The 253,681-nt window shown below is 40.9% G+C and overlaps 5 protein-coding genes across 10 annotated transcripts; 1 reads left to right on the top strand and 4 right to left on the bottom strand.

Moving 5' to 3' along the window:
• Nucleotides 1-9,559: 9,559 nt before the first annotated feature.
• Nucleotides 9,560-92,849, bottom strand: FBLN5 (fibulin 5). Of its 2 annotated transcripts, XM_082649492.1 has the most exons (12): nucleotides 92,587-92,600; nucleotides 92,063-92,295; nucleotides 89,029-89,083; nucleotides 86,821-86,872; nucleotides 82,759-83,013; nucleotides 34,761-34,883; nucleotides 31,765-31,881; nucleotides 28,074-28,193; nucleotides 23,558-23,680; nucleotides 22,364-22,490; nucleotides 18,571-18,766; nucleotides 9,560-10,527 (listed from the first exon to the last, which is right to left on the bottom strand). In XM_082649492.1, the coding sequence occupies exons 2-12, from the start codon at nucleotides 92,116-92,118 to the stop codon at nucleotides 10,366-10,368; spliced, it is 1,386 nt and encodes a 461-aa protein (XP_082505618.1). In that variant the 5' UTR covers nucleotides 92,119-92,295; nucleotides 92,587-92,600; the 3' UTR covers nucleotides 9,560-10,365. The 2 variants fall into 2 exon arrangements, with proteins under 2 accessions (XP_082505618.1, XP_082505619.1); XM_082649493.1 differs by lacking the exon at nucleotides 92,063-92,295 and having other exon boundaries at nucleotides 92,587-92,849.
• Nucleotides 92,850-102,071: 9,222 nt separating this feature from the next.
• TRIP11 (thyroid hormone receptor interactor 11) lies at nucleotides 102,072-168,016 on the bottom strand. Of its 3 annotated transcripts, none has more exons than XM_082647145.1 (21): nucleotides 167,499-168,016; nucleotides 163,361-163,422; nucleotides 158,352-158,462; nucleotides 155,100-155,378; nucleotides 153,109-153,177; nucleotides 151,098-151,263; nucleotides 149,104-149,469; nucleotides 146,332-146,372; nucleotides 145,666-145,752; nucleotides 142,119-142,331; nucleotides 138,147-141,170; nucleotides 134,918-135,058; nucleotides 134,139-134,332; nucleotides 130,513-130,676; nucleotides 128,283-128,386; nucleotides 122,698-122,797; nucleotides 110,466-110,547; nucleotides 109,544-109,658; nucleotides 109,003-109,119; nucleotides 107,688-107,832; nucleotides 102,072-105,585 (listed from the first exon to the last, which is right to left on the bottom strand). In XM_082647145.1, exons 1-21 carry the CDS (start codon nucleotides 167,635-167,637, stop codon nucleotides 105,365-105,367), a joined length of 5,940 nt encoding a protein of 1,979 aa, XP_082503271.1. In that variant the 5' UTR covers nucleotides 167,638-168,016; the 3' UTR covers nucleotides 102,072-105,364. The 3 variants fall into 3 exon arrangements, with proteins under 3 accessions (XP_082503271.1, XP_082503272.1, XP_082503273.1); XM_082647146.1 differs by having other exon boundaries at nucleotides 163,361-163,419; XM_082647147.1 differs by lacking the exons at nucleotides 102,072-105,585; nucleotides 107,688-107,832; nucleotides 109,003-109,119; nucleotides 109,544-109,658 and adding an exon at nucleotides 109,887-109,998.
• Nucleotides 168,017-176,158: 8,142 nt separating this feature from the next.
• On the bottom strand, nucleotides 176,159-209,371 carry ATXN3 (ataxin 3). 2 transcript variants are annotated; one of them, XM_082649481.1, is made up of 11 exons: nucleotides 209,296-209,371; nucleotides 202,212-202,376; nucleotides 201,940-201,984; nucleotides 200,337-200,422; nucleotides 199,845-199,911; nucleotides 196,934-197,021; nucleotides 191,180-191,312; nucleotides 190,678-190,844; nucleotides 189,279-189,375; nucleotides 185,102-185,187; nucleotides 176,159-180,666 (listed from the first exon to the last, which is right to left on the bottom strand). In XM_082649481.1, exons 1-11 carry the CDS (start codon nucleotides 209,317-209,319, stop codon nucleotides 180,572-180,574), a joined length of 1,053 nt encoding a protein of 350 aa, XP_082505607.1. In that variant the 5' UTR covers nucleotides 209,320-209,371; the 3' UTR covers nucleotides 176,159-180,571. The 2 variants fall into 2 exon arrangements, with proteins under 2 accessions (XP_082505607.1, XP_082505608.1); XM_082649482.1 differs by lacking the exons at nucleotides 199,845-199,911; nucleotides 200,337-200,422.
• Nucleotides 209,372-214,672: 5,301 nt separating this feature from the next.
• NDUFB1 (NADH:ubiquinone oxidoreductase subunit B1) lies at nucleotides 214,673-219,955 on the bottom strand. The gene is made up of 3 exons (XM_082681617.1): nucleotides 219,800-219,955; nucleotides 215,713-215,857; nucleotides 214,673-214,782 (listed from the first exon to the last, which is right to left on the bottom strand). Exons 2-3 carry the CDS (start codon nucleotides 215,850-215,852, stop codon nucleotides 214,746-214,748), a joined length of 177 nt encoding a protein of 58 aa, XP_082537743.1. The 5' UTR covers nucleotides 215,853-215,857; nucleotides 219,800-219,955; the 3' UTR covers nucleotides 214,673-214,745.
• Nucleotides 219,956-220,076: 121 nt separating this feature from the next.
• Nucleotides 220,077-252,130, top strand: CPSF2 (cleavage and polyadenylation specific factor 2). 2 transcript variants are annotated; one of them, XM_082681593.1, is made up of 16 exons: nucleotides 220,077-220,281; nucleotides 223,930-223,990; nucleotides 228,249-228,430; nucleotides 229,505-229,664; nucleotides 229,745-229,850; nucleotides 230,861-230,990; nucleotides 232,941-233,056; nucleotides 234,190-234,377; nucleotides 235,064-235,354; nucleotides 241,983-242,083; nucleotides 242,415-242,615; nucleotides 244,461-244,613; nucleotides 245,339-245,564; nucleotides 246,671-246,970; nucleotides 248,190-248,324; nucleotides 248,724-252,130. In XM_082681593.1, the coding sequence occupies exons 3-16, from the start codon at nucleotides 228,282-228,284 to the stop codon at nucleotides 248,814-248,816; spliced, it is 2,349 nt and encodes a 782-aa protein (XP_082537719.1). In that variant the 5' UTR covers nucleotides 220,077-220,281; nucleotides 223,930-223,990; nucleotides 228,249-228,281; the 3' UTR covers nucleotides 248,817-252,130. The 2 variants fall into 2 exon arrangements, with proteins under 2 accessions (XP_082537719.1, XP_082537720.1); XM_082681594.1 differs by lacking the exon at nucleotides 220,077-220,281 and adding an exon at nucleotides 221,614-221,738.
• The last annotated feature ends 1,551 nt before the right edge of the window (nucleotides 252,131-253,681 follow it).

Raw genomic sequence — 253,681 nt, 5'->3', positions numbered from 1 at the left:
AAATTAATTAATTAATTAATTAACTCCTACCCCCAACATCTTCTTTTAAAAAAAAAAGTGCTGAAGATAAGTTTGGAGAAGAAAGAAAAGGAGAAAGGGAGGGAGGAAGAGATGTGCATGGGAGGCCTCACACAGTGTCACCAAAATTGCCTCCACTGTCACCCAGAGCTGTCCGTATCGTGGTGGCTTGCTCATGACCCTGATCAATTTCAAAGACGAGAGCACCATGTGGGAACCCTTATTGTTTCTCTCTCTGTATCAGTGTTCTGTGGACTAAAGAGGTCGCAGTCCATTTTCCATCCAAGGGCCCTGAAGTCTTTTTTTTCCGATAACGCATATTCTGTCTCAACTCTAATTTGAGTTGCCACATACTTGTGATCTCCTTGTGGTTTTTGCTGTCCCTCATTGTGCCACAGTTTACCTTACTGAATTCCCATGAAAGGACATGACAGTTGTCTAAATTAGTGAATGTCCTTCAGCACAGAAGGGCAAGGAGAACCCTTGTGGATTAAGCGAATAGCTTTCAGATCACTTGAGATACAAACAGTTTAAATAGCTCAGGATTGGAAAGATTCTGTGGTTTAGGGGAAAGAGAACTACTAGACCAGGAATCGGGAGACCTATATGTCAATCTACCACCAGGTTACCTGGAGCAAGTCAATTCCCTATTCTCAGCCTCGGAATCTTCATTATAAGGCAATTGGACCTCATGACATGATTTCTAGATCCTTTTGGTTGTCATGGTCTATATGGACGCATTATCAATAAAATCCAATTAAAATGACCTCCTTAGGACATCAACAGTGTATTGGAAGAGTGAAAATGTGGCTGGAAACCACATTCCCACTTTGTACAAAGTTGAGATGAAATGGACCTGATTTCAAGTTGAAATGAAATGAAATGAGAAGGAAACTGCTAAGAGTATGCTGAGAGAAGTGAGGCCACTTTGGTCCTTCAAGTTCCAAGAACTGTTTATAAACTGAGTCATTGCTCGGGTGAATGGCTTGGATACTTGGAATATTTGAGGTGAAGAAAGGCATGGGGCAATTGCTGCTTGCTAGGATAATAGGGAAGAAAATCACGAAGCATTTCCACATACATCATCTTATTTCTCAAAACAACAAGGAGGTGAGTATCATTAACCCCATCTCACAGATGAGGAAAGTAAGGCTCAGAGAACCCAGGCAACTTATTCCAGGTCACAGACTGATAAGTGGCAGAACTGGGACCCAAACCCAGGTCTATTCAACTCCAATCCCAGTGTTCCCTCTGCATCCCCAGATTGACACTATTATACCCAGTTGTCTGAGCCAGGACAAAATTCCTGTAAAGAAGCTGAGTTGTGCATACCTCATTTTTTCATCCTCTAGTGTAAAGAACACTTTCTAGTGTAAAGGCATACTTTCAAATTGAGAGTGATGGCTATCTGGCCAGAGGCCAGAGCAAAGAACTGTTTGAGCAGGGATTCTTAAGCAGGTCAAATCCAAGAACAGAGTAGAAACTTGAAAAATATTTGTTGAGGAGTCAAGTGAGTACAGGGTTCGAGGTTAATATTTTTTCAGGTTACAAGGAAAAATCTGAGGCTCAGAGAGGCCAAGTGTCTTGCCCTAGGTCAAGAGAGACCTAGAAAAGTTCTCTCTTTGTCCAGAGAGAGCTGGAAAAAGAACCAAAGCTGTCTAGACTTCCAGACTAGAGATATTCCCACCACATCACCATAACTCCTAAGGCCAATAGAATTTTTCCTATACATTTAATTAAATGCAGTATACTTTAGGGGGAAATGAATGCTAACCTCCAGCCAAAAACATTTATTTGCCTAATGGGTTAATAAGAAAATGACTCTGCTGTTTCGGAAGCTAATAGATGGCATGGTTAATGTAATTTTCAGTTTTGATATTGGTCCATGAGTCATTTTTGTTTATCTTAGCATTCTTTCCTCAGGTGTGGTATGTACTGACCATAATTACTGGGAATAGGAGCCCCGTCACTCACTCAGGAAGCAATTGACGGACTCTCAGGGAGTGGATGACTGCTTTCATGAGTGTATTTGGTCTTTTAGATCAAAAAATGGATCCTTGGGCTTCTCATCCTCAAGGAGCCACCTCATCTGCATCCCCGGGACCACTTCTCAAAGGACCCCAGAACTCAATCTCTAGCGTCAAAATCTCTCCTCCAACACATACTTCTGACCATCTTCAGAATACCTCCACCTGGATGTGTTACAGCCGCCTCAAAGCCAGCAGATTCTACCTGTCCAAGGCTATCTAACTGTGCAGTTAAGACCTATGCACCTCCCTGTATGTAAATTATACCTCCACACAAAAATAAAAATAACAGAGCAAGTTTAAAATGGAGTTCATCTTCCCCTACTTCCCAAACCCCTCCTCCTGAGGTATTTCTCGGCTTGGTTCAGGGTGTGCCTTAGCTCCGTAAGCCTCCACACCCAGTAAATCAGCAAGACCTATTGATTCCATCTACTACAGTTCTCCTGAGTCTTTCCCCTTCTCTCCATTTTCTCTTGTCAGTTCCCATCATCATATTCACTTGAATGACCCTGACCCCCTACTTTGTGCCAGGTGCTATGCTAGCCCTTAAGCCTATAGTGATGAGCAACGTGTAAATGGTGTTTTGAAGGAGTTTGCAGTTTAGAACTCTGCACGGTAATCACAACCACAGGAACACAGGTAACAGGAGTGTTTCTTTCTACACAGGAGTAGAGGGCGGAGTTGGCAGTGTGGTTGCAGGGTTTCAGGGATGGGTCTGGAAAGCTCAGAGAGGAGCTGATCTCTGAGGGGAATACTGACAGATGAAGAGGCATCTGGCAAGTGGACGAAGAGAAGCGCTGCCAGTGAGAGGAGTTCTAGCAGGAGCAGCTGAAGGGAATATACAAGCCTTTCAGGTTAGGGGAGAGGGATGTTGTTTGTTTGAGAATTTGTTATGAAGGAGGGGAAAGTGATTGGAGATGGAACTGGAGAAAAAGGCAAGAACCAGAACATGGAAGGCTTTGTCAGTCACGTTCAGGAGTTTGAACTTTACCCCATGGGCAGAGGCGGGGCTGGGGGTCAGTAAAGACTTTTAAGCAAGGAACTAGTCAGCCTTCTCTTCAGAAAGATCAACTTAGAGGTAATGATCTTTTATGTGAACAACCTGCAGTATTCTGCTTGATTCCCATTTCTCCCATCTCCATACACCACTTCCAAAGTGATCTTCCTAAAAATAAGACAACGTCCCTTTCCTAATTAAAAAGCAAAGCAGGGGCTTCCCTGGTGGCGCAGTGGTTGAGAGTCCACCTGCCGATGCAGGGGACACGGGTTCGTTCCCCGGTCCGGGAAGATCCCACATGCCGCGAAGCGGCTGGGCCCGTGAGCCGTGGCCGCTGGGCCTGCGTGTCCGGAGCCTGTGCTCTGCAACGGGAGAGGCCACTGCAGTGAGAGGCCCGCGTACCGCAAAAAAAAAAACAAAAAAAACAAAAAAAAGCAAAACAAAATAAAATACAAACCCTACCATAGTTCCCCCCATAGCAGACAGTAGAAATTCCCAAACTCTAAGGAAAATTATTACTGGAGACGTTGATAGTTGTTCTGGGGAAAAAAACATTTCCCTTCCAAATAAGTTTGATTCACCTATATACAAAAATTAACCAGGTTTCCTTTTCATTGTAGGACTTCTCAGAGGCTTTAATTTTCTAATATCAATTGTGAATCTTTCAAAAAGGGACTCATAATTCAGATTCCCCAATCTAGTAAACAAGCGAACTCCTCAGTCTTGGAGCACTGGTTAGCATCTCGCTGGGCTAGTGTTCTGTGAAATTCTGGTCTCTACACTAAAGTACAAACTCATTTAGATGAATAGGGCCATCAATAATGTAAAGAATTCCATTGCTCCCTTCCGTACACACACCCTTGAATCCTCTGCTCCAACCACATTGGTCTTCTCAGTGTCCTTTCCTTCCTATGCTTGAGGACTTCACGGTCATCCTTTAAGTTGCAACTAAATCCCAATTCACTGTGAAAAAGGGGTGTACGGGTGAAGGTTGCAAAGATATAGGTGGATCTGCGGAAAGGTTACTGTCCATAAAACCACAGTATGTTCTATTAGGGAATAGTTTGGATGAATAATTCTATAATCTGTGAATTTACGAAAAGTGCTAGCCTACATTTTACAAAGAAAGTTAAGGGTGATTTGTTACTGGCAGAGAAACCCTGGTCTTTAGAGACCGTGCACGGTCCTGAGTTTAAACGGACTCCAGTTTTCCCCAGACTCTGCTCCAGATTACACGAAGACTATAGGCACCACGTCAAGCTGCTAGATGCCACGATGGACTAGGGACAGAGAGTATTGGAAAGATTTTTTAAAGTGCATTTCTGGTAATGAGTGGGGGTAGCCTGGCTCCTGACGAAGGGGTGTTGGAATGAAGGAAGTCGAGCCTGGAAAGGAGAGACTGCAGGTCAGAAGGGACTCTGAGAGTGAGTCCTCAGGAAGAACAGCCACAGGAAAGACCCAGGGTCAGATCACTGGATAAAGATTCTTTCTTTTTTGAGCAGGAATGACAGGAGAAAAATGAGAAAAGGGAAGTCGTGTCTTTGCTCAGGAAGGGGTGTTCTGGAGACTGGAGAGAGGTTCTGTGTGCTTGGGAAAGAAGAGCAGAGGAGGTGGAGGGAGAAGGGATCAAAATGTATCCATAGTCTTGTACTTTGCCCCTCAGACCCAGCTGTGCTTTCACTGGACAGGACCCGGCCACCAACTCGCAACTTTGGGATGGAGATCAGGCAGTAGGGGTCAGGGGACAGTGCAGAAAAGGAAAGAAGAGAGAGAATAAAGGGAAGAAATGAGAGGAGGAAGAGGAGGAGAATGAAGGAGGCTCCTAACCCCAAGCCCACAAGCTTACTCAGAAGTAAAGCAAGGAAACCGAGTTCACATTCCCGAGGAGGAACAAGAGAAGCTCCATCTCTATCCTCGTCCTCTTCTTTCGCACCTCAGCCTTCAGCAGGTTGTTGAGGAATCAACAAAGGAATGGAGTGGGGCTAAGTGAAGTCTGGTGAAAATTAAGAACCAGAGTAGCCTTGAGGCAATCTCCCAAGATGGAAGCTTGCAGCTGGAGGGAGGGAGTGTGAAGAGCAGAATATTTATTAGCTGAGTATTAGCAGAGTACTGGCTCAGTATTAGCTGGAGGAAGCAACATCCTTTCCTTCCAGAGCCTGGCCCTTCTCTACAGCTGCTCCAAATGAGGCAACCAGCTCCTTTTCCACTTGTCTTATTGTCACAAAATTCTTGCAGTACACCTGGGAGCTCTTCGCCACCTACTTGAGAAAAGTCCTGGCTTTTATGATGGAAAGTGATGCCAAGAGTTTTAAAAGTTGTACTGAGGGCCCTAAGAGGTTATACATTGAAAGTTCCAACAACAAAAGCAGGAAGCAAGAGGGCCTAGCTCTCCCCCAGTGTGCATAGATTCCGAGCTGAAAGGATTCTCTTGACTAACCGCGGTTTTACTGAAAAAAGTCAATTATGATTTCAATAGTGCCTTTGCACTTAAAAATGCTGCCTTTGCAGCAGTGTTATTGGCCCACATATCTGCTTTTCCGAAAGACTGGGAAAATGCTGTGTGGAAATGCCAAGCTTGGGGTGGACATCTCTGTGGGGGTCTTTTTTAAAGTGGAACTGGAAGAAAATGAAACAAAATAAGACAACACAAAATTGTAAGACTACAGAATCACTGTAAAGAGCTAAGTTATTTGCGAATACCACAGCTTGGTTTCAATAACTTTTTTTTTTTTTTGGTAAAATTTTTAAGAGCAGAGGATGGAGGACATTAACAAATATAAGAGCAATCGATGCTCCTCTTTATGGACAAATTATAAGTGGTTGGTACATTAAAGCTCAGAAGAACTCAAGGCATGTGTTTGAAGTCTAGTAGCTACCTTGTGATAGAAGCCAGTTCTGCAACATCAAATGCATTCTCAGTAGAAAGTAGGAGAGCAAGAATTGGAAAAGAGGCTACGTAGAAACCAAAACAATCCTCCCCAAACAAAAACTACTTTCATGGCATCCAGCTATCCAATGACTCTCTGGTAGCCCTAAGTCAGCATTAAATTAAAAACATCAAATCTTGATAAATAGGTATCATAAGGACCTTGGTGTTTGCATCCATGCACAGTTTACTCCTACATTCATCTTACATTATTGCTCAAGAATACTCCAAATTCCTGAAAAAAGTGTTGCTAGTCACTGCCTGTCAACATGTCGTTACCTCTTTGAGAGAACACCAACAATGACAATATAATCGATCTGTGTTGACACCTATTTTCTTAGCCTAATGGTCTGTTTCACTGATGGATGCTGGTGAAGATTCAGTGCTAGGAAGCATTAGCAAGTCAAAGATTCTAATTGGATGCTGCCACTTCCCCTGCCTCCCCACCCCCGGCAAAAAAAAAAACTACCAAAGTGATAAATCTTGCCTCAGTGCACTCCTTTTTGTCCTGAAACTTCTTGATTATTTTTTTTAAAAACATCTCTTAGTTACTTATGTTAGGGATTCTAATGAAGCTATCAGCCATCTGCTAAGTAAAGGCACTAAGAAAATTGAGAACAAAAATATCAACAAGAAAGAACAATCTGTGTATCTCTATGATAGTTGATGAGCATTGGCCAATTTCAAAATAATGAAGAGCTTTACTAAATGTTTGCTTTTCTTTTTCCATAGAGATTAAAACATTGCATTTCAAGGTACATACAAACAGTATCCAAAAGAAAGAAAATTTTTAGCTAACATTGATTTTGTGTTTCCTTTCAGTGTATTTAGTAAGCCTAAGCAGAGACATCTTATTCTAAATTTCAAACATGTTTCTGAGAATGTTCATAAGAATTTTTGTTGTATGAAATAGACATGTCAATAATTATGAAAATCTAACCAAAATCATTTTGTTCACACTGCTAAAATGCACCCACCACACTGTATTCCAGTTTTGTCTCAGAAGCTGCATAAACCCTTAGATAAATATCTTATCAGGGGCTTGTATCTATCTTGTTCATCTCTCTGAATCCAGAAACTGGCCCAACCAAAGTGGGGTGGGTAGGTGCTTAACCAAAGTGTGTTCTCCTCTTACAAAGAAAACCTTCTACAAACAGGATTTCATGCGCTGAGAGGAGAGAAAAGAATAGTTGCTCCTTTATCGCATCATCTCTCTCTGGGTGACCCTCTTGGCTCACCCAGATGAAGAGTTTGTACATATTACAGTAAACACTCAGTCCACAAGCATACATTGAAACCACCGAAAATGAGGTAATCAGACCTGCTGAAATGTTTTCACCATCTGGGAAAATAACACCCCAAGGGCCAAGACAGTTACCTAAGAAAATGTCGAAGTATGTTTTCCAGGCCCGAGAGGCTACAGGTAGGTGGATTCTGTGCCAGTTAGCAAGTGTTATGATTGGCAAATGGCTGTGAAACTCTCAAATTGCAGTTTAATGGAAATGCTGGCTGTCATCCCCAAAGTACATTTCAAGAAATCACAAAACTTTAGAATTAAAGGCAGCTGAATGGAAGGTTTCATCCACATTGAACCCAGAAGCTTAGGTGGTAACGCAAGAACTTTTGCAGGTGTCCCAGCTCTTAATCTGGCACCTCTTCCACCACAGAGTCCTTCATTCTTCCAGCCCTGATGGAACAGAACGGAGCGGGGTTCATGTGACAAGCTCTCAGCCCAGCTCGGAGATGGGGCAACGCTGATGAGGGGGGACAGGTGTGGAACGGCCTGATACCTCAGGGTCCAAGGGGACAGCCAGCCCCAGCAGACTCCCGCGGAGGGGGCACAATGCTGAGATTTGAAGAGCAGGCTTCTCCCCAGTCTTGTGAAAATAATAACACCCGACTGTTCCCAAGGGGTGGCCGAAGGCAGCAGCTTTACGGGTTCTGGGAGCCTCTGTAACTGTTTCCCAAATGTCTGGGGTTTGGCCCTACAGTACGTACACGCTTAGCCCCAGGGCATTTTTCCCTTAAGTTTTCAGTTTAGGGTATTTTAAGGTAAATTGATCCCACATGCTTCTGATTCATTTACACTGAACTCATCAGACTATGTTTGGAAAGAACAAGCTGCAGGCCAAGAAGTCCTTTGAGGCTGCTTTTATGAGTCTTTCTGTGCCCTTTTTCTTAGAAGTAGGAAGCCACGTCTTGACATGAACAAATAAAATGCAAGTCCTAGAGACTCAGGTCTGGTTCCAAATGTGGCACCTCTGAAACCCATGGGTCCTCAAATCACCAAGACAAGGCTGCCCCTCCTTCTTTTTCAGAAGTTAAAGGAAACCTTACCCTCGAGCTGTGTTGAGCCTGAGTCAGTCATTCGGAGCGGCTCACATCAGCCTTCAGCATTCTAACTCCACACCCAGTCCTGACACCTAAGCCTCCCCACCCAGGGGGAGCCCAGGGCTCAGGGCCACCACGGCTCTCTGCTCTGTGGAGCTGGGTCCGCACACTGGCAAGTCTGTAGGAAATTGTCCTTTCTCTTCTGAGCTATGAAACTGGGGCTGTGTGTTGTTGATTTGTTGCTGGTGCTACTGTTAATATCACTTGAACCTGACGGAGTGGGCACAGTGGGGAATGGTTTGGAAGAGCTTTGTTTTAGGAAGGAAGAATTAACATATCCCCTCTGGAGGCCGACCGGAACCAGGAAATGTTTGACTTTACTCCTTCCCCTTTTAGTATAAAAGAAGCCTGAGGTCTAACTCAGGCAAGATGGTTCTTTGCAACATGAGGCCACCGTCTTCTCGGTCTGCTGGCTTTCCAAATAAAGTTGCTATTCCTTGCCTCAATAATTAGTTGCTCAATTTATTGGCCTGTCGTGCAGCAAGCAATACGAGCTTGGACTCGGTAACAGGGTTGACTCCTGGGATGGGACGCAAAGGTAGCTGTCCCCACCTGTCCTCCCATCTGTGATTTGCACTGTTGACTCTCTTTGTCCCTGCCTGGGGTACCAAGATTGAAGGGAATTCAGGTCCCTGACCAGGAAAAGAAAAATGAACCCTACAAGTAAGAAAAGACGTTGAGGGCAAGGTGACCAGGGCTTGGGCCACATTTGTCTCCCTCTCTTTATGCAATGAGCTCTCAACTCCACCTACTTATTAAAGGTTTTAAGTTTCCCCATGCCTGGGCCCTACCTAAGACTGACTAAATCAGAATCTCTGGGGGTGAGGCCCAGGAAGTCAGGTTTTCTTCTAGAAAGCTCCACTGGTTATCTACTACGCAGTCAGGGATGAGGGCCACTGATTTAAAGTAACTTGATACATTCCTGTTCTGGAAAAGTACCTGGAAATAATCTACATCATGGGGGGTTGTTTGCTGTCTTCCAATTGAACGGAATAAGATTCAGGCTTGATGCTCTCCCCTCCCTCCTCCACCACCATTTCTCTCCCCACCCTCTCTCCTTATCATGTTGTTAACAATGATCTCACTCTCCAGAGAGCTTTTCAAGCCAGTACACAATAAACTAAAGAGAACAAGAACCAACCCCAAATGCTCAATCATCTACGATGTCAAAATGAACCAAACACAAGATCTCTTCAAATATTTAATCAGTTTGGAGACCTCTGCCTTCCAACCCAGTTGTGTAAAAATTCTAAAGGAAGCATGATGAAGGGGTCCTCAAAGAAAACGTTGGGCTAAAATGGAGAGGAGACTGGGTTTGGGAAGACAGAACATAACACGTGCCTTAAGGCCTTTTGAAGGAATTCTACCGTGGATTAAAAAAAAAAAAAATACTCAAATGAACAAGAAAGGATTAAACAGTTATACAGATTTAAGGACAACTAAAACTTCTTTTATGGCTGAAAATACCAGACATGGCTTTGAAATAGACTCTTTAAAAACCCTTAGATCCTGCGGTGGTTTCTTTCCATAGCCTTCTCTGTACATGCAAGAAGCAAGCTAGCTACACCCAGCATCCCCAGGAGCATTTTGGGCCTTGGCAAAGAAGCAATCAGCAAGAGATAGAAAGAAGGCCTGGAGCAGGTGAGAGGAAGCGGTTCACAGTTTTTGAACGTGGACTCAGACCCCAGCCAACCTAATCTATTTTCTTTGAAAAATATGGAAATAAACTGAAGGCCTTGAAAAATCACCGTCAATCTCAGGTTAGGGTGCCAATGATAATGCTTTTTGATAACTGTGTCATAGCAACTGGGGAAGCATGTCCTTCAAAGTGACGGGACGGGGTTTATAATAATACAGGCGTGGTCAGGACTTGGGGCTGACTCCCCAGGAGACATTCGGCAGGAAGGGCATCACGTCTTTCTCGCTCTCATTCTCCCTCTGGTTCCTTCGCTTCTCCTGTCCCTTGGTGCTGTTGAGAGGCAGTGTCAGAGGCTCCAGCCCAGGGCTCAGAACGGGTACTGAGACACGTATATCCGCAGTCGGATCACGGAGCTGCCTCTGAAGTTGATGACGGTGTTGACAGTGATCATTTCCAAGTCCAGCTGTATTTCCCGGGGCCCTTTGATGGGGCGTGTCATCACCAGGGTGGCACTGATGGGGCCTGTTTGCTGTGGACGGAACCGGGGATACCAGTTAGAGAAAGTCTGACTGGCTTAAGGAACCAGGGTGAGCCTGACCCCAGAAGCTGTTGAACAACGGCAGAGAGGGTGAGGAAAGCTGTCCGTCAGGAGACGTGGCCTCTGGGACAGTCACCAAAGCGGAAGGCCAGGTGGTCTGGCCACAGCCGGCCTCTGTGGCCCCAATCGGGGCGCTCCTCTTTGCCCACTGCTGGCAGACAGCCATCCCTCGATGCCAGGCTCTTCCCCCGACTTCGTTCATGCTCCACCTGGCTTCTCCCTGCTGTCCCTTCAGGTCCCACCTGAAATATCACCTCCCCGGAGGAGCTTCTGTGCTTTCCCCCATCTAATTCAGGTCCCTCTGACCCTCTGCCAGTGCACCCTCTCCTCCGCCTAAGAAGGAAGGTGTTCGTTACCATGTGTCATAGTCCACGCTAGACTATGAACTCTGTAAGAGCAAGGACCGGGGGCAGGTTTTGCACCCCTGAACCCCCCAGCACCCAGCACGGTGTCTAGCATGTGGTTAAGTGTTCAGTGACTGTATCTCAAATGAAAGAATGAATAATTGTCCAAGCTAACTACGTGACTCAGGGCTGTCACTTCACTTCTCTGTGCCTCGTCTCTAAAATGAGGGTTTGTACCAGATCAGTAGTTCCCAAGTAAACAGCTCCAAAGCACCTGGGACACTTTTTAAACTAACAATTCCAGGGGCCGATTCTAGGATTTTCTGCTTCAGTGGATTTTTCGATGATGCCTGGAGAAGTGTGACCTGTTTACCAGCCCCCAGGTGGTTCTGAGCGTAGCCCCTGCTGGGGGTCCCGGCTGGACACTCTGCACTCACCTACAGCTTCACCACTCTGTGACCCTCTCGCTGTGGTCCTGATAACTTCATGTGAGCTTTTTTCCTCCTCTGAATCTTTTTCTGAAGCTTTCAAGGAGGTAAGGAGAGAGGACTGACATAACTGAGCTTCCGCCCTGTGTGAGGCGCTCTTCCGGCCACTTTTATGTATATGTGCTTATTTAATCCCCATAAAAGCTCTGAGAGTCCTGGCTACTCAAAGTGTGGTCCCTGGACCAGCATCATCGGCATCATCAGGGTGCTTATGAGAAATGCAGGATCTCAGGCCCCCGTAAGACCCACTGAGCCAGAATCTGGAGCTTAACACAATCTGCAGGTGATTCATGGGCCCATTAACAATTGAAAGGTGCTCATCTAAAAGCACAGGACCCAGGCTGGGGAACCTAACTGCCATACTAAAGGTATGTCTCATTATTTCTGTTTTTCACTGTTCCTTGTGAACTGAGGCTCCATGAGTTAAGTCATTGCTTAGGGTCACTCGATCAGTCAGGGGCAGAGACAAGGGATACCATTCTGGTGCTTTTGTCTGACTCCAAACCCCAGGCCTTTTTTACTGCACAACAATTATCAGAAAAGACTGATGCGTATTTTACTTCTTCCTAGCACTGCCCTGAAGGACAGATGCTTGGGGTCGGGGGTCAGTGTAACGGCCAGAGAGTGGGTCCCTGGAAAGGAAATAGCATAAGGGAAGAGGACATCTGGATAATCCCTTCCTACAAGCTGCAGAGTCCAATGCTGTGCTCAGAAACTGAAAGCAACAAGCTCTGCAAAATCAAGAAACTTGGCTTCTTTAAAGCCACACCAGGCATTTTATCTGTCTCCTTGAAGGGAGGGCTCCCCATAAAGTTCTGGACAGCCCCAAGAGCTGCCACAGGTAGGCCAAGGGCAGGGCAGGGCAGACAGGTGTCACCCAGGTAGTGGGACCTCCCCTGGGCTATCAGCAGCTTTACAGCCACGCCATTTCCTCTTGGCATCAGCTCCCTCCATTCCCGTCAGCATCCGCGCAATTGACACCCTCTCACGCAGAGTATCGCTAGCACTTCCTTGTCAACTCTTGCAAAACCTCGGAGCCCTGGGCCAGGACTTCAGAGGGTACAGCCAAACAGGGAAATGCCCAGGACATTTACATATACAAATACCTCACCAGCTTTCACTGTTTGCATGAACAAAGGCCAGGAGCTGAGGACCCTGAGCTGAGGGCGGGCCTCTGGAGGGAGAGCTGCAGAGGCTGGGACGGGGAATGGAACAGCCGGAAACTTCCCAGTTGTCCCTTTGGGCTGTCCTTGTAAATGTCTCCAGAGTGTGAGAGCATCGTTGCCTCTCCTATTTGGAAGTAATCTTAGAGCTCAGACAGTCTGATCCCCACCAGGGTCAGATCTACAGCAGCCTGAGAAAGGCCTGCCCACAAGCACTCAGAGGACTTAAGTGCCTGCCAAGACAGCTAAGGACCGACATCTCCACTCCTCACTGGGCTTTTAGGGCAGAGCCAGGGCATTAATGAAATAGGCCTCCCAAGAGGCTCTCGTCATTGGTGGACTTGGTGGTCACTGGTACAAAGTGATGACGGTGACGGTGATGGTGGTTGATACTAGGCATTTGGTTATGACCTTGCATACATCCCTTATTTAATTCTCATAACCCTATAAAGTAAGTAGGTTAAGTACACTAGCACATGGTACTAGAGCATCTGACTCCAGAAATCAAGCTTCTAGCCACTAAGCTGTACGATAAGGTCTCAAGTGTCTCTCAATTTCCTGACGTCCCGTGGCACTCGCTCTAGTTGAGAATCACTCCTTTGCATTGTAAATGTTTGCCTGGTTGTTTTCCCCTCCCTACCACAGTGTGGATTCCTGGGGGCAGAGGCCACATCCTGTTTGTCCCTAAACTCTCAATGCCTGACTCAGAGCTGCACATGCAGCGGTGCTGAATTAACGTCCATGACAGAAGAAGGAGTGAGTGACTGAATGCCTGTGAAGCTGCCCGCATGGGAGTAGCTTGCAAACAGCCCACCCGCTGTCTGGCGGTCTGTCTTCCGTGGCCCTGCTCCTACACACGCTCGGGTCTGTTCTGAGTCAACTCGCGGGATGGCACTGTCTGACATGGGGCAAGCAGCCAGGCCACAGCAAGTCAGCTTCCCTTGGCCCGGCCACGTGATCCCCGTGCACTTGGCCACAGCCTGTACCCTGTGACCGTGCTCCTTCTTCTGGCCCTACTTGTGTCCCTAAGTCACCTGGCCAAAGCCAATCACCAGTCCTCTGTCCAGGGCTCAGTGTGAGACAGATCGCCAACGGGGCTCATGAAAGGGACATGCGCCTGCATATGCACCTGTGCATTTGTGTGCACGTGTGCATACCTGTACCTATGCATACAAGCAAGTGTGTGTGCATGTGAGTGTGTGTGTGCATGAGAGTGTGTGTGCATGAGTGAGTGTGCATTTGGTGGGTGTAGCTGTGCATACCTGTGTGTGTGTGTGTGTGTGTGCGCACGCGTGTGCATGCATGTGTGGGTTTGTATGCATGTGGCTTGCCTGCTGTGTGAAAGGAAGCTCTTCCCAGGTGCTCGTAATACAGTCAGTGACTCTCAGGGTGGCAGAGCCTGAAGAGCCGTCAAGCCCCACCCCTCACAGGATGCTCCAGTCCCTTGAGCATCTCTGGCCTCTCCAGGGCCCAGCAGCCCACAAACTCTTAACAACAGTAGCAGCAGCAGCAGAAACGATGCTATCGATACAATCGTAACTAATGCTTATTGGACACTTTCTATTGTGATCAGATGTTAAGGTAGACTTTTCTTGTTACCTCAATCTCGGCTGAGACCCCAAAGCTAGGAAAGTAGGTGAAGAGACCCTGCATCCTAAAGAGAAATGGGAGCGTATGTACAGATACTGGTGGTAGACTGCCCGAGTTCGAATCCTGCTCTGGGGCTTCCTAGCTGTGAGATCTCCACAAGTTACTTCGCCTCCCTGTGCCTCAGTGCTCTCATCTGTAAAGTCGGGAAGGTCAAGCAGGCCCCAGAGTACAGGATTGCGGTGAAGATAAAAGGAGTGAGACATGAAAAGCCCTTGGAGTATGTCCGGCCCCGTACAGGATTTGCTGCCAGCGCTGTCTGTGTAGTTCCTGTTGCTGTTGTTATACGATAGAAGTGTATTAAACACACTTACCAGCCCCAAAATCAAGCAAGAGGGGCTTTCACTGCGGGTCCCTTGACATTAAAGGATGCAGAGAGCAGCATCAGATTTCCCCGGAGAAGTCTAGGGAAGAGAGCCCCAGAGCTGCCTTGCACCACGGGGAGGAGACGGGGCTGCAGGGGAGCGGCTGTTGGTGTCCTGAAGGCCCCGTGTAAGGTCTGCCCGCCAGCGTGAGGCAACACACACACACACACACACACACACACACACACACACACACACTTTCTGAGAGAGGTTTGCGGTGACAAGCAGCCAACTAGAGGCCCTCGCCCACATCTGGGAATGGTCAGTGCAAAGTCCTCAGGGAAATCTCCAAAGAACCCACAAAGCATCCCATTAAAGCAAGAGCATTTGGGCTGTGCCCCAGAGTGAGGAAGAAGGCCTGCCTACAATGGCTCCATCCCTCCTAACCACTCCCCTTCCACCATCTGCATCCCCAAAACCCTGGAGGAGGAGCCAGGGCAGCACGGTCGGTGTGGGGAGGGGAAGAGGAAGGCAGTACAGAGGCCAAGCTGGCGGGGGAAGGGGAGGGGGAGGGGGAGGGGGAGGGGGGTGCGGGGTGGAACTTTACACTGAAGGAGAGACTGGGTAGTTGAAGTTTCCACGTAAAGCAGCTGGTTTGATAAAAACAGCCATTCTGTTCTCCAGGCACTGTGCTAAGTAGATGAGCTCATCCAATCCTAAAGTAGATACTGTCATTATCCCCTCTTTACAGATGAGGAAACTGAGGCTCAGAGAAGTTAGGTAACCTGCCCAAGGTCATACGGTTGGTAAGTTATAGAACGCAAACGAGGCAGGTCAGCCTGTCTCCAGAGCCGACATTGGAATGACTCCGTGGGGCCTCCTGAGGAGGGCACTGCAGCTTTGCACAGCTTGGAAAGGGAAAGCCCTGCTTCCTCCAACAGATTTCTGTCTTCCTGGCCCCATGCCCTGTGGCGTCACAGGGCCCCTGCACCGAGCCTGTTTTCTCTTCCCACGGGCAGCCTTCGAGATCTTTCCAGCCAGGATCCACCTCCCCATCCCTAAGTTCCTTCAGCCATTCCCAGGGCAGGTCTACGTTCCCTCACCCCCTTCGTGTCCTGACAACCTCATCTGAATAAATACTAAAGAATTAGGGCCCTTCTCAATGTTCTCGGAGAGAGAGCAAACCACATACAGCTCAAAGTTTTGTGAGTTTCCAGGGTCCCCTAGTCGCTGTGACAATCCAGGCACTAGAGGAAGCTGCCAGGAAGGGGCCCTCCCACGTGCTCACTCCACCTGTGGAAGAAGACAATCTTCTTCCCACTCTTCCCCCCCCCCCCACACCGTTGTGGGGTGGCTCTTCCCCCCCCCCACACACACACCGTTGTGGGGTGGCTCTTCCCCCCCCCCACACACACACCGTTGTGGGGTGGCTCTTCCCCCGCCCCCCCCCCACACCGTTGTGGTGTGGCTCTTCCCCCCCCCCCCACACCGTTGTGGGGTGGCTCTTCCCCCCCCCCCCACACCGTTGTGGGGTGGCTCTTCCCCCCCCCCCCCACACCGTTGTGGTGTGGCTCTTCCCCCCCCCCCACACCGTTGTGGGGTGGCTCTTCCCCCCCCCCCCCCACACCGTTGTGGGGTGGCTCTTACAAGTCAGCCTCACAGGGAACATTTGGGTCTAGGGAATTTTAGGAGGTGGTGACCTGGGAGTGAAATCTTGCCAAGACAAGGCCACTTCCTGCAGATCCTCTATTCTGCTGGGGGGTGGGGGGGTGGCTGGAAGGGTAACCGGAAGCAGGTAATGTGGGTGATGGTATTTTAAATCCCCAAGAGGGGCATCTCTGTGCCCTGTGATTGGGACCCACTGTGTCTGTACAAATGACAGAGGCCAGATTAGAGAATCCTAGGTGGGCTAGGCTTATGCTCGGGGGGGTGGGGGGGTGCGTCGGGGGGTGGAAAGCCCCCAGAGGCTCAGGCAGGTGGGCTGTGCTGGGTGGCTATGGCTTACGGGTTTGGAGAAAGGACTGACAGAGGCGCAGCTCATCTTTTTCATCTTGAGAAGTTCCTCTATCCTCAGCTCATTCCATCTTCTTCCAAAGCCCTTGACCTCACTACACTGATCTACAGAGGCTGGGTCCGCAGGTATGTTATCACACATGACCCAGCCCTGTTAGGGTCTTGCCAAAAACGTATTAGTGAGGAAACAGGCACGATACCAGCTCCTGGGGCCTTTTCTAATCTGTTTTAATCCTGCTTCTGAGACCTCTCTGTTTTCCGACAGTCCCAGCACCAGAGGCAAGGACTGGAAGATTCTGCCCCGGGGCTGGGGAGAGGGCAGGGAAAGATCTCAGATATGTGGTTCCCTCACAGGCCAGTGGGCTGTGTCCCATGAAAGTGTGTAAACTTCTGAGTCTAGCGCCCCACAGGGACCCTGGAAGACCACATACTGTATTCGTTAGTAATGCAGATTCCTAGGCTGAATCATGGCCCCCCAAAGTATCAGGTCTTAATCCCTGGAACCTGTAAATGTTATAAGGAAAAGGGATCTTTGCAGACATGATGAAGTTAAGGATCTGGTCACGGGGAGATTATCCTGGATTACCCGGATAGGCCTTCAACCCAGTCGCTGTCAATTCTAAGAGACAGAGGGAGATTTGATACACACAGAAGAGGAGGAGCCTCTGTCACAATGTGACAAGGGATGCAGAGATTGGAGTGATGTGGTCACGAGCCAAGAAATGCTGGCAGTCACCAGAAACTGGAAGAGAGAAGGAATGGATTCTCCCCTGGAGCCTCCAGAGGGAGCATGGCCCTGCTGACATCTTGATTTCAGGGCAGTGAAAATGACTTCAGACTTTTGGCTTCCAGAATAAATTTCTGTTGCCTTAAGCCACCAAGTTAATGGCAATCTGTCACAGCAGCCACTGGAAACGGACACACTAGGCCTTAGCCCCCATCTTCTGAAATAGATTCTCTAGAGAGGACGCTCTGGAATTCCTTTTTTCAACAAGCACCCAAATTCACACTGAAATGTGAAAAACATCGCTCTAAGCCAGGGGGCTGTAAAGACAAGTGATCACCCCAGAGGTTGCAGGAGATGAAGCTCAATAATAGAAATGGTACAGTATTGGGTGTATGTAATTTACAAAGAAGCGAATCTATTTTAGGGTGTGTGCTCTAAATTTTTTTCCCGATATGGATAAGCTGGTGCTGCCCCATCGAACTTTCTATGATGACAGAATTATTCTATATCTGAGTTAGTACAGCAGCCGCATGTGGCTACTGAGCCCTTGAAATGTGGCTAGTGCAACAGAAGAACCTAATTTTTAACTTTACTTCATTTTCATTAGTTTAAATTTAAAGAGCCACGCGGCCACTGTATTGGACAGCGCAGGTTACAGCCCACTTCTGTGAGGAATGCCTTTAAGTTCACTGCCACGGATGTGCCACGAGGGCAGGGATTCAGGACTGTTTTGTTCACTAGAAGTCCTTCTAGTTCCTAGAAGGCCATAGTAGGTACTTGATGAGTATTTGTCAAATGAGTGGATGGAAAAAAATGGATATGTGAATTCCTCTCCCACAGGATTGCAGGAGGAATCTGAAAAAGAATATACATATGTAGATAGATACAGATACAGATATATCTATATAAATATAACTGAATCACTTTGCTGTACACCTGAAACTAACACGACATTGTAAACTAACTATACTACAATTTTTTTTTAATGGTTAAAAAAAAGAAAAAAGAAGAATTGCAGGAGGAAAGAGACCTACAATTGCATCTTGGCCTGATTTCTCACTGCAGTTGAGGGTTCTGAGGCACACAGAGGAGAAGCAACTTTCGCAAGACCACACAGAAAGTGAGAGGAGCCAGGACATTGGAGTCTGACTCACATCCGCTTCCCTCTCCTGCCTTTACACCTGCCCCTCCTGGCTGCACTCTGGCCTATTTCTAGAAGCATGTTCCAGGCTAGACAACAGAACACCTTGTTGAAGATGGTGACCATCACTCAGCACCCCTTCTTACCCGCATATAGAATTCTCTGCCCTCATTCCCAGACTTGATCTGGAAAATGTAATAAGCCCCAGGGTAGCGGGTCGTTGCTTGCATTTGGAAGATGTCAGCAGGAACAGAGCGTCCAGACACCACGTCCATATCCCGGTACAAGATGGTGAAGGGCTGGTCTCTGCAGCCAGGATTCTCAGCGGGACACATACAGCGGCTGTCGGAAAGGGAAATCATGTGAGAACTCAGGAAATCCTTTCCAGATGCTGGATGTGCCTACTTCCTCGCTTAAAACACTGAAAAGGAGGCCACCCCATTTTCACCATCCAAATGCTGTCACTGTAGAGGCTCTCTGCTCCCGGCTCCGGTCTAAAAGCTCTCCAGCATGTAGGTGAGCTCTCTGTTTCCTAGAGAATGTCCTGTTCTGGCCAGTCAGCTATTCTTGCTACTAGAGCATAAACCTGAGATGTCTGGTTTTCAGAACACTGGGGACATCCTCTAATGCACTTCACGTTTGTCACATATTTAGTCAGAAAAATGGACTGCATAGCCTGTCACTTCCCCAGCCATCCATACTCATTGAGAAATTTTAAAAGTGAGAAAGTACATTAGACTGACACGTCTTGAGTGGTCACTCTACATTTTCTATTGCACTTACCCCAGTCTGTGTGGAATATAATTCAATATTTTCTTTCTCTAAACAAGCACTCAGAACTCACTGTGTATAAGATACAACATTAGGACATGACTTTAAGATGTTAGGACATTATTGCAACAATAAATAAGATCCTGATCTTAAATTCACTCTCTAACAGGTGAAATAAATCACAGACACAAATACTTCTAATACAAAGCATCTAATTTGTAACACTAGTAATAGCATTATCATAGTATGAAGTTGAGTCATTACCAAGGTATGCCTGTTATAGACACCCCTTGATTTATCCCTAAGCACCCCCGTCTCTCACCTCATCCCTGAGACTCTCCCTAGGGGGTCAGAGTGCAGAACAAGATAAGAACATCTGTTGATCTATGCCTTGGTGGCCCAAACCGGGAGTAAGCCTTGCTGTGCTTCTGTCACTTTCCCTAACTTCCAATCTATCTTCGAAACCTATCAGTTCTACTTCTAAAATGTAGTCCAAATCCAACCACTCCATCTCCACTGTCAGTGCACTGTCTCACTCACTGTCTCACCTGGACCTCTGTGACAGCCTCCTGTGATGGAGTAGAAGGTACTCCCACTCCAATCTGTTACGCCACAGGCAGAGTGCCCCTTGTGGAACGTAAGTCAGATTACGTCTCTATCCTGCTTCAAGGTTCTACGGTGGCACCCATCGCAACTTGGACAAAAACGAAACACCCATTTCAGCCTCTAAAACCTCATGGGGTCTGGTCTCTGTCAGTTTCTCTAACCTCCTCTTGGGTCACTGTCCATGTCGTTCATGAGGCTGCCGTTTCTTCCGGTCCCTGAAGACATCAAGGTCACTCTTGTCTCATAGTCTTTGCACACACTGTTCCCTTTGCTCATCCACCCTCTGTTAACATCGACTCCCCTTTCCATTCCAGCCCAAGGGTCATTTCCTCAGAGGGGCTTTCGGATTATCCAGGCTAGACCAGGTCCAGCCTACTCTTTCATTTTGTAAATTTCTGTTCTTCCTGTTCACAGCTCCTGTTATCATCTATGATCATGGATTCATTATATGACCATTTGTTTACTGTCTTCTCCTCCACTAGCATAAGAGCAAACACCACAGCACCTGGGAGCAGATGTGGCACAGAACAGGAGCTCAACTAACCTTTCATAAGTGAATGTCTAGAAAGAATTTTTAAAGTTCTGTTTTTTAAGGCTCCATCAAAATATCCAAGTCAAAATGTCCCGGGTGCCAAAATGGTCGCGTTAAAATGTCACGTGTCACACAGAAAAGAATTGTTTCCTAAAAGAAGCCTGAAGGAGGGAGAGATGGCTCCTAGCTGAAGAGGATCACAGACAGCTGGGAGGGGTGACACTGGAGCTCAGATCTGAAAGATGGGGCAAATCTGTCCGTGTGGCAATGGCAGGAATGCCTTGCATATGACAGAAAATGTGGGCATGGAAGCCAGAAGGCTGGACACTCTGCGGCATGGGTGAAGGTGAGAGCTGGTCCTGTTCAGGTTGGTGGGAGTGCAGGACACCTGAACGAGGAAATGAGCTGGATGCGGGTGGCTGGAGTGAAACTGGAATGGGGCCTGGAGACAGGGAGTCTCCCAGCGTTCTCAGTGGCTAGTTGGGGACCTCGCCAGTAACACCAGCTCAGTGCTGCAAGCTGCAGGTCAGGTCCCCACCACAGACAACAGTGGCCTGGAGAAACCCAGGGAGAACCAGGATGGGAGCTGAGGGCAGCCTGAAGCTCTGCTCTGCTGCAAAGTGCCCTGGAACCAGAAATCAAAGAACCCTATACTAAAGGCTACTTAGAAGCACAGCTCTTAGCAACAAGTGAAGACGTCTCTAAGGGACCAGCCTGTCCCTGCTTTGTCCTCTTCTGTCCAGCTTTTGATCAGAGCAGGAAGCACAGCTGTGGATTTCTCTTAGAAACTGCATCCCTAGAGGGAATGAATGATAGGCATGTCCATTCATCCCTTTATCTCCAGTGGGAGGGCTGGGCGATGCTCAGGGCATTTGACTGGAAGAGAGAAGGGCAAAAAAGACATCCCTGCATGTGTGCATGTGAGTGTGTGTGTGTGTGTGTGTGCACACGCATGCACATGGGCTGAGGAGGAACTCAGATGGTTAAATAGGAGCTAAAGAGAAGGAAAAGGAATTCCTAATACACCAGGGGCAGAAAAACACTGTCCTAGGGCATTCACCTTGTAGAGGTTGTCTTCAATTTAGTTCTCTCCTCAACTCTAATATTTGCCATCTGGTGACTTTGTAAAATCACTATTGTGGGACTTCCCTGGTGGTGCAGTGGTTAAGAATCCGCCTGCCAATGCAGGTTTGATCCCTGGTCCAGGAAGATCCCACAGACCGCGGAGCAACTAAGCCCCTGTGCCACAACTACTGAGCCTGCGTTCTAGAGCCTGCGAGCCACAACTACTGAGCCCACGTGCCACAGCTACTGAGTTTGTGTGCTGCAACTACTGAAGCCCGCATGCCTAGAGCCTGTGTTCTGCAACAAGAGAAGCCACCGCAATGAGAAGCCCGCGCACTGCCACTAGAGAAAGCCCATGCGCAGCAACAAAAACCCAACTCAACCAAAAATAAATAAATAAATTTAAAAAATCACTATTGTGACATCAAAAACTTGATTAGAGCAAGCTAGGTACCCTCGGTTATTGAGAACTCTCTGTTGACCTCTCTAACCCCTCACTACTCCCAGCAAGGTCCAGGGAGACTGGAAGCACTCGTTTCATCTGGGGGCTTGTCTGCAAGGCTGAGTCTCGCATCACCCCAGGCCCACAGAATGAGAATCTGCCTGCTAACAAGATCCTGGGTGGTTCCTATGCACGTGACCTTTGAGAAGTCCAGCTCTAGAAGACTCTGTGTATCCAGAACAAAGTCCCTAAAGAGAAAAGGAGGTTCATGAACCCTGCCTCTCCTTTTGGTTAGCTTTCTAGAAAATCTTCATATAGCTCTGGCATGAGTGGGGGAGTGGTAGAGAACAGTGTGTGTGTGTGTGTGTGTGTGTGTGTGTGTGTGTGTGTGTGTGTTGTGTAGTAGGCAGTAGGCCAGGTCTCCCAATGTCCTGGAGGTACACTCTCCTTTACACCACACTGGCAGCCTTCTGAACCAGGCCCCTCACCATGTTCCCATTTCCCAGGGGAAGCCATGACTTACTTATCGCTGATCCGCAGATAAGGCTCCTCGCAGCGGATGGGGTCAATGCACTTGAAGCCCCCTTGCAAATTGTAGCAAGTCTGCTGCAGGATGCACGTGTGGTTTCTGTGCTCACACTCATTGATGTCTGAAATGCACAGTAGACAGGAGGATGGTCACAGGCCAGATGGGTGGGAATGGCGAGGGGGCTGCCTGGGTCTTTCTATAGAGCTATGCTAGCCAATAAGGCAGCCACTGGCCACACGTGCTCACTGAGCCCTTGAAATGTGGCTAGTCCAAACCGAGATGTGCTGTTGAATGGAAACTATATACCAGATTTCGACGACTTAGTAAAACCAAAGAATGTAAAATACCTTATCAATAATTTTTATATTGAGTACATAGTGGAATGGTAATATTTTGGATATATTGCATACATAAAATATGTTCTTAAAATTAATCTTGCCTGTTTCTTTTTACTGCTTTAATGTGACGAGGACATGTGACTGGGACATTTTAAATTACATACGTGGCTCACATTTGTAGCTCACAATATATTTCTACTGCCTGGCACTGCTGTGTGGAGAATTCTTGCTTAGTGTTTGGGTTAGGCAGGTTCAAGGAGCTGAAAATGAGTCTGTTGCTCAGCTACCAGCCTTCTCCACTTGCCCCAGTGAGTGGAGCATGGGAGGGAAATCATCTCAAACAGCCAATCTGGAGGAGACCCACCCCTTTCACAGACTGGGGTCCTGACCCTTGGAGGGACACAGCAGTTAGAGGTGAGAGGTATCCCCAGCAACCACTCTCTAGGAAGTCAGTAGAGAAAAGCTGACCAGGCTTCCCTGCAGGGGCCATGAGAAAACCTGCTCATGGACCAGGGCCAGGCCATAAGATGTCCTGGTCGGGTACGGAGCAGTCCCCAGAGGGGCCGCAGAGATCTGCCTGGGAAGGCACAACCAGCCACCTGTACCTCCAGAGTTCATTCCAGAAGCGAGAGTGGCCTTGTCCTTTCTGAGGCCAAAGGATGGATTGCAGGGCAGGAAGGCACCAACCCTGGCATCCTGCCCAGAGCCTGCCACTCTGGGAGTCACCAGCACCCACTCACACCCTCACCTCTGCCACCTTCCCCAGGTGAAGACATCCAGGTGACCCCCCCGAGCCAGCCCCACCTCACACCTCCCCTCTGAACAGCCAGGTCCCTCTGAACAGCCTTACCCTGGCAGCTTCGGTTGTCATCCAGCAGAATGTACCCAGCTGGGCAGGAGCAGAAGTACGTGCCAGGCTGGTTCACACACTCATGTTGGCAGAGGAACTCAGAGAAGCTGCACTCGTCCATATCTGCGAGAGACAAGTTACACCTGCTATTTATAATCACAGACTACCCAGGGATGAGAGCTTAGTGCTATTTCAGCTTTATTTATTCCAGCTTCCACACTCTCCTGACACATAGGATAGCTTTATTGCCAAGAAGTTGCTAACTCACTACTTGAACACTTCTGGTGACGGGGAGCTCACTATCTATCAAGGCTGCCCATTGATATCTGGACAGCTCTAATTGTTAGAAAATTCTCTCCTACATGGAGCTGAAATCTGTCTCCATCAAGCTTCTAACACCCTTTGCCTCTGGCTCAGCTACGTCATCTACTCATCACTGGCTCATTTTTGCTGTACAGGTGAATCCACCCTCCACCTCTGGAGGGGAGATTTGTTTGCCTGCTGGAGTTTTCTGGGTGCAGAGCTCTTCCCCCAGACGTAAAAACATTCACTGGCCCCAGTCTTCTGAAAGGGCAACTTTACCAGGGCTAACTCCCCTCTAATCTCCTGCAAGTTGAGAAACAATATTATTCCTAAAATCGCAACTAAAAGGGACATCTCCAGAAGGCCAGGGGTGTGAATTATATTAAAACTCCAGGGACTTCCCTGGTGGTCCAGTGGTTAAGACTTCGCCTTCCAATGCAGGGAAGATCCCTGGTCGGGGAGCTAAGATCCCACATGCCTCCCGGCCAAAAAACCAAAACATAAAACAGAAGCAATATTGTAACAAATTCAATAAAGACTTTAGAAATGGTCCACATCAAAAAAGTCTTTTAGAAAAAGCAAACAGGGCTTCCCTGGTGGCGCAGTGGTTGAGAATCTGCCTGCCAATGCAGGGGACACGGGTTCAAGCCCTGGTCTGGGAAGATCCCACATGCCGTGGAACAACTAGGCCCGTGTGCCACAACTGCTGAGCCTGCGTGTCTGGAGCCTGTGCTCCGCAACAAGAGAGGCCGGGGTAGTGAGAGGACCATGCACCGCGATGAAGAGTGGCCCCCACTTGCCACAACTATCGAAAGCCCTCGCACAGAAACCAAGACTGAACACAGGCAAAAATAAATAAATAAACAAATGTGGGATTTAAAAAAAAGAAAAAAATTACATTAAAAAAAAAACAAAAAAAAAACCAAACGAACAAAAACAACTTCATTGTGCCCAAAAACCTCCTTGAAAGAGAAAACTGCAGTGGCATGGGGTGGCCCTCCTGCCTCAGGTGATCCCTGGGACGTGGGACCTGGCGCTGGGCCAACTCTCCAGCCGCAGAGGTGGGGACGTGAAGGGGGAGCCATAGAACTTTTACACTGTGGCCGCTGATGCAGAAGCAGGCGTTCCAGAAAAGCCAACTCTTCATCACACACAGCGTTTGGCAACAGAGCCCCCATTTGAGCCTCATGCGATAAGTACGCCAAAGAAAACATGTTTTTCTTTCATTTGTTGTTTCCCGAAAACTTGCTTTCTCTGTTTTCCCCATGTGATGTGTCCTCGGATTGCTCTCTGGAATCACCCAGAGAGGGTGTCAGCGCACGTGAGGCTCCTTCTCCACCATCTGATAATTCCAGGTGTTACATGCCTGACGTCTCTCACATTCGAGAGGGAAAAATTCCTTCCCTTTTCTCCCAGGGGCCTTTGGGCGACAGGTTATGAGCCAGCAGAATTGGGAGGCTGATTTGAAAATTTAAATGATAGGGAGGGTGGGAGGGAGATGCAAGAGGGAAGAGATATGGGGATATATGTATAGCTGATTCACTATGTTATAAAGCAGAAACTAACACAACACTGTAAAGCAATTATACTCCAATAAAGATGTTAAAAAAAAAACAAACTCACACTCAGTGAGTCAGATCTGCTCTGTCCTGCCCGCCTCCAGCTCCCCGGGAGCCTCAGAGAGTCTGGTCTTGGCCCCAGACAACATAACAGAGTGTCCTGCTTATTTCCCTTAAACTTGTAGATTCCATTCATACCTTTAGTAGAAGCAGTGGTAAAAGCTGTCATTTCCTGAGAGCTCGCTGCGTACCAAGCCCTGGCTTAGATGCTTACATGCCTCATTTTATTTAATCCTCACCTCGGCCCTAGAAGGAGGTGCGATTACTAACCACACCTTACAGAGAGAAAATGGAGACTCACAGAACTTAGGTAACTTAACTAAATTTCCTGATACTGAGTAAGCAGGAAAGCTGGGATTTGAACCCAGCCAGCGGCCCTCCAGATCCTACACTCGTCAGCACAGCACCATAATGTCTCCCTAAATGTAAGTCATGCTCAGGACTTGAAACTGGTGGATCTGGGGAGTCCTAGGGTCGGGAAATCCCCTGAGCGGGGCTAGCCCCAGTGCAGGTGGAGAGGGTAGCACCCACCTCCACCTAACAGACCCGCTCAGTTTATCTCGGTCAAAATCCCCAGACTTTACTAAGGGCTGTGGCTCCATCCTCCACTTGAAATACAAAAGCTGAAATACAAGGCTGGTTCTGGCAGAGAGCCCACATGAGGCCATTTTCACGCAATCACATGAGAACCCACCATGGTTTCCAGGGTCAGCTCACTTAGCAAATCTCTAAGGGACACGGCTAGGAAGGGTCTGGGGCTGCACGGAGGGGCCCCACCAGCTGGGATAACACAGTGAAGGTAACGGTTCCTGGGGGCGAAACAAGCAGCACAGAAAGGCAGTAAGTAGGAGGGGACAGACAGCAAACTCCCTGAAAACATCCCTGCCTACTCTTGGGCCAGCCCTAAAGCCCGCAGTGGACAAGAAGGTGGGCATTGTGGTGAACGTGCAGAAGATGGCCATTTTGGTTAAAGTGAGTCAACTGAAAATCTTTGCCAAACCACCACGGATGGCTTCTTGAAAAGCGTAAAGTCCCTTACACCTACACTTAGAGGAAGTAAGTTAACACATAATGACACTTAGTTACTACAGCTCATTTAATCTTTATGAGCACCCTGTGAAGGTGTTTGTTTGTTGGTTTGTTTTGTAACAAATGGGGAAACTGAGGCTCAGGAAGTGACTTGGCCAGGGAAAGTACTAAACAGGAGAACCAGACTTTGAACTTGGCTCTGTCTGACTCCACAGTCGCTCTCCCATACCTCCCGCGCAGGCGCCCAATAACCATCTGTGGATGGGCAGACAATTCTCCAAAAACAAATATTCCCATCTCATAATGCTAAACTTTCCACCTTTTAGTTCCTTGGCCCAGATTCCCCAAAGGAGTGCCATGGCAGGAGGAAGGGGGCGGGCGGTGAAACCTAGGAAGAAAGTGGCTTTTCATGACTGAGGGTATTTTATGGCTGTTTCTGGGACTGACATTTAATCGATCTAAGGCTCTCTGTAACTGCCTACTTGCAGCTCTGGCTTTCCTGGCCCTGGGGAGAAGTGTTCATCTGTTTCAGAGAATTCTGTCCCTAGAACACTCCAGTCCTAAGTGAAGCTATTACACAAGCCCCATTCATGAAACCCAGGATTAGGAAACTTTCCACTCTGGAGGACAAAAAGATTTTCACACCCTCGGGTATGGCCCACTCATTGTGAAAAATACAGGGAAGCATCATTAATTTGTACTGTGCTCGTTTACAATTGCTGATGATGCTAAAAGTGGATGGAATAGAGTTTAATTCAACATTTACAAAAAAATAGGGCAAGAAAGAAAAGAAGGAAACATTAAGCAAAAGATGAGCTGTATATGGCTCTGTGCAGGATGCTACAGGGACAAGTATGAGTAAGATGCTGTCTCTATTCTCAAGGAGCTTACAAGAGTTTACACGTTTCTAAGAAAGTTATAATAGTGTCCATACGCTAGCTTGGGCAGAGTCATAGCTTCTTGGGCTTGGAAGGAATTTGCGAGAGGTCAACTGAGCCATCTATGTTTTCACAACAAATTAAGATTTTACTCATTCAACATCCAACCATTCATTAGTTGATTTGCAAACTAGTTATTGCATGCTCGCAGTGTGCCAGGCCTGGAGCTAGGCACTGATTGTAGAGATTTTAATAGTTTACATACACAGTCTCATTCATTCAACACTCCCCCTCCCAACCCTACCCTGTGAGACTTGCTCTTATTTCTGCTATGATTCTATTAGTACTATCTGCTCTATCCCCAAGACTTGACTCAGTGCTGGGTGAGGACAGATAACTCAACCCAACATGCAATATTAGCAACTCCTTTTGCTCTTCAACGTCATGTCAGACCCTAAAAAGTAGCTCCACTGATTTTTGCACTAAGGGTCAAATGACAAGGACATGGGACTGCACTCCACCTTTCGGGAAGTGACTCATCTCTGTTTTGTGTGGTTGTGACCCACTGCACTGGAAAATGTCCCAAACTGGAGATGTGTCTGGGAAATGAGAGGAAACACCTGTGAAGAAAGCCCCCGCCCCTGTGCCCCTAGTACAGGTGGAAATCTCTAACGCCAAGCCCATTACCACTGCAATGAACTCCATCATCCTCAAGTTCATATCCCGGGTCGCAGCGGCAAATGAAAGAGCCATAGGTGTTGACGCAGGTTTGCACGCAGGGGTTCTCAGTTGCACACTCGTTCACGTCTGTGGAAAACCAAAGCACATCACTGACCATTCCCCCAACAGAACATTTGTACTAACCAGGCAGTAAAATGCACCAGCAACAAAATTACTACCACTAGGAGACCAGATCCACAGGCACCAAGGATCTCCATCTAGGACCAATCAGATGGAGAGCTCAGACCCCAAAGTGTTCACTGAAGAACCAGGGCCTCCATTCATACGTCCCTTCTGGGGTTGCAAGCTGGGAAGGGTGGAAATGGCATGTATACATATCATATACATGTATACACATGTACACGTATACACCTCCTAGGAAGTCCACTCTCCAAGGCTCACCAACGGGAATTTCTAGGCAACATCTGCTCTTTCCCATCACCAATTGAATTCATCTCCAATTAGCTCTTCCCTCACCTCCATTGACTTTGAAGTTTCAGGTAAAGAGGTAAATAATCATGACAATTTAAATAATAACTCTATTCATTATTGCTGTGGACTGAATTGTGTCCCCTCCAAAATTCATATGCTGAAACCCTCACCCCCAAATGTGATGATATTTGGAGATGGGGCCTTTAGGAGGTAATTTAGGTTAAATGAACTCATAGGGTGGGGCCCTCATGATGGGATTAGTGCCCTTATAAAAAAGAAGCACCAGAGAGCTTGCTCTTGTTCTTTCTACCATGTGAGACATAGGGAGAAGGCGGCCACCTACAAGCCAGGAAGAGAAGCCTCACAAGCACCCAACCACGCTGGCACCTTAACCTTGGACTTTCAGCCTCCCCCCCGTGAGAAAATAAATTTCTGTTGTTTCAGCCACCCAGTTTATGGTATTTTGTCATGGCAGCCTGAGCTGACTAAGACAGTTAGACAGAAATAATGTCGCTGATTATTACAAAAGGATCTCACACTCACAGGGTACTTACAGCCCTGTTTCAGGACCATCACCCCATGTTACAAGTTCAGTAGAATAAGGAGAAGACCAAAAAGGCGCACAAGGAAACTTTAAGGAGTGATGGAATATTCATTATCTTGAGGTGGTGATAGTTTCGTGGGGGTATACATAAGTCAAAGTGCATGAAATCATGTACCTTTAATAGTGCAGTTCATTTTACGTCAATTATACGTCAACAAAGATGTTTACCTCTGTTTTGAGGTTGAGAGATGTGCCCAAGTCCCCAAGCTAACAAGGGCACAGTTGAAACTGGGACATAAGTCAGGGGTCTTTCCACAATACCCAAGATTCATTCCGCACAGCTCAGAGAAGGGGGAGGGAAGGAGGGAGCCCCTGTGTACAATGGCATCAGCTGACCCGTTCTGAGCTCCCCCGTCCTGCTGCCACGCTCCATAGGGCAATGACCAAAGTTCCAGCTGAGAGAATTTCTATCCCCTTCAAAGTCCAGGTTAACCTCTGGAGACTCTTAACAGAGATTTGAGGGCTTTCAGAGCTAAAAGGTAAGTGGCTTGAGAAGTTTTTCTTACAGAAGAGGGCAATCCCATGCCCACACAGCTCCTGCTTCCTGGCATCTTTGAAACTTTCAGAGGGGAAAGAAAAAACAGATGGCCATGCATGGAGGGTCCAGTGAGATACCAGTCTCCACTGGTGCCCAATGGGAGTCTAGAGGCTGTCCACCCAGAAGGCAAGGAAAATGTCGTGGTGCCAGGCTGTCGAGTGCAAGTTCAGGCAGAACAGCACTAATGAGCATTAAGGGCTGCAGTCCTCGGCTTCCGGCCGGATGCTGGCCATGCAAGGTGAATGAGCTTACGGCCCACCCTCTCACAGCTCTCAGCTGCTTGCGCTTCTGCCCCCTGGGGCCCTGGCTGCCCTCTCCTGCCAGCCCTGGCCTGCACACGTGCCCAAATGCCCTTTGGAGTCCTTTGGGAGAAGACCGCATCCCACTCTGACCTGCTGGACAGGAAAGCTGGATCCTTGGTTCTACACTCATCTCAGAGCTGTGTGACTCTGGCCAAGCTGCTTAACCTTTCTGATCCTCGATTTCCTCATCTGCCCTGCCTACCTCATAAGGTTATTGTTGGAGTTCAGTGAAATGAACAAACGTGACAATGCTTTGAAGAGGGAGGGCAAAGCACTCTTCCTTGCTTGATGTGTTAGGAATACAAAAGCTCACCAGAGTATGTAACATCCTGTGTTGCCGCGGGCCCTGCTGATGCAATATCCCAGTGGCCAAGTGCCCAGTGTCCAGGCCTGGATGCCGTGCCTGCTGCTTAATCACACTGCTGGACTTGGCACTGAGAGGTATGTTCACTGTTCCTCGTCAAAGGCCGGTCCCTGAAGGACACATGGGCCTTTTGGCTCTTCTGTGCATGGCTGTTCCTTAGTGGACGCTGGGGGACAACCTGGGCTGGCAACTCGAGCATCCAGCCCTGGCACAGAGAAGCCTGCATCTGCTCTGAGCCGCTTATCACAGCAGCAAAGGAGCCAGGCGCCTGCTCCCTGCTCTATCAGCTCCCTCAACCTCCCAGCCCAGGCTCTGCTCTCAAAAGAAAATGAGTTCTCCCGGCGAGAGGAACGCAGTCGAGACTTCTTGGAACAAGCAGCAGAACCAACTTTGGAAGAGAGACTGAGAAAGAATCCAGGATCCAGCTCTTTAACGCTGATGCCTTCCTGTTTACCCAATGATTTCGATACGATTAAACTAATGGAGACATAATCTCCTCCAAGTAGCTGGCCAGGAGCCTGCCAGCCAGACCTCGAATGGTGTGACAAGGAAATGGATCCTGCAAAACCTGGTGACAGGCTCCAAACAAAGACCTCATTCTGAGTCTCCGGCGCTGCCTCCACCCTGGATGGGGCAGCTGCCAGGGCCTGGAGGCCTGGGCAGCGGGCTGGGGGCGGGGAGCTTGAGGCCAGACAGGACTTGCACTAATTCTTGGGTCTTAAGTCCCCCACTCACTTCCTGAGCAGAAGAAGCCTTCAGATGGAGGCAATAGGCCTGGAACTTGTTTTTCTTACTTATCAGTATTTGAAGCAATCATGTGAAAGTCAGAAAATGCCTTTGTTTCTTTCATTCTGTTACTGTGGGGAATGCTGGGTTGTAGGGGAGGTGACCACCACCTCCAGACGCTCTGCTAAATAACAGGCCCTCCTAACACGGGTGAGGGGAAACTGGACGGAGAGGCATCAAAGTCGCCCGTGAAAACCCCGCATAGGGTGTACCTGAATATTTCACAATTCATCCAGAATCAGAAGCCCTCTTTCCTCATCTCTCTTTGGGCCTCAGGAATTGAACTCAGGCTATAGGACATGTGAGAACATTCCAGGTTGGCCAAAAAAGCTGGCAAGGCTACTTGTGGATAGCAGATACACAGAGAGAAGCAAATCCATGAAACCAGAAGCTCCCAGCTGGTGGATAACTGTGGTTCTAATTTCAGCAGTACTCAGAGGACACTCTGACATGTTTCACATAACCTCAGTTAGGATCTCAGGTTTCCGTAAACAATGGGATGGGCAGGCAGGGACAATGAGTGGAAATACACTTTAACAACAGTGTTTCCTACCAACATAAACTGTCAGACTCTGAAGAAGACAGCATCTAGGGTTTCACATTGTGTTCGAGTTGTCATTCACATCACATACCTTGGCAAGACCTCCCATCCTCGTTGAGGGTGAAACCAGGGTTGCACGTACAGGAATAAGATCCAGGAACATTCGCACACAGCTGCTGGCAGTAGCCGTAGCGACATTCATCAATGTCTGGAAACAGAATTGCAAGCCAGGTAAGATATGTTTTCTTCTCAATCACCGATGCCACCCCAGCATCATTACTGCCTGTCTCTTCTGGATCAGCATCACAAGGGGAAGCACAGCGGAACTAACACAACAACAGCACCTACGAAGTGTCAGGGATGGTGACACCCTCTGGATTCTGGGCTCAATCTCTCCACCATCCTCCCTGACCCATCTCAGTGCTATGAACACCTGAACCTATATTGAAAGTTGTAGAAGAAATTTCTGCTTAGAGTGGAACATTGGTCAAGATGGCCTCTAAGATTTTAAGCAAATCTAAGATTTAACGCTAAGGTTTATCCAACACCAAGAGTCACCCTAAGATCCTACTTAAACGTGTCATTGCCCTGGAAAGGGACAAGTTGGCTTAAAGTGTCAGGGGTATCCATAGCCTGGCTCCTGTAGGCTCTTTGCCAGCTCCACTAATGATGAATATGTCCAGCTGTCAGGAACAAGAGTGAGTGTAGGCCAGGCCAAGCTGGGTAGCGCTGTGGTCTTGAGACCTACGAATCCAGGAACACAAGGATGCCGGAGTTGGCCTTGGATCTCCTCCTTGTAGCAGAGTGGACATAAAACTCTGGATAAACACACTTCTTGCAAGCCATGATTGGCCTTTCCTGAGCAAGCAGCTATGTGGGTGAATGGTTCCTTTTAGCAGAGCCAGGCTGACATGTACCAGTCAACAGGGAGGCTGACGTCATTGGGAAAGCACTTCTTAATACCCCAAGCTGATGGGCTGACGGGCTGACAGCTGGAGAATTCACTCCTGCAGGATAGGGTGTTTCGAATGAAGCCTCCAGGTGGGGACCGAGTCTCACCTGACTATAGCTGTAACTGGTCCTTATTTCATCCTCACCTCCCCCTAAACGTTCCCCCTCTGGTACACCACTTCCTTTGGAACCAGGGTCCACCAAGGGCTCCGAAGGCCAGCTCAGAACTTGTCTCTGTGCCTGGTTTCTACTACCTACTGCCAAAAAGGACCCCATCTCCACCTTACTCATTGTTCAGCCCTCCTCAGGAACCATGCCCTGCCCTTGTCATTCTGTTTCATCTCTGAGTTGCAGCTACTTCTAACCTGGCTCACCCCACTGCCCACCAAGTGCCCTGCAGCTCCTGCTTATAAAGCACATTGACCTCTGCAGTTGCTGATCCTGACCTCCTACGTGGGTGCAGTTGGGCACGTCCCCAAGCCAGGGAGGCAGCAGGGGGAAAAGAGGGCATCTTCTGCCTAGGGGTACCTTGGAAGAAAGGCGATTCCCAGCCCCTTATTTTTCTGCAAAAGCAATGCCTGCAAAGTCGCACAGAGTGGGGGGTGGACGGCTATGGAATTTGCATTTTGAAACAGAAAGAAGAGTTTGGCTGAGAGAAGGCATGAGTTTAGCCCATACTGAGGAAAGCTCTTCACTTTGGATGTAAAGTGTAAGCAGGCCATGCATGCGGCACCACGTCAGGCCTCCAGGAGCATCCCTCCCAAAACTTCATGCTCTGTGGAAGAGAACAACCCCCCCCCCGGTAGAGGAATGTCCCAATTACTGCCCCCACTCAGATGGGGAGAGCTTTCCTGGCCCCAAGGTCTCTGAAATCTGGCCTGTATGTCCTGGTCACCTGGTTCTCTCTAGCACCTTCTTGTGGTGGAAAAAAACTGGACTGAGAAACAGGAGACAGATTTTAGACCCACTCACTGTAACTTTGTCCAACACGTTGCTCTTCTTTGAGTCTCAGTTTCCAACTCTATAGAAGTTGGATGACATAACATCTAACACCCCATCCAGCTCTGAAATTCTACATACTGACTCTTCCCATACAAATAACTCACACGGGTCTGCTTATGTTCAAATCAGTGGCGTCAAATTTTCCATAATAGCTGAGGTTGGTTAAAATGCAAAGCAATCATCATATTTACACATGCCCGTGTGCAGCCAGCTCTTTGGTGCCTGGAAAGGGGAACCGAGTCAAGCCTAGGCTGGCTTGTCAGAGCCCAGGATGCTCTGGACAGGGCTCTAGAGGAGACCTCAGCTCAGTCTCAATCAAGAAAGACCTGGAAAGAAGAACCTTGTTGTTTGTTTGTTTCCATGATGTTGTTTGGATTTGTTTCTCAGCTCCTCCAGGACTGACTTCCGGGAGACAGAAGAGTGTCGTAGAGGATTTAAACTAGTAGGGCTTTTCCAAGAAAACAGCAAAGAAATCTCACCCTACAAAGAGAAACTGAAGTGACAGCCAGAGATTGCTATGAATTCATTCACTTGGCTAAACCAAAAACTAAAGGAGAAGAAAGGAAAACCGCCCTCCAGTAAAAATAAACAGAGAGATCATATAGCCGATGCCAACCGCAAGGGACAAAATTCTCAATTGGTGCTGACTGACTCCTTAAAAAAAGACCAGAGCTAGTGGGGTGGGCATGGGGTAGGGGCTGTGATGGGGTATTAGGAGGAGATGATATTAGACCAGATTCCACTGATCCACATTTGAGACTTGGGACATTTCTGTGACTAAGCAAGAATTCCCTTCTCTTGGTATGATTTCTAACTGGGACAGAACAACCCTCACCCCTATCACTTCCTGCCTTGGTTATCAACTTCCTAAAGGCAGAAAGAAGGTCTAGGTAGAATCAAACATGAACCCTTAAAAAGTACGTTCAAAAACTCTGATGACGACATGCAGTGATGCGGTGACGGTGGTAACTGATTTTAAAGGGTGGGACTACGCGTAGGCTCAACAGCCTTCTGCCTCCCCCACCCCCAAAGAAAAGCCCGCTGCCCTTAGACCACCAGCCATGCCCACATTTCACTATACCCGACACAAGCATTAACTCTCAAGAGTTTCTGTGTAGCCCATAGAGCTGTTACCTAAGCACTGGCCTTCGAGCAGCCAATAGCCGTCAGTGCAGGAGCAGGTGTACCCTCCTTCTGTGTTGATGCAAATCTGGGTAGGGTTGCACTGGTGGGAATCCGTTGCACACTCGTCCACATCTGTAACACAGACATATTCCAAAGAATGTCACTTACATGTTTAAAGCCCTGCAGCCACTAGAGGTGCCAGCTGCTTGCTTGTCTGGCTGGGAGGCAGTTGATAATGTCCCTGGGTGATATCCAAGGAGACGGAAGCACCTCCCTAACAGGTACCACTAGGAGACCCTGACCTTTTCGGAGGGGGTAGAGCTAATCTGCTCCCTGGAAATCCACAAGGGAAATGGCCAAAAAGAGAACACACATCCTTAAGCACTTTTCTGCCATCCTAGCCCATCATTCTCTGAAAGCAAGTTCAACCATTACTTGGTTTAGAAACGCGTTTTGTATTAGGCTTACCCATTCACATATTAAACCGGTCTGTTGTGTACCTGCCGTGTGCGCAGAGCTATGATAAACACCACTGAGAACATAACAGAAGAAAAAGGAACGTCCCTCGCCAGCGGAATCTTGTAGTCAAGTCACTTGATTACATCCATGCCCCAAAATCTTTCAACGTAGAGCTCCTGTTCCTTCATGAAGCTTCCCAGAGCCCTCCAGTCTTCCTTCCACGCCAGAGCTCCGAGGGCTGATCTCTTGCTGCCCTCTGCTTACATTGGGTTTCTCCAAGCTGCTGCGTCCCCATCTGTCTGCCAGTGTGCAGGTACTTATGTCCAAGCCAGTCGGTCCCGTTTCCTTAACTGGGAGCTCAGAGCACAGAGACCAAGTTGATTTCATGGCCACATTTCTCATCTGTTGTACACAGCACTCAGAACTGTTTCACCTGAAACGAATCCTTCTTCCCTTTCTCCCCACACTGCACTCTAGAAAGAGTGCTCAACCCTATCAGCGGTCCTCCTGACACCACGCTCTTACTTTGACCTAAAGGACAAGACCCCCTAGACCTTTGGCTATGAAGGGATTCACCCAGCGCCCTGGATCCGCCTGGCCAGGCCCCACCTCTCCTCATCACTCCTGCCCTCACCTGCCTGCACTTTAGGGCTCCTGCCTTTTGCCCCCTCCTCACTACAGGCAGGGTTTGCTCATCTACCCCTTCTCCCCGCCTCTCCAGAACGGACCATCGTGCCATCGGAAATAACTTTAAAACTGCACTTCACTGAGCCTGCGCAGTGCGCCCTCATTTTTTCTCACAGTCGCTCCATGCGGTGAGCTGGTGACCCCCACTTGCAGATGGGAAAACGGTGCTGAAGGCGCTGAGTCACCAGGGCCAGAGCCGAGTCCAGGCTTCTCCACCTGCTGCCTCCCAAGCCCCTCTGTGCAGGAGTGGCAGAGGTCACACTGCGAGGCCCAGGCAGGTCAAGCAGAGGAGAGAGGGCTGAGCTTTTGCTACCTTTTCCTGCCCCGCCTGGAAAATTGTCTGCCTCTTGACATCACAGATGGCAGACTGTGGTGGGGCTGGGGGGCACCTAGGATTCCAAAGTGTAAGCTCCTTGGGTAGCACAGGTGTGCACTCAGGAAGCAAGCACAGCTGGTCCAGTGAAACGTTCAGCCAGGTAAGCGATGGTCTCCAGGCTCCAAGCGACACCACCACAATCCACCACCATCGGCATCACTGGTCAACACCAATGACGCTGGTCCGTTCCCATCGCACCCTCAATGACCAGCCCGCAAAACATGGACCACCTCCAAGAACCCGCTTCCAGGGCGGCAGCAGCCTCTGCTCCACCCTGACACGTGACGACGCGCAGCCTCGGTGGCAAAGACCCGCCGCCGTTCTCAGCTGCAAGAGCTCCTGCCTTTGCCCTGGGCCTCGCTTCCAGCCCCAGGTCTGCCCACCCAGCAAAGCCTCCCAGGGGAACCGGCCAGCAGCCGCTCCTACTCAAATCCATATCGAAGCCTGGGATAATAAACAACACCACTATTGGCCAGCACATATTTACATTTTTTCAGCGGGAAGTGATAGATGGCAATTGTACCCTGGGAACAACATTGCCTTAGGAATTTGTGCTCTTTTTCCTGCTTCAAGGGGAACGCAGGGTGAGGGAGACTTAAGGGGCAACAGAGCTGTTAGAGAGACTTGGTGATAGCAAGTTCCCAAGGCTCTGTGCTTGTGTAAACTGGGTGCACACAACGTGCCCCCAAAGCCCTGCACAGAGGAACCAAACGCTCAGGAGGGGCCAGACTGGGCTCAGAAGGGCACGTGAGGTCTAAATGTGTTTGCGCACGTGCAAACTATTCAAACCCAGAAACAAAATCTCTAAAGTTTAAAAAAAAAAAAAACTCCACCACTTTTACTGAGTTAAAGAATTAACTCAGTTATACCACATTTCTGTTGATGTACGTTCAAAAACCTCCTTGAATTGATTGATTGAATGGGTTGAATCAATCAACTGACACTGGATTGTCAACATAAATATATTTTGAGAACTCAATAAGTTTGGAGTCTTTGGTGGATGTATGTCCCATCTTTATAACCTCAAAACATACCTGGGGCTTCCCTGGTGGCGCAGTCGTTAAGAATCCGCCTGCCAATGCAGGGGACACGAGTTCAAGCCCTGGTCTGGGAAGGTCCCACATGCCGTGGAGCAACTAAGCCCACGAGCCACAACTACTGAGCCTGTGCTCTAGAGCCCGTGAGCCGCAACTACTGAAGCCCGCGCGCCTAGAGCCCATGCTCTGCAACGAGAAGTCACTGCAATGAGAAGCCCGCGCACCGCAACGAAGAGTAGTCCCCGCTCGCCACAACTAGAGAAAGCCCACGCGCAGCAACAAAGACCCAACACAGACAAAAATTAAAAATTAAAAACAAACCTGGTTTAACCTGGGTCCATAGTAAATGTTTAATAACTATTTGGTGAATGAATGAATGAATGAATGAATGAACACATGGGCAACAAACTTTAAGGCCTTTGAGCCCCCAGACAAGCTTTTCCCAGCCAACTTGCTGACAAGTGCCTGGACTTTGAAAACCACCACCCCACAGAAAACCCCCATCAGCTTGCACACCTGTGGGGCTGAAACTGGGGAAGTTCATGCTGTGGGTTCCACACGAGGCTAAAAGACTCATCACACATTCCAGCTCACAGCTAAATTGCTTACATTAAATACATTTGACTTAAATAACAGAAGGAAAAGTACGTTGAACACTCCAAGGACATTCTTTGGCAAAGGGGCCTTTTCTGCATCAGTGGAAAAGTACAAGTTACGGCAACCTGAGTAAGTGTCATTATCCTTGGACGCAAACCATGCCTGTTACTCCTTTCCTTTTCTGTGGGATGTTTAGGAAACATCCCTTAAGAGAAAAGAATGCTGGGTTCATTCAATCATTCATGTACTCATTCACTTATTAATTCTTCATGTTCTACTGTGTGTGTGTGTGTGTGTGTGTGTGTGTGTGTGTGTGTGTGTGTGTCCTCCTAAATTTCTAGGCCACTGGGAGAGCTGGTGTCGAGTGCAGTCCCTCTAGCTGTATGGTTCACGGAAGCAGAGGGTCCCTCCAGGGGGCTGTGGCCCTGGGCAGCTGCCTGGGCCCTTCGAGGATTCCAGCACAGCAGCCATGGCTCATCTCTCCCCAGCTGGGACAACATCCCCCCACCGTCCAGGCGACCAGCACCCTGGCTACTGAAGGAAAGTGCTCACTGACATCTCCAAAACCAGATCAAAGCCCAGCACTGTGCCTACCCAGGAAAAAATCATCCTCCATGTTGAGCAGCACAGCTCTGCTGCCCCACGCAGCTCTGAGCTGTCACTCCTTCCTTCAGACATCCCCAGGGTGGCCTTCAATTACACTCTCAATCTCAAACAACAACTGCTCACGTACGAAAGTCCTCAAAGCAGTCAACCTCATTTCCTTGACACCCTTCCAGAAGGCAGAAGTGAGCTCCCGGCCTTGGGACAGCAGCCTGCACGGCAGGGATATTCATGTAGGATGTCATACCGATAGCTGTGTCCCATGTCCCCAGCAGGTGTGCTAAGGCAGTGTGAGTGAAGAACGTCCTTCCAGTCCCGTCAAGGTCTCACAGAGGTGCCAGATGGAGGAACTGGGCTCAGACTTCAGAATACACCTGCCCAACAAACTGGAACAACAAAAGGAACAGAATCTTCCAGGCTGAGACCTTAGTAGACATTTCTCCAAAGAAGACATACAGATGGCCAGTAGGCACATGAAAAGATGCTCAACATCACTAATTACTAGAGAAATGCAAATCAAAACTACAATATGGTACCACTTCACAGGGATCAGAATGGCCATCATTAAAAAGTCTACAAATAACAAATGCTGGAGAGGGTGTGGAGAAAAGGGAACCCTCCTGCACTGTTGATGGCAAGGTAAGTTGGTGCAGCCACTATGGAGAACAGCGTGGATGTTCCTCAGAAAACGAAAAATAGAATTAGCATATGACCCAGCAATCCCACTCCCGGGCATATACCCAGACCAAACTATAATTCAAAAAGACACATGCACCCCTATGTTCATAGCAGCACTATTCACAATAGATAAAACATGGAAACAACCTAAATGCCCATCGACAGATGAATGGGTAAAGAAGATGTGGTACACGTATACAATGGAATACTACTCAGCCATAAAAAAGAATGAAATAATGCCATTTGCAGCAACATGGATGGACGTAGAGATTATCATACTAAGTGAAGCCAGAAAGAGAAAGACAAATACCATATGGTATCACTTATATGAGAAATCTAAACTACGGCACTAATGAACCTATCTACAAAACAGAAACAGACTCACAGACATAGAGGACAGACTTGTGGTTGCCAAAGGGAAGGGGGGTGGGGGAGGGAAGGACCAGGGGTGTGGGGTTAGCAGATGCGGACTAGTATATATAGGATGGATAAACAACAAGGTCCTACTGCATAGCACTGGGAACTATATTCAATATCCTGTGATAAACCACAATGGAAAAGAAAATTTAGAAAAAGGAATGTCTATATGTGTATAACTGAGTCACTTTTCTGTACAGCAGAGATGGACACAACATTGTAAATCAAATACAGTAAAAAAAAATAAAATTAGAATCTTTTAAAAAAAATTTTAAATTTTATTTCTCTTTTTATACAGCAGGTTCTTATTAGTTATCTATTTTATACATATTAGCGTATACATGTCCATCTCAATCTCCCAATTCATACCACCACCACCACCACTCCCCCCCACCCCACTGCCACTTTCCAGGCTGACTTAAGGGACAACATGAGAAAAGGCCACAGCCTACAAATCTGCTAGAAGGTTTAGCCCTTGGAGCAGGAGTTCTGTGATGGAGGCAGGTGGTGATTGGCAGGTCCCCCCTCTCTCTTGTCAGACGGAGTTCTCACAGGGCGTCGTGACTATCATGCTATTGGTTTATGCCTATTATATGTCCTTCCTTGGGAGTGGGTTAGTTCTCAGCATACAACCCATTTTTCTGTCCCCCGTAAAACTAATGGTTCCAAGTATGATCTTAGGGTTAACTCACAGGTTGTTATATAAAAATCTCTACTGGCAGGTATAATGGACAACGTACTGCTATAAATATGCATGAATATGTTTGAATACAAATAATATGCGTATGTACGCCAGCTACTTATTATATTTGAATGTACATATTATATACCTACACGCATTTACATTTCAGCATTCCTAAAAGTTCAAGGGAAAATAGTTAAACTGTTTTCATAACACAAATTCTCATTGAAATAAATATCCTTTAAAAATGGTAAAACAAAGCAAAACAAAACAAAAACTAATGGTTCCGCCACACCCACAGGGAGAACATTTCCTAAGCCATTCTGCCAGCACTAAAGCTTAAGAGAAAAAAGACCAAAGGGCTGTGACTTCCCCAGAAAGGGCTACTGGGTAAAAAAAATAAGAACTTTGAGAGGCAGGCAGAGCTGGGTGTGAATCCAGGCTCCTGCACTTAATAACTGAATATTACTGACAAGTTGATTGATCTCAGGGATGCTCAGATTCTCTGCAAAATAGAGCTGCAGCAGCCTGCCTCCTAGGCTGCCAGGAGAGTTCACAAATCAGCGTGTTCGCAGGTCCCATCACCATTGCCTGGCGCATAGGAGGTGCCCAGGAAATTATAGTTCCCTTCCCCGGTGAGGTGCTGTTTCTAACAGCCAAGAAAGATAGGGGAAGCTTGGTTTCCAATACTGTCAATAAGGCAGGGCTGACTTTGTGAGCCTGTGTACACACCCTCGGCTGAATGTCTCCGTTCTTGAGTGAGAACGGCCATCAGCCAAAGGGAAACATTCTCACTGGGTGACACGGGGAGAAACTGTCGAAAAACGTTCGGAAGACTGCACCTTTCCAAAGTCCTCCATGAGTCCTTTTTTGGACACGGCCGAATCACTTCCTTGGTAGTAAATTTTTACCCAGTGAAACAACATGTTTTCCCAGCCCGTTTTTGTTCCTTCCTCGCTCAAGCTAATGGGGCTTGATAAGAAAGAAGAAAATAACAAGGCACATTCCAACGCCTCCAATTGAAGCCAGTTTTAGGCCTGCTGCTGGGCTGGATGGGGGCCAATTTTCATCAAGACGACCTCAGTGAAGGCTGGAAGCTACACAGACAGGACAGACTTCCCAAACACCTGCTTAATTAAAGAGCTCAGCATTTGAGAACTTGCTTGTTGAATTCCCAGGATGTCTGCATTCCACGTGTCTTATAGGTCCTGGGCAGTCACCAGGAACCAGATTTTTCTGTGTTTACAGCATTTGTCCCAGTCCTTGATATCAAGCTTAGAATACAAAGCTTGCTCGTTTTGTGCCTCTAATTAGGCAACAAATATGTGATCCATTTTCCAAACAACTAAAAATCCTCTCCTTCTGGATGAAACCAGCTGGACTGTAGCTTCCAACCTCTGCACGGGTTCTATTTTTCTATCCATAAAGCGAGAACTTGGAGGAGAGCTCCGAAAGGCCCTTCTAGCCGTGCCTTCTACAGAAACAAAGTATGAAGATAATGGGGGTCACATTGTTTGGTTCTTGGGTAATTATTTTCATCCAGAGTGCTTGGTAAACATCAGCTGACTCTAGCTGCTTTCAAACTGGGCAGGGAACTGGCTAAGCTCATTCAACTTTTTTTTTTTTTTAAAAGGTTTTTGCTCATTCAACTTTTGACAACGTATGAATTGTTACTGCAGTTCCAGGGGTGGGGTGGGAGCGAGGGGTTAGTGACATATATGTTCCTTCTTGAGCATCATGAATTGTCCTGAGAGGAAGGGGACAAGGCTGCTTATTGCCAATGTAGACATGTTTGTGTTTTTTTTTTTTTTTTTTTTTTTTTTTGCGGTACGCGGGCCTCTCACTGCTGTGGCCTCTCCCGTTGCGGAGCACAGGCTCCAGACGCGCAGGCTCAGCGGCCATGGCTCACGGGCCCAGCCGCTCCGCGGCATGTGGGATCCTCCCGGACCGGGGCACGAACTCGCGTCCCCTGCATCGGCAGGAGGACTCTCAACCACTGCACCACCAGGGAAGCCCGACATGGTATTTTTTTAAAGGGCATGAGGCTTTAGCCATTATTGTGATTATAAACCAGACAAACATGGAGCTCAAACTAGATTGTCATTTACCAGAAGTCCTGCCGTTTGCCCATCAACAGAGAAGGATTTTTGAAACTATACAAGTCAGTGGTTCCCAAACCTAGCTACACAAGAGAATCACTGGGCTAAATCAGAAAGTCTAGGGTGGAGGATTGGAAAGCTGTTTAAAGTTACCTAAATGATTCCAATGTAAAGCCATATCTGGAACTTGCTGTGCCAGACGAGTACTTCTTAAACTGTAATGTGCATATGAATCAGTGGGGATCTTGTTGAAATGCAGGCACTAATTTGGTCAGTTCTGCATTTCTAAGTTCCAAGTCTGCTGGCCCAGGAACCACACTTCGAGAGGCAAGGTGCTAGATTATTGTGGGTGATGTTTGGTTCTCTATCCATGCAACTTACTCAGAGTTTAAGAAGCTGTTCAGGAGAGTCTAGGAGGGAATTAAGGGTTCAAAAATCAAGCTGGCAATCCCTAACCAGATTATTCTCTAAGATCAAACCTGCTGGTTACAATAGTATTGTGATTTTTAGAGTCTTATTCAAGACGTTCTCAGCACAGCCTAAACCACAGTCTAAAAAATGCTTTTCTGGGGCTACAGACTCAGCCATTACTCATGTCCACCTGCAGCGGCTGGGCCCAGAGCACTGTGTACCTTCAGAAGGTTCTCCTCCTTTCAGTTTGCTGGTGGTGTTTTGATTGCCTAAGAGTTAACTCAGTTCCCTGAATCTTAACTAAGTTCTTGGCAATACTGGCCCCCAAAGTGATGACAAAAAGTGCAAAAGATTCCAATTAGGAGCAAAGACAACGTTTTTCCTTCAATACCGACCATCCCTTGTTCAGTAACGCAGTCTATAAATATCATAGCTCTTAAATCATGTCATCTCCACCGCATCTCCCCATAGGCTCTGGCTCCCCTTTCCCTCTGAGCATATTCCTCCCCCATACCCTTCTCTCCTGATGCTGTCACAGTTCACGGTGTCACCGTTGTCCTGAACCTGGGGCTAGAAAGCTTAGCCACCCTTAAGTCCTTCCCCCCAAACCCTACTCTCACACAATTCACATCCTGGAAATTCTGCAAATTCTTTCTTTCCATCCCTTACCCCCAAATATTCCAAGGCCTTGCTGTCTTTTCTCTAAACGGTTGGAATAACTCTGTACTAGTCTGCCGGCCTCCAGCCTCTCCCGCTGGAAGCAAGTGAAACACAACCTCCAGAATGATCCAAGACATGGAAACGATCATGGGGCCCCACTGCTCAACACTTCACTTCCCTCCTTAGAAACCACACAGCTTTCTTTTTACACCTCGGCAACAGAGCACGTCAAGCCTACTTTTATACTCACACATGTGCTAATTAAACACATCTGGTTTTATAGCATTTCACACTGTATGACAGAATTAGCTGTGCAGGGCTCCATCTCCCTCCACCAAACCGCGAGTTCCCGGAAAACGAGAAATGGGTCTCATTCACATTTGTGTCCTAAGCACCTAACATAGTGCCTGGTGTGATGGAGAGCATGGAAGTGAATGATACTGGAAATGAAGATACTTTGTCCTTGGACTTTTCTGAAGGCAAGAGGGGGAAGTCAGTTATACCACAGGACAAGAGAGGAAGCCAGTTGGGCCAACCACCTCTTCGGTGGCCCCATGTCTCACGCCATGGGATGGAGGATATCTGGGAACAGTGCCTGCCCAGCAGAGCCCCAGGCCCCCACCTCTAGTGCCCGGGGCCTCATCCCTGTCCCAGTCTTTGCCCAGGGCTGATTTGAGAGTGTCCTCAACCTCCAGAGGCTTTGACACGCCATGTGCTTGGCCTGATGGAGGGAGTTATGCTTCCTCCTTCCTCATAAAGAGCCGTACATCTCAGACGAGGAAGTTTATTCTCAACAATCACAGGAGGGAGGAACATCAGAGGAAAGAAAAGACACACCTTTTCCTGGCCTGAAAATGGGCACCAGCAGGACCCCTTAGGGCACAACCAGCCCAATCCATTTTGCAGGCTCAGGACCAAACCCTTGGCCTGGTGCAGGCTGTGAGATTACCAGGGTATGCAAATTCACCCCAAGGAATCAATCAGCCTGTCGTCAGCAGCAAACACTCCCTGCCAGTCCCTCTCAGAGCACGAGAATGGAATCTGCACATGTTCTCCTCCCCACGCCGGGGTCAGAGACTCTGCTACCACTTCTGACTCCATCACTAACTAACCAGGGCACCCATGTATATGTCATTGGCCTGCATTTGCTTCCCTGCCTCTGAAATGGGGCCACCATCACCTGCCCTCCTAGGACTTGCAGGCTAGTGGGGAAGGCAGGCGGTGAACAGAAACCAGTGTGGAGAGCACTGCAGAGGGCTATGGGAACACATAACAGCGAGTGTCCCACATCTGGGAGGTGAGGCCAGGTCTTGACCACGGACAGTGACATAGGGGAACACTTCCTTCACATACACCCATTCCTGGAACCCTAGGACAAGGGAGGGGAGTCACAGATGGCTCTTTCAACATAACAAGTTACAAGCAGCAGGCAAGCAGGTGATTAAGAATATAAATATTTCGAGAGAACTTCAAGGGGGCGGAGGAATAAGACATGGAGATCACCTTCCTCCCCACAAATACATCAGAAATACATCTACATGTGGAGTAACTCCTACAGAACACCTACTGAACGCTGGCAGAAGACCTCAGACTTCCCAAAAGGTAAGAAACTTCCCACGTACCTGGGTAGGGAAAAGAAAAAAGAAAAAACAGAGACAAAAGAATAGGGACGGGACCTGCACCAGTGGGAGGGAGCTGTAAAGGAGGAAAGGTTTCCACACATGAGGAAGCCCCTTCACTGGCGGAGACAGGGGAGGGGTGGGAAGTGGGGAAGCTTTAGAAACACGGAGGAGAGCACAGCCACAGGGGTGCGGAGGGAAAAGTGGAGAGATTCCCGCACAGAGGATAGGTGCCGACCTGCACTCACCAGCCCAAGAGGCTTGTCTGCTCACCTGCTGGGGCGGGCAGGAGCTGGGAGCTGAGGCTGGGGCTTTGGAGGTCAGATCCTACGGAGAGGACTGGGGTTGGCTGCGTGAACACAGCCTGAAGGGGTTAGTGAGCCACAGTTAGCTGGGAGGGAGTCTGGGAAAAAGTCTGGAGCTGCCAAAGAGACAAGAGACCATTTCCTCGGAGTGCGCGAGCAGAGGGGATTCAGAGCACCGCCTAAACGAGCTCCAGAGACGGGCACAAGCCGTGGCTTTCTGCGCGGACGGGCATGAGACGCTAAGGCTGCTGCTGCCGCCACCAGGAAGCCTGTGTGCGAGCACAGGTCACTGTCCACACCTCCCCTCCCGGGAGGCTGTGCAGCCCACCACTGCCAGGGTCCCGGGATCCAGGGACAACTTCCCCGGGAGAACGCACGGCGCGCCTCAGACTGGTGCAATGTCCCGCCGGCGTCTGCCGCCGCAGGCTCGCCCCGCATCCGTACCCCTCCCTCCCCCCGGCCTGAGTGAGCCAGAGCCCCCGAATCAGTGGCTCCTTTAACTCTGTCCTGTCTGAGCCGGAACAGATGCCCTCAGGCAACCTACACGCAGCGGCGGGTCCAAATCCAAAGCTGAACCCCAGGAGCTGTGTGAAAAAAGAAGAGAAAGGGAAATCTCTCCCAGCAGCCTCAGGACCAGCAGATTAAATCTCCACAGTCAACTTGATGTACCCTGCATCTGTGGAATACATGAATAGACAACGAATCATGCCAAATTGAGGAGGTGCCCTTTGGGAGCAACTGTAGACTTGGGGTTTGCTTTCTGCATCTAATTTGTTTCTGGTTTTATGTTTATTTTAGTTTAGTATTTAGAGTTTATTATCATTGGTAGATTTGTTTATTGATTTGGTTGCTCTCTTCCTTTTATGTATAGATATATATGTATTTTTCCTTCTCTTTTCGTGAGTGTATATGTGTATGCTTCTTTGTGTGAAGCTGTATAGCTGTGCTTTACCGGTTTTCCTAGGGTTCTGTCTGTCCGTTTTTTTATTTGTTTTTGTTTTTCGTATAGTTTTTACCACTTGTTATCATCAGTGGATTTGTTTTTTGGTTTGGTTGCTCTCTTCTTTCTTTTTTTATTTTTCTTTTTTAAATTACTTCTTAATTATTTTTATTTTTAATAGTTTTGAACATTTTATTTTAATAACTGCATTTTACTTTTATTTATTTATTTTTTCTTTCTTTCCTTCTTTTATTCTCCCTTTTCTTCTGAGCCATGTGGTGGGCAGAGTCTTGGCGATCTGGCTGGGTGTCAGGCCTGTGCCTCTGAGGTGGGAGAGCCAAGTTCAGGACATTGGTCCACCAGAGACCTCCCAGATCCATGTAATATCAAACAGCAAAAGCTATCCCAGAGATCTCCATCTAAACGCTAAGATCCATCTCCACTCAATGACCAGCAAGCTGTAGTGCTAGACACCTATGCCAAACAAGTAGCAAGAGAGAAACACAGCCCCACCCATTAGCAGAGAAGTTGCCTAAAATCATAATTATGTCACAGACACCCCAAACACACAACTGGACATGGTCCTGCCTACCAGAAAGACAAGATCCAGCCTCATCCACCAGAATACAGGCACCAGCCCCCTCCACCAGGAAGCCTACACAACCCACTGAACCAACCTTACCCACTGGGGGAAGACACCAAAAACAACAGGAACTACAAACATACAGCCTGCAAAAAGGAGATTCCAAACACAGTAAGTTAAGCAAAATGAGAAGACAGAGAAATATACAGCAGATGAAGGAGCAAGGTAAAAACCCACCAGACCAAACAAATGAAGAGGAAATGGGCAGTCTACATGAAAAATAATTCAGAGTAATGATAGTAAAGATGAATCAAAATCTTGCAAATAGAATGGAGAAAAGACAAGAAACGTTTAACAAGGACCTAGAAGAATTAAAGAGCAAACAAACAATGATGAACAACACAATAAATGAAATTAAAAATTCTCTAGAAGGAATCAATAGCAGAATAACTGAGGCAGAAGAACGGATAAGTGACCTGGAAGATAAAATAGTGGAAATAACTACCGCAGAGCAGATTAAAGAAAAAAGAATGAAAAGAATTGAGGACAGTCTTAGAGACCTCTGGGACAACATTAAATGCACCAACATTCAAATTATAGGGGTCAGAGAAGAAGAAGAGAAAAAGAAAGGGACTGAGAAAATATTTGAAGAGATTATAGTTGAAAATTTCCCTAATATGGGAAACGAAATAGCTAATCAAGTCCAGGAAGCACAGAGAGTCCCATACAGGATAAATCCAAGGAGAAACACGCCAAGACACATATTAATCAAACTACCAAAACTTAAATACAAAGAAAAAATATTAAAAGCAGCAAGGGAAAAACAACAAATAGCATACAAGGGAATTCCCATAAGGTTAACAATTGATCTCTCAGCAAAAACTCTGCAAGCCAGAAGGGAGTGACAGGAAATACTTAAAGTGATGAAAGGGAAAAACCTACAACCAAGATTACTCTACCCAGCAAGGATCTCATTCAGATTCAACAGAGAAATTAAAACCTTTACAGACAAGCAAAAGCTGAGAGAATTCAGCACCACCAAACCAGCTTTACAACAAATCCTAAAGGAAATTCTCTAGGCAGGAAACACAAGAGAAGGAAAAGACCTACAATAACCAACCCAAAACGATTAAGAAAATGGTAATAGGAACATACATATCGATAATTACCATAAATGTAAATGGATTAAATGTTCCAACCAAAAGACATAGACTGGCTGAATGGACACAAAAACAAGACCCATATATATGCTGCCTACAAGAGACCCACTTCAGACCTAGTGACACATACAGACTGAAAGTGAGGGGATGGAAAAAGATACTCCATGCAAAGGGAAATCAAAAGAAAGATGGAGCAGCAATTCTCACATCAGACAAAATAGACTTTAAAATAAAGACTATTACAAGAGACAAAGAAGGACACTACATAATGATCAAGGGATCAACCCAAGAAGAAGATATAACAATTGTAAATATTTATGCACCCAACATAGGAGCACCTCAACACATAAGGCAAATGCTAACAGCCATTAAACGGGAAAATCAACAGTAACACAATCATAGTAGGGGACTTTAACACCCCACTTTCACCAATGGGCAGATCATCCAAAATGAAAATAAATAAGGAAACACAAGCTATAAATGACATATTAAACAAGATGGACAAAATTGATATTTATAGGACATTCCATCCAAAAACAACAGAATACACTTTCGTGTCAAGTGCTCATGGAACATTCTCCAGGATAGATCATATCTTGGGTCACAAATCAAGCCTTGGTAAATTTAAGAAAATTGAATTGTATCAAGTATCTTTTCCAACCACAACACTATGAGACTAGATATCAATTACAGGAAAAAATCTGTAAAAAACACAAACACATGGAGGCTAAACAATACACTACTAAAGAACCAAGAGATCACTGAAGAAGCCAAAGAGGAAATCAAAAAATACCTAGAAACAAATGCCAATGCAAACACGACAAACCAAAACCTATGGGATGCAGCAAAAGCAGTTCTAAGAGGGAATTTTATAGCAATACAATCCTACTTCAAGAAACAGAAGCATCTCAGAAAAACAACCTAGCCTGACACCTAAAGCAATTAGAGAAAGAAGAACAAAAAAAACCCTATAGTTAGCAGAAGGCAAGAAATCATAAAGATCAGATCAAAAATAAATGAAAAAGAAATGAAGGAAAGAAGAGCAAAGATCAATAAAACTAAAAGCTGGTTCTTTGAGAAGATAAAAAAAATTGATAAACCATTAGCTAGACTCATCAAGAAAAAGAGGGAGAAGGCTCAAATCAATAGAATTAGAAATGAAAAAGGGGAAGTAGTAACTGGCACTGCAGAAATACAAAGGATCATTACAGATTATTACAAGCAACTCTATGCCAATAAAATGGACAACCTGGAAGAAATGGACAAATTCTTAGAAAAGCACAACCTTCTGAGACTGAACCAGGAAGAAATAGAAAATATAAACAGACCAATCACAAGCAACAAAATTGAGACTGTGGTTAAAAATCTTCCAACAAACAAAAGCCCAGGACCAGATGGCTTCACAGGTGAATTCTATCAAATATTTAGAGAAGAGCTAACAGCTATCCTTCTCAAACTCTTCCAAAATATAGCAGAGGGAGGAACACTCCCAAACTCATTCTATGAGGCCACCATCACCCTGATACCAAAACCAGACAAAGATGTCACAAAGAATACAGGCCAATATCACTGATGAACATAGATGCAAAAATCCTCAACAAAATACTAGCAAACAGAATCCAACAACACATTAAAAGGATCATACACCATGATCAAGTGGGGTTTATCCCAGGAATGCAAGGATTCTTCAATATATGCAAATCAATCAATGTGATACACCATATTAACAAATTGAAAGAGAAAAACCATACGATCATCTCAATAGATGCAGAAAAAGCTTTCAACAAAATTCAACACCTATTTATGATAAAAAAATAACCTCCAGAAAGTACGCATAGAGGGAACTTACCTCAACATAATAAAGGCCATATATGACAAGCCCAAAACCAACATTGTTCTCAGTGGTGAAAAACGAAACCAGGACTTCCCTGATGGCGCAGTGGTTGAGAGTCTGCCTGCCGGTGCAGGGGACACAGGTTCAAGCCCTGGTTTGGGAAGATCCCAAATGCCGCGGAGCAACTAGGCCCGTGAGCCACAACTACGGAGCCTGTGTGTCTGGAGCCTGTGCTCCACAACAAGAGAGGCCACGACAGTGAGAGGCCCGCGCACCATGATGAAGAGTGGCCCCCCTCGCTGCAACTGGAGAAAGCCCTTGCACAGAAACGAAGACCCAACACACCCAAAAGTAAATAAATAAATTAATAAATTAATTTTTTTAAAAAAAACTGAAACCATTTCCTCTAAGATCAGGAAAAAGACAAGGTTGTCCACTCTCACCACTATTATTCAACACAGTTTTGGAAGTTTTAGCCACAGCAATAAGAGAAGAAAAAGAAATAAAAGGAATCCAAATCAGAAAAGAAGAATTAAAGTTGTCACCATTTGCAGATGACACGGTACTGTACATAGAGAATCCTAAAGATGCTACCAGAAAACTACTACAGCTAATCAATGATTTTGGTAAGGTAGCAGGATACAAAATTAACGCACAGAAATCTCTTGCATTCCTCTACACTAATGATGAAAAATCTGAAAGAGAAATTAGGAAACACTTCCATTTACCACTGCAACAAAAAGAATAAAATACCTAGGAATAAACCTACCTAAGGAGACAACAGACTTATATGCAGAAAAATTTAAGACACTGATGAAAGAAATTAAAGATGATACAAATAGATGGAGAGATATACCATGTTCTTGGATTGGAAGAATCAACATTGTGAAAATGACTATACTACCCAAAGCAATCTACAGATTCAATGCAATCCCTATCAAACTACGAATGGCGTTTTCCACAGAACTAGAACAAAAAATTGCACAATTTGTGTGGAAACACAAACGACCCCGAATAGCCAAAGCAATCTTGAGAAAGAAAAAATGGATCTGGAGGAATCAGGCTCCCGGACTTCAGACTATACTACAAAGCTACAGCAATCAAGACAGTATGGGTCTGGCACAAAAACAGAAATATAGATCAATGGAACACGATAGAAAGCCCAGAGATAAACCCACGCACATATGGTCACTTTATTTTTTATAAAGGAGGCAAGAATATACAATGGAGAAAAGACAGCCTCTTCAATAAGTGGTGCTGGGAAAACTGGACAGCTACATATAAAAGAATGAAATTAGAACACTTCCTAACACCATACACAAAAATAAACCCAAAATGGATTAAAGCCCTAAATGTAAGACCAGACACTATAAAATTCTTAGAGGAAATCATAGGCAGAACACTCTATGGCATAAATCACAGCAAGATCCTTTTGGCCCACCTCCTAGAGAAATGGAAATAAAAACAAAAATAAACAAATGGGACCTAATGAAACTTCAAAGCTTTTGCACAGCAAAGGAAACCATAAACAAGACAAAAAGACAGCCCTCAGAATGGGAGAAAATATTTGCAGATGAAGCAACTGACAAAGGATTAATCTCCAAAATTTACAAGCGGCTCATGCAGCTCAATATCCAGAAAACAAACAACCCAATCCAAAAATGGGCAGAAGATCTAAATCGACATTTTCCCAAAGAAGATACACAGATTGCCAACAAACACATGAAAGAATGCTCAACATCACTAATCATTAGAGAAATGCAAATCAAAACTACAATGAGGTATCCCCTCACACCAGTCAGAATGGTCATCATCAAAAACTCTACAAACAGTAAATGCTGGAGAGGGTGTGGAGAAAAGGGAACCCTCTTGCACTGTTGGTAGGAATGTAAATTCATACAGTCACTATGGAGAAAAGTATGGAGGTTCCTTAAAAAACTAAAAATAGAACTACCACATGACCCAGCAATCCCACTACTGGGCATATACCCTAAGAAAATCTTAATTCAAAAGGAGTCATGTACCACAGTGTTCACTGCAGCTCTATTTACAATAGCCAGGACATGGAAGCAAACTAAGTGTCCATCAACAGATGAATGGATAAAGAAGATGTGGCACATATATGCAATGGAATATTACTGTCAATGGAATATAGTCTGTCATACAGAGGAGTGAAGGAAGTCAGAAAGAGAAACACAGATACCATATGCTAACACATATATATGGAATCTAAAAACAAAAAAAATTGGTTCTGAAGAACCTAGGGGCAGGACAGAAATAAAGACACAGACGTAGAGAATGGACTTGAGGACACAGGGAGTGGGAAGTGTAAGCTGGGACAAAGTGAGAGAGTGGCATGGACATATATACACTATCAAATGTAAAATAGATAGCTAGTGGGAAGCAGCCACATAGCACAGGGAGATCAGCTCGGTGCTTTGTGACCACCTAGAGGGGTGGGAGGCCAACATAAGAGGGAGGAGATATTGGCATATATGTATACATATAGCTGATTCACTTTCTTATACAGCAGAAACTAACACAACATTGTAAAGCAATTATACTCCAATAAAGATGTTAAAAATAAAATAAAATGGTCAAAAAAAAAAAGAATATAGATATTTCATCCTGAGACCAGCCCCCCCTGCTGGTCTCCTCTCCCGCCCCCCACCCTCTATGGTCCAAAGCTCCCTGCTCCTCATCACTAGCCGATGGCCTCAGCACATCAGAGAATAACTGCTGAGGCTACAACTGAAGAGGAGGTGAAATTCCAGGGGATGGGAGGAAGAGGGGAAAAGCAGGTAGGGACCCTGAAGGTAGGGGAGAGGATGCCAGAGAGAGAGAGAGAGTCTGAGGGATACTGTCTGCTGACTGAGGGGGCCACATGTCCTGAGAGTCTGGAAGTGAGGGCCCCACCCCAAATGGCACAGGACTGAAAGAGCCACACATGCTCCCCACCAGTCTTTGGACTTGGTAGGAGTTGGATTGTATCACTTAAACCTAAAATAAATATTTGAACTTATTAAACACTTTTCAGGATTGCATGTTCATCTAGCTGATGGAGTAGGGGCTGCCTTCTTCCATCCCCCACCCTGTGGTCACTAGCAGACATCTGGATTTCTCTAGTTCAGACGGCAGGGAGGTGAAGGAGCTACATGCAGGGCCAGCCAACTAGCTGGCCTACCGACCAATCTAGCTCTCCCTCCCACCATGAAGAGCACAGAGCCCAAATCCCAGGGCCAAATAACACAGCTATTCAGGATTCATTTACGCCACGCCCATTCACTGGGAGTCAACACTGCGGTAGGTACTAGGGATTCAAAGATAAATGACATGTGGGCCATGTCTGTTTACAGTCTAGCAGGCAACAGATAAGGGACCAGATAATCCCAATTCAGTAGGGTAAGTGTCACCCGGAGAAAAGAATGAGGGTACTTCCAGGAAGAAGATACTTTCTGGAATAGAAGATATTTGGGTGAATCTAGACAGATGATGTGGCAGAGGCTGCCACAATTGGATATTGCCCTCCAATATCCATTCTCCCAACTAAAGACTGAATTTTTCAGCTTCCCTTACAGTGAAGTGTGGCTATGTGACTAAATTCTGGCCAGTGGGATGTAAGTAAAAATGTGTTACAACTTCTGGGTCATGCTTTAAAAGAATGACTGTGGTTCCCTTGTCACTTCTCTCCTCCCTCTGGCTGGGATGTAGGTGTGATGGCGAGAGCTGGAGCAGCTATCTTGGATCCAGAGGTGAAAGCCACACATTGAGTTTGGTCTAGCCACCCTACCATCCCTGAACCACCTGCCTCTGGACTGTACCATGAGAGAGAATTTTAATTCTCTCTGATCTAAACCAGTGTGTTGAAGGTCTCTTTGTTATAGTAGCTTAGCTTGCACCCTAATACAAATGAGTAGGAGTTAGCCAAAACAAGTAGGTTGGGAATGGCATGTGCAAAGGCACTGAGGCATGAGAGGCATAGCACATTCAGGGACCCAACAGCAGTTAACACAAGCAGACATATGTGGGTGAGTGAAGGGGAGGGAAGGAGGAATAGGAGCCCATTTGTAAAAGGATCATGTGCCAAGCTAAGGATGCTGGAGGAAGAAGAAGAGAAGGGGAGCAGAAAGAACAGGAAAGGGGAAAAGAAAAGAAAAAAATGAAGAGATGATGAGGAGGGAAAGGAGGAGACAGGGAAAGATAAATCCAGTCATCCTCTCCTGCATGTGGGAACTTGTATTGGTTCTTAGTCAACCCCCACAAAAGTCCTAGCCCTTTGCAGTTCTGCAGCAATTAGCATCAAGTTTTATGTCTTGATGAGCTGAGTTAGCTTTGATCAGAAAATTTTAATGTACATATTTTTTTTAAAGCCACAATAAGCTAAGCCTCCCCACCGCCCACCAAAAAAAATTTAATTTCTGATGCTAAATGGTTGGGTCAAGAGTCTGCTCAGTTGGTTTCTTTTTTTTTTTTTTTAAATTGGAATATAGTTGATTTACAATGTTGTGTTAGTTTCCACTGTACAGCAAAGTGAATCAGTTATACATATATATATATATCTCCTCTCTTTTTTAGATTCTTTTCCCATATAGGCCATTACAGAGTTTTGAGTAGACTTCCCTGTGCTATATAGTAGGTTCTTATTAGTCATCTATTTTATATATAGTAGTGTGTCTATGTCAATCCCAATCTCCCAGGTTATCCCTCCCGCCAACTTTCCCCCTTAGTAACCATACGTTTGTTTTTTTACATCTGTGACTCAATTTCTGTTTTGCAAGTAGGTTCATTTGTACCATTTTTTAAAGATTCCACATATAAACAATATCATACGATATTTGTCTTTGTCTGACTTACTTCACTCAGTATGACAATCTTAGGTCCATCCATGTCACTGCAAATGACATTATTTCATTCTTTTTTACAGCTGAGTAATATTCCATTGTATATATGTACCACATCTTCTTTATCCATTCCTCCATTGATGGACATTTAGGTTGTTTCCATGTCCTGGCTATTATAAATACTGCTGCAATTAACATCGGGGTGCATATGTCCTTTCAAATTATGGTTTTCTCCTGATATATGCCCAGGAGTGGGATTCCTGGATCATATGGTAGCTTTATTTTTAGTTTTTTAAGGAACCTCCATACTTTCTCCATAGTGGCTGTACCAATTTACATTCCCACCAACAGTGTAGGAGGGTTCCCTTTTCTCCGTGCCCTCTCCAGCATTTGTTTGTAGATCTTTTGATGATGGTCATTCTAACTTCTGTGAGGTGATACCTCACTGTAGTTTTGATTTGCATTTCTCTAATAATTAGTGATGTTGAGCATCTTTTTATGTGCCTCTCAGCCATCTGTATGTCTTCTGTGGAGAAATGTCTATTTAGATCTTCTGCCCATTTTTTGATTGCGTTGTTTGTTTTTTGGATATTGAGCTGCATGAGATGTTTGTATATTTTGGAGATTAACCCCGTTGGTCACTTCGTTTGCAAATATTTTCTCCCATTCTGTGGGTTTTCTTCAACTGCATTCTTAATCAGGTTTTTTGATAAGAGTTAGTAGCAGTAGTGGAGGAAGTGCTAACAAAAAATAATGAAAACAAATGGCCCAATGTAACTCTCCCCATAACCACCGCATTTTTCTGGGTCCCTCTGCCACAGACTTCCTGGAAGTAGTTGTCTACAGTCGCTGCTCTGCCTCCAGACCTCCCACTCTCTCTTTAACCTGCTCCAATCAGACTTCCATCCTTTTGATTTTACTGAAGCCTCTCTGGTCAAGGTCACCAATGATTTCCACAAGGTCAAATCCAATGGTTTAGTCTTTATCCTTTGTTACTTCTCAGCAGCATTTTGTGCAGTCACCCTCTCCCTTCTTCTTTAAAGACTTTCTTCATTAGGCTTCCATGATCCCACTCTCCCCTGGTTTGGGGTCTTCCCTAAGTGTATCCTGGTAGTCAGTATGGGTGGGTCAGGACACATTATGGGTAGTCATTATGGGTGGGTGGTTACAGCATTATTCATAGTATCCAAGAAGTGGAAGCAACCCTACTGTCCATTGATGAATGAATGAATAAACAAAATGTAGTCTACACATACAATGGAATATTATTCAGCATTTAAAAGGAAAGAAGTCCTGACACGTGCCACAACATGAAAGACCCTTGAAGACATTATACTAAGTGAAATAAGCCAGTCACAAAAAGACACCTATTGATGATTCCACTTATATGAAGTATCTAAATGTAGTCTAATTCATAGAAAACAGAAGGCAGAATGGTGGTTACCAGGGGTTGAGGGGAGCGGTAAAAAGGGAGTTAGTGTTTAATGGGTATAGAGTTCTAGATTTGCAAGATGAAAAAGTTCTGGCATTCTGTTTCACAACAATATGAATATACTTAACACCATTCAACTATACACTTAAAAATGGTTAAGGTGGTAAATTTCATGTTATGTATTTTTACCCCAATAAAGGTAATATCTGTAAATCAAAGCATATTCATTGAATTCCATTCTAAATTTTATCAATTTTTCCTACCTGAAGACATACTTGACCTGTGATCTGAAATAAAATCCCAGAGAATACGCATATGGCAGCATCCTGTGCTTCTGAGGAGCTTAACTCTCTGCCCAAACAGCTCGCATCCCCTTTGTAGCTCCCTTCTCCACAACGGAATTAAGACTTGAGTGTCCCTGGATGGGAGTAGAGAATCAGGAGAACAAGCATGGAGGGGGAGAAAAATGAAGGCATAGACAGATGGGGAGGGAAGTAGGGAAGCAGGAATAAAGAGGTCTGGACTATGATGTGGGGCATCTCATACTTCTGTGAACTAGGTTCAAAGGACAACAGAGGTTGGTGAGAATATGGGTTTTGGAGTCAGACCTGTTTCAAATCCTGCCACCCCCAGGTTTTTAGCTGTGTGATTTTTTTTTTAACATCTTTATTGGAGTATAATTGCTTTACAATGGTGTGTTAGTTTCTGCTTTATAACAAAGTGAATCAGTTATACATATACGTATGTTCCCATATCTCTTCCCTCTTGCGTCTCCCTCCCTCCCACCCTCCCTATCCAACCTCTCTAGGTGGTCACAAACCACCGAGCTGATCTCCCTGTAGCTGTGTGATTTTAAACAAGTCTTTTTCTTGTTCTTTGTTTATTTGTTAGCCCCTAAAAGCCTTGGTTTCCTCATTTGTAAAAGGATCTAGTGATGGTACATTACTCAAGGGGTTTTGTGAGGCTCCTATGTAAGTAAAACCTGTAAATCAGTGCCCGACACAGAAATGGCCCTCAGTCAAGCTTGATTGCTCCAGCTTCATGTCAGAAAGTAGGAGGAAGAAGAAGGGGAGGAGAGGGATGGGAGGAGGAAGGAAGCCCACCTCCTAAAAGAAGAGAAAAAACTAGGAATTCAAAGCCAGGTCCCAGTCCAGAACTTCCCACTAGCTCAATGGTGGCCCCAAGGCAAGTTCTTCTCAGCCTGTTTCCTCCTCTGAAAAACAAGGTCTGAGGTCCCCTCCATCTGGAAAGGTTGATAAATCTGAGTCCTCTCTGCTCCAGACGAGTTTCCTACTCTCATCACTCACTGTCTATACCTCTTACCTATGCAGGGCTGTGGAGGCCCTCTGGAGGACGCAAGAGGAAAAGACATAAACATGGCCAGGAGCTGCTCACAATTTGACTCAGCATACAAAATGAGGACATGACCTTGTAGAACAGACTATTACAAAGTAGGGAGAAAACGCAGGGTAAGAGAGTAGGCTGAATGGGGAAGGGCTTCTTATCTGATGCTTTTGGTGAGCACAACTGAGTTATATCTTCTACTTTCTGTTTGGCCCCATGTCAAGTGTCTATTACAATATATAAACATTATTATCACGCATGACTATTGTTATAGCATATGAACATTATCATAATATGATGCAAATACTGTTACAATATACGAATGCTCATGTAATGTATAAACATTGCCATCTTTCCTGAGATTTACCCTGTAATAAGGATGTTTTCATATTTCCCTTCGGACCTCTTTCAAGACCTGTTGAATAGGCATCTTCAAAAGGCCTTTCTCAGGGGCTTAGGAAAAGACAGAGAAGCTATTAATTAATTATTTTCTCCTTCATATGCCAGCTTCACCACTAACTAGGTTTATGCCAGTTTTCCCTTTTTTTTAAATGGGGGTATCATGCCTAACTACTTTCAGGGACTCAATGAGATAAGAGTTTCCTTTGGAGGAAATGCCACCTTACACATATTTTAAACTATTACCATTATAGAAGAAATGTTTTTCTCCAGAAATACGTACAAAGCAATTATCTAATTCTATTACACTTAAGACTGGGTCTGATAGTCTCACACTATCAGTTTTGCAAGCAACCTCTCACCCAGCCACTCAGTGTCTGCTTCTGGGGCCAAAGGAGGAAGGGTGTGAGCAGGATAGAAGACAATTTTGGCGGGCCATTATATTCCTAGTGTGCATTTGCAAGCGTATTTTGGAATAAGATGTAGCTGGCAGGATTGGACATCTTGGCTGAGGATAAAGAGATAATTCCTCTAATGCCTGGTCACTAGACATTGATTCATCTGTCATTCATTAGATCGGCATTTACCAAACAACTTCCACATTCTTGGCATTATGCTAGGTATTGTGGACATAAAGTGAATAAATCATGTTCCAGACAAATTTCACAGAATCAGTTACACACAAATCATATTCCCTGATGACAATGCAATTAAGTAGAAATCAACAACAACAAAAAGATAAACCCCCATAAATATGTAAAATTTAAAAACTCATCACTAAATAAATCATGGACCACAAGAAGTGGTCACAATAAATCAGAAAATCCTTAGAACTTAATAGCAATGAAAACACTACATATCCAAATTTGCAAAACACAAAGAAAAATATATAGTCTTAAATATTAGGAAAGAAGAAAGTTTTAAAATTAATGAGCTAAGCATCCAGCATAAGAAATTAGAAAAGGAACAAAGAAATCCAAAGGAAAAAAAAATTAGAAAGAAGATAATAAAGATAAGAGCAGAAATTAATGAAATAAAAAGCAAAAAGTAAAAAAAATAAAGATCAACAAAGCCAAAAACTGGTTCTTCGAAATGACTAATAAAATAGATATGACTTTAGCATATTTTTAAAGAGCACAAAAATATTAGGAATGAGACTAGCAATAGAACTACAGATTCAGTAGAGATTTAAAAGATAATGCAAAGAATGCTATGAAAAAGCTCATGCAAATTAATTTGAAAACTTAAATGGACAAATTCCAAGAAAAATATAACTTTGCAAAACTGACTTAAGAAGGAGTAAAAAGTCCTAACAGTCCATAACTGTTAAAGAAATTATATCAGTAGCTAAAAATCTTCTCTCTCTCTCTCTCTCTCTCTCTCTCTCACACACACACAAACACACACACACATACAAAATCAGATCTCAATGATCTTACAGAAAGATTACAATAAACTTTCCATGAAATAGATAATTCTAGCCTTCCAGAGAATAGAAAAGGAAGAATATCTCACTGTATCAAGCTAATATGTTGATACCAAACCCAGCAAGAGTAATTTTAAAAAAGAAGAGTGACATGTCATTTTAATATATAGACAGTGGTGAAAAAAATCCTAAACAAAATATGAGCCAAACAAATCCAGCAGTTTACTTTAAACAAATTATACTATATCATGACTAAGTCAGTTATACTAGGAATGAATGAAAGGTGGTTTAATAAGAAAATCCATCATTGTAATTCCCCAAAAAAGTAGACTTTAAAGCCTATAATTATCTCATAGTTGTAAAAAAGCATTTGATAAAATTCAATACCCATTAATTATTAAAAAAAGAAAAGAAAACTCAGCAAAACTCATTCTTAGTGAGGAAACATTAGACACAGTCTTTTTACCACCAGGAAAGAGACAAGGATTCCACTGTCAACACCTATATTCAACATATTCTAAAGGTACCAGCCAGTGATATAAGACATGAAAAATAAATAAAAGGTATAAAAATTAGAGAAGAAAAGAAACAAAATTCTCATTATTCACAGACAGTGTGTTTGTCAGAATCACCCAAAAGACTCTACAAAGTATTGGAAAGAATATGAGAATTTCACAAGCTATCTAGATATAAGCTCAATATATTAAAATAAGTTGTGTTTCTATATACTAGCAACAAAAGAAACACTGAATTTTTAAAGATATCATAAAGATAGCAAAAAATATATATATATATATACACACATATATACACACTTCCTAGGAATGAATCTAGACAAAGATGTGCAAAAAGGGAAGAGATTTAATGTCCATGGATAAAAAGGTTCAATAAAATGAAGATGTCGGTTCTCTTCAAATTTATCTAAAAACTCACTGAATTGCAACCAAAATTTCAACAAGTTTTTTCTTTAAAAAAAAAAAGTTACATGTCTCACTGTCACCACTGCAATAATATTACAGTGATGGAAGCAAAACCTGTGTTCTCAATGTAGCCACATTAACAATTTATGGGCCGCATGAACAACAGTGCCCATTTTCAATAGAATGAGGCTTCAACAATTTTTTTTTAAGGCACTTGGCCCAAGAATAGCCAAGACACTCCTGAAAAAGAAAGTAAAAGGAGTCTGTCTTATTAGATAGGAAGACTTATTAATGAGCTATAATAATAAACACTGAGTAGTATTGGTGCAAAAACTAACAATGGAAGAGAGTAGCAAGAACACAGATACAACACAGGTGTAGACACTTGATAAGTAAATGAGGGGACATTACAGAGCAATGGGGAGGGGAGGAGCTACTCATTAAAGGGTGTTAGGGTAGGTGATTATCCATATGGAGAAAAGTGAAACTGGATCTATACTTTTCACCATATACACTAATAAATTCCAAATAGATTCAAGAGTTATATGTGAAAAGCAAAGTCTTAAAACTTTTAAAAGACAATATAAGAAAACATATTTATGATCTTAGGGTAGCGAAGGATTTTTCAAGCAAGCCTCCACAAAAACATTCAACTACATTAAAATTGGGAATGTCTGTAGCTCAAAAAATACCATGAAGATATTGAAAAGATAAGCCATAAATTGGGAGAAGATATTTGCAACCCATACAATTGAAAAGGATTAGTATCTAGATATATAAAGAAATTTCTACAAATCACAAGTACAAAAAGGAAAGAAAATTCAATAGGAAAACAGGCAAAAGATATGATCAGACAATTTCACAAAAGAGGAAACACACGTGGCCAATAAATATATTAAAATATGATTATCCTCATTAGTAACCTGGAAAATGCAATTAAGAACACGAAAACTACCATTTTACAACTACTGGATTGGCAAAAAATTAAGAAGTCTATCAATACCAAGTGTTGGTGAGACTGAAGAGCAAGAGAAAATCTTAATCACTGCTTAGTGTGTAAACCAGTATAACTATTTTGGGAAACAACAAAGCATTGTTTTGTAAAGTTGAAATTTCCATACCTTACAGCACAGGTGTATAGCGCTCAGAAGAATGTTCATAGTATCATCCTTTGTAATAACAGAAAACTAAAAACAACCCAAATGTCTTCTAATGAAAGAATTAATTAATAAACTGTGATACAGTAGAGTCTCATTGTGGAAAAGTATACAAAAGCAAAAAATAAACTGCAGCTACACGCAACAACATGGATGGGAATCTTAGAAATATAACATTGAATGAAATAAGCAAGTCTCAGAAGACCTTGAAAGGAGATACAAGGTGTGATGGTGGAGAAGCCCACAGGTTCTTAGGTTGGGTGCTGGGTTCTCCCATATGCATAGTTAATAAACATCTGGCTTACATATGTTACATTCAATTTTGTGTGTATATAAAATATTGCATAAGTCCTTTCCCAGTTTAGTTCACGGTTTACTGAGACAGCATGACAACAAGTACACTGCATTCTGATAAATATAATGGAGCAAGTTATTTTAATGCTCTGGAAACAATTCTGCAGCTTTTATAGGTACTAAAGCCTCTACTGCATCACTAATAATGCTGTGAGGTAGGCAGGTCAGGAATTGTTATCCCCATTTTACAGAAGAGAAAACTGAGATTCAGAGAGTTTAAGACACATATTCAAGGTCACACAGCTAGTGAAGGGCAGAACTGGAATCATGTCCAGATATCCTGGCCCTGGCCCTGAGGTCTTCCTACGGATGCTTCTCCATTAAACACTCGGAGGGAATATTCTAGTCTATTTCTGACATCTCAGTACTATGCCCTGAGCATAACTATGGTCCTTTTCCAGAAAAGCATTATTCAATTTCTTCAGATTTTCTTTCTTGGTCATGGAGCAGTGGTGCATCCCTGGGCCATCATTCCAGTTCGAAAGCTCTTAGAAGCTATCTGCACTTTGTAAGTGACCAGTGGGGGCTTTTCTTTAAGGGCAGAAGTTAATTACTGTCATGAAGCATGTCTTAGGGAACAAATGGCTACATATAGCTATGCCTCTTACTTATTTTAACATCACGTGCTTTATATATATTCTTTTAATCCTCACGGAAAAACTTATGAGATAGGTATTATCCTCATTTTATAGATAAGAGAACCAAGGTCATTGCTAAGATTTACTATGATAAGGGGCCAGGAGATAAAAGAATGACCAACAGCTCTGCACATGTGAGTGTTGGCAGTTACCGTACATGACCAATTAACGTATCACTGCCATTAAAATAAAAATGGAATCAGAGACACACAGGTGCTTTGATGTGGGATGGTGAAGATGATGACGATGATGATGATGATGATGGCTACACACAGTACTAATCTACCATTCTTTGTTTTTTTTATTTTTTGTTTTTCCTAAGGGCAGGATAAGAAAGACAATAGCACAAGTGATTCAAGTGAGGTACTAGGCATTTCTTCTTGACTCAAAGAATTATAACAACCTGATATTTCTATAAAGAGACTTCATGGTATTATCTCCCTGACAATTTTTAATGAACAAGAGAGTTCGCTGTGTCTGAGGGACAGTGTGGATAGCTGCCTACATGAGGACAGATGGGTAGCATAAATAACAGTTCCGGGCCCCTGCCTTCTTTACTGGTGACCATCCCCCAGTGTCCCAGAAGAGTGCATGTATGAAGGACACCGAATCAGCTGGGGAGCGCATTCTCCATTATCTGTCACTGTTGGCTCAGAACAAACTAGAATCCTTCCATTTCCTCTGTTTCCACATGGAAGCCGGAATGCCAGGTATAGCTCTTGCCCACTCAACGTCCAAACTCCCTTCAGGAGGTAATAGCATTCCGATTTTCCTTTGAGAAACCATCTTTCCTCACCTTTAGCGTGGAAAGTGTGTTCCAGATAGCTTTACATCCACTACTGGCTCCGGCATTGGACCTGTGATGCAGGTTTGGTAAATCAAAACCCCACGTTTCTGGTCACAGTGATGAGTTTAGGAATGGGCGTGTGACCCAAACTAGCTAACAGAGTCTGACTTTATCCTTTTAAAAGAGCTCTAAAGATTGAGGCAACCTCTCTGTGTTGCTAACCTGGTAAGAGAAAAGCCTGCAGCTGCCAGGGGCTACCTCTTGAGAGAGCCTGCCCTGAGAATGAAGAAGCCTTTGTATTGGAGACAGGAGATGGAGAGAGAAAAAAACCAAGTCCGTATGATATGATCCAGTCATCCAGGGCTCATTCTACTCGTGGACTCCTCAGTTATGAGAAAATGAATTATGTGGTCATGCAGTTGTGTTTGTGTTGTTGTTGTTTTATTTATTTTTTTGCTTAAGCAACTCTGAGCTGGGTTGCTGTTACTTGCAACCACAAGAGTCCAGATGATGAATACATTGAATGTAATCAAATTTCCCTACACCTTTACTGAACCACAGAGTCCTAATATTGGCATTCATTTTGTCCAAAGCCAGAGCACCAAGAGTAATAAGTGAATGTGTTTCCTTTTAAAAGGTAAATATTGAGAAACCTGCTCTGGGATCCTAGAAATCTCTGCAGAATACATCAGTCTAAAGCAGTCCTCCCCAACCTTTTCCATTTGGGGGCACACACAGAAAATTCTAGAAGTGTGTAAGGCACAATGGAGAAAGCAAAGGCAACTGGCCCAAGGACTCAAGCATCCCGAGCCCTTGGCAACCATCCCAAGAGCTGAAGGGACCAATCCCCAGGCACCCCTGCCTCCCAGGGACCAGGTGGGAAGCTTCACTAGAAGAAAGTAAAGGTAGGAGGCGAGGGAAAGTAGAGGTAGGGATTTCAGAGCAAATCCTCAAATGAGTCTTCTCTTAACAAGATGGGTGACCTGCCTTATCTAACAGTACATTCCTCATCCTCCATACACCATTCTGAAACAAAGTGATTTTCAATTATTAGCATTGTTCTTCAAAATCAGCCTGCCAAAACCCAGCTGTTTCCGCACAGTCAGGCTTTCTGGGCTGTGTGGCTCTGCCTTCGTGGGAAGGACCCTCGCTCTGATGAAACTGCTTCTGCTCTACAGCAGACCCAGACGTTCAGCCAAGAAACAAGGGGACAGAAGGTCACTGGACTGGGGGTGGAAGGCGGAGTATCCGTAGAGCCGGGCCGAAAGAATGCCATTATTCAAGAAATGATTGAAGAGTTTCTCCAAGACTGGCCAGAGGAGTCACCGTCTTTGAACTCTGGGGGTTTAAGAACGCTGAGCACCCAGTTGGCAGATTCTTCCGTTGACCCTTTAGGTCAAACAAGGTTAGAAGGGTGGAAGGAGCTTCATTTCTTTATAAATCCAGGAGCTCGACTTTGTCTGCGAGTGCAAAGACTCTTAAGGAAAGGCACGTTGCTGTTTTACTAATAGCTGCATCTTCCTGTTTATCCAGCACTTATTACCCAAATTTCTTGGACAGCCGGCCCGTCAACAAGCCAACAAATATTATCAAACCTGCTCTATATGCAAGACAGGAGGCAGGGGATATGAGAGAGACACAAAGATGCCTAAGACATGTGGTTTCAATAAGTCAGGAGCATAGACACATTTCTAATTAAGTCTAAGGTAGATGATGATAAATGCCCCAATAGAGGTACCAGCTAAGTGTTTGGAGAACTCAAGGGAGGTGGGGAGGGAGTCCAATGGGCTTGGACGGGGTGGTAGAGATCTAAGAAGGCTTCCTAGGGGAAATCACCTAAGGTCTGGGTCATTAAGGATAAGAGCAAAAAATGGCATTCCCAGTGGCTTCTCATGTCACATGGGTCCCCCTCCCGGAGGAAAAGGGACTGTGTCTTGTGTTTTGGGCTGAATTGTGTCCCCCCAAAATTCATATGTTGAAGTCAAATTGTGTCCCTTAAAATTCATATGTTGACGTTTTAACCCCCAGTACCTCAGAATGTGACTGTCTTTGAAGATAGGGTCTTTAAAAGTGATTAAGTTAAACTGAAGTCATTAGGGTGGATCTTAACCCAATGTGACTGGCATCCTCATAAGATGGGGGAGTTTGGACACAGAGATACACATAGAAGGAAGACGATGTGAAGGTGACTTTTTATAAGCCAAGGAGAGAAGCCTAGAACAGAACCCTCCCTTGAGGCCCTCAGCAGGATCCAACTCTGCCTACACCTTGATCTTGGACTTCCAGCCTTTGGAACTGTGAGAAAATAGATGTCTGTTGTCCTAGCTCCCTAGTCTGTGGTGCTTGTTATGGCAACCCGAGTACTCTCGGACTTTCTGTGTGCTTCGCCCTGGCCCTGAACACCTCCCACCCTGGAGACTGTCCCCAGCCTCCCAGAGGGACATGACCGGCTTGCCCTCCTCCCTCCCCCACCTGGTCTCAGGGTTCTTAGCGTGGCTGTGGCTCGCTGGGCTCAACTCTGGAACTGCACACGTTCTTCCTCATGGTCAGTAGGCTGCCCTGGAACGCGATCCTGGCGATCCTGTCCTCCTCATGAGAGCTAAAAGCCAAGTCACACTATCTCCTACTGTCTTAATCGCTTTCCATTTTATTAACCCTTCTGTGATTCGTCCACTTCTGAAGTACCAGGGTCTCCTATCTCCTTTTAATTTTTTTTTCATCTTCAGAGGGAGATCATGCTAGCAGCCACATTTGTTCCATTTACAACTCTTTATGGAGCTTGAACGTGGAAAGAACAGAGCTGTATGACGTACAAAGTAGATGTGGCTTGGCCTGCCCCTGCAGCTGGGTTGGGGCAGAATTCTTGTGAAACCAAACTCCAGTGAAAGGAACTGAGGCCGATGCAATGAGCCTACTTTAGAAAGACAGTTCAATTCAATGCCCTGACTCACCTTATCCCGACAAACACTAGCCTGACCAAACTGCTTAGAATATAAAAGTTAACACGGGCACCAGAATCAGAGCTCCCGCCATTGTCTGCCTGAGATCCTGTGTTGTTCATTTGTTATCCCCACGATGAGTGAGCGCACCTAACTAATCCTATAGATCATGCTCCTCTGTGAGGCCCACGGAGAAGAAGGGACCTGTTCAAGGTCACTCCGCTTCCAAATGCAGTCTCTTTCCACAGCACAGCACAGTTTCCTGGGATTAGGAATTCTGCGCCTTTGGGCTTTATCCCAGCTCTGCAAATGACAGGCAAGGTGACACTGGACAAATTATTTCCCATCCCTGGTCTCCAGATTCCCAACTCAACTATGACCATCCTGTCTCTGGGTACACTTCCTTGACTCTCTTGGGCAGAGTTAGTTGTCCCCACAATACTTATGCCAGGGCAGCCATGTGGTGGTCTCCGAAAGAGCTGGCAACCCCCCATCCCGGGGATACACACACACACACACACACACACACTCCATTTCCCTTGGGTCCTCAAAGGAGCCCTGCCCCCAACTAAAGGACGAAGCTTGGCCCTAGCCCACCCTCAGCACTCCCCCAGCCACAGTGCTACCTTGGGAGGATCCATAAACACCTCAGACCTCATCTTCAACTCCCCTTAGACAGGGAAGATCAAATTTTACATTTAAAACCCAATTCCAAATGTAAAATAGCTAGCTAGTGGGAAGCAGCCTCATAGCACAGGGAGCTCAGCTTGGTGCTTTGTGACCACCTAGAGGGGTGGGGTAGGGAGGGTGGGAGGGAGACGCAAGAGGGAGGAGATATGGGGACATATGTATATGTATAACTGATTCACTTTGTTATAAAGCAGAAACTAACACACCATTGTAAAGAAATTATACTCCAATAAAAATAAAATAAAATAAAATGCACTAGTGAAAAAAAAAAAAACAAAAAAACCCCCCAATTCCAGTCTGGCAAAATCTCAACTTTGTTCTTTTGAAACCTCAGGGTAGGAGAGGCGTCAGACACTTGAGAGTTCTGAAAGTACCACTTTGGGAGTTAGGAGAAGTGTTCTACGCAAGCCAGTCATAAAATTCTAATTCATTTACCCGGAAAGTTCCCAAGAGGTTTACAGCTGTGGCATCTGGGCTGGGTTGCAGTTTGTTTGAACAAAGTGCTGACAAGCCCAAGATCAAGGTTTCTTCCCTTAGTGCCAATCTGCTCGTCACAAAGGGAAAACCCTGAGTCATAGTCCCAACCTATATTCTCCCTCCCGCCCCCATCGCAGCTAGCTCGCCTGTAATTTGTCAAAGGCAGAAGAGTGAGGATGTGTGCGCTCTTCCCCACCTGCTGACAGGGGAGATGAGTATCAAGGTTTAAGTACAGCACAGAGACATGGCAGACTCAGGGAGCCACACTTGGCCGGATGCCCTATGGCTTGGTTGGATTTTGGACAACCCTCCTTGAACCCAGACAGCGCAATTCATTGGAATTTTATAAAAATCGTCCATGAAATCTATACATAAATTTAATAATGACCCTTAGAACAACAAACTAGTGAACATAACAAAAAGAGAAACAACGCACAGAGATAAAGAGCAAACTAGTGGTTACCAGTGGGGAGAGGGAAGGGCAAGGGCAAGATAGGGATAGGGGATCAAGAGGTACAAACTATTATGTATAAAATAAACTATAAAAATACATTGTACAACACAGGGAATATAGCCAATATTTTATAATAATTATAAATGGAGTAAACATTTAAAGTTGTGAATCACTGTGTTGTACGCCTGTAACATATAATTTTGCACATCAACTATACTTCAATAAAAAATAATAATAATAATGACCCTTAGAAAAAACTTGAATGTGAAAAAAGTTAAAGAAAAAGGTAATGGGGAGAAGAGATCAGACCAAATAACTCCCAGGGTTTCTGTCAATGTTTGACCTTCCTTCTTAGGTGTGGGATGATTATAAAGCAAGGAGTCCGACTGAGTCTTCAGTCAATATTCATTTGACAAATACAAACGATGGACCAGGCACTAGGGATAGAGCAGAAACAAGATAAGAGATGGAATAGATAATAAACAAATAAGTACAGCCAAGATATGGAAACAACCCACATGTCCATCTGTGGATGAATGGATAAAGAAAAGGTGGTATATACATAATATAGAATAATATTCAGCCATAAAAAAGGGAAATCTTGGGCTTCCCCAGTGGCACAGTGGTTAAGAATCCACCTGCCAGTGCAGGGGACACGGGTTCGAGCCCTGGTTCAGGAAGATCCCACATTCCGCGGAGCAACGAAGTCCGTGTGCCACAACTACTAAGCCTGCTCTCTAGACCTGTGAGCCACGACTACTGAGCTCACGTGCCACAATTACTGAAGCTCCCACGCCTAGAGCCCATGCTCCGCAACAAGAGAAACCACTGCAATGAGAAGCCTGCACACTGCAATGAAGAGTAGCCCCCGCTCGCCACAACTAAAAGAAAGCCCGTGCCCAGCAACGAGGACCCAACGCAGCCAAAAATAAATAAATAAAACAAATAAATTAAAAAGAAAAAAGCGGGGGGAATCTTTCTATTTGCTACGACATGGATGGACCTTGACGGCATTATGCTAAATGAAATAAGTCAGAGAAAGACCAGCTCCTCAGACCTTACTTACATGTGGACTCTTAAGGGAAAAAAAGCTCATAGATACAGAGAACAGATCGGTAGGGGGTAGGGGTGGACAAAATGGGTGAAGTGAGTCAAAAGGTACAAATACCCAGTTATAAAATAAATAAGTCATAGGGATGTAACATACCTCATGGTGACTATAGTTAACAATACTGTATTTCATGTTTGAAGGTTGTTGAGAGTAGATCTTAAAAGTTCTCATCACAAGAAAAAAATTTTTTTAACTATGTATGGTGATGGATGTTAACTAAACTTACTGTTGGGGATATGATATATACATTGAATCATTATACTGTACATCTGAAACTAATATAATGTTACATGTCAATTATGCCTCAATAAAACTATTTAATTAAAAGATAGTCATCGGGCTTCCCTGGTGGCGCAGTGGTTGAGAGTCCGCCTGCCGATGCGGGGGACACGGATTCGTGCCCCGGTCTGGGAGGATCCCACATGCCGTGGAGCAGCTGGGCCCAGGAGCCATGGCCGCTGAGCCTATGTGTCCGGAGCCTGTGCTCCACAACGGGAGAGGCCACAACAGTGAGAGGCCCGTGTACCGCAAAAAAAAAAAAAAAAAAAAAAAAAAGATAGTCATCAATCAGTGGTTCTCAAAGTAAGGTCCCGGACCAGAAGGATTAGCATCACTTGAAAGCCCAGGCCTCACCCCAGACCTACCGAATCAGAAATTCTGTGGGTGGGAACCAGCAATCTGTGTTTGAAGCCCTCCAGATGATTTTACACACTCTCAAGTTTGGGACAAGTAATAATGATACGAGCTGTGACGGAGAATGATTGCAGGGTGACTTTGGACAGGTTGGTCAGGGACAGGCTCTTTAAGAAGGTATCATCTACTGAGCTGAAGCCTGAAAGAGGAGAATGAACCAGAGAGAGTTCCAAACAGAGGGACTTGAAAGTGCAAAGGCCCTGTGGTAGGGACGCTCTGTTTGAGAAGACAAAGGAGGCCAGTGTAGCCCGTGATCAGTAAAGAGCATCTGGCCCATCTTACGGGAGGAGGAGGGTCTGAAAGTCAGCAAGTCTACACTCTGGTTGACCTTTCCCATGGATAAACTGTGGGATATTGGGACAGTCACAGAGCCCTTCCAAGTATTCTCTAAAATGGGGAAAACGATCCTGAGCCTGCCTACTGGGCTGCCTGAGAATTCAGTGGATGCGAAAGCATTTGGAAAAGCGAGAGGCAGTGTTCAAGTGGGAATTATTATAATTAAGGGAGTCCCTTAAGGATGTAACTATAGGATCCAGCTTCCCACAGTGAGTAGCCATCAGACCACAGGCCAGCACCACCTGGTCCTGGGCCAGCTCCTGCTCTCTAGAGCTAAATGAGATTGAGACAATCCTTTAAAAAGGGTCTGTTTAGAAGGTCTGAGGTGCAGGATTTCCCAGAAAGGTCTGATTGTGGAACTCTTACATTCTTAGCCCATTGGTCAATCTAAGAAGATTCTTGGCTTCGCAAGGAATTTGTGTTTTGCTCCGGCTGCTTGCAAATTCTCCCCAGGTGTCATAAAGGCAACGCCAGATTTCTTACAGGACCAGGCCATGTGCTATCATCACAGTCAGAGCTAATTTCATCACCATCCACTGATGGTGGAACTCAAAAAAGGGATCCTGGAGGAACTCAAAAAAGGGCTCATCTCTGCCTCAAGCTTAAAAGAAGGCTCCAATCATTACTCTTAGAGAGCATGGAGGCGATATCCTTAGAGGCGGTCCAATCATTACTCTTAGAGAGCATGGAGGCGATATCCTTAGAGGCGGTCCAATCATTACTCTTAGAGAGCATGGAGGCGATATCCTTAGAGGCGGTCCAATCATTAGTTTAGACTTACTGCAAAATCGCTGCCTCCAGTGAAAAGATACTATCTCTAGAATCTACCTGCCTCCGGAAGGTACCCTCACCTAGTAGTCACAAGCATGTCCACATCCTGAGTGGTCAGGGCTGGAGGGAGCCTTGGAGATTGTGGTGCGGCCCCTCTTGTATAGATGGGGAAATGGAGCCCCGAAAGAGAGGGAAAAGGAGCCACGACCCCCCACTGAGTTTGTTGCAGTGATGAGATTAAATCAAGACCCCAGTCGTGATTTAATTCCGGGGCTCCTAAACCAGGAATCTTCTTCAAACAGATGTCAAGACACCACTTAAAAACCAGTGTTTACAGAACAGAGTCCAAGAGATTGGCATGGCATTCAAGTCCATGCCAAGTTCCTGCCAAGTTCCTTAGCCTCATCTCTCACTCTACGGCTGCCCCGACCCCACCCCATGTCCATGCTGCAGCCGTGCACCAGCTGTCGTAAATGGGCAGGTGACCAATGGGCTCACGACCAAGGCTGGTCCTCACCAGTAGTCCTCAATGTGCCGTGAAGCTTCTGGCCTCCATGTCTTTGCCCAGGCTGTTTCCTCAACCCAGAAAGCCCTTCACCATCTCCCACATGAAAATTCTACTCACGCCTCCAAACATCGACTTAGAGGCCGTCATATCCATTGCCAGAGCGGAATCTCTATCCCTTGCGGGCACCCCTACAGCACCCAGCCATACTGCTCTCACCACCCCTCACACTCCGGCTCATGTAAAGACACTGATGAGTTATGGGCACCCACCCTTCCCCAACTCTCACTCACATCTGCTCAGCTGTGAGATCCTGAAGGCAGGGCCCAACTCTTATTCATCTTTAGATTCCCTCCCAGCACTTGGCAGTGTCTGACACAGAGACGTGCTCAGTGAATACGTGTATAATCAAATGGATGCACAGATGTGGAACACCTGTCCTTATGGAAGGATTCTGTGATCACTGCAGCCAGGGCCAACAGAGAGCCTCGTACCTGCTTTGGCTGCTGTCTCATTACCTCGGGCTATAACTATGTATGTGTTGGGCTCCCTACGTCCTACCAACCTACCTCAACTCCTGGCAAGAGACTGTGAATTCCCGAAGGTACTGATGATGCCTGATTTATCTTTGTGTGAACAGCACAGACCCCAGCATGGAAATGATAAACGAATGAAGTCCATTAATGATAATAAATTAATCTATGTGGACAACTGTACCTGAGGTGTAATCAGTTTCTCTCACTCATTTGAACACTACATACGATTCACCGCATGTCACTTTTCTGCTTGTTCAACAAATACTTATCAGGTGCTAAAAATACAACAGTGAACAAGACAGAAAGTTCCTGCTGGACAGACAGACATTAAATAAATAATCACAAATGTCTATTTATCACTGTTACGGAACATGCAGCAGAGGACACAGTACAGGATGCTGTGGTCACTGCTAAGTTGGCTCTGAGTTCATCACCCGCCCTAGCGCCCCCCTCCCATCATGTTTCATTTTGGTCACAGTGGCTTCAGCAGAAATGGCCACCCCTCATCCAGCTCAGATGCAGAAAACAGATGACTTGTCTTTCTCCCCAACGGGAATGAAGCAGAGTCCAGGTTTTTTGTGTCTTTGCAATATTTAATATAATCTCCCTTAAATTATTATCCCTTGCTTCCCATGGGAACTGTTGAAGATGCCAATTTCATACTGATTCCGGATGCAAAGTCTGTTCTGTCTGACCTCATTGATTCCTGGGGGATGCGTTAAGACCTGTGAAATATGTGGGGCTCATAAATCAACTCTGGCTGGGTTTCTGCACATGTTTTAGCTTGAAGGAAAGTCAGTTCACACTGACAAGTCCCCCACGCCTCATCGCCTCCCAGCCCCGACCCGCCCGCGTCCCCTGGAGCCTGTGGATGTTGGCTGCCTGGGGCAGGGCCCAGGGCTGGCTGTCCCCATCTCCCCTCTGGCCCGGCTCCGACAAGCCGAGGGGAATGGGAGGTCAGTCCTTAACATCCAGTCTGATGTCTGAGTCCCTCTGGAGGGAAGGAATCCTGTGAATGTCCTTTCCCTGCCAGCCCCCAAGGAGATGGCCCGGGGACCCTTCCCCAAGCATGCACCTCTGTTTCCAAGGCAAACAGGAACCTCCTGCCGCTTGCTGGGCTCCAGGGGATGCCAACAGCGTGTCATACAATTGAGTGGAGCCCCTTGGAGTTTTGCGAGGAGCTGACCCTGGCTGGAGGCGGATCCCTGAGAGCCAATCCCTCCCATGGCAGAGAAACAAAGTCGCAGGTCCAAGGTGGAAAGAACACAGCCTTCCACAGATTTCCCCTGTGGCACAGCCCAAAGCGGAAAGGGTGGTGGAGGTGGGTCTCTTTGTAAATCAGTCTGAACAGATGGCTGTTCACAAGCATCTTTTCCCATCAGCCCCTCAGCGACAGTGTAAATTCAATTCAGTTCAACACCCACTGAGTGCCGGTGGTCCAAGGAAGCATGCCGGGTGCGGGGGCCACACACAGTAACCACGGCCCTGGCGTTCAAGGAACAGAGACACGCTTGGTTATCTTGGTCCTCCGTTGGCACTCAGCACAGTGGGGGCCGGTCAAGGGGGTGGGCTTTGAGGGGTGATGAGAGACCGAGTATGGAAGTGAGTGAAGGTACCCCCACTCGCCTGAGTTGAACGGTGCCCACACTCTCCTTCCATTCATCCCTGCACTCATTCATTCATTAGTTGTCGATAGCTTACTGAGAATTCACGCTGCCGGATGCTGGCGCATCCGGTGGATGCTGGCGCAGTGGATGCTGGCGCAGTGGCTGCGTCCAAGGAACCCTCCCGCCACAGTCCCAACTCCCAACACCCACGCCCTGGTGAGAGCACGTGGGCACCGGCCTGCCCTCTGTCACACACCTGGGGCATGCCAGGAAGCCGCGGCCTTTCTGCCTCCAAGTGGGAGACCAGCCAGACTGCTCGGGGGTCATCTGACTCAGGGGTCTCTCTGATGACGGGTCAGACCAGCCCACCAGCACTTCCCAGTCACTGCCTGCTCGGCCAGCGTGGCCTGGAGTCTGTCCTTCTGTCTGTCTGCGTGTCCATGTGTCCAGAGAGGCTGGCAGCCAAAGGAAGAGAATGAATGTACCCATCTGCCTCCTAGGCACCCCCAGGGGTAAGAGGGCCCCAGAGAACAGCTCAAAGGCAGGCCCTCTGGCTGAGTGGAGCCGGGGAGAAGAATCAGCGTGTGGTCGCAAACCCAAAGGCGGTGCCTTTCCCTCGCCGCCTTTTTTTTTTTGGCCACACTGCTTGGCATGCGGGATCTTAGTTCCCTGACCAGGGATCGAACCCGTGCCCCCTGCAGTGGCAGGACAGAGTCCTAACCACTGGACTGCCAGGGAATTCCTCCCCTTTCCCTCTCCCTCCTCAAACCTCCCCACCTGGGATAAGCTGCCAGCAAGCACCTGCCCCGTCTGCCCCTGTGGCTGGGCAGGGATTGGCAAGATATGACGCAACAGAGTTGCTGCCCCTCCGGGAAGGGGTAGGGAGAGTGACAGCAGCTGTTGCTTAGCGGTTGCAGACAGGACTATCAGACACTCAGCACATCCTTTGCTAAAAACAAGTACTATCATCCCATCTGGTAGATAGGCCACTCGAAGGGTTTACCGCTCGGAGCCAGGCACCAGTGCAGGGGTGGGGTTCGAACCCCAGCATCTCTGAATCGAGAGCCCACGCTCTCCCCACGCATCCAACTGCCTTCCACCACTCCCTGGCCTAGTCACCGACTCCTTCCAAGCCTTTGAGAAAACAAAGATCCCCTTTCTTTGGGTAACAGCAGATATTATAACTTGGGCCTTGCAGATGATATTTGCTTGAGGCTGTTGTTGGCAACAATAAATACGATTCCTAATTTATGGTTTTAATCAGTTTCATACTGATTTTGAAACTGACCATACTGATCAGTTTCATATGGTTTTCAATCAGTACGCATGCACACACTCTCCACAACACTGATACTTTGCTTTCAGATGGTATTTGTACTTCTTTATTTCATTTAATCCTTTCCTAATAGCACAGAGAGTTCCCAAATCACTGTTTCTTGCATCACGCTGGGGTGGGGGCAGGAGCCGCAGACGCCATGCACACACGCAGAGCAGAGCCACGCAGAGCTCCCGCAGAGGCTGCCAAGGCAGGCGCAGAACCTATGCGAGCAGTTCTGCTCTCAAGTTTTCCAGTGGTGTGCTCACCCCCCTTCATCAAAAGGATCTTTGAAAAGAAATCTACAACCAGTATTGACGACAAAGGAGGAGGTACAGACACCTTCCCACACATCCAGAACCACTGCGCCTCTTTGAGAAGCATCATCACATGCACCTCCCACTAATTTCAAGCACACGTGGCTGAACGGGCTGCAGTGGCCCTCCAGCAGGGGCTCTCTGGAGATCTGGCCTTAACACCCGCTTTCACTGGGACCATCCAAAGCAAAGCTGGGTCGTGCTGCTGCTCAAAGTTCCCGCTTCTCCATCCTCTTGCGATCCCCACACTTGCTCTTCACACACAACTGACTAATCCCAGAATGGAACATATTGAAAAGGAACACGACCAGACCAAGGAACATAAGGTGAGAGCCAAGAAAAAGTTGTGGTTCATTGAGAAAACTGCCACGCTAGGCAGTGGGGAAGTGCCTATTCCACACACAAAGGCACCCAGGGCCGGGCGTGCCCCACAGTGGGTTTCCACCCAGCGCGGAGGCTGGCCAGTGCCCTGGACCTCACCGCAGGCCGGGGCCAGTCCCCGTGGGTGGCTCCAACTGTGGGTGGTTCGGGCTTCCTCATAAATGGAGGACTGACACGGTCCTAGCAGAAGATGTCACCAAGTGTGTGGGCTGGCTGAAACACACGAGTAGAGAAGGACCACATCCAGGTGAGAGCGAGTTAACAGAAAACCCAGGCTGTCTGGACACAAACATTATCTTTCCTAAGGACTGGGAATTGAAGAAATCATCTGGTCCAGGGAATGCGTTTTGCAGACCAATGAAGCCATGGACCCTTTCTCAGAATAATGTTTTTAATTGCATACATTAAATTCACAGGACTATGAAAGAACCCAATTACACTGAAAGACAGTTATCAAAATATTTTTTAAACATATATGTAATATGTATAGTAACATACATGCTTCTTTATCAGTGACAAAAATTAGAAATGACAAGACTGGACAGCAGGTCTAATATCTCCTACAATTTTCAAGTAACGGTAAGTGAGAATACTTCAAAATAATATTTCAAAATACATCAAAAACTTCAAAATATGTCAGAATAACTGGTACAGCTGTAATGGGATGTATAAATATCTGTTTCTCTTGTTAATACTGCCACAGGTATTGCTAAGAGTCCTGTGGCTTACTGCCTCTATAAAGAAAAATCATACTAAATTTCACTAGAAGTTAGTAGAGAAAAAAGATGAAAATGGATCCCCTAAATTCCATCCACAGACCCCATATTAAGACCCCTAATCCCTTCTTTTTACAGATAATAAACCTTAGGCCAGAGAAGCCAAGTGACTTTCTTAACGGCACACAGCTGCTCTGGGATCAGAGTTCAGCTCTTACTGATGTCCTGTCTCTACCACTACAGCATGCTGCTTCAATTTAGGCTTTAAAAACATTTCTTTTGGATTTTTTGTTTTTGTTTTTAAACAAAAGTAATACATTCTTCTAACAGATTCATATAATATGGGAATTTCATTTAAAAAATAAAGTTTCTACCTTTCTTTAAATGCAGGCCTATCTAAGAGTAGACAGATGGACAAGAGCCTTCCTGGACCAGCAGGATCACATCATCCAGGAGCTTCTGCAAAAGGCAGAACCTCGGGCCCCAGACCAGACCTGCAGAGTCAGATTCTGCATTTCCCCAGGTGACTCGGGGGCACATTCATGTCTAAGAAGAGCTGCTGTGAACAACCTCCTGGAGCCCCTTCTCTGCTGCATTCTCCTTGGAAGCACAAGTAACCCCAACCCCTGACACTGAAAGTGGCGAGAATTCAACCCTCAACCTTCTAAAAGCCTTGCATTCTTAAGTCTGATTCCCAGAGGAAAGAATAAACAATAACAGAATAACAGGACTAGGGGTTTGGAGTAGGAGAATTCATCACGGAATGATGAGATCTGACACAGTAAAAATAACATTGTAACAACTCACTGTTATTAACCCTTACTGAGAGCCAGCATCCATACTAGACCAGGCACATGCACTATCTCATTGAATTCTCACAAATATCCTACACTAATAGTTAATGCTGTCGTCCCTATTTACAGATGGAAAAACAGGTTCAGAGAGGCTGAGCTGCTTGCTCACCGTCCCAGTCAATGATTGGGAGAGACCTGAAGCAAGATGGGACAACCTGAGTGGGGGGGCCGCATGTGAACAGGCTTGCTGAGGCCCAGTTCACAAGGACATCTGAGCAAACCTGACTGTGTCCCACCTCAATCCTGGGTCCCCCTCCTCACCAGGCCTGCCTGGTCCTGATGCCTTTAGCAGCTAAAGAACCGAGTGGTTTCTGCTTCCTGTGCTCTCTTTCCGGTCTCATCCAGAGGACTTGGTTTCAAACCTGTGTTAAAAAAGTAAGAAGAAAAGCCTGCAGGCGGCTGCCCCATCCAAGCACTCTTGCCCTTGTCTTACCTGCTGGGTGGTTAATTGTTTTGTTCCACAATTAAATAAACCTAGCCTTTGCCGGCATCTCGAAGCATCTGACTGAAGTCTCATTAAGCACTGAACTGGGCAAAGCCCAGCAAGGTCTGCAAGGTGGGTGAGTACCACGCTCGGTTTTAGGTCATTTTAAAAGTTTTCAAGAACTAGGCCCTCAATACATTTTCAGACTCGATGACTCTCTACAGGTTATCTCAAGACCCTAGGATCTTTCTCAATTAACATTTACCACGTGATACTCCATGCAGACACCGGGCAAGATATTTTCACAAGTTATCTGTGCGGTAGGCATTGTTGTACCCATTTTACAGAGGAGGAAACTGAGGCTCCAGTCTCACAGCCAGGAAGCGGCCAAACCAAGGTGAGAATCAAGGCCTGGCTGGCTTCCCAGTTCCAGCCCTCTCCACTCCAGCACACACGGCCTTCCCATCTCTGCCTTCTCTTCGAAATTCTCAGGAATCAATCAGAGGCCACCTGGTACACAGCTGCTCTGGGATCAGAGTTCAGCTCTTACTGATGTCCTGTCCCAGAGGCTGCTTGTTCCGTGACTAATCTCCCTTCCTTGACGGTAAGCTCTGAAGACAGCCCCACGGCTGTGCCCAGACTCCCTGCCCCCTCAGTGCCTAAGCCAGAGCCTGGCACCAAAGAGGTGCTCTATAAACAGTGACTGAATACACATTGGCCGGCTTTCAGGAAAAATAACTCAAGAGAAAGCCTCAGGCCAATGCCATTCATCTTCCAAAAGGATCCATTTGTGTTCCTCTCTGCCCGCTCAGGCACTTTGATCAATGAGAAAACCCCAGGCCAGGAGGGAGTATAAAGATATTGCTTGTAACTTCACAAATGACCAGAGGAATTCCTTCAGTCCCTGGGGTAGCGCGGCTCTCGTAAAAGACTGCTTTCTCAGTTGTGAAACATTTCACGAGCATCAGTTATTGGTGGAGTCCCTAGATTTGACACTGCGCCAAGCTGATTAGCAAAGCCAGAACGAAGAATGTCCACCCAGAGTGGTGACGAGTGGAGCCCCAAACGGGACAAATACGCGTAAACAAGTGGCATTAACATTCAGGGACCCTAGCCAGAGGTCCTATTCTCAGAGGCAGTATGATGATAGAAAGGTTCCTTAATGGGGGTTCAAATCCCAGGGGCCCAATCGCTCAGCTCACCCCTCCCTGAGTCTTCAGCACCAACACTGTTAACGCCACAGCATCCTGCCTTTCCTGCAACAGCCCTTTCCTCTTTGCCAGTAACCATGTCTATCTGGCTCTCCATCGTCTGAGATGCTGACCATCAGATCGCCCAAGGGGCCAGCATCTGGGGGACACAGTCTAACCAGCCATGAGTCCACCACCCTCATGGAAGTTGCCCTGGTGCTGGGCACCCACAAGCCAAGATGCCAGTTTTCTTGATGACAAAAACCTTCTTGGTTCCTGAACTGTAATTCTTGGATTACTGCCTGCGTCAAAGGTCCTGAGTGATCCAGATTTACATCTCGGGGCTTGTGGACTCAAATCTGAGGCCAAACTTTGTTCCAGAAAGAGCAGGGTCTAGTCACCTCCCAAGTGGAACACCAAACAGAGAGGTCAACAAGGAAGCTCAGGGCTTCAAGGGACCCGGGCTCTGAGCCTGGCCCGGCCCAGCCTGCAGAGGCAGGGGACAAGGCAGGAAATTGCTACCTTGAAAGTGGGTCCAAAACCCAGAAAGAGTAAAGCCTCAGTGAAAAGTGTCCACTTGCTTTTTTAAGGCAGACTTACTTACAGTTTATGGGAAGAAACCAGGGCATGGAAAGGACAAAAGAGCAAGGGCACTACATAGGAAACAGTTGGCCCCCAACTTTAAACTTCAATTGGATCAAGTCTCTAGATTTAACTATTACCAGTTTACGGAAAAGTAGAGGGGTTGAAGGAATACGTTATATACCACACCGACAACACAAGCAGCAATATCCCAAATGTAGGAAATTCTACAGGACAAACGACTCAGCCTCTTCAACAAATACGTGGTAAGAGAGACAAAGAAGATTAAGACATAGTTAAGAGATTTGTCAACCAAATGCAATCTGTAGACCTTGTTTGGATCTGATTCTAAAAGAAAACAATAGAAAGGGGACATTTACGAAATGACCAAGGAAAGTTGAATCCCACCCAGATATTTAATGATAAAAAGGAATTATTGTTGATTTTGTAGGTTTGATAATGGTATTGTGACTATGATTTTTTAAAGAAGCTTTATCTCTTAGAGACACATTCTGAAGTATTTAAGGATAAAATGATTTGATGCCTGAGATTTGCTTTAAATTGATCCACTGGGTCAGAGTAAAGAAGAAATGAGAGTGGGTCTGTGTTGAGAATGACCAAACTGGGTGAAAAGTAGACGAGTGTTCATAATGATCTCTCTGCTTTTGTCTAGGTTCAAAGTTTTACAGAACAAAAATTTATTTACAAAAAAAACAAGGCAAGAGAAGGCCCTAGTTTTTCATCATGGCTCCAGGACTGACTCTTGAGAGGCTTGAACAAACTTTTACCTCGCTGAGCCTCAGTTTCCTCATCCAGAGCCCGAATGGGTTCAAGTCCTGGCTCGGCCCTCACTTGCTGTGTGACTTTGGACAGATTCTTAACCTCTCTGTGCTTCAGGGCCAACAGGAACAACAATAGTCCTACCGCAGGGGTTGTGGTGAGGATTCAACATGTTCATTCAGGTAAAGATCCTGGCACGCAGCACTACATGTTTGGTTTTATTCCTACTGCTGCCATCATCACTGTCGTTGATTATTTTCTACATTGAAGAGGAAGAGGAGAAGAAGGCCCCCTGGAGATGTGGTCCTCCCCTCGCAGAACATCCAAGTTTTAGAAGCGTTTCCCAATTCTCCCCATCACACTGGAGCTGCTTACTCCAGCTTCCTCCCCAGGATCAGACCTACACTCTGGGAAAAAGGGACACTCCTTCTCTGGCAGTGACGACCCCAATCACCAGCTTCTCCTTTCAAAAATGTCCCCGTCTTGGTTCCTTTGGTTCCTCCCCCCTCTCCCCCTCCCCGTCTCTGAGCCCTGCTTCCCTGTGGCCTGTTCCCAGGCCCGCCTCTCTCATCCCTGTTCCCGTCCTTCTGGGGCCCCCTCCCCATGACTTCCCCTCTCATAATGCCCAGAAGGACCTGTGTAAATCAGAAAAGGCAGGGTGGGGTGAAGGGAGGTTGGAAGGAACCCGGGACTTATGAATGCATAAGGCTGAACTTTCTGGAAGTGGACGGGCCGGGTGCCAGTCCTCCTAGGGTTCCTGGATCGTATTCTCCTTACAAAAGGGCCATTATGAAGACTCCACATCCCCCGTGTGACAGGTTGGGGGCCTGTAAAAAAGTGCATGACGTCACAGGGACCAGGAGATAAACAGGGTTCCCAGCCGCGTCTTATTCTCGAGGGCACTGGGATCCTGGAAAGAGGGCTGTGGGAGGGAGGGGGGTGCTTCAGAGAGCCCTGTGGCCATTCCAGGCTGTTCCCCAAAAGGGGCCTGCAGGACTGCCCAAGACATCAGGGAGCCCTACAGCCATCCGAAGCCCCTCCCGAAACCCTGGAGTGACTCGGCGGCTCACTCCACCCCCTTCCTCACTTCCAGACATGCACATGGTCACTCAGCTTGTCCAGCCCCACAGGACATCGTGGAAGAGCATCACCCCACCCCCAACCTCTCTTTCTCTGCATTTGCTTCGGGATCATTTCTCTTCTCCCGAACGAGAGAGGTCACATGGGCGAGTTAGGAAAATGTGGGCTGGTTGTCAGGAGAGCTGGACTCCCGTAATTACCTAACTTGGTGGAGTCCACACTCCCTTTTTTATAAAAGGAAGAGGCTGCAGTTAAAGACTGTTAAAGTCCCTGCCAGTTACAGCGGCCTATTGTTCTACAGGTTCTAAGGAAGTACGTTACTATCTTCCCCACCAGTGCTTCAGTCCACGGCTTGATTCAGTCTACTCTTTCCCATGAACACTTATCTATGTTCAAAGTGACCCTCGGCCAGCTCCCCGCCCCCACCCCCCACACACATACACACACACACACCCCTTGAGACCAGTAAGAATAGAGAAGTTTAGTTAAGGTGTATCCAATTTTCCCTTTTAGCTCTGAGAGATACTTGTTTGCATATTATTTCCATGTCGTCAAATGGAAATGCACTCATTTGCATGAACATATAGAAGACATTACAAAATCACCAACACAGCCTCTCTAACAGCGGGTTACAGCTCAACACTTCAGAGCCCTGAAATGGGACCAACAAAAATCTCACTAAGTAGACTAATGGTCTACCAAACTTTCAGGGTATAGGAAGGAAATATTAGAATTTCAATTCATATTTATTTTGATCAGATCCTTTAAATTTTTCTATTTCTTACATATACTTTACACTCCTCCAACCATATTACAATAACAGGATACGCATGTAATTTATAAACATGCATATAGTAAGGGTCCAGGCTCAGAAAGATTTTGCAGATGGGGTGCACGATCAAAAGCTTTGCAGCCATCATCACTCTAGACCATCTCCCAAAGCTGGAGGCAGTTGCAAAGTTTTGGTCCAGCCAAAGCTGAAGCAACAAGGGAGGATCCCAGGTAAACCTCCACCAAGGCCACACTGGCCAACAGAGCACCAGTGCATACCAGGGCACCTGTCATACCACTTGCCAACAGCCTGGGGACATCATGGCATATGGCGTCTCCTTCCTCCCCAAGGTCCACTCTTGCTATGAGCTCCCATCAGCGAGGCTCCTTTTGGTCCAAAGAACCCTGGTCCCCACCCAAGGACCCCACTTTCTTTCCAGAACAGTTGGCCCTGGCCCTCAAGTCTTCTTTTGTTTCAGGAGCAAATGTTCCATTCGAGGGTGAGTAATGCTGAAGACCCTAGAAAGCTGGTCCTTTCTAGAGCTTCTCTCTGGGATTCACTTACTGCATCTGACCAGACATATTTGTTATCGAAGAGAGAAAACATGACCTTGGTCTTCAAACAGATAGATGATAGATATTACCTAAAGGCAGATAGACAGATACATAGATGAATGATTGATAGACAGATAGACATAGATAGAAATAGATAGATGACAGATTGATGATAGATGATAGGTAGATACATAGATCGATAGATAGATACATAGATGATAGACAGATAGATAGATGAAAATAAAGAAAAAACAAATTGGCTTTCTGGGGGACTATCAATAAGACAGCACACTAAACTCCTCCCTGGGTGGGAGGGTACCCAGAGACACAGGCTGCTAAGAGTGAAAGAACCGTGTACCACGTAGGTTGTTTCACTGGTTCATTGCATGAGAACTGACTTCCCATTTGGGGCTGACCTGCTAGACTAGGACGATGCCTTCACCAATGGAGAGGAAGCCTAGGACGCTGGGCTACTCACCTACACACTGGTTGCCTTCATCCATCTGGTATCCAAGGCGACACATGAGAGGCCTCGAAATCGTGGGGTAGTTTGGAGCTGACAGCGGGGGTGCAGCTGCTGGGTACGGACCTGAGTAGGGGTTGGAGTAGGGGTTGGAGTAGGGCCCTCGATACACTGGGTTTGTTCGGGGGATGCATAAATACCCGCCGTTTTGGTTAACACACATCATGTCTCCTCGGCAGGCCTCGGGGATGGTCCGGCACTCATCAATATCTGCAAGGGCCACAGAAAGGACAGGCGTTAGTGGCCCCTTGGCCACACTGTGCCAACTTCAGCAGAGCTCTGTACCAAGAACGCCATGAAGGACACCCAAACACTCTTTGCCAGCATCTGCTCCCAAACATGTAGGGCTGGGCCTGGCAGCTACTCCCCAGATATTGGCTGAATTGAATCAAACTGACAAGTGTCATCCAAACGTCAGCCATCAAATACCATCATCATGATGTTTGGGTCACAGCTACCAAAACCTGTACTGTCACATGCTTAATACTTTTCTCTTAAATGAACCCACACTGAAAACCCAAGTGGGGACTTCCCTGACGGTCCAGTGGTTAAGACATCGCCTTCCAATGCAGGGGGTGTGGGTTTGCATCCCTGGTCAGGGAGCTAAGATCCCACAGGCCTTGGGGCCCAAAAACCAAAACATAAAACAGAAGCAATATTGTAACAAATTCAATAAAGACTTTAAAAATGGGCCACATAAAAAAAAAAGAAAGAAAAAGAAAACCCAAGTAAACATATTATTTTCATCTTACGTCACGACAGCAAATGAAAAAAACCCTATCAATGATCAAAGATAGAAGGTAAGTAAAAATAAATATATAACTATTAAAATAAAGATGGTTTACCTGTGGATGTACCACCTAAAAACATCTCAGGTATTCTTTTGTGTCCATATGACACTCGGGAAACGCTGGGATGGACCTAATAATTGTACCCACTTCTACTCCAAATAACAGCTGGGCGGGGAGAAAGAGTCCGCTGCGTCCAGAAAGACAAGGCTTGGCGGAGAGCTAGTTTCTTATTAGGAAAGCAGAGACTTACTTGAGACTCGGCTCACACCGTGCCAACAAACAGGGCCCGTTTCCAGCCAGGCTGGTGCTCTGCTTGTTGTGTCTAGAGCGGGGTGTGGGAGTGGCAGGGGGGTAGGTTCTCTAGAAAATCAGCCTTGCGGGGCCAGGGACAGGGGAGGCCTGAACTGAGGCGCCAGCGTGAGCAGCTGCCCCAACCCCCCGCACCGGGGCTTCCCACCAGCCTTGGGGTCTGCTCCATGTGGGGCTGGAGGCTGGGAGAGAGAGGCCTGAACCCTGACCGCTCACTCCAGCCACCTCATCTGAGACTCGTGCCAACTCCCGCCTCAGGAAAGGGAAGCGTGGAGTCCCATTTTCTAACTGTAAGCCTGAAAGCGTCATTAAAACTGGTGGGCCACAAAAGACGGCTGCCGTCCCTCTCTGCATCCCTTGGCACATTCTCAACCCCCTTCACCTTAAGTCAAAGTATGAGCCTAGAGCTTCCAAGGCAAGGCTTTTTCCCCACCACCCATCATTCTTTTCAACCCTAACTAAGCTCAGAGACTACAAATGATTTGGCCTAAATCAAATATCATTAAAAAGGTAAATATATCCCTGAGGGGAGAGCCTTATTCCTTTTCTATACTCTATGCTCCATCCACAACAAACTAGTCTATACTCTGAATGTCTTTTCAATGCCCTGATCTTTGCTTACGCTGTTCCTACTACCTGGGATGCTATTTCTCAGGATCCTATTCATCCTTCAATACCCAATTCAAATGTGACCTCCGTGAAGGCTTTCTTTATTGACCTCAGACGTAAGGCATCACTCTCTCCCCTACTTCTGCAGGACTGATTGCTTTTACCTCATCTTGACAGTGACTTTATTCTACCCTGTACAGTTTACTCCATCTAGACCTACCTCTCCCACTAGAGGGAGCGCTAGGAGAACAGCCCCAAAATGTCTGTCCTCTTCCTTGGAACCTGTGGCTACATTAGGTTACATGGCAAAGGGGAATTAGGTATGGATGGAATGGAATTAAAGTTGCTAATCAGAAGACCTTGAGATGGGGACTTCCCTGGTGGCACAGTGGTTAAGAGAATCCGCCTGCCAATGCAGGGGACACGGGTTCGAGCCCTGGTCCGGGAAGAGCCCACCTGCCATGGAGCAACTAAGCCTGTGCGCCACAACTACAGAGCCTGTGCTCTAGAGTCCGTGAGCCACACTATGAGCCTGCATGCCACATCTACTGAAGCCCGCGCGCCTAGAGCCCGTGCTCCGCAACGAGAAGCCACAGCAGTGAGAAGCCCGTGCACTGCAACAAAGAGTAGCCACAACTAGAGAAAGCTGGTGGGCTGCAACAAAGACCCAACACAGCCAAATATAAATAAAATTTTTTTAAAAAGGGTTCTCTTAAAAATAATAATAATAATCTTAAAAAAAAAAAAAAGAAGAGCTTGAGATGGGGGAATTCTCTAGGATTATCTGAGTGGGCCCAGTGAAATCACACAAATCCTTAAAAGTAGAAGAAGAGGCAGAAGGACTGGTCAGAGAAATGAGGCAACAGAAACATGTGAGGGACTTAACTTGCTGGCTTTGAAGATGGAGGAGGGGGCCACGAGCCAAGGAAGAGGGTGGCCTCTAGGAACTGCGAAAGGCCTTCAGCCGACAGCCAGCAAGGAACCAGGGGCCTCAGTCCTACAACCACAAGAAACTGAATTCTGTGGGAATGTAAATCCATGCAGCCACTATGGAAGACAGTGTGGAGGTCCCTCCAAAAATTAAATCTAGAAATACCATGTGATCCAGCAATTCCACTTCTGGGTATATATCCAAAGGAAATGAAAACAGAATCTTGAAGGGATATCTGTACTGCCATGCTGATTGAAGCACTATTCACAACAGCCAAAATATGGAAACAACCTAAATGTGCATCAGTGGATAAAGATTTGGGATGGATAGATGGATAGATAGATGTGATATTATTAATATTATCATCATATGAATAATATAATATTAATAATAATCATATGAATATTACTCAGCCATGAGAAAGAAGGAAAACCTGCCATTTGCAGCAACATGGAAGAACCTTGAGGGCATTATGCTACGTGAAATAAGGCAGACAGAGAAAGACAAATGCTACATGATATCACTTATGTGTGGAATCCAAAAAGCCAAACTTACAGAAATAGAGAATAGAATGGTGGTTATCAGGGGCTGGAGGGGTGGGGGAAATGGGGAGATGTAAGGGTACAAACTTACAGTTAGAAGATAACTTCTAACTGGAAGGAAATAATGCACACTACTGTGATTATAATGAACAACACTGTATTGCATACTTGAAAAATACTAAGAGAGTAAATCCTGAATGTTCTCACCACAAAAAAGAAATGGTAATTATGTGATGTGAGGGAGGTGTGAGCTAAGCTACGGTGGTCATCACATTGTAATATATAAGTGTATCAAGTCAACACATTGCACACCTTAAACTTACACAATGTTGTATGTCAATTACATCTCAATTTTTAAAAAAAAGAAACTGAATTCTGCCAACAATATGCATGAGCAAGAAAGTGGATTCTTCCCTCAAGCCTCCAGAAAAGAACACTGCCCTGCCATCACCTCGATGTTAGCCTGGTAGAACTTCCATCGAGCTTTTGACCTGTGCACCTGTGAGATCATATATTTGTGTTGTTTAAGCCACTAAGGCTTGTGGCCATTTGTAAAGGCAGCCCTAGGAAACTGATACAGATGGAGAGCTCCTTGAGGCTGGGGATCAATTCTTCCTCATCTCTGCCCTGTCGCAGGGCTTACCCAGTGCCAGGCACAAAGAAGGTGATCAATGGAAGGGTGTCGTTGATTTCAACCATCCCGTGGCACTGTTTTCTTCCATGGGCAAGGCTGATACAGATTTGACAATACTGAGTGACGGCTGAGACAGAAATGGTCCTGTGATTGAGCTGTCCCTGCACCCCACCCAGAGAAGGATCTTCAGTGGCCTCCTACCTAAACACTGTCCTGATGAGCGGTCCAGGTCAAAGCCGTTAGTGCATTGTTGCTGCAGGAAGGGAGAGAGAGAAACAGGAGAGGTCATTCTGCTTACTTACCTTTTTTTTTTTCTTTCACTATAAAAGTATTCTAACTGCATCACAGGAGGTATGGAAAATGGGTAAAGAAACAAGGCATTTATAATACCAACATCTGTGTTATAACCTCTATTTGTCCATTTTTTTGGGTATTTTCTTACAATCATTTTACACTTTAGCATTACTTTTTAAGCCCCTGCATCATTGCTTCAGAATGCCCATTTTTAGCAGATGGTTATGGGGACTTCTCCCTGCTCTGGTCATGAAGAGCAATACTAATCGCATCTGATCTGCCCAGTGAGGCTTGCCCTGTGCTCAGCCCTTTCTGAGAGAGGATAGGACTGCTTTTAAGGGCAACCACTCTCTTTCTTTGGGTGCTATTTAACCCCTTTGCAGCGCCCGGCATGAATTCTTCGCCCCCCATGAAATCCTCGACCTGATTACGAGGTCTGTGTGTAAAATAAATCTGCACAGTGATGTAGTCAGTTTTTTAAGAAAAATAGAATTGGGGAAATTCTTCCATTTTAACCTCAGGAAGACAATTACACAAAGATGAGATGCTTCCAGAGACAGCCAGGTCTCAAAAGTCCCTGAGGGCTGCAGGCTTCACATACAACTTGAGTTACAACTTCATGCATTTAGAAAAATCTCATGGGCTCAACAATCACCCCTAGAGCTGACATGTTATAGGAATAAGTCAAGGAGGTGTGGTTTTGCCCGTGGGGGTCCCTTCCCTGGCCTTCCCTACGGTTTATGGGGTTCAACTTCCCTGAGCTATGCGCTGGTTTGTGGAGATGATGGATTTAGCCTGCATTCCTGGGAGTGGGGCCTTGGGGCCAAAGAAATGGAGCGGATGAGCCAGGAGGTAGTGCCATGAAGTTCAGGAAACCAAGAGACTCGAGTTGCAGCCCTGGCTCACCAACTACGTGCAGGCGTGGGTTCAAGCCCACTACCTGGCTTCAAATTCTCACTCTAGCCCCTGTTCACTGCATAACTTTTCTATGCCTCAGTTTCCTCATCTGTAAGATGGAGAGGATACTACTTACTTCTGAGTGGTTGTAAGGACTAAATTGTTAGTGCATGTAAAGTGCCTACAGTGCAATAAACACTATACTATAACCCGCGCCCTCTCTGGATCTAGATGTTAACTGTCACCACAGAGCTAGATCAGAGGACGCCAAGGTCCTTCCAAGGTCTAAAAGTCTTTGGTACTCTTCCCAAGATTCTTTCCACCTCCAATGAAATATATTTCAAAATTCTTAATATGAAGGGAAAAAACATTTAAAGGGTGTGATCAAAATAAATATGAATTGAAATTCTAAGATTTCCCTCCTATACCCTGAAAGTCTGGGAGACCATCAGTCTACTTAGTGAGATCTTTGTTGGTTCCATTTCAGGGCTCTGAACTGTTGAGCTGTAACCCACTGTTAGAGAGGCTGTGTTGGTGACTTTGTAATGTCTTCTATATGTTCATGCAAATGAATGTGCATTTCCATTTGACGACATGGCCCCTCAGCCCTGCTCAGAGGTGGGGCTTCTCTCATTTCTGAGCTAGAGATGCAGAGGGGCTGCCCTGAGCTCCTCAGGAGGGATCTGTCCACATTTCTCAAGGGCTGACACAACCGTCACTTTGTAAAGTCAGGGATGGTGCAGGCTTCTCTGCACAGTCACCCAGGAGCCCAAGCTCCCCCTACACGCTCCTCCCAGGGGTCCGGGCCAGAGGTGGGTCCTCACGGGTTGGGCGCTGAGATGCCTCACAACTGCATGTCGGCCACACACACCCACGTGGGCCACACGCAGGCACCCAAGGGGCACCACTGTCCAGAAACACTAGAACACGCTTGACTTTTTAACACACTAAGTCAAGACCCCCAGCCCCACCAAAGGGACAGAAATGAGGCAGCATGATCTGATTATAAGAGTCTTGGATTGGGAACCAGGACACCGAGGTCCAGCCCTGCCACTTATATACTATGTCACCGGGGGCAAGTCTCAACTTCCCTGAGCCCCAGCTTTAATCTCTATACAATGAAGAGCTCGGTTTAGGTAAACAACACAATGCGTGGCTGGACACCCTCGCCCTGGTTTTTAACACACTTCCTGATAAGTAACAAAATAAAAGTCTTACCTGTGCATTCCCAGGACTTGGAAGACAGAGAGCCAGAATGGTCACAGTGAGTATCCTGTGGAGGAGCGAGAAGTCAATATAAATGCTCAGGATGCTCCCAGGACCCAGGTCTGGGGTAACTCGTGCCTCTCGTGCTGCCTGTGTGTTTACAATGATGACTTCACCTTGTGCTTGTCTTTGGGCAGGGGGATGGGGGGCGATGCTCCAGAGAGGCCGGGGAAACTCCAGATGCCCCAACCACCCCAAACAGAACCGTGCCCCCTCCACTGGTTTCATATGTTGGGATAATGTGTTCGGTGGCATTTTTATAAATAAAGGGTCTTGCTGCTCCAAATCTAACGCCCACCGCCATGGTATTAACAATGTATTCACCAGCCGCTTGGCCTTTACTCCTGACACAGGGGACCTGCCTGAGTTTTGAACATCTTCATTCTGAAATGACCACAGTGTGAAGAAGCCGTCGTGCCCTCGGATGATGAGAGGAAAGGAAAGTACAAACGTGAAGCACGTGAGCTCCATGGAACAGAGGTGTCAGGGGGAAGGAACGCACGTGCTCCCAGAGTGCGCCTCACACAGACCCTGATGGAGGAGAGGACGCGGGGACCTGGGCAGCCCCAAGAAGGAGCACAGCTGACACTTAGGAGGAGGTGTCAATAAACTGTGTTTCTGCATAAGCCACCGAGCCCTGATCCTGCGATTTCTACTCTTCATCATTCACCAGCTGCTATCCAACAAAATCGCGGTCGCCAATTAGCTTTAAAGATAAAAAATCAATACCACCTTACATCCAACAGGATGGCTACAACCAAAAAAGCCAAAAGCTGGTGAGGGTGTGGAGAAACTGGAACCCTTGTGCACTGTTGGTGGGAATGTACGTTGGTGCAGCCACTATGGAAAACAGTCTGGAGGTTCCTCAGAAAATTAAAAATGGAACTACTATATGATCCAGCAATCCCACTTCTAGGTATATATACAAAAGAATTGAAAACAAGGTCTCAAAGAGATATTTGTACACTCATGCTCATAGCAGCATTATTCACAATAGCCAAAGGGTGGAAGCAACCCAAGTGTCCATCAACAAATGAATAAACAATGTGTTATATACATGCAATGGAATACTATTCAGCCTTAAAAAGGAAAGAAACTCTGACAAGTGCTACAACATGGATGAACCCTGAGGACATTATGCTAAGTGAAATAAGCCAGCCACAAAAAGACAGATACTGTTTGATTCCACTTATATGAAGGATTGACAACAATCAAAATTATAGACAGAAAGCAGAATGGTGGGTGCCAGGGGCAGGGGGAGGAGGGATTAGGGAGGTGTTTATGGGTATAGAATTTCAATTTTTCAAGATGAAAAGAGTTCTGGAGGTTGACTGAGCCACACTGTGAATGTACTTAACACTACGAACTGGACACTTGAAAATTGTTAAGGTGGTTAAAAAAATCTATGCAAATACAGAGCTTTATTTGGTGCTGTTATTATTGAGTTCAACAGGGGTTTATCTGAGTAGTTACTAGCTGTGAGCAGGGACCCTAGGTAGGCAGAAAAACTACAAAACTATGACCCAGATGCTGCCCTGGAGAGCTGGTTGGGGAGCCACGTGAACCAACAATGTCTATACCCTTTGGTTAGGGCACTGATAGAAATGCCCACTGAGTGCCAGGAGAGCCAGGCTGCGGGTAGGGAATGGAAGGTCAGGGAAGGCTTCCTGGAGGAGGTGATCTCAAAGGCTTCTTCAGTAATTCAGTGGACCTGGCACCTGGTTGGATTTAGTGACCTGTTACTGTCAATGTATACCTTCACTTGACAATCCCTCCCTTCAGAAAAAGAGCGTTCAATAGACTGCAAAACTCACTCAATCCATGACAGAAGGCGCATATGAATCAGCAACGCTGGGGTACTTGGAGGGCCCCAGAATTAAGGTGACATCCAGAGGAAACAGGACTCTAATGTGGTGTTGGGAGAGGCAAGCCCACTTCCTTCATCGAGTCCTCAATCCAAAGAATAAAGACCCTGGAAGCCCACAAGTTTTCCTTTCATCTGAGTGCCTGTGTGAGCCAGATTCTAGAACACTGGAGACAGCTCTGACCTTATAAAGTGCAGAGCCAAATCCCAGGGCTTTTTGATATTCACAACAGCCAGATTTATATCTGGAAGGAATGAAAGAACAATAACAAATTTATTTTCCAGGCTGTATATTATGAATTTCAACGTTTTCCTGTTTCTTCACATGAAGTTTCCTTTCGGTTGGTTATAAAACCCTGTCTCGTTTTTGTTGGAGACAGGACAGGCTGACAACGCAGTGGACTTCAAGACCTAGTAGAAAAGGCATGCTAACCCATTTCTCCCCCTACCCCACCTCCCCTACTCCCTTTGGCTAGAGGGCAATCCTCTTTGGCTGGGGACAGGTCTCCTCTGAGAAAGCCCATCTCAAGCCCGGCCTCCTGCAAGGGCCACAGCTGGGGCCTGGGGGCCAAGTAAGCTCCAGGCTTAACTGAGACGGTTTCCCAAAAATGACATAACATCCAAGCATTGCTGCTCTCACAGCGTCACCCATAGCTGCACTTTGTCATGAAAAACTCTAGAAAACTCCAAAATTAATTAACTATAAGAAATTTGGGGATCCTTTGATGTTCAAAACTGGTCCCCGGAACTTTCAAAAGCAGGTGGGTCCACCCATTTTGGGCTCCATCCTCAAGTGGAGGAAAGCTGGGCGGGGGTGGACGTGGGGATGGAGGTGGGGGACCAACTGAATCTCAGGGCTGTCTGTTCAAGAAGTGCTGGTCCCCGATCCAGGATGACAGGATTACAGCTTCGTTTTCAGCACACACACGCACACACACACACAGACACACAACACACACGCACGCACGCACGCACACACACACACTTTGTCTAAAGCAGCTACGTTTTCAAGAGTGCGCTGGATAAAAACTGCAGATGTAATCTAGATAAAATTCTTTAAGCTTTAACGATCCCTTGACTGGAACTTCAATTTCCTTAAGGAATATCAAAATGTTTGCTTACATGCATTTCTGTCTGCAGTCCCCACTTTTCATTGGCTCGAGACTTCTGGGTCGCATGCCCTTTGAGAATCCCACACAGACATAGAGCAAATCCAGCCCCGGGATGTGCAGCTAGCCCGTTCGCTTGTCCAACAGCCGATGCAGCAAAATAATTGCTAGTGAACTAGTAATTGATCTCTCAAATTAAAAAAAAAAAAAAACTTAAAAAAAAAATTTAAACGGCACACAAATTTGCTGCCCTTTCGGAAAAGAAAGAAAGAATCAGGCTCTGAGATTTTTGCCGACCTCTGTCGGATGCTGGCTTCTGAAACTGTCTTATAAAATACCCACTCCCAAAAGAAGGCTTCAAGATGGAAATTACAGAGGCGCAGCTTTTTACAATTAACAATATCATTGCATCACTAGCTAATGCCTTTTCCAACATCCTGACACAGCCTGAATCACGGCCATAGCCATTTTCCACCCATCGGGTTTGCAGTAAGGTTTCCAGACCCTGGAGGAAAAAGTCCGGAGCAGAGAACGTACCTTTTAAATCCTGGCATGTCCAAGACGCGTGGGCAGGAGAAGCAAGGGGGAAAAGATGGAGAGCTCTCAGCGCGGGACCCTCGGAGCAGTTCCTGAACTTCGGCCTCCTCTGGGCCTGTGGGGCTCGCCGATACTTTTATTCCAGGGGGGACGAGCGAGGCGAGGAGAGGACAAGGGGAGAGCCTGGGTCCTCCGAGCCACTGGAGAGCTGACAGAGAAAGCACCTGGTTTTGCTTAGCCCTCTTCAGTAATTCAGCATTAAACCAATTGGAGGAGGAATGTTAAAAATGAACACTTCATTTTCTAAGTATGTTAAACAATGCAAATGGGGCCTCAGTCTGGACACAGCTGGTTCAGATTACAGCACTCACCAACTGGCTAGACGCCTCACAACAATCTTGGGGCGTCTGCCAGGACCAAGTGCTCAGTGCTGGGAGGAGAGCCCTTTCCCGGGCGGCAGCGCAGCCACACTCAGGCTCCCAGCATCTCTACGGGAGGCGATTGGCGGGCAAGTGCAGGAGGGTGGGGTGCGGCGGGCGGGGGGGGCGGCTGGGAGGACCTGTTGACCCTTTACTTCCCACCCGGGGAGGAGGTCCCCAGGCTGGGCGGTCGTGGCTGAGGCTGGGGTGGGGATCCAGAGCATCTGCACTTGGTCATGGCATTGGGACACCCATGAAAGTTATTCCCCTCTGGGAGAGGAAGAACTTGAACTCATGACAAACACAGCGACAGGGACTAGAGTCTTGATTTATTGGGAAACCAGACCCAACGAAGCAGAGGCTTGGGGTAAGCGGCAGGAGACTCACGATTTTCCAGAAGAAGGGGTGGGGAGCCTGAGGGGATGGGAAAGAGGAGGAGGATGGAAATTGGCTGACACTTATTCAGGACGTCAGCTTGTGCAATGCAAACCTTGGGGAGGACACTCTCCCAGGCCCGCCCTCAGGCCCTGATTCTCGGGGGCCTGTTCTTGCTTTAAGAATTGTCCATGGACCGAATCAACATGTTGTACACCTTAAACTTACACAATGTTATATGTCAATGATATCTCAATAAAGCTGGACAAACATTTTTAATTGAAAAAAAAAATGTCCCTTGGCTTGAAAGTGATTTTAACAAGTAACAAGGTGATTTGAAAAGACAAAAGGACAGTCAGGGAAACCAGAATGATGGATAAATAATAATAACAAAAGCTCTTTGGTAAGTCCTTTATATTTGTTGTATTGGTGGTTTCACACTATTTCTTTTTCTTTCTTTCTTTTCCTTTTTTTAAAGCATTAGATCCCTTTTTATCAAATGAAATCTGACCAAAGACACTATTCTTTAAAAGATGAAAATGGATTGGCAGTAGTCCAGGCCCCTGCTTCCCCACCTGCACCTTCCTTTGGGCTCCACAACACAGCCCTACCTCCAGCTGGGAAAGCACTGGTGAGGTCCTTTCTCCTCATGATAGGAATTATTACCTCCATTGTACTGGAGGGGCTTATGAGAGGTTAGGTAACTTCCCCATGGTCACACAGCTATTCACTGATTCTGCTGAGCCTCCAAAGTCTGCATATTTAGCCTTCCTAAAGGGCATTTTTTTTTTGTAAGTAAACGGAATCCTACTTATGAAAATACATTCAACGAGAAAGGCAAACTGTTGATAGTTGTTGAAGCTGAGTGTCCATTATACTATTCTATTTACTTTATATGTGTTGTACGTTTCCCATAATAAAATATTTTAAAAATATATTATATTTACAAGGTTATTCCTTGCTCCCATTGCTTGGAATAGCAAAAAGAGTATAAAGAGCCTTATCCATCAATTAGGCATCGATAGGGTTAAAGTAAGGGACTTCCCCAAATAGACTATTGTGCAACCAATACAAAACAGTGGACATATAAGAGGACATACTGGATGACACCTTTGATACAGAAGTCAAAATGAGGTAGTCACTGGGAGGGGGCACAAAGGACCTTCTGGGTGCTGGTAATATTCTAATTATTCATCTGGATGCTGGTTCCACAGGGGTGTGTACACTTAAGATTTGTGAAGTCTTATGTATGTTACACTTTATATTAAAAAAGAAAAAGACTGAAGGAGTTCCTTATGGGCTGGTATTGAAAGACTTGCAATAAATTTTGTAGGTCAAAATTGTAGAATATCGGCAATTTCACATCGATCAAAGTAGTACGTTAATAAGTGTAACAATAAGTTGTAGGACTGTGTGTAAAGCATGCCACCGTTTGAGAATAATGTATATACACAAGTTCTTGCTTGCATGTGTATAGAGAAGACCTCTCCAGAAGGATATAGGAGAAGCTGTTAGCATTGTTTGCCTCCTAGGAAGGAAATTGGGTAGGCGGCTGGGGAAGAGATGTGAGAGGAGAATTAGCCCTTCCCTGCTCACCTTTTACTATAATTTGAATTGTGTACCATGTACCATATTTTGTACCTATTCAAAATATGAGGTTAATTTAATAATATACTCTATTTGTGTAGAGCTCTTTGGTGGGGTAAGGAAGAGGTATTTTTTGTTTGTTTTTTGGCGTTTTTAAAAAATATTTATTATTTATTTGGTTGTGCCGGGTCTTAGTTGCAGCTCGTGGGCTCCTTAGTTGTAGCATGGGCACTCTTAGTTGTGGCATGCATGTGGGATCTAGTTCCCCAACTGGGGATCGAACTCAGGTCCCCTGCATTGGGAGCACAGTCTTAACCACTGTGCCACCAGGGAAGTCCCTAGGAAGTTTTAAATGACTTAGTCCATTACTTCACTTATACTATCAACCCTTCTGAAGGATAAGGAGGGAGAGGAAATCAGTATGACTGTTCTCTGCATGAGCAAATGGAGAGCCTTGAAAGCAAAACTGTCCAGAGACCCATCTTGGACCAGAGATTGCTCCCACCTTAAAACTATAGGGTTGGAAGAGGGGAGAGAATAAGAGTTCCAATAAAATTCTGAGTCTTGATTTTGCCACTTACCTGTTGGGTGACCTTGGACAAGTCACTTAACCTCTAGGCATCTCAGTTTCCTCACCTGCAAAATGGATACTATTTACCTCTCAGGGTAGCTGTGGGAATGAAATAAAAGTTAGTTATCCTCGTGATTGTCACTGTGTCTAAATTCCCACCCCTACACACTCCTGTCCCAAATATCTTTAATAACTGGTAAATTATCCACTTCCACGGACGAAACAGCCCCACTCACTGTTGAGCAGGTCAAATTGCTGGAAAAGTTTTGTCGTGTATTGAATCCAAATCTGCTTCCCTATGTGGAACTACCTTCCATGGATTCTAATTCTCCCCTCAGCAGCCACGGGCTAGTCCCTCTTCTACGACGCAACCAACTGCCTTTTCGTGAAAACAGTTCTACCCCTTGACCTGGCTGGTATCCTCTTCCCCAGGCTGAACAACGCCAACCCCAACCCTGCCCCGCTGGTGTCACGTGACCCGTGTGTCACGTGACCCTGCGGCAGCCTGGTCTGTCTCCTCCTCCCTGGGCTGCATCAGTTCTTGGTTTGCACTGAACTTGCACCAATGAAGCAACTTGGAGTCCACAGGCTGCTTAACACCATCTCCTCCATCCCACGGTTGGGTTGCAAATTCTTTTGAAGGGAGAACAGGTTTTGCATGCATCCCTATTAAATTTTTGTTCATTGCACAAGATCTTTTTCAAGATGAATTCTCCTATCTAAAGTATTAAGTATCACTCCCAGCTTTAACAACTACAGATATGTTGACCTTGACCTCTGTGACTTTATCAGAGTTATCAATAAAAAATTTACTGGGACAGGCGCTGGAGTGAAGCACTTGGTCCAGGCTGGCACTGATCCACTTCTTTCTTCAACATTTTGGGGCCACTGCTGATTGTCTAATTCAGGGTGCCACCCACTCCACTCAGATCACATTTCCCCAACTTCTCCACAAAGACTGGGTGAGAGGCTTTGTCAACTGTCCTAACATCAAAATGCACCTTTTAATCGCATTCCCGATTTAGCAACTCTGTTTTAAAAAAGAAAATGCGATTTGTGAGCATGAACTACCAGTGAGTCTGGTTAGTTTCTCAGCACTTCCCTTCCTAAGTGCTTTTTGTTTCTTTTTTGGTTTTTAGTTGCAAAATAAGGATCCCAACCTCTGCCTCTTCTCTCAGCATCAGAATCAAATACAACACAACTAAAGAACGACTTACGACGTGTAAACTGTAGTAGAGGGAAAAGTTTTCAATCAGCAGTAATCGCGCCTCCGATAAACCTCGTTGGCTGTGATACTGCCACTGTGCAAAGCTAAATTGCAGTATAAATGTAAGAGGTTATCACCGGCTGAATGGGACTTTCCTGGCTCCAATGAAACTCAGTTTGCTCACAATGCCGTGGGTTGGAAGACAGATGGGCTATTTTTTTAAAAAAAGGTAATGCTTCAAATTGGAGGGAAAATTCACAAAATTCGACCTTTAATGATAGATTTTGACGATTAATATTAAATAAATTTTTGACGATTAATATTAAATTTTTTCACTGTCCAAAAATAACTACATTGTAGTGCCTTTCTAGCAGTGAATGCAAAACGCGGAAGGGGACTATGAACTGTCTACGGTTATGCTGGTGTCTACACACACTCTCTCCTTTGACCCCCCACAATAACTCTGTCAAAGAGGAAACTCTCCATTTGGCAGAGGAAGAAACAGACCCAGAGAGATCAGAGCCACACCGACAATAAACAGTCCAGATGGAAGCCCAAACCGAGCCTATCTGGTTCTGGAGCCCTCATTGCCTCCAGCTGGCCAAGCCTTGCTACCCCTGACTTACAAGGCTGGTTCCCGCCCTTCGTCTTAGCTCCTCAGGAACACTCCAGAACTCCCTGGGCCCTTCCATCATTACCTTCTCTTTCTACTTCCTCAGTACTAATAAAGTCTTTCACCTCTTATATTGTCCAAACTTGGCCCAAAGCAATCCGAAAACTAAAATGGCAGCCAACGCCAAAGAACGGTATCGGGCAGAAGCTCCACTACACAGGTCCTCCCACCCTAGAAGGTGGGAATTGTTGTCCTGATGCCCTAGCGGCTTCCACTGTCCTCCTCCCTCCATCAGGCCTCTCAGTGAGTATGTGTCAGTTACCACCTAGTCCCGCCTTAACCCTCTGAAATCTCACGATGTCCCCACCAGTCACCCAAGATGGTGCTCCCTAAGTTTCCTAGTGATCTCATGGCCAAATACAATGCCCTTTACTCCATTCTAACTGTTCCTTTGTCTCTTTGAAGTGTTTGACCATTGATGACTCATCTTCTCTCTTGTGTCCATGACTGTTACCTTGTTTTTCCCCATGTGTCTGACTACATTTTCTCCAGCCCCTCCCCCATCCCCCACTGTTTCTCTTCCTCCCTGATAACCAGAGTCCCCCAAAGTTAGATCCAGCCTTTCTTTTTCATGTGGTTTTTGGTTTGGGGTTTTGAAGAGTGGTGGTTTGTGGTTTCTTTTTTTAATAGTAATAGCTCAACAGTTATGTTTGATGGCAAAATGATATATGTTCTCACACTACGTTCTGTTGGTTGGTGGTTAGGGCTAACTAGTATGGCAGCCGTCTCTTTAAGGTACCAGAGATTCAAGCTCCTTCCATCTTGTTGCTTGGCAGTCTCTAGACCTTCCTCTACCTAGTCCAAAATGGCACACCACAAGCACACCCACAATTCAGGAGGCAGGATAGAAATTGACAGCTACACCTAGCTGCAAGGGATGCTGGGAGATGTAGTCTATGTTCTGAGAGATCATGAACCTACTTACCTAAAAATCTGGAGTTCACTTACTCTGAAAGCAGAGAATGGACATCAGAGGACAAGCAGCAACCTCTGCCAGAACCCTTAGGAGCATCAATTTCATGCTCAATTTCTCTTTCTTTTCCCATCTTTATTTCCATAATGAGGATATTTCTCCATTGCCATTTATGTTGCAAATAGTTTCCTCAGTTTGTCTTTTGCCTTTTAATTTTGTTCACAACATTTCTGGAAACACACAGTTTTCATTTTTATGTATTTAGATGACTTAATACCATCCTTCAAGGTTTCTGCCTTCATTGTCATGCTTATGTTAAACATATAATGACCTTTAAAAATATTGGTTCTCGGAGACACTTATAGGGATATATGTATACGTATAGCTGATTCACTTTGTTATACAGAAGAAACTAACACAACGTTGTAAAGCAATTATACTCCAATAAAGACGTTAAAAACTATATATATATATATGTATATATAGGTTCTGTTTCTCTGGAGAAGCCTGACAAATACAGGACCCTAAGCAAGTTTTTAACCTTGCTGGGCTTCAGGATGTCAGCTATAAAATGGGAGCAAAAATATATCATGGTGTTGTAACGGAGACAATATTCATAAAGCCCCTAGCAGGTGTCAAGACACAGTAGGCTCTCAGCAAAGGTTAGCGCTCTCTCTCTCTCTCCCTCTCTCTCTATCATGAGGCACTGACTGGTCAACAGTGCAAGTAGGTGTGCATAAGCCAAGGAAGGGCATAACATTGGTCAATTACCAGAGCCCCCAAATGGTTGTTTTTGACCATTTTAGTTTTTTTTTTTTTTTTTTGCGGTACGCGGGCCTCTCACTGTTGTGGCCTCTCCCATTGCGGACGTGCAGGCTCAGTGGCCATGGCTCACGGGCCCAGCCGCTCCGCGGCATGTGGGATCTTCCCGGCCCGGGGCACGAACCCGTGACCGCTGCATCGGCAGGCGGACTCTCAACCACTGCGCCACCAGGGAAGCCCTGACCATTTTAGTTTTATACTTGTTTTTTGTAGGGAGGATTGACTGACCTCTTCACACTGCCCTGGCCGGAGGTCCCTCATAATATCCTTATTGTCTATTCTTAAATGTTTAAAACATTTCACATATACACACACACAAATTAAAAGATGGCGGCAGGGGTAAATACTTTTCACCCGCTAAAACTAATGTCTGAAGGGAAAAAAATAAAAGTGAAAAGACTTATAAAAATGGAAGTGTTAATATCTCAAGTAGAAATTTTGTGGAGAATTGATGTTTACCATCATCAATATGTTTCAACACAGGAGCTACAGTTGGCAAGTGCAGTCCTAAAGGAAGCGACACAGTTTGAACGCCTGTATTCAGGCTACTCTAGTAGTAAATTTGCATGAGGCCCTGCAAATGCCTTAGAGAGATGACTTTGAAATGATTCCAAAATTTTTCAAAGACTGTGCATTCCATATAAGTTTTCAAAAATAAAAAATTACCTCAGTAGTCTACAACTTGTAACTTTATTACCATCATTCCCTTTTTATTTGAGGAGAGTGCCTGAAAATGCCTTTTATAAAGGGACTAATGTGTTAGCTCCCATATAACACCGTGGTTCTTTAAATACAGCTAAATGGAAGGAGCTGCGTAGGAAACTGAGCAAACTTATGTTACTTTCTTTCCAACTCTTTTCTTTAAATGAAATCATGATTCCCTTCACCACCTGGGATTGCCCTTGCCCTTTGGGAAATCTATGCGCTTTAAATACACACCCATTTACCCATGGGTCCATAGGGCTTGAGACTGATTCACCATTGTTGGACAATATAATGTCTTTCAACATCTAAAATGCGTTATATTTTACAAAGTAGAATAATGTATCTTACATTCTTAACAGTCCAAGTATATCTAGAAAACTTTACCCAGCTCCTAAGTTACATTAAGTTCACAAATATTTTCAATCACTGAGATTTAATTTTTGAGGGTCAGAAATAGTTCACTGAAGCCTAAGAATATTTGAGGTGAAAAGGAGAGTACTCTTGTAAAATAAAGTCACAGCTGAAAATGATCACGGTCATAACATCATTAGAGGGCAAATTATTAATTTCTTAACCCGAGAAGGGCTAAAAGACGGATACACAGTAATAGCCAAGGCAGAAAACCAACTAAGCGTTCAAATATTTGCCTCAAGTGATCCATTTATTAACATTCTTAAATTTTTCTCTATCTCCAAAACAAATATTGTTGTAATTATAATGGATTAATAATTTACTGGATGTATTAAATTATGATAATAACATGCTGTAAAACTTTCAGATATATCATATATTCACATGACCTAAATTCCAAGGACAGGAAAACAAGGTTCAGGTTAGTAATAATTTGTATTCCACTAGAACTGGTTAGAGCAAGACCTGTTTTTTACCTGACATTTACTTTGCTAGCTTGCTCCCTTCTAGGGTGCGCCAGTGGTACTTCCTTTGAGACGTGCTTAACCACCACGCCCCCCCTCTGTCTGTCAGGCCTAAGTCAGGGCCCTCAGGCACTTGGCACGTGCCCAAGAGCACTGCTCTAGTACCTGGACAAGCGTCTGTCTCTCCCATTTGACTGAATCCCTCAAGCCTCAGACCCTCCTCTCCCTCATCTGTAGCAGATAAAACTCCTTGCCAACCTCACAGAAGAAAATTTGCAGTTTTCTTGCTACCCGCATGTCCCCTTTCTTCTATCACTCCCGTCCTGGTAGGAGTCCTCCCTAACTGAGGCCAATCCCCCCATCTGTGTTCAGACTCTATCAGCTCCCCCCTCAGGAACTCTTCTCTCCACTCTTCAGCCTCCATCTAAATGTGTCCTTCGCACAAGCATTCACACGTGCTCAAGTCTCCCAGCGTGCAAGTGCCTCGACCCCACTCTCCTCTCCTACTAACCCCTTTCCCCTTCACAACCTGATTTCTCAGAAGAGATGCCTGTAAACACCATCACCACTTGCTCAGCACCTACTCGACCTACTTAACATGTTCTTTACTCCCACCATTCCACCGACACTTCTCTAGGTCACAGCCAACAACTTCCTGAGCCAGTTCCTAAATCCAACTGATTCTTCTTAAAACTCAGCCCACCAGAGCGGCAAGAACTTCAGGCGTTTGACCTCTCCTTACCTTTTTGAAATAACACTTGGATTCAGTAACATCCTGACATTCTTATCTACTTTTTGGCAGTAATTACCACAACTTCTAATGTCTGTGTAGAACTATAGACTTTATAAAGCATTTCCACAAGTGGTACATTTATTCATTTAATAAATATTATGAATGAATGGGTCATTTCATCCCTATAACCCATAAGTTTAATAGGTGTGTGTTATTTCAGAGACAAGAAAAATCAGTCCCATAGTCAAAGTAATTTTGTTAAAGGTCACACAGAAAGGTTCAAAATCTGTACTCCAAACCATCTCTCAAATTTAAAACCCACGTTCCTTCCAATCCTACCACATGAACAGTTAAAAATATACAAGTTCCACATCTAAGAAAAAATGAATACATAACTGATTATTTTGCAGAAAAACAAAGAGCCCAATGATGCATAGTATCACCTCTGGAGAATAAAAAGGGCTGGCTAAGCCTCTCAGACCCTCTTTTCACACGTAATCTTAAGCATCTATTAAATCGTTCATACTTAACATTTCCAAGGCTCAAACAGTATCCTAACAGACATCCGGTGAACATTTGAAGATATCAGCTTCAGTAGTTCATCAACTTCTGCTATAAACAACATGTGTAAGTCATTTCTCCCCCTTCTAAAGAAAAAGTCAGCAGCTGTTTGCTAAAAAGTTTTTTTTTTATTGTGGATGAAGACATTGCCAACTTACATATATCATTTTTATTTGGAGTAGTTTTTTTGCCTTGCAGTGCTCCTGAGAAATTCAGAAATGCATTGACTTTAGCTCTATAAAACACAACCCAATATTAAGGCTGGGCTGTAAATATCCCACTAGCTATTTCCCTAAAAGTCAAAAGACAAATTATAAGTTTTAAGTAGAGAAACCTTAATAAGTTAAAAAGTAAAGACTGGCAAATAATCACAAATGTCAGATCATTAAAAGTACCATTATTTTTTCCATAGGAATATATAAATGTTATACTTAACTTGATATTTAAAAAACTAAAGATAAATTTTTGTTAAAGGAAGACGTTTTAAATAGTTTGATACATGAAAAACTTCATTAGCCTTAAAAATCAAATTTAAATGCCTTAAGTTTGACACATAATAGCTCTTTATCAATAATTCTTATTATCTCTTGTCCCTGAAGCATAGTTGTTTTTTTTTCCACCTACTGACTGGAAAAGTATTTTGACTTTTTCCCCCTTTCAATTACCCATTAAAAGGTTACAATAAACTAGAGGCTTTACTTGGGGGGGATATTTAGTATTTAGTTGGATGGTTTTAAGAAAGTCATTCCTTTTTCCCCCATGTTTTTGTCACTTAGTTTTGGTTTTGTTTTTTTCTTTCAACTCAATAATGGCAGGAACTAAAAACTCAACTATGAGATACAGTATTATACTAAAATCAAATCCAATGACTGGATGAATTTTCTACTACAATATAGCAGCTGAAAACCATTAGGAATGCTGTGAAAAACTGTGGCAGCTATGGAAAAATTCAACCACAAATTTTAGTAAGTTTATAGAGAAGTAAACAGCAAAATTACTGTAGTTAAAATACTGCAGTAAAATTAGTGTTAGCAATGTCCAACTGCTAACATTAGAAATACAAGCTTCTTCACTGTATGGTTCCTAAGAAGATTCTTTGAGCAGGTGTTTCATCTCTGACTCAACTTAAGTTTCAGAAAAGCAGATGAGTTATGCCTGGTTTAGATCAACAAACACTTAGTACGCACACCAGTGAGCTATAGTTTCGATGAAGATACAACTGAAACATTAGGTACTACAGCTTTAGGACGAGGTCACGTACTTTTTAAAATAGCAGCCATGTAAGATCATGTTGGGATGTTTAATATGCAATCCACCCATAACAGCTTTCCAACTTATGTTAAACTATGGGGTAATGGGGGGGATAGGCTGTTTGGAGCTGGGGAGGAAATACTGAAAATGTCATAAAAGGCATTTAAAATATGATGACATGCTACTTATACCCACCATGCATCTCCTTTTCAAATTAAAAGAGGGAACTTTTTTCTATATTTCTTCAAAATGAAGGATCATGTTGTCTTTTTTTTTCTTTTTTTAACTTAGAAACTTTTATTTCGGATGCTCCACACTGAAAGAAAAATTCAATGGCAAGCAGCAAATAATTTAGGATGGTCAGTGAAAGTACCTTTGAAAGGACCTTATAAAACCTAAGAGTAATAATTTCGTAGAGAAACAACAATGGGCAAACCGGACAGGAGACAGTTGGATAGTTCTAATAAAGCACTTGTATGACAACTTCCTTTAAAGTATGCTAAATAAAGAATGGCAATATAAATAAATTAGCAAAGGAGACAGGGGATATTCTGAAGCAGCAATGTCTAAGTTACTAGATTTTTCAGAAAAACAAGTTTTATCCATCAACATATGAAGACTTCCAATCCTCTAAATACAGTACAAAGTATACAGTTAATCACAGCAAAATTTACAAACAACCAAATTTAGCCCTGGTCAGAGCCAGGCCTATTTACATATTTGGATTAGTATCGTTTTCACCTTTCCTTATTATACAGATGTTTCTATTTTAAAGGCATATCGAAATTTACAAAATTTGCAAAGAAATGTCTTTAAATGTACAACTTCAACAACTAATACAAACATGAGTGTCCCGACGTAATTAAATTCCAAGTCAGGAATTTTATGAGGGGTTTATAAAAAAATTAAAGGAATACTCCCTTCCCGCTAAGTTCCAAACACCTGGTGCTGGTGTCGTTGAAGTGATTTCACTACCCTCAGTGACCGTGAGGATGAGAATGGATGACTCCAAGGTGGCCGTACCTCTCATGTCAATACCTCAGATAGAGGCAGGAGGTGTCACGTCTAGTGATATTGCTAATTATAGTTATGTAAATGCAGCTGTAGAATTTAACACTTAGATGAAAGTTGTGAGTAGGTGTGTAGAAACAGTTTTAAGATGCTATCTTTAAAGAGACACCTTAGCTCTTAAAACTAAACCATATGTTCACAGTATGTACTCAACAGTAAAGAGGAACAAGTTTCCAGTATATTCAGCGACTTAGAAGGATCTCAAGGGAATTATGCTGAGTGAAAAAAGCCAGTCTCAAAAGGTTACATACTGTAGGATTCCACCGAATGGCACTCTTGAAATGACAAAATTATAGAGAAGGAGTGTAGGGAGGGGTTTCCAGAGGTTAAGGAGACGGTAGGGAAGGAGGTGGCTATGATTGTGAAAGGGGAGCACAAGGGGTCCTTGACGAAACTGTCCTCTGTCTCTGCACTGTCATCACATGAATCTACACACGAGATGAAATTGCATAGTACCAAATACACACACCTTCCACCTTAGGACACCTGTGACCTCCCAGGGACAGCCTTGTTCTTAACCTGTCTACTCCACGTCCTCTTAAAGATGATTAATATATACTTTAGATCAATTTTTTGCACTACGCAGATAAGCCACCACTATTTCCTTCTTCCCTCTTTTTGGTAAATCTGTTGATTATCTTTAAAAGATAAACTACATGTCTCTAGCTTAAATGAGCTTGAAAAGGAAATAAAGAGCTGATAAATAGCTACTAGTGTTTTCGTCTTTTAATTTTTCTTATTTTTGTAAATTAAAATTAAAAGAGTGAATGTTTCTAGCTTAAGTTAGGTCAAATCAGACAGGGAAAAAAAGCAGATAATATAGCAAACACTTCCTCCTTTAACACCTGCAATTTCTAGAAGCATTAAGAATACTGCTATTAAATTTAGATAAAGTATAACTGTGAACAAATACATGACTTTTTCCAAAAGGCCACTTTGTGATAAACTACATACACATAGTGTTCACGGGGTTTTTTTAAAGTGCTATATATGTCATCTCTGGCTTGAGAATCACCTACTGCTTTAAAAGGTCTTTCAACACAACTCCGGCGCTGTTGTCAGGTAACACTGGCAAAGGCGTAAATGTGGGCAGTACGTCTGAGATGGGTTTCAAAAGGAGATGCCCAGGCCCTCCAGGTCCAAGTCCAGCTGGGTTAATGAGAGGCACAGCCGCAGAGCGGGGAGCTAGGAACGGATTCACATCTGTTCTTCTACCAGACCTGGGTTCGGTTGTATCTAAATGACAAAATATGAATGATTTAATCTCCCATATGTTATTTGGTCACTGTTATACATGTGTTTTAGGTTCCTAGATTTGGCCCCCAAATAAATTTAATTCATATGCTGCCGGGTTCTGGATCGGATAAACAGGTCTATGAAACACAGAAGGTGAAAGAGGATAAGGCAATAAATAGAGAAAGAAATGGAAGTGAGAAATATTTGTATGTAGAGCTAATACTTTATTAAACACATTAGTATTGTTGTCTTATACTTAATACCACTTATATAACTGATTAATGTCATTTACTATAACAACAGTTTTTTAAAAGATGTTTTCTATGTAACCAGGCAAACTCTATCTAACCACCTGAAAGATGGGAGGACTTGAGAACTTGTTTTGCCCAAATTATTATAATGGTCATGAAAAAAACCAGCATCCATATTGCAATGATAACAATCAGATTTAATATTAACTTACCAAAAGAAAAAACAACTTATGCATTACATTAAATGATCACCTTTTAGACGTTCAAAAGTCTGAAAATAATTCTCATTAGATTATTTCTCTGTAAAGTCAGGCTGAACAATTAAGTTTTTACTGGAACAGGCATTTGGTTTACGTACTCATTTCTTAGTGGGCAGAATTCTGCTTTATTACCCAAGATCATTAACAACTTCATTGTTGAGAGACAAGCAACCTGTTGAAGGCACCCACTTCAGCAGTGGTAAACTCAAAAGAGGCCTCCAAACCAAAGGGAGCATTGAGACAAATTCATCAAATCTTCTTATCATTGAGCACCCCTGGGTCCCCAAGTTGTACTTTCCTGTGAATGACAATTTTCCAAACTCTGAAAAAGCTTCTGGTGCTATGTGGTAAGCTCTGGCTTTTGTCTCTGATCAATACAAATGAAGCTGCGCATGTGACTTGATAACTGAAGGTGGGGAGGTGTATGAAAGAGGAGGAGAGGGAAGAAGGGGAAGGAGTGGAGACAGGGGGAAGGAGGGAGAGGGAGGGGAGACCCTGCCAAAAGAAATTTTGGAATCAAAATTTAAATAATGTATATTTAAATAAAATTTAAATAAAATAAATTTAAATAAAATAGAATAAATTTTAGCTTCAAGATGCTAAAATCTAGTCTAACAAGAAAAAGTGTTTTAGTATAGTCTACACATGTTAAAGTTGAGACTTTTCTAAAGACTAAATTTAGTAGACAAATCTTTTATCTAAAATAATTTTACCACTTTCTCTTTCTATAAAAGTTCAGGAAAACAGAAATATTCATCTAAATAAGAACTAAGGAAGTTATTTAAATTTCAGAATATAAATTCAGTATTTTATCCAAATTTAAGTATCTGGCATGTGACAAACTTGACAGTATACAATATGTTCCTTTACAGTCCAACTAGCAAACATGTTAGTCTGTATTAAAATATGAAGATTTCAGATAAAAGACCTTCCAATAAAGAATTCATATATAGTCTAATGGATTATACTTTAATTTGAACTCAAGAAACTTTAGTACATGCCAATATAAGGGATATAAATAGCATAAGATCCTTACAGCCTAGTGGGGTAGAAAACTACGTCCACATATTGTTGAACCACCACACCATTTGGTTCCAGGCAGGCCTTTCAACATATAAGAACTCTTCATAATGTTCTTGGATGTGTAGGCCAGTTTACTAAACAGCTCTTGTACATATTATTAACACACCAACTTTGGTTTTTGAGTGTAACACTTAGATTATTATCACAGGGGAAAAATCTTTCTCTAACTATAAACTACAATTCGAAAGGAAAATGTGTGAACAAGCAAAGGTTTACCAGTTCAACCGCCGCTTCCACGAATAATTCAAGGTGTCTTATGCAGAGAGAGAAGAATTATTCCAATATATAAAGGGAAAATATTTCATATTGCTTAAATTAATCTAAGCTAATTAAATATCAGGTTGCTACAAGAATGTATGAAGCCAAAATCTAACGCCTTACTGGAATTTTGGAAAAGTCATTATTGCACATTTTCAAAAACACTAAAAATTTAGTTAATATCACTGTAAAACATAATCAAAAATTATCAATTTTTTAAATTGTAGAAAAAATAAGTATCTGATTTTACCTTTAAAACTTCCGGGTACATTTGTATCTAGTTTTCTCCTTCCTGGTGAATCTAGAGGTTTCATATCATGAACAGAAAGCTTGGGTGGTGGAATAGATGGATGAGATTCTGTTTCTAGAAATTTAACAAAAAGTTCTGAAAAAGACTAAGAAAAAATATTTGGGATATATTAGGCAGATAATAAAATTATATTCACTACAGCTAAGAAACTGTACCAGCTATTCTAATTAAATACTAAAAACTAGTCATGCTACCTGAATCATTTCTTTATGAACAAGCCTTATGAACAATTAAAAGTGTTAGCACTCTGATACACAGGTATCAATCAAAAACTTTAACAATTTAATCAATAATCTTTGATGACAACACTTGTTACAAACCTCATAATGAGAATTAGCCACCAGATAACAGATTTCTCACCATCAATGGCACTTAAGACATCAAGTCTTAAATCATTTTAGTAACCGTTTACATAGACATAAAAAAATTATATCAACAGAAAACAAGCATTAAAGTCCTATTTTTCTAGAGTAACACCCAATGAATGAGTACAGCAAAAGCTCACCAGTAATATTATCAGATTAAAATAATGTCATGTAGAACTTTCCTTTAAATTAAATTTTATGCCATCCAATTTGAGTTCTATCTTTCACCAGCTTTGGGTAAGTCACCTATCCTCAGTTTCCTCTTTAGTAAAAAAAAAATAAAATAAAGACGTAAACTCCACATTCTAACTCACAGTGCTACTCAATTCAATTAATACTCATCTTAAGCCTACTATATGCCAGGCATCATATTTTCGTGTTTATTAACTGCCTCCTCCTACCAGAATGTAAGTTTGTTGAGGGAAAGCACTTTACCTATTTGGTTTGCACCTGCATCCTCAATGCTCAGAACAGTCTGGTACACAGCAGGTGCTCAATAAATATTCACTGGCTCAATGACTAGGTAGATACATACAGGCATAAAATAGAGCCTCTGTCTTCAAGAATCTCATAACTTAGTAGTAAGAGATAAATGATTGTGGGCTGATAGCAGCATGATCAAATACAAAGGAAGGAACAGTTAATGCTTTGAAAAATCAAAGTACCATGTAAACAAACTGTTAAAATAAAACCTACTGATATGTGCAATAAAATTATTAAAACTGGCTTATTATCCTTAAGCGAATCACCTCTCTGGATCTCAGTTTCCACAACCCCAAAATAAAAGGGCTGTATAAAATAACCTGAAAAAGAAGTCTAATTCTTTGCAAATGAATATGATGCACAATCATTTCACTGCTCATATCCAGCAGGAATAAATCAACTCTTACACTATTAAGCAGAGATTGCTGATTTGGTCTCAAAGGTGTGTTGGGAACACTTTTTGATCCTCCTCCAAGCCACCCAGTCATCCACCTGGTAACACCACCCTGATCTTCATTCAACAACTGAAAGATTATTTTAAAACAGAAAAATATTATCAACACAAGAAAAGAAAACAGAGCACTTTTACATGATTTCAGATGGTAGTAAACCATGTTTTCCAAGTCCAATTCCTAGTTTCCTACTGACAGAAGCTACATATACACTGTCATCCTAAGCACTATTTCAAATAAAATTTGAGGACTGTCATGTCTCAAACTTGAAGCATTCTGATATGAACGGTTGCATATAAGTTACAAAACATTTAAACTAATATTATACAAGCTGCACAAATCTGCTTCTTCTCTGTAGTATAACATGATTCCATTTCCACATTATTGAGAAAATTGCATTCAGCAAGTTATATAATACACAGTAAAAAAAAAATTTATATGATACCAAGCATTTTAGTTATAAATGTATTCAAAATGGCATTCAATATTCAGTTACCTGTTCCATTTCCTCCTTTTTGATACCTAGGATGCTTCCCATTAATCGTAACACTTCATGACGCTGATTTTTTGGTGTGTGGAAGTGTCCAGTGAAGAGGTTTCTCATTAGGACTCTATGAAAACGGAGGCAGAAACAGCTCAGGCTAACTCACCAGTTGTCTCAATATCTAGTGTATCCAAACAATAAACACTAAACATACAAATATTTAATCATATTTAAATAACAGTTATAAAAAACACTAAAATATTTTAAAGTAGCCTTTAAAAATTTTTTGACAAGTCTAATTAAGAATATTGCAAACAACCCAAAATGTGTACCTTTAAAAACATCACTTACTAGTCACCAACTTTCTTCAACCAAATAATCAACTGAGATGGTACCTCATTAGTAATTCTCAGTGCCTGTCTGGGTTGATGTCTTAATGAGACACTTCAGATTTTTCCCTCCGTATCCTAAATGGTGATGATAGTTCTTGTGCTTAACGGTTATGCTTATATTTCCTCATTCATTAAAAATTTGCTCATAATATCTAAATCTTTAAAATGTTAAAGATATACTACATGTATACCTAGGTTTCACACCTAATGCATTTGAGCAAGATATATCCACTTAAGGGCAGTAAAGAGAACAAAAAAGAATGGTAAGAATAAACTTTATATTTTCTAAGTACTTTATATTGTGGTGATGTTTTAACTCTTGCCTGTGGTTTTAAGAAAAAGAATTTGAGCTGGGAAAGTCTATTTAAAAATCAAGAGAAGACAAGTTACTGACCCCTCATTAAAACTAACTGCAGCTCATCATTATATAAGAAAAAGAAAAGGTTTTTTAAAACCTTAATCACATACATTTACATGTAGAAATTGATTTTACCATAAAAGTGATCCCCATAAAGTACATAAAAGTAAAAGGCAGAGCATACTTGTCCACTTTTCCTTCTGTGCTATTTACTAAATTCATCAATTTCTTTTGTACATCATCCAGCATTTCTTGTCGGAGCTCATCTGTTTTAAAATATGTGAATAAAGAGAGTCATTAACTGATTAAAATAGTCTGTATGAATATATAATGAGATCTATGACATCTTTAGTGAGAATTTTGAATATATGTACTTATTCTAATTAGGAATACTCAATTGCGTCCACCTCTTCTTTGGTTCAGGGAATTAGGTTCTCTGGCATAGAAATTACCTAGAAGCCAGAGTATGCATTAATTCACATTGTTTGCCCCCAATAAAATAATCAATTCTTTAACAGAACATTTAAAAACCAAAGGTTTTCTCATTCTCTTCAGAAACTTAACAACAAAGAAGAGATTTTTCACCACTGCTCCTTTGCAAGAAACATCTCCAGAGCCACTCTTTAATGGGAAAATACCAGAAAGGACAATTTTAGATTTTCCTTTTTCCATTTTCCCGGCTGGAATCTTTTTTGGTGAGCTAAGAAGAGGAAGAGCAGCTAATGCAACCAAGACCATGGCTCAGAAGGCAGCTGATAGGGCAGAGTATCCTGGGGTAAATAAGCTGCAAGAAACAATTCAGATCACTGGTTCTCACACTAGGCAAGATACTATAGCTTATGACTGATTTAGAAAGATGTTTAGATTATTTTATTTTTAAATTCTTATTTATTTTAAAAGGAAGCAAAGTCTGTAAAGTCTTGGCAGAATACTAGGAATGTGAACAGTACTAAAATCAAAGTCTAGAATTACAACAGGAGAGACCCTGTTCATAATCAACCATGCCATGGGACCATGGATTCCTAGACTAAGGAACTCTCAGCAAACCCATGGAGTTTACACCCGTTTCCTCAGAAATGGATAGTCTGAGGCGAAGGAGATGCTTATTAACATCAAGCTAGATTACAAATTTCATTCTGAAAGAAATTAGGAGAATGCTTTGCAGTACAGCTCAACTTTTCAAATCAAGAAACACTCACATCCCAACATGAGACAACTCTGACCTCTTTCCACAAACCTACTCTTTGAGTTATGCAGCATTTTCCTAGTGGTAGTGGGATACAGGTTTCCTTATCCAGTATACGACTTGCAAATATTTTCTCACACTCTGTGAGTTGTCATTTCACTTTCTTGATGGTATCCTTTGAAGCACAAAAGTTTTTAATTTTAATGAAGTCCAATTTAGTTTTTCTTTTGTTGCTTGCCCCTTTAGTTTCATATCTAAGAAGCCACTGCTTAACTCAACATCACAAAGATTTACTCCTATGTTTTCTTCTAAGAGTTTCACAGTTTTAACTCTAAAATGTAGGTCTATGACCCACTTTGAGTTACTTTTTGTGCATGGTATGAGGTAAGGGTCCAACTTCGTTCGAGTACATGTGGATATCCAGTTGTTCTGGTACCATGTGTTGAAAAAACTATTCCTTTGGAATCCTTGTTGAAAATCAATTGACCAGAAATGTATGATTTATTTCTGAACTCTCAATTCCCACTGCAAGACCTCTGCAAACGTTTTTCCTTTTGCCTGGAAAGCTCTTTTCCTTCGGCACTGCCTATTAACTCCTCTTTACCATTCACATGTCAGTTCCCAAGTCCCTTCCTCAAAGAAGTTTTCTCTGAACCTTACAGATTAGGCCAGGTTCATCTGCTTTATGTTTTCATTCTGTCTGTACAGTACTAAAATTCTGATTTACAGTACTAAATGTATATACAAAATGTTCAGTTTAACTGTTTGCAATGGTTTGTGGTTTTTCCACATTGCAAAAATCTAAACTTCAAAATGTAATAGGCTAACTTTTACCAAAACAGAGATGGTTGTCATAACCATATTATAAAAGCAAGGTTTGTGTTTGGAAAATCTACTACAAACATTTCCTTTCCTGTCTTTCCAGGGAGGAATTTAAGCTTGGACATTAAGAGAGAGACAGACAGACACAGAAAGACAGACAGAGACAGAGAGAACAAGATTATTACTGAAGTCTGAGTCAGTAAAAGACATTTTTAGATTCTTAATGGGCACATATATACTACGAACCATGGTGCCACGTGGGCCTTTTCTAGTACTACCTTCTAAATTAAGTAGAACTCTTAATTATTCAGAGGAAGAACAGCAAGTAAGTTAATCTCTTGTTGATGTTCTGAATTAACCACCCCACTCATGAACTAAAGTAAGAGCTAGAGTAAAGATGGTCACAGTCTTCTCTTTCATCCTCCTCTTCTCTTCAAGGCTATACAAAGGTAGCAGAAGAAGAGGTCAAACTTAATCTATCCCCAACCTTCCGTTTCTCTGAGACTTCCCTTCTCCTAACTACTTTCTTCTAAAATTAATGATTTTTATATTGATTACATGTCAAAATGATAATATATTCTAGATACGCTGAGTTATATAAAATATATTATTAAAATTAATCTCCCTGTATCTTTTTACTTTTTAAACATGACTACTAAATTTATTTTTAATTATAAATGTGGCTTCCATTGCATTTTTATAGGATAGCACTGCTTTGGAGTATAACCAGGATATAACCATTACACTGTACTGTCTCTTATTAAAAAAAGAAAAGGAAGATAAAACTTCATGATAGATATCTTCAGAGTAAAATTCACAGAGCTGATTCTGATAAAAATGATTTTAGTAAAATTAATTGGAAAAATTTAACTTTGCTCCATGAAAAATTGATCAGGAAATCCATCTTAATAAAGTTCAAGTAGAAAATATTTTCTTGATGAAAATTCTTTAATATGGGTATAACTTTTATTAAAATCTCTGTGTTCTGAAAGGTCTGATCAAAACATCCTTAAGGCCAAAATAATAGGGTAAAATTTCTTAAACTCATTATCAGAATACAAGTTAGTCCTGAGCTAATGAGAAAGAGAACTGACAATGTGCATATCCTTGCAGACATGTAGAGGGCTATTTCAAATATGAGCAGTAGTTTAAATGGGTTCTGATATTTGAGTCTAGAAAACAACCTCAGAATTTGGGGGAAGGGACTGGAAGGATGGGTTAACTAGGAAAGATTTAGAGAAGAAAAGAAAGGCAAATACTGACTTCAAAGGTCCCTACAGATTTCTCTTTTTCCTCAGGCACACCTATTCTCCTCCCACAAAAGATTCTCAATATTTCTCCATAAAAACTGCACACTAATTCAAACCACAATTTGAAATCAGAATTATATTTATATGGGCAGGCAAAACATAGTTATTCAGAAATGGGGTTTTAGCCAAATACAATATCCCTGTGAAATAACCTAAAAACATGCCAAAATAATTGTCTGGAAGTTAGGCGGGAAAGAAAGGGCAGTGGGGGTACACTTTAAAGTTGAGCAATAAAGCAACTGAGGTTGGTCTAGTTTAGGGGAAGAGTTACTCTGAATATCTGACATCCTAAAACCATATCAGAGCCTCGTCTCTGTAATACCTAGAGATGGTACCATGATCTTCATCACTTGATTTAATATCAAAATTTAACATAAAATGTAAGTGACTACAACAAATTAGTACATCATAATTTTACATTTTATTTGCAATTAGTAACACCGCACTATTAATACTGTCTTCACAGAGCATTGTACAGTGAGGTCACACTCCTTACAAAGTCATTGGCTATTTTATGACTAAGCTCCCTTGGACAAGATTCAAGTTTATTTAACAGTCACCTGACTGAGAAAAGAAAGATGGCTGGAGCAGGACTTGAGTGTCCGGAGACCTGCGTGTGAATTATGGTCTTGTCACAAGACCTGGATGTGAATCATGGTCCTGTCACCAGGGCTGGACTCTGATGCCTATTTTGTAAAATGAGCATGCTTATCTCAAAGGATTTTGAGAGAAATCTACTGAGTGATTAAATGTGACATTTTTAACCAGTAAAGTTCTATATAAAGCATTAGTATTCATTCATCTGATTTTTTAAAATATCAACTTTCAACCTAGCCCTAACCATTATCGATAATATGTACCACTTTGGTTAGCATTAACACTGATAACTTTTCCTCCATTTACCTTATTTGTCATCTTTACAAACTATGGCAAAGAAGTCAACGCAAGGAAAAAAGAGTGTTAGAAAATATGATTTTATTATAGATATGTCAGTAAATAAACTGGGTCCTGTGTCTTACTTGGACTGGCTACCTAAAAAATAAATTTAAATCTGATATATTAAATCTAATATAAGGAAATTTAGCCTCTTCAGTCAATTAAATATAATTAAAGCAAAGGCTAGAAATTTGACAGTCTTTTTATTACAGAATTTCAACTTATACAAGATCACTTTCATTATAACACCAAACGATTTTTTTTTTCTAGCCCTGCCAAAGCAAGGCCTCAAAAAATTTACTGAACACTCAGATTTGTTTCTCTCCACGGAAATCTTTAGTAAAAGGCAAAAGATTTATTTGCTCTTGAGAGAAACCAGAGTATCCAAATGATATTTTTTAAAGGCACCTTGTATTTATTTATATTGGAAGTTAAGACATATTAGTGGGATTCCCTGGTGGCACAGTGGTTAAGAATCTGCCTGCCAATGCAGGGGACATGGGTTCGAGCCCTGGTCTGGGAAGGTCCCACATGCCGCGGAGCAACTAAGCCCGTGCATGATAACTACTGAGTCTGCGCTCTAGAGCCCCACAAGCCGCAACTACTGAGCCCATGCACCATAACTACTGAAGCCCACATGCCTAGAGCCTGTGCTTGCAACAAGAGAAGCCACTGCAATGAGAAGCCTGCGCACTGCAATAAAGAGTAGCCCCACCTTGCCGCAACTAGAGAAAGCCCACGTGCAGCAACGAAGACCCAACGCAGCCAAAATAAATAAACAAAAATAAATTTTAAAAAAAAGACATATGAGCAACTGCTTTGTCTTTTAACTCAATTCCTTTCAACCATTTCAACGGAATTTTAAGGTCTAGAGTATATGGTGAATGCTTTCTTGTTCCATAATTATAATTATTAATTGCAGAGTAAAAAGTAATTTTTGAAACTCCACTTCCTAGCAATGAACTCACAGAAAAGAATTTTATTAATACAGTATAACCTCATTAACTTGAATTTCAATAGATTAGAATCTGTGATTAAACTGAAATATCAATGTTGAAGTCTACTGGATTATTTGTACAGTTAAATTAGAGTTACTATGTGCATTTGAAAGAGATTTTATGTAAATATTTTTAATGTAACCAGATCAAATTTATTTTCCCTCTCCACCGTCCTCCCTGAATCCTTTAATACATTAGAATTCAGATAATTTGTACTGCATTTTTCCATATCAAAACAAATTTTCTTAAAGACTGAATATTATGAATCAAGTTTCTTTTTTTATTTTTAATTTTTTAACATCTTTATTGGAGTATAATTGCTTTACAATGGTGTGTTAGTTTCTAGTTTATAACAAAGTGAATCAGTTTTACATATACACATGTCCCCATATCTTTTCCCTCCTGTATCTCCCCCTCCCTCCCACCCTCCCTTATCCCACCCCTCTAGGTGGTCATAAAGCACCAAACTGATCTTGTGCTATGCAGCTGCTTCCCACTAGCTATCTATTTTACATTTGGTAGTGTATATATGTCCATGCCACTCTCTCACTTTGTCCCAGCTTACCCTTCCCCCTCCCCGTATCCTCAAGTCCATTCTCTAGTAGGTCTGTGTCTTTATTCCTGTCTTATCCCTAGGTTCTTCATGACCTTTTTTTTTTTAGATTCCATATATATGTGCTAGCATACAGTATTTGTTTTACTCTTTCTGACTGACTTCACTCTGTATGACAGACTCTAGGTCCATCCACCTCACTACAAATAACTCAATTTCGTTTCTTTTTATGGCTGAGTGATATTCCATTGTATATATGTGCCACATCTTCTTTATCCATTCAACTTAGGTTGCTTCCATGTCCTGGCTATTGTAAATAGAGCTGCAATGAACATTTTGGTACATGACTCTTTTTGAATTATGGTTTTCTCAGGGTATATGCCCAGTAGTGGGACTGCTGGGTCGTATGGTAGTTCTATGTTTAGTTTTTTAAGGAACCTCCATACTGTTCTCCATAGTGGCCGTATGAATTTACATTCCCACCAACAGTGCAAGAGGGTTCCCTTTTCTCCACACCCTCTCCAGCATTTATTGTTTGTAGATTTTTTGATGATGGCCATTCTGACTGTTGTGAGGTGATACCTCATTGTAGTTTTGATTTGCATTTCTCTAATGATTAGTGATGTTGAGCATCCTTTCATGTGTCTGTTGGCCATCTGTACATCTTCTTTGGAGAAATGTCTATTTAGGTCTTCTGCCCATTTTTGGATTGGGTTGTTTGTTTTTTTGATATTGAACTGCATGAGCTGCTTGTAAATTTTGGAGATTAATCCTTTGTCAGTTGCTTATGAGTCAAGTTATATATTTAATTTTTAAAGGTTCACACAGACCTGCCATATCTCAAAAGAAAGGGCCACAATTGGGTCAGTGAGCAGTAAAGTCATTATAATAATTTTGCCACTTACTGAATATCATCATCACTATATACTTATACTGATATTTATTAATGACAAAGACTTTCTAGGCTACAGACTAAACCTCAACCCATTTCTGAAAGCTCACTGTTGCAAATTAGCACGGACTAAATCTGATACAAAGAAATGTTTTGTTCAGACCACACAGGGTTTTTTGAAAAACTTAAATTACACGTCACATTAAAAAACTGGAACATTTCACATAAGTCTACATTTTTGGTGACTCTTGAAAGACCTGAAGATCTGGCAACCCTGGACCCACATTCCTACACAACAACAGTTCAGTGAAGCTGAGAATTTGTTGCCCCCTATAAGAAGCTCTCCAATTCACCAGTCTCTACTTAGTCCTAATTGCTCCTTTATAATTTGGGCCCCAGTTTACAATTTCTGTTTGTGATCCATACTTATAGTTTCATTTCTTCACACAGCAGCTCACTCCCACCTCTGCCTTCTCGGCACTCCACGCCAATACAGCACACACACACACACACATGTTATTAGTCCACCAGATCTTCAGCCAGTTTCCAAATTATGACAGACAGTTTCATACGAATTCCTCCCTCTGTCTAGAATGTTCTTCCCGAACTCTTTGCCTGCTTCACTGTACGTATTCACCATTCAAGTGAGGGCAAGTATACCCTTCACTACCCTTTTCTACCCTTCTACACCACCATCAAGAAGTAGAATGGATTGCTTCTTCCTTTTGAAATAGCTTGCTGCATGTATGTGACTACATGTAGTCTTCCCCTATTTCTGCTTGACTATAAACCTCCTAAAGGTAGAACTCTCGTCCCGTATCTTTGTATCTTTAGTACTTATTATAGTGCTTGGTACACAGCACAAAACAATGAATCTGCGATAAATGAAAGAATGCCTGACTTTTCTCTGGGAAGGGAGACTATCTGAGAATAGAACACAGGTCAGAAAAGAATAAATGATTTATATTATGAATTACTCATATTATTCATAAGAGGAAAAATACACAAAACAAAGTCAAAAAATTCTCATATCTACATAATTTGCTTTTCCCTTTATATCTAGAAGAATTAATAAAATATACATTTAAAAGTACAACCATTAAGTTGAAAAGGGCCTAATTATTTACCTAATTGACATAGCTTTTTTCTTAACTAAAATGTTGACATTTTCTAGTATACCCAGATGTTTATATCATCACAAATAATTTTTTAACTATTTATGGCAATTCAGAAAACTGCATCTGGTATTTCTTATATGTTTCCTCTAAAATCACCACTTCTGCCAAAAACATCTATAAAGAAATCCCTCAAAAGGTTTGGGTAACAAAGCGTCTGGGAATGTATCTGGCCTATGTTCAACAGGACATTATATGTTTTCTTGTATAAATCGTGTCCTGGAAAACGGAATGTCTTTATTTAAAACAAAAACTCTACCATCCAACACCATAAAGGCGGTTCCATGAAAAACATCTTAAACTTCTTTTATATGTGTAGTTTTAAAATACATTTTTATGCTTCATATTACAGTTGGTTTACTGGGGCTTATTTTATACATTCTTCTAGATTTTCTTTAAAAAAACACTGTAAAGAAATTTTCCATTCTGAACTCATAGAAGACTTTTTTTTAAAAGCAGTCACCAAACCTTCTTAAAATAAGAAAAAATCAGTGATGGGGCCCCTTCAGATATGGCTATAAACTGGCACACAGACCAAAAGACTTCCCCAGTGCTAGAATCTAAACTTGTATTGCTTATGAAAATTTATTTTTCTTGGTGTACCATAAAATTTACCACCCTTTTGAAAAGTCATTATCAAAACAGTAACTCTTTTGTGCTTGCTATTTCAATTTTATCCAATCGTTTTCACTTAAGCAGGAATTTATCTCAAGGATGATGGTAGAGAATAATAAGCGAAAGAAAGAAAATGTTAAATTTGGCCATGAATATAGGGAGATAACATGTCTTTTCATGGTTCAGGTTTCCACAGGTAGTATATTTTCCCATGAACGACAATTCCATAGAAATTCTGCACTCTGATCAACTCAGAATAGTTAATGAAAGGCACTGTCCTATCTGCTTCATAGAGGACTAATGAATGTCTTAAGTTTGAACAAAATTAATAAAATATAGGATGGCATGTGAAATAAGTCTTTGGAACTACGCTGAAAAAGAAGACTTTCAGGTAAAATGTTGAAAGAATAACTTCTAAAAGGAAGGGAAGGAGTAATTCTTCTACCAGCCAACATTATCTATTAAAATATAGCACCAATAGGATCTTTTTTTTTTTTTTTTTTTTAATTTTTGCCTTTGTTGGGTCTTTGTGGCTGCTCGCCGGCTTTCTCTAGTTGGCAGTGCGCAGGCTTCTCACTGTAGCGGCTTCTCTTGTTGCAGAGCATGGGCTCTAGGCGTGTGGGCTTCAGTAGTTGTGGCATGCGGGCTCAGCAGTTGTGGCACACGGGCTTAGTTGCTCCGCGGCATGTGGGATCTTCCTGGACCAGGACTCGAACCCATGTCCCCTGTATTGGCAGGCAGATTCTTATCCACCGCGCCACCAGGGAAGCTCGTAGCACCTATAGGATCTTAGGGTTTCTTTTCATTGTTACTTTCCCTTGGTGTGTGGGTCAGGGGGGATGAGGGGGAGAAGACAAAGAACTACTTACATTTGGGGAGTAAAATCCTATTACTAGTTTAGAGCTCTGTCTGCTCAAGTTTCTTTCCTCCATGGAATGTCCCTAACCCTTCATGGGATTCTTGGAGAACTAAATATGCACTGTCTGACCAGAGTTGAGCACCACTGTCTTAAACTATGAACCTATGGTGTATCTATGTCATGTGTTACTTCGTTAACTAAGCTCCTTGAAAAAAAAGGGATCCTATCTAGTCTCTCACACAGCATCTAACATGAAGCCAAGTAGTTGGTTCTCATTAAGTATTTAATGCCTGATTAAGGCATCTTCATACTCTTCATACAAAGTCTGTAAATACTTGGAACTCAAAACCACAATTGCACATACACGGCACTGACAGTTATGGACTCTAAGAATGATTGAAATCATCGACAATTTACTATTTTAATACTGGTGTTATAAGCAATAACTCCCTTTTCCTATGTTTGACCAGACTGAATCATCTCACCTCTGGTGGCAATTACATAATCAAGCATTTCAAATAAAATACCACTTTTTAAAATGAGTTTCCTAATATTGTTTAAATGTTGAAACTGCATATCAACTAATCATCGACAGTCTACAGATGCTTAGAAATAAAACAATACTTTGCCTCTACGATTCAAGTCTCTATGTACTTTCTAGCAACAAAAGCCAATCTGTCTTTTTCAAAATTGTTTCTCCTGGCAAATATTTTTGCTGTCTGGCCAAGTTTTGCATTAAAAATAAAGTACAGTATTACAACATCAATCAACATTTAAAGTACTTAATGATCTATGAAAGAAAATATACAGTGATTCTTTTGAAACAACCAAGCCAATCAAAGTTTTATTTATATTATCAAATCAAGAGTGCAGCTTTGATAAAATAAAATCACATTTGTGTTTAGAGATCTAAAAGCAATATTAAGCACTTAGGTAATAAAAGAAAACAGACTGTTAAGAAGAGCTTAAATGGCAAGAATGACTTAAAGACATAACAGAACTGTCTGTCCTTTTACCCCCACTTCCTGTCTGTGCAACACTGGCCTCTCGCCTGCCCTTTCAAATACCAGTTGTATAAGCATAATTAGAGCTTTTTCTGTGGCTAATATTAACTTTACAAAATGAGTCCAAAGTTCCTATGTATTTACAATGAATTATTACTGGTAACTTTTTACATGAATAGGGGCCTAGGCCACCTAAGCCTTGCCATTTACAATCAAAATCTAAAAATATTCTACTACTGAGGATTTAAATGGGTGCCTAAACAACTTACTAAGTAGTGCAGGGACTCTGATAACATTTAGCAACTACAGTAAGTCATAGAATTTTTTATCTTACCATCATCTACTGGGAATGACACAGGTAGTTGTCTAAAAAGGTATGTGAACTTAAATATTACAGTAACATGACATATATAGCAACCTTGTCACAGACCAAGGAGTTGCTTCAGAATACTGCCTTTTTACCTTCATTAGTCTAGCCCTTCCCTAGGATATCAATTCCCTGGCTAAAACCTTGGGTGCTCAGTACGTCTCCTCCAGGTTGCCCGTATGTCTTCTAGATAATGTTGTAGTTACATTGGCTTTCAACCTAACTAGACTGTTTTCCCAACAAACACTGCCTGCGGGTAAGGGCAACCATTTCAATATTTAGGGCACAGCACAGTGGATACTGTCCTATCTTCAAAGGAGATATACAGAACAAAATACAAGTCAGATTATAAACAACTGTTTTCCTGACAAGAAGAAATACAGTAACATGGAAAGATTATGAACTTTGGTCAAGGATAAAAGATCAGTTTAAATCTCAGTTTCTTTAACTTATAAAATGGAACTAATACTACCTACTTTAGAGTTTCCTGTAAAGAGTAAATAAAATATGAGAAGACTAAATAATACAGTATATGTTATATAAAATGCCCATGATACTCAATATATAATTGTTTCCTTATTGTCCATTTCCAGCCCCTCTATTACATTTAGAGTTCTAAGGCTGGCCGAATCTTACAAAGCAGAGGACTTTTAGTTGGGCACTAATTTGCCGCAGAATCAAGTTTTCTTGAGGACAATACCTCACATGATCTTATTATTATTTTTTATTCCTAACAATCTCTCATCTCCTGTCTCCTACTGGTTTTAGGCCAACTTCCTCAGCTTGTCCTTTGGTATCCACACTTCAGTGATTTGTCTACTTGCCTCTGTAATGTCCAAGTCCCTGTTTTATTGTCTGACGGTATTTGTGCTGTACCATCTCCTACTTTTTCCTACTTCTAACTCTATTTCATGTTAGGGGGTACTTCTTAATTACTTCATTACGTGCCTTGGTACTATTGTGCCTAACCCAGACACCTAAAGTTGACACATTTCTAGGTTCCCATCACCTTTCCAATAACCTTTAATCATTATCTACTAAATGTAGCCCTAGAATAGCTTCAACTTCCTGGGGACTGTTACATCAGAGATTAAATGAGAGCATGCCATCTTTGTCAGCAGTTAAGAGTTAACAGAGCACTATGAACCACCTGATTATCTGAGGCCCAACTGATAATCCTAAACACAGGACTCACCCTCGGGAATTGACAGGGCCTATGAGATAATTTACAAGCATCAAAAAATACATGCCTGCATGTAAAGCACCATCTATAATCATAAACAGCTAGTTATAGCCAGACATTCATTCCACAAAAAGTTACTCTTTTACTTGAGAACACTGCCTTCTCTAGCATATCAGACAGCTTTAGGCAAGATGACCACGGACTGAACAGGGAAAAGTTATACCATGACAAGTCGAGTCAGTCGAATCAATCCCTTTGATGGTCAACAGGGTGACAGACAGCACAACTGGACTGCCTCAATATTCCGGAAAACTAACTGGACAGCCAGGGCCAACTTATGACTTTGGTTTCACTAGGACTAGATTGAAATCAAAGCAAACTGGTCATGGGAGATGGAAATGGAAGTCACAAACTAATGGCAGTTGGTCTCACTCGACTGTACCAATGCATGCGGGGAAACTACATCTGATTCAATACTAGCGTTGTAGGGGAAAAAGGAAAAGGAAAAGAACCTACTTTGTTTTTTAAGTTCTTCAATTTGTTCTTCCTTTAAATCTAACTGTTCTGTAAGTCTTGATGCTGAATCCAGCGCAACATTTGCTTCATCCAAACGCTCCTGAGGAAGAAAAGTTCATTAAAAAGCAGCATGCAAAAACTATTTCACAAACTATAGGGCTGGAAGACATCTTAACGTCAGTCAACCCCTTTCAGCTAAAGAAGCTGTATTTCTGTGACCTTGGGCAAGTTCATTTGATACTAATAAGTATCAAAGATAGAACCCACACTTCACAACACAATAATGTCTCTTTCAGAGAAACTAAATAAAAAAGAGAATGCTATTTAAAGACAACATGGTGACAAAAGTTTAAAAAATGACAATAATAAGAATAAAAACTACAAAAAAAATACAAAAAGTCAAGAAATATAGCAACAAATTTTTTTTTTTTGCTGTGTTGGGTCTTCGTTGCTGCGCATGGGCTTTCTCTAGTTGAGGCAAGTGGGGGCTACTCTTCGTTGAGGTGCGTGGGCTTCTCATTGCGGTGGCTTCTCTTGCTGTGGAGCTCGGGCTCTAGGCGCACAGACTTAAGTAGTTGTGGCACGCGGGCTCTGTAGTTTGTGGCTTGTGGGCTCTAGAGCACAGGTTCAGTAGTTGTGGCACACGGGCTTAGTTGCTCCATGGCATGTGGGATCTTCCCAGACCAGGACTCGAACCCATGTCCCCTGCACTGGCAGGCGGATTCTTAACCACTGCACCACCAGGGAAGTCCCAACAAATGTTCTTTTTTAATTTTGGCAAGTCTGATGGGTATAAAGTGATGTTTCATTATTACTTTATTACTTTAATTTTTATTTCTCTAATACATACTAGTGAATTTGAGTAATTTTTCATGTTAATAGGACAGCTGGATCTGCTCTTGTGCAAAAATCTTTGCATATCTTGCCCATTTTTCCATTGAGCTGTCTTTCTCTCATCAGTTTGTAAGAGCACCTTATATAGTAGATATGAACCCTTTGTCATCAGCGCTACAAATACAGTCACACATGTCCTACTTTGATTCTTGAGTTTTAGTCTAGGTTAGGCTCCTCCCTGCCCTGAACTGCACACTTGGTTTTCTAGATTTTCTTGGAATGTATTTTTCTTTTTTAACATTTATATCTATAAAATAGTATTTCTCAGTAGGAGTTCTTTCAACATTCCTGGCCTCTGGCCACTAAACGCCAGAAGACCCACCCACAGTCACTGTAACAGCCAAAAAGACCCCCCAGATTTCCAGCACCACTCCCAGCTGAGAATCCTTGCTTTAATACAGTTGGAATTTACTTTTGTATATAGTGTAAGATAGGGGTCCAATTTCATTTTCTTCCATATAGACAGCCGGTTGTATCTACTGTTTATTAGATAACCTCCTACCCTTTTCCCCACTGAACTGAAAGTAGTTTAGGGTTTAGTTTTAAATTTAATTCTCAAATATAACCTGGGCTCCATTTCTGGATTCTCCTTCTGTTCCACTAATCTAGTCAATATGGTATTGATTTATGGCTCTATTTTGACATTTAGTAGGCAAGTCCCTCCTCATCATTATTCTTTCACACAATTTTCTTGGCTATTCTAGAGGATTCACCCACGTAAATGTCAGGTCAATTTCATCATCTTGAATCAGAGTGTGACAGCTTTTTTGATGTATCATCTTGGATAGGCTAGTCCCCAGTTATCCAGTCAAACTTAAGGTAGGTATTGCTGTGAAGGTATTTTGCAAATGTAATCAAAGCTCAAATCAGCTGAATTTAAGGAAGGCACATTATCCTGGATAATCAGGGCGGACCTAATTGAACCAGCTGAAATGCCTTGAAATCAGGACTGAGGTTTCTCCATAAAGAAGAAATTCCATCTGTGGACAGCAACTTCAGCCCATGCCCACAGAGTCCATCCTGCTTGTGATTTTTTTTCCTAACCACCTGTGGACAACAGCTTTGGCCCACGCCTATGAGTTCCAGCCTGCCTATGATGTGATCCTCCCATTTTGACTGCCAAACCTACCTAACTTGCTTAGCCAGGCCCCACAATGTTGCCAATTCCTTGTAACAAACCTCACAGGTATCCATATATGGTATATACATCAATGTATATGTGTATGTATATGTATGTGTGTATGTGTACATACGTGTACACACATACACATCCTACTGGTTCTGCTTCTCAGGTTGAACCTTAACTGATACAAAGAGAGACTGAAACAAAAAATTTTAAACAAAATCAACAAGATTAAATTTAGTGTAAAGGAAATTTAAATAAACTTTCAAATGACTTTGTTAACCTCATAGCATTTATATTTAAGAAATAAGTAAAGCTTAAAAAAACTACACTAAGACATTTTTGAAAATTAACGTTTAGATTTAATTATTCTTTCTACCACATTTTTGCTTTTTATTTCACTAATTTCAACTTTTACCTTTACTAATTCCCTCTTAGTTTCTTCTGATTTATCTGTTGTTTTTCTAAATATATATTACATTAAAAAAATTTTTAAATAGAGCTAGTTTAAAAAGAAGATCTGGACTTCTAACAGTATGACCGGCTAGATATTTTGGCCCACTGAAAACAAGCGCGTCAAATAAAATGTCTTTTTAATGGGTTAATGAGCTAATGAGAAAGTAAGCATAAATGGTGAAAAAACATATTAAAAGATGCTTGACCTCATTACTAGAAATGCAAATTAAAACCATAAGATAGCCCTTCCCACCTACCACATTGGCAAACACTTTAAAAAATTCTGATAATGCTAGCATTGCCAAGGATGTAGAACAAGAACTCTTAGTACCACTGGTAGGAGAAAATTAGCACAAGTGCTTTAGAAAACAATTTGCCCCCAAATCTAATAAAATTGAAATTGCCCATATATATCCCATGATTCAGCAATTCCAATCGAGATACACACCTGAAACTCTTGTACATGTGCACCAGGAGATATAAACAAGGAAATTCATAACCACATTGTTTGTATGGCAGATAAGGGAAATGTCCTTTACCAGGAAAATGGGTAAATAAATTACATATTCACACAAGGAATACAGCAGTGAAAATAATGAAACTTCTAACACAGTAACTACACAGTTACGGCTGAAACTCATGAACATAATGCTAAGCAAAAAAAGCAAGCCTCAGAAGAATTCCATTTACATACAGTTCAGAATTCCATTCATACAGTTTAAAAATATGCAAAACCAAACAATGTACTGTAAAAAGATGCAAATCTATGTGATAAAACCATAAAGAAAAACAAGGGGGTAAAACACATAAAAGGTGGTAAGAAGGAGAGGAGATGTGGAGGGGTGCTTACGGAACTTCAAAGGGTGACAATCTTTTACCGGGTGGTGAGTACGTGGGTATTTGCTGTATTGCTATTCTTATATTTTATACGTATTATCTAAATATTGTTTTCCAGTCACTCAACATTTAGTAAAAATTTTAAAACATTATGGAAGTATGTCTTCAATTGTTTAGAATATTAATATGCCTAAACAGCATATTCACCTCTAACGACAGATACATAAATTTTATTACTTTCTACCAGCTATCACCAGAGTCTACTTATGACTCAGAAAAGTTTATCCTACATCAAACAGCAAGTCACTGTGGTGTCTCTTCATGGGGTTCATTTTATTTATTTCTTATATATAATATTTATAGGCATGAAATACAGCATAATAATAAAGAGAAAAATATTTTAAAGAATTAAGGTGCAATATGGTCACCTTATCTTTGATAAAGGAGGCAAGAGTATACAATTGAGAAAAGACAGCCTCTTCAGTAAGTGGTGCTGGGAAAACTGGACAGCTACATGTAAAAGAATGACATTAGAACACTTTCTAACACCATACACAAAAATAAACTCAAAATAGATTAAGGACCTAAGTGTAAGGCCAGACACTATAAAACTCTTAGAGGAAAACACAGGAAGAACACTCTGTGACATAAATCACAGCAAGAGCCTTTTTGACCCACCTCCTAGAGAAATGGAAATAAAAACAAAAATAAACTAATGGGACCTAATGAAACTTCAAAGCTTTTGCACAGCAAAGGAAACCATAAACAAGACAAAAAGACAACCCTGAGAATCCGAGAAAATATTTGCAAATGAAGCAACTGACAAAGGATTAAGCTCCAAAATACACAAGCAGCTCATGCAGCTCAATATCAAACAAACAAAACAATCCAATCAAAAAATGGGCAGAAGACCTAAATCGACATTTCTCCAAAGAAGATATACAGATTGCCAACAAACATGAAAGGATGCTCAACGTCACTAATCATCAGAGAAATGCAAATCAAAACTACAATGAGCTATCACCTCACACTGGTCAGAATGGCCATCATCAAAAAATCTACAAACAATAAATGCTGGAGAGGGTGTGGAGAAAAGGGAACCCTCTTGCACTGTTGGTGGGAATATAAATTGATACAGCCAATATGGAGAACAGTATGGAGGTTCTTTAAAAAACTAAACATAGAACTACCATATGACCCAGCAATCCCACTACTGGGCATATACCCTGAAAATACCGTAATTCAAAAAGAGTCACATACCACAATGTTCACTGCAGCACTATTCACAATAGCCAGGACATGGAAGCAACCTAAATGTCCATCGACAGATGAATGGATAAGGAAGATGTGGCACATATATACAATGGAATATTACTCAGCCATAAAAAGAAACAAAACTGAGTTATTTGTAGTGAGGTGGATGGACCTAGAGTCTGTCATACAGAGTGAATTAAGTCAGAAAGAGAAAAATACCATATGCTAACACATATATATGGAATCTAAAAAAAAGAAATGGTTTTGATGAACCTAGGGGCAGGACAGGAATAAAGACACAGATGTAGAGAATGGGCTTGAGGACACGGGGAGGGGGAAGGGTAAGCTGGGACCAAGTGAGAGAGTAGCACTGACATATATACACTACCAAATGTAAAACAGATAGCTAGTGGGAAGCAGCCGCATAGCACAGGGAGATCAGCTAGGTGTTTTGTGACCACCTAGAGGGGTGGGATAAGGAGGGTGGGAGGGAGACACAAGAGGGAGGGGATATGGGGATATACATATGCATATAGCTGATTCACTTTGTTATACAGCATAAACTAACAACACTGTAAAGCAATTATACTCTGATAAAGATGTTAAAAAAAAAAGATACAGCAAAAAAAAAAAAGAATTAAGGGTGCAAAAGAAAAAGATCTAATGGGATAATACACATTATTTTAATCCATGTGAAATAAAATACCCAATATATTTTGTTGAAAACAGAAAATTATACAGTTAAAATTTTACACTAATTTTTTTTAGTGATCTCTAAAATGCCCACCTGTGCTAAAAATTTAAATCTCGTATTTGCTGTGTCTATTCTAAACTATAAGTAACATGAGGGAAATCCTGAATATCTTATTCACTGTTATGCCTCAGTGACAATATTTACTAAATTAACTGTTTAGAAAAAAAAAAAAATTAACTGTTTAGGAGATTATTTCCAAGACAAAAATTCTACAAGTAACTGTTTTGTGCATAATAAAATTTACAAGAGTAAATTATTTCAACCAACCTGTAATGATACAAGTTTTCCTTCCAGATTTTCTGCCTTTTTCTTCCATTCAGCAACAAGTTGGTTGTGTTTTTCTAGTTCAGCAGAATACATAGCTTTTTCTTCTAAAGAGGAAAAAAAAGTTATATTAGTATTTTGTAATTGTGTGATAAAATTAGAATTTTAAACCACTTGAAATTTTAATAATTCAACAAAAATAGTTCAAATGTCTTAACAAGAAAATTATATATGCCTTAGTGATGACGTTAACTGGAATTAAAGTAATGAGATCACTTTCCTCTGCTTAAATCCTTCTCCACCTTGTCCATCTTGCAAACTTTCCCTCCCTTCAGAACTCTACTCAAATATTTCCTCTTTAGCAAAACTTTCTCTATGGCCTCAGTACCATACTATTTTGTACACATGTCTACTCTAGTATTATACAGAGCAGACCTAGAGAATTCTTACGTATAAAATTCAAAATTTCAACCATAGGAGTAACCCTGACATGTACGTATGTACAAATGTAAAGTTTTGCTCAGGCACAAAACTGTAACTTCTTTTTTTTTTTTTAACTGTAACTTCTTTAGCTTCATTAGCCTCACATCCTCTAACCGCCTGCCCCTCACTAGCAGTTCATGCATTGCCAGTAATTACAGAATGTACGAGTTGACAAATGGATGGGTGAATGATCTAAAGGGGGTAAATCTGATGATGGGAGGTAGATGTGAAAAAGCATATTTGGTTATCGGGGTACGTGTGCTCCGGTCACTATTACTATGTGCCTAGAAGAGTACTTTCCACCTGAACTAGAAAAATGCAGTTACCTTCAAGTATAGATGAACAGCTAAGAACAAATTAATCAATACTTCAAAAGAGTAATTACTGATGATTAACTCTCTTTAGTGGATTCAACCTCCAACCAACATCTCAACACCTATCTTTTTTTTTCCTATGTGTGCCTCTCTCTTCCTTTGTATTCCCCTTTATCATGTGATCTTTACTATGTTACCCTCATACTTCCCTCACCTCTCGCCTTAACTAAAGTATCATAATATGACACTAAAATAATTTTTTTAATAATTAGTATATACAGTTTATGTTCTCTACTCTTAACTGTAAGAAAAGTCTAATTTGTTGATGGCTACTTATCTTCTCCCCCTACAAGTGGGTAACCTTTCAAAGATTTCCCTATGCCTAATCTAAAACAGCACTCAAGCCAAAATTCCCAAAACTACCGCTGATCTGTGAACAACACAGGTTTGAACTGCATGGGTCCACCATATGTAGATTTTTTTCAGTAAATATACTGGAAACATTTTTTGGAGATTTGAGACAATTTGAAAAAGCAGATGAACCACATAGACTAGAAATATCAAAAACATTAAGAAAAAGGTTATGTGACGAATGCTTGAAATACATATAGATACTAGTCTATCCTAACATAGGCAGAAGGTGAGTGATAATATAAATTTAACAATATGTTAGTTTTCTTACTGTTTTATAACCTTGCTTCCAAAGAATCACATTACCATAAGGTATGCCTCTCTCTCTTGTAATTGGAGAAACTGCATATCAGCCTATCATCACAAGTAAGCGGTTTTTAAAAAAAATGTAACGTTTCCAGTACTATATTACGAATATGACTATATTACTGTATACCATAAAAATTTTATAACCATTCATTAGTGTAAAGGTTAGGCTATCATAAAGCAATAATATTGCTACTTCTTCATTATCAATCACGAATCATTATACCTAAATATGAATTTCTTTTTCATTTTTGATGTCTAGTGTTAGTAATATGTATATTTCATTTTTGATGTCTAGTGTTAGTAATATGTATAATATCTACAGGGTTTTCTATCATATAAGAGAATACTGATGTAGGTACTAATAGACAATTCATTTTGTAAACAGATGACATAAACTTATAGTATCAATAAATACAGTACAGTGAATGTATTTTCTCTTCCTTATGATTTTCTTAATAACATTTTCTTTTCTCTAGCTTCCTTTATTGTAAGAATACAGTATATAGTACATATAATATACAAAAAAATGTGTCAATTGACTATGTTATTAGCAAGGCTCCTGGTCAACAGTGGGCTATTAGGAGTTAAGTTCGGGGGAACTCAAGTTATGGGTTTTCAACTGCATGGGGGGTAGGCATCCATCCTAACCCATACATTGTTCAAGGGTCAACCGTACAATAACTCTTCTTCAATGAAAGACTGGCCATACAACTGACCGTGCTGGAAATGCTCCAGGACCATCTGCAGGTTGGAGAGTGACAGAGCATACTGCTTTACTTGTTCCTGAGACATGGAAAGCTGTAGTGCAGTTTCATCCCTTTGCTTCGATGCCACATTCAACTGTTCCTGCAATGACTCTACCTGTAAATTGGCCTGATGGCTTTAAACAAAAAGAATAAAAGTCAAACTGTTTCTATCTATTTAGACACTTTGACAAGATGAAATACCTTCCCTACATTTTACTGCACTAAATGCAAGTTATATTCAAAGTATTTAGATACTTTAACAAGATGAAACCTCTTCCCTATGTTTTTTTTATTGTGGTAAAATACACATAACATTTACCATTTTAACCATTTTTATGTGTACAGTTCAGTGGTAGTAAGTACACTTGCATGGCTGTACAACCATTACGACCACTCATCTCTAGAACTTTTTCATCTTCCCAAGCCGAAACTCCACACCCATTAAACAATAACCCCCTCTCCACCCAGTAACCACCATTCTACTTTCTGTCTCTATGAATCTGACCTTCCCTACATTTTATTGCATTAAATTCAAGTTAGATTTCAAAGAAACTTGAAGAGTTCCTCTGACCTTCGTCCTCCCTGCGTTTGTTAATTCAATCATCCTTCCTGTGAAGGTGACTTTGAACAAATGGCAGTCATTTTAAACACAGAACTGGGCTAAACAAGGTATGTCAGCTTAAGAAAAATTTAAAAATAGCCTGCAACTTTGTGTTTCGAGGCTAAAACTCTAAGATGTAATTTATCATAAACTTGTAAGTTGTAAGGGATCTTGGAAGTCATTTTGTCCAGCTCCAACCCAACAAGCAATGGATTCTGATACCCGCCTTGCTTTTGGCACTCACAATCCTAGTGAACTCACAACTTTCCAAAGGTTATCCCATCTTTTACTGTCATCTTTCTTTCTGCTTACATTAAATATAATAACCCCTACACCTGTCCCAAATCAGAGATCCCTAAGAGAATTACAGAACATCTATCCAGGCTTATGTCACCGAGGTACTTCCTTAATGTACAATTATTACATACAAAATACTGCAATAGCCTTTCCTGGGTTTTTAATATCCAGTTAAGTTTTTATTCAGAGCAGGCCAATAAAACCCATTAAGAGCAGCTCACTTTGAAGAAATTTTACCCAATAGCACCCTCTTTTGGAAAAGGCAGTAAACTGATAACCAGAGGACTTAACTCTCCCCTCTTATGTCCCTGGACTTTATTCAATTTTGCTGGTTAACAAATCACTCAAAGGGTGATTGTAAGGATGAAATGAACTGTGATGTCATTCAAAAAGTTAATAAATACAACAAGATGTTACTATTGTTAAGGGCTCAAAACACCATTATCTGATTCTGTAGATTTGAGTTACTTATACACCAAATATTTACTGAACATCTATGAAACTATGTGTAAGAATGTATACTGTGGGAAGAGTGTGACATAAATGGCATCATTCCTACCCACTGGTGGCCTTACACTTCGTTGGGTGGGAGAAAGTGTAAAACAGCTCAACAATTACAAATACCCCTAAGAAAAATACAAGTGCCCTATGAAAGACTCAAAATATTATGCAGGTTCAAAGGAAAAACATCACACTAGGGATTGATTTTGGATTTGAGGAGTGGGGTGCTAAACAAATAATTCATCATGAAGTGCTATTTGAAGAATAGGTGGGATTAACAGAAAAACAGTGGGCCCAAATCATGACAGTCTAACCTGGTTTTGAAAAAAGGAGAAACAAGACCACAGCCCTACCTTCCGAAGGTTATTCTGCAGTTATTATGAATAGTAAACAAAAATAGGCAGAGATTAGAAACTATTTCAATTAGAGAAAATAAGGGCCTGCAAATTGAAAGGAAAGATGATCAATCTTATAGACTAAGGATGTTTTGCTATTTCTGCCAATGTGAAACACATACACAAATGTTCACTCACTGTTTTGATTCTCATTTTAAACAAGTTCTTCTGAGTCTGAAGGTACAATAATACATCCTACAAAGGGGGTAAGGAGTTCACCCTCAGAAATACTATCTCTACTGGCCTATAATCTCTTTGCAGAGATAATATCTACTATATCCTTATATTTCCCTCAGCACCATACAGTAAAAAGTAAAAAGATAAAAAGATGCACATACAACTAATGGGAAGATAAATGGACATGATTTTTTGGGAAGATTATTTGGCAGTACATTTCAAACGTTTTAAAAACAGCCTTTCAATCAGAATTTCCATTTCTCAAAATTTACACTAAGGAAATAATCTGTCATCAACACAAAAATACCTATTTTGGGTTATCAGAACAGCACTCTTGGGCTTCCCCGGTGGCGCAGTGCTTAAGAATCTGCCTGACAATGCAGGGGACACAGGTTTGAGCCCTGGTCCAGGAGGATCCCACATGCCACGGAGCAACTAACCCCGTGCGCTACAACTACTGAGCCTGCGCTCTAGAGCCCACGAGCCACAGCTACTGAGCACGCGTGCCACAACTACTGAAGCCCGCGTGCCTAGAGCCCGTGCTCTACAACAAGAGAAGCCACCGCAGTGAGAAGCCTGTGCACCACAACGAAGAGTAGCCCCCGCTCGCCACAACTAGAGAAAGCCCGCTCTCAGCAACGAAGACCCAATGCAGCCAAAAATAAAACAAACTTATATAAAAAACAAAACAGCACTCTTAGTAATTCTGAAAAGTTCAAACACTCTAAATGTCCAATAATAAATGAGTGGGTTAAAGAAATTATGGCAAATCCAAATAATGGTATACTATGCAGCCACAAATGATATTGCAGGAACATATGGCTTAATGTGTACTCATATTCATATTAACTGATAGAAGCAGGTTACAAAACAGTATAAATAGTATGATCTCAATTTTGCTTTAAGAAAATAATATGTAATATATACACACATATACAGAAGCATACAAAGGCACAAAAAAAGATTATCTCTGGATGAGAGAGTCTGTGGCTTTATGTTCTTTTGGTTTATGTGAGTTTCCTGAAGTGGAAAATATGTTTTTGTAATAAGAAAAAAAACAACAACACATTTTATTGAGAGAAATAAAATTTAAAAATATATAAGCAGGGACCTGGTCACTCAAAAGTTCTAACAAGCCAAGAGTTAATTCACATTGACCTAGGCCTTTCCCTTGCTACTTCCTTTACTCTCTCCTTTATAATATCCAAACTTTGTTCAACCTTACATCACTTGATTAAAAATTAAATCACATAAATTAAATTAGTTCTTGGGGAACCTGGCAACGCTAATTAAATCAGTAAGAATTTAAGTCTAGCCTCCTAAAATGATGAGAAGCAATTATCTAGGATAACAATTAAGATCTGGAGAAACCTCAGTTTGAATGCCAGATCTGGATAAGGGTTACAAACCCAAGTGTGAAACCTACATGTGCACTTTGTGTGCCTGACCTTGGGAAGGTTATTAAACCTCTTTACCCTTAGTTTCTTAGTCTATAAAATGGAGATAATGAATTTTGTGAGAATAAAATAAGGTAGCATATGAACAATTCTGAGTCTGACACTCAGGAAGTATTTAATTAACGCTAATACTAAAAAAAAAAAGAAAAAGAAAAAAGAAAAAGTTACCTTGCATTTTCCATTGCATTAGAGGATGAAACTAGCTTTTCCTCCAGTACTGTTACTTTCTTTCTTAGCTTAGCCTCTCTATCTTCTGCAGCCAAAACTTCACGGGTGTAAGAATCTTCTGATTCTAAAAGATGGTTACGCAATCTCTCTAGCTCCTGGTTTAAGCGTAATTCTTTGTCACGTAAATGTTGAACCTAGGTAGAGGATATTTCTTTTATTTTTCTTCCATAAAATGCTCCCCCTTTCCCCTCCTACAAGCCACTCTGTTATCAAGTCTTTCCCCATTATTGAAGTGTATTAATTGTATATTAATTTCTCATACTCCAAGATATATTTATGCTAAGAAAAAAGGCTCCTGAAATCATCTTAAATATTCATTTGGAAGGTTTACTTTGTAAGATCTCATTCCCTGTGGCTATAATAATTGTACAAAGTACTAGGCTTTTTGTGACAGGCCACTTTTTCAGTAAATCTCATTTTTTTCATACTTTGTGGGTAGGAAATTTTTCTTATATCCAAGATATGCCATCTTTTTCTTTTCTTGAGGTATAATTTAATTTCAGGTATAAAACATAATGATTAGATCATGGTTTTTGCTTGAAAACTGAAACAGAACGCACTTTGGGAGATCAAAATCCTACTAAAGCGCATCAGAGTAAGACTAAGAAAAAAATCACCTAAGAGAAATTCATTTTAATTGATAATCTTTATAGTTTTCTTATTTAAGAGTTATTAGACTTAAGTGTTTGAATCACTATTTCTTTAAAGTGAAAGTATACCTCATTCTGTACAGCAGTGTTTTCCATTTGTTTCTGTTTCAGGGCCAACATGACTTGATCTCTCTCCTGCTGAAAGATAACTGTCTTCTCCTGCATTGACTTAACTGCATTTAAAAGTTGATTTAACTCCCCAGTCTTGCCCTTTTGGAAAGAAATAACTTTAGCTTTAAAGAAAGACACATTTAAAAAAAGACATTTCTTCATTAAATAATTTAAAAATTCAGTTAACTATGTCAAAGTCATCCAAAACAAGGAAAGTCTGAGAAACCATCACAGTCTAAAGGAGCCTAAAGAAACAATGACAACTAACTATAATGTATCCTGGATGGGACCACGGAACAAGAAAAGGACATCTGCTAAAAAATTAAGATAATTCAAAGAAACTATTAATGTATCTATAAAGGTTCATTAGTTGTTGCCAATGTACCATAGTAACATAGATGTTAAAAGGGAAACAGGGTGTGAGGTATATGGGAATGCTGTACTATCTTTCCAGCTTTTCTAATAATCTGAAAGTATTCTTAAAGGAAAAGTTTATTTAAAATGCTTTAAGAAGAACTCAAAAGACACAATCTCTTCAAACTTACCCTACACAACAAAGCATACACAAACCCCCAAATCACCCAAAAGTAAGAGAGAGAGAGAGAGAGAGAGAGGGAAAGAGGGAGAGAGGGAGTGAGGGAGAGAGGGAGAGGGAGGGGGAGGGGGGAGAGAGGGAGGGAGGGAGGGGGGGAGAGAGAGAGAGAGAGAGAGAGAGAGAGAATGAGAGAGAGAGAGAGTGTGTGTGTGTGTGTGTCTATTCATCAGGCATATGCAACTGTTGTTAGGGAAAGTAACAGTGTGGAGTTGCTGTCACAGGAGAAAAAGGAAAGTCATTTCACATGCACAGGCTATTTTAAAAGAACATTTTGGCAACAATTTAACGAAAGCAACTCTGGAATGTTATCTTTCTAAGACTGTTAGGAAAATTTATTCCTGAATGCCTTCCATGCAAGAACAATATATTAAAGCCGGCAGGAAAAAAAAGATAACCTTTCATTGCAGAAGTAGGGCCATGAATTTAAGATGACAGCTAGAATTCTAAAAAGCACAAAAAAGTGTCAGACTGTTTACAACCAATTCTTTTCTGTGTTTGAGAAGTGCGTATCGTCTGAATCTATTTATAGATTGGTATCATTTTTACATTTTCATGTAAACTTTCCATTTCTTTAAGAATATATAACACGTCCCCCAGGACAAATCATTGAAACCAAAACATAAAACCATCTGTTCCTTTTATCTCAACACCCCCTCCTGGAAAAGAAGGCCAATATCATCCAAACAGTTTTTCAGTTAAACATTTTTTTCATATCAGAGAAATGCTTGACAAATAAAGAGCTGAAGATCTCCTGCTGAGAACACTCCTGTCTCCCTAAAGAAAAATGCTGTTATATTCAAAATAAAGGTATTCTTCAATTATATAGAATATTATAAGAAATCAATTAGTTTATGCCAATTACCCTCAAGTAATACAATACTTAAGTACAACTTAACTAACTTAGGAAAGCTTCCTGAAAGGTAGGTGAGCCTTAATTAAATCTGCACACTTTGGATCTATAAATGTCAATGAAATAGAATTAGACTGTACAAGATGCTAAAACTACAATAGGAAAAAACATATAAAAAGAATACTTTATTGTCCTCCTCTCCTCCATTGTACTCTTACAAGCCCTAAGATGCTACACCCAATTTTGGCTAGTGAGCAATAGAAAGCTTCTACCCTCTACCAGTCTTTTTCATACTGAATATATATCAGTACCATAAGAAGCTAAGAAGCTATTCCTGAAAGGAGGAGCACAACTCAATACATCAGTGTATCTATTTAATCAGATGACAAAGAAGGGGAAAATGAGGCAAGACTTTTCTTATCAAGCGAAAACTACATCAAGCATTCACAAACTTTAATCCGAGACTTTTAAAATAGAATTTAATTGGCAAAAGAAGTTAAATCATTTTGTAACTCGTGCCCCGCAACATGTAAACACTCAAGAAGCAGTTGTTGGGGCTTCCCTGGTGGCGCAGTGGTTGAGAGTCCGCCTGCCGATGCAGGGGACACAGGTTCATGCCCTGGTCTGGGAAGATCCCACATGCCGCGGAGCGGCTGGGCCCGTGAGCCATGGCCGCTGAGCCTGTGCGTCCGGAGTCTGTGCTCCGCAGCGGGAGAGGCCACAACAGTGAGAGGCCCGCATACCACAAAAAAAAGAAAAGAAAAGAAAAGAAGCAGTTGTTTAATATTCCATTGTTCTGCCTCATTTCTTTGCTAAATTTCCACCACTAAAAGTATAGAAATAAGAGTAAAAAGGCACTACATCAAAAGAGCCCATAGCTTTGATCACAGCATGATGTACTGGGTCTTCAAAACATTCTTATCAAAATCAAATATCAACCGAATGTAAACATTTAAATGTATCAAAACTACTGACACTTTTAACCAATACAACCTTCCTTTTTATGGGTGAATAAACAAACCAATAAAGTCAAAACACACCCAAAGTCACACAATGACACAACTGGGATTAGAATATTTATTGAGTCTACTTATGTGAAAAGTACTATTCATAGCTAACGCTTTTCAAATACCAGGCTGTGAATGATTCATAAAAATCAATTTAATGGGTCACCCAGCACTTCCTTCTTTTAAGAGAGCATCACATGTAGTAAGGGTAATTTCTGATTCCTGAAACTTTTGTTTCAGTTTTACACACACACACACACACACACACACACACAAGTGCTTATTGTGTCACAATGTAAAATGTACTTCGTACTTCAGATCATTGTCAAAGATGTAGCATGTATTTCACAGAGCTCCCCTTTATATATAAGAACCTCTAAAACCAGCAGTTACTGAAATATGCCTAAAATGTGATTAAACTGCAGTAACCTCAGAGTTCTTATATCACATTTCTATTTTCTAAAGAAAAACATTAACTGCTTCTAAACTTTTTCTACTTAGACTGTAAAAAAATTAATCTAGAACTAAAAATATTTGGAAATATCTAGTAATTTGGGGGAGAAACTTGCAGATGCCTCTGAGGAAAATTTATTTTGAATGAATCACAGTACCTTGAAATAAATATTTCTAAATGAACAAATGCATCTTCCCCTTCAAAGAACATCAATAAAGTAGCACACTAAAAAATCTCCTCCACCCCAAACTTCCCTCCACAACACGCCATCCAGAACATACCTGCTCTTTTTCTTTCAGTAGATGCTCAAAAGCCAGAGCCTTCTCCGTCAATGAATGGCATTCAAACTCTTTTTCTCGAAGCATCATAGAAAACTTCGTATTAGTCTCCTGTAATGCTTGATATTCTGTTTCCTTTCCCCTGGATGTTTCTATTATTTTTTCATTTTCCCCCTTTAGTTTACAAATGTCCATTTCTAAGATTAATGTTCTCTCCTTCAGGTTTGTTACTGCCTGCCTCAAAAGTTCATTTTCATTCACCTTGTTAGTGAAATTTTCATTCAAAGCAAGTAACTGATCACTTTTGGCTTTGATTAAGAGGTCTTTTTCCTTAAGCGACTTTTGTAAGGTATCTTGTTTCTCCTTGAGCTGCTTAATTTCTGAATCAGTTTGTTCGTGTTCTTTTCTTTCTAGCTCTGAGGAAGCAGCAATCGAATCAGACAATCTGTGATTATTTTCCTGGAGAGTTCTAATTGTTGCATCTTTTTCCTGCAGTGATTTTCTTAGCTCTTCTATTTCTTGTTTAGAAGACTCACTCAATACATCAGACTTAATTGTTCTAAGAGACTCTGCTGACTGGGAAGTAAGCGACGATCCAGAAGAGAGCTGAGGTGAAATAATATCAAGTTTTCCTAAAAGAAGATCCTTGGTATTGCAAAGCTGCCCTATGCTGTGCTGAACTTGTGCTAATTCCTGCCCAAAATTTTTGAGTTTGGTTTCATTCTGCTCATAACTTTGGATCAGGCCAGTATAGTTCACTTGCAATTTAGAGTTGTTATCACTGTCAGCCAGAACTTGTGCCTGAAGCTGATGAAGCTCCTCCTGGAGCTGGGCTGACTCGTGTTGCATATTTTGTACTGTAGTCATTACCTGCTGTTTCCACTCTTCCATTTTCTTTACTTGTTGTTTTAACTTATCGCGTTCCTGTAGAAGCTCCTCGAACTGATTACTATTAACACCTCCAACCTCATTTTCAGTGTTGGATGTTTGTAAAACTGTCAATAAGGTCTGACATTTCTGACTTAATGCATCTATTTCAATGTCTTTTTCTCGAATGATACGTGATAAATTCTGAATAGTTTCTCTAAACATATCTTGGCCACTACTTTCAAACCTCGTGGACAATTTTTTATTTTCATCTTGCAGCTTATTGAGAGCTGTTTCTTTTGCAGCAACTATATCCATCATCTTGTGATATTCTGTTTTTAGATGGCTATTCTCCCTAGTCTTCTCACTCAAAACAGCTAGTACCTGTTCTCGTTCCATAGCATAGGCCTGCAGCTGCTGTTGAAGGTAAACAACATCCTGGGGGTAGGAAGCTGTAGTAATTCGAGCATGAAGAGCTTGTATCTCCAAATCTTTCTGCTGGATAATCTGAGTTAGTTTACCAACCTCATCTCTGGAAAGCTGATCAATCTGTTTAGTTAGAGATATATTCTTTTCATTTAGAAGCTTAATCTCCAATTCTCGTTCTTTTATTCCTTTTACTAATCTTTCGGTTTCAGCTTTAGATAAATCATGCTTTTCACTTCCATTTTCTATATTAAGGCCCTGAACTTTTGTTTCTTGAAAAATAACAGAATTCTCTGTTTGAACGTCCTGTCTTTCTTCCTGCAACTGGGTTTTGATTTGTTCAATTGTTTTTTGCAAATTCTTAATTTCCTCATCTTTCTCTAAAAAGAGCTGGGTGTGTGTGGCGTTCATTTGCTCATGCTGGTATCTAAACTCATCCATTTCCTTCTTCTGCTCCTGTAAAGACTGAAGCAGCTGTATTTTACTCTGGTTTTGATCTTCAATTACCTTTTGATGATGTTTTATTTCCTCTTTAAGATTATCCTTTAATATATTCAGCTGATTCACCTCAGATTCTAGTTCTGTAATACTATCAAGGGTTTTAGGCTCAGCCACAGGTGCAGCTCGACTCTGCTGTTCCCTGAGTCGTTCCAACTCTTCTTTCAGATGATTGTTTTCTTCTTTCATGGATCCAAGACTTCTGTCTTTTTCCTCTATGGTTTGCCTTAAAATTTCATTTTTTCTTAAGGCCTGAGTATATTTATCTAATTCCTCCTGAAGCTCTGAACTTCTTTCTTTAAGTTTTTCAATAAAAATTTCATTCTCATTTACAAGTTGGGTCAACTGCTTCTGCTCTTCTAAGCTAGATGACAAAATTTTCTTCGTTTCCTTATGATCAGTATCCATCTGCTTGATATTCTTTCTGAGTTCTGCTATTTCAAAGTCTTTCTCTTGACTGAGTTTAATTAAACGCTCATGGTCCAGCTGTAAAGCAGAGATACTCAAATTACGTGCATTGGACAGTTCTTCCATGGTTTGCTCATACTTGTTTGCTTCTTCCAACAGCCTCTTTTCAGCCTGACACAATTCTCCTTCTAACTGTTCCTTCTCGATTTTTAGAGCCTCCACAATAGCGTTTTTTTCCTGAGAAATCTGATTGTTACCAGCAATAGACTCTTCCAACTGATGTCTTACATTTTCACATGCTAAATTCAACTTTTCATTTTCCATTTTGAGATCAAAAGCAACTTTCTTTAAATTTTCATTGAGCTGTTCTATTTCTGAAAGATTTTGCCTTAAGTTTCTCACTTCGGCTTCCCTTTCGTTAAGTAAGTCATCCTTAAAATTACTGTTAGAGTCTCGATTAAGAGACTGCGTTATTAACTCATCCCTGACTCTAGAGAGCTCCTCCTCCTTTTGTTTAATATGTTCCTGAAGTTCAAAGTTCTCCTTCTGGATGTTTAAATTTTTTGTGTGCAATTTATTTAGCTGATCTACTAAATCTGCTACTTTATCCTCAAGCTTCTGCTTGGTTAAATGTAAATCACTTAGTACCAGTTCACTCTGAATTAACTTTTCTTTCTGCACGTCTAACTCTTTAGTAATGTTCATTTTATCATTTTCAAGTTGATGAACTCTCTTTTTTTCATCATTTAGATCTTTTTTCAGTTTACTGATGACATTATCTCCCTCGTTTTCTTGTTTTGATAGCTGATCTTTGATCAAAATCATGTGCTGAAAGAAAAATTAATTTGCATTAATTTCTCTCATTTTAGTACCTAAAGGAAACTTTATAAAATATCACACATAATACAAGATCTCTCATTTTAGTACCTAAAGGAAACTTTATAAAATATCACACATAATACAAGAATAATCCTCAGACATTTCTAATCCTTCTAATTTTGTTGGGAACTTTTTAAAAATTCCCAACAAAATTATTTACTAATTATCTTACAGCAAATCTATTTAATTGTTTTAGAGATTAGAACTTAAAAGCAAATAAACACTGAAGCAGGGAGACAACAAGCTACAGCCCATGGGCCAAATAACACCTGCACCTGTTTTTGTAAGTAAATTCTTACTGGAACAGAGCCAGGCTCGTTCATTTACATATGACAACAGCAGAGCTGAGTAGCTGCAACTGCAACTACATGGCCTGCAAAGCCAAAGATATTTACTATCTAACACTTTACAAAAAAAGTTTGCCAACCTCTACAACTTGAGCATCAATTAACTAAAATATTGATTAAATCACCGAAATTAAATCACGCCAGTTTTGCTTATTAATCCAGTGTTCAGTCTACTGAGTAGAACATGCTGCTGCACTGTCTTTAATATATCATAAAACAGGGCTTCCCTGGTGGCGCAGTGGTTGAGAATCCGCCTCCCAATGCAGGGGACACAGGTTCGAGCCCTGGTCCGGGAAGATCCCACATGCCGCAGAGCAACTAAGCCTGTGCACCACGACTACTGAGCCCGCGCACCACAACTACTGAAGCCTGTGCACCTATACCCCGTGCTCCGCAACAAGAGAAGCCACCACAATGAGAAGCCTGCTCGCTGCAACTAGAGAAAGCCTGTGGGCAGCAATGAAGACACCACGCAGCCAAAAATAAAATAAATAAAATAAATTTAAATATATATATATATATCATACAATATAATTTAATATATTGTTACCTTTGTAGCCTCTTGGTTCTGTTTATCCAATTCTTCTAACTCAGCTATTAGTATTTCCTTTTCAGTAATGCTCTGATTGAGTTCTTGTTCCTTTGCCTCCAAATTATGTCTTAAATCACATAATTCTGAATCCAAATCCATGTCCCTTGCAGCTGTACTTTTAAGTACTTCATATTCATTGTTCAATTTTGAAAGTGATATTTGCAGTTCTTCCTTAAATGAAAAAAGGGGAAAAAAACAACACATACTATCAATTGGAAGAAGAGACACCAAAAGTTTAAAAATATACATATATAAGCAAAACTTGGGAATGTATTTTTAGATGCTCTGTGTTGGAAACATTATTGAATAATACCTCAGCAATAACACATAAAATTGAACAAGCCACAGCCTTCATTCATGTACAATTTTATTTGCAGCTTCAAGTAAAACATTTCTATAGTCCTAGACAAGATGCAACAACTGCAAGTCTGTCCTCTAGCTCCAACTTCTTTACACAAAAACTTTCCCATTTGAGAGCCTTCCCACTCCCACTCCCACTGCTGCTTCCCTTCCATCTCCTCCTTCCCCCACACAACACACATAATTTTCAAAACATCCCGAGCCTTCCAGCTCCCTTCACTTCCATCCCTAACATCACCACCAACAGCCCCAGGCAAAAATGTAAGCTATCCATATCCATTTGCTCTGAAGTTTGTCCTCTCTAATTAGAAAATAAAAGGCTTCTTCTCCCTCATAAAAGTAATTTCCCTTATAACTGGCTTGTCAGAACATGAAACCTTTTCTTGACCCAAGAAAGAACCCTCCTTTCCTTCCTTTACCTTCTAACCTAAGCACAGACTAGGTTCCCCTCTCTCAGACCTAACATTCCTAAAGATACACCTGTATGTGATTTTTTAAAGCACATTCTATGTTGTTCTATTTGTATTTAATTTCCTCCAAAATCCCAGACATGGGACAGTTCTCTATGCTTCAACATTATTTCAACCTCTATCACTATGATGGTTGTGATAAACCCTCTATCACTGTAAAGACATCTTTCATTGACAGAGATTTTTTGGACTCGCAGGCTCAGCGGCCATGGCCCACAGGCCCAGCCGCTCTGCGGCATGTGGGATCTTCCCAGACCAGGGCACGAACCCGTGTCCCCCGCATCGGCAGGCGGACTCCCAACCAGTGCGCCACCAGGGAAGCCCGACAGAGATTTTTAAAAGCAAACTGCTATGGAATCTACTTTAAAGTAAATAAGAATCTCAAATTTTCATAAGTAGTCTAATATATACCTTACAAAAGAGACCAATGAAAACTATATTAGAACATCTGCCTTACAATTCTCATTCTCTTCCAATTCAAAAGTTTATTCTGAACCGCAAACGAAAGATGGAAATATCATTCTCTTATGCCTTTCTAGAGTTATCTGTTCAAGTAAGAGAACCACAGGGACTTCCCTGGTGACGCAGTGGTTAAGACTCCTCGCTCCCAATGCCAGGGGCCCAGGTTCGATCCCTGGTCAGGAAACTAGATCCCACATGCATGCCGCAACTAAGAGTTCACATGCCACAACTAAGGAGCCCGCCTGCCGCAACTAAGACCTGGCACAACCAAATAAATAAATAAATAAATATTTTTTAAAAATTAAAAAAAAAAAAGAGAACCACAAAAGGGACTTCCCTGGTGGTCCAGCGGTTAAGACTGCGCTCCCTCTGCAGGTGGTGCAAGTTCCATCCCTGCTCAGGGAACTAAGATCCCACATGCCGTGGAGCGTGGCCAAAAATAAACAAATAAATAAATAAAATAAAATTCTAAGAAGAGAACCACAAAATTTTTTGTCATGTGGATCTTAAGAATACACATGACCAGGACTTCCCTGGTGGCGCAGTGGTTAAGAATCTGCCTGCCGATACAGGGGACACGGGTTCAATCCCTGATCCGGGAAGATCCCACATGCCATGGAGCAACTAAGCCTGTGCACCACAACTACTGAGCCTGTGCTCTTGAGTCCACAAGCCGCAACTACTGAGCGCAAGAGTCACAACTACTGAAGCCTGAGCACCTACAGCCCGTGCTCTGCAACAAGAGAAGCCACCGCAACGAGAAGCCCGTGCACGGCAACCAAGAGTAGCCCCCGCTCGCCACAACTAGAGAAAGCCCGTGCACAGCAACAAAGACCCAATGCAGGCAAATAAATCAATCAATAAATAAATAAAATATTAAAAAAAAAAAGAATGCACATGACCTTGCAGGTATTTTTGGCATTCTTAACCAGTGAGCAGACCCATAGCAGACACAATTCAAGCAAGAGTTGCAATGGATTACCTAACATCAAAAGGAAGGAGAAACAGCTAATCGGGAATAGCTACAGAATCCAAAATTATCATGAGGAGGTTACAGGCCCTATCAGAATACATGCAGAGATTTGCAAACTACAAAATACACTTAGACCAGTTAGAGAAAGGAATAACTGAATAAGCAGAATGCAGTCGAAGCAGAAAAGAACAGAGGAAACATATAATATAGTAATTTAAAAATGACTGGGAGACACTACTGGCATTTAGTGGGTAGAAAAAGTGGGGCAAGGAACCTACAATGCAGAGGACACAACTAAGAATTCTCCCACCTGAATGCCAATAGTGCCCCTTTGAGAAACACTGCCTCTATACTAATGTGCAAGGATACTGAAAATATAATATTAAGGTATGTATGAACAGTATATATAGTATGCTAATGTTTGTATTTTTTAAAGATATTTATATATATAAAATCATATATGCATAGATATAGTCTGGAAAGATACACAAGAAACTGGTAAGCAAGAACACGTCTGAGGAAGAGACCAACCAACAGAAGTGTGAAGGATACTATATTTGTACTGTCTGAAGTTTTTCAGGATGCATTACTGAATATATACATCAGGAAATATGTGTTACTTTTTTAAAAATTAAGATTTTAAATTGAGTTGAGACACTGGCCTGTAATAATAATAAATAACACCAGCTTACAACTGTTCTATATTTAAGAAGCTGCCTTAACCAAGGACTTACCCCCTAAATGGTACAAACATAAAAATATCTTTCCCCATTTCCAACATTGCATTACAGAATCTTATTCCATCCTTGCTACTAGTATACATATTTCTACCACTGAGAATGTCCCTCTTTACCTCTCACCATTAAGAAATTCCTGTCCATTACACCAGACATATTCTGGGGCATATAAGTAGTGCATAGTTACTACAGTATGCCACTCCAGACTCCCGACCCACCTGTGTATGTTGCTGCTGATAGGACCTCATCTGAAACCAAAACAGAGCTATTACCTATCTTTTCTGCTCATATCTGTATGCCTACTGGCTTATCTTTAAACGTAAACTCTGCCCAGCCTCTCATACTCTGAACCTTGCCCAAGTACTTCAACCTGGCCTGACCAGCATCAATGAGATCAGCTTTATCCTCAGGACTCTCAAGAAATAAATATTCCATTTTGATATAAACTGGCCCTTAGCTATGACCTACAATTTTAATTCTGCCTCCATATTTATTGTACCCACCTTTTCTTGATTCAGTAATGAATTCTCTTTTTCTAAAACTTGGACATGCGCTTTAAGTTTCAGATTGTCTTCAGCAAGATTGTTATCCTATAAAAATGTTAAAACACTGTGTTTTCAAATAACAAGAAATTTAAAGTTTACAAAAAAGCAGGCAAGCTATACAATTGTGCATTTCTACTCTTCAGTGATATATAAAAATTATAAGCATAAAACACTGGACCATCTAAAAACAATCATTTTATAGACATTCTTAAAGAGGATTTCTTTATTATATTTGAAAAAATATGTAAATATATTTACAAAATAACTTGTAATCATTTAAAAAATAAAAAAAGAAACTCCTTGAATTCTTTAAGGGAAATCAAAATGCATTCCTCACTTTGGTAGAGGATCTGCTTCCACTGTCTACACATACGTATCATTTGTCAAATTAACCTTCAAAGAAATATACTTGCATTTTTCAATTATGTACTTTTAAAATTATATCAATTTATGATGCAAGAAGATTCTGTTACTAATCAGCAAACATAAAATTACTAAGATGAAAGTTCCTTGGATAAGTTCACATGAATTGTAAAAAACACAAAATAAGTAATTATAAATAACCAAAATCCTTTTTCTTGGTAAACCGAAGACAAAAGCTTTCTCTCTTAAAAATTAGTTTACCTGGTTTAAATTACTCAGTCTCTTTATTTCATTTTCAGCATCTGTAAAAACAACAATGGATCTGACATTAAAATTCTTTAAAATAACTTAGTAATTATCTCCTATACTAAATTCACAAATGAAATCCAATTAAAATGTTATTTATAAGCATAATTAGCAAGCCCTAACAGTGAAATGTATTTTTGCTATTTTGTATTTCTATTTTGACTATACTGAAGAAGTCATAATATAAATGTCAGTCAGAAACTATGTTAAAATCCAATTCTATGGACTAGTATAAGAAAGAATTTATAACTGTATTCTGGATGAGTCATAAGTTCTTGCCTGGATAAAAACATTAACAACAACTGCATTTCAAAATGAGCTGATTAGTCTGTGTATCAGGAAATAGTATAAGGACTAAGATTAGAAAAAAGAAAAAACAATGTATATTATACCACAATATGTTATACCACATATTGGTATGTTACACCCCAATATGCTATATGTATGTTATACCACAATAATAAAATAATCTCTCAATTTTCTAAAGTGACTTAGACATGACTACTAATAAAAAGACCATTCAATCTGGTATTAGAGATAGATCCACAAATAGAAGTAGTTCTAGAAGAAGAACACAAAGACAAAATACCATGAGTTCAGCTGAAGTAATTCATTCAATGTTCACTCAAGAAATATTGTGAGTTGCTAAACAAGATGGAAAAATTTAGTCCACGCTTGCTCTCAAGAAGCTTACAATTTAGAGGGGAAGATAAAAAAGGAAACACATGAGAACAGTACAGTGTGATATAGGGAGCACAGGTGCTACCAGAGCAAAAGGGCCAAACAACTCATCCAAACTAGGAGGGCCGGGGGAGTGGGGTGAATGGGGTCAGGGAAGCAGCAGTGCTAGGTACCTCCCGGTGGATGCAACACCTCTATTGAAGCTTAATATACTAAGAGTTAGTGGGGGGAAAAAACAGAGACACTCCACACAGAAAAAGCAACAAATGCAAAGGCAACAGAGCTTAGAGACAACATTGCTGGCTTTAAGGAGCTATAGAGAAAGTTCAACACGGCTAAAGCTTAGAATGTTAGGAAAATGGGAAGAGTTGAAACTGCAGAGGTAGACAGAGACCAGATCATGAAAGACACCGTATGTCCAACTAAGATGTTTAGACTGTATCCTGAAATCCACAGGGAGCCACAAAGTACTAAAATCAGGGAAGTGACCTGCTTTACATTTCTGAAAAATCATTCTGGCTGCAGAAAGAAAACATATTGATTGAAGAAGGAATCATGGACACCAGAGAATAATAGGTAACACTTTTATAATGCTTATTATGGGCTAGACACTGTTCTAGAGAGAACTTTGCAGCTAGTAACTCATAAAATCCTACTACTACAACCACGAATGAGATAGTATTATTATCCCAACCATAGAGATGAAAAACCCAAAGTATAGGGATGTTAATTAACTGTCCAAGGTCAGTCAGTTAGTGCTGGAGCTGGATTCCAACCTAGTCATGTTCTTAGCCACTATGCTATTCTGCTCTACTAAGAGACTGCTATAGTTAAACAGGCAAAAAGAAATTATAATTGGCTGAAGTTATTCAGTGGCAGTGGAAATGGAGAAAAGGGGAAGGACTAGGGCAGCAGGTTTGTTTTTAAAGCAAATAAACTCATATGGATCACCCAATATATTAAGAAAATAAATTTATTTTGAGAAGAACAGAGCTACTCTGAAGTCAAATGACAAAGTCATCCAGAACCCCACCACACAGCCTTCCCTTTGTCTTCATGGCAGTCCCAAGACTGAGGCACCTATGAGAAACCCTAGAGCTCCTCTGCGACACAATCCTGAAATAGCACTGAGCCAGAGAGAAGTCAAGGAAATAGAACCTATAGGACTTGCAAGGTGATAACTTCAAGTTTTCTGTTTTGGGAGAGTGGTAAATGCTACCAATCACCGAGGTAGGGAAAGGAAGAGGGGAGGAAGAGGGTCACTCTACTTTGAGCCTAACTCTAAATTTACTCCAGGTCAGGAGCTCACGATAAACAACTAAGTAAGGAACACAGAAGGGGCAGGCAGGGGGTATCACAAGCACATAAGGGCTAGAAACCTCTAGAGCAGGAATGAGTTCATAAAGTGAAAGTTCATATTGTGAGAAGAGGACAGAGTGAAAAATAAAATGCATCTTTTCAGTGGAAGAGCTCCCATTATGTTTTCCTGGCATAAATAAATACTGGTGTTAGGCCTATTTCATTCAATATTTTTTTTTTTGTAAGCTACAACACTGGTACGGTAACTAAATATCATCTTGAGCATAGTAAGTGGTGGAAGACCTACGGCTCTTATTATTCTTAGGTCTGCTTAGGTACAGATCATTTTGAAAGGTAATATAGACTTTTGAAGAAGATAGACTGCATTCTCTAACTGGAGGGTTTGGGCCCTAACGAGTTACAGGAAGTACTTGGTAACCTCCTCCCAACAAATGTTTACATAAGCATTTCTCAGAAATCTACATAGCCTCCTAAGTCAATGAGTTCCATGTAAATACTTAAAGGATGAAGAAGGGAGGCTGAAAGAAACCTAGCCGATTCTTAACCCTTTTAGTAGAAATATCCTATTTGTGATCTATTAATTATGGCACTGAATCCAAAGCAAGCAATTCTATTCAAATTCCACATAGTCATTTCCATAGTGTTCAATTATTCAAGTGTTTGTCTCTGAAAACAACTAGTATGAAATGAAACACCAATCAGAAATAAGTTCCAAACATTTTATACCAGACAGTGCTTGTTGCAATCTGAACACTTCTTCTTCTACTGAAGAACTGTGTGGAAGAATTATTTCCTTTTCTGTCACAGTATCACTTTGCTTCGCAGCATAAGGCTGCAATTTACTACATTCCAGTTTCAAGCTTTCACATTCTTCAAGTAATTGTCTGTTTTCCACACTTAGTCGTTCTTGTTCCTTCTTCAAAACACCTCTGTCATTTTCTGCAGAAGATAATTTTTTATTTATGCCTTTTATTTTATTCTCAAGTTCTTCAATTTTTTTTGTAGACTCTACTTTTTCAGCTTGTAGAACTTGAATAGTTTTTTGCATCTCATGGATTTTAGAGTGATCAGTTACTGCAATTCCTGAGCCACCTAGAACATAAACATAAAATCAGGGACACATCAAATGTCAAGTACCAAGAGACAAATAGCCTGCTGTATACAACTGAAGATTTAACAGACTTCAGAACTTGGAAGGCTTAAAAAGAAAAGCTAAAATAACAGTGAGATAAAACTACTCATTAGAATGTCCAAAATCCAGACACTAACACCACCAAATGCTGGTAAGGAAGTGGAGCAACAGGAACTTTCATTCACTGATGGTGGGAATGCAAAATGATACAGCCAGTTTGGAAGAGTTTAATGATTTCTTTCAAAATTAACAAATATGATACTCTTATCATATGATCCAGCAATCATACTGCTTAGTATTTACCCAAAGGAGCAGGAAGCAAATCCACACAAAAACCTGAACAAGAATGTTTATAGCAGCTTTATTCATAATTGCCAAAACTTGGAAACAACTGAGATGTCCTTCAGTAGGTGAATGGATAAAAAAACTGTGGCACATCCAAACAATGGAATATTATTCAGCGCTTAAAAAGAAATGAGCTATCAAGCCATGAAAAAACATGGAGGAAGTGTACACCTGAAACTTATATAATATTGTACATCAACTACACCTCAATAGGGACTTCCCTGGTGGTCCAGTGGGTAAGACTCCGTGCTCCTAATGCAGGGAGCCCAGGTTCGATCCCTGGTTGGGGAACTAGACCCCACATGCATGCTGCAACTAAGAAGCCCACATGCCGCAACTAAGGAGTCCACATGCTGCAACAAAGATCCCGTGTGTGCAACTAAGCTAAAATAAATAAATATTTAAAAAAAAAAAACTACACCTCAATAAAAAATAAATTAAAAAAAAAACATGGAGGAAACTTGAATGCATATTACTAAGTGAAAGAAGTCCATCTGAAAAGGCTACATACTATATGGTTCCAAGTATATGACAATTTTGGAAAAGGCAAAACAATGAAGATAGTAAAAAGATCAGTGGTTTTAAGGGTGGGATGGGGGGAATGAATGGGCAGAGCACAGAGGGTTTTTTCGGGCAGTGAAAATACTCTGTATGATATTATGATGATATACATTTGTCCAAATCCATAGAATGTACAACACTAAACGTAAACTCTGAGATAAATATGGACTTTGGGTGACTATGATGTGCCTTGGTAAAAAAATGTACTATTCTGATGACTGATGTAGATAGTGGGGGAGGCTATGCATGTGGGGGAATGGGGTATAAGGGAGATCTCTGTACCTCCTCAATTTTGTTATAAATTTAAAACTGCTCTAAAAAAATAAAGTCTTTTTTTAAAAAAAGTTAAATTACCGTAATACACAAAACATTTTTAAATAAATAGTTAAGGAAAGATATTACTTGAATCAAATACTAAGAAGCCTTTGTATCTGAGTTTGAAATAAAGTAAAAACACACCAAACAATGCAAAGAGATCTCTGTATTATAACTATTTACCACAAAGGTAAAAGGACTTTTCCATTTTTGCAGAATCTTGACAATAGTGGTGCCGCTGTAAATTTCTGGCAGATGAGCAGAACCAGTCATTTACTCACTCCTTAGAACTTTGACCAAGTTTACATCAGCTAAGTCTATCATTTAATTATGTCATTTAATACACTAAACTAACAAAATTAATAACCTTCTTGTAACAGATTTTCCAGTTCTTCAATCCGTTCTTCATAGTCACTTAATTCTTCTCGATGCCGACGAGTTATTTCTGTCAATTTCTGTTGATGTGCATTCTGCAATACTGACATTTCATGTTGATGGTTGTCAATTTCCTGACTTCGGTTCTGTTTAAGTTCCTTAAAAAATAAAAACGAAGTTAACCATATTTAAAATAAATGAATTTAACTAAACTATTTCATTGTTGTCCAAAAGTCCATATTATTAAAAATAATTCTCTGAACATGCTCAGGCTGAAAAAATTTAAGTACAGGCCCCAAATCTGGACAATTCTAAAAGACCCCACCCTTTCCTTTCTTGGGCCTTAAAAGCAATTTTTCTACTTTTAATGAGGGAACACCAGCAATAAACAACTGAAACAAAATGCAAGCAAAAATATCTTTTTCTCTTTAGTATCTGTAACCATGAACTTCTGCTAATGACATATTCCACCAATATCAGCGTCCACCTTCTGGCCAATCTGTTCCTGTTGTCCTATTATACCTATCTTTTTGCTCAGTCTTTCCTTCTCTCAGTTTTGATAGGACCCCTAAACTGTCAACCAAGGTGTCTCGCTACCCAAGTTGAGACCACTATCTCTCTCCTAGGAACCTGGATATTCAGCTGCGTCTTTCAAAGAGGGAAACTGGTTAGACCAGAAGCATTATAATAGCTGCACCCTGGAGAGCCTATCCACTGTGTCCCGCTACCTAGATCTCTGATGCTGGTCTAATTTCTACCCTTCCTGAGGCCAAAATGCTCAATTTTTCCTTCAATCCTGTGGACAGAGTACCTGGCTCCTTCTAATAAACCCTCTTATGCTTTACTTAGCCAGAGACCGTTTTTGTTGCTTGTAGCCAAGAATCCTAATCAATAAATTAGCTTCTATTTCCTGAGAAGAGAAATAAAGTTATTCTTTAGTCCTACACACTTACTTATGTGCCAGTACTTGACAAGGAAGTTTACATTTAAACCTCAAAAACAATCCTACAAGAGAGGTATTATGATATCTACTTCACTGATGATAAACAGAAGCTTGTAAAGGTTAAGTAACTCGCCCAAAGCAGCACAGCTGGTAACTAGTACAGCCAGGATTCAAAGCCAGGTCTGAATGAGGAACCCATCCACACTGGTATTGTAATAAAAATAAAACCAAAAACCAAAAAATTCTAACATAACAATAATTTACATACTAAAAACAATTCACTGCCGTGCTAAGTATATGTAACTGAGACTTCTCTGGAAGGAAATAACTGACACAAACTAGCAAAATTCCACCATGAAGGGAAAATAATTGTTTACAATAAATAATATTAACATTGTATTTTGTCAGTATCTTGATATTTCAGTGACCCTAGAATTGTTTTAATAAAGACTGTTTTACGAGATACAATAGAAGATAGAAACTTATGAAATATAAACTACCTAATAAATATTCAAAACCAAATGATTTTGGAAAGAGAGATATTATTATATACTTAAGGTGCCATAAAAAATGGAGAAGATATAAAAACAGCAAAAAAAGTGAATATCATAATCTATAAAATACTTTTATAACTGAGCCTTTTATTAATTTAGGCTTATACTTTTTAAAAATTTATTTATTTTATTTATTTTTGGCTGTGTTGGGTCTTTGTTGCTGCACGTGGGCTTTCTCTAGTTGCAGCGAGCGGGGGCTACTCTTTGTTGAGGTGCACAGGCTTCTCATTGCGGTGGCTTCTCTTGTTGCGGAGCATGGGCTCTAGGCGCATGGGCTTCAGTGGTTGTGGCTCAAGGGCTCTAGAGTCCAGGCTCAGCAGTTGTGGCACACGGGCTTAGTTGCTCTGTGGCATGTGGGATCTTCCCGGACCAGGGCCCGAACCTGTGTCCCCTGCGCTGGCAGGCGGATTCCTAACCACTGCACCACCAGGGAAGCCCCTAGGCTTATACTTTTAATAAGCAAATTTTAGATGTATAACAGCCACTGTTCCAACAATCCACCTTACCTTAATGATATTTTGTAGTTTGCAGATTTCACTTTGATCAGAGCTATCTGATCCTTGTGCTTTAGAAGTCTAGATCAGAAAAACACAATTAGAAAATAGTTGTACTGATTTTCTTATAAAAGAGAAAGTCAGTGAGCTATTTGTAATGAGGTGGATAGACCTAGAATCTGTCATACAGAGTGAAGTAAGTCAGAAAGAGAAAGACAAATACCATATGCTAACCCATATATATGGAATTTAAGAAAATAAAAATGTCATGAAGAACCTAGGGGTAAGACAGGAATAAAGACACAGACCTACTAGAGAATGGACTTGAGGATATGGGGAGGGGGAAGGGTAAGCTGTGACAAAGCGAGAGAGTGGCATGGACATATATACACTACCAAACGTAAAACAGATAGCTGGTGGGAAGCAGCCACATAGCACAGGGCATAGCACAGGGAGATCAGCTCGGTGCTTTGTGACCACCTAGAGGAGTGGGATAGGGAGGGTGGGAGGGAGGGAGACGCAAGAGGGAAGAGATATGGGAACATATGTAAAGTATAACTGATTCACTTTGTTACAAAGCAGAAACTAACACACCATTGTAAAGCAATTATACTCCAATAAAGATGTAAAAAAAAAAAAGAGAAAGTCAGAAACTAACTTTATTAGAAGATACGTTTTTTTAAAAAGGGGCATTTGCACAGGGAATACAGCCAATATTTTATAATAACTTTAAACAGAGTGTAATCTATAAAAATACTGAATCACTGTGTTGTACACCTGAAACTATTATAAATCAACTATACTTCAATTAACAAAAATTTAAAAAACAAGTAAGAAAAAATGGGGGGCATTTATTTCCCAAATTCTTATTAAAGAATGCCAAGCACCCTTTAAAGAACCTAGTCCAATAGTGACTAATACACAATAAATACAAGATACCATTCAAGAGTTTGTTAACTAATTAGGGAAGACAATACTTTTACAAAATAAGAAGGAAAACACCACAGAATATTTTTCTTGGCTCAACAAGAAAGGAGATTTTTTTTTTTTTTTTTTTTGCGGTACGTGGGCCTCTCACTGTTGTGGCCTTTCCCGTTGCGGAGCACAGGCTCCGGACGCGCAGGCTCAGCGGCCATGACTCACGGGCCCAGCCGCTCTGCGGCATGTGGGATCTTCCCAGACCGGGGCACGAACCCGCGGCCCCTGCATCAGCAGGTGGACTCTCAACCACTGCGCCACCAGGGAAGCCCAGGAGGTCATTTTAATTGGGAGGATTTCTCCTTTACACAACAAGATTACACTCACAAAAAGATAGAAAATAATCTCTTTACTTATGTACTTTATTTTTCTCCACACTGATGGAATAAAGTCTATATGAACAATGTTCCAGTTTATTTCAGGTCTCATGTGTATTGGCAACCTCAGTAATAAATAAAATCTGATAAAGAAGACAAAAAAGGGATCCTTGGAAGAAAGTTTACAGCCCAAAATAGGAAGGACTTAATTTCTATTCTAATGTGTGAGAAACAACACATAATAGTTTATGTGTTTTATAATCCCAATTATCAGATTTTTCATTTTACATATAATTAATGCAAAGAAGAACCTCAGACAACATCTAAGCAAGTAGTTTCAAATCTGGTGTCTTGGTTCCACCAGAGAAGTCTCAGGGACTCCAGGGGAAGAGGTGCTGGTTCAACCACAGCAACTCCATTTTTGTCTCCTTTAAGTGCTGGACTTGTAGCTTTTAATTTTATTTTAAAGCATGGTTCTCTTGCTTTAAATTTTTTGGAAATTTCTTCCAAATATTGTACAGAAGGGGAAACTGAGGCTGAGAGAGAAAGATGACCTGACTAAAACCATTTAAAAAGTCACTGGCTGAATCAGAATACAGGTTTCTGACTTCCTAGTCCAGGGTTCTTTCTGATACCAAGACTTCTACACACAGCATCGTTACTTTTACTCACTCACAGTTTTCAAAAATTCATGAAAATTCTACCTACTTGAGCAATATGCCTCCAGTGGCCAACTTCAGACTCAAGTCTTGAAACTTCATTTGACAATCTGTTTATTTCTCGTTGTGATGAAATGATGTCACCAAAATCCATGTCATCATCGTGGAACGCTGAAGCATGATGACTTAAACCGTAACTGAATGAAGGAGATGCAGCGGTTGCTGGTACACCACCAGCTCCTGAAATCACTGACTGAGCAGCTGACTGTAGCTTCAGCAACTGATCCTGCAGCGCGATCTGTCTTGCTTTAAGATGGCTGATTTCTACCTATATTTATAATCCATATTTTAGAGAAGGTACTTCAAAATAACCATATTGACCCTTTTATACATTCATAATGTTAAAAGTTATAATAGTTTAAGATTACCCAACGACAGTACTCCATCAACTGAATCCAAGTTGTCTATAACACTCCAACATAACATTTTTATTTCAAAACCATGACTACCAAAGAGCATAATGTTCCGATTAATATGAGCAACAGAATTCCACTCATACATTAACTAAAGCAATAAAATGCTCAGTTAAACATCAGTTTACCACCTTCTACATACCAGGTAGTATAGTATATACGCAATTTCTTAGGGTTCTGTTTGTGATTATCAAGCCTCAAGAGATGAGAAAATAAAAGCTGCAACAGTCTATGCACTGTAAGCTTCCTTAGAACACCTGTTGGAAGAGTCTTTGGTAACTGATTATGTATGGCTGGATTTAGGCTTAAAATGCACCATGAATCAGGTAACTCTGTACTGGTCTACACAACACAGCTAGAAGGAAGCTTTGATTTATTAATCCGATCTTCACAGTAAGCCTATGATTAATAGCCCATTAGCCTTAGAAGGAAATCATGCACTGAAAGAGGCCTTGGCTTTAGCCTTGGCAAAGAAAGGCCCGTGAAAATCTGACTCTATTCAGGGAGACAACAGTATAAAAACCGTGAAACCCCGAGTAGAGTTTTGACTGAAGGCTTGCAATACCAAGTCAATGTCCAAAAGAAGTTATAAAAATAGGACTTACCATAATGCCACATCCATTCCAAGTAAAAGATTACTCAAAACATAAAAGCAAGCTAGAGAAAACTGAAATAAGCTTTCTGTAAAATACTCAAGCTAGTCCAAAAGACAACCTGCCACAATGGAGGAAAATCTGATACTGAGGAGACAGTCAGCAAGTAACAGTATTTCTAATGTCAAGCAATTAGACAAACAAAAACCAAATACAATTATGTTAAATGTCATAGTAAACAGACATTTTTTCGTATCAGAGCCCCTTCTCTAATGGAGATTTACAATAATGTACAAATTTTATTTTCCCATAAATGACATGAGGCAAATTGCATCTCTGGGCAGTATGAACATCACAACGAGAGCAACAAAGAGATTCAGAAAATAGCAGATCTAAAGTATATATTATCTTTCATTCTAGTAAAAAGTACTGAAATCAACAATTCTTTTCAAATGTAGCTATAATGCAAAGAAAGTTCTCATTATACAACAGACATTTATATCAAGTTGTAGAGTTAAAAAGTACAAACTCTACTAACAAAGACGTATTCCTAAACTTGAATTCTTAATTTGCCCTCTAATATCCATAGTGAAGTAGAAAATAAAATGCCAGATTATTCCACAGCAGTTTTTTCAACTAGGATGTAAGCATCAGAATCAGCTATGGGGTTTTCAAAAAATACCAATACCAGAGCCCCTTCCCAGTACGCTAAATCAGAATCTCCTAGAGGACCTAACAATGTGTATTTTTTATGATTCAGCTGTAAACCCCTGGGTGATTCAGCTACTGCTCTATTGGAGTATCTGTAAATCAGTGCTGCTCAAAGTGTGGTCTGTGGACCAATGCCATGAATGTTTGCTACCAGTCCATGACAAGATAAGTAAAGAAACTGAAAGAGTAAGGCTTAAAGACTTTTAAAGCAAGTTGACAGGGGCTTCCCAGGTGACGCAGTGGTTAAGAATCCACCTGCCAAGGCAGGAGACACGGGCTCGAGCCCTGTGAGCCACAACTACTGAAGCCTGTGCACCTAGAACCCGTACTCCCAACAAAAGAAGCCACCGCAATGAGAAGCTCGCGCACCTCAACAAAGAGTAGCCCCCGCTCGCCGCAACCAGAGAAAAGGCTGCGCGCAGCAACGAAGACCCAACGCAGCCAAAAATAAACAAATAAATAAAGTTTAAAAAAATAAAGCAAGTTGACAGAGTAATTTTACATCTTTTGAATCTTTACCAAAAAAAAAGTGGGCTTTTAACTTTAATTTGAACTTGTAACTGTGCTTTTTTACATTCATTTTATTTTTGTAGTTATTCATTTTTATTGTATTTTATGAAATCAATTCCAAACAGATTGGAAATTTAAGTTCTTCTTTAAATGTTTATATTTATCTTCAATGTGGTTTATTTTTCATCTTAGTATGTCACTAAAAGAACTTGAAATCAATGCATCTAAATTTTAAAAACCCAAATATAAAGTGATGGTAGAAATGAACATTTAATCAACAAACTGAAGAACACCCCAGTGATCTGGATAATTAAACAAGAAATTCTGTGGCTCAATTCCACAGAATCATTTACTGAATTCCACTTACATACTAAACACTAAAGAGAATTCAACGACAGAATGAAACATTAGGGACATAGTCTATTATTTTAAGGATTTGTAGTAACACTGGTTAAATTATATAATATTATCAAAACTGCAAAGGAAAGATAAGCTACCTCCAAAATAACCATTTCTATCAAACTAAAGGGGGAAAAATTATAGAACAGTATAAGTCAACTATAAAATACCTAATATTCTGTTTTTCCATGGAAAATCAAGTAAACACTAGTAAGCATATGTTAACACTTGTAGTTAAAATCATTTTTTTAAAAAGAAATGTTATTAACAATCACAATGATTTAAAACAAATTTAGGTAAATAGATGAGAAATAAGTTTCATAAAATCAGAAATTATAAGCAACAAATGCCTGAAGATATTGTACACAAAGACTTTTCTTCTTTTGGAAAGTAGAAATTAAACTCCACAAAGGTTAGTTTATGTAATATAAACGTAAAAGCTTTCAGAGTTCTTGTTAAATTAGTGATATCATACTGAGTTGGAAATTACTAATTTCAACACCCTTTTGATATTTTCATGGATCTAAACAGAGCTTGATTTATATTATAACTCTTAGAAACCATCCTAAATACATTACAGTGAAGTAAACATGAAGTAACTGTAATAACCTTTACCTCTTTCTGTTGCAGTTGATTTCGATAACTCATAGACTGCTGCTTTATTTGAAGCTCTGATGCTTCATGCTTCTCTTCCAGATCAGTACAAAGTTTTTTGAGTCTCTCATTCTAGAAGCAACGAAAAAAGTGTTTTCAACAAAAAGACTAAACGTAAAACATGCTAGTAACAGTTATGTGCAGGGCATTATGAAAAACATATTGCTTCATGCACAAAAAAGATGTACTATAGTAGGTCTCAGAATTCTGACCTTTAAACCACAATTTCAATTAAAGTTACAAGTGCAATAAGCATGTTTATAGAGATTATGCATAATTCTGAACCAAAGTTTTTTAAAAATCTTGATCAGTTTGATTTTCTGCTAAGGAAAACTCACTGATCAGTGTTTCCCCCATCTTTGTACACCCAGTGTCTAGCATACAGTAGGCAATAAGTGTCTGGTAAATGAATGACCTAGCGTACATGCTTAAACTTTTGTTTTCTCCCTGAACAGTAGAAATTTTTTAAAGAAACCTTTTTTAAAAAAGACTTATGGCTGACGTATAGGTAGGAGGACAAAAACTGACATTACTTGTCTGACTGAACCCTAGGCTCCTGAGTGAGGCACCTCTGAAAAATCCATTTTAAAAACCACTAATAGAACTCAGTTTGGAAAACTACAGTTAGAAGTACAAAAAATACTCTAAATATAATTCAATGAATCTGGACATCACAGTCTTTTGTTTTAAGATGCTGGAAAAAATTACTTAAATTTTATGTACCTAAGTATTAAATTATTAACCTAATATCATCCTTTGACATTTGAATGCATAAGGGTATAATGGAGCAAGAGAAACGGACACTAAAACTTTCTGCAAAAAGGAATTTACAAATTATTACAGATAATAATATACTAAGAATTCTACTAATGTATCTGCAAGCAGAGTTTAACAATGATAACTGAGAATAAGGAGATTCATGGTGGGAAAGAAAGCTCTCGCTAGAAGGTGAAGATTTTTCACTTTGAGGATGTCATCTGTTTTCTTCTTAGATTCTAGGAATTTCTTACATCAACATATGTGAAAATTATGAACCAGGGAGATTAAATGAATTCCCAGAGAAAATCAATGGTGTAAAATAAAGGAAAAATTATCACACACACAAACTCTAGTTTTGGGAGTCTATCTCCAGAAATCTAACAGACCTTGGTTATCCTGCAGAAATATGAATAAGAAACAGGATCAATGGTCACACAGCTAATTACCTTCTAATGTACTGGCTGCATTTGCACGATTTTCTGTGAGCTGTTCACATGAAAATACCATACATAACTGAAGCAAGAGAATATACTAAAGTCAAAACCTAGTCGTAAAGTCCACTCTAGGCTTTTTCACATAAAAATACCTAAGGCTACTTGTTTAACGCTGATGAATAACTAGAACTGGAAAACTTTCAATTTGGCCAATAACTAATTGGTTGTCTTTCCTCATCTCCCTAGTCATGTAAGAGTCAGGCTGATAAAGCATATGAAGGACAGATTCTCTTCATGTGGCTGACCCAAAACATGCCAGGAGTTGTCCGTGGTCATATTTTCTATTATATGAAATGTGAAGCAGAGGGGGCTGGTCTGAAAGGAAAAAAGAATAAACACACACAAAGAACACAGAGGAATAAAAGTGAGACAGATGGATTCCCGATGGCATCCAGTTCTGGTTGAAGCCCTTTCCTAAAGACGGGCTAAAATTTATGCCTTGGAATCCATGAGATACTCATATCCTTAAATTATTCCATGGTGCTTAACCCTTGTTATATCATCAAGGTCTACTGGAACCAATTTTAGTTTGTGAGTTTCTTTTTTGAGTAGTATTAAGGACTGATATTTAAAACATTTATTCTTTCCTAGTAGTCTTCCAACAAACAAAGAGAAAATACACTTTTAAAAAAAAAAGATTAAAACTCATTCTATCTTGCAATTACCATAAGGGTACATTGGGCCCTTTTACAATATAAATCTAAGAATAATCATGAGGTCACAATGATCTTGTTTTTTCTGTATCTTGAAACGTTTTGCTATTTTATCATCCTAAGAATTAATCATTAATCATCAATTATTTACAACTATGTTAAAAAAAAGACTTAAGAAAACAGAAGAACTGATGGAATCACCTAGAAGAATGATGCAACAGTGAAATAACCAGTTTTCTGACTGCATTACCCAAAGTACTGCATCATCTTTTAAAAAGGAAAAAGCCAATCTGGAGACACCATCTTCGCAGTGGTTTTTTTGTTTGTTTTGGGGGGAGGTTTTTTTTTTTTTCACTTTCATTGAACACAATTGAAAATTCAGAATTTTCACTTTTCAACAGAGAAGAAAACTGACAGAGGAAAATATTCCACAATTAGACAACTGAGAAGATAAATGCAAAGAGACAGAAAACAGCATTAGACTCTAGAGTCTAATGGTTATGGTGAAAATGAATGTAGGAGCAAAATCTCAGACAAGCCTTCGAATAACAATATCCTAGATGAATTTCTCAAACTCAAGAACTGAGGAGTGAACAACATATTTCTAAGAGCAAAAAGGAAATATGGTGTTCTCATGAAGTTAGTCATTCTATAAGAAAAGATTTTATCTCACAATATTTTGTGACAAAAACCTGAACCATTCATGCCACTTTACTAAATGGATATGTAACAGTATTCTTTCATTATACACATTTGTACACCAGCATTTACTTGATACAGTCCCTACATGGACAAATGCTGAAGGCAGGTGTATACACAGGTGACTAGGAGGAAACAGATGACATAAAAATGAAAAAACTCAGTGGACTGATCACTCTAATTGGTATTTATAAATCTAAGAATAAAAATGCTTTGTAATTATGGAGCAAACAGCCATGCATTTAACAAAATCATAAGCCGTCAAAGTTTTCATAAGTATTGGTTTTAATGACACAAGTCAGGAAGAAGAACCAGAAGTAATAATAGGTTAAAATCTATTAGAGATGTAATTGAAATCTGGAATCAGTATTCACAAGATACATTCCAGTTCACAAAAAGAGTTAATAAGCAGTTAACTGCATTCAAAGAACATTGCCTATTCTGAGCATATATGCTTTCAAAAGCAGAAACACATGGAATAAAAGTCTGAATTTGCTATATATAAGTTCTTATTAAAATTTGTAATAAAGTTTTTCACTATCACTTTATTCTTACTTCTGTAAATTTTTTATAAAATAACTTAAAACAAAAAAATTAGAAGTACATTGGATCGAGATGGTAAACGTGAAGACTTTTTCTTGGCACAGATGGTTAAATTAGCTTAGATTGGTTGCCATTAGTTGCAACTGAGGAAACTTAACTAATTAAGTCAATTTCAAATATTAACATCTGTAAGCAAATCTAATTTCCTCTAGAAAACATACTGCCCTCTGTCTATACTAAAACTTTCTAAATAAATAGAATTTTCTATTGTAATCTCCTAGTGGTTTCAATCATATGTTCACTTTCTCCTATTGCAGTCACATAAGGCATTACCTTTATGAAGTGCTTATGTGCTGATAGAAGGCAAGAATCATGTATAGTCAAAATCACCTTAGAAAATAAAGTCTTTGAAAAGTCCAATAGTCTGTTTTCCTCTAGTATTGGGTTGGCCAAAAAGTTTGTCCGGGAACCCAAACAAACTTTTTGGCCAACCCAGTATTTGAGTAGCTCACGGTACTCTGAATAAGCACCAAGCAAGGAAGTTGGCTTTCATTTGGGGATGTGTTATACCAAAAATAAATATTTTTGAACACTAGAACCATACTTGCCACAGTCCAAAGATAAAATTAGGAGAGAGACTAGAGTTGAAATCAACAGAGGGACAGAAGATTTCTATCTCTCTTCTCAACCTCAGTACAGAGCAGTCATTCATTAAGCAGGTTAACCCCATTTGCTTCCCCCCTCCCCCAAATGTATACTGGCAAATTTAGCTTAATTAATACCATTACACACATCTCTGCCATCTAATTTTCCTGGGTGGGCCCATCCTGAGTGCTTTCTCAAGGATTTCTCTAGGGACTATAGGGACGATTTCCTATCTCAGCCTTACAAAGAAAGAAGCTATTACATTCATCTGTCACTGAAGTATCTACTAATTAGGTAATTACAGCTAAAGTCTCTTAAGTGCCACCAAATTGCCATCTTCTATTGAGGCAGAATACTTCAATAGTCCCTCTCGAGAGATCCCTCTACTTTCAAATTCCACAATCTGACCTTGATAATCTAGACCAGAGCTCAGTCAGAAAGTATTTTCTTATATTTAAATTCCATTTTCTCTTTTATGGGCTTAGCAAGGGAAAACATGCTTACCACAGTCCTCTAAGAATACTGTTTGCTGAAATACTATTAAGTGTTCCCTTGCTGTTCTTATCCAAAGGCTAAATAGTTGGGTGTCTTTAGTACTTTACAACAGATCCCACTTTAAAACCTTTCATTTTCTTTATGGCTTTCCTTTGAACCCTTTCCAACATTTCCTCATCCCTATTAAGTACAATGTCCAGAGCTAGTTACCATGAGGCACTGACTAATAATGAAAAAAATGGTAAAATTAATTTGCTACTCCTATATTCTACATTCTCTGTATACAAATATCACACTTTTTTAATGTTAGGGGATTAAAAAGCTCTAGATTAAACAGAATTGCATTCTTCACATTATACTTAAATAAATGTACTACTGCAGTTTAGCATACTAATAAAACATAGTAAATCCTTGATAATGATAAACTTGCCAATGTTATTTTCTAAATTTGGCAGATTTCCTTCTTCCAGCATTCAGAAGCAGCGGTGGGAATATTTAATAGCAAAGTGCAGTAACATGTAAATATATTCTTCATCAAATGAAGATGACAGGGCTTAAAAAAAAAATTAAGATAAAGGGAAAGAGAGAAAAAGTGCATTAAAAAGAGAGGACTGAAATAAAGTATGAATAACTTTCATGGCTTCAAAAAAGAAAAAAATCTAAATCTTTAACGTTTCCTTACCTCTGATCTTAAGATTGTATGAATGGCTTCAACTTCCTTTCTCCTAGCATTAGGTAATTCTGCTACAAAAGAAACAGCATATACTGAATATATACTCAGTCAACACCATGTGAAGTAAACAGGCATTTTAAGGGAAGCATATTTCACTGAGCTTTAAACAGAATGGTATGCTGATCTAAGAACAAATTCAGAAGACAAACATCACTTGATTGTTATCACAACTTTCTATTGTCACAAATGTTCTTTATCGTCATGTAAGTCATTCTTTGCCTATCTTCTATACCCTAGAGCATCTACCTTTACCCCATGGAAGTGTTCATTAAAATTTTGTTATGGGGCTTCCCTGGTGGCGCAGTGGTTAAGAATCAGCCTGCCAATGCAGGGGACAGGGGTTCGAGCCCCGGTCTGGGAAGATCCCACATGCCGCAGAGCAACTAAGCCCGTGTGCCACAGCTACTGAGCCTGCGCTCTAGAGCCCGCGAGCCACAACTATTGAAAAAGTGAGCCTAGAGCCCGTTCTCTGCAACAAGAGAAGCCACCGCAATGAGAAACCCGCGCTCACCGCAACTAGAGAAAGCCAGCGCACAGCAACGAAGACCCAAAGCAGCCAAAAATAAAATAAATTAAAAAAAATTTTGTTATGGAAAATTAATCTATCTCTGTTGGCTTAGTATAAATTTTGATGAAACTTACGCAGCTGGGGTTTTAAGGGCATATTTCTTTTCTTTTTTTTTTCTTGGTTTGGCCGTGCCGTGCGGCTTGTGGGATCTTAGTTCCCCGACCAGGGATTGAACCCAGGCCCTCGGCAATGAAAGCGCCAAGTCCTAACCACTGGACCACCACGGAATTCCCAAGGATGTATTTCTCTTATGAAACTGGGGTTTAGAGGGCCTTTTTCTACTCCCAATACTACCAAAAAATTAATGACCTACAAACAAAGAATAAAAATGCAGCAAAAGAACACTTATTTCAAGTAACGTAGACACAAGTTATTTAAAACGTGAATGAGCTCAGTCTTGTTTTGTACATTTTCATTTAAAAGGAAAGTCAAAGGCCCACAGTACCAAAATGGCACAGCTGATGCTGCCAGATAATCATCATTCACAGAGCTAGATTTCTTTTCTAAGTACTAGTATTCTTCATTACTCACAGCCCTTTAATACTATAAAAATAATTTCTCTGAATTAGTTTAAATCAAAAGAAAATACAAGTGGCATCCAATAAATAACAGTGACAAACCCACTCTTCTTTTGAAAATCATCAGGTGGGGATGCTTGGGTGGTTGTTTATACATCTTGCTTGAAACTCTGACAGGATTGTCTAATTGCTATTCAGAAGGGAACAAATTATAATCTAATCTGTTTAGGAAGGTCATTGTTAGAAGCAGCAGTTGTTTCAAAGAGGGATTAAAAAAAAAAAAGTCATGAAGACTTTTCCCCCCAGAGCCTCCCCCACAAAATCCTGGTCTTTTTAAGAATAAATGGGAGATGTTATGCAGACCAAAAAAGTTTTCCTCAATGAGGGAAAAGAAAAATAACAACTATCATTTATTGATGCTTACTATTTGTTAGGCACAGTGCCATGCATTTTACACTCATGATTTCATTTAATCCTCCCAACTTCATGACAGGTATAATTATCCCTATTTAACAGATAAGAACACTCTGCTTTTTAAAGGTTAAGTATTTAATAATTTTCCAAAGATCCCACAATTTGTAACACATGGAAGTGGAATTTCAATCCATGTCTGATTTAAAAGCCCAAGCTCCTAAATCAATATAGTGTTTGGTTAAAGAGCAACTTTCTGATATTGTAAAGATGGATAATTTTCAAGTTGTATCAACAGTGCTATTTTGGAACGGTTCTTGTTCACTGCTGGCACAGGGTAGACACTCAATAAATACTTGTTGAATGAATAAATGAACTGCACTCTGACCCTATTTTTAAATGAGTCACAAAATCAATAAATTGGATGTTAAGCAAGTCCTATTTTAATGCAAAGGGAAAACAATAAAAGCAGATTTTTAATCACTCAGCAAATTTTTTATTGAGCATCTACTAGGTACCAAGGAAGGGACCACATACTGGTAATATAAGGATAAATAAAATAGAGCTGTCAGAGAGAGATCCACAAAGTTCTGTTAGACACAACTCAGCCTGCCATGGAGTGAGAATGGTTTCACCAGGTACCTGACATGTGAGTCATACAGGGTCATACAGGGTCATACAGGAAAAACTGTTTTCCAGGCAAAGGAGGGTAGTGGAGGAAGTAGAAAGGAAGGGCTTTCCATGCAAAGGCCTGGAGCTGTGTAGGTACCTCACAACGTTGCCTGTGCAGAAGCTCTGGGTGTAAGCATGCTTGTGTATATGAACGTGCATATATGCGGCTATTGGGAGAAAAGGGGAGAGAACAAGAGGTGAGACTGGAAGAGGTAGGTTGAACCCAGATAGGATAGGTTTCTGGTCTCCCAAAATTGAGAGGCTTGGATTTTATCCTGTAAGTAACAGAGTCAAGAGATTTTAAAGCACATTTGTTTTTAGAAAAGTAATTGGCAACACAACAGGAAATGGAGTAATGTAAGGAGAAACAAGTGACAGGACATGAAAGAGAAATAGTGTGTGGGAGAGATAATGGGGATCTGAAGTAAGGAAGTAGGAATAATAAGGAAAGGACAAATACAAACAATTCAGGCACAGGATGAACAAGATTTGGTGACTAATTGGAAGTAGGAGAAAAAAAAGAAAGTCGCAAAACAAAGTGACAAAGATTTCCAAGTTTAGAATGGGTAGATGGTGAAACCATTAAAATTGAGAATACAGGAGCACATTTGGTGGGAAGAACAAACTGAATTCTACCTTAAGCCTGTAGGACATCCAAGTTGGAGGCGGGGTGCCTATTTTCTGGCTTAGGGTCAAAGGAATAGTCAACTGTTTTCCCCTATCTAGGAAACAAGGAGAGACTTGGCATTTCCCATGTTATCTAGCCCTTCTCTGCTTCTGACTGCCCTCAGGGTCACATGAGCCTTTCCTGAACACAGGAAGAATCCCTTTAACTCCCATCCCCAACCTGTCCCACCTGATGTACCCCCAAGCAGTTAAATGGATTTCGGCAGCTCCCCAATCTTCCTCCCTTCTAAGTAGACCCCACAGAAATTCTAAATATAGATACTATTTTTCTAAATCAAACCATCGTTCTCTATTTCAACCAAATAAACATGAAAACTCAGTTAAATCAGTATTAAAAAATTAAACCAGAATTCTAATTTATTTACAACAAACTGCCAAAGAAACTGCTCTCATCAAAAGACCACCCATTATCTCTCTGGAGGCAGACTCACAATGAAATTTAAAAAGTCTTTTGATCTAAATACTACTTGCTGAAAGAAATATCAAGAAATCAAAGGAGTAATTAACTTAATCAACGATTACCATGTAACTCTGGGTCACTATTCATTAGTAAAACAAAATGAGGACTTCAAAAATGAGTGAAGGTTGCTAAGGGTACCCAAAGAACAGGGTTATCTTACTTGTTCTACTGTAGAAATATGGTGTGGAGGGGGAGGCAGTGGGCAATTAGGCACAAAAGTACACTTTCAGCTGGAACGCTGTAATGTGTCACCAGAATAAGCAAAACTATAAAATAATAGGAAAACCATACCCATGTTTCACTAACAATATATTCAAGTGAGAAAGAGTAAGAGTCACTAAATACCTTAATTATGAGTTACTTCAATTGTTAACGAAAATCGAAGAAAGAAAACCCCCCAAAAGTGACGTGTCATACACAAATAATTCTTTAAACTGTGTCAGTATAAAGGAAGAGGATCAAAATCAGTTCCGCCCCCAAGTTAAGGGCAAAGGAAGAGGTGGGCGTGGATGAACCAAACAAAAATAAACTACGCGACGTAGGGGCAGTTTCTACAGCTCTGAACTATCCTGGGTACTCAAAGGAGAAGAACCAGAACTCTTCCCCCACCCCCCGACCCCCATGGTCTCTCACCAGAGAAAATCGGTTAAGAGGCAAAAGGAGTGACACTCCTCTGGACCTGTCTGCGTCTCGTGACAGATGGACTTGGGGACCAAACGGACGCTCCCAGGGTCCCAGTAAATCCCTCCCTCCCATCGCCCCAGCGGTTACCTTCCACATCCTCCGTGCCCTCCATCAGCATATCCTTCGTAAAGTTTGAAATCTGGCCAGTGAGGGAAGCCAGGCTGCCCCCGACTTGACCCAGGGACTGGCCCAAGCCGGAGCCGAGGCCCCCAAGCCAGGACGACATCGCTGCGGGTTAGAGAACAACCTGCTCCGCTCCGAGAAAGGCGGCCAGCGTCGTCGGACGACCCCGCCAAATGTCCTTGAACCGCTGTCTCCGGGGGACTGGTCCAAATCACAACACTCAGGATTTGATAAGACAGGGGTTCCTAGACAACGCCGGCTTCGGAGACCCCCACCAACCGCCGGGCTCTGACTAGAAACGCAGAGGCCTGGCCTGGGACTTTACCAGGGGCCCAATTCCAGTGACATGGGCACCCCCGCGGGGCCTCCGCTCATTCTCACGACTTCCCACAGTCCGGGTTAGGCCACTTCTTCCTCTGCTTTAGTGACTTTCCCCAGTTCCGTTGGCAACTCCTGCCAACTCAACGCCGGCAGCCATGACACCCACCTTGAACGCGGCAATGGACCATAGAGAGGCGCCGCGATGGCGTAGAAAGGCCCTGCGGAGCCGCCGGACGTCTCCTTGGCGCAAGGGAACATGGGATCTCGGAGGACCAAATGCGGCCGCGGTGGCCGCTGCCTCCAGCCCAGGACAAGGTTGTCTTCCACGTAGCCTGCCCGCTTTGGCAGCAGGTGGAAGAGCGACCGGAACCTGCTGCGACGCTGCGCTTTCGGCCGACCGCGGCTGGATTTCAGGTAGAGCCGACCCTCGGTGGGTGCCCCCCAAAGCCGGCGTGGCCTGGGAAGGGAACCCCGTGGACTCCTACTCTGTTGGTGAAACCTGAGTGCTTTAATTCTGACTACACTCGCGAAGGCAGCGGTGCGAGGAGACTGGGCGGAGACCCTCCACCGGACAGGAAGTGGACTTTACATAACTTATCACACGTATACAGTAACGATTATTCTACACCCTGTCCAGGGCAGCTCTGTGCCCGGCACTACGGTATTAACTAAGGATACACAGAAGGGATGGGTTGCAAATTCAAGTGTCCAGGCAGCAAACATACTTACATAGATTATCTTCATAATGGAAATGTTCTCTGCTGGCTTTCCAGCTCACAGTTGATACCCTGCCTTCTTTAATATACGAAAAGTTTTATTCATGAAGCCGACCTAACCCATGAAGTTGAAAAAACAATCTCTTTTAAAAATAACTTTTTAGAGGACAGTATGCCAACTTAATACAGAAGGAAAGCTCTTCTAATGTGAACTCTCCTAAGGTATTGGTGGCACTAGCCCTGCAAGGCCCCACCCCTCCCACGGCCGTCAGTTACACAAGTTGGTGCACACACCTGTGTCCTGAATTGCTTGGTTTCCTCCCTAAAGGAAAATAAGTCACGTGACTTACAGGCATTTGCTGCAGTGGTATGTGGACACACACTACCTGGCCAGAGAGACTGCCACAATTTTTACTTTGAAAAGAGCAGGATAGGTCTGCAGGTCTTTTAAGCATAGCACCAAATATACCAGCATCTTTCTCTTCGATTTTATTCACAGCAGGGGCCGCCACAGATTTCATTTCATTTCATTTGTGAGTGGAACATTGGGAATGCCTCCAGTATTTGAACTCTGATGGCACATAGGAATAGTAGCTCTCCCAGAAATCTGAATGCTTTTCAAATAAAATTTGCATCTCGTTCTGGAAGTTTTTTTTAAATGTTTTCCATGTAGTTTTTTGAAAGGAATCATTGCCCAGGGGTTAGATGTGCAGACTCTGGGGCCTGACTGCCTGGATCTTTCATTTATTAGTTGTATGACCTTGGGTAGGTTACTTAACCTCTCTGTACCAGTTTCTCATTTGTAAAATGGGGAATGATAATAATAGTATCTACTGGGCAGGGTTGTTTGGAGGATTAAGTAAGGTAATTTTTAAGTGCTTGGAACAGTGCCTGGTACGTGGTGAGTTCTATTAAGTGTAAAGTTTTAAAATTGTGACATAAAGGTGACCTGCAAGTTATTAATGTGTCTCCCATTATTCTGAGCACCAGGGATACAGCAGGAGAAAAAGCACACACAAAGTCCCTGATCTCGTGGAGCTTGCGTTCTACTGGGAAGGAACAGATGAGAAATTAAATGTAATAAATATAAGACAGGTGGTGATGGCTGCTATGGGGAAAATATAAAACAGGGTAAGAATGATATGGAAGGGATGTGGGGAGAAATGGCACTTGTAATATTGTAGATGGTGGTCAGGCAAGGCCTCACTGGTAAGGTGATATTCGAACAGAGACTTGAAGGAAATAAGATAGTGAGACATGTGGGTATCTGGAAAAGAGCAGTCCAGGCAAAAGAAACAGCTGATGCAAAGGTCCTGAGGTAGGAGAATCCTTGCCAGGTTAGAGGATTAGCAAAAAGCAAGGATGGCTGGAGGAGAGTGGGCTGGGGAATGGTGGTAAGCAGTGAGGACCAAGGAGTAAGAATAGGAGAGGGCAGATCACATAGGACCTGGTAAGCCAGTATAGGAACTTAGAGGAGGTTGAGGGATTGCTTTGAGAAAAGGAGCCACGTGAACTTAGGACCTAATTGGGTTCCTGGATGACAGTGAAAAGTTTAGTGTAAATCAAGCTCTTATTTCCTACAGGTGTAAGTTCTCTGGAGTGCCATTTCCATAAACTCATGTTATGCCATAAAGATACTGCAGTTAATGAAGAAAACAAACAAAATATATGTCTTCACATCATGTATTAAGTTATTAACATAAAAGCTACATCCTGAAGTCCTCCTTAGGGGGAATTGTTTATAGTGCAATGGACTATGGTCTGAGAGACTTAAAGTTTGGTTCTGATAAATAGCATGATATGATGTTTGGGCTGTGCTTCAGAAAAATGGGGACAGGGTAGGTGAAACAAGAATTGTCAGGACTTGATCATTGTTGATGCTGGGTGATGGGTACATAGGAGTTCATTATAGTGGTCTTTTACTTTTGCATAGATTTGAAAGTTTTTATAATCAAAAGTTGAAAGACATACAAGTTTGATGAAGTTTGGGCTGAAGACACCTCTTCTTTTTCCTACCCAAAACCCCTGTAGCTAATAAGGGTGTTCATCATCACTTAATGAGTAGCAAAATCAGCCCAGCAATATCAAACATACCACATCAGACAGAGCCCATGAACCTGCATGGCTCCCCGTGGTGGGATCCAGGCTGCCCAGCTGAAATTCTGAACTTAGGATTTTTGTAACCTCAACAGGTAGAAGATTTTTTTAAAAAGCTAACAGCAACAACAACAAAAAGTACTACCAACTGCAAACTGGTTTCCATTTCTCGAGGCAGCATCACCAATACTTCTCTAGGGAGAACAGTTCCTTTGTTCTGATGAAACCATCCAAATGTTTTATTTATGCAAATGTGAAGGAAAAAAAAACACATTTTTTAAAGTAGAATTTAAAATATTAGTCTGATCTTTCCCTCTGAATTTCTAAATATTATGCTTATAATTGCCATTTTCTCATTAATTTTAGACATTACCTTCTCTCTATTACAGAACATAAAAGATTTAGCAGTCTTGTATTACCACATGCCTCTATTTCCCTTCCTTCTGAGCTCCCAATAGAGTGATATCATAATTATTGGTAACATCACTAATTAAAGTTTACTTTATATGACTACGTAAGTGTTGTTCATTGCTGAGCCACATGGTATGCTAAGATAACATTTCCTTTATTTTTCAAACTTCTGTTCTTCCTGAAGTTAACAAATTCCATCTTTTAGATTTGCACAATGTTATTACAGAATCACTAATCCTTCTAAAACTTAGCAACAGAATTGTAAAACATGCTCCTAACTCTTCAAGAAAGTATCAAGAATTCTATTATTTGCTTAGACTCAGTCCTTTCTACCCGGAGTCCTCTGTTTCCCTGCTCCACTCTCCCCTGACCTATTCTCTGGGCCTTGTTTTTCTTTCTGGAACCTCGTAGACGCTTCCCTTTATCTGTGATGCTCTGAAATTAATAATGATGTGCCTTGGGGTGGGTTTGTTGTTTCATTAATTATGTTGGGGACTCAGCAAACCCTTTCAAAAACCATGTCTTTTATTTCTGCAAATTATTTTAAATACTTTTTATTGATGAATGGCCCCTCTCTAGGGAAACAGCTGTTTTTCGGATTATTTTTAATCAATCCGCCTGGTTTCAGTCCACATCTCACCCCCACCTTCCATGATAGGTGTTGCTTCATGTCCTGGGTACTGCTGGATGTCCTTCTCTTTAATACTTGGTATGCACCTTCCTCAGTTCTGCTCATTCCTGTATCAACTTTCTCCGTCTTCCAGAGAAAAGTTCGCATTTCTCTTCTGCTGTTGCCTCAACTGGCAGTGACTGCTAATTGTTCCCCAAAGTCTGTTCTCCCCTTTGGGCATAGTAATTGAACCGTCACTTTTTTTTTTTTTTTTTTTTGCGGTACGCGGGCCTCTCACTATTGTGGCCTCTCCCGTTGCGGAGCACAGGCTCCGGACGCGCAGGCTCAGCGGCCACGGCTCACAGACCCAGACGCTCCGCGGCATGTGGGATCTTCCCGGACCGGGGCATGAACCTGTGTCCCCTGCATCGGCAGGCGGACTCTCAACCACTGCACCACCAGGGAAGACCGAACTGTCACTTTTTACCTGGACAATGGTACAGTAAAAGATGCCAGTGCCCCTTCTGAGCCTGTCACCCCTTTACCGTTTTCATGCACACCTATCCTTGGGGGTCATATAACTGGAAGTGGTGTGTGCAACTTTAAGGAGGTGACCTTAAAGGGCACATGGCCTTTTCCCACCCTCCTTTTGCTTTCTGATTGCTGGAATGCAGATGTAAGCATGGGCACCATAGCAGCTGTCTTAGATCCATGAATTGACATTAGCAATGGAAGCCATGTATGTAAAGCAAGAATACAGAAAGCAGATTCCTGACACTGTGTGATGCCCTATCAGCCCTGGATTGGCAATCTCTACATTTCCTGAAGATGAGAGAGAAAAAAATTTGTAGCGTGTAAAGTCACTGTTATATTAGGTTTTTCTATGACAGTCAAATCTAATCTAATGAATTCATCTCTTCTGCTGGTCTCTCTGTACTTATGAGTTTATATTTTTTTCTTTACTTTCATTTATGTAGTTCCTTTTTTTAAAATTTTATTTATTTTTGGCTGTGTTGGGTCTTCATTGCTGTGCGCGGGCTTTCTCTAGTTGTGGCGAGCAGGGGCTACTCCTCATTGTGGTGTGCAGGCTTCTCATTGCGGTGGCTTCTCTTGTTGCGGAGTACAGGCTCTAGGCACGTGGGCTTCAGTAGTTGCAGCACATGGCCTCAGTAGTTGTGGTGCACGGGCTTAGTTGCTCCGCAGCACGTGGGATCTTCTTGGAGCAAGGATCGAACCCGTTTCCCCTGCACTGGCAGGCGGATTCTTAACCACTGGACCACCAAGGAAGTCCCTTTACTTTCATTTAGGTGGGATTTTGGAAGGGAGTAAATACAGTGATCAATCCTATGTATTTTTTATTGTGAAAAAATATACATAAAATTTACTGTTTTTAATTATACAGTTCAGTGGCATTAAGTACATGCACATTGTTGTGCAATCATCACCATCCATCTCCAGAACATTTTTCATCTCCCTAAACTGCAACTCTGTACCCATTAAATAACAACCCCTTAGCGCCTACTCTACCCAGCCCCTGGCAACCACCATTCTATTTCCTGTCTCTATGGATTTGACCGCTCTAAGGACCTCATAAGTAGAATCACACAGTAATCCTCTGCACTTAACTAAAAGTCCCTGGGAGACGATTCAGATGATTGTTCCAAAAAGCTAAATCTGCTTTGGGTCTGAGAATGTTTTCAGTGTTGGAGACAGGGCTACCCTTGTACAGAAGAGAAACACAGCCTTTGGAGAAAACATCTCTTATTTGGAGAAGGCATGAAAGGTGTGGGATCAGCTCCTTCCTGGCCTCTGGCACTGGGTTTGAGCCACTTTAGAGGGGTGAATACCAGAACCCACCGAACGATTTTCTGAGAGACTCAGCAGGACTCTGGGTACCAGCAGAGCTTCTCAGGGCCTGTGTGACAATGTGTGGTTTGGGGCTGAGACAAGGCCATTCCACTCACCTTTGCTTGGAACTTAGGACCCGTCTGGTGCTCCAAGGATTAGGCATTGTTGAGCGTGGTACTTTTGCGTCTTATTTTCTACCAGGTTATTGCTGGTATACAAACAAGCTATTGGTTTTTGTTGACTTATTGACCTCCCTCATTAGTTCCAGTAGCTTTTCAGTTAATTTCCTTGTGTTCTCTAGGTGTACAATCATATCAGCAAATAATTAGGCATCATCCTTCCCAATATTTACACATCATCATTTCATACGATAACATGTTGACAGTAATGAAGGTTCACTTAAAGGTAATGGGAGTGACAGGCCTAAAGAGCTTTGGGAAAGCTGGTTTCAAAAACAGAGAGGCCAAAGGCCAAGTGAACGGGTAAGGTGTTATGGTACATGCTTAAATGTGACATGATGATGTCCTGGACTAGAAGTGGCTGAGAAAGACCAAAGGGAGCTACTCAGATATTAATCACTACAATTGATGATGTGGATTGACAAGCAAAATATCAACACAATGCTAAGTTTTCAAAACGGTAGTTTCTGACAGTGATGAAAAATACTGCATAAATATAACGGGAAGGAAAACAAAATGCAAGAGTGGAAAGTGGGAGCCTTGCCTAAAATTCTGAGAGAGGTTAAGCAATATACCTTTAGTGTTAAAAATTCAGTTTTTCGGGTTGCTTAAGGTGGACACTGGCATGGAAGGCTCTTTGGTAGAAGATGTAGTTAATGGGCCTTTTAAAAGATTTTTTTTAAAAAAGGCTTAGGATATTCTAGAGGAGAGAATATTCTAGAATCAGATTGTTTGGTGTAATAAAATATAAATACAGTTCAAACTTATCTTTATAAAACTGTACATAAGATTTTGCCTACATCCCAGTTCCAGCTTTTGTTCATTACCCGCTAGCCTCTCCAGCTCTCTCTGTTCTTCAGAGACAAGCAACCACCTCTGTCTGCCCCAGAGTCATTGTGCTTTTTGCTGTTTCCCCAGGCAGTATAGCGTCTCCTCATTTTTCAGGTGTCTGAAAGGCACCTCTGCAGAGACCTTCCTTGAAACCAGTCTGAAGCAGCACTCCCTCCCAGTTACATGCTATCACATCATCATTTTGTCTTCCTATCTCACAGAACAAGCATAGCTCTTAACATGTTATGAAGCCATGCTCAGTAATTCAGATGTTTCCTCTGCCTAATGGCCAATCAGAATGCAAGCACCAGCAGAGCAGAGTATCTTAATCATGGCTCTGTTCCAAGAACCCAGAACCATGCCAGGCACATGGTGAACGCACACAGGTCTTGCTGAGTGAGTGAATGAATAAGGAATTGGTTTTCTCTTGTAGCCCATGAGACAAAGGATGGTTGGGGATCCTGACCCAGGGAGAACTGGAACAATCTTGAGAGAATAAGGTCCAGAGAAGAGTGGCAGTCCAGTTGAAAGAGAAAGTCCTCATAGCAGGCCAATGACCTTTAGGGACAGGGATACCCAAGGGGCAAAGGCAAAGGGGCAAACGAGAGTGTTAGGGTGCCTGGGGGTGAGAAAGAACTCGGCTTCTTTGAAGACCTATAAGGAGGCCTGCTAGGACCATAGTGTGAAAAGGGGAAATGTCAAGAGTAGAGGCGTAAGAGGTCAGCTGGACCCGAATTACCTATAAAATTAAACGATGAGCATTAGCGATGCAGACACAAAATGGATGAAAGGATCCAGAAACACGCAAATCTTCAGGATAAGGACAACCCAAAGTTTGCCTATCCTTTATAAAAGTTCTTAGCTAACCATAAAATGGGCATTCAAATCAACTTGTACGTTTCATAGGGCCCACAGGTGATGTTGACGACATCAGTCATTTGGTGGCATCCAAATTCAATGGATTGGTCCATCTGAGGACTAAGCTATGAAGTTATGCTAAAAAGATGCATGTGATCAATTTGAAATTTTTGTTTCAAAATTCGTGCCCAACCCTAAGTAAAGCTAAAATGGATATACAACGCGCATTATAAAACCTGAGGATTCTATAACCCTCAATCAGTCCAGGTGGATTCCAATTGTTAGTCTGGTGTCCGGAGTTAGATAAAATGAGGAAAAATGGCACGCTTAAATCTGTCACAAATGTGCTCTGCTTGGCTCTCAGGGTTAAAAAAGCAACTGAGCCAACATTTTAAAATCAGATTTCAAATAAAAATATGGACTTCTTAGCCTCTCTTAGAAAAGATCAGAGGATCCAGTAACAATGGGCCTTCCGGCAGCACTTGCTGTAGCTGGAATGGAGAATCAGTGGCTTCCCCTGACCTGCTTCATTCATCACCACAGCCATAAAAAAATGCTTCTCAAATTCACTCTGCATGTGAATCCCCTGGGGATCTTGTTAAAAATGCAGGTTCTGATCCAGTAGGTGGGAGTGTGGCCTGAAACTCTGCATTTCTCAGAAGCTCTGAGGGTGTAGATGCTCCAACCATACTTTGAATGCAAAGCTATAAATTAACAATAAACAAATAAAAACAGAAGTAAAAAATCAAACATTATCTTTATTTAATAATCTTTGATATTTAAAATACAACTCATCGAACATCCACATTAACAACAGTATCCTCAGTGTTCAACAGTGCTTTGGAAGCCCGGCTTTTCTAAGGACCAGACAGGAAGGCCTGTGTGTGTATTAACGGCAAAACAACTCAGACAGAGGAGCACACACAGAAGGGCTGCAGAGTTGGGTCCTGAGAAATGGCACTGCCACAGTGCACTTGTGTCATGGCCAAAAGAATGCTTTTTACTTCAGATGTTTTTTGGTAGCTGAATTTCAAAGTTTATTTGTACAGAACAGTGATTTTTAAAAAGTTATTCCTAGTAGTCCAGTGTTGTAGAAATTAGATAATCACATTCAAATGTATGTTTTCCTCTTTAAAAAAAATTCCTGAAAACATTCACCTTTGAAATGTGAAGGAGCCAAGTGAAGTGCTTCCTAAATGAATCAGGCATTTCCACATATATTTCACTAATGCTTCCCATTCCTAGTCTATGAATCCATAGTCTTAAAATATTTATTGATACACTATTAGAATTAAACATGCCAGTTGCTATAAATTTAGAAGTGGTTACTAGCATTAATTCTTAAAATGCCAGACCATTTTGCAAAAAAATTAAAATAGCAGAGGTTTTCTTCAAATTAAAAAACAAAAAGATAAAAATTCAAGAATTAACCAACCATGTCAATAATCTTCTCATTCATGAGAGCAAAATGGAACAAAAATATTTTATGTATAAGACTTTAAAAAACAAGTTGGTTCATCTCTTTAGCAAAAGATGACGGTTATAAATGGACCAGAAATGAAGCAAAGTTTTTATTTTGAAAATATGAAAAATTACTTATATTGCTGAAATGATTAGTTAATCAATCTGGTTTTTCTTAATTAAGGTCACATCTGTAACATCTCCATGCTTGTTAGGGCCCAGCTACAACAAACAATTTACTTTGAAAGTAGTGGCCATAGACCTCTCCAATTGCAGATAAAGTTTTTAATAGAAAGTCATCAATATTAATAATTGAATCCTCTTAAGAATTTAAAACATCAAGATTTAGTTTTCATTCTAGGCTATTTCAATTATTATCATTATATTTTGCTTATGCACTGAGAATCAATCTTTTTTGAATTTGCACAGGTCCAATGGGCGAATTTTAAGACATTTAGTAAATCTTGGCACTAACTTGATACTATTTAAAAATAGTATCAAACATGCAGACATTAAAAATGTGACTTAAGCTCTTACTGGCATAAAATTTACTTTATTTGACTTAATATTAAATGAAACAATGTAGACTATGGGTAGTTTTGCCTATAGTGATCCTCAACTAGTTGAGTTTTTCCTCGTTAACTTTGGCATGAATAAAGTCTTAATTAAGAAAAATTAAGTTTTAAAGAAAAAAAGCACCTCCTTAAATATTCTGCAAATTGTAAACTATTTGGCCAAGATCTTAGAGCTGATATACAGTTTACCTGCAGCAACCTTTTCAAACAATTTTTTTTTTTTTTTTTTTTTGCGGTACGTGGGCCTCTCACTGTTGCGGCCTCTCCCGTTGCGGAGCACAGGCTCTGGACGCGCAGGCTCAGTGGCCATGGCTCAGGGGCCTAGCCGCTCCGCGGCATGTGGGATCTTCCCGGACCGGGGCACAAACCCGTGTCCCCAGCATCGGCAGGTGGACTCTCAACCACTGTGCCACCAGGGAAGCCCCCTCAAACAATTTACATTACTGAAATATTCGTATGTTAATTACTATAAAAATGTACATTGATGGTTTAGATCAGATGTTAACTTCTCTGAATTTTTAAAACATAAATAACTACTTATTAAATCTATGACATCTATAAGTATGAAAGTGTTATTTCCAAAGATTGTTTAAACTTTACTTATAATACTAGCATTGTCATGGTACGTATTTTATCCCGGTAATACAAATTATACATTAGAAAAATGATACCAATAGTTTAAATATTAAACATTAAGGTGTTCCCAATTGGTAAAACAGAATGGAAATCTTTATATAAATAAAGTTCTTAGGACAGTGAATTGCATTGTTCCTGACTTGCAGGTGGTTTAAAGTAAACAGCACTTCCTGATGTGTGAACTATAGCTTTGTGTAACTTTAAAATTTTCTTACTGTGGTTATGAGCACTGGCATCTTTTCATACTGGCCAACTGATTAAGAAGTGGAATCTAAATGTTCAGTTAAATATATGCCAATCCACACAAGATGGCAGTTCACTAGTGATTCTGAATCTGCCTGCCAAATATAACAATTTCACAACTAAATAAACACATTCAAATATATCCAGTGTGTGCTCAGCCCTGCTTTAAAAAAATCCCTAACAAACGAAGGTCAACATGCCACATTTCTTTAAGTGCTTTAACAAGGGTGTGTAATGTTAAGAACTAACCCTAACTCTTAAGGTTAAAACTTAAATGTATATTCATTTTCTCATTTTTATATTAGGTAGCTCATCAATTTAAATATATGAAAAGTTTAACATAATTTTTCAATGGGAAAAGATACAGGCCGAATATCCATGGAAAATATGACTGGCATCCTTGGGATAACTACAGAAATGTCCAGTCTTAAAATATTTTGGTTTGTAAATCATAGGGAGTAGTAGGGAGTAGTATCAAACTCCAACATCTCTTGTAGTTCTAAAGTTTTGTAATTCTTCTAAAACATTTTCAATTGTCAAAAGAAAACTTTAGATTTTAAAAGAAAACCATCTAATTTTATGTAAGGGAAACTTCAGAAAACTTACTTGGCACAAAATAATGACTAAAAAAAAATCTGTCTCTATCCAAGAAAAAGCTATTTCATAATCATAAATAAAAGGCAGTTTTTCATCTCTTTTCAGTTAGCAATAAATCCTACATCAAAAATTTTTCCCTGATAAAATGTGTGTAGCCATACACCAGGATATGGCAACATATCATACTTTAATTTTCTAAGTTGTTCGCTGCAATTTCTTCTTAAATTTTAGCTTATGAACAATTCATCATTCAAAGGGGCTTCAAAAGGGGATGGAGAATGAAGGGGAGTAGATGACAGAATTTAAAAGGCCCATTTCAGAGAGACATGGTTAATTTTCACTGAAATCATCCCATTCTTGCATTGACCCAGCAAGAAACTCTGCATCCCAATTAAAGAATGTTTATCAAAACTAAAGACTTTCTTATTTACAGACCCAGTAAGTACTGTGACTTCTGTAATTCTAAGCTATTTAAACATGATGCACGTGTTAAATCACAGTATAAATTTAAATGTAGTTTTGTTGGTAAGTTATTTTCATGTTCTAGATCATTATCTCTGGCAAACTACACCTACTAAAAGATGTACAGCAGAAGCAGACATCTGCACTTCATGACTCAATTGTAAACAGGACAGCTCCAGTCACAAGAGGAAAAATAAAATGAAACTCCTACTAAAATTGAAGGCCAAATTTTATCTATCATACGTTCATGGTGGGCACTGGATGTTGTTTTATAACAGTAGGAAACTTGCACACTATGCTTCTCCTATTTTTCTTAATTGGAAAAGAAAAGGAAATAACAAGGTGCAGGAAAGAGGGTTACAGCAAACCTATACAGTTCTGACATAACTGAGAAGACATTCACAAAGCATTTGGGAAAGGATGTGCTCACACATTAACAAAATTCTCATTTATTCTCAAATACTTGTGCAGAGCTGATTTCAGAGTTTAGGAATGCACCAGAATCATGAAATAATGATCCCATCTTAGAGGGCTTAAAAAGCAAAACCTCAAGAAACATTACCATCTTTCAAAAGAGTTGTAGAAAGTAATGAAAACCACGTAGCAGAGAAACTGTGATCAGAGAAAATAACATGAGAAAACACCCAAGTGCACAATACATAGTCAGAGGGTAAACAGCTTAGCCTTCTGGAACTGTTACTATTATCAACACAGAGGAGACACTGTCCTAAAAGGTTAATTTGGTTAAAGAGAAATAAGAGCAACTTTTAGATGATGAAAGTCAGCCAAATTCCCTATGCAGAAGGGAGGAAAAGAAGATAAAATGTGGGGGAAAAGTTCTGTGGCAATAGCTGGTTATAATTAGTTGGTCTGCAAAAAGAGCCAAGAAAAATGCCCTAATTTTAAACATGTTAGATATTGCACACTCAAAAAAGAAAAAAGAACAGTTAGAAAACTATTTTAAATTTCTTTAATTGCTGAATGCCTCTTTGGCTAGTGTTTGGAGGATCGTTATTTAGTCCTACAACGGATGTATTTTTCACCCTCTCAACTTTTTGTTTGCAAACCACCTAAGTCTTATTTCCTCTGTTGAAAATTGTTCTCTTTGACACATTACCAAAATGGACCCTATGCTGTAAACACACAGGACAATATTGGAAAGACTGAATATCTAAATGATTTGTGAAAGGTATTATTTTTTTCCTTCCGTTTTGAAATTACTTCTAACAGTTTCTAAAGACATGGTCACAGCTGCCTGAAGCATGTCTTCTTCACTCATAGCATCACCTGTTGGGGATAAAACACATATTTCTTAGAAATTTCTAGAAAATTTCCAAAGTCATCAAAAGGTAAGCTCTTAGAAACTGTTTGACTACTATAGTTTCCTTTGTTGATTTTAAAAGTTTACATACAATAAAATCCACTTTTATAATTCTGTAAGTTTTGACAAATACGTAGAGTGGTATAACCATTATCATCACCCAGCTACAGAACCGTCCCACTGACCAAAAATATTCCCTCGCCCTGCCCCTTTGTAATCAATCCCCAAGCCCTACGTCTAGGCAACCACTGATCAGTTCTCTGCCCTACAGTTCTGCCTTTTCCTGCATGTCAACACAAATGGAATCATCATTATGTATGTAGCCTTTCAGTATGGCATCTTTCACGTAAAAGCATTCAGCTAAGGGGAAGAAAGTTTAACTTTCTATCGATGATGAATTAGTTTAAAAAAGTTTGTTCTGCGAAATAATTATTTACTCACAGGAAGGTGCAAAGATAGTTCAGAGAGGTCCTGTGTACACTCTGGCTAAATTTCACCTAATAATTAAATCTTACATACCTACAGCTCAAACCTAAATCTGAATATTGGGACTTCGTCATACATGTAGATTCGTGTAACCACTGCCACTGCAATCAAGACAGAGAACTGTACGGCACCATCAAGATCTCCCTCCTGCCATCCCTTTTGAGTCACACCCACTTCTCTTCCCCCCCACCTTCCCTAACTGCAGGCAGCCACTAATTTGCTTTCCATCTGTATAAATGTCGTTTTTAGAATGTTACACACATAGAATCATACAGTATAAGATCTTTTGAGATTTTTTTTTTGCACTCAGCATAATGCCCTTGAGATGCATCCAAGCTGTTGCATGTGTCCACAGTTGGTTTCTTTTTAATCCCGAGTGGTATCCATGGTATGGAGGTACCGCAGCGTGTTTAACCATTCACCTACTGTAGGACATTTGTTTTTTTCCAGTTTTTGATCATGACAAATAAAGCTGCTATGAACATTCATGTACAGGTTTTTGCATGGATGGAAGTTTTCATTTCTCTGGTATTAAATGGGAATATAACTGCTGGTTGCATGGTCAATGTATGTTCAGTTTTTATAGAAATTACCAAATTATTTTCCAGAGTGGCTATACCAGTTCAAATGAAAGTTAGAAGTCTTACCTCCCTTTAGTTTCCCCTGTTTATAACTACCTTAAGTACTTCCTATATTTTACGCTAAAAACCAAATCAATGTTACAATTCTTCCTTCAGTTATCAAATGTAATTTAGAAAACTGAAAAGGAAATTCTGTTGTGCTTACCCATATTTCTATTCTTTCTACTGTTCTTTGTTCCTTCTTGATGTTTCAAAATTACTTTTTAACAGTTCTGTTTAGAGAACTTCCTTTAGCCATTATTTTCCCCTTCATTCCTGAAGAAAATTTCATGAATTCTGGGTTGAGACTTCTCTTCTTTCAGCACTTGAAAAATGTCTGTCACTTCCTTCTGACCTCCACGATTTCAGATGAGAAATCTGATGTCACGCAAATTGCTGTAGGCAAGCTGTTTCTAGCTGATTTTAAGATTTTTTTTTTTCGTCTTCAGTTTTCAGAAGTTAGACTACGATGTGTTTTGGCATGGATTTCTTTGGGTTTATTCTGTTTGAGGTTCACTCAGCTTTTAGAATCTGTAGGTTGGTACCTTTTGCCAAATTTGGGGAATTTTCAGCTATTATTTCTTTAAATACTCTTTCAGCTCTACCCTCTTTCTCATCTCCTTCTGGAACTCTCATGGCACAAATGTTAGATCTTCCCCACAGGTCTCAGGCTCTGTTAATTTTTTCCAGTCTAATTCTCTTTGTTGCTCAGAATGGGTAATATCTACTGTTCTGTCGAGTTCACACTGATTCTTTTCTCTGTCCTTCCATCCACCTGTTGGGTCTGTCCACTGAGTTTCAAAATTTCAGTTATTGTTATTTTTCAGTTCTAAAATTTCTATTTGGTTCTTCTTTATATCTTCTATCTCTTTCCTAAGGCTATTTTTTTCAGTTGTTTCAAGCATGTTCATTACTGCTCACTGGAGCATTTTATGATGGCTGCTAATTTAAAATCCTTGCCGGATAATTCTAACATCAGTGTCATTTTGGTGATGGTGTCTACTGATTGTCTTTTCTCATTCAAGTTGAAATTTTCTAGGCTCTTGATATAACAAGTGATTTTTAAGTGAATCCTGGATATTTGGGGTATTATCTTATAAGAATGTGAATCTTATTTTTTTTAATAAATAAATAAATTTATTTATTTATTTATTTTTGGCTGCGTTGGGTCTTCGTTGCTGCACGCAGGCTTTCTCTAGTTGTGGCGAGCGAGGGCTACTCTTTGTTGTGGTGCATATGGGCTTCTCATCGTGGTGGCTTCTCTTATGGCGGAGCATGGGCTCTAGGCACATGGGCTTCAGTAGTTGTGGCACACAGACTCGGCAGTTGTGGCTCGCGGGCTCTAGAGCGCAGGCTCCGTAGTTGTGGCGCACAGGCTTAGTTGCTCTGCGGCATGTGGGATCTTCCCGGACCAGGGCTTGAACCCGTGTCCCCTGCATTGGCAGGCGGATTCTTAACCACTGCGCCTCCAGGCAAGTCCCGTGAATCTTATTTAAATCTCCTCTTTCAGCAGGCCTCCTCTGACATGAGCACCAGTGGCAGAAAAGGGGTGGTGCCCTGCTGCTTCCGGATGGGGAGAGGGTGTGTGTGACCACTACTGTTGAACATCCGTGGGAGTTCCGGCTTCCCACTGATACCTGCCTGATTGGGAGGGGTTGGAATGCCTCGTTACTGCTTCTCACTGGCACTGTGGGGGTGGTCTCCTCATTACTGCCTCAAATCAGTGATGGCCTGACTCTCCACTACACCTCTTCTGACATCACCCAGGCGACAAGCCAGAAGGATGCCTCTTTATTGCTGGGTGGAAGTCCAGGCTCCCTAAGACCACTGACACCATGGGAAAGGGGGCATCATTGTCTCCTGGAGGAAAAGAAAATCCCAGCTCTCCACTTGGCTTTTTCTGACACCACTCTGGCCCAGAGAGGCGGGAGATGTGCCTCATTACGTTACTTGGCCTTTGTCAATGGGGTAGGGTGGCAGTAGGACCAGTTTATTTACCTAGTCCAGGCTGGCTGGACTAGAGTGTTTATTATCTAAAAGTTTTTGTCTTGCCAAGTATTCCCTTTTCGCTCCATAGAGCAGGCTTTTCTTGGGGCAAAAAGAAAATCCAGAATACTGACCACTATGTCTTCCTCTAGTCCTGAGCTTCTCAGCCCGTCTGTCTTCTACCTTTCAGATTCTTCTTATATTTGTTTTATACAAATGTCTGGGGTTGTTAGCTATAATTAGCAGAATGATTAGGAAAAAGTACCCATTCATTCCTTTTTATTGCTAATAGTAGTCCACTGTTTGGATGTAGCACAGTTTCTGTGGCATGTACCAGCTGAAGGACAACATGTAAGCAGTTTCCAGTTTGGGGCTATTACGAACAAAGCTGCTGTAAGGACTCATGTACAAGATTTTGTGTGAACCTAAATTTTCTTTTCTCTTGGTTATATACCTAGGAGTGCGACTACTGGATCACATGGTTAAGTGTACGTTTAAGTTTTTAAGAAAATACTAAACCGTTTTCCAAAATTGCTGTACCATTTTATGTTCCTACTAACAATGTATGAGTCCCAGTTGCTCTGATTCTTGCCGCATTTGGTATTGTTAATTTAATTTTTTATTAAGCCATTCTTGTAGGTGTGTAATGGTGTCTCATTGTGGGTTTAATTTGCATTTCCCTAATGACTAGTGATGTTGAGCATGTTTTCATGTGCTATTTGTCATCCATATATTTGGTGAAGTGTCTGTTCAAATCCTTCACTCATCTTTTTGAATTGTTTTCTTATTTTAGTTTTGAGAGTTCTTTACATATTCTACTTAAAAGTTCTTTGTCATGTACAGTTTCCTTCTCACTCGATTTCTACTACCAATAATTGGCCAAAGTTTAAGACCTATTATTAAACCAAGGCCTGAGGAGTAACTCTAGATTTCTCTGTTGTAATCTGGACTACACTCAGGTGTTTTCAGTTTTCCCAGTGGTAAAATGAACTTATTTTCCACCTACTAATATTCATTATCTCTGAGAAACTTTTGGAGAATGTACGAATTACTGTGAAGTTGCAAGTGATGTTTACAATTTTAAAGCAAAACATTGCTTAAGTGCTTCAAGGGCACTTAAGGATACACACTAAGGAGTTAGCCTACTCCTTAAGCCAAGAAGGTTTGGTACATTACCAATTCCTTCAAGAGTGTCAATATAATGAAAGCGAGGAGAAAAAAAAGCCTATAAAGCCAAAAATCACATGGAGTCTGGGTGTCAAACAGAGCATGCAGGTAACAAATGGGATATGCGATCAGAGAGGCGTACCTAGATCACTGTCAAGTGCTCCTGAACTTGTGTTCGGCTTTTCACATGGATGTCCTGGTGGATCTTGCTGCTGCTGCTGCTGCTGCCTGAAACATTCAAGAGTGAATGTGTATTTAAAAAACAAAACCTAAGAATAAATATGCCACGAGAAAAAATATTCACGTGGAAAATAAACGGTTCCACACAACAGAAGAGTCACTGGCATGAACACCACAAAAGAAGGCAAGAGCAAGCAGTCTGATAGAAAACAAACTTATGGTTACCAAAGGGGAAGGGGGGGGAATAAATTAGGAGTTAGGGATTCATAGATACACCTACTATATATAAAATACATAAACAAGATCCTACTGGATAGCACAGGGAACTATATTCAATATCTTGTAATAACCTCTAATGGATGTAATAACCTCTAATGGAATCTTAAAAAGAATATATATATCTAAAACTCAATCACTTTGCTCTATATTTGAAATTAATACAACATTATAAATCAACTATACTTCAATTTTAAAAAAAGAGCAATCAGTCTCATATAAATTACTGAAAAGCATCACAGTTCTGATCCTAGAAAACTTAGAAAATTCGAATTTATCAGGCAAATTAATGGGTAGGTATTTTCACCACAAAAATAACACATTGTACAAAAGGAGTCACTGGTAGCTATTTCGGGGTTTTTTTGTTTTTTTTCCGGTACGCGGGCCTCTCACCGCTGCAGCCTCTCCCGTTGCGGAGCACAGGCTCCGGACGTGCAGGCTCAGCAGCCATGGCTCACGGGCCCAGCCGCTCCGCGGCATGTGGGATCTTCCCAGACCGGGGCACGAACCCGTGTCCCCTGCATCGGCAGGCAGACTCTCAACCACCACGCCACCAGGGAAGCCCTGTTGCTTATATTTAAAACACAGGATTAAGAGGGACCCCGGTCCGGGTCTGTGGTATTCAGAGCTGGAGAAGGCATTAATAACACTGACATATACCTGTAGGCTACTTCACAGTTTACAGAACAGTTTTACACACTGCCTCATCTGATGCACATAACATGTGAGTTAAGGTTTTACAATGACATAGCTGACACAGCAGAGTTTTGCTCAGGGTTTTATGATAGGTACCATGGATTTGGAGATTACCACTGGAAAAAATATCATGGCTACGAAAATATCAGTTAACAACTCTTACTCATAAACTATGAATTTGCAACAGGTAGACTTTCAACAGCATTTTCATGCTTAATGCATGAACACTGTGGCTACTATATTAAGTGTGAAGCTTCAAACACTCTACAGGAAAAAAAAACAACCTATACATTTCAATGAAAAACAAATTAGCACCAGGGTCAGTTTGGAAAGAATCAGAGGGAAGAAACGGCTCCATAACCTTAGAGCCAAGTTCTCCAAAATAGAAGGTATTGAGACAAGGACCCATATAGGTGTAGTAATCAGGAATTCTACTGAAAAGCAAAAATTAGTTTCTCAGCTCCTTCACTAATGAGTCCTACAAGATTCTGAATGCTAGCCAAAGTTAAAAAGAAACCCCAAGAAGTTAGCTCTTAACTCTAGTCAGCAACAAGTAACTGTAAAATATTCTCTAGTTCTACTCAAGTTCTCACCAGTATTTTCAAGGCCAAACCAGGAGGCAGAGGATAGTAAGGCGAAGCTGGAAACCATCACAGTACTTTCTTACCCAATCAACTGCCCCCAGTCAGAAAGGAGACTCAAACATTTAAAAAAGGGTGCAACGTTGAATAAAACACCTGCATTAGTTATAGCTGGCATTGCGCTTGTTACAACTTACTTAGTCATTATGGAATGTTACTGCATTATCCTTCGTATTCTAAAAAGTTTAACTCATTGGAAATTCTACATTTTTAATCCAAAAAAATCTAAAAACCTTTTTTTAAAAAAAAGAGGGATTTGTTTTTATATTTTAAAGACATTTTCTTTTTCTTACACGTACTTGTGAATTTTATAGTTTCTCTATAAAGTATGTCTGTTTGGACCATTTTATTCTGGAAAAAATTGAAGTCTGAAAAAAAGCATGGCAGAAGTATCACTTGGAAACTGTTCTGGAGAGCAGTTTAGAAATCTGTACCAAGGCCTTAAAAATGTTCATGTCCTTTAACTTAGTAATCTGAAATTCTCAGAATAATTAGCAGAAATGATGAGAGATTTGCGGCATAAAGTCAATACAAGGATTGTTCATTGCATTATTAATTATAATAGCAAAAATCAAAAGGTTCATAAACTGTGATACATAAATTCATTTTATGAAATATAACATAGCCTATTACAAAGAATATTTAGTATCATGGGAAAATGGGTATAACTGATATACAATATATGGGCGTTTGTGTGACTAGAAGCGTATGACTGCCAAAACACTCACATCAGTTATTAAAGGTAGGATTATGTTTTTTTAATTTAGATATTTCTAAAAATAAAATTTCCAAAATATTATTTTTTATTGATTTAAAGCTATTTTTAGCAATAACTAGATAGTTGATGATATTATAGAACTACCATTAATAATCATCATGTGATAATTATTCCATTATTGTATGACAAGAGCATTTGGCTATATTAAGAAAAAAACATATATTTTAGAGACACACACAGAAATTAATACAGATGCAGTAGGATGATTTAGATTTGTTACAAAATAATCCCACCCTGGGGCTGGGAGAGTAGAAAGCATGGGAGATGGGGGCATAAAAAAAAACAAGATGGCCCATGTGCTGATATCTGTTAAATCTGGGCAACAGATAAATAGGGGTTCCTTATGCTGGTTTCTCTACTTTTATATAAATTTGAAGTTTATCATAATTAAAAAATAAAAAAAGTTAATTTTAAAATTTAAAAGGGAGTGACAAGCACTAATAAGCACTATTTTGAAATTTTATACATAATTAAATCCATTAATCTATCACTGAATAAAGACTAGAAATATCTCACATTAAGAGGATGTCAGTTGATCAGAACTTTCCTTCATATACTTCTGAGCTGTGACTTAAAAAAAAAAAACAGAAAACAAAGTAAATATTATCTTCATTATACCATCAAATGTAAAATGCTCTAACATTCTATATACTACTAAAGTACTACCAACTCTGATGTGTACGAGTCTTCTGAATTGCAGAGATGTTGACATGTGAAAAAATGTGCACCTTAGAATTGTTGAAATATAGTAAATAATAGGCCAGACTCAGCCACTGGCCTTTGTTTTCTGACCTGGGATCAGAGGATCTGAGTATCATTATAGATCTTGTGATCTTAAGATGAAGTTATATCATTAAAAAAAGAAAAAGGGATGAAGACATGAGTGACAGTTACTGGAAAGGATAATTTTATAGGTGAAATTTCTATTTTGAAAGCACTTATAAACCTGGGCACAAAGTTAGGTTTTAGGAGCTGATGATTCAGATTTATGGTTACCCTCATGTCCCTGATGCTGATGGGCCTGCAGTACCCCGCTACTGTGGCAATGAGTGGAGCAATTAACCATCACTTCTATTTGGGGGTGTGTTCCCCTACCGCAAATGCTGTTTTTCCTATTAATTCACAGGAGAACTTCGCAGGGTTGGTCCAAGTAACCAAGAAGTACATTCAAAGGAGCATTAGGCTTTGCTCTTGCCTTGACCCAATTCCATTTTCCTTTTGATGACGAATTTTACAGGGTTTCCTTCACCCTATTTCATGTAAATTTAGTTAGTACTGGGGCAAAGTTTTCCCCTAAAACTATATTTGATTTCACAGTTTATTAGCTACAAATTTTTATTTTTATTTATTTATTTATTTATTTATTTATTTATTTTGCGGTACACGGGCCTCTCACTGCTGTGGCCTCTCCCGTTGCGGGGCACAGGCTCCGGACGCGCAGGCTCAGCGGCCATGGCTCACGGGCCCAGCCGCTCCACAGCATGTGGGATCTTCCCGGACCAGGGCACGAACCCGTGTCCCCTGCATCGGCAGGCGGACTCTCAATCACTGCACCACCAGGGAAGCCCTACCTACAAATTTTTAAAAAATACATTTAAATGCTCATAGGGTCAGGCAGTAACCAGTATTTTAAAAAAGGAGAGAACCCTCAATAAATGGTTTAAGTCAAAGCTGTATGTTTACAAATAGACAAAACAGCCAAGGTAAATATTAAATATGCAATTTTAATATTGTACCAACTACTTTACTTTTCAAAGTAGGCTTCTCTTCTCTTCCGTAGCTCTTCTGAAGTAAGATGTGTACCTGACGTCTGTGGAGTATCTTGACATATATTTCTGGAAGTACCTGAAAACAAAATAAAACAGAACAAAATACTATTTTATTTACCAATTCAAGCAATAATATGTTTATACTTATGTGAAGGAACTTTCGATAAGTTTTGTTCTCAAAAATACTCTGTACCATTCTGTAAATGTAAGAAAGGCTCTGAAAGTCTCAGGGAGAATCTGAATAAGGCAGTTCAAATCTAACCTGTGTCCACTGCAGCCAAAGCTGTTACCCATCTGTGATGTAGTGGATGTGAGGAGGTAAGCCCAACGACCAACTTGGCAGGAGAAATAATTAACGCCACACTTGTGTGCTCTCTTATTAGAAACGAATCTGCACTTTCAAAGGCAAAGAATTCCTAGAAGCAACTCAAAGTGGGTGATCATAAAACAAACTCATTCTCTGCATCCCTCTATCCTGAAACATTTGGGTACTACAACAACTTAAGTATGTTTCCATGTTCTCACTTCATTATTGCACCAATCAGAGATTCTGCACAAACTGTGAAATAAAGTGGAAAGGAAAGGAAAGTACACAGAAATATCTAAAACTATTAAAGCTGGTGTCTGTCCATTACTGGGCTAATCTAGCAAGGCTCTACTAATCCAAAATGGGCCTGCACACCATATGGACTACTCATGAGCCTCCTGGCACACCTGTGAATTCCTTATTTAGATATTTAAGGAATTCAATTGACAAGTAATTTCATTAGAAAGTAGAAGGCAAATTCACATAGACAAAATCAAAACTATCAAAAAAGAAAAAGAAAAGAAAACCCCTCACACTTTTAAGTAAGCCCCTTTGAACAACATCCCAGACAACTCCCTCAGCTTGGATTCCCTGAGGGATGCATCTTTACTGTCAGCTGATGGGCTTATATCACTAAAAAAGTGGGCTCACCGAAGTGGGCTTAAGCTGTAAGCTGCACAGCCACTAATTGTTAGAGTTTTGTAAAATCAATTTACTTTCTCTGTCCAGGCCTTCCTTCGTGTGCACTAGCATACCTTTTTAGAACAGTTGGTCTGGGTAAGGGCCCACTGACCTCACAATGATTAACCTCAGTTTGCTACTGTGTTAGCACAGTATTATAACCAAGTGGAATAACCAGAAATAAAAATAAAACTAGTCCTAATATAACACAAGTCGTAAAAAGTTGTTTTAAAAGAAATCTAAAAAACAATAACTGATTGTACATAGCTATTGCTTCTGCAGTGATTGTCCAAGAACTTCTACCAATAGTACATTAACTTCCAGAAGAACTAAGAATGATCTGAATCAATTCTTCAACAGTGAATAAAGTATGTGTTGGAATGTCCATACCTTGCATGCTGAGCTGAATGGCCCTGCGGAGATCTGCTTCTTCATCTTCCAAGTCAATTTCTTGGCGACTTAGTGCCAGAGCCCTCTGCAAATCCTCCTCATCTTCGTCTAACATTCCTGATCCATCGTTTGCTTCTAAGACGCGTTCTAGATCTGTTTTCTGGACTCTAAAGAAAAAAAGCACTAAAAATAACTGCAGACCACTCTTCTATTTTAGATATAACAGAGACATTTATAAACCAAAGATTTTTATGTAAGTCAAAACTTACACATTTTCTGGCAGATAAGGTCTAATAATATAAAGGTTTTACTGTGATGTGAATCTAAGTATATTTAAATAATTCAGAGTTGATCCATGGTTAAACCAATAAACTTCACTAAAACATAAAGGTCTAAAAAAAATCACCAATAATAAAAGGACCTCATCTTCAGTGTAAGCACGAAAATTTAATTTTTGTAATGAAGTACTATCATATATTCCATACTGCAAGCTCAATTTTACCTTTGTTCTTTGAGTTGTGCTAATTCTTCTCCAATAAGTTTTGGTCGATGCATCTGTTGGACCCTGATCATCTGTAGGAGTTGGTCAGCTTCACAGTCTGGCAGATCACCCTTAACAACAAATATAGAATAACCTAAAAAAAAAAAAAGGCAAAAATAAACTAAAACAGTTAGCAAGTGATTCAAAATTGATTAAAAATGACAGCAGGGCTTCCCTGGCAGCGCAGTGGTTGAGAGTCCACCTGCCGATGCAGGGGACACAGGTTCGTGACCTGGTCTGGGAGGATCCCACATGCCGTGGAGCGGCTGGGCCCATGGGCCATGGCCACTGAGCCTGTGCATCCGGAGCCTGTGCTCCGCAACAGGAGAGGCCACAACAGTGAGAGGCCCGCGTACCGCAAAAAAAAAAAAATGACAGCAGATAGAGAGGCAGCACAGAGCAGTGGAGTGAGGACACAGACTGAGGAGTCAGGAGTACCTGGGTTCAAATAATGATTCTTACGCTTACTAGTGGGGTGATCTAGAACAAATTACATAGTCTCTGAACCTTGCTTTCTTCACTTGTAAAATGGGAAGAGCCATCTCACAGAGTGACTATGAGAAATAATCGAATCTGTAAAGGGATCTACTAAAACAGTGCCTGACCAAGTAGGTTACACTAAATGATACCAGAGAGGCAAGGAAAGGAATAAGGAAGAGCAAGGAATCTGGAATCAGATGACCTGGGTTTTAATCCCCTATCTATTTCCTAGCTGCCTGGCCTCTGGTAAACCCCTTTACCCATCTAGGTCTTGGTTTCTTCAACTGCTACATAGATTATACTGTACCTTCCTCGGAGGGCTATTTGAGGACACAATCAGAGGATGTGTGTAATAATGTGTAATATGGGTAAAATGAGTCATCTGTGGAAACAGCTGCCCCTGACCCTGACACTGACACATACACATCCCTCCAAACTGAAAACAGGAGCTGGAAAGCCAATATCCCAAATCTAGTCAAGGTGTTGAAGATGCAGTTCATGTTTTGAAAAAATTACACCGGCCCAGTGTAATTTTTTATAAATACGATTCTAGAAAGCCAGGGTTTTCCCAGCTGGATACGCCACACAATAGCTAAATAAGGGTGGGCTACACCTAAGTCACTCTAATCAATTTATGTTTTTCTTCATTTCTTATTTTTGGCTGCACCACGTGGCATGTGGGATCTTAGTTCCCCGAACAGGGATCGAACCCGTGCCCCTGCATTGAAGTGCAGAGTCCTAACCACTGGACCTCCAGGGAAGTCCCTCAATTTACATTTTTCTACCATAAATTTTCTTCAACTTTGGTGCTTGTTATGGATATTCTTTGTGAACACTAACAGATAATGAAACAAATGAACAAAGATGAAAAGGACTGTTAATGGAAAAACTCAAAAGAGTAAATCATAATACACTTAACATTTGTTTCTCACAAGGACAAGTGTGCTCAGAGTTCAGATGGTTTAACATGTTTTACACCAATAAAATTGTTTCTAGATTCTAGAATAAACTATGTCAGCTCGCGATGCTATTCCATGAAGAGTATCAGGAAGGGCAGAAACTGCCTTATGGAGGTGGCACTGTAAGGACCTTGGGTTTCATTCAAGATTAGATCTCATTCTAAGTGTGCCAGGAAGCCACTGAAGGGTTGACGAATGAAGGTGTGCCATAATGTGCATTACATTTTAAAAAGCACTCTAGGCTGCTTTATCCACAAAATATATAGGAACCAGTGTGCAAGAAGAGTGGGTCTTACTAAAATGGAAAACCTGAGGGATAGCATATATGGGGAGAAAAAAAAAATACGTCTTTTGTAGACGTGTTCAGTTTAAAATGCTTTCTGAACTTCTGAGTGGAGATGTTAAAGTTAGGAGTTTGGAGTTCAGTGTAGATGTCTAGGCAGAAGATAAAAGTCTAAGGAATTATTGGCAGATAGACTTTATTTAGAGATGATATTTAAAATAATGGGAGAGCAGTCAAGAAGTTGTCCAAAGACTGAACTCTGGGTCACTTCATTAGTTAGAGATTGAAAAGAGTAAGATCCATAAAAGGAATCTGAAAGAAGCAGCCAAGCAGCAGGTAAACCTCCACAGAGGCCTGGAAGCCTTGTGTAGACAGTATTTCAAGAAGGGAGGATATAGCTAGGAACAAAGGTTTTAGGCATAAAAGAAAAGGGATACAAGTATATAAAGTCAAAGAAGTTACAACACTATGATCCTACATGTAAACTGGAGAGAGGTACATGACAACCAACGTGGTAGCAATAAGCCTGCCAGTGCCCAGACTGTGATCTCTAACTACCATTACTAAAAGGGCAGGAAATATACAAGATAAGACTGAAAATTCTTACTATATGAGAAAGAAGGGCTTCAAAAGGCTAGAGTGGTCATTTCAGAAGCTTGGGAGTCAAGTTTAAAAGGTTCCCACTCATCCAAGATGGAACAATTTTGTGTATCAACATGAATAATAATTACAATGGACTAAACCAAATGAACTATGGTTTTAATGGATTTGTTTACACTGACACTTCAGAAACAAACCAATTACCTTTGGAGGAAGGATACTATGAAACCGACTCATTTAAAAAACTGATAAAAGAAATATTTATCCTGCTTTTTCTATATGAACTATACTTCAGGATAACCAAACAGTTGATGAGGGAAAGTTTATTTGTATAGAAGTCCTCCAACTAATAAATGAAGGAATGACAGGAATCTGATATCACCATTTTGCAGTCTTCAATGAAATAACGGACTAGGCATTGATCATCAATAGCTACCCAAATCACAAAAAGAGAGCTAACTAGACACCACCATCTGTAAAGAGAATTCTGTCCTCCCCAAATCAACCGGAATCTGATCCAGCCTCTAGATATAAGGACCAGTCTATTGGGCATCCAGGGCTCAGACGAAAAAAAGGATGCAACCAGCAAAATCTAGAATGTGGGAAAGAGAACAAAAGATCCATTTTCTTCAAAAGAATAAATCAAGGAAAAAAATTAAGAGGAGAAGAAACCTATAGATATATTTTAGAGACACAGCAATCCAATGGAATCAATTAACTTTATTTCAACCTGCTTCAACTGTAAAAAAAAAAAAAACAAAAAAAAAACCCAGAAGAATTAACCAAGGAGATTGGAGATTTGAACACTGGCTGGCTAGCTGGTGTTATTAGTTGATGTTATTACAGAAGTGTAATTAAATTTTTGTGTGTCATTATAGTATTGTGACTATATTTTTTTAACGAGTCCTTGTTTTTTAAAGATTTTAATGAAAAAGACACCTACAAAGAACATAATAAGACAATTAGTATTTTCTCAAAATAAACTGGAAAAGGAAGTGGCTAGGGTAAAGGTAAAACAAGACTGGCCATGAGATATTTGTTGAGGCGGGGAGAAGGGTACGTGAGGATCCATCACATTATTTTCCATACTTTATACTTGTTTGACATTCTTGGTAAGAAAGTTTTGTTTTATTCTGTTTAAAGGAGGATATAATCAACTATACCCTCAGAAAAGATGAGGTCAAAGGAAGACTGAGAATTGAATACTGGCAGTGGCAAATGTGGAGGTCATTGGTGACACTGAGAAGAGGGTTTTCAGTGACACATTGGTTATGACAGTGTAACTGGAATGAGTTCATGAATAGGAGACAACACCCTAGAGATGATTCTAAGGAGAAAATAAAAATGGGAGACAGCTGGAGTTTCCTGGTGTTAAAGATGCTTTTTCTTTTTACTCAATGGAGAGAAAAAGTGTATTTCTCTGCTGATAGAAATAATACAGAAAAGAGGGGGAAACTAATCACACAGGAGAGTGGAGTGACAAAAGCAGAAGCAAAGATCCTGAGTAGGTGGGAGGAGCTGGGATCTAGCCCCAAAGTGGAGAGGTTGGTCTTGGTTAGGAACAGGGGACAATTCATCTATTTTAATAGGCTCAAAGCACAGGTAGAGATAGAAACAAGGTGATAGATTGCTGGTAGAAAAATGAGGACGTTCTCTTTTAGTTGCTCCTGTTTTCGTAGTAGAATATAAAGGAAGGCCATAAGCTAGGAGTCAGGACGGGGGAGGGGAGTGGTTAGATGTTTGAAGGCAGAAGTTGTGAAATCATCACCTTGGACAGTGGTAAGTGAACTAACCGAGAGAACATAGTAGGGATGTCAAGCAGCACTAAAGGCTCATTTGAAATTTGTGATCATATAAAAATTAAAAAAAAAATTTGTGATTATAAATTTAAAGCAAAATAAATCATATTTTATCTTTAGTCATGTTCAGCTGTTCTGATGGAGGACTGCACAAGCCCAAGATTGGGTTTTAACCAGGGTTGGGATTTTGTCTTAAAAGTATGATGGAGGGGGCTTCCCTGGTGGCGCAGTGGTTGAGAGTCCGCCTGCCAATGCAGGGGACGCAGGTTCGTGCCCCGGTCCGGGAGGATCCCACATGCCGCGGAGCGGCTCGGCCCGTGAGCCACGGCCACTGGGCCTGCGCGTACAGAGCCTGTGCTCCGCAACCGGAGAGGGCACAACAGTGAGAGGCCCGCGTACCGCAAAAAAAAAAAAAAAAAAAAAAGTATGATGGAGGGAGAGAAGGACAAAGGAGTTGAGAAATGCAACAGAATTATTATAATGATGGATTACTGGAAATAAGCAGGGTAATACAGGATTTTAGGATGTAAGGGGAATGTTTAGGTTTGTAGTAGGGTTTAAAGAATTGTTGGAAATAAAAAAAACCAAAAATATGGTGTAAACATAGGAGGCAATAGTCTAAGAGTAGGATGCTTACAACTGGGATTTGAAGGTGGTAGTTAGTAATGGCAAGGCAAGAGTGAAGAAAATGATCTTTGAAAGTAAGAAGAGGTTGAATTGGATTGATTTTTGATGTAGAAATCACCAAGAAAGATGAAAGGAGTTGAAGTAGAGAGATGACAGTGAGTCAGATCCTAAAATCTTCAGTGGAAAAGGAGGAAGATCAGAGTGCAAAAGACTACAAAGGAGCATGGGGTAGAGTTTAATCTCGTGACATGTATTTCAAAGCACCTGGAGTTTTTAGGGAAGAAGAGTGGCCAGGAAGGGGCAAAGAGGAGCAAGAAGAATACCTACACCTCCCCTTGGCTCTGTGGTATGTGGGGTACGGAAGACAAAAGAACCATTACTGTAGAAGGGCTGCAAAGGAATCAGCATCCCCAGGGGAGGGCCAAGTGTCAGCAAGAATGCTAAATGAGCAGTTATCATCCAAATCACAGCCTAAAGCTCACCACATAAAACATAAAAATTATATCCCTGCCGCTGCCATGAAAACAATATTGTTACACTCACTCCTTTTTTTAACTTTTTAAAAAAATTAATTAATTAATTTATTTTTGGCTGTGTTGGGTCTTCGTTGCTGTGTGTGGGCTTTCTCTAGTTGCGGTGAGCGGGGGCTACTCTTCATTGCAGTGTGCGGACTTCTCACTGCGGCGGCTTCTCTTGTTGCGGAGCACGGGCTCTAGGCACACGGGCTTCAGTAGTTGTGGCTCGCAGGCTCTAGAGCGCAGGCTCAGTAGTTGTGGCGCACAGGCTTAGCTGCTCCACGGTGTGTGGGATCTTCCCGCACCAGGTCTCGAACCCGTGTCCCCTGCATTGGCAGGCAGATTCTTAACCACTGCACCACCAGGGAAGCCCCTTGTTACACTCACTTCTAAGGAAATAGTTTTATTTGGCTACTTCAAAAGGTAACATAAAATGTTCAGTCTTTACTTACCTTCCTGTTGTAACTGAGCCAAGAAAAGTGCAAGGTATGTGTCTGATATTAATTCTGGACCCGTCAAGAGAGAATTCAAGTTGAACCACTGGAAAAAAAAGTTGTCAATGTTTAAGTTAGTGCACATGTAAGTAATAAGGAAGTTTAACATGTTAAGAATAGATATAACCCATCTAAACTTAGTGAGACTGTCTAAAGACTGAAAACATGTCAAATCAAGATTTTTTTAAGTAATTAAATAATGTGATTCTAAAAAATTGAAATAGAATGTTGCAAATTTATCACTATTAAATGTTTTAAAAGTTTGCTTTGAGCCATAAGCTTTAAATCCCTCCTCCAAAAAAGAAAAGAAACTGATAGCCAGTATTTTAAAGTATCTTTATTGATAGCGACAATTAAATCTTTTTTCAAAGGAACAGCCCAACAAAATCCTCATCTAATCATATTATATTGATGGTGGAAGAAAAAGGAAAACTACCCAGTTTTCTCAGTGCTGATAATCTTGGTCAAAATAGTTCAATTGAGAGAAAGCCAGACATTCCAGGAAGAGAATTTATAATTGCCAACTCATTTTAAAAAGTAAGCCATTACTGCATGTAAGTAACATCATTTGGTCACTACTTCATGGGCCTCCTAGTTTAACCCACAAGATACAAAAGTTTCAGAAGTTACTGTCAGCAACATGACCAACTACTTTTCCTGGATTTTCACAGAGATAATATTTTTCTCAGTCATCTTTTTCTTTATACAGGGACCTCAGACAAGAGTCTATAGGGAAAAATACAATTTTAAACAAAAGTACAAATTAGAACCAAAGATGATAAGCCATACTTTGACATTTCCTGTATTTGTCAAAGATAATTTGAAATGTGTAAATTCAATTTTGAAGAACTAAAATTTTAAAAATTTCTCAAAATAGGGGACTTCCCTGGTGGTCCAGTGGGTAAGACTCTGTGCTCCCAATGCAGGGGGCCCGGGTTCGATCCCTGGTTGGAGAACTAGATCCCACATGCATGCCGCAACTAATAAGTCCACATGCCGCAACTAAGAAGCCCACATGCTGCAACAAAGATCCCAAGTGCCACAAAGAAGACCTGGCGCAGCCAAAGTAAATAAAGAAATACAAAAAAAAATTTTTTTTCTCAAAATAATAACGTAAGTTTACATGCAAATCAATACAAAAGAATTTCTAGAATTTAAGTCTTCAGATCTTGAAAGTGAAGAATACCTGATCATATTTTTAAAGATCTAAATAAAACCCAGAGGTTAAATAACCTTGGCAGTTGTCCTGCCCTGGTTTTTCCCAGAGTTGATTCCCACCTGGGTCAGTCTTTCCTGCATCACACCACACCTCCTTACTTGCTCTTTGCCCCCCCAAGGAGGGACCTTAAGAAATAATCAGTTATGATGAAGCTGCTTCTAGGCAGCAGACTTAAAAGGTAATAGCAAGGCTTTTGTTTTTGAATTATCTTGTATTGATTTAATTCAACTTTCTTGATTTCATTTCCTTTTTTGTTTTGTATTAGTTTATTTTTTAAAACAGCTTTATTAAGGTATGATTGACATGCAGTGAACTGGCCATATTTAAAGTATACAATTTGAAAAGTTTTAACATATGTATATACCCATGAAGCCATCACCACAACCAAGAGTGAACATATTCGTCACTGCCAACTTTCCTGCACCCCTTGTAATCCTCCTCTTTCACTGCTCCTTGCCCTCCTCATCCCCAGGCAACCACTAGTCAATCTGCTTTCTGTCACTACAGATTAGTTTGCATTTTCTACACTTTTATATAAATGGAACAATATGGTATGTAGTATTTTGTGTCTAGGTTCTTTCACTCAGCATAATTATTTTGAGATTCATCCATCTTGTTACATGTATCAATAATTCATTCCTTTTTACTACATTAGCCTGTTTTCAATAATCCTCTTTCCGGACTTCCCTGGTGGCACAGTGGTTAAGAATCCCCCTGCCAATGCAGGGGACACGGGTTCGAGCCCTGGTCTGGGAAGATCCCACATGCCACGGAGCAACTAAGCCCATGCGCCACAACTACTGAGCCTGCGCTCTAGAGCCCACAAGCCACAACTACTGAGCCCACGTGCCACAACTATGGAGCCTGCGTGTCTAGAACCCAAGCTCTGCAACAAAGAGAAGCCACTGCAATGAGAAGCCCACGCACCGCAATGAAAAGTAGCCCCCACTCGCCGCAACTAGAGAAAGCCCACGCACAGCAATGAAGACCCAATGCAGCCATAAATAAATAAACAAGTAAATAAATAATGCCAAAAAATAATAATAATCCTCTTTCAAAGTGTCAAAATTCTAAGAAAAAGGACTTTAACTCTTTCAAAAATGGTATCGTGTATACAAAGATCACTGGCAATTATTTTAAAAAATAACACTTTAGGTACTTTTCTTGATCTTAGAAAAAGCCTTGCTCAAGACACATTCCATGTCCTTTTTTTAGAAAAAACAGAAATGATTTATGCAGATACATATATTACATGGCATTTTGGAATGCGAATAACCTTGTTAAGCAAAAGCAAACATGACTGGAAATTTTTATTCATGTTAGACACTATTTCAGGCTTTGTGACATTGCTACGCTTAATACAAACCCATGAAAATAGTAGTTAACTGACGGAGCATCTTTACAACATAAAAACTCATAAACATATTAAAAGTAACCACGGCTGTATTGTCTTATTAAATAGAGAATTTTACTTATGTCCTCTCTCTCTCTATTGAAACCAGGCCACATACACACATTACTGGTGAGTTTCATTTGCAACTGAAGTGAAAGGGACAGGCGCCTTAAAGACGAAGGCACAAATCCCTTACACTTCAGTTGCAAATGAGCTACAGAATGAGGAAAAAGACAGGGGAAGAGGGGAAGCATTACCTGTTTTCCTAATTTTCTAACTGTAAACCAGTGCTCTTTATAATTGCATATAAATGATCTTTCATTTCTAGAAACAGGAAAAAAAAACATACATAATATTAAGTTGAAATACTAGAGTTCATATTCATTTAGTTTGTCTATTGGAAAGTATTACACAAAACCTATGAGGATTTAGGATTATATTCACAGTTTTAAGTATCACTGATTTTTAAAAAATTACAAAACAGTATGAATCTCTGTGCAGATAAGTGACGCCGTGCAAAAGCGATGGCACCACACCCCATTCAAGGATCAGCTCTGCACTGCCAGACACTGAGGGGTCAGGAGGGCTCAGTGGGCAGATGTTCACAGACAGCCGCAAAAGGTGAACTAGGAAAACCTGAGGGATTGAAACGGGCAATATCAAAACAAAAGCATGCAAGATGTATTTTTCTCCTTTAAGAAAGTATAAATTTAAAAATCAAATGTAGGAAAGGCAAAATAAAATCTTACATGGGATCGATCCTGAGCCTCTGATACTCTGGACTGTTAAACAGGATTAGTTCTAAACCCCAAACTTTCAAGGCATTGCTTATAACCTGTTATAAAAAAATAACAACTTTTAAAAATTCCAAATTTAAGTGGTGTAGCCATGTTAGTTGTATACACAATTGTAGTTCATATATAAATTTCCCCAGAAGGTTATGGTTTTTAAAGTGTGTGTGTGTGTCTAGATATATCACTAAGTCCATAAATAATATACAAACGTAACATTAAAAGAGTACTTTTTACACTAAGTTTCTGGAATGTTCCAGAGAACCACACAATTCCTAGATAAAACTGCCTCAAAACTCCAGATGTATTTTCTATCCAGTAAGTGCTACTCTTAAAACTAGTCCACTGCAAACGTGATAATTTGGCTGCTACGGGTCCTGCTTTAGAAAACTGATAGTCAACTCACTACCTGATATGTAATAATGATAATTTTATGTCTATTAAAATGAGTTATTTCTGGGGATTTAAACTGAAGCTTTCATAAATTTTAAACTTCTGTTATCATGGGTTTGTGATTTGTAGGAAAAAAACAAAAGATAAACCTGATTATTTCAAACTGAGAAAAAAAAGGGAAATTTCTGAAAATTCACTACCTTCCCTCCAAGGTAGCCAACAAAGCAGTAAGTGAACCAGGCACGACTACAACAAAAAGTGAACGCTATGAGGTGCGCAAATGTGAACTGGCACCAAGAGCAGCGCTGCAGGGACTTCCCTGGTGGTCCAGTGGTTAAGAATCCACACTTCCACTGCAGGGGATGCAGGTTCCATCCCTGGTTGGGGAAGTATAATAAGATTCCGCATGTCACGGCCACGTGGTACAACCAAAAAAAAAAAGAGCAGCGTTGCACAAACAGGAAATGGCAAGCACTGGCCCTGCTCAGGCCTCTGCTCCAAGCCGTGCAGTAGCTGTCACCTGGAACGGTCCACAATAAAGCACTGGTTGGAAACGCTGGTGACTGAGGAGTCCAGGAGGACAGTACAGCAGAACACAAGCAGAGATATCTGCAGAAAACGTTCCCCCAAGAGAAGTTCTAAAGAACGCTGGATACGCCTCACAGGTGTTAGAAATGGAATGAAAGATCCACGGATGAAAGAATCAATCTCACAAGTACACATATATTCACCCACAGAATTCAAGGGGAGTGATAAGATTTAAAAAGGAAAAAGGCAAAAGACACAGACCATAATGAAGGAATCCAATCCTAGTGGGCTGATTTAAATGGAAGGTAGGAAAGTGTTGTATTTTCTCAAATTTACACAGGAGATGGTAAGTTTGAAATCCTGCGACTTACTGGAATTACGGTTATTAGCATCCGGATGCAAATTAACAACCTCCTTTGAGGAAGCCCTCCTCTGAGATGAAGATCCTGTCATCCTAATTGTCATGTTTATCTGCATAAAAATCTAGTACTCTGGTATAGAATCTTAGACATAATCTACTGGAGGAACTTCTGAAGGTTACATCATTACAGTGACTATGAAAGACTGTGAAAAGCATACCCTGAGCTTAAACAGTGCCTGGGACATAAACAACACTTAGTAGATGCCTGTGACTACTTACTTGAATAGAGAAAAAGCCACTGTCATCCATATTTCCAGAAGGCTGCTGTTTAATTTGGATAGGTAGTTGGGACAGGGGTTGAGGGTGGGAAGAGAAGGATAGTGTCATTAGTGTGCATATTTAAAGTAACATCTTGTGCATTCCCATCTACAAAGACGAGAGCTGATTTATAATTAACAAGTCAGATCCCCATAGGAAGAGCGGTTCATCCTTTTCTAAACAGCACCCACATTTCTTTAAGAAGTGTGATTTAGTGAGTTTAAAATCAGTACCTGCAAAAATGTGCGATAGTCTTCACTAGTAACTCCTCCTTCTGCCATTCTCATCCTCTCTTCCTCATCTAGCTGGTGTGCAATTGAAGATAATTCCACAGGGCTGAAGTATTCTCCTTGTAACAGGTTATTCAAGCAATGCTGAGCACAAAGTGAACCTTCTTGCTAATATTTCCAAAAGAAAAAATTCAAATGGGATTTGTAAAACAGATTTGTACAGTATCTTCCCTGAAACAGAAATTTAATCATTAATTTAACACAGCCAAACCAAACATTTTTAGCTTTAGACAAGCATGATTAACACGGGTACATGCATTTTCATTTGTTAACATTTATTTTATAATTCTACCATTAATGAAACTACAATTATTTAGCTATATGATCAAAAATTTAAGAATGATTTATACTAAACAAACATCATCTGTCAAATACACCAAATCCAATTCTTATTAAAAACTACTCTATTATAATAAACATTTAGCCTCCTTTGTTTTCAGTGGCCAAAATAAATACATTTTTGGAGATTCCATGGTAAATTACTAATGCTGAAAAGGAATTTTAATCCCTAGAACATTTTTTCTTTTAACAAGATAATCTCTAATCCATCTAAATGTTCGTTCATGGAATTTCAAATCCATGAACAGATGAAGAATCTCAAAAATTGATATAGTAAGAAAAATTCTGTTCGATGTTTATGAAGACTTATAGCTACAGAGCCAAGGTTCTCTTCAAGAACTCTGCAGATAATGTACACAGTTTTGGTGCATGAGCAAAACTGTCCAAAAACCACCCCTGGAGTTCACTTCTGGACAAACAGCAAGGGGGCTGCATCCAAGCTCAGTTCTCCAATTGGGAACTGGGATCACTGGCTTCCTGTTATGGGTGTGGGGAGAAAACAACTTCCCACAGGCCCTTCGCGGGCTGGGCAGCTGGCTTTCTCACACAACTGGCACCCCAAACCTAAATCCAGGCGTCCTCCAACTAAGCAGCCTGTGTATCACCCCTCTCCCCTCAACACTGCTGCTTTCCTGTTTCCCTATAAGAAGGGAGACTAATGGGTGGATGAGATCCCTCCCAGTGAACCCAGCCCCGGGTTGGTCTTTCTGTAGTATGATGGCAGATGGGAGAACACCTTCTTCTCCTGCTAATAACTCTGGCCCTCTAAGTTCTCCATTTCCCCAGTAAAGTCTGTTCATTAACCCAACCTGTCTGACATCCTGCAGTTTGTTTCGAGCTATGTCACACAATAGGTCAGACCCCAAAGACCAACACCTTGCAAGATACATCTTTTTCCTGAGTTAATTTTCTAGGAACAAAATTCCGCTGCTGAAGAAGATACAGGATATATGTATATAATGGAATAGGAATGCAGCACTGAGACAGTCTGAGTGTGAGAAAGGGGGCTGAGACAAGTTTATCTTCGTATTTTGGTACAGAATAAGTAACCTGCAGTAAAGAAGACACTATCCATCCCTCAAGTCATAACTACGATGGTGAGAGAGTACTTGTCTCCACTTCTTTTTTCTTCTACTGTATTCCTCCTGCCAGAAAGCCAGTCTCACTGAACAATATAATGTGAATTGGAGGGATACACAGATGTCTACTTATATTCTATTGAAAAGTGGGCAAGACAAACAAGAACTCACAAGAGGATAGCCAAATGGATAAAAAACACAGAGGGGGGCTCAACTTCATTAACCACCAGAGAAACCTATATTAAAACTACCAGTGTGTTACTACTACACACTCCAGAATGGCTAAAATGTTGGAGACGATTAGAGACATCAAAACTATTATATACTACTGATGGAAGTGTAAATTAGTTTAACCACTTTGGAAAACTACTTGAAATATCTACTACAGCTTAACATTTACCTACCCTATGATCTAGCAATCCCACCGCTAGGTACATAACATAAGCAACAGAAATGTAAACCTGTGTTCATCAAAAGACATGTATAAGAACGTTCATAGAAGCACTATTTGTATTGGCCCCCAAACTGGAAATTACCCAAATGCTCATCACAGTAGAATGGCTAAATTGTGTTACATTCGCAAAGGACTATTATGTAACAATGACAGTGAGTTAACTACAACTACCTGCAACAATATGGATGACTCAATCAATGTTAAACAAAAGAAGACAGACTCAAAAGAGTACACTCTATATGATTCCATTTACAAAACTTCAAAAACAGACAAAACTAACTAATCGATGACGTTAGAAATCAGGGTAGTGGTTACCCTTGCAGGGGTGGAGGGAGAGTTAGTATCCTGGAAGACGAACGATGTAAGGGGGCTTATAAGATGCAGGTAAATGTTCTGTTAATTGATCTAAGTATTATTTACACACTTGTGTTCACTTCATTAAGCTATACTCTTATGATCTGTGTGCACCTACACGTGTTATCCTTAATAAAAAATTCAAACAACGATAAAAAAGTCTCTACTAAGATACAGGTACTTCACATTAAGAGCTACCTAATACAGTGACCAGACACTGGATTATCTTGGAAATTTCTGTTTGCTGTCAGGCTACATGCTTCAGTTTGGGGCTCTCAGACTATGGTCACCATATGTAATAACATACATAGAAACAGTGAATCCAAATATTTGATTTTAAAATTCTCTCTATAAAAAATTAGCTTTAAAATACAAAAAATAAGCACTTGAAATTAAACCTAATTGAAGTAATACTGTATTGCTTTAGGAAATTATATCAAGTTCTGTACTTCTAAGATGATTTAATAGAAGGAAAGAACAAATTGTACAGTCAAATTTAAATAAAATTATTTTTTGAAGTCACAAGATGAGTCAAATTCTACATGGACCAAAAAAATTGTAAAATGGTCCCATCTAAGATTATGCATTTCCCTGCCTGCCCATCCCACCCCCTAAACTATCCCCAACCACTTCATTCATTCATTCATTCATTCAGCTATGCCGGGTCTTAGTTGCGGTACTCAGGATCTTTGCTGCGGCGTGCGGGCTCTTTAGTTGCGGCATGCAGAATCTTTTTAGTTGAGGCATGTGGAATCTTTAGTTGCAACACGTGGGATCTTTTGGTTGTGGCATGCAGGCTCTTAGTTGCGGGATCTAGTTCCCTGACCAGGGATCAAACCTCGGCCTCCTGCATTGGGAGCATGGAGTCTTAACCACTGGCCCACAAGGGAAGTCCCCGCAACCATTTCTTTTCTTTTTTTTTTAATTTAGTAATTTATTTATTTATTTTTGGCTGCACTGGGTCTTCGTTACTGTGTGCGGGCTTTCTCTAGTTGCAGTGAGCGGGGGCTACTCTTCGTTGCGGTGCGTGGGCTTCTCATTGTGGTGGCTTGTCTTTGTTGCAGAGCATGGGTTCTAGGTGCACAGGCTTCAGTAGTTGTGGCGTGTGGGCTCCACAGTTGTGGCTTGCGGACTTCTAGAGTGCAGGCTCAGTAGTTGTGGCTCACGGGCTTAGTTGCTCCGCGGCATGTGGGATCTTCCAGGACCAGGGCTCAAACCAGCGTCCCTTGTATTGGCAGGTGAATTCTTCACCATGCAACCAGGGAAGTCCCCCAACCACTTCTTTCTCATCAAACTTTAACCAAAGTTGGACAGAAGTTCACTTTGCTATAGTCAAAGTTCAGTGGTATTGAAATTCCATGATTTCAAGCCCAGACTTTATTGTGTTGGGATCCAAGGATGAACAAAATGCATCTTCAGTTTTACCAAGATATCTTACAAAACCACCAAGGGTAACTTCAACCAAATCATTCCCTCACTGTCCCCAGTGTCTTCAGGACCTCCCTGAAACCAGTTCAAATTCCCAGAGACACTACTGCCTCCAACTGAAACTGGGCATAAACGCAAAGGTGTGCTCAGAAATGGCCTAACTGGGGCCACACAATCAACCTAGCAGCACTTGTTCATCTCATCTTAGTAAGAATAAGGTCCCACCCCTTATTATGAAGTTTGGCAAGCACAAGCATCTGAATAACAACAGTGGCCAGCACTTGTCCAGCACTATGTGCCAAGTAGCATTCTAAGCATTCATAACGCTGAGACAGGCACTTCAAAACCCTCAAATACAGCGGAGGAAACTGGAGAACAGAGATAACAAGTAACTTGCCCAGGATCATACAGGTAGTAAACGGCAGAGCTGAGATTCAAACCCGGGCAGAGGTTTCAAGTCTGTACTATTACCACTTCCTTAAGCCACCTATTTGGAACTTGGTGATTCTTAAACTTCAAATATCCTGAAGATGGTTAAGAACCACCAATCACAAAAAAAAAACATAACGAATGTCATAAAGTCAAATCTCAGCATCTTTCCAGTATTTTCACTAATTTTAAATATAATCCCAACAAGTTTGGCTATCATTCACAGCTGTAAACACATAAAAGTACCAATTCAGATGGCACACTAACCTCACCAAGAGCTGTCAGCAACAGAAGGGATAACAAAAACGACAGAAATCAGGCACCAGAACTAAAAAAAAAAAACCCAAACAACAAAAAACTCCAGCAGTTGGTGGCCATATAGCACTAGGGTTTAAGTTAGGGATTGGCAAACTCTAGCCCTTGGGCCAAATTCAATCTGCCCCAGGAGCTAAGAATGGTTTTTACATTTTTATATGGTTGGGAAAACACACACACACACACACACACAAGAATATGTGAGAACGTAAAAAACCTGCAAAGTCTAAAATATTTAGAGAAGGACTTCCCTGGTGGCGCAGTGGTTAAGAATCTGCCTGCCAACGCAGGGGACATGGGTTTGATCCCTGGTCTGGGACGATCCCACATGCCACGGAGCAACTAAGCCCATGCACCACAACTACTGAGCCTGCGCTCTAGAGCCTGCGAGCCACAACTACCGAACCTTCGAGCCACAACTACCAAGCCCACACGCCGCAACTACTGAAGCCTGTGAGCCTAGAGCCCGTGCTCCGCAACAAGAGAAGCCACTGCAATGAGAAGCCGACACACCGCAACGAAGAGTGGCCCCCACTCACTGAAACTAGAGAAAGCCCGCACAGCAATGAAGACTCAATGTAGCCCCAAAAAATCCTATTTTAAAAAATAAAATATTTACAGAAAAACTTGTTTACTTTAGATAAATAGCACCATATACATCTTAGGTGCTCAAGGAACACTCTTGATTCATTCAAATATTTATTGAGCACCTGCTATGTGCCAGGCACTGGGGATATATCAATAAACAACTGTTGAGTTTACATTTTAATTTAACAAAGGGCACTCCAAGAGACAATTCTGAAAATGGAGAAACCAAAATTCCAAGAGGAAGTGGTTGCAAAGTCCTTTGTAGTCAGATAACCCTACATGCACAGCTTCCCTAGGGCCAAAGTTGGTTCTCCGGCTCTCCAAACCCAGGACCTAGAGTTAAATGTATGTGGAGGAGGGGAAGGGAGTGCTCTGGAAAATGTCATGTTGAGCTCAAACATTCCCAGAATGGACAGTGTATGAGATGGACAATGGGCCCTATGGTTACAGGTGCTTTCCATACTATTGAAATATGCCTGAAGAACTTTAAGTCTTCATTTGCTAAGTACCTATAAGTTGATAAGGGTAAATGTGTTCTTGAAGTAGGTTTAAGTCTACATTCATGCTGATAATTCAGAGTGACTGCTTTCAGGTAAGTAGATTTTCATTAGGCTAGCGTCCAGCTTCTTTTGATCCCATGGTTAAGCAGCTACCTTCGCTGAACTCTATCCAAACTAGGTACCAATCATTATTGTTAAAAAATATATATTGTATAATTCTCAGGAAGTGATGTGCACAAATTTAAAATCTTCAGTGTTGAACCATCTGGTCCTACAGCAAAGCTTTTGAAAATCAGTCATAAAAATATGCCCACTCGAGGTTCTCTTCATCCAGTCTCCTTAGCCAAGCAGCTAAATTTCTCTTGTCCAGGATTCATATAACATGTCAGTCAAGTCAAAAGATTGGTGATAACCGTACCACTGAGACCTTCCTCACCCACACATAAAAACTGGTCTATTCTAGTACCAAACTTTCTGAAATGTTTTCTATAAAGAAAAGCATTCCATAACAATTTGGTTAGATTTATACTGCACTTCCTTTGTCTTCGATTGCTTTATCTGATTGCTGTGTGTGTATTTTTAAATGGACAAGTATTTAACAAAACAAAACCCCTTCGCTCCTACTAAATAACAGCCTCACCAGCAACCCTTTCTAAACACGAAACTATTATGAAACAAGATATGTGACAAAGTTGTCCTGAGGAAGGTTTCACTCACACCCAAATGATTTGATAACTGCGAGAAAAGACGAGTTTCTCCACATGCCACAAACATTATCTTCAAGCGCATGGTCATGGAAGATTCAAAGCAAAACAGGCTAGGCAGACAAAAACAAAATTATTCCTGCCCACTCTTAATACCTAATAAGAAAGCTGGCCTCCTGATCCGGAAAGATGCCATTACCAAAAGAAACGAAACCCAAACATCTCATAACAAAAACTCTTGTGACGACTTCCCAGTTCAGGGGCGCACTGGGTTTCCTACTTCACTTCCCTAAGGGTCACGCCCTCCGTGGGACGAGCCAAGGTCCCTGCCCCCGGGATGCTCACGGACCCAGTGCAGAAGGATCTGAGTGTATGAGAAATTCCAATTTAGAATTGAGGAGCCCAGAGAAGGAAAAGTTAATTCTTCCAACGGGCAGGACTGGGAGAGCGGCGTGGAGTTGGGAAGGGTAGAGGGACGTGTCCAAGAGGTGACTAGCTAGAACCTAGGGAGAGTGGGGGAGAGGAACTGGAGGACTCCCACGGAAAGTGGAGAGAAAGCGCGGAAGTCACCTCCTCTCTTGTGCCGCCGGCCCTGCCCTTATTCCCTGCGGGCTTCCCAGACATCTCAGGCCCGGGTCTCCTCCGGCTCCTCGGGCACGGGCCTTAGGGTGCAATGGGGGCATCGGTGAAACTCCCCTCCAGGTGAAGCTCCTCCCGCCCGGCGAGATCGGGATGGGGGCATCTCGGGCCCCACCCAGCTCCCCGGGAGGCAGCGATGCCGCGCCCCACGCCCGCCACCGCGCTGCAGACAGCTCCCCACCGAACGCGGACACTCACTTTTTCATGGAAGATGGACTCCATGTTTATTTGTCTGGAGCCAACGGCCCCCGCGCCGAACCAACCCCCTCCAGCTCCGCCCCCAGCCCGACCCCTCCACCCAGCATGCCCCGCCCTGCCTCGTGCCACCCCCGCCCACGTGTCTCGTGTAGACCAATCACCCCCGAGGATGCGAGACACGTGGATCGAAGAGGCGTGAACGCCGGGGCGGTAAACTCCGGAGCACGTGACCTTTGTAGCGCGTCCTCCCATCTCCTGTTGTGCCCCCGGCTGGAGGATGATGCAGCGCCCCCTGCCGTGTGGAGGATCATCTCCGCTTCCCACTCATTGCGGTGGATTCTTAGGCTTCAGGGGGATTGGATAAGGACCACCTGAATTCTATGTTCTTTTTGTTTTCTATTTTACCTTGTACCTTCTTTTTATCGCATTTGCATACAATTATTTAATATCTTTCTCCTCCTCCTGCACAGAAATTCTCATTACATCCCTGAATACTGAGCACTTGTGTAAAAATAAGAGTTAATATTTACGTAGGGCTTACTGTCGGTGGGCACTCTTGTAAGTGCTTTGCATGTATTAACGAATTTAATACAGCAAACTTTGATGTAGGCGTTATTATCCTTATTTTATACATGAGGAAGCTGAGGCATGAAGAGATTAAGAACAGCACAACTAGATAGGTAGACAGATAGTTTGGCTGTAGAACAGAGAGCTGTTGGCATAAAAAAGGGAACTGAAACCACAGGAGTGGATATAATCATCTTGGAGAAAAGGAAGAGACTGAGAAGAGGATCTCACAGAGCCCTGAGGGTAGAGAAGGCATAGCCTAGGAGAAGGGAGGAAAAGCAGGAAGGTGTAACGTATGGAAGCCCCAGGAAGGAAATGTTTCAAGGAGCAGTCAGTGTCAGTTGCTGCCCAGAGGTCCAGCAACATAAGGACTTACAAGAGCCAACTGAACTGTGTTGCTATGGAGACCACTGGTGACCTTGGTGAGTGCAGGTCCAGAGGGACAGAAGGGGCAGTGGGAGGGAAGGAAAGGAGACTGCCAGCGAGGACCAGGTTCTCAAGGGGAGGATTCAGTAACCATTTATCCAATGTCTCTGCATATACAGTCCTGTATTGGAAATACAGTCCTGTATTGGAAATAGTCTGTGTTCTTAAGAAATTGTGGCCTAACTGGGGAAAGAAACCATGGTCTCATGAAGCAAAAAATATGCAAACCAGTTTTTCTGATTTTTTTTTTTAAAGAAAATGTGTCTGTATAGAGAAACATGTATTTCTTTTTTCATGCATATGCATTACAAATCTCTGGAAGAATATACAGAAAACCCAGAGGTTACATGTTTGAGTGGTAAGGGAACTAAGGCAAATGGGGAAAGAGTGGGAGGGAGACTTTTCACTGTATACAATTTTGGTCCTTTTTTTTTTTCAATAAATTTATTTATTTATTTATTTGGCTGCGTTGGGTCTTCGTTGCTGTGCGCAGGCTTTCTCTCATTGCGGCGAGCGGGGGCTACTCTTTGTTGCTGTGTGCGGGCTTCCGGGCTTCTCATTGTGGTGGCTTCTCTTTGTTGCGGAGCACGGGTAGGCATGCGGGCTACAGTAGTTGTGGCACGTGGGCTCAGTAGTTGTGGCTCACAGGCTCTAGAGTGCGGGCTCAGTAGTTGTGGTGCATGGGCTTAGTTGCTCCGCAGCATGTGGGATCTTCCCGGACCAGGGCTCGAACCTGTGTCCCCTGCATTGGGAGGTGGATTCTCAACCACTGCGCCACCAGGGGAGTCCCTAGTCTTTTTTTTTTGAGCTAATTAATGTATTACTAATTCAGAAAAAATATGTGATTTTATTCATTTCCTGAGGCTGCTGTAGCAAATTACCACAAACTTGGTGACTTAAAACAACAAAATTTATTTTCTTATTCTTCTTGCAGCCAGAAGTCTGAAACCAAGGTGTCAGCAGGGCCATGCTCTTTCCAAAGCCTCTAGTGGAGAATCCTTTCTTGCTTCTTTCAGCTTCTGGTGGCTCCTGGTGTTCTTAGCTTGTGGCACCCTAACTCCAATTTCTGCCTCTCTCTGTACATGACCTTCTTCCTTCTGTGTCTGTTTGTGTCCTCTCCCCTTATAAAACACCAGTCATTGGATTTAGGTTCCATCCTAATCCAGAGTAATTTCATGTTGAGATACTTAACTAAATACATAAGCAAAGACTGTTTCCAAATAAGGTCTTTGGTTCTGGGTGGACTTGAATTTTGGAGGGTAATGATCCAACTCTCTACAGTGACTAATTGCTTATTAGGATGTAAATGACCCCAAAGGACCGTATAGTTTTGTTCATTTAGCATGTAGAACAGTGCTTGGCAATATGTAGTAATGTTGAATTACTACTAATCGTTTCGTTAGGCCTTCCGACCTATTGAGTATGTGATTAATAGCAAGCATCATAAAATGAAAAGATCAGCGCCTGGAAGTCAGAGTGCAAATTCTGGGTGTGGCTTTGCCCCTGAAGCCATGTGTGAGTTGGGCATTAGATTTGTTGCATTTCCTATTCTGCTAACTCCACTTGATATTCGGCACATCCCAAACTTGAACTTCATAAGTTAACTCGTATTGTTCATCAAAACTCAATGACCGGGTTTCCCTGGTGGCGCAGTGGTTGAGAGTCTGCCTGCCGATGAGGGGGACGCAGGTTCGTGCCCCGGTCCGGGAAGATCCCACATGCCGCGGAGCGGCTGGGCCCGTGAGCCATGGCCGCTGGGCCTGCGCGTTCTGAGCCTGTGCTCCGCAGCGGGAGAGGCCGCAGCGGTGAGAGGCCCGCGTACCGCAAAACAAAAAACAAAACCCAAAAACAACTCAATGACCACACTCTCCAGGAAGCATCCCCGGCTCTTCAACTAACTTAAAAGTTCCTGTCCCTCCTCTGAGCTCCTGAATGTGCCTGTATCTTACTTGGTACCTTTTACATAGTATCATAACAGTTGATTTGACCATACATCTTTGCCAATACCCTATAAATGTCTTGATGGCAGGGTCCATGTCTTATTTGACTTTGTATATCTTGTAGTCAATGCCTTTCAAATGAATTAGTGAAGCTAGCATCTGAGAATCATTCTTGATTCTTTTCCCCCCATTCTTCCACTTCACATTTTGTTCCAGTCAGTCCTCAAATGTGCATGTTCATGGCTCTTTCCTCTCTGTTTGCTTTGCTACTGCTTAGCCTTCTTGGTCTCTTGTGTATTCCAGGTCCAGGATCTCTGAATTGGTCTTCTGATTCCAGCTTCAGTATGTTTAATTCATAGTGCTGTCAGTGATCTTTCAAAAATGCAAACCTCACCAGTTTATCTTTACAAATGGAATGTTACTACGTATCAGGCACTGGGACTATAACCATGAGAGAGACAAACGGTCCAACTTTCACAGAGCTTATATTGGGGGGGATCCTTAAATAATTAGACGATATTACTCTATTTGAAATCTTTCAGTGGCTTCCTATTGCTGGATTAAAAGGTTCTTTGTGCTCTGGACCTGTCTGGCTTTATCTCCTGGAATTCCCTCTGCTCCAGTCACAACAGCTTCCCTTGACTTCCGGAAAGTCCTCTGAAGAAAAGCCGTTTGTGCCACCACTATACGTTGCACCTGCCTACATTAAAACCCTCATTACAACACACCGGACTGACTACTTCATATGCCAGTGGACTATCAGTTTTTGAGTGTCAAAGGAGTCTTACTCTTTATAACAAGGGTTGGTGCATAGAAGTGAATAAATGTACAAATTTTGGGGGCACAGACAAGTATTACAATAGTTTAGTAGAAGACAGTGATTACTGAGCCAATCAAGGAGTTCCTGGAGACAGAGGACATGAAATAGATGCACTTCCAGGAGACTTCTATTTCACCTTGGACAGTTCAACTTATCTCTAAATCTACCTCATTGAAATTTTATATTAACAAGCAAGATGGCACAAAGTTATATCTATCTTCTTGAACATTGTCTCTTTTAAACTGGCCTAAATTTTGTTACCTCAAACCAAATAGTTGAACAGAATTTCAAACAACTGAGATTTTAAAATTTGTGTGTGTCATCTTTAAATGTCCTGAGTTCTGAAAAGAATCAGTGATAAGGGAGTATCATTTCATTGTAATTTCACTTCTCCTAAATTCAAGCTTACCTGAAACAGAATTTGCTTTCCAAGAAGAGGTAGTTGAATATAACAGATGACATATGTACATACCCAAGAAACCATCACCATAATCAAGAAAATGATTCCTCCAACCCCTTCCTGGACCTCCCTGGCAACCACTGATCTGCTTTGTGACTATGGTTTGCAGTTTCTAACATTTTATATAAGTGGAATCACAGTGTGTGCTTTTTGTCTGGCTTCTTTCATTCAGGATAATTAATTTGGAATTCGTCTATGTTGTATCAATAGATCATTTCTTTTTATTGCCGAGTAGTAATATTCCATTATATGGATTTAATACAATTTATCTATCCGTGTTGATGGACATTTGGGTTGCCTCTAATTTTTGGCTATTACAAGTAGAGCTGCTATGAACTCTCATGTAAATGTCTTTGTGTGGACATATGCTTTCTTTTGGCATATATGCATTTGAGGTAAATACCTCAGAATGGAATGGCTGGGTCGTATGGTAGGTGCATGTTTAACTTGAAACTGCTAAACTGATTTCCAAAGTGGTGCAACTTCTGGCAGCTACATTTTCCATTCCTGCCAGCAGGGTGTGAGTTCCAGTTGCTCCACACCCTTGCCAACACTTGGTAAGATCAGTCTCCTTAATTTTAACCATTCTGATAGGTGTGTAGTGGTTTCTCATTGTGGTTTTAATTTGCTTTTCTCTAGTGACTACTGATTTGAGCATCTTTTCACGTGCTTGTATGCCATTCTCATATGCCTTTTTTGGTGAAGTGTCTGTTAAAATCTTTTGCTTTTTAAAAATCGGGTTGTCTTATTAGTAAGTTATGAGTTTACATATTCTAAATATTAAGTTCTTTGTTGTATGTTTTGCAAATATTTTCTCCTAGTCTATGGCTGCATTTTCATTCCCTTAACTGTGTTTTTTGAAGAAGTTTTTAATTTTGATAAAGTACAATGTCTTGGTTTTTAAAACTGGTTCATGCTTTATGTATTGTATTTAAGAAATCTTTGCTAAATTCAAGGTCACTAAAATTTTCAGCTATTGATTTCTGCCAAATAAAATCCTAGCATCATCCTTTTAGAGTGCCTTTGAAGAACATGTTTGAAAAAATTTTTCTGAAAAATTGAGCCATATGATTCAGTGATTATTTTTTAATTACTAAGTGTCTGTTATTTGAAATGGGAAAGATTATTTCAGCACAAAAAGAATCACACTTCAAAGTCTTCAAATTAAGTAATGAATGTGTTTTTATTTCTCTTATAATTTAAAAACTGTGAACATTCTGTAATTCAGCAGCAGCCTTTATTTCCAGGTGACTTCTTCACTGGGTGTTAATTCCCTGCACGGAAAGAAAAAAAAGAAAGAAAAAGCAAAAGTGTAAATAAAACTTTTATGAGAGGATAAAAGGGAAAGTCAGAAGAATATGGATTCAGTATTTCATATTGTATTAAACTGACCCATTTAAAAGTTGAGATTCAAGATATTCATTCTATTCTCTCATGATTTTAAACTTTTACCATCTCTTCATTTTTCCATATTAAAGAACTGTAATTTCTTAGTCTATCTTTATATGAAAGCAATTATCCTCTCAGTGAGTTCATTTAATGTTTTTTATATTCTTTCTAGCTCATTTTATCTTTCTTGAAATCCCTGGCTGGAACCTCCTCTACACAACGCCTTTGGCTGCTGCTTGGTTCTCTTGTCCCTTGAGCTTCCTCCTGCCTGGCTGCACAGTCAGTGGCAGACACCCTGTCTTGCTAACTCTAAGTCTGGTGCCATCTCCAGAGACACAGTGGGACCAGGCAGCTGCCAGGTGCTATTTGATCACCCAACCACCATGTCTAAAGGTCTCAACCAGTGTTGCTGAGAACACAGCACCAAGCCACAATTAGTGCCATTGTTTTCAGCTACATCATGGCCTAAGTAAGACAGTGTATGATCATATATGTTAAAGTACATAGGGGAGGCTTTGGCAAGCTGGTTTAAGACTGTTTCTAGGTTAAAATGTACCCTGACTTAAAAAAAAAAAAAAAAGACTTTCAAAGATGTGAAATAGCCTGTTCAGAAACTAAAGACTCACTTACATTCCAAAAGTAATCATAGAGTTTTGTCTAAGGATTAAGCAACAAACAAGACTACAAAATAATATCACTTAAAACTAAATCCTCAGGGGACAATTACCCCTTCTGTTTATTTTGGCACAAATGACATTAAGAAGAATACTTCTAAAACCTGACTGTTGGTTTAATAAAAAAATACAAAAACTAACCTTTTATATAACAGACTCTTGTTCCGGAAGGCAATTAGCTTTTCATCATTCTTTCTGTCTAGGTAACATCCAACGACAAATCCCACAGGGACAAGTATATGTACCCAGTGGTCACGCACAATCTGAAGTAAGTTCATCATGAATGCTATAAAAAAAAAAAATGACCAGAAATATAACTGCCTTTGAAGTATCTTTTAAATCACATCTGAAACAGGAAGGATATAGATGTTAAAAGCATAATAAGCCTCTTTACATTTGTTTGGCATCAGAATGTAGTATACTACTTAAAATCTACTTGATGAAGATTATATAGGTACAATGATTAGTATAAAAATTATACTGCACTGAAGTCAATTTACTACCTTTTATTTCTAGCTCCACCAGTGATCTGATATAACACAGGAATGGAGAGAGTATTAAAAAAATCTACCTGCAAAAGCTGAGTATTTGCACCCTCCTAGTATTGATTTAGAACCTTTACATTTGTAAAATATTTTTAGAACCTCTCACAATGTTAAACCAAATATAATAGTATTTTGTCAGAAGCAGAATTCTTTCAAGCTGTAATTATTGAAAACTATTTTTTTCAACTAATTTTTGAAAGGAAATGAAAACATATGAGAAATTTTAAAAAATCCTATTGAATAATGTCACAACAGATCTGAATATCAATTAAATGACTCTACAAAACATATGGGGACAGAGGAACTTACTTTTGTAGAATGACTACTAGGTACCAGAGCCATCATATAGTCCAATATATAACACGAAACATTGTTATCGTTATTTTACAGGTAAGAATACAGTTTAACCCAAATAGGTGTTACGTGTAGATCTGGAATTCAAACTCAGGTTCATTCCAAAGCTCTAGCTCCTTCTATCATATCCAAATGCCTCTTGTAGAGAACCTTCCCCTAATTGATATTTATTGTACTTAAGACTTTTTAAGTGTTAAGAAGAGTTTCTAAAAGGCAGAAGAGGAGGACTTCTTCATAGAAGATCTAGAAGTCATCATATGGAAAATGAATTTGCAGTAATTCAATAAAAACACAGTTGAATCATCAATTTTCTGTAAAAATTTGTATCTAAAGATGAAATAAAAATACATATGTATGCACATCAATCTATAATAAATAAATCCTATATTATGGCTGAGAAGACAGGACAACATCATAGAAAGATAATACATTACTGCTAACAAAAGGGCTTAGCACTGAACTCTGCTAGGATTATGTAGACTGGATTCCTGCTGCTCTTTCTAGGATACTGGTTCTCACACACATTCTGATTCTTTATTTCTCAAGCTTTACTATCTAAAGGCACTGGGTTAGGAAATAGACATGAAGTTAAGTCACAAAATTACGACATACTGTCTTTCACAGAGTGTAATATTACACACAGCAGATTCCAGTCTGAATATCACTGATCTAGAAAATTATGATGTAAGTAAATGAGATGTTTGAAATAACTCCCCAGCTGATTTGCTGCAAATAGTTCTTGGACATATAAATGTAAGGGTAACCAATCTTACCTTATTCCTAGAAGATGGTGGTTCTCTTAGCATTGTACGTTCCCTAAGTAGCATTATTTGCATTTAGATCCTTAAATACTGTTTGATAAACATTTAGGTACTTTTTGTGATTCCGATCAAGTTAGCCACTTGTTTTATAAACTTGAGCCAGTCAAGTATGGGAATAACAATGCATGCCTTAATCAAATGATGTAACCTGGAAAGCACTAAACTACAAAATACTAGACAATATAGGTTTCTAGAGAAGTCTGGGGGTCATCTATTCTCCCACCTGTCCTTATTAGGTTCCTCAAGTTTCTTAAGAGGTGTCAATTCTAACACTCAGCACAGCTGACTGTAAGATAACTGTATTTAATCAACAAAAAAAGTAATTCCTGACTCTCAGCCCAAGACTTTTTAAATAAGCCCATGGCCACCTGTGGGCTATAAGCCATTACTGTTGGCACTCCTCTAACAGGGCCAGAAGGCAATTCTGTCTGGCTTTACTCAAGCAGAAGAGATGAGCCAAGACCTTGAGACTCCTGCTGTATACAGGCTCTCACAGAGACTCTACAGGATTCAACTACCATGATGGAAGCCTGATTCCATCCCAAAGACATAAATGGCAAATCTTAGCCCCACAGGCATTTCATATTACAACTGTACAGTCCACTACTAAGTGGACTTTGGGACCCAGTGGCACTCAGCATAATTTATCCTGCATATGTCACTGCAAAGACAAAGGGATGACCAGGGAAGACAAAGATTGATGGACATAAAAAGTGAGCAAGAATGATTCCCTAGAGAAAGGATAGGAGGGGGAACGTAGACAGGCTCCTGATCACCGGCTCAAGACAGTAAAATGGCTTCATCTGACGGGCAAAGGGCAGCAAGCACCTGGGCCAATCTCTAATGAGACAGGTCTAGGCTTGGATAAAGAGTGACATCCACAGGGGTGCCCTCAACGTCACTGTACATATTATTAGTGTCTTCTTTATATGAAGATCTCTCAAGAAAAATTTTCTTTTTACTTTGGAACTGGGGAGTAGCTATGCTATTCCTGAAACAAAACAAAACAAACTAGTTTTTATCTTATGGACTTAGGGAATTGAGTAACGGATGATGTATCCTTTGATACCAAAATGATCCAAAATTTTTCCCCTACCTTTAGAAAGAGCTGACTCTTAGACTACTCTCTGTAAGGCATGGTTCTTAATGCTTTTCACAATCACCAATTCATGTAATTCTCACATTACTATACACGTATTAACGAATACAATGTCCCCAGTGCAGTAGGAATATTTTTTTCAGATGAGGAAATCCAGGGACAATCAACTTGCTTAAGGTCACAGATGCAGTAAGTGGCAGACTGGTATTAAAACCCAGGCAGTCTGGATCCTTGGTCCAAGCTCATTGGTGCTTTACTGTCTCTTACAGTAAGTATAAAGGTCAACATTTATATTAACCTTACTTTTGGCTTTATCTTGTTTTTCCTAATAAGGACATAACTTGGAGATATCATGAGTTTGGTTCCAGACCACCGCGATAAAGCGAACATAACATAGAGATAAAGCGAGTCACAAGAATTTTTTGGTTTCCCAGTGCACATAAAAATTAGGTTTACACTAGAGTCTAAAGTGTGCAATAGCATTATGTCTAAAAATACAATGTACATACCTTAACTAAAAAACACATTATTGTTAAAAAATGCTAACCAACATCTGACAATGCAGGGTTGCCACACACCTTCAGTTTGTTAAAAATGCGTTATCTGTGAAGCACGATAAAATTTGATATGCCTGTATTACCTTTTCTTCAACCCAATTTTTTTCCGCTTAACTTCTAAAAAGAAAATTGTATATAGTGTGCATTTTTGTAAGCCCCTCTGAATTCACGCTGGAATAATACAGACGACTAGACATTAAAAAATAAATTCTACTCTAATTAGTCCCTACAGCACTTTATATGTAGTGATCAAAAAGTGTCGACTTAACCTATAAAAAGCAGTTCTGGATGCATGGAGAAACGGAACTCCTTGAGGTCTGGAACCTCGTCTTAACGACGTATACGCCCGAGAAATCAAGCAGAAGTATTACTTTTTTAAAAATTAAGTTTTGAAAAAGTGTGTATTTTGTGGAATGGTCGGCTCAAGACGGTTGGAGACTTAGAAGAGAGCAAGGTTAGCTTCCAATCCTCAATAACGAGGAAGGCAGAACTCTGAAACTTAGACCAATCGGAGATGCTCGCGAAGAAGCAGTCCCTTCCCCGCTGCAGCCTAGGAGCCGTGAACCTAAAGATATTTTTCAGTTAGGGCAGCCTCAGAGTACCCGTTCCCAAAGGCGCCAGGCAGGAACCGTGAGCGCAGCCGCCCACATCAAAGCAATCCCTATTTCCTCGCCTTTCCCTCTCTCCTTCGCTGGAAGCCTCGGGAAGGTGGGCCGCTGCTGTCTCGGGGAGGCCCAGACCACCCCCACCCGCAGGTACACACCGCCGCTGAGGGCTTTCCTAGAGGTGCACCCTCCCCGCCTGAACAAAGAGGACTCTCGCCGCCTCGACCTCCCGAGATCCCGGACCCACCTGAAGCCTCGGGAACAACAACGAGACCACAACCTACAGCGGCGGTGAGCCCAGCCACCGGCGCCGGCGGAAGCTGTGGCCTCGGTACCCACCATTCGCCGCGCCCGCTCGAAGGGAGGGGTGGCTCCGATAAATTATTCCTCTTCTTCCTTCACTGCTTGACTCTTCTCATATTTCTTTTAGCTTCAACACATTGTAAATTCTTTAAAAATAAAACTTCGGCCCCAGGTGACGAGACTCGGTGTAAATGCCACCTCCTTCCTCCAGCTTAGTCCCTCCCACCCCCGAAGATGGTATCACCCCGGGTTTCCCCGCCTCCGCGGATCGCCTCCAGTTTCAAAATGGCGGCTGCCATAGAGGGGCTTCTGCTGCCTGATCGTCACCGGCGCTGCTGAGCCAACCTCATCTTTTCTCGCTCTTGAACCTGGATGCGACTAAGGGTTGGGAAGGGCAGTGGACGGCGTTGGGGGAGGACTGACGAGGCAAGTGGGGGCGGAAGAAAGCAGTGCGCCTTTGCATGGGGGAGGGAACGTCTCGGCCCTCGGGGAGAGCCTGGCTCCGACTCCGACCCGGTCTCCGCCGCGGACGTTCCCCCAGGGTTGCGGGTGCGACTGTCCTGGTCGTTTCTGGCAGAAGTGTTCAGCGAGGGAAAGAGAGTGACTTCTCCAAGTGTCTAAAGCTCTCGGTCTTTTGTGGCAGTTCCTACGATTCACTCCCAGACTCTCCTTTCCTCCTTTTTCCTGTTTCCCTCCGGCCTTTCAGTCTCTCGTCGCTGGAGGAGTTAATCCGACGCCAGCTTTGGCTTCTTAGCATTGTGGCTACCTTGTTCTCAGCTTCCTCGCTCGGGGTCTTCCCGTCATTTCGGGTTGAGAGATCACGAGACTACTGGGCACAAAGTAGGCGTTCTTTTTAGTTAATCGACTCCAAAGACCTTTAAGACATTACAGTGCTTTGTTAAAACAGCCTCGGCCCTCCTCCAGCATCTCCTTTGAGCGCTTCCAGCATCATTACTCTATTTACGTGCTCTTCAGTAAACAGGGGGTCAGAATAATTTTAACTCCGGCAAGGCTGGCTTCCTGTGACCAGGCGAGCCTGCGTTATCATTGCCCATGCCCTAAGTTTTAATTTTAGAACCCCTTTGACCGTGTTGTGAAACCCGTGCTCTCCCGGAATTGACCAGAAGGAGACTTTTCTCACTTGAGCTCCAGTGCTAACCCAGACTCTTTCGTTTTCCCGTAGATTTTGCATGGTTCCCCTCAGTTGTCATCAACATGCACGATCGTTACTGAGAGAGCAATTAACTGATAGATAATTAAGGCGAAATGGTATCCGTCAGAAGTCACTGCCCGGAAGGAATTTATAATATGGTGAAGGTTCATTCCTTTCAGTACACATTTATGTTGCTTTGAGCGCTGTGCTTGGTATTGGAGTTAAAAAGATTCACTTTTACTTTTCCCCCGTACGTTTAACGTCCATTCAGCATATATTCTTTGTGCCTACTTGTGCTAGCTAAAAATAAATAACATTGCCTGGAGACACCAAAATAGCTTTATAAAGGAGTAAGTATTTGAGTTGGGTCAGGAAGGGTCAAAAGGAATGTACTAAGCTCAGGAGAAGGTCATCCGTGGCTGCAGTACAGAGATGCAGAGACTTGAGAAGTTTTGGCATGCTTAGGGAGAGCGGGAGAATGAATGCGCTTGAGCATGCAGTGTAAGGGCGGTTGGTGAAGCAACAGGGAGATTGAGGTAAAGTTGTGAAGGACCTTGCTTTCCAAGGAAGGTGTTTAGATTTTATTCGGTATTTAGCCGGAAGTCAAGGACTGCTTTGCACAGGGAAGGGGCATGAGGAAATTTGTTTTTTAGGGTGGTCTCTCTGATAGCTGTGTGGAAGATCAACTTGGAACAGGAAAACTAGATGAGAGGAAATTGCAATCATTCAGGTAAGGTAATGAATGCCTCCTTTGAGGCAGGATAGTAAAGGATGTCAGACATTTCTGAAATATCAAATAGGATTCAACTGGTGGCAGCCAAAGTGGTGATAAGAGGGTGACTTCAGAATTTTTAGTCTGGGAGACTAAGTGGTTGGTGATACCATTAAATAAAGCCTAAGACATGTACAGAATAGTATGGTGCCAACTTGCACTTTAAGAGTGGCAAAGCACAATGCTCTACAGTCCAAAACATTGATTTTAGATTCTAGAAATCTCTGCTATTACAGTAGCCTCTAGCTACATGTCGCTATTGCACACTTGAAATTGTGGTTAGTTTGAATTGTGATGTGCTGTAATTATAAAATACACACTAGATTTTGAAGGCTCAGTACCAAAAAAAATCTCAATAATTTCTTTAATTATTACATGTTGAGATGATAATATTTTGGATATATTGGATATATATATATTAAATAAAAGTAATTTCACCTGTGAAACTTCAATGTGGTTGTGAAAAAATTTTTTAATTATATATCTGGCTTGCATTATATTTTTGTTGGACAGAGCTGTTCTAGTCTAGACTAATGATAGAGGGATTAGTGAGGAAGTGGGATTTGAGCTGGGCCTTAAAATGATGATAGTCAATGGTGATGTCAGAGCAGCTTGCCGGCTCCCTCCATTGCCAGTTAAGGCATTCAGGTTCTGCTTTTTCAAGCAGTAGGATGCCTTCAGAGATTTCTGAGCAAGGGATCCTAAGTGCAGGGGTGTTTTGGAAGATTAATCTGGTAGTAAGGTATACGTTGAGATGAAGGAAGGAAAGGCTGGAGGCAAAGAAACAGAAACCGAAATGTAAGGTAATGAGGCCCTGTATTAAGGTACTTCCAGTAGGAATGGAAAGGGAATGATAAATGTACAAGGCATTCTCAGGGGGAAATAATCAGGAGTTGGTAATAGTCTGTTCAAGAAGTAAAGGAAGGAATAAAACAAGGAGTGTTTCAAGCCTTGGTTATTTAGATAACAATTAAGAAGTCATGTCATAGAGTTATAAGGTACATTTGAGTCTAAAGAAATTTAGTCTCAAAATAGAACCAGCAAAGTTGAAAGGAGGAAGTGTGCTGCTAAATACCTAAATACTCTCCTTTTTTATCTCCTTGCTTTCTCTATCTTCTTTATCTAATCATGTACCCCAGCTAGTTTTTCTAAAATACAGAACTACCTGTATCACGTCATCTTACTTGATAAGTGATCTTAAAATGTCTCTTTGTTGCCTGTTCTCTGTTCAACAATTAGAACTGGGTCCAAAGTTTCTAAGGCCTTTCATTAGCTGGCCCTTTTCTATTTATTAGGACTTTTCTTTAATTTTTTGCTTATATGAAAGTGTGCCAGGCTACTTTTGTCACTGGTACTCTAAGTTTTTGTTTTATGCCTTTTATCATGTTATTCCCCTGTTTGAATAGCTTTTTCTCTTTGTCTCTTTCTGCCCACGGCCTACCAGTCCTTACCTATCGAATAATTTATGATCCCACCTCTTTTCTGATTCTCAATAACATAAGCTAATGTCAGTTTTTAAAATCTTATTTCCTAAGCCGCATATTTCAGCCCCTGATTAGAGCCAATTTCATGTTATTTATTTTTGTCTTTTATTATCTTAGTCCTATTTTTTTATGTAAGTTTAGGCTTCCTAAAATTATGACAAATTTATTATTTATTTATTTATTTTTCGCGGTACGCGGGCCTCTGACTGTTGTGGCCTCTCCCGTTGCGGAGCACAGGCTCCGGACGCGCAGGCTCAGCGGCCATGGCTCACGGGCCTAGACGCTCCGCGGCATGTGGGATCTTCCCGGACCGGGGCACGAACCCGTGTCCCCTGCAGTGGCAGGCCGGACTCTCAACCACTGCGCCACCAGGGAAGCCCTACAAATTTATTTTTTTTTAACAAAGAATCATATAGGGACTTCCCTGGTGGGCCAGTGGTTAAGACTCTGTGCTTCCACTGCAGGGGGCACTGGTTCCATCCCTGGTCAGGGAACTAAGATCCTGCATGCCTCGCCACACGGCCAAAAAAAAAAAAGGAGCATATGTTATTCTATTTGCTCAGGTTTTCACCTTAGGGCAAGACATAGACGTTAAATACTGTAATTAAAAACAGAAGTAAATCATTATACCGCATTCATGAGACTCTTATTTCTTTATTTTTTAGATTTTAAAGAACTCTTTCTTTGAATTCATGGTGTTTCATCCTATATACGACTGAGATACCAGTAAGTAAAGACTGTCTAATAAAGATACAGCTTTATTATATTACAAGCAATTGTAATAAAAATCTTTTCATCTATTGAAATCTGGGTCTGTCTGCAAAAAAGTTTTAACATGAGCTCATTCAGTTCTACCTGCAAGAAACTTTGTATTTTCACTTCATACTCTAAATAAGGAAAGTGGGGGGTAAGGTAGATTTGAGTAGGAAAAGTTTCTCTTAGGCCATTAATATAATTGTGGTACAGGGAGATTCAAGTCCTATCCAAAAGTGTACTTATAAATATTTTTAATTTTTCATTTTTCATCAGATAGAGAATTAGTATCTTTGTATATCTCATACCTTACAAATAGGAACACACCAAGTCAATATATTTTTTTAAATTAATTAATTAATTAATTTGACTGCGTCAGGTCTTAGTTGCAGCACACAGGATCTTTGTTGTGGAGCGTGGGCGGGCGCAGGCTTCTCTAGTTGCGCTGCGCGGGCTCCAGAGCACACAGGCTTCTCTCTAGTTGTGGCATGTGGGCTCATTAGTTAGCGGCACGCAGGCTTAGTTGCCCCGTGGCATATGGGATGTTAGTTCCCCAACCAGGGATCGAACCTGCGTTCCTTGCATTGGAAGGAGGATTCTTAACCACTGGACCACCAGGGAAGTCCCTAAGTCAATATATTTTTAATTTTAACTTCTTTGTTTCAGTAACTATTTGTTAAACAACCACTACGTGTAAGATGTGCTAAAATAGTAAGGATACAAAAATAGATCAAACCTAGTCCTGCATTCAGAGAGCTCTTCCAAGCCAGAGGAAATACATGTAAATAGGTAGCTGTTAATGGTGTGGTAACAGCATTAAGCTCATTTAATACCAGCCATCTTCATTTATTCATTTAAGAAGCATTTACTGACCACCACTATGTGTTAGGCACCGTGGGGTGTTGGAATATAACTATGATCAAAATAGACCAAGTCTCTACTTCCATGGAGTCATTATTTTGGTGTGGAGGTTAAGAGGAGAGAAGGGGATGGACAAAGTGAGTAAGTAAATAAGCAGCAAGTGCAGGTGGGCACTAAGTATTTTGAGGAAAATAGAAGGAAGATGCACATTATAGGATGTAACTGAGGTGGGGATGGACTTTAGGGTGGTCAGAAAATGTTTCTGAGAGAATAAATTTGAGGCAGGGAAAATAATAGCTCGAACTAGTTAGAGATCTTGGTGACAGTAGAGATAGAAAGAAATACTTGAGAAATTATTATACTTGAGAAATACAATAGAAGTAAAAATGCAGGACTTATTGATGGATTGGATGTGAGCAACAAGTTAAGGAAGGAATCAAGGATGATGCCATCAGAGGCCAGATGGTCTTAATGCTGTGGGATTGGGTAAGATTGCCTAGAGAGAAAAGAGAAAAGAAAGTCCTGCTGAAAAGCACTGCCTCATTTAGAGGTTGAGGGGAGAAAGAGGCATTAACTAAGGTGAGTGAGGAATGGCCAGTTAGATATAAAGAAAAACAGGAGAGGGTTGACAGAGGAGAAGAGGAAGGTGTTTCTGGGAGGATGGAGCTGTTACTTTTGTTGATTGCTTCTACGATTTCCAGTAATTTGGGACCACAGAAATGTCTGTTGGCTTCAGTTGTATAGAGGTTTGTCAGTGACCTTGATGAAAGCTCTTGTAGTGATAGGGTAGAGAAAGAAGTCAGATTTAGTAGTGTGAATGGGAGCTGAGAAAGTGGAGACACATCTGTGGACAAATATTCTGAGAAATTTTGCTGTGAAAGGGGAGTGTAGAAATGATGAAGCAGTTGCAGGGGATTGGAGAATTAAGAGAGGGTTCTTTTAAGTTGGGAAATTCTAGAGTATCTTTGTATGCTAATAGGAATGGTACATCAGTGATACGTTGATGATACAGGAGAAGGAGGAGATGACTGAAGAAGTTATCTTTAGAAGAGAAACGAGAGTGGGATTCAGAGCACATACAGGGGATTGGCCTTGGATGAGAGCTGAGCTATTTGTTCCTTATGATAGGAGACACAACAGTATACATGCAGATAGGTTAACAGGGTATTTGGAAAATGAGGGGTTACTGTCTGATTACTTTTATTTTATAATTGAGGAATGAGGTGAGATTATCAACAGAGAGTAGGGTGGAGAGAAGGGTGTGTGATACTTGAGCAGAGAAGAGGAGATGTGAAATGATGGTCTCAGAGATGGAAAGTCAACCTACTAAGAAAAATCAGATCGATAGGTAGGACATAGTGCCTGTTTGAGATCTTTGGCCATGAATTTGAAGAGCAAATAGCATAGTTTTGTGATTGTTTTTTTTTTCCCCTTCTGGCAACATTGAGCTGCTGGAATAGACAAAGTGAGTCATTGGAATCAATGAGGGTTGGGATTTTGCCAGCCTCGTACAAGGAAGGATTAGAGCAGCAAGATACTCGAGAGTATTTTGCAAAATAATCATGATGGATCGCTGATCAATGGTAAGACATGAGTGGAGACACGAGGGGGTCATGGACAGTGAAAAAGTAGCCAGTGATAGAGATACCAGTGAGGCTAAAGGATTTTTGCAGTGGGAATTCTAGAGTAAGGAAGGTGGGAGTGAGAGAGGGAGATAGTTGAAGGTGATATTTTGAAAGTGCTGCAGCTTATTGGCCATGATAAGGTCATGGTTGTGACTGTGGTGGTGGGTAGGTGAAGTGAAATGAAGATTATTGGAGTTGAGAAAGTGAAGGAACTAAGAGGTCAGTATTGAAGCTACTCAGAGGAAGACTGAGTCAGGAACTAAAAGTCCTCAGTGAGTGAGGTCAGATTAATAGATGCCAGCAGTAAGGAAGAATAGGAAAGGCTCACAGTGAGCTGGCTGGGCAGCATGACCTTCAATGGGACTGGAGTATTTTGAGGAGGAAGGAGAAGACAGGTTGGAAGCTGCAGTGAGGAGGAAGGAGCACATCCTTCCTGCTTCGGAGGTCAGGGAGTACAAGAGGAAAAAAGGCCTCTTGAGAAGCCTGCAGGAGAAACTAGGTTTCTGTGAAGATTTGCAGGTGAGGAGAATGTTCAGAGAAGAGATTGAAGTTCCAGGTTAGTGCAGTAGTTCCAGAGGGCATACTGAAAGGATTTCGGAGGGAGAAGAGGTAGTGGATTGGGTCCAATTAGATGTACACATCAGTGATTATGGATAACCTAGGAGTCTTGGATGTTTGGCTATGACCGAGGTGAACAAGGATGGGAGATATGATATGGCAGGATTAGCCCCCTGACAGCCTGTTAAGAAAGGTGGGCGGTTTACCTTAGTTTGTTGAGATGACCTTGGGCAGATGGCGAGGGATCGTGAGATATGCAGTGACCTCTCTTACTTGCGTAGTTAGCCAGGAAAGGCTAAAGCTAAGATCTGAAATGTAGCTGTGGAGTTGTACTTTGCTAATCAGTGTTTTTAATAACATCTGTTTAATAGCACACAAATTCTAGGTCCTAAATTCCAGTACATGTGTTCATGTTGTATCTTCTTGAAATATGTAGTAGGCATCCTGACTATATTCTATCAAGTATGTGTTGAGCACCTACTATGTGTCAGGTTCTCTTTTAGAAATTACAAACATAAGGTGCTACCTCTGTTTTTCAGTTGCTCACATTCCAGTGCAAGAGTTCTTAACATTAAACTCCCTGAAAAATACATGAATTTTTACATGTATATGGGCCTTTTCATCTTTTTTTAAGGACTGGGGGGAGAAGGAAAGGTCCATAGCCCTTTATCAGATTCTCGGGGGCAGGGGTCCCTTTATTTAAGAACCCCTGGTCTACTAGTAGAGAAAGACCCATAAACTAATAACTGTAATGAGGTGTAATTACTGTCATCACAGAGCAAAATAAAGGAGGAAGAAATTTACCATGAAGAATAGGTTCACTAATTTAGTATACATTTATTTATTGAGGAACTTTGTAGCCTCCATTCTAGGTAATTTACACATTATTTGAAATCTTCCAACATCCTTTCTATGTATATATTAATACTCATGATTTATAGACTAGGATACATAAGTGAGGAAATGTTAATTAACTTGCCCAGAACCACATAGGAGTAGATTCAAATACGGGTCTGTCTGATTCCAAAATCTACTACGTTTCATTAAACCACACTGGGGAGCCACAGAAGGACTCTTTGTAAACAGGAGTATGTAAGATTATGTTTGTACCTTTACGCTTAGCAATGATGGAAATAGGTCTTTAAAATGACTTTTATGTTTAACTATGTTTTTATTTCTATTGAAAGAACCTTTTGGATTGTTGTTATTGGACCGAAAAAATGACATCTATTATCAAATTAACTACCCTTTCTGGGGTCCAGGAAGAGTCTGCTCTTTGCTATCTTCTCCAAGTCGATGAGTTTAGATTTTTATTGGACTGTGGCTGGGATGAGCACTTTTCTATGGATATTATAGATTCCCTGAGGAAGTAAGTTGCTGTTAATATTTCCACACTTTTAGTAAATCAACTTCTCTTTTTTACACTGTTATACCATTTTGATGTTACACAGTATTTGCTTTTTTGCTCTAATTTAGTTGATAGTAAAATATTTAGTTTTACTTATGCTGAAGAGCCAAATACTGACTGTTTTTATTTGTGTAGTTTTGATTGACTCAAGCTGTGTTTATTGAAATTCAGCAAAATATTAAGTTAATTGTTACTTGCTCGATGGAACTCAGTAGAAATTTTTGCACCCTAATTTTAGAAAAAGAGTAAGATTAAGTTTATAAGAATTTGAAGAGAGGAAAAACCTTCCTTGTAAAAGTTCTTCAGTCAGATCACATTAGCTTATTTTCTATTATCTTTTGATGCAATTCCTGTTATCTTTTGATTCAATTTGAGAACTGATACTTAGAATAAAGACCGTGAGATACAAAAGGATACTAATCCGTCAAAGAAAAATTTAGTTACGTTAGCAGTATTGTACTAATTATGGAAGGAACCAGGACTTAAACATTTAAAACACTTAGAACTTGTAGCAAAAATTTTTTTTCTTATTTTTTTGTTGATGAGAACATATTATTCATTGACTAATTGAAGTTTTACTATCATGAATATACTGTCAGTCACCATGCTAAAACGCTGAGACAAAAATCCATAATAAATATGTGGCCTCTTAAATATCCTTTCCTTAACAATTTCTTAAATTCTAAGCTGAGTTCTTGAACTTAAATTAATAGTATACAAGATAGCCACTTGAAATCAGCTTATGTGTGGTGTCTACTGTTTCCCTTTCTTTTTCCTTTTTTTAAAAAAATGTGTCTAGACACTATATATTTATGTGCAACTTATACCATAGTTTTGATCTCTATGTAGGACAGGGATAGTAATAATTGAAATTCATAGGTAACATAATTTTAGCTCTTAGTTTTTTTCTTTTACCCCAGCATAGTCTTCGATTCAGAGTACTGAGAGGAATCAGAACTGGCAAATTAATTTTGAGTATCCTGCCTTTACCCTTGGGAACAAGACTGAGAAATAGTCATTTTGATTGTGTTCTAGGCATGTTCACCAGATTGATGCAGTACTGTTGTCTCACCCCGATCCTCTCCATCTTGGCGCCCTTCCGTATGCTGTCGGAAAGTTGGGTCTGAACTGCGCTATCTATGCAACCATTCCTGTTTATAAAATGGGGCAGATGTTCATGTATGATCTGTATCAGGTAATTAAAGCAATTAAAAAAAAATTTTTAACACTCCTGCAGTGAACATTTTTAACCTTTTATTTGTGTTGTTCTTTTAGTCCCGACACAATACAGAAGATTTTACACTCTTTACACTAGATGATGTGGATGCAGCCTTTGATAAAATACAGCAGTTAAAATTCTCTCAGATTGTGAATTTGAAAGGTAAAACCTGTTTCCAGTAGCAAATAATTGGACTAATGGGGTTTAAACTACTGAAAAGTACAAGGGGAATTTGTCATAAAAATTATAGGCACTATTGTCTGAAGAATAAAAAATTAGCATTTTTTCATAGGGAATTATGAAATTCCCCAAAGTCATTTGAATTTTAAAATATTCCAGACTATATTCTAACAAAATGTAACAGCTCAAGCCTTTTCACATTTAATTTGGGAAACACTTATTTAGTGTTTACTGTATATAGTGCACAAAGGTAAATGTGGCCAGATTCTCTCCCTAAGAGCTCATAGTTAGGTTGAGGACAGTAGATCAGATGTAGGTTGAGTAGCTCAGATGACTAAATGTAGTGACTGAAGTCAATGAAGTGCTATGGCAGCACAGAGTAGAACATGCCTGAATTCTAGAATTGAACATTGAAAGAAAATTGTCATTTAATTAGGTCAGGAAGTCATATATTAAGTATACATTTTTCATCTATAGAGAGAATTATATTAAAACATTCTCATAAATTTGAACCCATAAATATGAAAAAATGGCACAAAATGGACTCTGAAGATTAGCCAGGAAGTAACAATGGTCTTAACAGTTTTGCTTGTACTTGTTTTCTGTACGATAATTCTTTACCATATGAGATAAGAATTGTCAGTTTAGAGGTTAGCGAAGATGGAAACATTTGATAATTATGTGCACAATAGAAATATTAAAATTTATTAGTTCATGCTAAGTTATTAAATAGTAATGGCAGTCTCTAGCCTTCTATTTATCAGCACAAATATATCTGCAAGAATATATAATAAAATGACAAGAGTGCCTGCATAAAGGTATGGGGTAGCTGGGGGACAGGCGGGTGAGACTTGCATTTCACTGTATGCCTTTTTACTTTTGAATTTTGTATCATTGCATATGTTACCTATTTAAAAATAGCTAAAAATAAGTAACCTTTCTTTAGGGTTGTAAAAAGAAATCTGAGTACTGTCGTTATCTTGTTGACGTAGGTAAAGGACATGGCTTGTCTATCACACCTCTACCAGCTGGTCATATGATAGGTGGAACAATATGGAAGATAGTCAAAGATGGAGAAGAAGAAATTGTTTATGCAGTTGACTTCAACCACAAGAGGGAGATGTAGGTATATCAAGACAAAAGCTAATGGAAATGCAATTCGTATTATTTCATTCTTTGGAGGGAAAATTAGAAACAAAGTTATTTTTTTAACTAGAAATCTAGAGCAATTTAAAAACATCAAACAGTGAATGTTTTCAGAGTTATTTGCATTGTAAGGGAAAAAGTTTGATATGAGATAAAAGACATTGTTTTGAAATTTACATGCAAATATCCACTTATAAAACAGATTTCTCTCTGGAGATGTTGCAAAGGAGATTAATTTTTGTACAACAAATTATATTTTATATGTTCTTGACCTATTTAGAGGAACTTTGCAGGTGGGGTTTTTTTTTTTCTGTTTTTGATAAAGTCATTAATACCATCTAATATAACTATATTTAAAGTCAAACTCCCTTTAAAAGGGGACACAGTAGTTTAATTTTAAAACTTCATTTTGTACTTACAGCATTTCTATAAAATTGTTTTGGCTTCTTTTGTAATTTCTGTACATCAAGTACATAGCTATTCTATATTAGATTACAGTATCCTCAAGATCTTTTGTATCTTTTTAAGAAATATTTAAGACTAATAAGTTGAATTTTAGGCTCTTGTAATCACAGGTTAATGAGGAAAGATGGGTATTTGAGTAAATGGTATTCAAATATTTTGGGAAAAAACTTGGTTTGTGTTTTTTTTTTTTACCACATAATGAAATAAATTTCAGTTGGATTAGAATTAAATAGAAAATGAAACAGTATTGGTGAGTCTGATCTCTTGATTTGGAAAAGACTTTGTAAGCAGAGAGGCAGTGGACCAAGTTGCAAAGGAAGACTGCTAGATTTGATTACATACAGGTTTAAAATGTCTGAAACAAACTAAATTAAAGACCTATAAACGAGGGAAAATATTTACATCAAGTTGAGCAAAGACTTATTTATAAGACCAGGTATTAATCAATCAAAAAGATACCAGTTGCAAAATGGACAAAAGTTATAAAGTCAAAAAAGAGAAAATTTAAATGATAATGATTTTTTAAATTAAATACTGTTAAAATTGTTTTTAAATGGTAGTATTCTTCTGGGAAATATTTAGTGAGTTGGTCATTCTTTCTGGTTGAACCTTTCTGGAAAAAGGAGAGCTTTCTGAAAAAGGTTAAACCTTTCTGGAAAGCCATTTAGCAATATCATATATTCTAGTAAATACATTTCTAGGAATGTGTCCTAAAGAAACAACTAGAAATTGTTGCAATTGAAGCTTTTTGCAAAAGTTTTCTTTGACAGATTATTTATAATGGCAAAAAAAAAAAAGTAACCTAAATATCAATAAAGGGAAATGACCAAATAAATATTGTACAAACACAACAGAAAGCTTTTATAATTGTTAAAAATCAGATTTAGAAAATGATTTTAATGTCATGGGAGAAAAGTAGGATAGAGAACTGAGTATATAATCATATACATGGGATATCACCTTTGTAAAACACATATACCTATATACGCATAGAAAAATTTATGTACTTAGAAGATATACCCCAAAATATTATATCAATTATCTTTTTTTTTTTTTTTTTTTTTTTTGCGGTACGGGGGCCTCACACTGTTGTGGCCTCTCCCGTTGCGGAGCACAGGCTCCGGACGCACAGGCTCAGCGGCCATGGCTCACGGGCCTAGCTGCTTCGCGGCATGTGGGATCTTCCTGGACCAGGGCATGAACCCGTGTCCCCTGCATCGGCAGGGGGACTCTCAACCACTGTGCCACCAGGGAAGCCCTCGATTATCTTTTGAGTGATGGTACTCTGGAAGAGCTTAATTTTCCTTTTTTGAATTTATCAGATTTTCTTATCAAGGAACATGTATACTTTTATAGTTAGAAAAGGAAAAAACCTTATAAAATAAGTTATTTTTTAGGTAAGAAAAGCTATTGTTTATTTGAAATGATATAAAGTATTCCTCTTCTTCAACTTCGTTATAGCCACTTAAATGGATGTTCCCTGGAAATGCTAAGCAGACCCTCTCTACTTATCACAGATTCATTTAATGCTACGTATGTGCAGCCGAGGAGAAAACAAAGAGACGAGCAACTTCTGAGTATGTATTGCATACTGTCCTTTGTACAGAGCTGTGGAAGTACATGGTAGTATGAATTACTGTTTATTCTGTTCTGTTTGACATTTTTCTTGTCATATGAGATTGGCTAACTCTAGCATTTTTGAAAAAATATTATGTGACCATATCAATATTTTTACAAAAAGATGCTTTAATTGGTTTGAATTTAACTTCTGTGGGATAGGTATAAAGATTGGTTTCTTCCTGCCATTCAGCACATAGCTAGCTCTCACTGGTATATGTCTAGGGAACATCAAAATATATAAAGATCTCGTATAAATCTACTAGAAAAACATTTACACTCGAAAAGAAAAATGAACAAAGGAGGTAAATGAGGGTGCAAATAGTCTGCTGATTTTGGTGTTTGGGTGTTTTATGCTCTAGTCTAGTAGTCTTGATTCTAAAGAGATGTATCTCGGCCATCCCTGGTTGCTTCTGCTTTGGTTTGAGCCCTATTACCTTACATTCTTTTTTTGTAAGCTGCATGGGAATTCAACAGGGAAAATTGGATTCCACTTTCAACATGTTTGATACCACTGCCTTCATTTTTCTACTTAAAAAGTATGACTTATATACTGTGTTACTCTAACTTTTAAGAAGTTTTCAATTCTTGGTATTTTTTTGTTGTTTGTTTGTTTTTGCTAGAGTTTGATTTGACTAAATATTTCCAAGCAGACTTTCATCTAGAAAGTCTTTTATTGGAAGAGGGAATATTATTTATCTTTTATTCTACAGGCATACATACATACAAAATATGTATGTATTAATCTAAACTATAAATGTGTGTGTATAAATTTGGGAATTATGTTTTATAATGAAGTTCATTGAGGTAGGCAGGTAAGACCAGAGTGAGCTGGAAACCCAAGGCTGATTGCATTTGCCCTATTCACCCAATTTTCCCGGTATACTATACAAATGTCATTTTCTATGTATACTGTGGGGGAAAGGGTTGGAAACCACCGATTTATAATTTTTCAATGGAAAAAAAAATTGAGAGTTAATGGCATTCTTATAAATTATAGTCTTCATAGTAAAAACATGGAGATAAAGTTATCTTTAATTTTATAGCAAAGTATTGTTACGTTCTATAAGGATTTTACATTCTTGTTTTCTAGCAAATGTCCTGGAAACACTTCGAGGTGATGGAAATGTGTTAATAGCAGTGGACACTGCTGGCAGGGTTTTGGAACTTGCTCAACTCCTTGATCAAATTTGGAGAACTAAAGATGCAGGATTGGGTGTTTACTCATTGGCACTCCTAAATAATGTCAGTTATAATGTGGTGGAGTTTTCTAAGTCCCAGGTTTGTTTTCATGTTATCATTTGTAATAAAGATGTTTTCTGCAGAGGTTGGGCTTATGGAAAACAATGTGTTAATTGCCCTTTGGATTTTCTTTTTCTCTTGGGGTTGATGATAATAATGTTGGTAATGATGATGATGATGATAAAAACTAAAAATCAACCACTTACTGTTCTGTACATTTTGTGTATTATTTTCATTTAATCCTTATATATCCTATGAAGTAGGTTCTGTTTTTGTCCCCATTTTACAGACGGGGCAACTTGGTTCTCTAATGCTTAGTATCACAATCTGTAAAATGACGGCAAAAGTAGAACCTACTTCATAGGATATAATTGTTAGAATCTGTTTTTCTCTTCCTTTTGGATAAGCTCTTTCTCTTGAAGTAGCAATGTCTGGGGTAAGATATTCATTTAGAACTTATATACCGCCTTCTGAATAAGATTTAAGGTGACTTATAACTGAAACGTAATGCAAAATGAGATTTCTAGGGATGAATTTCTGGGAAGATCTGATGGGGAATAGAAACAGACAATAAGCTGCTTATTAACATGGTACAAATATAAGCAGCCATTGGTGGAAAAAAGACTTTAAACAAGATGGAATTTGAACTCCTTGACTATTGTAGGATACATTGAGGTTTTAATACAGTATTTTCTAATTATTGTCACCTTTTCCCCCCATATTAGGTAGAATGGATGAGTGATAAATTGATGAGATGTTTTGAAGACAAAAGAAATAATCCATTTCAGTTTCGTCATCTCTCTCTATGTCATGGTCTTTCTGACTTGGCTCGAGTACCTAGCCCTAAAGTGGTACTTGCCAGCCAACCCGACCTAGAATGTGGATTTTCAAGGGATCTCTTTATTCAGTGGTGCCAGGACCCTAAAAACTCGATCATTCTAACTTACAGAACTACTCCTGGGACTTTAGCACGTTTCCTAATTGATAATCCTTCTGAAAAAATTACAGAAATAGAGGTAAGTGCTTGTATCTGAACTTTATCTTTTTTCTTTTTTGGCCGCACTGTGTGGCGTGTGAAATCTTAGTTCCCTGACCAGGGATTGAACCCATGCCCCTTGCAGTGGAAGCACGGAGTCTTAACCACTGGACTGCCATGGAAGTCCATGAACCTTATCTTAAAATTGTTTGGGGGGTACATTATACAAGATGTTTATAACAGTGACCCAAAATAAAACTTGGAGTTGTTTCAGGATTTTTATCTGACTAACAGTAGAGAAGCTTTAATAGCACATATTTCAGAGCTCCTTAATTGGAAACTCTCAGTATTGAACCCTTCCATGGTACCCTCTGGAACCATACCCAGAGAGTATGCATATATGCTGTATTCTTATTTGCTCTTTGAAAAATTCCTTTCACATCCTTCCTGTAATTGAAATCTGGCTATTTCCTAATGATTTCTTTTTCCTGTAGCCTTCTCTTTCATGCTTCGTGTACTTTGGGCGGGGTAGGTATCCTTGTTCTGTGTTGCAGCTTTCAAGCCATTTCTCTTCCCTCTGTAGTTCATGCTGTCAGACTTGAAAATACACTGACCCCTCCTTGTTTCAGACACTGATCTCTTGGTCATTCTCTGTTGTTCATCGGTGACTTTAGACCCTGGTTCACAGTCTTCCAGTCCACTCATACTCAGGACTCTATTCTTGATGACTTTAGCATCCATATGTATGATTTATCCAGTTTTTGGCCCTCTCAGTTCCTTGACACCTTATTCCTTAATGATCTTTTCCTCCACTCCACCTCAGCCATCCCTTCCCATGATCACGCTGTCCACTCCCATGGTCATACCTTTAACCTTGTTATGATCTCCAGATCTCTCAAGCATCCCACTCTGGTCTCATAGCTAACTTTCTCTAGTACTCTCATGCCAACAATTCTTTGGTCCCATTGGGACTTTCAATTCATGAACCTCACCACTTCTGCTAATCATCATTGTTCCATCTTCTGGCTGTGTTGGGTCTTCATTGCTGCGCACAGGCTTTCTCTAGTTGCGGTGAGCAGGGGCTGCTCTTCGTTGCGGTGAGTGGGCTTCTCATTGCGGTGGCTTCTTTCTTGCGGGGCACAGGCTCTAGGCGCGCGGAATTCAGCAGTTGTGGCGCATGGGCTCAGTAGTTGTGGCTCGCGGGCTCTAGAGCACAGGCTTGGTAGTTGTGGCGCATGGGCATAGTTGCTCTGCGGCATGTGGGATCCTCCCAGACCAGGGCTCGAACCCGTGTCCCCTGCATTGGCAGGCGGACTCCCAGGCACTGTGCCACCAGGGAAGCCCCATATGTCTAGGGTTCTTTGCCCTCTCACCTTGTTAGGGGTATTTCTTCTGTAGTTATTCTTTTTCTCTCCATTATCTATTACCTTTTCCCTCTACTTGGTGACATCCAAAATAATTTTTACTATTCCTTCTCTACTCCCAAACTTGTTCTTCTCTGAGTCTTCCTCATGTCATGGACTAGCAATGCTTTCCACATATTTATTCAAGCCCCAAATACAGAAATTTTAAAAATGTTCATTGAAGTGTAATATATACTGAAAAGTTTGCATATTGTAAGTGTACAGTGTGATGAATTTTCCCAAATTGAACACACCTGTCTAGCTTATACCCAGATCAAGAAACAGACTATTACCAGTACCCCAGATACCCCCTTTCTGATCCTCCCTATCCTTCCAAGGGTAACCACTATCCAGGCTTCTAATGCACAGATTATTAAAATTTATTTTCAGTTCCTTACTTTTCTCTCACTACCCATATCTAATCCAGGAGCAAGTCCTATTGACTCAACCTCCAGATATATCCTAAATCCGCCTACTTTTCTCCATCTCCACTCCCAATCATCCTAGCCCATGCTAAGTGGTGTTGCCTGGACTGTGCAGTGGTTTTCTAATTGGTTTCACTGTTTTTACTTTTATACTCCCATAATCCTTTCTTCTCATAGCGGCCAAAGACATATCTTTCCCTTTCACTCTGTCTCTGTCTCTCATTTTATTGTGGTAAAGCCACATAACATTAAATTTACCATCTGAACCATTTTTAAGGGTCCAGCACAGCAGTGTTAACTATATGAACATTGGTGTACAATAGATCTCTAGAACTTTTCATCTTGCAAAAAGTTCTGTACCCATTGAACAACTCCCAAAGGCATCTTTTAAAAATTCATCATTTCATGTCATTCCCTTGCTTAAACCCTCGTGGCTTCCTTCTACTCTTTGAATAAAATTCACACTCCTTACCTGGGCTTTCAAGATCCCACTGATCTGATCTCCACCCACTTTTCTGACCATATCTCATTCCATTGTCTTTATGCTCAACACTGCTTCACTGCATCAGGGTCTCCTGCCTCTGATGTTCTTCCCAGCTTTGCACTTGGTCACTCCTTGTCATTCAAGTCTCAATTTAAAGGTCACCTCCTCAGGTAGGGCTTCTCTGACTACCAGCCTACTACTCAGTTAGTTGCCAACCCATCACATTACTTTATTTTTCCTAACTCCCATTACTATCTGATATTTTCCTTTGTTTGTTGTCTTCCTTTTCCTACTACCAACTAGAATACAAGTTCCATGAGAAAGGGATCTTGTTTTTTTATATCCCTAGCACCCAGAACAGTGCTTGGTACATTGAAGGTCCTCAATAAATGTGTTGGTTGAATTCATGAATGACCAAATAGGTGAATAGGCAATAAACCAGATTTCTTATCATGTTAGGTAAGAGTTTACTATGTATGGTATTTTTTCATCTACATTTATCATTCTCTAGAGTCAAATCTTACTCATTTAAGAAGAGCAAAAACAGTAAATGAATAAGGATTAATGAATTGGAGTAAATTTGATTAGGAAAAAGGAATAACTTGGAGGTAATACAGTGAAGGACTAGGGAGAAAAACATCTTAGGGTTGACTATTCTAGAAATCTGTTTTTGAATATAGTCATTAACTTTAGATACCTTAAATGAAAAATAAGATGGAGAGTAAAATTTATTATAGCAACAGGCATAAACTAAATCATGAGGTAAATGTTCTGTCAAAGTTTATTTGTGGTTAAGATAGAGATCTATGTAAATTGCTGAGAGTGTGTACTACAGGAAAATAATGACACTTTTCTAAATTGAACTTATTTCCAAGTAAGCAAATGTGGGATGCCAGGTGTAACATGTAAATCACTCTTTCATCCTATATAGTAGAAACACTTGATTTCGGTTTAATTTTTTTTGTTGCTTTTTATTTTAAAATAATTTCAATGTTAACAGAAAAGTTATAAAAAATAGTATGCCCAGATTTCCCCGTTGTCAACATTTTACTGGATTTGCCTTATGACTTCTTTTTATACAAATAGACACAATATTAGATATTTTTTTGAAAGTAAGCTGCAGGTATTCCATCATTACCTCTAAACACAGCAGTGTGTATTACCTAGAAACAAGGACTCGCCTGCAAAACTGTTGTATAATACATCTATTGAAATAAGGAAATAAGCACCGATATGATACTACCATTTCATCCACTGACTCCCCTTGACTTTTGGTGAATGCTCCAACAATGTCCTTTATAATTATCCTTTCCTTTTTTTTTTTTTTTTTTTTTTGCGGTACGTGGGCCTCTCACTGTTGTGGCCCCTCCCGTTGCAGAGCACAGACTCTGGACGCTCAGGCTCAGCGGCCATGGCTCACGGGCCTCGCCGCTCCGCGGCATGTGGCGGATCTTCCCAGACCGGGCCACGAACCCGTGTCCCCTGCATCGGCAAGCGGACTCTCAAGCACTGCGCCACCAGGGAAGCCCAACCCTTTCCTTTTTTGTTCGGAATCCCATCCAGGATTACACATTGCATTTAGTTGTCATGACTTGACATTTTTGAAGTATATATGTTCTAGATTTCTTTTTCTTTTTACATATATATGATTTTTTTTAAAAAAGAAATGGGGCCAAATTATCCACATATTTTTGAACAGTGAAAGTAGATACAGATTTACTGTATTTAATACTTGGTATTAATAAATTTTCAAATGTTTTTGAATAAATGAATGAATTCTTTTTAATAATTCTTTAATAATACATTATGTATACGTACTTTGATTATTTAATCCAGTGGTTCCCAAAAGTATGGTGTAAGGACCCCTGGAGACTACCTGAGATGCTTTCATGGAGTCCACAGACTGTTTTTCATGATAATATTAAGATGTTATTTGCCTTTTACTGTGTCTACATTTATATTGACGAGTGAAAGCAATGGTGGGTAAAGTGCTGGTGCCTTAGCATAAATCAGGGCAGTGGCACCAAACTGTATTAATCACTGCATTTTTCATTACCACACACTTGTAGTTCAAAAAAGTCAGTTTCACTTAAGAATGTCCTTGATGAAGCAGTAAAAGTTACTAACTTAATTAAATCCTTTTAGTAAAAAGGTTTTTTTAAATAATCTGAGTGCCAATATGTGAAATATACAAAAGCACTTGTGTTGCATACTGAAATATGATGTTTGTCCTGAAGAACACCACTTGTGTAATTGTTTGAGTTGTTGAGTTAAACTAGCCACTTTTTTTTTCCTGAAACACTGGTTTTACTTGAAGTAATGACATAGTTATTCAGACTTGGCTATTTGGCAAATATTTTCCCAAAAATAAATAATTGAGCTTGTGGATCTAAGGAAAACAATTGACAGCATTTCTTGCCTCAATCTGATAAAATTGAAACTTTCAAGTGAAAATTAGAATTTTGGAAAACTTACGCCCGTCACTGTGAGACTGACATCTTAAAAGACTTTTCTGATGAGATTGGTGGTGATATTTGCAAATGTGATTTTTAAAAATATTGTCAATATTTGTAAGATCTGTGTAACTTAGTGAACTAGTATTTTCCAAATAACTACTGCATGAAGTTGCAAAATAATGTACAAATAAAAGATGCAGTCAAAGTGTAAGATAAATCAGTAAATTTTAGTAACAGAGTATAAAAGTTATCGGTATGGTTACAGATTCCACATTACAACTAACCTTTAAGGAACTACCACTTTCTGAGTTTTAATGTAATATCAAAGAAGAATATTCATGAAAAGGCTATTTAAAAATTTTTTCCAACTATTCATCTGTGTGAGGCTGGATTTTCTTCATATACTTTAACCAAAACAATATATTGCAAGAGATTGAATGCAGAAGCAGATGTGAGAATCCAGCTGTCTTCTATTGAGCTAGATATTAAAGAGACTTGCAGAAATGTAAAATAATGCCATACATCTTACTAATTTTTTTTGCTTTGGAAACTATAATTATCTTTTGTAAAAAATGATGTTAATGTTAACATGTAATGAATGGTTTTATTACTTTTTAATGAACAGATAAATATTTTTAAATCTCTCAGTTTTAATTTCTGATATGGTAAATATTAATAAATATAACCCACAAAACCCAAAAATTATTTGAGGTTCTCAGAATTTTTTTTTTTTGGCTGTGTTGGGTCTTCGTTTCTGTGCGAGGGCTTTCTGTAGTTGTGGCAAGCGGGGGCCACTCTTCATGGGGGTGCACGCCTCTCACTATCGCGGCCTCTCTTGTTGCGGAGCACAGACTCCAGACGCGCAGGCTCGGTAGTTGTGACTCACGGGCCTAGTTGCTCCGCGGCATGTGGGATCTTCCCAGACCAGGGCTCAAACCCGTGTCCCCTGCATTGGCAGGCAGATTCTCAACCACTGCGCCACCAGGGAAGCCCTCAGTAATTTTTAAGAGTCTAAAAGAGATCAAAAAGTTTGGGAACTACTGATTTAATCATTCCATGTTGATGGATTTTAAAGTTATGTCCAGTTTTTTACTATTACACACATTGCTGCCATGTACTTTTTTTCTTCATGTTTGTGTGATCATTTCAGTAGGATAAATTCCTAGAAGTAGAAATGCTGTGTTAAACGACAAGCACATTTTTAGTTTTAGATGTTGACAAACTGCCTTCTAACACAGTTGCACTAATTTTCCCAGAGCAGATGAAAGTACCCTTTCCCCATTAGTAATTAGCATTGCCAATTTCATAAATTAAAAGATGGTATTACATTTAAATTTTTTTAAAAAATCATTAGTAAAGTTATATATCTTTTTTTGGCTATTAGTTATTTTTCTTATTTTATAAATTGCTTGTATATCATTTTGTCCTTTTTTTGATCTTTTTCTTAACTGATTTGGAAGAGCTCTTGGGACAGAGTGGCTTCTGATAGTCAAATAGTGCTGCAAATAATTTTCTCAGATTCTTTAAATTTCATGAGATTTAAAATGTGAGAATATTTTTTTCCCTGTCACCATATTTATTCACGTTTTCTTTTGGGTTTTATGTCATGTGTAGGTCTCACCTACACCAAATTATAAAAATACTTCTCTGTATTTTCTTTGCCTGATTGGTGATTTTTAGCCAGTTTGATTTAAATTAAACCCATCCTGGAAATGTGACAGCTCAGTTTTAGTCCTAATCTAAATAGGATCTGTAATTGCACATAATGGAAACTTAAATAATTTCAGAGGAAAATTTAGTTTAAAGATGATGAATCAATTTAGAGATGTGATGTATCTCACACCCCACTGCCTTAACCCCCTAATATTGATATTTCCTTTCATCTGCTATTTTTCTGTAGTTGAGGAAACGTGTGAAACTTGAAGGGAAAGAACTTGAAGAATACTTGGAAAAAGAGAAACTAAAGAAAGAAGCTGCTAAAAAACTTGAACAGTCAAAAGAGTAAGTTGTTTTCAGACAGATTAGAAGTTTATCTAAGTAATTTGATAACTTATTTCTGGACAAAAACGTTTAGTTGAAAATATTTAAATTTTCTTTTGACTTTATTACTTTTATTACATCTTTCCAGTGGTGCTAGAATACTAAATCCTTTCAGTGCTAACGTTAATTTACTAACTGGCTGTTAATGCTCTATGTCACGAAATATCAATCCAGTAATATTATCATTATCATTGAATTAATAGTGAATGTTAATTCATTAATAATTTTATAAATATTAATTAAAAGTCTTTTGGGGACTTTATGACCTTTGTCTTTTCCCAAACTCCCTTAGGGCAGACATAGATTCCAGTGATGAGAGTGACGTTGAGGAAGATATTGACCAGCCATCAGCTCATAAGACTAAGCATGACCTGATGATGAAAGGTGAAGGTAGTCGTAAAGGAAGTTTCTTCAAACAGGCTAAAAAGTCTTATCCTATGTTTCCTGCCCCAGAAGAAAGAATTAAATGGGATGAATATGGAGAAATTATCAAGTATGTGAGCAAAACAAGTTTTTCTTTCTTACAGATTGGAGGTAGTAACTGTATTGTCATTTTAGCTCAAAGAATTTGGTCTTTCTGGTCATTATGTACTTAGTTTCTGAGTATCTCAGCTTGTAGTTTGAAATATAAAAATAGAAAGGTTGAGGAACATATAGAGAGTTAATAATAAAGGAAAACTGGTAGTTTTATTACTTAGGTATGTGAAATGTTTAAAATGATGATCAGGACTCTTTCATGCCCTCCCCACTTAAAAAGAGGTAAGGGATGTGCATTGGAGAAAAACATATGATAGGAAGAACTTTTGATGGCTAAGGTTATGTTAAGTTTGGGAAATGGGTTATGTCTCAAGTAGTGTTGCACACATGTTTTAGTTACAAGAAGAATAGGAGATAGTGTGAGTGGAACCATAGAAAATCTACCAAATCTATACCCACTATTAGAAAAACAACTGAAATCACACATTCTAATCACAGATTTGAAAACACTACTATCCTGAATAAAGATCAGTAAATGTCAACTGCCTTTTAGCATAATGCACGCTGTCTTTCACAATTTGGTTTCTCCCTACTTTTCTATTATATTTCTCTATATTTCTCTTACAGCAGTGTGTGTTCTCCACTCTGGTGGTTCCAGCCTTCTCTCAGTTTCCCCCTGCTCAGCTTTTTCATGTCATGCCTTTACCCATGTTCTTCCTTCAGCTTGGTTCTACCTTCCCATCCCAAGCTTTCAGGCTGCTGAATCTGGCCTCACAAACCACTGGAAAACTTTCCTGTCTCTCCCTTGCCACCGCAACACAGTTAGTTCCCTCTCTTTTACTTTCTTTGTAAATATCTTGAGCCTATGGTCTTAGGTCATCCTCGAATTTAATTAGGAAAATTCTACTGTTTACTTGGCCCTCTAAAATAGTAGGGAGAAAAACTAACAATCTAAACCGTATTGGTGAGTTTGCTTACCATTTCACTTAATTAATGGCCAATCTGTTTATCATATGGACAGTGCTCTTTACCTTCAATTTTCTTATCTGAAAAATGGGGGTAAGAATACAACGAGGTTATGCTTTTGAAGGCACTTAGCATAGAACCTGACTCATAGTAAATGCACTTTAAGTGGTTGCTACTACAGTTGTTATGTGGATTACAGTTGGCGATGTTGGGCTCCTGCAGCAATCTAGATGTTGGGTGACAGAGGCCTGGATTCTCAGGAGTGTGAGGGCATGATAAATATAGAGATTAGAGAGAACATTAAAAAAAAGTTTGCTTTTTAATTTTAATGTAGAACTCTCTCTGATATTGGAAAACAGTTGTGCTAGTAGTTTGTTGAAATAAAGATGAAGGCTCTTGAGGGAGCTAATGATTTTGTATCTCAGGTTTCTCTGTAATGTGCAAAAATGGAGAGTCATCTGCTTTCGTCGGGCAGGGAAGGAATAATGTGGGTGTCTTAAGGAAACCAAAGGAGATCTGAGATTTATAAGGACTGGAAATTGACAAGAGAAACCACAGAAATTGAGAAAAAGAATTACTGAAACAAATGCAGGGCCAGGTTGCAAGAATACTTATGATAGCCACTAAGGTCTTCTAATGACGTGTGTAGGTAGGGCCTTTTCACTCACCCACATGGTGTGTTTTAAAGTGTACTACTCCTTGATGGTCATGAAGAACGTAATATATGCAGTCATCTGATTGATATTGTGAAGTTGCACTGACTTTGGATCAAATGTGTATTTGAATCTTGATATATGTGAGGAGTCTAAAAATTATGCCATCTACTAATTAGTTGTATGTATTAAATAATATTGGCTTGCTTGTTACTGCTTCTAATTAGAGACTTTTTATTTAGACCAGAGGATTTCTTAGTGCCAGAACTTCAAGCTACTGAAGAAGAAAAAAGCAAATTAGAGTCTGGCCTGACAAATGGAGATGAACCCATGGATCAGGATTTATCTGATGTTCCTACTAAGTGTATTTCTACAACAGAATCTATAGAAATAAAGTAAGTGCTCTTGTTGCATTTTGAGCATAGATTAGGAGGTAAAATTTCAAGCGCTTGAGTCACATAATTTACATTGTTTCAAAAGTGAGATTTCTGAATATCCTGTAGTAAGTTTGTGCTTTTAAAATGTAATTTTTTTCTTCTTGTGAAGTATGGTGTTTTTTTCCCCTTCATTAATGATATTTGAATGCCAAAATGAATTGGTGGTGAGGAGGGGGTTAAACTTTAAATTGTACATGTATGTGAAAAAACATTCTTTCTGGTCTTTCTAGTAAGTCTAGTAGCAGGTGAGCTTATATAATTTCAAGTTTAATTTTTCTAAACTCTTGTTTAATAAAATAAACTCCTTGACTCAAACATCTCTGCGAGTGCATTAACATCTTAAAAATACCACTGTGTCTTAAAAATAACCACTGTGCCTTAAAAAATTGTGAACCTTTTTTTCTCTGTTTAGTGCAGTTAACACCAGTAAATGATCATTTTGGAATATAATTTTTAAAGTTATCAGAGAGCAAAGTGGCTTTTTGTCTAGTGGTATCATCTAGTATACATTCTTGGGTATGGCTAAGAGCTCAAAAATACATATTAACAATGTAACACGTGTATTCCTCAAATCCTCATTCTACATATTGATACATTTCTTTCCTGATGATAAAAGCCATTAAAAACCTAATTTTAGAATTAACTTACCAGAAAAGTAAGCTTGAATAATCATGTAATTACAGAGCCAGGGTTACTTACATAGACTATGAAGGACGCTCTGATGGGGATTCCATTAAAAAAATCATCAATCAGATGAAACCACGACAGTTGATCATTGTCCATGGACCACCAGAGGCCAGTCAGGATCTTGCAGAGTGCTGCCGTGGGTTTGGTGGGAAAGATATTAAAGTGTACATGCCAAAGCTACATGAAACAGTCGATGCCACTAGTGAAACTCATATCTACCAGGTAAGTATGAGCCACATAGAAATAAGTACTTTTTGTTGCAGATTAGGACAGATAGATTAGGAATACGGTGGTGAGTGAAACAAATGTGGTCCCTTGTCCTAGCAGATTTTATAGTCTGTGGGGCTTGTAACAAGGAAATAGCATTTATCATACTGTTATACCTCTGATAGAGGAAGTACAGGATGCTATGAGTGTATCAAGAGGGAGATTCCAACCCAAATTTGGGAGGTTTAGAAACAGTTTCCCAGAGGAAGGGATAACTAAGCTGAATCCCGACGGCTATTTAGACGGGTTGTCAGGGTGGTATATAGAGTGGTAAAGAGAGGGAGAAAAAGTGTTCCAGGCAGAGGGAACAACATTTGTGAAAGTATAGAGGTGAGGGGAATGGGGAGTGTTTAGGAATTCAGAAGTTTCCTAAAAATTCACGGATGTTAAGGTTCTATTCCTAATTGAAAAAAATGGAGACAGGTATAGAAAACAGGAATGGCACAGAGGAAGGCTTGATTAACTCATATCTGGTAGTGGGAGATGGTATCAGGTAAGGCAAGAGTGGTGTCTATATTTGTTTGGAAAAAATGGATTGGAATTCACCAGGCAGCAGCGTCATTCTGGGCAGAACAAGAGGAAGCAGCGTTCCCGGAATATGGAGGTGTGAAACTGCGTGGTATATTGAGGAAACCCTAAGCCATTCAGTACTCCTGAAGTAGCATCAGGTCCTAGGGATGAGACTGATCAGTGGTTCTCCACCCCGGCTACACATCTGGAGAGCTCTGGGGGAGTCAAGGGGCTCAATGTTCTGGCCTTAGTCTCACCAGTTATATTAGAATCGCTGGAGGTGGGACCCTGGCATTAATGTTAAAAAAAGAAAAATTCCCGTGTGGTCCCAATGTACAGTCAAGGTTAAGAACCTTAAGAAAGTAGACAGGGGCCCTATGATTTTACAGGCCATTAGGTCATTACCAGTTACAGTGAAGATCAGATGAATGAAAGATTTTCAAATTTTAATACACAGTACTAGAGTTAGAAAATAATAATAGGTCATATTTAATTGTTAAGTTATACTCTTTGGGCATTGTTTCTCTCCCTCCCCTTTGCATCATATCTAGGTGAGATTAAAAGATTCACTTGTCAGCTCCCTTCAGTTTTGTAAGGCAAAAGATGCTGAATTAGCTTGGATAGATGGTGTCTTAGACATGAGAGTTTCCAAAGTGGACACAGGAGTTATTTTAGAAGAAGGAGAACTAAAGGATGACGGAGAAGACTCAGAAATGCAAGTGGATGCTCCTTCAGATTCTAGCGTTATAGCACAGCAGAAGGCCATGAAAAGTCTGTTTGGAGACGATGAGAAAGAAACAGGTGAAGAAAGTGAGATCATTCCTACTTTGGAACCCTTACCACCTCATGAGGTAAAAAGCATGTGCTGCTTCTCTCTCTCCTTTAATTTGTCATCCTTTGAATGTTTTTTTAAATGTTTTTAACCATTTAAAATATGTCATATATAGGCTCATTTTGGAGTTTAAAAAAAATTACTCAAGGTATGTCTCAGTGTGCGTGCGTATGTCCTCTATGGCTAGAGAATGATAACGATAGTAAGGAAACCTGTAGCAGATCTTCTTATAAGATACATAATTGTTTCATGATTTGTTTTTCAGTATGGATTTTTAAATATTAAGTTTGATGATTGTGAGGGTCATCTACCTGCTTCCAGTCAGGAGATTTATAATTTTCTAAGAATGTCATACTCTTGTACTCCATTTTTGTGTGTTATTGATTCAACTTAAACACTTTTGGTTTTGATGCAGTTAGAAATCATTTATTTCCTATAGGAATAGTTTTAGTCTAGTATTTTATTTACGTGTTCTCAAGAGATAGCTAGTTAACTGGCAGAGCTTCCAGGTAATTAACTTACAGCAATATTAAAACTATATTATGAGAGTCTGACACGACTGTCAAGTGATGTCTTTGGCCCTTCTATGCAATAAAGAATGGAGAGACGGCCTCTGTCATTGGATTCCCTTCAAGTACAACAAAATTGTGGGGAGGAATTAGGAACTTTCTTCTCTCTGTGCTAAAGCTGGCGCACGTCAAAGCAACTTCAGAGCGTATGTCCTCTATGGCTAGAGAATATATTCAAAGCAGCGGCATTAGGTTGAACCACTTGCCTTTCTGATTCTAAAACCCACGCATTCACTGTGAGGGAGGAAGGAAAGTGGAAGTGGGATCAGGGGAGAATTATCCTCTGAACTGTATACAAAGGACTGGGATCTGGAAAATGAATTTTTTTGTTCAGTTCTGCCTACTCGCACTCTAGTTGACCCCCTTAGGCAAGTGGGGGAGTGAAGAGCATAACATTATCAAACGGCGTTCTGTTATTGTGAGGCACGACTAATAAAATTGATTGTGAAACATTCAGAAAATGTGAAGGGCTTTGTAATGTAAAATAATGAGGTAAAATTCAGACTAACAACTTGGAATGTGATTTATAGTCTTGAAATGATCTGTCAAAGGAATTCAGGGGATAATAGGAAATATCTTAGAGATCATGTGTTATTTCACTTTATTCAGTACAACTGTGTGTCTGGTGTTTTATTTGAAGTTCTTCTTTCCCCTTTAACCTTATCTAAGGTTCCTGGACATCAGTCAGTTTTTATGAATGAACCAAGACTGTCGGACTTCAAACAAGTTCTCCTAAGGGAGGGGATCCAAGCTGAGTTCGTAGGAGGTGTACTCGTTTGCAACAATCAAGTAGCAGTCCGTAGAGTAAGTGTGTTTTTAAGAAGGGCTGCACTGAACAGATGCTCCTGATGTTCAGTTATTTTGAATTCTGTAATTCTTGATTGAATTAATTTTACACACTGGAGATCAGTAATTTATAGTGAAGACACCACATTTATAGTGATGACCTTGATGGCTTTTAAAAGTGACTCTCAAAGACGTGATATATAATTTTATTGTAAATTTTTATTATTTGACTCCTGTGACATTTATGTGTCTATGTAAAATTCATGACTTGAATATTATATCCATATTCTGTGAATCAGAGCAGTCCATTTCCTAATCAGTCATAGAGCAATCTAGTTAATATATTTTGGTTATTATGTCTGCATATTAATGGATAGAAAGTCTGCTAAATAACTTATTTTTTTACTTGGTTTCTAGACGGAAACTGGACGCATTGGATTAGAAGGCTGCCTTTGTCAAGATTTTTATAGGATAAGAGACCTTTTATATGAACAGTATGCCATTGTGTAAAGGACATGATGTCAAGAAGTATCTGTTTGACCTTTCTAAGAAAAAAGGATTCTTACTCTAAGCTTTTGCATTTTCGTTTTGTAACATACAAAAAGAATCTGCCAGAAAAATTGAACATGCATTAGATTTTTTAAAATGTAAATAGAAACCATATTGCTAATGCTGAAATGAGCATGCTACCTTTTGGCTTTCAGAGTGAGAGATCCTTACAAGTGTGCAGGCCCTGGAGTTGAAGGTGATTGGCTTCTTTTAGAGACCCCTTATTCTAGAAGGGCTTGTTACTTGAATAAAACAATGCAACTTAGCAAACCAGTTCATGGCCTTAGAGAAACATGTTTGCATGAATTCTTGCAAACTGTTTCTTACATTTCCTGGAATGAAAAATGAGAATTTATCTTAAAAAGATGCACTATAAGAAAACCCTGATGAACCAGTTTTTTGAGCCTATGTATTTAAATAACAAAAAAAACAGAGTGTGTGCTGTAATTCTTTTGAATTCCTATATGCAGTTTTCTTCACAGGGAGCTTATCTACTCCATGCCTACGTTTCCCAGTAATTCACTCTACTGTGAGATGGTACACATTTGGTTCAGAAACCAGTTTTTATTTCTCCCATTTCCTTTTTTATCAAGATTTTGTTGTTGTTGTTCAGCTTGAATTATAACACCATCATTTGAATATACATAATTCAGAAAAAACTCCTTGACGTGTTCTAGTCTTAAAGGTCCTGCATACATTTTAAACACATCTTAACTATCAGCTAGGTTACTGTACTGGAGACAGTTTTGTGCTTTGCTTTTAGGGAAACAAATGTTGAACCTCATATTTTTATAAGGTAGCAGTATAATTAAAGGGTGTAAAGGTCTTCATCTCTTAGGCTTGCTTTCTCCTAAGGTTGCCCAAGCAGTGGTTGGATTTTATACACATTACTACAGAAATAATACTGAAGTTGAATAAGGCCATCCATTCTATGTTCATCTCTTTCTTGGGGCTAGCATCCCTGATACAGTATAAACCACTTGTGTTTAAGAGTAAAAACAGTATATGCAGTTCTCATTGAACTTAAAAATGAAAGTCATGTCACCCTATTGTAATCTGTGGGTGCTTTTTTAGAATGTAGCTTAATCACGACAGACCTTGATGTTTATTTCTTATTTAAACCCTACTCTTTACACTTAAGCATTTTTAGAAGGGTCAGATTTCTTGTTTAACTTATATGGAACTATGTATAATACAACCCAGTGATATCAGACAAGAATTAATATTTCACTCTATTTCAAATGCTTAGAAAGCTTTTATTGTGAGTTAAATTGCTAATGCAAAGTTTACAGCCTTCTGGTACTGAAAACCAGACACACAAAACAAGTTACAGACGATGAAGATAAAGAGTATGTTTTCTTTGCAGAGCTTTGAAAAAAAAATCACTTAAACTCTTACTACTGAATAGAGTAAGCCTAAGAATCCTATTTATATTCCGGAGAAAGAAAGTCTGCATTTGTTTCATGGCTTAAAGCATCTGGTTATACATATTACATTGCAATAGTGATATTGAAAAATTGTCTCTTGCCTAGCGTTTTTATTGTCCTATGCACAGGAATTAAATTTTAAAGTACTGCTTGAAGATGGCTGTGCTAACTAATGTCAATGCAGGAGCAATATTTTTACCTGTTTCTAGATGACAGTATTACTAAAATTTCTAAAATGAAGGCATTTGTTTAGTCTCAGTTACTTAAGAAAAATATAAATTTTAAAAAGGACTCTGAGGTAAATCATGAACTCAGAGGCACTTTCAGATCGTCATTGTGCAGAGGCAAAATAAATACAATGGACCATCAGCTGATAGCTATAATTTGGTTAAAAAGAAATTTTGTTGTAATATTTGTGGCAGTGGGATTATAAATGTCAAGTATCATTGCAAACTTTCTATATTTTCATGAACCAGTAGGTGGCCTGAAACAGAAGTGAGAAAATCAGTTTTCTAAGGAGGGCCTTTGCCTTTTTAAAAAAATTTGAGATACGATTCACATACTTTTAAAGTTCACTCTTTTAAAGTTACATTTATTATTATTTTTTAGTATATTTACAGAGTTGTGCAACCATTACCACCATCTAGTTCCAGAATACTTCATCGCCCCGAAAAGAAACTCCGTACCCGTTAGCAGTCACTCCCCATTCTCGCTTCTCCTCAGCCCCAGGCAAGCATTAATCTATCTTCTGTCTCTATGAATTTACCTATTCTGGACAGTTCATAAAAATGGAATCATACAGTATGTGGCCTTTTGTGTCTGACTTCTTTCACTTAGCATAACTTTTAAGATTCATCGATGCTGTAGCATGTATCAGTATTCTTTTATGGCTGAATAATATTCCATATGGATATACTGCATTTTGTTTATCCACTCATCAGTTGAGAGACATTTGGTTTGTTTCCACTTTTTGGCTATTATGAATATTGCTGTTATGAACATTTGTGTACAGGTTTTTTGTATGGGCATATGTTTTCGATTTGGGGAGGCATATACGTTAAGAGTAGAATTGCTGGGTCATATGGTAACTCTGTGTAACCTTTTGGGAAATTGCCAGACTGTTTTCCAAAGTGACTGCACCATTTTACATTCCTATGTCCTCGGCAACACTGGTTACTCACCATCTTTTTTATTTTAGCTGTTTTAGTGTGTGTGAAGAGGTATCTTATTGTGGTTTCGATTTGCATTTCTCTAATGACTGATGATTTTGAGCTTCTTTTCTGTACTCATTGGCTGTTTGTATATTTTCTTCGGACAAATGTCTGTTCAGATCCTTTGCCTATTTTTAAATTGGGTCATTTATCTTTTTATTGTTGAGTTAAAGAGTTTTTTATACACTCTGGATACTAAATCCTTATCATATGTATGATTTGCAAATATTTTTTCCCATTCTGTTTGTTTTTTCACTACCTTGATAGTGTCCTTTGAAACACAATAGTTTTTAATTTTGATGACGTCTTAATTTATCTGTTTCATTCTCTGGTCCCTTGTGCTATTGGTGTCATATCTTAGAAACCCATTGCTTTTTTTTCCCTGAGAGCTTTATGGTTTAATATAGTTCTTACATTTAAGTCTTTGATCCATTTTGAGTTAACTTTTATGTATGATGTGAGGTAGGGGTCTGATTTCATTCTTTTGCATTTAGATATCCAGTAGCCCAGCATCATTTGTTGAAAAGACTATTTCCTCATCAAATTTTCTTGCCACCTTTGTTGAAAATCAGTTGCCCATGAGTATATGGCTTTGTTCTTGGATTCTCAATTCTATCTCACGGATGTATACATCTATCCTTATGCCAGTATTGTTTTTAATACTGTAACTATGTATTAAATTTTGAAATTGGCAAGTGTACATCCTCCACCTTTTTTCTCTTTCAAGGTTGTTTAGGCTGTTCTGGTTCCCTAACATTTTCATATGAATTTTAGAATCAGTTTATCAATTTCTGTAAAAAGGCCACTCACTTTTAATAGGAAAAAAAAAAGTACTTGAAATTTAGAGCTTAAAATCTTAGAATGTTATGGCTGAGAGGGACTATGGAATTCATCTAGTTCAACACGCTTATTTTAGTATTGAATGAATGGGCCTATGGGAGGTAAGGGGTTTGCTTGAGTCAGATAGCTGGTCAGAGACAGAGTTGGAATTGGAACCTAGCCTTCATAGAGTCCGTTCATTTTATATTAAATGAATGAATCTAGAATCCTTATAGAATCCATTGATTCAATACTAAAATAAGTATGTTGAACTACATGAGTTCTGCAGTTCCTCTCAGGCATAACATTCTGAGATTTTAAGCTGTAAATTTCAACTACTTTTTTCCTTGCACTGCTGTGCTGCTTCGCTTCCTTAGTTATATTCACTTTGCTTAGGGGGAATATGTTCAGTTTATCTGCTCTAAGAACAGCATCTGGCAGCTGTTACTTAGGACAATAGCCTGCTGAGAGAGAGACTGCTTCCATTCTGTGTGATGGCCAGTGAAGGTGGGGAGGGCGGGGAGAGAAAGGGTAAATGTCACCTTCTGTAGTTTTCTTTGGTTTTAAGCTTCTAGAGTTTTATCACACGGTTATTGTCCTTTAAGTATTGATGAACTCATTACCACTTAAGTCAAAGGATGTAAATAGTGGTTAGTAATTCAGTGATTGAGAGGTTGATTGTTTGCTTGTTTGTTTGCGTGGTGGTGGTTCTCTGCCACCCCTAACCCCTTCTTTATTCAGCCTTTTGATAACTACAAAGTGGATGGCTAAGTGACGATGCAGTGCGAACTAGAGAAGGAATCTTCACATCTGCCTACCTGGGCAGGGATCAAGGAAAGGTTTTTTTCCTTCTTTTGCTTTTCTTTCACTCTAACCACGTGAATTGTGTTTGTGAGAAAATACCCCAAATTGTCACAGTAAAAACCCAGGACTTTGCTGGAAATGAGGGTATCTTGGCTTCTCTCTCCTGTTGGTCCCCCCTCCGCCCCGCCCCATTCCCACACAGCTCTATTTTTTTGGTGCTTTTTCCTTCACTACTCAAGCCCATTTCATTTTAGTTCTTGAAGTCAAAATGTGATTTCGAGGAGCAAAATAGGAGTTTGGAGAGTTTTAAATCTCTCCTCATTGTAGTTGAAGAGAACCGAAAGTGTATGTGCTTCTTTTGTGACATTGTTAATGGAATTCTATGGATCCTACTCAAACATTTGATACTGAGTGATAGTTTCAAGCAGAGAATACACAAAGGATTCATAAGGACGTACTACATCGCTTTCTGAGGTTATTTTAACGTTCAATATCCAATTTATTGTGTGCATTTCCTTTTTCGTCTTGACACAATTTTTTTTTTTTTAAAGGCACCTCTAATTGT

The sequence above is a fragment of the Grampus griseus genome, assembly GCF_964374135.1.
Source record: "Grampus griseus genome assembly, chromosome: 2".
NCBI classification, from domain to species: Eukaryota; Metazoa; Chordata; class Mammalia; order Artiodactyla; family Delphinidae; genus Grampus; species Grampus griseus.
Note: the sequence above shows the minus strand (reverse complement) of the source record. Positions and strands in the feature narration are given on the sequence as shown.

What these genes read in the sequence shown, in the direction of transcription:
- FBLN5 (XM_082649492.1), bottom strand. Translation starts at nt 92,118, where the DNA reads ATGCGACCCAGAAGTCTCGAGCCAATGAAAAGTGGGGACTGCAGACAG. An exon ending in TGAAGGCAACCAGTGTGTAG is followed by an intron (nt 34,884 to 82,758) that starts GTGAGTAGCCCA and finishes TCTGTGTTACAG; the next exon opens with ATGTGGACGAGTGTGCAACG. An exon ending in TATCTGCGGATCAGCGATAA is followed by an intron (nt 18,767 to 22,363) that starts GTAAGTCATGGC and finishes CCTTTCCGACAG; the next exon opens with CCGCTGTATGTGTCCCGCTG.
- TRIP11 (XM_082647145.1), bottom strand. Translation starts at nt 167,637, where the DNA reads ATGTCGTCCTGGCTTGGGGGCCTCGGCTCCGGCTTGGGCCAGTCCCTG. An exon ending in AGAACCAAGAGGCTACAAAG is followed by an intron (nt 141,171 to 142,118) that starts GTAACAATATAT and finishes TTTTTCTTTCAG; the next exon opens with CACATGATTTTGATCAAAGA. An exon ending in ACACTGCTGTACAGAATGAG is followed by an intron (nt 134,333 to 134,917) that starts GTATACTTTCAC and finishes TCCTCTACCTAG; the next exon opens with GTTCAACATTTACGTGACAA.
- ATXN3 (XM_082649481.1), bottom strand. Translation starts at nt 209,319, where the DNA reads ATGGAGTCCATCTTCCATGAAAAA. An exon ending in ACTATCGCACATTTTTGCAG is followed by an intron (nt 201,985 to 202,211) that starts GTACTGATTTTA and finishes CAAATTAAACAG; the next exon opens with CAGCCTTCTGGAAATATGGA. An exon ending in GCACAACTCAAAGAACAAAG is followed by an intron (nt 190,845 to 191,179) that starts GTAAAATTGAGC and finishes TTTTTTCTTTAG; the next exon opens with AGTCCAGAAAACAGATCTAG.
- NDUFB1 (XM_082681617.1), bottom strand. Translation starts at nt 215,852, where the DNA reads ATGATGAACTTACTTCAGATTGTGCGTGACCACTGGGTACATATACTT. An exon ending in AAGAGTCTGTTATATAAAAG is followed by an intron (nt 214,783 to 215,712) that starts GTTAGTTTTTGT and finishes CTTTCCGTGCAG; the next exon opens with GGAATTAACACCCAGTGAAG.
- CPSF2 (XM_082681593.1), top strand. Translation starts at nt 228,282, where the DNA reads ATGACATCTATTATCAAATTAACTACCCTTTCTGGGGTCCAGGAAGAG. An exon ending in AACCCTTACCACCTCATGAG is followed by an intron (nt 246,971 to 248,189) that starts GTAAAAAGCATG and finishes ACCTTATCTAAG; the next exon opens with GTTCCTGGACATCAGTCAGT. An exon ending in ATCAAGTAGCAGTCCGTAGA is followed by an intron (nt 248,325 to 248,723) that starts GTAAGTGTGTTT and finishes CTTGGTTTCTAG; the next exon opens with ACGGAAACTGGACGCATTGG.